Here is a 288,358-nt window from a genome sequence, read left to right as displayed (position 1 = left end):
GAAACGTTCAGACAAAGAAAAAAATATATGGAGAAAATCGCCACAAGGGGTATTACAATTCCAACAAGTACTGTTAGCCAAGAGATTAATTTTAAGTAGAGATCAGGGGTTTAAAAAAAAGCCTGTTATAAAAGAAAATCATAGTCTGAGCAGAACGAGAAGTATGGTGTAATTTGTGCCAAACTTTGTTCCATAAGGTGATAGAGAAAGAGGATTGAAGATCCTACTCCTAGGACTCTTCAATTTTAGTCTTAACCCTGTCCAAACCCGAAGCAGAAAACTCTTTCTATATAACAGAAGCCTTCACTTTGGTAGAAAAGACATGATGAGTGGATGGGCTTCAGGTTATTGAGAAGGAGTAGAAGAGTCAATAAAATGTTGCTTAAGAATATCTAAGAGGATTGCATATTTGGTCTGATATGAAGAAGGAATATGATGAAAGTGAGTGCTTAAATCCTTAAAAGAAAGGAATTGGAAGGATCCGGGATATCGAAATGGGACTGTTAGATCAACAAGGAGACCATTTAAGAGTCCTAAATAAAATGATGATATAAGGATTATACCAAATAGGAGTTAATGACAAAAGCTGAGAAGGAGTGTAAATCTGGGAAATAAACTTTTGACAATGTGGCCAGGGTCGGCTTCTCCGTTGGAGCGGAGGAGCGTCCCTCCACTCAAAATCGCCCCAAAACCCCAGAGATGAAAAATAGAATTGTAGTTTATTACCATTTTATTTTTCATCTCCTGGCCAAAACAGAGTGTCAGGATGAAGCAGGCCTCTGCCGAGTGACAGCAGCAGGGAGAAGGGTGTGCTGTATATGCACTGTTTAAGGTGCACCTGTCTTTTTGGCTGGCCGTCTTGTGACTTAAGACAACTGGGTTAGTGCAAGTGCGTGCTTCCACAGCGCTGTGGAGTGCTGAGTGAGGCTGCTCCCTCCAATCAGGGCACTGCTCTCATGCTGCATGAGAGCAGCGCCAGGATTCATCAAGGGAGTTGCAGCATCCAGTTCCTGTAAGAAGAGGCCCGGAGTGGAGTGCATCATGCTCGTCTTCAGATAAGTGTGTGTTTCTATTATTTTCCCACGCACCCGCCTGCTCCTCCCTGTAAATGCCAGCCACCACTAAATGTGGCCAGAATAATTTAATAACAGAGAAGACATGGACCTAAGTTTTGAATTATGAGAGAGAATTTAAGAAAAGTAAAAGGAAAAATCTTAGCAAGTTCAACGGAATGCTGGAGCGGGTGATAAAGGGAAGAAGATGTACCTAACGAGTACCAAATCTGTTTGAGGATGAAGGCAGAGTGATAGTGAATAAAATCCAGAATGTTGGCCTTGATTACGAGTTTGGCACAGCAAAGCCGGTGCAACACCGCCTCCGCTGTGCCAAACCCATGCAAGGCCACCAAAGGATGACCGACAGTATTACGAGTTGGAAATGCACAACTCATAATCTGGTCGGCGGTTCTTTGGCCTTTCCCATGGTGGTGCCTTAAAAACAGGCACCGCAGTGGGATGGCCCTAAAGTTCCAGAACAGCATGGACGTTGACGTCCATGCTGTGCTGGAAATTGTGGGGGTACAGACAGGTGGGCACATGTCGTGCCCCCCTGAATGTATCCCCATGGTGGGGCAGCCAGGGTGCCCTGCAGTGCCTCCTTTTTTCAGCCACCACCAGCCTTTTCATGGCAGGGATACCGCCATGAAATGCTGTCGGTAGATGAACTTGTAATTTGATGAGAGGGACTGCAACTGTCCCCGCACAGCAAATTGTATTGTGGTGAAGCCGTCAGGGAATGGCAGTTTCCGGGCGCAGCCCGCGTTCTACCCTCAACTTTGTAAGTTGTGATGCGGTGGACTGCCACTGCTGCATCATTGCGAGTCTAGTGAATCTTGCGACTGCCAGACTCATAATCAGGCCCGTTGAACCCACCAAAAGAATTAAGATTTTTAAGATTGGATAAGGAAATCCAAGCTGGTTACTTATTCCAGAGAAATTTGGATAAGCGACCGTCAATGGATCTAAAGAAGGTTATAGGTAAACAGAGGGGCAGCATCTGTAAGCAAAAATTGCTAATAGGCAGGAACATAATTTTAATCAAATCTAATCTTCCCCACCAAGAAAGATGTATAGGGGACCATTGAGATGAAAGGGTGGAAATCCTTTTAGTGTTTTAAGGACTCTATATTTATTTGTACAGTGTCTTTGATAGAAAGGGAGTATAGGAGTCCCAAACATTTAATTTTAGAGGAATTCCATGGAAATCCGGTATCCTTAAACATGTCTTTCAGACCGGATTTGTTAAGTGGCATTACTTCTAATTTGTCATTATTAAGTTGATAGCTGGAAACCGCACAATAGCGAGACAGGATCTGGAGAAACAGAGGTGCACTAGCCTGGGGAGTGGAGCTGTAAAGAAAGAGTTTGTCCACGTAGGTAGTAAATTGATATTGAATTGGCCACATGTATAACCAGTAAAGGTTTGGTATCTTCATATGGTTTCTAGGAAAGGCTCCAAAGCAAGAATAATGAGCAATGTCGATAGGAGACAACCCTGTCTGGTTCCTCTAGTTAGAGGAAAGTATTGAGACTGAAGGCCATTGGTGAAAACCAAGGTAGAAGGAGAGGTGTAGAGAATTTTGATGTACTGAAGAAATCTAGTTCTGAAACCATGCCACCTAAAGGCATTAAATAAGAATGCGAATAAAGTTAATGCACCCCCTGGAGTTAGTTTTTTCTCACATTCGTTCTTCCTTTTTCACTCCTCACCACACCCTGCTCACCTAAGGTTTAGCATACCTCTCTCTATCCAAGAAAACATCCCTGAGCTCTACCCTCTCAGACATGGGGTTGTAGCCTGCAATATGACTAGCTTCATAATGCAAGGAGGTTATCTATGATGAATCATGCCACCTTTGGGTGGATGAGGGAAACTGTCCTTTAAAAGGGACATCCCCTTAACACTCTTCCACACTCTAGACCCAGGGGTTTCTTTGTGTTGTCCATCTCTAAACCTCCGCTAGCCCTTATTTGTGTGTTTAATGTATATTTGCTTCTGACTGAAGGGGAACATTGGAAAAGGGCTGCCAGCAACCCTGTTACAGTACATTTTGAATGCTGAGTCCAGAGAGAATGGCTCCAACACAGCTAGGATTGTGTGAAATTAATTTATTGAGATCACCACCATAATGCGTTTCGGCCATTGAAAGGGGCTCAGTCACATTAGGAGCTCCATATTGGTAGTGTTTACATACAGGTGCACAAGTACATGACATGAAGAAATACTTTCAATCTCTTTTATATACATTGTTAGGTTTGAAATTCCCATTCTCGCAATGCACTCGTTTCATGCTTTATTAGGTTAGCAGTGTGTGGCTAAATAGACGCCATTTGTATTCACGTTATGCAACCCACTGAGTCATCCCCATAATGTGCAGGCTTCAGATAGCAAGTGTGACTCCATTTTGTATTTTGTAATCCCTAAGAGGCTGCTTAGACTGTGCCTGAACTAGGCCTCATTACTAGTGGTGCTTACCTCAGCAGAACACTGTATTTCGTTATTATTTTCTCTTTTGTTCAAGGCTGTTTCTTGACTTACTAATGACTAGGCCATTCTGACCCCACATAACTATCTAAGTGTGTAGTTCTGCTCCCACATTAGGAGACGCTGAGGCTCAGCATGGTAACCTTGAGTTGCCGATAACATATACCCATCTGGCAAGTGGTAGCTCATCCCTCTGTGTCCTCTTTGTGCATGATCAGCCCAGGCCGGTAACTTCCCACTGTGGGTGTGGTTGGAGGCTTTTGGGAAGATTTGTTTCTACATATAGATTGTTGGGGGTCAGTCCCTTGGCAGACATCTTAGGGTGAAGGTCAGATTGGACTCCTATGCAGAGTATTGCTAATAAATGTATGTTTGTATTCTCTACTATCTGACCGACTCTTCATTCTTGGTTGTAAGTAACCTGGGTGGCCCCTAAAGGCCATTTGCTTCCACATGTAATCATTGCAAACTCAAAACGAATACTCTGCTGACTTTAATTTAACATTAAGCCATACACAATTCATTGGCATGTTCAAAAATCCTCATAATTAATAAGCAATGTTGCAACATGTACCCATGTCCCCAGTGGTAACAGCTCTTTAACATATTAAAAGAATGCTTTACCTACATCCCACTAAGCAGAAAAAATAATTTAATCAATGGGCCAAAAATAGTGCAGCTTTATGTCAATGCCATTCTAAAATGAAAAATTAATTATACTATAAAAATGTCCAAGATGGTGCCCATTTGGGCTGGGCAAAATCAACCCAAATTCAATGTGAAAACCAATAGGGAAAAATATAATTATAGCAAAGTTATTAATAAATTGTAAAACATGACCAACAAATTGATGCATGGAACCAATCAAATATGTAAATGAAAGTACGGAAAATTAGCAGCTAAAGGTAACACCTGTTGCACTCAAAGGTTGAAGGTAGTGGTGGGTAACAAGTGTGTTTATAATTCCTCTTCTGTGTACTCTGGGAGCCTTTTTTTAAAATGCATTTCATTGGCATCATTCTGTGAATTTTCAATACTATTATATGGATTTTTTTTAACACATTTGATGTTTATTGTGCATTTTATGTGATGATTGTTCTTTTATGATTATTTGTGATAATCAAATAAAGAAGACAAAAAAGCATGTTTAACATTTCCAAAAATGAAATAGAGGAGAAACTAAGGCTCTCCTATGAGCCTTAGAAAGGCACCACAGTGGGACTGCTGCAGCACATTCGCCTGCCAAGGATTACAGTTGCAATATGGCAGTCCTACCGCGGAGCGTTGGTGTGGCGTTCCAAGGGAATACCTCCAAAGTCTTATTCAGGCCCTTAATATTACCTGGGAGAGAAGTGCCCAGTCACATGGTATATTCACCTAAATGCAATACAGTGGTAATGTATAGCCTGGGCCACTGAAACTATGCAATTGTGTGGCCATGGTGGTTTGCCCATAACTATGGATTCGCCGCATTTGCCATACAATCCAACATCTGCTACATAATCTACAGATTTTAACCCAAAAAATATTTCTTGCTCAACCGGTTCAAAAGTGACTAAGACCCAGCAACACGTGTTGCCATGCAATTAAAGGCCCATTCCAAATGTTCACTGGTTACCTATTTGTTGCTTATTACTAAATTTGGGTGTTAAACTGATACTAATGAGGGGCAGCCTATGCATTGACAGTGTTACCAAGTGTAAAATGAGAAAATAATAAAGTAATACTATGACAAAATGTACTGCATTACACTGCATGATTTGTTTTTACCACATAATCTAGTGAACTCTGCTGCACAATATGCTCGTCCTCTTCTGCATAATTACAGTGGCCCTGTGAATAGCCTTTGAACCAAGTAGACGTGTGTTACACTCGTGGCTCTACTAATTTAATTAACTGTTTGTTCCTGGGCAAATAATAATCTCCCTGTGCCTCGTTTAGTGATTTGCAATTGTGACAGCACTTTAAAATAACCTTGCAGGGAACACTATGTGCATATGTGCTTAATTTGTGCCCATTCATGTGTCTTGGAGACATGAGAGACACCACACGCAATACAAAAGGTTTGAAAGTCCGGCAGTTGGAAACCACGACACCTTGGAGACAATGTCGGTCTGATTCTCAAAGTGCACTTTGTAGTACATTATGTAATACTGTAGAATGTAAATTCTGCCTATACTTATAGGTGTGGAGTTCTCCACCCTGACTGTGGAGTCTTCGCACACGTAAGTATACATTTTATTTTAGTAGTAATGTGGGTGGGTGGACACAGGGTAGTGGGTGGGAAAAGGGGCAGGCTTACTAGCAAAGAGGACGAGATTAAATCAATTGGGATTAGGGAGGGAGGAGTATAAGGAGTTTAGGAAGGGTCAGGGAGAGGTTTATGGAGGGACGTCACTACCCCCAGAAAAGAGCAAGCCAATTGCATTACTCTGGGGTGGAGACATGTCTCTTACACTTTTGCAGTAAGTTTACACTCCGAGTTTGTGGGTACTATAAGTCGTAAACTTGCTACAGAGTGTAAAATTGCTCAGAAGTGTAAGTTGCCTTTGTGAATCAGGCCCAAAGTGTCAGAGATCCGAGACAGAGTTAAATGCCTGCATGTAAGTGATTATGACTGAAATGAAGGTCGTGTGTCTATTAGGAACTTTGCACAGAGTCTTGGTCTGTAAAGTAACCATTTTAGTGACTTTCCATTGCAGTCTGGGTGCTAACTACTGCCCCTTTGCAGCAGACCCTTCTTCATCTATTTGTCTAAAGTGCACATGTTGTGCAAAAAGATGAGTTATTGACAGCATTGCGTGAGTGGAGTATAATGTAACTGTTTTAATAACATATATTCCCTTGGTTTTAACCTCTACGTGTCAAATAGGTCCAAAGGGGGGGCATCAAAATTAATCATCTCAGAGGATGGCAACATTCCTTGTTTTTCTTCACTTGTGTTGCCTGTACCCGCATCAATCTATACACGCATGTCATTCTCACCCCATTGACTCGTTGATTACTGGACCTATCACTCCACCGTCTATCCACCCTTCCATAAATCTATCCAATTCAGTCTCCTTTCCATGCTCTCTTCAACATCTCCATCTTAGTATCATAACAATTCTGCAGACCGAAAGTACCATAATAGCCTGTGCATCACGTTGTATCGGTCCTCATACATTGTGTTCCCCAGCACTAATGGCCTGATGATAAGCATTAAACTTTCAAAGCGAACACTACAGACGTCTTTTATTGATTAACATCGTTACTTTTATTTTTCTGGAACTCTTAGATATAGCCGTCGCTAAGCAACCCTTGCTGGTGACGCCCGAGAAATGTCTTACTGAATTTCGTTTGATATGTTCCCTCTAGCCTGCTTCCACGGGTTCCTTCGGTAAAGGGTAATTGACAAAGTGTGTTTGGGGGTGTAAGGTCAACCAATCCGCCGCAAGTCTACCAGCAGGAAGTAGTCACGTGTCAATATAATTCTCTCCTTTAGTTTACGAGGGATGCTTTATGCCTGGTCCCCTGCCCGCAACCTGCAATTCTGAAACTGGATCCATCCCACAGCTCCGCACAATAGCTATCACCCCCTCTACAACAGAGGGAGTGAAAACAAGGGCAACCTCTAAACATGTTCAGCTTTAACACAAGGGGGCATATCAACAAGGTGGCGCTGAAAAATTATCGCCGCTTTTGCGGCCGTTTTCAGCCGAAAAGCGGTGATAATTTTATCGCAATATTAGCAAGGACACGCTACCGTGTGAATCCTTCCTTTAGCGCCCTTTCCTGTAACGCCCACCTTTGCATCTCTAATGAGATGCAAAGTGGGCATTCCAGCTCAAAATAACTGGAGAAATGTGGCTAAGCGACATTTCTTCAATTATTAATGGGCACGCTAACAGGCAGAGCTACTGGTTATTGCTACTTTCCTTACCCCTGCTTTTCCTTTGACTAAACAATGTTAGTCAATGGGTGGTGGATTATAGGGCGGCACCACCCAGCTCTATCAACAAGGATATCGCCCTTTTCCATGGAACATCGCTGGAAAACCAGCGATGTTCCATGGAAAACATCGCTATCTCAGGAATAATTATCGCCATTGCGCTATGCGTTGGTAATACAGCGCTAGCATGCCGATAATTATCTGAGATAGCAGGCGATAAAATTCCTCACGCTAAGGGCGGCCAGCGATAATTATCGCTGCGGCGTGTTGATATGCCCCCAGGAACGTTACTGAACTCTGTGTCAGAGCGCACTTCAGAGGAAATGTGAGGCGGAGGAATTAGAATAGGTGGGGGAGAGCAGGGAGAAAGATGACGAGGGACTTAAAGATTCAAAGATCCACTTCCTGTACTCCTGAAAACAGTAAAACACCTAATTTTCCAGGTTAAAAGATTTTTGACCAGCACGTTGGTTGAAGCAGAACAACAGGACAGAGACAGTATAATAGTGTTGGAAGCTCCATTGAAAACAATGGAGTGCTCTGGGCTTATAATGGCTGGAATAAGCCCGGAGCTCCAACAGCCCAATGTTTCTTTGTTCACAGCTGTGGCTGTGAATAAAGGCTTCAGGGAGCCTGAGTGAATTTCAATCCCTCCCGCTCCCTAAAGCCTTTGTTTAATTTGTTAGAGCATTCTACCCTCTAGTGGCAGAATGTTCTAATAGCCTTATAGCCCTTCGTAGCTGGGCTATACCTGCTAATAAAGTCCTGCTACCTTGTTAAAAGTCCCTCGCTTTCGGCTCGGGCCTTTAACGCTGCAGCAGGCCTTTAATAGCCAGTATAGCCAAGCTATATTATATCACTGGAACCTTGGAGGCTCCATTTAAAACAATGGAGTGCTCCGGGCTTATAATGGCTGGTATAAGCCCGAAGCTCCAATATTCCGATGTTTCTTTGTTCACAGCTCTGGCTGTGAACAAAGGCTTCAGGGAGCCTGAGGGGATTTCAATCCCCTCGCCCTCCCTGAAGGCTTTGTTTTATTTGTTAGAACATTTTGCCCTCTAGTGGCAGAATGTTCTAATAGCCTTATAGACCTTTGTAGCAGGGCTATACCGGCTTTTAGAGTCCCACTGCCATGTTAAGTTCTCCAATAAAGGAGGAAACATCATACAAATACTTAGGTTTGAAAATGGGGCGAGGGCCGACGAACAAAGAACATAAAACCGACCTAAAAGCAAAAGCACAGTCCTTGATCTATGCATACCGGCAATTACAAAAGAAACTAAGTTGTCCAAATTATACACACCTGCTGAAAGTAATAAAAGCTCAAACCTTACCAACCTTGTCATACGCATTCGCCACCTGGTGCGGCAAAGAAGCAGGGCTGTTAAACAGCCTACAAACAAAAGTATACAAGGCAGTCCTAAATCTACCAAATTCGTCGGCTCCGGCGCAGGTCCGTCTAGAATTTGGCCTTCTAAATCAGAAGTTTCGCAGTATGGGAACCTTTGTGAAACTCTGCCATAAAACACGCTTGTCGGAAGCCAATTCATTGGACAACCTGTGCTGGAAAGAAATCGAAACCCAGCAGGAACAGCAAGTTTCAAACAGTTGGGGAGGCTACCTGTCTCAATCCCTAAATTGCATAGGAATTGAAGAAACTTGGGACACGAAGCCAGATAGATCCACTTTTGATAAAATTGTAAACAATGCGGTAAAATGGAAATCCTACCTCGAAGACAAGATGAATATCGCAAAAAGACGACACGGGTGGACTGTGATTAATTCATATTCTTGGATAAAATCACAGACCTACTTAGAAAGCCACTTTAACAGTTCGTTAAAACAAAGATATATAAAACATCGACTAGGTCTACAGTTCTCAAAGGACTTGCTTCCAACCTGGAAAAATTGCCATACTGACCCCCATTGTCGTCTTTGTGGATACCGAAATGAAACCCTAACGCACTTACTATGTGTGTGCCCTGTACTTAAAGACCTGAGGAGACGACTTTTAAAGAACATTTTTAACAAATTGAACATTCGGACTTGTAGGCAAGCCGTAATCCGATGGCTAGATGGATCATGTCCTATGTTGGCCTGCAGGGGGGTCAAATTTATGATGAAAGCCCAATCTCTCTTACAGCAAGCTGACCTTGGAACTATACCTCCAAACTGAAACGTTTGACACTTACCTTGCCACTTGACAAACAGTTTTAATTGCCAAAATTTTAAAAAGTGTTTTATGTCTTATGATGGCCGACATGCATTTTTGTAATGATTTTTAATAATTTTATACAATAAAATTGACTTTGACTTTGACACTGCCATGTTAAAGTCCCTCGCCTTCGGCTCGGGCCTTTAACGTTGCAGCGGGCCTTTATTAGCCAGTATAGCGGGCTATAAGGCTATAGTAAGAATCACCAAAGATAAAACAACTATCGGTTTGGCCTTCTGTCTAGCTACACCACCTCAAGTCCATAGTAGATGTCCGTTTCGAGTCCAAAATAACAGCTTGAAGTCTTTAACACGGCTGCACCATTCAAAACTTTACTAAATGTTCCTCTCAATTCAGAAGCAACTGCTTAACAAGTCTATCACAAATCTGCGACGAGGCAAGTTGTTACTAAATGTTGCTCTCGAGTCAAATGCAACTGCGTCAGAAATCCTTTACAAACGATTAAAGATAACACATAGTTATTGCTGTCAAAGATATAGAGAAGGTTTTCTAACGAGATTTCTGGTCTTTTAATGTGGTACTTTCACAAAGCCAATGGCCCTGTTATATTATAGTTACACCCACTTGTATTATAATCTGTTACCTGGTATAAGTCGAGGAGTGTACTGTGATTTTGGGTTATAATGCAGTAGAAGTCGGAATGTCACTTAACGTAATTCTATCTGCATGATCTATATATTTGTAAATTAATGTGTACAACAATGTGGGGCTTGGCTCCCAGTAAGGAGAAATTGTGGACCTAATATTTTTAGGAGTGGGTGATAAATTCCACTCCGCCGGTGGATTCGCAGAGTTTCGCACCCTACGGGGTTTTGCTTGTTCAAAAAAAACTCCGCCAACTGCCACGGGGCAGTATTTTTTCTTGCATGTGTCTCACCAACGTTAAGTAGATGAGCGCAAATGAGAATTGACATCCCATTTAGTGATTTTCAGGTGCTAGTACAGCATTCACGAATGGTGATGCAAAGTTGGCGGCAGCTTTCTATTGGCTGCGGCAGCCCACAGGACGAAGGGTGATGCAAAGTTGGCAAAGGTGCGGGCACTCAGCGGCGGCAGCTCTCTCTTAGCTGCAGCAGCCCACAGGATGAAGGGTGATGCAAAGCTGGCAAAGGTGCAGACACTCAGCGGCGGCAGCTCTCTCTTAGCTGCAGCGGCCCACATAGATTCAGCGAAGGTTCCGAAGGTTCAAATTCAGGCAGGCTCTCCGTGGCGGCAGCTCTCTCTTAGCTGCAGCGGCCCACATAGATTCAGCAAAAGTTTCGAAGGTTCAAATTCAGGTGGGCTCTCAGCGGCGGCAGCTCTTTCTTAGGTACAGCAGCCCACACAGATTCAGCGAAAGTTTCAAAGGTTCAAATTCAGGCGGGCTCTCAGCGGCGGCAGCTCTCTCTTAGCTGCAGCGGCCCACGCAGATTCAGCGAAAGTTTTGAAGGTTCCCAATCCACGTTCCTCACAGTAGAACCAGAGGCTCCGGATTACTCGACAGAGGCCTCACCTGTAAGCAGAATTCCTCGCACAGAAATTCCGACGGCTGACGGGGTGAAGTCTAGTGTCCCTGAGACTTCAGCAGGAGGGGCTCTCGATTTAGGCCCTCGGGTAGTTTCTTCGGCAAGCTTAGTGTAAGTTTCAAAGTCCTTTCCTCTGTTCACTCGGACAGAGTTTCGTCTTGACAACCAGAAGGAACACACTTGAACAAAGTTCCAGCGCATCATTTTATACCTAAACAGTCTTTGTTCTCTAAAGTCACAAATCACTCAATCCATTCAGAAACAGTTTAGTGGGGTAAGGGAGCACTTGGTTTACGAGGCAACATCCTACCCTTTCAGAATGAGGGGTTCTGCTATCAGACGCTCCGTGGGAGGTGGAGCCAATATTCACCTTGCCAGGAATGGCCTTGCTGGATCAAAGAGTCACCCCTCCCCATGCTCTGAATACCAATCTCTTTCAGCAGCCAGGTCTGACCCAGCTGGCCCTGCTGCTCCAAAACCAGACGGCCAATACACATACTAGCGAAGCCTACAGTAAAGCTTAGGCAAGAAACTAACGCGTTTTCAGAAGAGGCATTTCCAACCATGGGATCAATAAATGGCCCTTACTACAAGGTGAATCTCGATGTCCTGAGCATAAACTTATCAAACTCGAAGTTCCTATCAGGTTCCTGGGGTCAGATAGAATTATAGAAGGTAATCCTCAACTCACCGATTCTGGCCTATGAAAACGGATCGTTTCACAGTGGTAACAGTGAAATGGAGGGTAACTCCCTATTAGAACATGCTACACAGATCTAGGCATTATGGTTATCCTAATTCATACAGTCATCTTTACACAGGGAGCATTCGTTCTGTGGCACTGATTAGCAGGGGCACGGCGCCCAGAGCATCTAAATCAAGCCAACATAAAACATAGGAGGCAAAAAGAGGAAGGGAGACCCACGCCAATGATGCCAGGTCTAACAGATACCAAATGTGTACACATGTGGTTTGCAAATGGCTCAAGTGCCGAAGAGAAAAAGAGTGGGGAAAGTGGACAACCTTGGCGGGTCCCCCGTTGCATCGCTATAGGATCTGTAATGCGACACCTGATTAACACCCGTGCTATGGGGTTGATGTATAAAAAGGTGACCAGCCAGGAGGACAAGAGCTAGATCCCTGAGATGCATGGTAGGAAGGCATGAAGGGAAACACTGATGCATTTGCTGCTACACGCCCACTCTCAGGCAGTGGGAGAGTGCATGCAGCCAACCTCTGGGTGTGGTGCTGAAGACCCCCTCGCCTGAGGGCTCCTACCGGTAGAAGAGCGGAGAGGCCTGGTCAACGCTGCCTTGAGAGACAAGGATGGGGGCCCGAGTGCACCCTGGGAGGAGGAGCCATTTGCCTGCTGAGCCCACATAAGGAGTAGTCGGGGCACGAGGGCTATGCTATCTAGGCACCTCCAAGGTGAGGAGATTATTGGGGTGAAAAGGAACGACAAGAGGAGGGGTTTCCACTCTCCACCTGTGTTGTAGTGGTCTACTTGAAAGGCTCTATAAAGATACTGTGGACTCTGGTAGCGTGACCCCCTCAGATGGACAATGACGGTGTCTACTGAGGTTGCATGGTAGGTGGGACAGTGCCCTCGTAGGCAGGATAAGCACCAGAATTGGCCTTGGAGAGTGCACCAATGATAGCGACGCAACCTCGGAGAGACTGTCCTGTAGGGCGGTGAGCTCCTTACGAGTGGGGGCTCTGCTATTGGGAGAAACTAACCACCTAGAAAGGCTCAGATCGCTGCTCTTTCCTGTGGTTTCCGGATGGCGATTTGAGTGGGCCCCTTGAGCTGAGCCCTTGGTCTGGCGCTCGGAAGAACAAATGCCCCAGACCCGGAGAGAGTGTATAAAGTGCAAGGTCATGAGGAGACCACTGAGTGGACCCTTGGCTTATATAAGGAGTGGTGGTGCCTGGGAAACAGCAGTAGTGGTGGAGAGCCTGGTGGTTGTAATCCTGCCGAGCTCAATGACGGTGAAGGAGAAGGGAAACCGTGTGACCTAGGCCAATAAAATCCTCAACTATTTGCAAACAGTCCCTCCGTGACCCGGAGCCCAAGAGGTAACCCTGGACAGGAATGTAGAAACACTACCACGTACAACAAAGACTGCACTTTCCCTTGTGGATTTGCTTGCAGCGATTAAAAACTCACAAGATGGGATGGACCATAAAATTGACTCTGTCGGCATTGATGCTACTTTGTTAATTATTGATTTACGTAAGGTGTCGGAACGTGTGGCCACTTCAGAACAATGTGTGAGTTCCTTGCAAGAGGAGCTCCGTACTCTCCGGTACACTGTTATTGGTCTCCAAAAACAAGCAGTGCACTTGGACGATCATATAGAGGACTCGGAGGGGAGATCCCACAAAAACAATCTGCACTTTGTGGGGTTCCTGGAGCGGTCGGAAGGGCAATCCACTGAACTCTTCTTGGAAGACTGAATCACTACCACTCCGGCACCCAAAAGGCTCTCTAAATTTTTTTACCATTGAGAAACCGCACAGGGCCCTTGCACCTCCTCCTAGACCTGGTGCACCACCTCAAACAATCATAGCTTGGCTGTTTAATTTTAGGGACAGAGATGCAATCCTACAGGCCACCCAAACCCAGGGGCCTTTGCTGTTTGAAGGACACCTCATATCCATCTATCCGGATTACACTCAACGCATGCAAGACCAGAGGAAAACGTTCATCTGCATGGAAAAAAACCTTTGGGAGCTTAATTTCAAATACAGCCTCCACTTCCCTGCTAATCTGAGAGTTGAATACCAGGGGAAAGTCATCTTCTTTTTCTCGGCAGAAGAGGCCAGTGACTAGTTGGATTTCTGAGGAAACTCAGGTGATTGCTAGTGGCCCCGATAGGGTTGACTCAGCCATTAGCATCGGCCACTCTGGCCGTGTTCGAAGACCGCAAAATCACTGGGGGACCAAAACACTAATGCTGGATCAGAGAGGATCCAGGTATGCCCAGATGGTACTTTACAAGCTCCAGAGGTGGTTCCTGACTCAGATGTGGCCTCCCAGGAACAGCACGGAGACCAGGACCAAAATTAGAATACTTCCATTTGAATCTGTGGTCCAGCTCCATGGATGCTTGGAATGACTGGGCTGGGCCTGTTGAATCTGGATCCGAGGTGCTGCTGAAGGGATGGCTAAAGACTCGGAGATGGTTTGCGGGTAGGCACACTGGACGTATACATATGAGGTGTGGTGCACTATACTCTCTCTGGGTGCCCAGCGGATAAATGGCTGGAGTATGTGCATGCTTGGGGAAGGGGGTATTTTTTCCCCTAATCGTTCTGTGCCCTGTGTCTTTCGGAGTTCTTAACCTCCTGGAGGTGAATGGCCACGTAAGAGGGGTTGGAGTGCTTAAGTCTCGCACCCTTCCTGGCTGATCGGCCTCTTGCATCACAATAGTTTGTGAGGGGAGGGAGGGGGGAGTATTGTTTTAGTGTTTTCTTTATTTCTTCTCTTTTTCAACATTGAGGTATGGGGTGCAATTTGTTAATTCCTAACTTGTCTGGATATAGACTGGGTGGGATGGTGGTACTGCTCATGGGGATGGGGGAGTTGAGGGTGGGGTATGTTGCAGTTTGGTTGTCGGTTGGTAGCTCTGCTTTTGTGTCAAAACACCATGCGTGGTCTGCACCTGTGCGATGTCAGGCAGGAACGTCACCCTGGAAGATGTCTGTTTTCTTGCCACACTCCCACAATGGCTACATTCCGCCGCTTAGATTACTGCTTTCTTTCTGCCGATCTGGTGCCTATGGTTATGGGTGTCACCTTTCGGACCACTCACCGGTCTTGTTAAATCTTGGTGGTGCACTAGACCAGCCAGCAATTGCCCCTATGGCACCTCTGTGTGGAGGATTTAACAGACCCCCACTTTATGGCGGCGGTCACGGGTGCTCTGATACAATATTGTGAGGAGAATTGGGGGTCTGCTTCCTGTCGAGTGCTTGATTGGGAGGCCATGAAAGTCGTCCCACAGGGAATATGTATTAGAACATCTTAAGGGGTTCAGCATCAGTTAAAACAAGATATCAGGGCTCTGGGCAGGTTAGAGGCAGTGCTGCCTTTGCCCCCCCCCGTAGACTATCATAATGGTGTGACACCTGAGAGGCTTTGCTGGAGGACAGGAGTAGGTTTGGAGAAACATACACATACAGCCTTTCGACAGCAATTGTATGTAGAGGGGGATAGGACAGAAGCTTTTCTGGCTCGATTGATTAGACACGAGGCCCCTGAGACCCCTGTCCTACAGTTACACACGGAAGCTGGGGAACTAGTATATACGCAGCGAGCGATAAATGAAGTATTTGCCGCCCATCTTAGTAAGATATATGGAGCAAATACTCCTTTTGCAGGAGGCTGTGGAAGGTTTCCTTTAATCTGTTGAGTTCCAGAGGTTTGACTCAGACATCGTGGATGCTCTGGATGACCTGATTACTAAAGAAGAGATCCTTTTTGTGATCAGGCATCTCAAGCCTCAAAAAGACCCCTGATTGTGATGGATTGCTGGCGGAATTTTATCATAAGTTTGCTACATTAATGGCAGACTGACTCCTGGCGGTATATAACAAGACCCTAGACACCAATTCCCTGCCGGCCTTCATGCACAAGGCCCTGCTGCTCATGATATCAAAGACTGGCAGGGACCCTTCATTTGCCTAATCATAAAGACTGATATTGCTCCTGAATCTTGATGTAAAAATCCTAAGTGGGGTTCTGGCAGCGCGTCTCCTTCCTCACACGCCCCTTCTTATTTATACACAGATTAATCAGGTGGACTGTCCTAGGGCTCCTTATGCACCAGATATTCCTCTCTGGGTGGTTAGGCCTTTCTCGCATTGTGGAGTCAAGGTCGGTCTGGCATTGGAAAGATGGAGGTTGCAACTTAATGGGAGACCTATACATTGATCAGCGTTTTTTTATGTGGGGGGAAGTAATAGCTTCCTTTGATATGGGTGCTGGCCAATTTCACAATGCAAGAACATTTAGAACTTTGAACAGTAGGTGTGGCCGTCCTTTCCCAAAGACCCTCCTAAAATGAATGTTTTAATGCCCATGCTGTATATGGCCAAGTGACGTCTCTTGATATCCCATCTCTTGTATGCTCTACGAGATGACATATGGGAGCCGGGCGTCCTATAGAGGGAAATGGGATGCCTTATTGGCGGAGCCCTTGTTGGCAAGTGAATAGGTGAAGGTTGATGAGGGAGTCCAAATGGTTAGCTCTAATGCACACTTGAAACTCTTGCAGTATATTGTACATCAGACTTGCCTTACTCTGCGAATGCTGCATATGATCTATCATACCCGTCAGAGGACTGCCCACACAGGGGCTGATTTTATTCACATGGAGTGGACTTGTCCATCCCTGACTTCCTACTGGCAGGATATACCTACTCTCCCTAATGAGGCTTTGGGATGGGAGGTCCCCATGGAGATCCAACAGGTATTGCTCGGATGACTTCCATCTCCGACAAAAAAGAAATTAAGTAGAAATGTGTCCTTTGTTGGCAAAGCAACGTATTGCCATTAATTGGCTTAAGCCTATGCCCCCCACCTATAAGGCCTGGCTGCAGGACGTCTGTAAATGAGCGACTGCGGAGGAGGTGTGGATGCAACATGTATGAAGAGATTAAAAACTTGAAGAAGACCTGCTGACTTGGTCGTTTATGCTGCCTGAGTGAATGGAGCTGCAAGCACTATCTGCATCTGAGAGTGCCACTGAAGGGTGGGTGCCTTTCACCCCGGAGGTGTGAATAGAGGACAGATAGAAATGGGAGATGGTTATGAAAAAATGAAGATAACCAGGAATCGCTTACAATGTTTCGTATGTTTCTTTGATGAGCTGGCCTAACACAAAAGCAGGTTAAGGGGAGGTGGGATGAAATTGTTATATATCGGCATGAAGTTCAGTAGATAATGTAAAATGTTTTTCTCTCCTGTATGACTAGAGTTTAGTTGGCATTGGATATATGCTCTTCTGACTGTGGATGTATACTTTGGATCTTGTATGTGAGAGAATTGTATGGTTTTCGCCCTTTATGTCTCTCCTCCCTGGATATTTCTGTGGTTGCTGAATAAGTATTATGATGTGGATCATTTATTTGCATGTGGAAAGTGGGGGAGATGGAAACGAGTCCCAAGGCCATAATGCCGCAGTACCTCAAACAAGAAAGGCCATTCCAGGGTGTCAGACACTTTATGGAGGTCTAGAACCATACACCACTACTAAGGGTAACATTACGGCATGTATGTAAACACCCTGAAGAAGCGGCATATGTTTAAAGAGTTGCTTCTGTCAGGTACAAAGCCATTCTAGTCTTAATGGACCAATTGCGGCACCAAAGGGCCTAGGAGATCCTCCAGTATCTTGGCAAGAATTTTACAATCGGTGTTTAAGAGCACTAGTGGGTGGTAGGATCCCATATCAATGGGGTTCAATCCTGGCTTAAGCAAGGAAATAAGGAGGGTATCACTGAGTTTGGGAGGTAATGATGCAGCAGTATGTGCAGCGCCATATAGCGCTTTCAGACGAGGCGCCAATCCTGGAGCATATACATTATCAAATTTGGTTGGTAAGCAGTCTGGTCTTTGGGCTATACTAGCAAGAATTGGAGTTCAGTGGTCCGATTTTCAGGCACCAGGACAGCACCCATGGACATTTTTTCAACGAGGGCAGTCGCAACAGTTCTTGGTGAGAAAGCTGCTGCTGTTTTTTTTGTGAATTTCTAAGGTTTTTTTTAATGTAAAGTAAGATATAATTACAATTCCCAACTATAACATCACTTTAAACGTTAGTGTTTTTCAATTAATTTCTAGGATTTTTTTGAGGTGTTATCAGTGATGTCATAAAATGGTGTCATAGAACATGTCATGAGTGATGTCATATATGAGTTCATAAGCAGTGCATGGCAGGGGTGTAAGTTATAGCTAGTGCTGCTAAATATAACTGGCGAATGTCTGTCCTCTTTTTTAGTTTAAAGCGTTAATGGTGTCAATGACAAATTCACCTAATCTATAATGTTACTTTAACCTTTGTTTTTCAGTGAATTTCTATGGTTTTGTTTTGTAAACAAGAACAGATCTTCTCATCGCATATAACTATTACGTTATTTTAACCTTTGTTTTTTTAGTGAACTACTACAGTAAAGTAATATTTAGTGAAATAAGGAGGCATCACTGAGTGTGGGTGGTAATGATGCAACAGTAATAAGGCATGATTTGGCGGGTGAGGCACCAATTGGGGAGCATATACTGTATAAAAGTTGGCTAGTAATCAGTCTGGTCTTGGGGATTTACTAGTGGCAAGCGCACGGATTAGCTTCCTGCACTTCAAAAAGAGTAATCTCGCCAGTGTGCTCTTTCCTGGAGTCTAGCGCGATCTTTGGGGTCTCAATGCCAGTGAGAAAGGTGGCAATTATATTGAGGTGGGCTGCAGGCATAGGTGTATTTAAGTGCATGTAGTGACGAGTGAAGGCGGCATGTATATCTTTTTGCTAGTGAAGTAAGTGGCCTGTGTCGGAACGGATAATGTGAATTCGACATCGGTCAGTTTCCTCTTGTATCAGTCAAGCTAATAAAGTACTGGGCGATCAGGACTGCCTTTTGTGCGTTCAGTATGTTCTTTATAGTTTAGACAGCTTAGACGTTCTAGCAGGATAAGATGGTCATGCTGAGATTGGAGCAAGTGCCCCTCAGAAGTTTTAGAAGAGCAGGCTAAATCATCAAGATTTAATAATTGACCCTCCAAGCAAGTGATCGCCCTATGAGGCGGCAGCACATATTAAACGTGTTTCACAGATAGTGACCCTAGTGGACACTTTGAAAGCATCCCATTCAACCATGAGCAAAGAGGCTGAGCCTGTGTTAAAATCAAAGGGCCTTATTCTCAATGGTAAAGTTAGATGAAAGTCTAACTTTACAACTTTCAGTATTCACAAAGGGCATTTACGAGTAGTAAATGCCTTTTGTAAATATCAAACGTCGTAAAGTTAGACTTCCCTCTGACTTTACCTTTGTGATTTGGGCTCAAAATTTTCTTCTATACTATTAGCAATGGATGAGCAGAATGGAGGGTCTCTAAGTTGGAGGCCTGCAGCTGTGAGGTGGGGATAGATGGTGGCAAATTCTCCCAGTGGAACTGCAACAGGAGAGGATTGTGATCCAAGCGAGTGCGGCCAAGATAGTCCATGTCAGTGATGTGTGGGATGATATCGTGGGTGCAAACAAATCTCTCAATGCGTACATGAAGATCATGTTTATTGGAATAGTGAGAGTAGAAGGGTTTCGAAACCACCAAACTTTGAGGGGAGCCTAGTGAGATAAACAGTTAAAAAAGGGTTTGTGCACTAGGTGTGGTCAGTGCAGGGCAGCAGTGGGAAGGAGCAGTCAAGGTGTACATTCAAAGCGCTATTAAAGTCCCCACTTAGAATCCAGGGGATACCACTCTAGCGGGCTACTAATGAAGTCAGAGAGTGCCAAAAATGAGCTTGGTCTAAATTTGGGCATAGATTGCCCTAAGAAGCATAGGGCGGTCTTCCAAGCAACACTCTAGAAATATATACCCCCCTTTCAGGTTCACAATCGTATAAGAAGCAGCAAAGGGGACTCCCACCTGGACCCAGACTAAGACCCCAAGGGCATGTGAAGAGTAATTGGTGGAAAACGCTTGGCCCTGCCATCTCCACTGGAGCCTGTAATCCTCCAGGTTAGTGATATGGGACTCCTATATGTATGCTATGTGTGCGTGTCTACGGCAGAGGTAAGAATATATTGCCATAGAAAAGAGCGTGTGAGTGAGGAGGCCCTGGATGCCCGGGACATGGTACTGTGTGATGTCATAAGTAGGTGCAGAGTGGATGAGTGCATGGTATAGAAACAAGGAAATAACAGTTCAACAATATGGGGAACGTGAAATACCATCAAGAGCAGGTGTGAAACACAGAGAGCAGGTGTGAAACAGGCACATACCCAAACAAATTGAGTAACTAATGGACCGGTAAGAAGGAGCCGGTGAGAGGGGTAAACACGTGAGGCAAGAGACGGGAAATCCGCCATCTCCCATGATGCATAACAGTTGATTCATTGGTCAAGGAGGACACTGGCCAAAGGAATACATCAAGTGGAGGTCCGCAGTCATACATCACTATAAACAACATCAGCTGTGTGTTGAACATGCAGATATTACAAAATACAGTGATAAAGCAACAGAATATAGCTATGTAACTTATCAAAGGAGATTGTGGAACAACTGAGGGGTCACCACCGGTAATCCGTCTGCAGTTGGGGGAATGAAATTGGATGTAGCAGAGTCACTTTCCCCTCAGTATTCGGGACAGTGATCATCTTGAATGGACTGTGGTGGTGGGTCTCTGAACTTGGCAGCCACCTACAGGGTCCTTTGGTGTTCCTGAATCAGGTTGTCTAAGTTGGGCTTCCCAGACACCTGTGGGGCTGTCTATCAGGCAGGCCGAGCATGCCTTCGGCCTCTCACCCTCTGCAATAATGGCTCGCCACAGATATCCGAAGTGGGGCCAATGGTGACTAATCTGTGACCAAATGTCTGCTGGGGCAGTAAAGAATGAGGTCTTGTCATTGTGTTGGATGAGAAGATGGGCCAGGAAAAGGAGGGCATTCTGCACAAGGGGGTTTCCGCAGCTTGTGCTTCACCTTCAGGAACATGTGAAGTTGGCATTGAATGGCCAGTGTATAATCCGAGAACACCAGAATCTGAGCATTGTCAATTTTTAGTTGGTCATTCCAGCGTGCTTCCTTCAGGACAGTGTCTCTGGTTCGATAGTTTAGGAGACGAGCAACCAGTGGGCAAGGCTGGGAACCCAGCAGGGATCCCCATATGGGGTCCCTCTGGGCCTGCTTCACAGAGAAGAAAGGGGACAGTTGGTCAGCAGGAATGAAACTGAAGATCCAGTTATCTAAGTAGTACTCCATGTCACTGCCCTCCGTATCCTAATGAAGGCCCACCACACAGATGTTATTGAGTCTGGACCTCCATTTACCTTCCTCCACTCGCGCCTCCAGGAGGCAGACTCTGTGTTGCAATGTAGTAAGATGCTTCCATAGGTTGGAAGTCTGTGGTTGGAGAGTGATAACTATTTGTTCCATGAGTGTACCCTGTCAGACAATTTTCGGTGATTGTCCCAAAAGAAGGCAAGATTCGTGGCTACAGTGTCGATTTTGGATTCCATTGAGTTGCATAACTGTTCTATAGCCGCCAGTGCTACATCCAGTTTGCCAGCGAAGGAGTCTGCATCTGTTAGTTGGCTGGCAGCACCAGAAGTGTATGAGGGGCCCATAGGGGGTGGGGCAGACAGAATCACATAGCCCCAACCCACATCTTGGGGTGCACCATCTTGATCGATCCCCTGGTAAGATTAAGTAGCAACGTTGAGTAGCAAGGAATGAGCTACAGAATGGGCACCAACTCTCACAACACGAGCAATCTAGCATGTATGTCCAACAGTAATGTAGAGGAGAATGGAAAGAGGTAGTGCCCTGTTAGCACCGATGTTTGTGTGGCTTGCAGGAAGAGTAACAAATATGAGTGGAGTACAGCGACATGCAGTAGAGGGTGTCAAGGGAGCAGAATTACTTGGAAAGAGCATTGCCAATGTCACATGAGTAGGGCACAGTGCAGAGCATGCATAAATATATGGAGGCCAGAGCGGACAGACATAAGCAAAGGCTTCAGCTGGCACCTTAGCATCCCACGTGCAACTAGAGTGAATGCTAAAGCGACGATTGCAGATGCAATGGCTCTGGTTGGCAGAGAAGTGAAAGTACAGATATGTACAGCTGTGGTGTTGCAGGAAGGCCCTCTCAGGGCCACACTCGCCTGGATGGAAGCTACGCCAAAGCAGGGCAGGCCCACGGGGAGTTGCCACCTCGCTCACCACTGATGTCAGGTTATTCAGTACTATAGCACTCAAATAGAAGCACTGATCTTGTCTTTTCCTACCCAGCGGGAGAGATGGCATGAGGATTAATCTGCCAGTGCCCAACCATGCTAATCCCTGTGAGCATACACGCAACCCACCAAGAGGAAGCACTGAGGTGAAAGGGGGAAAGAAGAAAACAAGGTAAGTAGGAGAAGAGACCAGCTCGAGTGTGCTTTCTGATTTGCCTGTGTCCACCCTCCAGGTGTCTCGTTCTTGAGAAGCTCCTTGTCGTGCCCAGTTATGGGATCTGGTACTCTAAAGTCACTGGATTCCTGATGAAAAGAGAGCATTTGCTAAGCTGATCTATGCTTGAATGTGCTTGCCCTATGGTTTGCGGTGCTTGGTACTGTTGGATGCCTGTGGAGCAGATGGCTGAGGTCTTTAACTTTGCAGCATGCTAGGGCTGAGTGTTGTGGGGGAAGCAACTCAAGTGATAGAATATGCGTAGGTTGTGGTTGGAAGCTCTTACTTCAGAGCTGAAGTCTAGGTTAACTCGATCCCATTCATATTTCAGTCACACTATGGCCAATCACATTCGTGATAGTCACTCATTCATGGACGCTGCCTGCCACCACAGTCATACTGACACCCTCTCAGTATTGCATGGCTTGAGCTTGTAATGGATATCACTCTTGGGCCTTGGAAAAACCAACCCTTGTACCAGCCTTGTTGCTGGTATTCAAATGGCCCAAAAGCGGGCCCCAATATACAGTTCCACCAAGTTCTTATGGACTATATCTGTGACAGCCTTTTATATGTGCCCAATACAATGCTTTAAGTCTTTTATCTGTGCCAAATATTTTGCTTGCAGTCTTTTTTTGGGCTTTCGCTTGCTTTCTTTATGTTGGAATTGCACAACATGCGTGCATGCTCGCTTGCTAGTGTGTACTTATCTATCTGTCCTGTCCCCTTTAGGTTTTTGCGTTGGAGCCCCAGTGTTACCGTTGCTGGCACTAGAGAAGAGATACTAGTACTGCACAGGACTTGGATTCCCAGATGCAGAAAACTCTGGAGGTTTTGCTGCTGCATGATCCAGATTGCCAAGGCGTGGCTCCTGTTGTGGCCTTTTATGGCCTTGCCGTCCAAGCATGAGGCCGTCGTGTGGGTGGGCATGTCTGCAGTCTGCATTTCATGTCTGCAATGTGAGTAGGCGTGCTTGCAAATTGAGTGGTTGTGCTTGCACTGTGAGTGGGCGTGTCTGTGATGTAATTGGATGAGCTTGTGCTGAGCATTTGTCTGGGTGTGTTTGTAATGAAAGCATGTTTCTCCCTCCTGGCTCCCATCAACCTGGTCCAAAGGAGGCCATATATGGTGGAAGTGCTACGGGGTCAGGTGGGATCTGATATCCAAGAAGAAACAGGCAGCTTCATATATCCAGCAAAGAGTCATAGCCAGACACTTTGCCTCCCATGGTGTTCCCTGCCTTTGGGAGTGTGGGGGGTGATGGTGATTCTACACGCCCCCCCTTGATACACCACTGATCCAGCAGACAGATGCAGGGGGTAGGCTCAGGTGTGCAGGGCATCACAAGTGGGGGTAGAGGTCTCTAGGTGCTGTATGCCTTTGTATATGCTCTGATGAGTGATCCAACAGCCCGATGGGCAAAATGCAGCAGTGCACCCCTGGGTGCAGCTCCCCCCTGAGGTAACATCCAGGGCAGTCAGTGACGGAGTCACCAATTCTGCCCCACCTCCATTCACTCTAGGAGGTGGCGCACGTAGGCCACGAGGAATCGGCCACCAGGCCTCCGGTGGCACAGTTGATAAAGTGTAGAGTTCTGCAGGTGCTATAGGCCTGCAGGGGATGCCTACAGTGGTTTTACTGACTGTATGTGGGGGAGGAGAGCATTCTCAAACTCACCTCTGCCCACTGGTATCGGCAGGCTTAGTGCCAATATCGGCAACACACCCAACCCGCAAACACCGCAATACCATAATAAAGAACACACAAGACACATTGGTTGTTGGAGAAAACATTGCTGCAGGTTTATTTTGCATAACAAATATGCCAACATGGTGGGTCAACTTACGTACGATCCAAGGGCAGGCAGCCCCTCTGCTGCCTGCCCACTTGATGAGCCAAATTGCACAGTGGCGTAACCAATCGGTGCTAACCATTTTGGGGGATTACCCCTTACATACTGTGGACCACCAGTCCACTCATTTACTCATGCCCCTTGAGGGGGCGTAGCCTATCCAGGCAAGCCCCCGGTTGCTCAGGTTTACAACTGCCTGAAGGACTAACGGGGCGCTGTCGTTCCTCCAGGGTCCTGCCGTAAGGACTTCCTGGGGTTATTTGGCATTTTCACCCTTCGTCTGGTCCTGAAGAGGGTACCCCTAAGTACCATTCTACCTCTGGATCACCCTGTAATTCGCCACAGCTCTGGGTGTGGCACCCGTCATACCCAGGCCCCCCCACCAAGGCAGGCATTCTTACTTACACCCCGATGATGCTAGGGCATCAACCAGGTCCAACAGAAACAGGTCCATACCCAATCTAGACAAATGGACCCCCATCCACATCAAAACATCCCGTTGTCATGGCATGCAAGAGCCAAGTCTGATAAATCCAGAAATCCCTCTGTTCTGTGAATTTTGTGCATGGCGCTGTTTACCCTCCTGCAAGAAATTTCAACAGCCTCTCCAGACCCGGACAATCCCCATTTCCCTTTGACATGGTTACCAGTCCTTATGGCTGGACAATTCACATCTACCTCTGCAGGTGTTTCCCGGCCCAGGAAATTCATGCAATGTAGCACTAAAGAGACCTGCCTAATTCACCAAGCCCTTCGGATTATATATGATTAGGGCTCCCGGTTTTATGGGATTTATTTTTTAACATTTCCGTCTGTATTTATCCATATTTATTTTTATGTCATTTTATCTGTATATATCTGTATTTATTTTTGTCGCAAGCAAAAAAAGACGTTGCAGCTAGTATTTTTCCATATTTATTTAAATAGACAGTGCATACGGTTGTTATAGGGTTAGCTATATGTATATATGCGCCAAATATGTTTCATGCAACATCCACAAAAAACTTTTCTGTTAGATCAAAACAGAAACTCACATATGAGAAATGGGAGTGATGTCACAGACATTACTTGCAGTAACATTAGTGATCTTCTGCTGTGTTACAATATTGAAAACACTGTCACTAGCCATAATTATTAAATGTAAACACATTCAGAATTTAGACAAGTGCACCTGTGCACTTTCAGTGACCTGGCCAAAGACGGCAGCAAGCTCTCAATTCAGAAAATAATTAAAGGCCCTTGCATTAGTCCTGCCAGGCTCTATTTCCCTCACATTTCTGAAGCAGGAAGCCTAAAATATCCAACAACATCCACGTGAGCTGGCAGCTTTTGATTCACATTTTTAAAACTAAGTCCTTTGCTAATGCAAAACCATTTTTCCACAAGTTAAACAGTCTCTGCTTTGAAGACATTGGGCGTGTATCACTTCCCTTATTTTACTTTGTACTGCCTAGTAACATTTGAACAATTTACTGTAATGCTGTAATCCCACACAGTGTAGCTGCAGACACAGTTCTTCCTCACACAGTGGAGAAAAAAACTATTTAACTTGAAAAAGGACTTACAGGTATGCCCTGGCTGTCTCTGTCTCTCGGGAATGTTGTTTCTTCATGTTGCACCAAGTCACAGAGGAAAGTATCAATTTAAGGTCTGTAAATATCTGAAAGTGATTGCGACCTAATTGTTTATACAGCCAGTCTTTCTGACCTTTTTGGGTCACACATTTCTGCTGGTCTTACATTAGTGCCAAGTACTCGCGCTAGTAACAACGTCCCCGCCTCCTCTAACTTGAACACCTGTAGTGGTGCAAACAGTGAAATTCAAGACCAACCCCACCCTTTCACTTACCTATGACCTAAAACTGACTGGGGTGCTGGCACAGCGCTGGAGCTCCGGAGATGTCGAAGTAACAGCTTAAGGAATTTTCGAACCTCCCAGAGATTAATGGCCCAGCAGGTGCTAATGTGGGCAGGCATGCACCACAATCAGGGGTGTGGCAGGTAACCCTGACTGGAGCAGGGATTGGCAATTCTCAGAATCCGAGAATTTGATATGGTTGGTTTTTTTCGCTTCTATGGATGGAAGAAAAAAAATTCTGTCTGTATTTATATGTAAAAATCTGTTTAAACAGAAAACCGGGAGCCTTATATATGATTCTGATTAGAGTTGAACCAAGTCCTCATGCTTGGTGTCCTTGCGCATGGCTTATTTACCCTTCCGTAGGCAAGTCCGATAGCCTCCACCTAACTTGGGAACTGATGTTCTCTGTTTTAACCACAGCTTAATTTACCACGATGGGCATGTTCAATGGCCTCAGGGGATTTGCAGCAACTGCTCACTACTTTCCCCACTTTTCAGTCAGAAATTCCTACACTGCCCTGTGCGCCATCAAGGGTCTACTTGTTAGGTGTTGCTGCGTCATGTGTTTACCCTTTACTGCCCTGTACCTGGTATACGGCTTGGCTGGTAATCATGGTGGATTTCGCCTCCAAGTCCATCGGTATAATTGTTAACAGTCATTAATTGCGGCCCCACAAAACCCTTCTCTCTACTGGCTGACCTCCTTTGTATGGGAGTACAGCACCAGCCAGGGATATTACAATAAAATTAAAACTACTGCCCTTCTCTTAGTCTTGGCCAAGCTTGTGTGTGGTATACTCCCTTGTTCGCTGTGTACCATTATGTGCAGTTCCATATGGGGGTTTACTAAGCCCTTGGTTACCCCCCTTGCTTGGTAAGTCCACATTTGGAGGTTCATTGATGACCATGTGCAGCATCAAGAGAAATATTGACCCCCCTGGAGAGGTTCACCGGGTGGGGAAAGGGTGCAGTCTTGTGATAGATGCTGTGTCGTCATGCTGGTGTCCCCATCAGAGTAGTAGCCCATAGACCGCTTAAGCCAATGGTACATCAGAGTGCCAAATGGTTTTGCCAATGCTTTGGGTTTAAGGACATGGGGTAAAACATATGAGCAATTGTACCAGCATCTTCTTAAATATGTACTTAAGACATGCACAGGGAGTTGTCCGAATTTGTGCTCCAACCCAGCTTTTAACACTATTAAGGTACCCGCACCATTTTAGGAATGACAAACTCACGCCCCACATGGCTGAACGTGTTTTTTCATGTGTGGCCCATAACCCTACTCCTGCAAAAGGTATACCAGTGTGCTGAACAGATGCCATTGCTTTTGGACTGCGATAACCTGTAGTGAGTTATACGAATCAATTTACCTGCACTTTCACTGAAAATGCAAATATGTTCTGGAGGATGTCAGCATATGTGCTCTAAACCCATCTGTCTCAACACTATTGAGGCCACCGCACCCCTTTTTAGATGACAACTAACGCAGCCCACCTGGCTGAGGGGCTACAGATTGTCTAGGCTTAATTGCAGGGATCCTTACCCCACACCCCTCCTTACAGTATTCTACTTCATGTCAGCCTTGCATGCAAGCCCGTCACATCTGACTGTGATTTTCTGCTTGTGAGTCGCCATGCTGATGTTCCCACCCTCTTGGTTCAAGAGGAGGATCACTTAAAATATACAATTCAGCACAACAGATTTAGAATTGCAGACAATAATAATAAATACACACAGAAAAGAGAAAGAAAAAAAAGTTGAAGAAGCCCTTCATTCAGAAAATTCACTGTTTTTGGTATCAAAATGATTATTTATTACATATAGTATAAAATATTAAACATTTCCGCTCAAGGCAAAATCTACAGCATCTGATCCCATTCTAACTGCGGGCTCTGGTTGGATACTGTGTTGCGGTATTGCTATTCCCACCCTACTATTATGTGTAAAGGCTCAACTATCCGATGAACCTAGAAATATGTGACCTTAAGCAAAGGAGTCCTCGTGTACTTGCCGTGAATCCCTCCTTTCTTACAGGAATTCTCCCTCTTCAGTTTATATGTGGTGTTTTCCCCACAGACTTCCCAGGCTGTTCACTGCTAACCATGTGAGCAGCTGCTGGCGTTAATCATAAAAATCTCTCAGTTGCCACCTGAACTTGTACAACGCCGCCTTAATGTGCTACGTTGTAGGCGTTGAAGTACCAAAATCATGTCTCTTTACCTTGGAAAGGTGCAAAAAAACGCATTGGTCAAGAGAACCATCATAAGCACAACATGTGTACACTGACATACCTCTAAGTGAGAATGGATCTACCCAGCCGTAAGCCCAGAGAAACATGTGCATTAAACCCACAGATACACCTTTGAGGTATGTTAACCTGCCTCAGAGTCTGCTTCTCCCTGCTGCTGGTGTAGGAGCCTGTTGCCTGGAGGTACAACCCCTCAGCCCTTGAAACTCTCAATGATATCAACTGGCTGACGCTGCGACTCAATTCATTACATTTGTTTGCCCAGGCCTGCTTAAAGTAAATTGTACTCCTTACATTCCGAGTCTGGGTGCTTAAGATGGGTGGGGGGGACTAATATCTGCCTTTGCAGTACCAGAGTTATTGTTTTGACCAATTTATGGTACACATGCTGCTGAAACTGGACCTTCAGATCTCCGACTATCCCATTGAAGCTTGATCCTGTCACTCTTATCTATGAAACCTGTATGTATGTGCCAAGCATGACGCGTCTTTGAGCTCGCCGTCAACTTGAAAGGTATGTCGGCTCCGATTAACAGATGTCTGTTGATACTTGATTTATTGGTAGTCATATTATCAACCTTAGGGGGCTGAAAGGCTAGGTGAACCTGCTGGGATCTGCACCTGCCCCCTGTGTAAAAGCAGTCCCCTACTGGGTGTGCAATAGTCCTAACTTCCATATTTTTAAAGCAAGGATAGCCCCACACTAGCAGTGCTCAAACCCTCCCGAATCATAATTGGTTGCACTGACAAGGTTATCCTGGGTGATTGTTCCATTAAAGTCTTGTATGAGGCCTACTTCACCCTTAAAGAAATGCCTACTCCCTTGAAAGAAAATAGAGCACCATTGAACTGGTGGCTACAAATGTTACCCACGCCTGCATATACTAGGCTCAGGAAGGGATCACTCGCTCTATCACTCCCTAGATTCGTGCCTGGCATTCCTTTATGCCCAGATATATAAAGCGATAATGGCTCTACTCGGTCATCATGACCCGAAAGACACATCAAACCCGCAGAGACAAGATGAGGTATGGTAACCTGCCTCAAACTCTGCGGAAACAACAACATGTGCGAGCTTGCAACAAACCTCTGAAAAAGCATGCCCACCAACAAACCATCACCAGCATCCAGGGGTCATGCAGCCGCTCCTTGTCCTGAATACTATCTAGGTTAAGATTAAAGACGGCATCTTTGTTGCATGCTTGCAATACTTACCCTTGCATCACCCTAGTCAGTAAAAGCCAATGCAGGGTAGCATGCAAAGCTAAGCTTCTGGATTATAGAATTGTGCACAATCTGTTGCTTTCTGCACTACTGAGGGAGCCCAGTCCATTCACAGATATTACTTTACATTTCTTGTTCAGACTGCAAAATGGAATGAGATTGCACGCACCAGACCCAGACACCTATAATTAGCATCTTCTGTCAGTTTGACCACGATGACCACAGTAGGGCCTTTGTTGGGCTGTCCAAGGTTGCTTAAACCAGGAGTAGGACCTAATTCAATTGATTGTCCCTGGCCTAAATTGCCCCCCACAAGAGTAAAAGGCCTGCCTGTTTGCTGTTTAGCATCCTCGCACCCCTCTAATTGGTGACACGAAACAGGTTTACTCAGCATATGGCGACAGTCCTGTGCGCCACTGACATTACACATCTTATGCCCTTTGTACCCACACCCTCCAACCTCCTGAGGGGTGCTCATTTGGCTTAAATTCCAAATATTATTATAATTTTTTTATTCTCAAATAGTTTGCCCTAATGACAAGAACCACTCACCGTTTTCCCTGGAGGCTCTTGTTAGTCTAAAGTGTGTTAAGATGGCCTAGATTGGCCACCCTGGCTGTAATACATTTGTGACCGTCCTCAACAAGCTAAGTGTCTGCCCAGAGTCTGGAGCTCATAGCAAGTGGTTTTGAGAAATGTGAGTCTGTATAATTCAATCTGTCGATTAATTACCTAAAAAAGATTGTCCACATGCAGTGTGGGTGAGTACCCCCAGAGCATGGCTGCTCACACACTTGTGTCTATTTTATACCACACTACTAGGAATCTTATTCCTTTTTTAGGTCTCGCCTACGCAGTGCGCATGCGCTGCTTAGGAGGGCTTTTTAGCCGTCGCTCTTCAGTTTTTCAAGCACTGCACTCGTGCTTGTGGCAGCATCCACCTTGTGGGAGCGAGCAGGGGTGCCCACAAGCACGAGTGCAGTGCTTGAAAAGTGAAGACTGCATGCCCACATACCCGCCATTCCCGGGCCTGTTGGGCTTTGTTTCTATGACACATTTTGAGTCATTTCACACCGTTACATTAGCCATATAATTATTATACATCTTTTAAAAACGATATGACGAATTTAGACTATTTAGACATCCCTGCGCACATATTGCTCTGCAGGTTCTGACTAGGAAGTAAAACATCAACAATATAGCACTTGGGCTATATCACAATTATCTGTGCATATACGTTGGTCCTTTTCCATTTTTTTTAGGTCTTTATTTGGTATTATGATTTTCTTACTGGGTTCACTTTGAACAAACCACACTACCATCATGGCCGCCTCGTAGATTAACCAGCTTTGGAATCAAACTACGATCTGTAGCGGCAGACGGAAACTTGTGATCTGTCACATGACTTCCATCTGACTATTTCTATACTTTTTCCAAGCGTGGAGCGGGGTTTGCATCGAATCATCTGGCTTTCTGTACCACATGTATTGCATCTATCAACATTCGGCGTGGTTGGGTCGAGGCATATCGAACACCTCATTGTAGGAGTCTGAGTCAGAAGGCTTATTCATCAGGATAGAAACCGCAGTAAGTCTGGGTTACTACTCACACATAGTCCTTTTTGCAGTGCATTCCATCCCTTTTGCGACACTGGAATCCATTTATGTATTGTGATTCTGCATTGTTTTGTCCAGCCACAGTTATTCATATACTTTAACTCATGTTCCCTTTTTAATTTGGTGGTATTTTTACGTTATAATTTATTTAGTTGCCATCTCACATCAGTTTTAAACCACCTCATTCTAGAGAGTTCGTTTTGTCTATCCATATGATGGTACCTATCATTGTTTGAACTGCCTTTGGCTGTCAGCCCTTAAAAGTCCTTGCGCTGTTTTATATTCTTTCTTGGAATCTCGTATGAAACCTCGATGCAGAAGTTGGTTCAGTAATTAGGCCACTGATGTACCATGACTTAGATGTCTGTTTTTCTTGTTTTATGTAGAAAGGTTTCAAGAAACTGGTCACCAAATTTTTTTTTCACTACAGCATGGAAACATTACTTTATCAGACATCTAAATTTCATTCTTTCTTTTGTCTTACATAGAAGACCTAGGCATGTTTTCCCTTTTAAGTAGGACATCCCACATTTGTTGAGTGTGCAGCCGGACAGTGTCCGCAGTATATGGTAATGATATTTTTACTGCAAATTGCATGAAGCAAAAGCTGTTGTGGGTGGTCTCTTGGCACTTTAAGTATTTGTAGCATGAAAGCACAACTGTGATTCTAACATTCAATTCTTCATGCTCCTTCACTACTGGCACGATGGGGCTACTTATCTAAGTGACTTGCTCTTCCTTTTGCTGTTCTATGAGGTGATGGGCTACCAAATACGAAGCAATAACTATATGTAGATATCTCATGGCTAATGTAATGTCAGGCGAGACGGCATACATATGTTCTATGTATTTACAGATATTGCCTGTATCTGCTGTGGCTTTTCCTGGAGAAGGCATTGTTATGCCCAGTAAAAGGGTTGAAATCTATATTATAATGGCAATATACAACCTCTCACTGTGTACATAATGTTTTGAATCACAATCATTTCAAGAGTCTAATATGTCCATGATGTACGGATTATGAATGTTCAGTATGAATGATGACATGGATGTGGTGTGTTCAAGCGCTAAAAAAACAAGCATTGGCATAGCCAATAGGTCTCGTCTGTAGGACCTTATAAGTGTTCAGCCATGCAACAGTTAATGTTGTTGCACCAAGGATATTGTGCTGCATAACTAAATACTTATAAGGTCCCAAAGGCAAGACCTATTGGCTATGCCAATGCTTGTTAATAGGCTGTCACTAGTCCCCATGTTTTCCCTGAAGAAGACCCTACTTGTTGTATCTACCAACACATATACCTACAGGGTCAAAACTTCAACGTGTAAACGTCTCCTGTCCAGGCTCACTTATAGCAATTAATTTAGAAAAGAGTGTTATCTGGAGTGAGAGACCGGAAACAGACAGAAAATGTATGTTATTGTCTTGTTTATTGCTTGAATCGAAGGGTCACTCATTTCACTACATGTCACCACGGTCCCCCACTGAATTCTCTATGTTTGCGTTATTGTGTCCTTCCCCCCCTTTTTCATATTTAAGACCGCCCTCATTGTTTTCAGCATAAATTATTTATACAATTTGTGCGAAGAATAGAAAATCACAGCCATTTAATTAGTAAAATTATATTTTTTGTTAACTTGTTGTAAAGTATTTAAAAGAAATGCTATGGTTCTGAACGAGTACCCTGTGGTGCTTACCCAACAGAACTACCTGTAGCTTTGTATCTATATAACCTCGGTTCCGAGGGAGACAGGGTGACCCCTTTGATCTTAACGGCAGTAGATGAGAATGACACCCCTCCTTGCCCATGAGAGTAACAACGTTTTCCCCATAGAAGGAAACATTTATTAGATGCCGCCCATAAAATGAGGTGACTTTGTTCCCCAACTTTTGAAAGTGTAACAAAATTGAGTGCAGAATCATAAAAGAATGGGCGACTTCTCTCAGTTTGTGATAAAGAATGTGGTGCAATGCGCCAGGCCTAGTGACCATTCCTACAATCTACTGTCCCCTAATGATATAGGAATCAAGTTGGTATTTAGAATAACCATGGATTTATTCTTCCCTGCTGCTAATGTGGGAGACAACAAGAAACTGGAGAAACCGAGGACACAGACAGGCACAGTGTAATGGAATAATAAGGGCTCACTGTGGTAACAGGCAGAAAGAAACAAGCTACAATGCGACCAGCCCGCTGCAGTTGGGAATAGGATTAGTGTAAGGACCCGCAGGATAAACAGAGAAGAGGCCAGCTCATACACACTCCCCGCCCCTATGACCAGGGCCCTCCTCTAAAGCAGAAACTCACAGCAGGCTCATTCCAAGCCCCGTTGCCAATGAGTTGCTCTCTGAAGAACATAGAGTAGGGTGACATACCGTCCATAAATTTCACGGACCGTCCGTCATTTTGGTGTGATGTCCATTGTCCGTAATCATTCCTTTTACGGACGCCTTTGTCTGTAATTTTGGACATTAATTACAGAGTTCCCTGCGAGAAGCCCCAAGAGATTAAAAGTTCTCAGGGGCCAGCTCGCACTTCTCTGTGTTGAACTCCAGAGACTGCAGCTGCCCCTCCCTGAGCTTTCACAGTCTATGGGAAGGCCCATTGTCAATCCAACTGAAGCCAATTATCCCCTTTGGAATGACAATGTGCCCGCCGTCTGCCTTTAGCATATCATGTGTCAGTTAGATCGTAGTTTGTGATTACAGACGAGCTTTCCCCAAACAGAGTACTGTGGGGAACTTGCTTGTAATTTGCCAATGTTGTACACAGAGTGAACAGGGCAGGAGCAGTGGCGGGCCAGAAGAGGTGACAGGAAAGGAGAGGTGATGGGGCAGGAGAGGTGACCGGGCAGAAGTGACAGGGCAGGAGAAGTGACAGGGCAGGAGAGGTGACGGAGCAGGAGAGGCGACAGGAAAGGCGACAGGAAAGGAGAGGTGATGGAGCAGTAGAAGCGACAGGGCATGAAAGATGATGGGGCAGGAGAGGTGACAGCGAAGGAGCAGTGACAGGACAGGAAAGGCGACGAAAAAGGAGGGATGATGGGGCAGGAGAGCTGTGATTGAACATGAGCAGGAGTACTGACTGGACACAGGAGCAGTGAAAGGGCAGGAGCAGTGAACGGGCAGGAGAAGGGACGGGGCAGGAGAAGGGACGGGGCAGGAGCAGTGAGTAGGCATGAGCAGGAGCATAACCGTGCAGGAGCAGTGAACGGACAGGAACAGTGGATGGATTGAACTGGGCAGGAGAAGTGATGGGGCAGGAAAAGTGATGGGACAGGAGAAGTGATCGGGCATGAACATAATGTATTGTGCTCCTAGATCCAAGGATTATTGGTGGTGTTTACAGAGAACATTTTTGTTTAGGACAAACCATTCTACAGAAAGTGCCAGTAGGTTATCACTTTGGCTCCCTAGAAGGGGCCGCTGACACTTGGACGGCCCCTGCTGCCACATCAATCACGCAGGGTCAGGTTTTGCTCCTATGCAGTCCTGTGTGGGGACGGGGGACCGACATCCACGTAGGCGACGCAAATAAGAAATGCCTTTGCCCTTGCATTATTTTACAGAAGCGCATGTAGGGCCGAATAGGATATCGCCAAATGCGTAGTGGCAAACAGTCAGTTAGTTTACCCTTTAGGCAGGGCTTTAAGTGGGCTGGGTCTCACCGGATCTGAGTGCCAGCAATTTTTTTAAAGGGGGCTGTGAAACACTATGCTAAGAACTCATTTTTAGTTTATCGTGTTTTTAAGTCACGCCCTTAATTACATTGACCACACCCCTTGGAGAGACCCCACAGGTTTTTTCACCCCCCTTAAGCCCTCTCCTTAGGGACCCTTCACCATGCAGGTGTAGGTGTGTGCCTTTTCACACTGCACCCGCCTGTGGTGGGCGTCTTTCCCCGGCCCTTTCGGAGTTTTTCTGGTCTTTCTGCATAGAAGGCAAGCTGCGGTTTCAGTTCCCCGGTCTGTCTTTCTGCGCAGGCGAGAACTGTCCTACTGAGGGTGCTCCTGGCGCAGACAACAGCAGTGTGCCATCTTATGTACTGCATTCCATGTGTGACGTGGAGCCCAGTGGGAACATCTGATTTTACCATTCAGGACAGTACATTCAATTGTACGTGTTTTCATTTCACGCTTCTTATTTAAGGTACAGTTATAAAGGAAGTAGCTTGGGGTCTCGAGGTTTTTTACCCGATAGAACGTGTCTCCTCATCACAAAGTACAAGGTCAGCAGCGCAGCCTCCAAACCAAGAGGGACTGCATGCTACTTCTACCGCATGTGTCACCACCATGAAAGAGTGAGTGTTTTACATGCAAGCACCAAGAGAAAGTAATGCACAGAGTGCCAGAGAGGCGCGCTTGATTCCTCGCGTGCAGGAACGGGAGAAGTTTTCCTAGCAGCACTTTGGTCTCACGGCGGACGGAGTTGCGGCGCGCACAGGCCCGTGGCACCTGCTCCATCTGCGTTGGAAGGTGGGCAACCTCAAGAGCTTTGCTACATGCACATCTGCGTGAAGTGTGCCTTTTGAAACCGTTTGGTACCGGCTGCTTCCAGAGGCGCTGCCGACCTTGCAGGGATGATCACTGGAGGAGTAAGTATGCTTTCCAAAGGATTTGATCTGCATATTGTCTGAGCCAATGTGGTTGATCCCTGGATTTCTTTAGGCGGGGACCTGGAGGGATGGGTGATTGATGGCTGTATTGACATTTGATTATTTCAAGGACTTGCTGTCTGTGGTACGTCGCTGGTGCGGCTGTAGAGGTGGGGGAGAGTGAATTGTGTGCCTCAGTGTGGGTGCGCTGCACCGTGTAACACATACCCCCTAGTTATTGTATTCAGAGCAATAGGTCTGCCGGCGACATCATTGTGGTGAAAAGATGCACAGAGGCGCTCATGCACCAAAATATATTGCAGTTCTCATGCTGAGAACACAAATCACCCACAAGCTGGCTATGTAAATCACTGGAGGAAGTAAGAGGTCTACTGGAAGGAAGGCAGCGATCTCCCAGAGAAAACAAACAAGTTTGATGAGGAGAGGAGGATACAGCAGGGGAAGGGGAGAGAGGAGGGGACCTGCGCCTGTTTCCCTTGTGAGAGCGAGCTTTGGCACCATCTGTTTGCAAGTTAAATACAAACAGATGTCGCCAAAGCTTGCTCCCATAAGGGAATTGCCAAAAGTGCAAGCGTTGCCATTGAAAGCAATGCAAAGCGTGCACGTTTTTGGGTGAAAAAGCAAATTTATTTCAAGAGGTCCCCTCCAAGCAGCGCATGCGTGCTGCATAGGCGAGACCTAAACAATGGTTAAATAGACGTTTTAGTTAGGTCACGCAATGCTTATGGACGCACATATCACATCATATTACATCATACTGCATCACTCATAATATGTTAAATGACATCAATATATGTGTGTGTGTGTATGTGTGTGCATATATCTATATGTGTGTGTGTGTCTATATATATGTATATATGCCACAAACTCCTTCCAAAAGAAAAGACAGAGGCCGCTGCGGGGATAAACGGAAAATCTTTAATCTGCAACCAACACAGAGGGCGAATGCATTTCGGCGTCTTGCCTTCGTCAGCGCCATGTGAATATGGGGGAAAGGGAAAGTGTCCACGCTTGTAATTGTCCCGCTACTCGTGGATAGGCTACGGCAGTTCCTCCCTCTTTAGGCTCCGCCTCAGGTAGATAGCACAGTCGGTGCAAAAACTACAGGACCCAGAGTGCACCAATTTCACTCGGGATCCTAAGGCGATGATGGCAAAGGGACCAGCCAGAATACAGGACAGCATGCGACCTTGACCCTCAATTCCACAGTTGCAGATTCAGTCATTTCCTTCCGTCCCCTACCGCATCAACCTGCTCCACCCAGGATTTTCTTCCGCGGGGGCACGTGGGAGTCCAACTAGCCCAATGTGAGGCACAATGGCCTCAGCACCGTTTCTCTCCATCCCGGACATCGTGGTGGGCCAAACCTGGTCAATAACTTGACTGGAACAAAATTGCCGAAGCGTTGTCAGGAAAGGTAAGGCCACTTGCGGATGCGGGGGCCTCTGAACACGTCTCCTGCAGACGTGAATTCATGCCACAAACTCCTTCCAAAAGAAAAGACAGAGACCGCTGCGGGGATAAACGGAAAATCTTTAATCTGCAACGAACACAATAGGGCGAATGCATTTCGGCGTCTTGCCTTCGTCAGCGCCATGTGAATATGGGGGAAAGGGAAAGTGTCCACGCTTGTAATTGTCCCGCTGCTTGTGGATAGGCTACGGCAGTTCCTCCCTCTTTAGGCTCCGCCTCAGGTAGATAGCACAGTCTGTGAAAAAACTACAGGACCCAGAGTGCACCAATTTCACTCAGGATCCTAAGGCGATGATGGCAAAGGGACCAGCCAGAATACAGGACAGCATGCGACCTTGACCCTCAATTCCACATTTGCAGATTCAGTCATTTCCTTCCGTCCCCTACCGCATCAACCTGCTCTGCCCAGGATTTTCTTCCGCGGGGGCACGTGGGAGTCCAACTAGCCCAATGCGTGCTGCATAGGCGAGACCTAAACAATGGTTAAATAGACGTTTTAGTTAGATCACGCAATGCTTATGGACGCACATATCACATCATATTACATCCTACTGCATCACTCATAATATGTTAAATGACATCAATATATGTGTGTGCATTTATCTATATGTGTGTGTGTGTCTATATATATGTATATATATATATATATATTTATTTTTTTGTTCACTGGAAAAAACATAGGTTTCAGGCACGTTATAGTTAGAAAGTAGCATTTAAAGAACCTTAGAAATTCACTGAAAAAAACATAGGTTTCATGGGCGTTATAGTTGGTTGGACATTTCACTCGTACAGAACCATAGAAATTCCCCCGCAATGCACTGCTGATGACGTCACATATTACATCACTCATGACATGGTCAGTGACATCCCTCATGACATCACTGATGTCACCTCTCTGCAACGCAGGCCTATGGCGCTTTTTGGAGGTATCTGATGGGCTAGTTGGCCCCCAGGGGCCTTTAGGATTGAAGGGGAATTAATTCCCCAACTTAAAACACGCCACAGGGTATGTTTGCACACATGTCACATCAGGCCCCGCCCCCTCCCTTTACCACTGTGCAAACACACCCTGTGGCACGTTTTAAGTTGGGGGATTATGTCCCCTTAAATCCTGAGGGTCCCTGGGTCCAACTAGCCCACCAGGTACCTCCAGTAAGCGCCACAGAGCTCCGTTGCAGAGAGGTGTAAAAAGTGCTGTGGCCTGGACCACCTCTCTGCAATGCAGCCCTGTAGCTCTTACTGGATGTACCTGGTGGGCTAGTTAGCCCCCAGGGACTCCCAGTATTGAAGGGGAATTAATTCCCCATTGTAAAACGCGCCACAGGGTGTGTTTGCCGAGTGCTGCTGTGAGGGGGCGGGGCCTTTGGCACAATCCCATTTAAAAACAAAAAAAAGAAAATTTGAAGGGGGGCTTTGTGGCCCCCTTCTTTTTACTTTTTTTGGGCCCTGGGGACCCCATCCCCCAGGGCCTTACCCATATGTATATATCTTTTTTTTTTAATTGAATGGGAAGGGGGCCGCGTGGGCCCCCCTCCTTTGGCCAGTTCCAGGCCCGGGGACTCCAACCCCTGGGGCATGGCCACCTAAATTTATTTTGGGAGGCAGGGCAGGAGCAGGGCGGGTGCCGCACTGCTCCCGCCCTGTCATAGCAAACTGCAGTGTCCCGGGGTGGGCACCCCGGCCCACTGCAGGAGCCGGCCCTTGTGGTGGCAGGCCCCAGGGCCATCACAGGCTCCAGGAGGGGGTCCGTAACAGACCCCAAAATTTGCATAGTTATTGCCCCAGGGGTAGCGGTCCCCAGGGCTGTGAGGGGCCACGTGCCACCCGGAAATATTTTTAAAAAGCCCTGGGGGTGGCGGTCCCTGGAGCTTGGGGGGGGCCTTGGAGGCCCCCCATAGATTAAAAAAGAAGCCCTGGGTGTGGCGGTCCCCGGGGCTGCGGGGTGGCTGCGTGCCACCCCCTCAATTATCTTGACCCGGGGGCTAAATATTAACGAAGCACTTCATTTTTTTTATTTTCTCGGCCGGATCCGGGCACCCTGTGCAAATTTGGCCTATTTAAAAAAAAATAATACAAATGCTTTTTTGGGCCCTGGGGGTCTTTGTGAGCCTCCCTGGGAAGGCCTAGCGGGTCAGGGTGTTTCTACCCTGCCCTCTTTTCCTGTTTTGCGCGTTTCTTTTTCTGAGGCACAAGATGGCTGCCAACACTTCCTGGTTTGGAGTGTTGACAGCCAATTAGAATGCAGCTTGTGATCGGCAGGCAGGGTGCGCGAATCCACCGCTCCTCTAGATATCGATATTTTTTATTTATTTTTAATTTCTCAGTAACTACTGAACGGATTTACACCTTTTAAGAAAAAGAGTTCTTTCTGAGGCAAGGGCTACCTTTATGCCAAATTTGGTGTAATTCCGTTCAGCAGTTCGAGCTGTAGCCGTGTCTAAAGTTTGCTATAGGAAATGATTTTTTTTACCTCTTTTTCTCAATTTCTCAGGAACTACTAAACGGATTTACACCATTTAACAACAAGCATTTACAATGCAACGGTTTCGCCTTTGACAAAGTTAGAGCTATTGGCATTGTAAATGACAAATTGTTTATTTATGTGTTAGTTTTGAAAACAGATAAATAAATGGCATTGTCATTTACAATGTCAGTAGCATGAATAACAAAATGTATTAAATTGTTAATAATTAGAATTGAAAAATTTTCAATTCTGAAAATATGTGACTGTGAATTAAACAATACTAAGGTTTATGGATGTGGTAGTGGCCTTCATGGTGTTGCAGACACCCCCGTTCTCCTCTTCACTTTCTTCTGCAGTCTCTCATTGCTAGACACCTCCACCCTTTCAAGCTTTGTTTCTGAAATCCCTTATTTGCATATATCTCACTTTCCCACACTTACCATTACCACATATGATTATTTCCTACATGGGTTCTGCAAAGAGGTGAAGGATTGGATGGGCATGGAGTCTGCAGACCTCTATGGCCCACTGACAGGCACTGTGAGAAACTCCCACTGCCCTCTGCTTCAACTTCAGAGCTCTGAGCTGTGCAGCGTCATACACACCCAGCCACAACCCGAACTTAGACAACTAGTTCAATCAAGCATCATACAAGAACTGTATGCTGCATGATAAAACTGAGACACAGCAACTGGGAAAAAAGCAAATACTCATTAGAATGAAGTAAAGACATTTAAAATGTGAACAGGGATTGTATCACTGATATGTAAAAGTTTTAGTGTTTTTACAATCATTATTGAGAAACCGATCAGCCTTTTGCCCGTCCTGTTTAAGGACATCAATACAGGATCCGCATCCAAATCGGTCTGAGATCAAGCAGGACCCGCCCACAATACACAGTTTTAATTTGGTCCGAAGACACTGCTATCAGGTGTGAATTCACAGTCCCCCTAACAAACCGCACAATTCTGCACATTTTATGGCATTTTAAAACTTTTGGCTAAGCTTTAAATCGTAGATATCGCTCTACCTGACAGAAACATTACAGCAGGAGGATTAGTGATTTTCAAATACTTCTTGTGCACTCGGCAGCACCATTATAAGACACCTTACCTTTCTCTGCCACTGCTCAGGTTTCAACATGCGCACTACATTCAGTGTCTGCCGAAAAACATGAACTATTGGGCGAGTGTTGATCAGAGCACCGATGTTTCTCTAGCAGTCACCCTGCACACCAGAACCCTATTCAAATGTGCAGAATTCTTACAAAACAGAGTGTACAGATTCTTCGTCCAAGGCATTCACGCCAGTTGCTGGTTTGGACGCAGTTCATTTAAGGACGTAGTTTTATTAATAGATGACATCACGATGGTCAAGCCATGTCATTAAAACTTCAATAAATAGTTGCATGTACAAAACACAGTAAACATTTCTTTCCACCAGGCGAGAATGTGTTTTTGCCTATGAATACATTGCTTTTCAATGCATCCCTGAGCTCTGGGAGTGTCAATAGGCTTGAAATGGTCACAAGCCTCTTTCACACTCCTCTTTGAAAATGTGCCTTTCAGTTCACATTGCGCTGTTACTTTTGGCTAGTTTCGGCTGATACAATGTTACCATTTTTACGCTCCCGTCATCAATACAAAGGTACTTTCGAGGCACTTATAAAAACAAAATATCTTTAAAATGTTCCTCTAGCTATGTGTCAGAAGGTGGTTTTTTAACCCAGTTGTAATGTTCTTTTGTGGCGATTGGAGTTCATCTCATTCTGCTCCTGTATTTAGGAGCCTCATGTAGTCTCTGACTCACCGCGCTTCACAAACAGAGATCCCGGCCGGGTTTCTCTTCCAGGGTGAGGTCGGAGCAAGAAGTGTTACGGGACATCGTGTCTGGGAGCTGTAATCCTGCTACTTCCTGGTTTACAAGCACGGGAAACTTCAGGGAGGGAGGGAAAATTACCCTTACTCTGAAAGCCTGTAAAACCGCTTACTGCCCGGCCGCCATCTTCAGAGAAACGAGGAAAACAAACCTTGGCGACAAAAAAAAAAACCCGCCCACAGCCTCATGACATTTTAAAAGGGGCGGAAAGGGAAAAAATTGGCGGAACGCCCACCAATCGCCTCCGTAAATGACGGACAGATCTCTCTTCCAATGGCTAGCCTCCATTTATGGAGCTAGCCAATGGAAGAGAGAGGCTGAACTAAAGCACACAGTGTAAGACATAAGATTTCGCTCTGCGAAAGTCTGCTCCGCAGCTTTCTGCGAGGCGAAACCTAAAAACACTTGAGACACAGGAGTTTCAAAATTAACTCAAGGACACAAACATTTCCCTGGAGGATAACATGACCCCAAGCATCCATGTTGGATGTAATGTAGAGGCATTCTAAATAAGCGCACTTAAGTAATTTTGTTATGACTGACTTCATTAGAAGCGTTGTACTGAAGAAAGTGAAAAAGTGATAGATGGATGTCTGAATTAATCTCAGTCATTGGTAATTACTCAGAACAGATTCCCAACCCATTGGTATGTTGTCCACATACCACCTAAGACAGGAACCAAACATAGGAATATCAATCTTGGGCCTGCTCCAAGGGCAGCAGTCAAGCTTGATCTGCCAGGCAGGTCTCCTCTGAACAGGAACACGTGGAACCCCAGACCAGTTTCAGTCTTTTTGGGACTCTTCAGTAAGGAGTAGCTTGAATCCTATGGCACGTTGAGCACCGGACACATGTCTGAGTATATCTGTCACTCTTAGAGTGTTGCACTAAAAAATGCAAAATATTGATGGGTGGATTGCTTGAATTAAACTCAGTCACTGTTAATTACTTGGGCTGCAACCCAGTCCATTGTTCTTTTGCCATCTCAGACAGGAACCAAGCATATGCAAATCAGTTTTGGTCCTGCTCCAATGAAAACACTCCAACCCGAACTGCCAGACCCAGGAGTTCCAGAATTTAGCCAAGGACATCTGAACATTTCCCCATAGGATAACAACAGCCCTAGGGGTCAATGTTTGATGTTATACAGCACCCTTAAGTGAATTGTTAACTCACTTCAGACAGCATGCAAACACAATGGTCCTGAGGATGATTCACAACATTAAATGCACTAGAACCAAAACGGTGATGCCCTCAAATCAACATTTATATTGTGTTAGCGATTTTAGATTTCTGCATGAGATACTTTGCATCTACAGGTAGAATGTACTTGTATTTGATAACCAGTCATGGTTATATTTGTTTTATGTTGATGAGTCCTTGTCTGAACGTATTCACTTATTCTTTGTCTCTCCTACCCCGGTATATACCATTCTTTTAACAATGTGTGTGATTCCTGTGCTCTTCCTATGCCCTTTGTTTAAATGTAGGTATAATTGTGCTTGTCAACAAAACAAGCGCATTTATAATAGCTGCATATTATGTTTACGCTTGTGCATGCCCCATTCCTCAAAAATCAATCCATCGGTGTTTCTTTGAAGATCTTTGCCCAGACTTTTAGTTAACTGCGTTGAATATTGGAGTTTTGCAAACACACAAAAAAATACCCTTAGGGAATCACTTTTGTTAATACATTTACTGACCTCGGATCCCTTTTCAGAGTATCTTGCTGTCATATAATTGTGTAGTTAAAAATGACAAATTTGCACTCTACAACGCCTGTGACTATCACCAGTCTGCACTACACAATGCTTATACTACACACAGTCTGATCTCAGATGCACACAGACATGCGTGTTGTGCTAGACATTGCTATGCTCTGAACCAGACACAATGCACTATACAAAACACAATTTCTTATTGCTTTGAGTTTGAAAATTCCAAATAGGGAGTGGAGAGGGGTGCACTTCCTTGTTTTCTTGCACCATCACTACTTTGCCAGAGTATTTTGTTCACAGGTGCGGTATCTCTGCCTTTGCCTCAATCCTCAGTTGTTCTGTTTTATACTATACAAAACACACTTTCCGGTCTGTGAGAGACACACTGCGCCATACAATACTGTTCCGCATAAGTCGCATTCTGTGACTGATGCACTATGTGTGAACACACACACACGGGGGAGTAACACATGTCCCAGCAGCCCCAACCCTCAGGGCCCCAAACCTTCAGAGGGGCCCCATTCTGCCCAAGTCCAATTAATATCTGTGGGGCGAGGCGACTCAAGGGCCACTCTTCACATTCCGCAGGGTGGCCCTATGTTGCCTTATGGCACTGCATACTATGCTACAAAATGCACATTCTGTGACTGACATACAGACACCGTACAATAATTTGCTACACTATAATGTGCTACACAATGTCCGGACTGTGACTGACACACACACACGTCACTGTGTAATGCCCTTCTCCACAATGCATGTTGTATGTCTGACAAGTACAGAGCGTGGCCTAAGGGCTAGAGCTGTCGACCTCGAGGTTTCGAGGCTCGGCAGGGTTTACATCCTGTGATTCTGGGCAAATCACTAAATCTCCCTGTGCCTAACAAAAAATGTGTCCGTCTGTAATGCATCTTGGGCCCGTGTAAAGCGCGTTCGAATTCATTCAAGCTATAGAAAACTCCCAAAATAATGTTTTAATAAAAAGCACTATACCATAAACTCGCCCACTGCTAGGAGACAGAGACTCCGCTACGGCCTACTATACTGCACGAACTGCTGCACACACTCTCATGCACTACTTACAGCTTCCGTTCAAGTTGCTCCGTTTGTGAGCCACACACTGCCCTAAACATTAGGATAGTAGGCAGCGCCCGTCTTACTACACACACACTGCAGTATGCTGTGTCCTCTCTGTCATGGCTGCATGCACGCGCTCGCAGACACTGTGCACTATTCCAGGCCTTCCTGTCTCCACACCTCCTGACAACGCGCGAAATCCTAACAGGCTTTTAGCCCCTGAGGAAGAAAGGGGGTGTGAAGGTGTCATCATGAGAGAGACCTAAGATGCAGGCTCTTGTTATGCGCGTCACGGCCGTGTGCTGAATACAGTAGAACGTTGCAGGCCGCACACGCCAGCCTGACCCGCCGTGTGAGGTAAAAGTGAGACCTGTGCGGCGTGAAACTAGCTGCGAAGCAACGGAGCGCTGTATACCCGAAGAGGGAGACCAACTATCGAGGTGTGTGTGTATGGGGGGAGGGGGGATAGTTGAAATCGAAAGTTGTATCAAGCTGACTATTTCTCGTCTTGTATGGTGAAATGAAGGATGGAGAGCGGGCAGCATTTGTCTTATCCCCTTTAGAATGGAATTTCTCTCCAGGCAACACAGGGCAGTGCTTAATTTGTAAAAAGTAAAAAAAACAAGCACCTACGAGGACACAGGGGGCGGGAGTGGACACGGACGGCGGGAGGGGGCGGGAGTGGACACGGACGGCGGGAGGGGGCGGGAGTGGACACGGACGGCGGGAGGGGGCGGGAGTGGACACGGACGGCGGGAGGGGGCGGGAGTGGACGCGGACGGCGGGAGGGGGCGGGAGTGGACACAGAAGCATAATGATACAAGGAATTGGACGGAGCTCTGAGGGAGGAAACAAAAGACAACAAGCACCTACGAGGACACAGGGGGCGGGAGGGGGCGGGAGTGGACACGGACGGCGGGAGGGGGCGGGAGTGGACACGGACGGCGGGAGGGGGCGGGAGAGGACACGGACGGCGGGAGGGGGCGGGAGAGGACACGGACGGCGGTAGGGGGCGGGAGAGGACACGGACGGCGGGAAACGCGCACAGGACAGCGAGGGGGGGGCGGAAAGGCACACGGAGGGGGCGGGAATGGACAGCGCATCAGTGAAAGGGGAGGGAACGGGAAAAAACGTAACTCCGCCCTGGGAAAAAATCTCGGGAACGCCCCCGAATCTGGTCCGGCCTTGACGGACAGATCTCTGTTCCAATGGCTAGCCTCCATTTATGGAGCTAGCCAATGGGACAGGGGGGCGTATTCCATTCTCCTTACTGGAAATCAAGAGATTTCTCTGGAGGCGGAGCTAAGAGCTCCGCCCTCCAGCCGAAACCTAAAAAGGGCTCTTTCTGATCCAAGGGCTACCTTTCTGCCAAATTTGGTGTAAAACCATTTAGCAGTTCCGGCTGTAGCCGTGTCTAAAGTTTCCTTTGGGAATTAACATGGAGAAAACACGTTTTGGGACCCCCCTTTTTTCTCAGCCCCGCTGGCCGAATCACCCCGAAACTTTCAAGATAGGAGCGGACCGGAGCGCCCCACAAGTTTAAAAAATGTCATGAAGATTCGTCAACAGGCGCCAAAGTTATTAGGAAAAGAAAAAAGGTTTTCCTATGGAAATGAGGTCCTAACTATAACTACCTACTGGCGACCGCCAGTAGGTAATATGTGTATATTACCTACTGGCGGTCGTCAGTAGGTATATATAGTTAGGATTTTTTCTCTATGGGATTTTTGAAAATTCTATGTCTAATAACTTTGGCGTTTGTGGACGGAATTGGCTGAAATTTTCAGGAAAATGGCACATTTTGTTTCTGAGCAGTCCCTGAAAATTGGGGGGGGGGGGGTTCGTCCAGGGGGGGTCGAGAAAAAAGGTGGGTCCCAAAACGTGTTTTTAACATTGAGTTTTCCATAGGGCGGTTGGCCTCACTTTTAGCCCGAACGGCTGAATGGATTTGCACGAAACTTGGCAAAATTGTAGGGACTGGTAGCCCGATGTGTCTCAATATATGTGCTACAGTGGATTTTGAGAAATTAACGTTTAAAAAAAGATATATATCTGTAACAGCGGACCGGGCAGCGCTCCAGTTCGCGTACTTTTCGCGCAACGGAGCTTTGTGAAGCGAAGCTGATTGGTTCTCCGGCGTCTGTAAACATTCCAAACAGTCCGTAGCGGCCGCCATCTTGTCTCTCGGTAGGATCGAGAGACAAGAGGAGGCCAAAGCGAAGGGGCAAATGACCATAAGGGGGCATAGTAGATCCTCCCTGACCTCTTAGGTTTGATGTACCATTTTGCCAAGTTTGGTGTAATTCCGTTCAGCCATTCAGGCTGTAGACGTATCTAAATGTCAATAATCGAACGGCTGAATGGATTTGCACGAAACTTGGCAAAATATTAGGGACTGGTAGCCCGATGTGCCTTTGCTAGGTCTCAATATATGTGCTCCAGTGGATTTTGAGAAATTAACGTTCAAAAAAAGATATATATCTGTAACAGCGCTCCGCTTCGCGTACTTTTCGCGTTACGGAGCTTTGCGAAGCTGATTGGTTCTCCGGCGTCTGTCAACATTACAAACAGTCCGTAGCGGCCGCCATCTTGTCTCTCGGTAGGATCGAGAGACAAGAGGAGGCCAAAGCGAAGGGGCAAATGACCATAAGGGGGCAAGGTAGATCCTTCCTGACCTCTTAGGTTTGATGTACCATTTTGCCAAGTTTGGTGTAATTCCGTTCAGCCATTCAGGCTGTAGACGTATGTAAATGTCCTATGGAAAATTGCATGGGGAAAACACATTTGAAAGTGTTGAAATTTAGAACCAATTAAAATGTTACTTTGGTTTTGTATTTGTGTGTGATGAAAGTTAATTGGTTATGTATATATCTCAAATGAGAGGAAACCACAGCCATTTTGTGATACTACTGTCTGAGGTACATTTGTGAGGAATTTTTGGTGGTGAATTTCTGGTGTTTGATTTACACAGTACTAACACTTCTCCTACTTTTAAAAAGGTGAGTTGTTAATTTGTAAAGGGAACTATGTTGTACACTTGAAGATAATTTGAAAAATGTTTTCTGTTATTTATTTGCAGTCCTTCTGTTATACTAAATACTTGATAAAGTTAGTTTTATATTATGTATTACTAAAAACGATAAATGAAAGTGATTATTTTTTTCTGCAATTTACAGCAAGCAATTTCAAAATAAAATGGCTCACAATGAAGAGACCGTGGCAATTTCTTTTGCATTGTCCACTACATTGATTGAAATTGAGAGCACCAATAATGAAATATTGTCACAAGGAGGAGATGACTTGTATGATTTCATTAGATTGATTGAAATTGACAGCACCAATAATGAAATATTGTCACAAGGAGGAGATGACTTGAATGATTCCACTACATTGATTGAAATTGACAGCACCAATAATGAAATATTGTCACAAGGAGGAGATGACTTGAATGATTTTTTTGATCAATCTGTTGATGGCGAATTTATCGAATGTTTGGAGACCATAGAGTTACAAGAATCATCATTGCAGACTTTTAATGAGGAGATTCCAGATGAGATGATTGAAGAGGAAATTGCTGATGAGGACATGTTACTAGTTCTTTCAAATTTAGAAAATTCTGAAGAATACATTTATATTTAGAAATCCAAAATTGTTTGAGACATTATTCATTTTTATTTTTAATTTATGAGGTTGTAGCGAAGTGATTGTAGTATAAAATGAGACTTATAGTATAGAGTGCAACATTTTTATGTTACATGGTAAGTTTACTCATATTTACTTCCCTTCTCCCACTATATTATCTCCAATGTGTATTTGACATCTCTTCTTCATCTCCGGCCTCCTTTCTCTCACTGTGTGTCTCTGATGCATCTTATCGCTGCTATTTTGTGTAATTACAGAAGAGAGTAAAATAAAATAGTTCGGAACGTGAAAAGGGGGCAAAGTAGAGTACCCCTCACCCCCTAGGCCTTCTCAGGCGGTCCCAAAAGGATCAGTTTCTGCTTTCCTGAGAGATTATGGTATGAGTTCCATATACCACAATAATATGCATTACAACATGCAAGATATATATCTCCTATTACCAACTTTTGGAGATATTTGCGCTAAGCGCGAATATCTCCAAAAAGTAACACCTGCCCTGAGCAGTTCTTAGCCATGTTATCCAATGAGGTGGATAACATGGCTAAGAGCATTAGCTCGGTAATGAATGAATATCGCTGACTTTTTAGCGATATTCATGCATTGCGGCCGTTTTTTATCGCATTTGCGATAAACCTTGATAATAGCAAGGTTTATCTTCGATAATTTCTGACGATGCTTAGCGGTAAAAAATTCGTTGGTAAGCATCGTTAGCGATAAATATCGCTTAACTTTGGTAATATGCACCAACGTCTGTTAACGTTCGATTCGAAGGAAATGAGGAAGTGTTGAAAAATATTGTTTGCGCCATCTTGCCTTTTTTGAAATGCCACACTTTTGTCGTGCACGGCAGCCATTTTAGATGCCTTGACCAGACCCACTCTCTGCACGCTGTCGATTCGTAGCATGGCTCCCCACCCTCGCAAGCATCTTCCCCAGGCACTGGTCACCCCCGCTCTCTGTCTTATGCATGGGCAATAAACCTCCCCCCATCTGCGCTGCTCTTCCCTGAGAATCACACTCTGTGCCCGCCCGACACCTCCCTTTCGCCCTATTCACTACCGCACCCTCTGACACTCCTCTTCCTCTGTGTCCGATTGTCCAGGCTATCAGCTAGCCCTGCAGATGTAGTTTATGGCTCCAGCTGTAAAGAATCACCCCTCTTCAAAGGAGTTATAGTAGATCAAGGCCCACACCCGATGAGATCCATCACACCACACGTGTTCCTACTATCTGAAAACCATCCTGTATTGTGATTGGGGAGGGGACCGAGCCTGAAGCGGAAGATTCTAGGAATGACTCTTTGTACATCAAAGTTTTTAAAATTATGTGTCACATTAAAAATATATAGCACTCCAACAAAGTAGTAGGAATATAAAACTTTAATAACATATAAATATATACAACAAAACAAAAACAGTAAAAACATTTAAACAACGAAGAGACCGTGGCAATTTCTTTTGAATTCCTGATGAGGACATGTTACTAGTTCTTTCAAATTATGAAAATTCAGAAGATGTTGCCTGGGGGTGGGTCGTCAGTAGCAGTCTGTTGTGCGAATAGTTCCAAGGCAGCAGAACGCGCTGAAATCTAGATGGCACGAAAGTGATGTCTAGTAAGTTGCCGCCCAGCAAATAACGGCGTGGGGCGCCGCGGGGGTGAGTGAGTCCAGTAGGCACCACAGCTATTCTTACCGGCATTGCAGAATTACTGCTGGGGACAATGCCTGTGCTGTAGCAGGGTCACAGCAGAAACAAAAAGGATTCTGTTGAAGATGTTGTTGGTTTTCAATTTGAAAACAGTTCTGGTGTCAACTGCTATGGTAATGTAGTGGTTAATGTTTTGTTTTCTCTAGAAAATGTAAAAGAGGGGGAGGCAGTCCAAAGTTCCGTTAAAAGGGCAAAGGAAAGGATCGGTGGTTTGAACTATCACTTCAAAAGGGGAGGGGGTGCAACAATTTTTCCTACCGGGTCACACTGTGCTTTCACCGGAACTGAGGTCTGCAGGATTCTAGTAATTCAAAGTGAGGCTGGCGCCAGCATGGGAGTGCCGACGTCCCGCGGATACAGTTTCGTCACTCCACGGGCGATCATGGCAGTCATTCCCCATCGGGGGTCGGAGACTCCCGCGGCTCCTGTAGAATCTTCAAGGTCGTGGAGGACTACGGTGGTGGAGTCAACCAGTGACCGGGCCATTTCTTCATGCTGGGCCCGCTCTTGCCAGGTCGATCGCCATTTTGAGAGTTCGGCAGCTACCGGCGATCGCGGGGTCACATGAGCGGACGGGCTCCACCCTGCCGGGCGAGACGTTGCAGCATCGCCACAGTGGACGAACCCTTTTCGGGGCGCCTGGAGCGCTGAGGGTGCAGCTGGGAAGCCTTCACCTGAGGAGGCGGGAGAGGCCTGTTCGCACGTCTCTCCCTCCCAGTGCACCCCACGGCGCCCCGCTTGACATTTGTTATGGCCGGTGGCGATGAGGACGGGGGGGGGGGGGGTCGGAGGCATGTGCAAGACATCCCCCCCAGTGTTGTCAAAGCCATTTTTGAAGAAAGAAGTGGTGCCTGGCGTGTTGCCGCTGCTATTACGAAGGAGAAAAGAAAAAATGTCCCGTCCGTCTTTGGGCCGGGCTTCCGGTGGATGTCGGCCGGACGCCCCTGGCTCTGGCCCCATGAACGGGTTCCTTGGTTTATCGGCTGCAGCCGGATCCCGTCGGCCTCGGCCCCCCGACCGTTGGTGGCCGGACCGGAAGAGCATGTGGCGGGACTACCTGAAACTCTCAAGGGCCACCGCGGCTGGACTGGGAGAGAGAGGGGAGGGTCGAGGAGACATTCCCCCCCCTGCAACTCTTCAGCGTTGTAAAGGCAATCCCCTGGCCGGGTCCCGCTGGCCTCGGCCTCTCCTCCGGCTACACCCTACGTTAGGATCTCCTGGCCGAGGCGTGGCAGCAGGACCCGCCTTATATGGGCTGCTCCCGGCTGGGCGTAGCCGCAACCCTGCCCCACCTTGGAAGTTTCCAGAGTGGGGGCGGATGTTCTACTGACTTGCATTTTCCCTAGTCTATCGATTTTTTTGGCGTGGCAGGCGGTGGGACAGCGAGGGGTGATTTGGTTTCTCTTACTGTTTTTCTGGTCTCTCACCACTGGCATATTTCTAACGTTTTCTTGTTTCTAGGACATTAATAGGTTTTATCATTACGTTATGTTATCGTTTCTTTGTTCGTTGTTTAATAAAAGTTCATGTTCATCAGTGGCCTACTGATTTTCGTTTTCCTATTCTTTTCTTTCCAGGTTGTTTCATGCTAAAGTTTCTGTTAACAGGATACAGTGATCACTTCGTTATTATTGCATATGTCCTTTTCACTAGGGGTGCTCTCTGGTCGGGCCAGATGACGTATCTCTAGTAAATGGTCCGGGTGAAACAGGTGCATCAATCAGTGGGGAGTAGATAGGCATGACAGATTACAACGGGGGAGAAAGGTCCGCATTACGTACCCTTTCACTATTTGCAAAGATTTTCCTACGTATATTTGCAAACAGGGAATACCTCCAAAAAGAACCAATTCCCAAACAGTCAATGTTTGGGGAAACAATCAATCAATGAGGAACGAAATAGGCACGACGTGTTAAAGGTTTGCGTTACCTACCCTTCACTATCTGCAAAGGGAGAGAGAATATTCCTATTCTTCCTCGTTTGCAGGCAGAGAAGATTCTTAAGAGAACCAACTTCGAACAATTCAATGGTCGATTCAAACAATCAACAAGGGGTACTGAGAACACAAATGAACGCCGCTTATGCACATACACATTGGTATTATCAACAGGTTGTTCCTAATGTTTCTATTTTAGGGAGGTCAAAAAGAGATCCCATTAGTGGCCTACTGATTTTGCTCGATTCCTTTTGTTTTTTTACACGATTTTTCGCTATCTGCAAAGACTAAACAGAGTATTGCGACTCTGTGCTTGTTTGTAAATAGAGAATGAACCAAAGAGAACAATCAATCAAATGGAGAGAGAAGCAGGCACGACGGATTACAACGGGGGCAAAGGCCTGCGTTAACTACCCTTCACTATCTGCAAAGAGAGAGTACTTCTAATAGAAATGAGGGGTGGGGGGCAGCATTCAAAGCAGATCAGTGTGCATAAACACGAAAATGTTTTTACTTACCACGTACTTGACATTTGACAGCTTATGATATTTGCTATTAAAAACCATTGAAATTCACTGAAAAAACCATAGGTTATAGACCATATATAGTTAGGAATTAGCATTTACAAAACCTTGAAAATTCACTGAAAAAACCATAGGTTATAGACCATATATAGTTAGGAATTAGCATTTAAAAAACCTTATTTTACTCACACAAAACCATTGAAATTCCATATATAGTTAGTTGCACTAACTATATATCGCGCACCCGCAATCCACTGCTGATCATGTCACATATTACATCATTCATGACATGGTCAGTGACATCACTGATGACATCACTGATGACATCTCAAATGACATCACTGATGACATCACTGATGACGTCTCATTTGACATCATTCTTGTGCTAATACGATAAACCTCTTCAGACTCTAATATAACCTTAGATACACTCAGTGTATACAGACACTCACACACTGCCACTCATCCATGGAGTTACTCACACACCCAGTCAGTCATGCAAAGAAACAATCTCACCTCCATTTCTTCAACTATATAGTTATACACACCTTACTTATTGAAACATATACTAACACATATTTACTCTCTTATACAATCCCTGATACAAGTTCACAATGATCGATACAACCACTCACTCATTCAGTGGCTCTCATGCACAGTTATTTATATATGCCAACTCTCACATGTACTGTGTTTTACATATGTACTTACTATGACATGTAGCATTGAGATATCCATTCACTCATCAATACACTCATGCACACAGTCAACTGCCCATGTAGCTGTTTCCACATGCACTCTTGAACTCATACACCTAGTGAATAAACTGCTCACACATCTATGCACAGAGTCACACACCTTCCAGCCACCCCCACACAAACTCAATCTCCCATAGAAATACTTGGGCAACCAATTAATAACACATATAGCCTCTCGTATAGCTAATGATCAACACATGCAGCAGTTTACATCACAACAGACATAATGATGCACAAATTAAGACAGTTTAGTCACTAACCCATGCATTCAGTGAGACACATTTAATCACTCACTCATACAGTCAGTCACGCACCTACTAAATCCTTCATCCAGACACTTATACATCCACTCATTCTTCAATATGTAAGACATATTTTAACTTTACAGAAACATACAGTCACTGGATGTTGTCATCAGTGATGTCATCAGTGATGTCATTTGAGATGTCATCAGTGATGTCATCAGTGATGTCACTGACCATGTCATGAATGATGTAATATGTGACATGATCAGCAGTGGATTGCGGGTGCGCGATATATAGTTAGTGCAACTAACTATATATGGAATTTCAATGGTTTTGTGTGAGTAAAATAAGGTTTTTTAAATGCTAATTCCTAACTATATATGGTCTATAACCTATGGTTTTTTCAGTGAATTTTCAAGGTTTTGTAAATGCTAATTCCTAACTATATATGGTCTATAACCTATGGTTTTTTCAGTGAATATATATATGTATGTATTTTTGTGTATATGTATATTTGTTGTGTATTGTGTATACAACAATGGTTAAAGGTTAGGTATTGTTAGGAAAGCTATAAATATTCTTTCTAGTCAAACCAAACTTAAACTACACAAACATTGCAATTTCTAAAGTTATAGTTATACCTTAAATTTATAATTTGAGCACCATCTTTAAATAACTATATCTTTATTTATTCTTTCTATACAAACCAAACTCAAACTACACAAACATTTGAAATGATAAAGTTAATGAGCCCGATTCACAAAGGTAAACTTAGACGTGTGGTCTAAATTTAGACCAAACGTTCATGTTTACAACTTTGAAAATTCACAAAGGGCCTTTACGATTACTGTCTTTATGTCTGCACTTGAGGCAGATCTCCTCCCCGAGTGCAGACATAAAGAGAGTACTTGTAAATGCCCTTTGTGAATTCCGAAAGTCGTAAACATGGACGTATGGTCTAAGTTTAGACCAAACGTCTAAGTTTACCTTTGTGAAACGGGCCCATAGTTATACCTTAAATTTCTGATATACACTCCACCGTCAAATTATTTTAAAATGCATACCTTCATACAGAGTACAGCAGTGCCTAATGTGTAAAATATTAAGTGTCAGGGCTCTGACCAGGAGACCACTGCAGCTTGCACCACCCATCGCCTTTGTCATCGCTGCCAAAACAACTACTAACCATCTCTCTTGCATGAAAATGCGACAGTTAAGATTATTCCAGGTCCCCAAAGCTAAAGGGATGGCTGGGGAAACAGGTATTAGTAATTTTTATGTATATTGTATTCCTAAACAACTGTTGTTCTGCTCATCTCTAAATTAGATAAGCAGCGCCACCATGTGGTAGACTGTTCTAAGTATGGTGTTGACACTTAGGTGCCGGTGCCGAGCACCGGATACCAATTAAGTGCTGGTGCTGAGCACCGGAAAGCACCAGCTCAAATTAAGCACTGAAGTACAGTGAACTAAGTAGCCACTCTACAGTACTATATCTTGCCAATCTACCATACACTTTGTTCTCACAAATTATATGATTTGCGATGTCATAAGGGTTCTTATGAATGCTATGATTTTCGACGGTGTAAGGGATGTAATATTAAAGGGTTTAAGCAGTGCAAGGAGAAGTCATGACTTATTGGCCTTGAGACTACCCCCACAACCACAAATGAAACCCATGTTGTGTGAACTCTGGGTGGGCACTGGGGCATCCATCAACTATTGGACGTATCCTGCTCTGACTAGGGGTGCTGGCTGGGGGCACCGGTGACCTGTGGCCCCCGCAGCCCCCAATGAAAATGGAGCTGTGGGGCCGCAGGTGGGTATTACAGCACACACTTAATAAAAAATGCTGGCTTCTGTCAGCACTCATGATGAGTGCCAGATTTGCAACCAGCTGGGGCCGTAGAGGCCCTAAAACTCCTTCCCAACCCCTAATGAAAATTAAAGATATGGGTGTTCAAGTAGACATGAGCACACCCAAAAGAAAATAATGTTTTTAAAAAATGTATAGTAAATGAATGGCAGGAGCAACCGGCAAGGAGCACTTCATAATGCCCTAGGGCTTTTTGGTAGAAGATATTTTCTTGCTGGTTGTGCCCCTTGAAGAGGGAAGGGCAAGATCTAAAGTGTTTTTAGATGTTGTGGGAGTTTGTAGGAAGTGCAGCAGCCTCCTGGCAATGTTAAACAAGCATTTGCAATGCAATAAGTCTCGCAGTTACGAGAGTTTCAACTATTGGCCTTGTAAATAACAATGCTTTTTATATATGTTTTTAAAACAAAAACAAAAATAAAAAGCATTATTATCTGCAATGTCAATAGCTCAAACTCGCGTAAATGCGAGACCTATTGCATTGCAAATGCTTGTGTTACCATGCTCTTGCTGCTTCTATGCTGGAGGCCTCCCTACACAATAGTGGCTTGTGAGAAGCAGGGGGTCGTTGCTGGAGCTACATTCCGACCCTGTTTGGCCTGTGGCTGGTGGGCCCTGGGGAGGGTACATGGCTTGGCCTCTTTTCCAAATGTCCTCCTTTCATATGCAGACTGTGGGCAGGCACTGACACGCTGTCACACGCAAAATAAAAAAAACGTAAATTGTAACTGAAAGCAAAAGAGACACCCCTTAAAGCAATTACAACCACCCTGTGGGTTACCTGGCCCTGCCCCCACCTGAAAAACAATTTAAACATCTCACCTCTGCATCTGCTGCAGCTGTTAGCATACATTAGCTGCTGAGAACGCATTCCGAGCAGAAGGATCCCAGTGTGTTTGTACAAGAGAAGACATACACAAAACAGTAATTATGGACAATGGTGTCTGTGAAGAGCAACAATATACGTCAAAACCACCAGCGTCACGCATTTCTCCCCCGAGCGGGCCGTGGCAGTGGAAATAAACGTCACCCAATAATGCATGCTATTGAGAGCAATTGGACAAATCAATGCCCATTCACAGATTTATTACAACAGTGGGAAGGTCAGATTCCTGCTTATCACCACAGTTCACAACATTAACATGAGAAAACAAGCGAGGGAAGCCGAAAAGCAATTAACGAATCCGAGCCTGTAGACGCTGAGGGCATGTCTGGCGTTTCCCTTGCGGGAGCGAGCAGCAAGGCACGATAATTGCTAACAGATGGCGCCGCTGCTCACTCCGGTTAGGGAAACACCAAACGTGCCCACGTTGCAATAGAAAGCAATGCAAAACGTGCACGCTTTTTGCCAAAATGCTGATCGTTACCAAGAGGTCCCCTCCAAGCAGCACATGCATGCTGCGTAGGCGAGACCTAAAAAAAGGAAGTCTCCCGGGTCATTAAATCTATGTCCCCAAGAGAGCTCACCATATTTTTATAAATCACTCCTAGCTGTAGTCCTTTGCTCTTCAGCTGGAGTGCAGGGACCTCTGCAATGTTTGAGGGCTGAGAAATGTTAAAAGAAAGACTTGAAGACATTTTGATTGCTTTTCATAAATACAACTTTACTAAACAATCACTTATATTAAGCATTGTATTAGAAATTCACTGAAAAAAACAATGGCTAAAAGGGATGTTACAGTTAGGTGAACTGATCAGTTAAAGCTTACCATTTTAAGTGAACAAAACCATTGAAAGTCATCAATTACAGTTATCTCAAATAACTGTAACTCATGACCTAAAGTAAATATCGTTAGAAAGTGCCATCATTCTTGCATTGGTATGCCCCCACTTTTTGCTGAACTGCTGATGTGCTTTGACTGAGTGTGCCCTGTGCTCCTGCCAACCAGGTTCCCTAAAACTGTGTTGATACTAAACCCCAATTGGCATCACTGGCCACCTAACAGCCCCTAGTAAATGGTAGGTACCCAGGGCTTGGTGACCAGGAAAGACCCATAGGGGCTGCAGCACTTATTGTGCCACCCTTAGGAGCCCTGTACCCTGACACCCACACACTGCATTTGCGGTGTTTAAGTACAGAACTAAACAAAGATTTGACATGGCACACATCCCTGTGTGCCATGCCCACAAGACCCACTGACCTGGCATACCTCAGTCACCCCTCTAGCTGGGAGCCCTATGCCAGTGGTGTGGGCACAGGTGCATGAGCCCTGTGCCCCTACAGTACCCAGGGTCATTCCTGGGCACTGTAAGTGCAGTGATGCCATTAAGAGTATAAGGTGCTGGGAGATTGTCATTACGAACTCCACAGCACTATAATGGCTCCACTAAAGACTGACAAGTTTGATATCAAACTTCTTAGCACATTAAACCCACACTGATGCCAGTGTGGGATTTAATGTAAAATGCACCAGAGGGCATCTTAGAGATGCCCCCTGAAATCCTAACCTACAATCCACGTCTGGTCTGAGAGGCTGCCTAGGCTGCTACACAGCAGACATGTTGATGGACCCCTGGGTGGAGAGCCCCCCACTCTCCTAGGCCTGCAACAATGTACACCCTGGGCGAGGTGCTAGCTCTCCTCCCCCAGGGATGGGCAGGGTGAAGCTTCAAAGGCCTGCCGCCCTTGTGAGCTTCTCCAGACCACTTGCTGTACTCAGCAACTGGCCCCCACAAGTTCTGACCCCAACTTTGGTGGGAAGACTGTCGGGAAACCCTATGTCAGGAAGGGGGTTTGCCAGCCTGTGCCCTCAGGTGGGAGAGGCGAGGTGAAGCACAACCCCTGACTCCAGCCATCTTCAAGATGGGGAGCCCCTCCCAATCACAGCTAGGCTCCTGCCCCCCTCCCACAGGAGAGGAGCAGGCGAGGGGGTGTACCCACTCCAGGACAGGGACCTATTGGTCCCTGCCCTTGCCCTACCTGTAACACCCCTAAATTCAGTATTTAGGGGCGCCCTGAATCTTCCTTCCCCAGATCCCGATAAAAAAAGAAGAAAGAAGATCAAGAAGAAGAAGACCCGCCATGCAGCTGCTAACAACAAGACACCAACTGACTTGGCGCCAGCCCTACCGGCCTGTCGATCCTGGAAACTGCTCCTGCTCAATCCCAGCGACTCCTGCGGACAGCAACCTTGGACAACCCGGAGGACCTGCCTGCCTTGACCCTCTAACAGACTGGGACTCCCCTGAGCGGAAGCTCTGCTCCAACAACAATACCCCTGGTGCCAGCCAGGAAACGCGAATCCAGCCCACTCTGCACCAGCCAAGCCCGGCCCGTGCCCGAGTGATCCAAGACCACAAGGACGTCCCCCCGGCAGCTAGGACTCAAAGTCCAGTGTCCAAAGTCTCCAGAACCTTTTGTCTCTCTACATCCCATGTCGCTCACTACGCTCATCGGACCTTGAACTAGCAGTAGTTCCACGGTTTAAGCGTAGTCGGGCTGGGGGACGCTCTTTTCGTGTACGTGCTGCTGTTCTGTGGAATGCCCTTCCATTCGAAATACGTACCCTTGCTGACCTGTTCTCATTCCGCAGGGCGGTTAAGACTTTTCTGTTTCCTTAGTTTGTTCCTTTTTATCAGTCCACTCTTTTAAAGTTGTGTTATGTTGCTTCCTTGTCAGGCGCCGGGACGCTCCTTTGCTGGAGCAGCTGTGCGCGTAATAAATGCTCGTAACATAACATAACAAAGACCCTCCTTGACGACCCAGGCGACGCCTGCAGCCTCAGAACCAGGGACCCTCCCAACCGCGACCAGCTGAGGGTAAGCTTTCCCGACGCCAAAAGACACCCCTGCACCCGGCGCCCCACGGTCCCCTGTGCCTTCCTTTGTGGTACCTACCTCTTCTTCAGGAACCCAACTTACCTCTCGAAGTGGTGGTCGCATCTGAAGAATCTCCGTCCCCGAGCCTGCAGCCTTTGTTCCCTTTTTAACTTTCCCATTGGCTAACATTGAGCGCCCACCAACTCAAAAGCACCCTGCAACCAGCTGCCCGAGTGCCGCTTGAACTGCAACTACTACCCTACTCTTCTTCCCCACTTGCCCTGAGTAAGTGACCAGGAGCTCAACTCCCACAGCCGTTTGGCCCGCTTGCTTGCAGCCACCAACCGAAGGCCCCCTACCCTCCATTAGATTGCATTGGGCCTACTCTCTCTGCACCCGGCTGCCTTTGTGCCGCTGAGGGTGTAACTACTGTACCTTCCCGACCCTGGGAGACCTCTGAGTCTATGCCCAGAACCTTAACTTCACCAGTCGAGTACTCACCTGGAAACCGATAACTCACTTTCCTGCCATTGGATAACATTGACTAGTTTGATTCGAAAAATCATCTAAGTGTGAAGTTTTGAAACTCTAAAATATTCCTATATAATCAGCCGAGTAACGAATTGCAAACTGCTCACCTGGAGTCAGGAGAGGGGCCAGTACTGTACCTCTCAGCCCAGTACTGAACCGCAAAAGTAATTAGAACTGTACTTACCCATAACCTGAATTTTCACCCATAGGAAACCATTGACTGTTTTTCTCTGAAAATTCCTCTGTGTCTACTTTTGAAAATTACAAATATTCCTTAAAAATCGTACCAACTACTAAAACCTAAATACTTACTTGTCTTAGGTAGAGACCCCAGTACTGAACCTAGGAGTCCAGTCCTGGATTACAAAAGTAACGAGAACCTACTTTATCTGTGACTTGAACTTCCTTCCATAGGATAACATTGCTAGTTTTTCACTGAAAAGTTTCTGCGTGTCAACTTTTAAAATACCTTTATAGTCTTTAAAAATCATTGCAATAACCAAAACGTTTTTACTAAACTGTTTTCAGCCTAGATCCCAGGACCGAATCTAGGATCCAGTCATGGAGTTACAAAAGTAATCTGTAAAGTAATCAACTGCATTTATGTAGAAAGCCCCATTGAGCACAATGTTAAATTGTGTTTAGAATTGTGTTGCCTACTGCAACCCCTGTACCTATTGTGTTTACAAAATTTATTACCTTTCTGCAAAGTAATTATCTGAGATAACTCATATTGAGAAAAGTATATTTTGATACCTGTTGGTTCTTAAGATTAAAGCAACTGTATCGTTTGATATAAAAATAATTGGCCTGGAGTTCAGTCCTTGAGTGTGTGAAACCTTTTGCTGACTGAGTGTGCACAACAAATGCTTTACAATGTCCTCTGGTACTGCTTTACTGCTCGACCAAGCTACCACTTTGAAGAGTAAGGTCAGCCCTGACTTTAACCTCTGTTATACCTCTGGGGGTCGTGGTCTCTATACACCCTGTACCTTACTTTGTTCCAGTATATATAGAGCCACTTTCTCACAAATATATCTTATGGGGTCCTGTGCCAACCCTATGCGGATACCAAACCCATGGTGTGCATGTTGTGGGGGTGGTCAAAGGGCATGGCCTCTGGTGGGGGGAGGGGTTGTACCTGGTGGGGGTAGGTTGCAGAGCCTGGCACCCAAAACTGGCCAAACTAACCCAAACCCCCTTGGGTGCGCAAGGCTAACTATGTAGTGTTACAATATAAAGTGTGTCATTTTAAGTACGGTAGACCTACTGACTTTGTCTATGAGTCAGAACACCAAAATATAAAAGTGGGTCTACTGGCGTTATAAAGGGGCCAGCATCTTTGTCAAAAAATCACCAATAATTTCAATTATAAATATGTTTCATTTATTCACACAGTGCAACATTTAATCAAATTGATTGTCATTTAAAAATTGTAATTACGTTTTATTTTTTTAAAAATCCTCATGTCCTTGAGTCTTTTATTCAAACAATTTTCAAGCTATAAAGTGCAGCTATAGAACCAACCACTAATTCCCCTACAACATTAAATAAAGGCTTGGTGGTGCCCCTGCCCCTTTAAGGGACACCACCAGGCTACAAAACATGTATTTTAAAAGCGCTCACAGGGCCCCCGTGCAAGGAGCAGTGAAATGTAATGAGCAGCTCCTGCTGATCAGATATAATCCTTATATTATTCTTTTATTGGCCGGGCGGTCCTAGTTCCTGTATCTTTATTTTTTTTGTTTGGGCCACAGACTGGGCACCAGAGTGGCCTTGGCACCAGGGCTTCATCCAAGCGGCTCCATGAGTCATGCAGAAACCAGCAATGTTTTGTATTTCTTTATTTTGAGCTAGTGTGCCCCGGTAGCACGCGAACAACCCACGGTCACAGGGAGGTGGGTCTGGAGCCTTCCTTCCCTTTTAGTGCTACAGTGGGCCCCTAGAGGATGGGGTGGCCATAATTGGCTCAGGGAGGTGGTCTACATGAAAGTTGCATGTTTTAGTTAAATAAATAAATAAACATGGTTTGACCCTCCCCGGCCCACTCCAGGGTGTCATAATATTAAATAAAACAATGGTGGGGATGCAAGTAATAGTTGCTTTACAGCACAAGTTATAGTTACTAGAGATAACTATAACTGATGAAATTCAGTGTTCTTTTGAGTTCAAAACATTATGTTGTCACTGAAATTTTCACCTACCTATAACGTTACTTTAGGAGTGGGCGATAAATTCCACTCGACCAGCGGAGTTCATGAGTTTTGCCCACTCTGTGTAACGCTTATAATATAGAGTCCTAGCCAAACTCTGAAACGTTAAATTGGCGAGCAAGAATTGCCATCCACTAGGCTGATTTTCGGGCGCTATTACAGCACCCTGAGACATTTTCTCAACGTGAGCAGTAATGGGCAGTTGCGACAGTTCGCAATGAGAAAGCTGCTGCTGTTTTGTTTTTGAATTTCTAAGGCTTTTTTAATGTAAAGTAAGGTATCATTACAATTCCCAACTAACGTCACTTTGAACTTTGCATTATTCAGTGAATTTCTAGGATTATTTTTGAGATGTCATCAGTGATGTCATCATAAAGGTTGTCATAGAACATGTCATGAGTGATATTATATGTGAGTTCATGAGCAGTGCATGGCAGGAGGGAACGTTACAGCTAGTGCTGCTAAATATATCTGGTGAATTTCTGTGCTTTTTTATTTTTAAATGTTAATGTTGTCAATTACAAATTCACTTAATCTATAATGCTTCTTTAACCTTGTTTTTTTCAGTGAATTCCTAAGGTTTTGTTTTTTAACAAGAACAGATCTTTTCATCACACCTAACTATTACATTATTTTAACCTTTGTTTTGTTCAGTGAATTGCTAGGTTTTAAAAAAATGTTAAGCAATATTTAATCATGATACATAAATCCAACCCCTGCCATGCACAGCCGAAGGCGGAATGTTGGTTGCAGAGCCTGACATGCTGTCAGGGCATTTCCCTGCCTGCATTCCTGTGGGAAGGAAAACAGATCAAAAGTCCGCTCCCAGTGGACGGGAGCATTTTTTAAGCTCCTGCCCGCTGGGAGCGGACTTGATGTTTGCTCCTGCTTGGTGGGAGTTTTGAAAATGCTCCTGTAAAGTGGGAGCAGGCACAGGTTTTCCTGCCCATGCCCCTGTGGCAGGGAAACTGCTACGTCCGTGGGTTGAGCACCCTAGGACATAGCCTCTGAACCAGCCACAGGGAATGAGCTCCCCAAGTCCTTAAAATAATCGACTTTGTGGGTGGGCTCACCGGGGCCTTTAGAGGCTCGGAGAAGGAGGCTATGTGGCTCCTCTTGACATTTTCGATATTTTTTTCCCCTGGGGTGGGCTCCCCGGGACATTTAGAGGCTCAGATAGGAGGGCCACTGGCCCTCGTTCCCCATTTTAAAATATTTTGACCCTGGAAGTGAGCTCCTTGGGGCTTGTCATTCCTCAGGGAGGGAGGCACATGGCCCCCTCCCCATTCAAAGAAACTTCAGCCTCAGGGGGTGGGCTCCCCAGGTCCTCTCTAGGCTCTGGGAGGGCAGCCACGCCTCCGCCTTCTCATACAGACCATATTTGACCCTGGGGATGGGATCAATGGGCCTCTAATGGTTCAGGGAGGTGCTGCATGTCTCCTCTCTCCATACCCAATATGTTAGGTCCCAGGGGTGGCCTCTGCTGGGCCTCTGATGGCTCAGGGAGATGGAGGTCAGGTTTTCTCCCTGCCACATAAAAATTGTTTTGGCCTGGGTTTGTGGGCTCCCTGGGCCTGATAGTTTATAAATGTGGCCCGGACGTCATTTTGTTTCTTTGATCCTGCAAGAGTCTTGTGGGATAGTGGCATTTTTTTTCTTTTTCTTTTTCTTACCTCGGAGGGGCCCTCTGGGTCCCTCCCCATGGGACCTATGGGTTCGGTGTATCCCTATCCTGCCCCATATACTATTTTTTTCAGGACAAGGGGCTAAGTCCCTGAGTCCTGTAATGGCTGCCAGCAACATTTTTCTCATGTTTCTGGTTGCCAAACAGAGTGCTCGCTCCAGCAGGATATCTACTCTCGCCGGAGCAAGATGACCCAAGGGAAATTAAACTCCCTGGGCCAATCAAAATGCCCCTTTTTTAAACTGGCTCTACCGCATGGGTCACTTGAGACTCTTGAGGACCCAATTGCCTTAATATACAATTATTTTTTACCCTACATTTCTCAGAAACTACTGAACGTATATACACCAAATCACCAAAAGCAGTATCTAGGGACAAAGATCTAGCTTGCTTATGAATTGCAGAGTCCCACTAGATCATGACAAAAAATGCTGATTTATTTTTTACTTTTGGCCCCTCTGGTGGGTCCCTGTGGCCCACTGGGTCTTGTGGGGCAGGGAATCCCTACCCTGCTACCTTATATATATTTTTAATTTAACTTCAGGACAGGGAACTTAGTCCCCAAGTCCTGTAATGGCTTCCAACAACATTTTTCTAATGTTGCTGAAAGCCAATCAGAGCACTGGCTCCTATGAGAGTCTGACTCCCATAGGAACAAGTTGAAAAAAGCTCTCTGGGCCATTCAGAATGCTCTATGTTTTAAGATTGGGTTTGAGGAGCTCTTGTGAGAGTCCCTTGGTCCCAATGGTCCAGGCATACAATAATTTTTTTAAACAAAGAGCCAAATTATCAAGAACGGCGATAATATTATCACCGCTTTAGTGGCAGGGAACGGGCGCTAAAGTGGCGATAAGGGGCTTGATATTATGCCCTTGTGAATTCCCATAGAAGCACAGGTTCACACTAGAACCTGGGCTTCCATGGGAATTCACAAGGTCATAATATCAAGCCTCTTATCACCCCCTTTAGCTGCAGTTTCCTGCCGCTAAAGCGGCGATAATGTTATGGCCGTTCTTGATAATATGGCCCTTATTTTCTCAAAAGCTACTGAACAGATTTACACCAAATCACAAAAAGTACAATCTGCGGATCAAGATTAGCCTGCTGCCAAATTTGGTGTTATTCAGTTTAGCAGTTTTTGTGAAAACTCTTCTGAAAAAAGTCTAAGGAAGATGCATTAGGATTTTGCGTTGTTAGACCCCGTTTTTCTCCCCTCCCCACCTGAAGGTTCACCCTGAAACACTCGATGCACAATCTAGGCAAAAAAGAAAACTTTTTGGGAATTTTTTGTGAAGATTTGTCAAACGGCGCCATAGATAGATAGATTTTCCCCCAGTTCCTCCTAAAACAGTGACAGTGCTACATGGACTGACAGGAAACGCCCATATAAACGAACCACAACTCGCAGTCAGGAAACATCACGTACATTTTACATTCTGCACCAATATATGATTGCTTTTCGTTGTGCCTGAACTATTTATTGCACCATGCAGTGCTGTTATTCCAGGTTATGCAATTCTCTGCTACGAATTGCACAGCCATACTAAACCATGCAACGCAAGTTTATGCTATGTTAGACAACGTTATGATGTGTTCCACAGCGCTGCTTTGTTATTATGCTAAGTAATTAATTATTAAGCAGGGCCACGGTTAAAAGAATAATGCTGACATAGTACTTACAGTTACCACAAGAGGGCGCGCAAACATAATAAATAGAAGCATTGTTAATGGGCAAGAAAAAGCATCAGTGTGTTAAAAAAAGCAAGGAACAGTTGGCGTAGAGGGCAATCAGGCAGTGTCCAAAGGACTGGACTGACGGTCCGTTTTTTGACAGTTTGAGGGCTTCTTATGTGGTGTCGTGGGCCTGTTTTTACTGTTGATTTCCCCAGTATTACTACAAACATGGCCTCAGTGCAGCAGCAATTATAAATGTATGTCCAGTCTCCCATACACTGCACAACACCCACACAGCCTGCCTTTACAAGTTCAAAACTGTACTGATTTGGAAACCTGGGTCACTTTTTTAGCTATCTGGTTCGCAATTGGGAGTCACTTTTATTTTAGTTCCAGTGCCAAAGTCCACGGGAGTTATGCGGGAACACCTACATAACCACACATGTACGACGCTCCGTGGTGCAAACCCAGGATGTGGCATAATGGCTAGGGCGGTCGACTTAAAATCTAGGGAACCGGGTTCGAGTTTCGGCAACGACGCTCAACATCCTGTGATTCTGGGCAGATCACTTAATCTCCTGGTGCCTAACAAAAACAAATGAATGTGTCCTTGTGTAACGCAACTGGTGCTTATGTAAAGCGCTCTGATGAATTTAAAGGTACAGAGATGTTTCCTACTTCATGGAAACCAAAGAAGCAACGTGTCACTTTAATGATTGCAGCTAACCTCTTCACAAAAGCCTACTCAAAAACTGTTGAGTACTATAAAGTAAGCGCTTGCTACCTTCTCACTAACCAATCCCAACTGTTTTTGGTTTAATGTGCCAGCAGCAAATATCTATGTGTAAAATGCACCCAATATTTGGTGTGAGTCTTGCCGCGGAAGGTCCGGGACCTAGTTTTAGAGTGCAAGGATACCTGCATCATTGGGAGATTGTTTTTGTGAAGGAAGGGGCACCTTCCTGCACAAAAACAATTACTACAGGCATTTTCCTCTTTCAATGTGTGCTGTAGAATGCAGCACACATAGAAAGAGTAAAAAAACTGAGGAGAAATGAAAACATTTCTCCTCGTTGCGCCTCGCTAGGGTGGCGTAGCATTCAGACGCATTTCCAGATTTACAATTCCTCCTAAATCTGGAAATGTGTCTTGTTCCATGCGTGTTGCGTGAGAACATCCACAGCAACACCCATGGAACACCCCTTTCACGCAAAGTGCTGCATGTAAAGGGGCCATATTTACAAGGACAGGAAAAGCCACGCAGAGTGGCTTTTCCTATCCGTGTAAATATGGAGCACTAACATGCGCCGCCAGTACTTCACAAAAAGTGACGTCCTGGTGGCGCTGGGGGCTTGTAAATCTGCCTCTGGGTGTATGAAATTGCCCGAAGAAATACTGCCATAATGTGCAGATTTTCTGCGGTTCAGTTATTCCTCATTATTGGCTTCTGCTGGTCAGAATGGAGGTAACGTGTTAATATCACTTTAAAGGTGTTCCCTTTAGAAATGTGTGCACAAAAGAATTTTCGAGGTCAGAACGAAATGTGTACATAACTTGTTAATGTCAAATCTGTTACAAAAATACGTTTGCACCCTATTCGAGTGGCATACCATCTCCCCTGCCTCTTGCACAGCATCCCATCCCCTGCCCTCGGATTACATGAGACATGCATCTTAAAGTGGACTTGTTACGAGATGACTGTGCCAGTCACAGGACATAAAGGAGACCTGCACTCCTGACTGTTAGGAGACGGCAGTGGTACACAGAAAGATGCCTGCATGGTCATGGTGATGATGAGGTCGGTCTGGAAAGATGCTAGACAAGAGAACATGTACAGACTGGGACAGAGCCTGAAAGCCCCACTCCGTTATCACCATGCTGTTTAACACCTTCCATGCTGGTGACGGAAACGCTCCGTCACCAGCCTCGGTCGCGCTGTGCTGGTGATGGAGCGGTTCCGTCACGGCCCGGCCTCGCGCCTGCGCGGCGCGTTCTATTGAGTGGGCGGGGCCGTGACGGAACCGCTCCGTCACAAGCACAGCGCGCCCGAGGCTCGTGACGGATCGGTTCCGTCATGAGCATGGGAGCGCCGCGCGGCCCCCTCCCCCCTAGCGCTGCCGCGGAATTGCCGCCGCAGCAAAGGTGTTAATGTCATGGCAGTACTTGCTTAACAATAACAAGCTGTACGTCTTTCTTTCCTTCCATTGCATTGGCATCTAGGTGTTAGGCGCCAGCTAGCTTCCAGCCAGGATGATACTTTGAAAAAAAGAAGGCCTGGGGGGCCCTTTAAATCAGGCCTTTGCTTTGGACCAACCTGGATGTTAAAAGAAGAAAGGCCCTGCGTTGCCTGCAGGTGGCTGCACAGAATGGAATGAAGACAATGTGCAGGTGCTGCTGAACTACGCCCTGGTGTTGAAAAATGACACCAGGACAAATTCAGCATGTTTCCCCTTGTTCATCTGGATCCCAGATCTGGCACAGAAATAACTGCCGGAACCGGGTTCCAGCTGGATACCCCATATTATCCAGCACTGAGAGCAGGGGTGGTTACCAGCCAAGCTTGAAGTGTGATTCCAAGCAGCAGGATGACGACATTAGATATTCTGCAGCAGGAAATCGTCATTGGTGCTGCAGCAGGCAAAAACTGAAAGTTAATACTTTTCACACCTCCATTTATCATTAAAAACGGTTGGTGCACCTGCAAGTGTGAGAGGAACTGTGAGTTGTATACATCTGTGAGCTGCTCTGCTTCAATCTAGGACGTGTGAGATCTGCTCCTGGCATTTTGGTAGACTCATTGGTTACTGGGTATTACCTGTGGTGTGTTATATAATTTACCACTCATGGCCCACTTCCATCAATATGATTGCCTACTTAGTCCATGTGACCCCTGACTCTCCAGATATGGTGAAGTCGACCATTCAGGGAGTACTCTAGGAGGTGTTGGTGGTTAGGGACTGAGATACCATACAACAAAATAAACAACACAATAGACTTATTGCCATCACAGAGAAGATGATTTTTTACAAGTTAAACAAGGATCTTAAAACTATACTACAGATGCAAAATAGATTGTGTCTTTATTTTCAGGGGCAGAGATATGGGCCAAAAACTATTTATCGCATGGACCCACTGTGCTCTTTAAAAGTGAATTACATGGGTTTCTATGGCCAGTATTATCAAATGATCGCACCTGTGCACTATGTTACGCCTACACTACGCCACGTAACACAAAGTCTGGTTGGAGGAATTCAGCTACAGTGTTAATTTAGAAATATCATTTAATGGGGCTGAAGAGCGGTGGCAGGAGGTTCAGTTGTGGGGGTCTGTTACGATGTATTGTGGGGTTTTATTGCTCTATGTTTGAGTGGTGGCCGGCTCAGGTAAGCGCGGTGAGGTGGTGAGGCAGAGCAGGATGCGGCGAGGGGGGCTGACAGACGACGGAATAGGTATTATTTATTAATTTATTTATTTATACCTATTTCATCATCTGTCGGATTACCCCCTCACACCCTGCCCTGCCTCGCCCTACCGTGCTTACCTGAGCCGGCCGCCTCTGCTATGTTTATCAAAATGTATGAATCTTCTGTTACCATCAGCTATGTCTTCACAGGTTCTTTGCCTTTCCTACTCTTTATTGCAGGGGCTGCCTCATAGACATCCTATTAATTGTACCAGTATATCCACCTTGGCAATATGTCCTAATCTGGAGCTAATATCTGGCAAGCCTCATTTTGAACGTGCGTATTGGTGTACACTGGTCACTGCGACCTCACCGTACTGTTGGCATTACTTGATTATCACACTGATCTGTAACGACTATATCCCATCATGTATTCCGCCACATGCCATGTCACATGTCTCTTGCTTTGCAATTGTATTGTATAGCCTAAAACTTTAATAAACAGATTCAAACAATCAGTCAATGGAGCAGAAGTATCAGACAGAAAATAGTATGTATCCAGTTTGATATAATGTGTCTGTTCTCTCCCCTAAAGTCTCTGGGTGCAGGGATGGACAGAACTCTTAGGGGCATATATAGGTAAATCCAGTTTTGCGATTCTGAAAAAGCGATTTTCTGCGAATCGCACTTTCGGAATCGCAAAACGGGATGTAGATAAAAAATCGCTAATAAATAGCGATTACCAAAAAATCGCAGAATTATTGTGCGATTACTCAAATAGCGATTCTTTATTCGCGAATTCGCTAATAAAGAATCGCAAAAACGGGAAAAGGCAATTCAGGTGCAGAATGATGACATCACAACCAGGAAGTGTGACTCCCCATGCTGCACCTGATTACCTGCACCTGTTCCTGAGTCAGTTGCTGCCTGAGAGAGAGTGAGGAGGGAGTGTGGATTTATCTCTGCAACTAACAGTAGCTGAAATGGAATCCCAGGGTGGGGACAAGCAGGCTGAGGAACACAGCAGGAAGAGAAAGCAAAAATTCTCAGAGAGGGAGTGTTAGACCTGTCTGCTTCTGGGAAGACTCTAACCATCGTGATTTATTTTTGTCCCCCTTAGCCTCCCAGAGTTTCTATTTTTATTTTTACATATGTCCATCAGGAATTTTTTAATGCTGTCAGGGGGCTAGGTGTTCCTTGGCGATGACGCCATTTTTCCCTCATAACCTGTGAGGCCTAGTCAGCCCCCTTGAAAATCTAGGGATCTCCAGAAACCTAAGATGGTGTCCTCCAACTGCCATAACGGACACTACTGGAGGACAGGTCCATAGGATAACATTAGGGAACTTTCTAGAATTGACTAGAGACTTCTGCAGGTCTCAGGCCACCCTATATAAGGCCAGTGACCAGCAGCCATTTTGTGCTGACCCCAGAGTAGAGGAGTGAGGCAGTGGTGAGAGGAGGTGGACACACTGAGAGCAGCTAGTTTGTCACTGAGGCTGACAGTTACTTCAGAGGATTGTTCCCCCTTCAGCCTTTGACCGATCCCTCTCTCAAAACATCAACTATTGGAAAAGAAATCGAGCTACTTGAGGAAGCAGCCACTCACATATTGGAATCCCATTAAATCCATTCAGGATACCCCTAACTGAAGATATTCCTGGCTACCCCTAATCAGCGCTGAGCTTACCAGGGGACGTGGAGTAGCTGAAGTGAGTGCGGGGGTCTGGGGCACCCTGGCGACCTGTGGAGCGAGGGCGCCGTGTGTGGACATCCTTCCTGTGAAGCCCCAGTGAGAGACGACTGGAGGGAAGCAGCGACGTTGCTCTGATCGGCATCGGGACCCCGGGGGCACCGGCCGCGTCAGAAACGAAGAGATCAGCGCTTCCGCGCATGACCGGCAACTAGACGCTTTTCGTGAGGCAGGAGGGGCCTATGTTCGGGCAGGCCCGGGAGAGCAGCGTCACCAGAAGACCAGCGTCCTCCCTGTGAAGTGAGTGCAGAGGCGGGAGAAGAGCGAGCGCTTCCGCGCATGCCCAACGGAGTAGCGCGACTGAGGAGAAGCCGAGCGCGACGGAGCACCGGTAGCTGTTTCCCCAGCCTGAGGAGGCAGAAGCGCCACTACAATTGACCCAGTAAAGAGCCGGTGGGCCAAGAGAAGCTCCCTCGATCCCTCCCGACCGCCGACTGCTGCCAGGCTTCAACGCGAGTGAGAAGAGCCCTCGCAGCACTTCCAGGAAGCTTACAAGTAAGCCGGGTAGAGTGGGGACGGGAGGCAGCAGCACCAGGGAAAAGGATTGAGACAGTGGGACTGCAATTGAGAGACACACTGAACTGCACACAGAGGCATAAATGAAGAGAACGGGCTAGTGCTCAGCCCAAACCCTACTAAAATAACCCCAACAAGTAACTGAACAGTGGAAAGCCTAATTGAAGGGAAAACAAGCTAGTGAACTGGCCAATAAAGAGTAAAACCGATCCAATAACGGTGCAAGTGGGAGAGAGGTGAAAGTGGTAAAGGGAGCCACAGGGTTCCTGGGCTAAAGCCCTTACAGAGCTTTTGTAGCGGAGGGAGTAGATCCTCTACCAGTTAGGTGTACCTTGCTAATATTATTGTGTCTTTCCTTCTAGTCACATTATTGGTGGGAAATGCTGTGAGGTTCTACAACCAGGTCATTCTGTTGGGCTGAACAGTGCTTAAGAGCTGTGGGGTAATGTATCTGCAAGTGTATCGTTAAAAACATATTACTCTGCCAGACTGTATATTGCCTTCCTGTAAAATTATTAGTGAAGTGTCTTGTGTCCTAAATAACTACAGAACCTAAATGTACCTTTGATTCTCAAATTCTGAGCAGGAGAAATATTGAAGAGTGATTTAAATTTCATGTAGATGTGTAATTAGATTGTCTTTTATCCCTGACTAAAAAGCATAACAAGAAGAGCATATTATTTTTTATAAAAGGTATCGGTATTTTTCCAAACAGAGGTGTTGTGTCTTTATTTTAGTGGTTCATCACTGAGTTACTGTGGGTAAGATTTGTAAGTACTTAGCCAACGCTTGGAGTTAGCTGTAGACCACTACTGTGCCAGGCTACCATATGTAGGCTTGGGTAATCTAGGTCCAACATAATTGGTGTTTCAGCGGTGGGATAACGGATTTGTACTTACACTCACTTATTAGTAACGCAGTGCTAACCACAAGACCTCACCTGGAGTTTTCTCCCTGCGGCCCTCCTAATTTATATTTTTGATTTTTCTAAATTTACTTCTGGTGGTGGGTGGAGGTTAACCTCAAGTCACTTCGTGGTTTTCTCCTGTGAGTAATTTTATACCATGGCAAAGCTGGAGGTGAATCTTAAAGAGTTGGAAGCCAATACTGTGGCCCAACTCAGGGATTGGTGTCAGCAAAACGGGGTATTTTTCAATAAAGGTGCCAAGAAAGGAGAGTTGCTGACAAGCATAAGGGCATGGTTAGAAGCTCGCCTAAGGGAGGAACCAGAAACGGAAATGGGTGATGGGGACACTGTTACTGAGGCTGCATTGCTGAACCAAATGGGGAGAGGGAATCTTCTGACAGGTCCCAGGCTACCTTCAAGGGCAAGCAGCAGTGTTTCAGACAGGGGCTTAACCGAAGCCGAGCTGGAAGATAGGAGGGAGGAGAGGAGGTTGAAAATAGAACTAGCCAGGATGGACATGGAAAGGGAGGATAGGAGGTTGGCACATGAGCGAACCATCAAAGAGATGGATTTACAAGCCCTAAACCGAGGATCCCCCAAATCAGAGAATGGTGGCAGCGATACCCAGACCAACATCAAAGAACCTAGACCGTACCTACCAAAAGATATTATGGCTTGTTATGTACCCAGTGACGACATTGCTAAGTGGCTAGCCGCCTACGAGGTCTCGCTAAGGGCCCATGGGATTCTGGAAGTCCACTGGGGAGGTGGGTTATACAAATACATGCCCCCCACTGGCAGGGATACTTTGTTGGCTCTTGACCAGAGTGAACAGACCTACTATCCGGCTATGAAATCAGCGCTGCTCAAGAAGTTTGGGTTGACCCCTGAGAAATATAGGCAAAAGTTCCGGGGTAGCTACAAGCTGGGCACGCAAAACTGGGTAGATTTCTTGGACTACGCCAGGAAGGCCCTGGAGGGTTGGGTAAGAGGCAGCGAAGTAGGAGACTATGAGGGACTATATGACCTCATACTCAAGGAACACCTACTCGAGAAGTGTCTTCCCGAACTAAGACAGCATCTGGTGGACAGCAAGCTGACCAGCCCCAGGAAGCTTGCTGAGGAGGCGGACATCTGGGTTAGTACCCGGGTGTCGACTAAGGGGACTGGAGGGAATTCCCAGAAGCAAGGACAGGGCGCCCCCCAGAGGAAAGAGGGAGGGGAAACTAAGAGGGAGTTCTCAAAAGGGCCACAAAATACTTCGCAAGGAAGGGGCAGAGGATTCATCCCCAAGAGTAACCCCCCTCGCAACCCTACCCCTGGCCAAAGCCAGCAGCCAAGGGTTGTTCATTGTTTTGAGTGTGGTGGTGTGGGACACTATAAAGGAGATGTGAGGTGCCCAAAAAGACCACCCCCTCCCACTGGAGGAAAAGCCCCGGGAATCACTAGTGTAGTGCTCGGGGAGGAGATACCTTTGGTTAATGGAGGGGAGCGGGCGGGTGTCACCTTAGTGTCCCTGGGAGATAAAGAGATGGTTCCCAAGACCCAGCTGCCCTCTAATACTACTAAGTATGAGCAGTGGGTCACCATCAATGGCCGAAGAGGGGAGGCTCTGAGAGACACAGGAGCCAGCATGACTATGGTAAGGAGTCAGCTGGTGTCTCCAGAGCAGGTCATCCCAGATGTACTCCATCCCGCCGTAATGGCTGACGGCAGATTGGGCCACTATCCTGTGGCTGAGGTTCCCTTTGAGTGGGGAGGGGTTGCAGGTCCACTTCGAGTTGCCGTAAGCCCTGCCGTGCCTGTTGACTGCCTGTTAGGGAATGATATGGAGCACAATGCTTGGAGGAGGGTGGAGTACCAGACTCACTCTGAGATGCTGGGACCCCCTGACTGGACTTGTGTCAGCACAAGGTCCGCGACTGCCCGAAGGGGGAGTTCATTGACGCTGGAGCCTGGAACAATGGCCCAGCCGGCTGCCAGAGAGGAGAAGGACAGGAGGCCGGAGGACCCTGCCTCGACATCTCCACCTCGTGAGACAACTGGACCACCTGCGGAGGTGGATCTGGAGTCCACCGGGGAGAATGTTGCTTCCCTGGAAAACCTACCCATCCCAACTGAATGGCATGTGGAGGGAGGTCCTTCCCGGGAAGAGTTCTGCAAAGCTCAGAAAGAGTGTCCTACTCTCGAGGGGCTGCGGCAACAGGCCAACGCCCAGGCAGCGGGAAACATTGAAGGGAGCTACCAGATTTACTGGGAGGATGGACTCCTCTACAGTGAGCCCAAGACACCTGGCCACGGTTCAGCCAGAGCCTTGGTGGTCCCTCAATGCTTTAGAGCCTTTCTACTGGAACTGGCTCATGAGATACCATTGGCAGGACACCTAGGACAGGACAAGACCTTTGCCCGGCTTGTCCCCCATTTCTACTGGCCTCGAATGAAAGTGGCGTCGGATACATATTGTCGGACGTGTGTGTCTTGCCAAGCCAGTGGGAAAACTGGGGTGAAGCTAAAAGCTCCCCTGGAACCACTACCCGTCGTTAGCACCCCCTTTGAGAGGGTGGGCATCGACATTGTAGGGCCATTGGATCCACCAACTTCAGCTGGACATCGGTTCATACTGGTTTTGGTGGATCATGCCACCCGGTACCCAGAGGCAATACCTCTGAGGACCATCACTGCACCTGCAGTGGCAAGGGCCCTGATGGGGATTTTCACCAGAGTGGGTTTCCCCAAGGAGGTCATTTCCGACAGGGGGACTAACTTCCTTTCAGCATACATGCGGGCCATGTGGAAGGAGTGCGGCGTTACCTATCGGTTTACTACTCCCTATCACCCACAAACCAATGGTCTTGTGGAAAGGTTTAACAAAACCTTGAAAGGTATGATACGGAGTCTTCCTGAGAGCCTACGGAAGAAATGGGACATCCTCCTACCCTGTCTCTTGTTTTCCTACAGGGAAGTGCCACAGAAGGGAGTGGGCTTCAGCCCCTTCGAACTTTTGTATGGGCACCCTGTAAGGGGACCTCTCAGCCTGGTGAAAGACGGATGGGAACAGACTCCCAGGAAGCTTCCCCAGGACGTGGTGAGCTACATGCTGGCCTTCCGGAGCCAAATGGCTAAGTTGTGGAAGCAGGCTTCAGACAACTTGGAGGCCAGCCAAGCAGTTATGAAAGAGTGGTATGACCACAACGCTCACCCAGTGGAACTGGAGCCTGGACAGAAAGTGTGGGTAATGGAACCTGGAGAGCTAAATGCCCTCCAGGACCGTTGGACAGGCCCCTTTGAGGTTTTGGAGAAAAAGGGGAAGTCTACCTATTTGGTGGATCTTAAGACCCCGAGGCAGCCCCTCAGGGTGCTGCATGCCAATCGTCTCAAGCCACATCATGAGAGGCCCGAGGTTGTCTTAATGCTGGTGACCGATGGAGCAGAGGAAGAAGAAAGTGAACCTCTCCCTGATCTTCTCTCGTACAAAGAAAAAGATGGATCAGTGGAGGGAGTGATTCTCTCGCCATCCCTGACTTCTGAACAGCAAAGTGATTGCCGCCCGATCCTGGAGCAATTTTCTCCCCTGTTCTCCCTTGTCCCAGGCAGGACCCACCTGTGTACCCATGACGTGGACACAGGAGACAGCCCACCTGTGAAATCTAAAATCTACCGGCTGTCGGACAAGGTGAAGGCCAACATCAAAAGTGAAGTCGCCAAGATGCTGGAGCTAGGGGTGATTGAACCTTCTGGTAGCCCTTGGTCTAGCCCGGTGGTTTTGGTACCAAAAGCTGCCCCACCAGGCACCACACCTGAATTGAGATTCTGTGTGGACTACCGAGGCTTGAACTCAGTGACTAAAACTGATGCACATCCTATCCCACGGGCGGATGAACTTATTGACCGGCTGGGAGCTGCCCAATACTTAAGTACCTTTGACCTAACTTCAGGGTACTGGCAGATTTCCCTTACCGAGGAGGCGAAGGAAAGGTCAGCCTTCTCTACACCTGAGGGACACTACCAATTTCGTGTGATGCCCTTTGGGCTCAAGAATGCCCCTGCCACTTTTCAGCGGCTGGTGAACAGGGTCCTTTCGGGAATGGAAGCTTTTTCTGCTGCATACCTGGACGACATTGCTGTCTTCAGCAGCAGCTGGGAGGACCATTTGCAGCACCTGCAAGCTGTTCTTCATGCCCTACAACAGGCTGGCTTGACCATCAAGGCCAGCAAGTGTCAGATCGGACAAGGGTCGGTGGTGTACCTAGGTCACTTGGTGGGCAGGGGGACGGTGCAGCCCCTCCAGGCAAAGATTGAGACCATCATCGCCTGGGAGCCCCCCAAGACTCAAACCGAGGTCCGAGCCTTCCTGGGCCTCACTGGATACTACCGTCGCTTCGTGAAGGGGTATGGCACTATCGTGGCCCCCCTCACTGAACTTACTTCCAAGAAGCAACCCCGACGGGTAGTCTGGACAGAGGCTTGCCAGCGAGCCTTCATGACCTTGAAACAAGCATTGTGTTCCGCTCCCATTCTCAAGGCCCCTAATTTTGCTAGAGAATTCATTGTCCAAACAGATGCGTCAGAACATGGCATTGGGGCAGTGTTATCGCAGCTAAATGATGAGGGCTTGGATCAACCCGTGGTCTTCCTGTCCAGAAGGCTACTCCCCAGGGAAAGGAGATGGAGTACAATTGAGAGAGAAGCCTTTGCGGTGGTTTGGGCTCTGAAGAAGCTGCGACCATACCTGTTTGGTTCGCACTTCCTAGTTCAGACTGACCATCGCCCCCTTCGTTGGCTGATGCAAATGAAGGGGGAGAATCCCAAGTTGTTAAGGTGGTCCATCTCCCTACAGGGAATGGACTTTAGGGTGGAACACCGACCTGGGGCAGACCATGCCAACGCAGACGGTCTATCCAGATATTTCCGCCTTAGTGATGAGGACTCCCAAGGGGTTGGGTAGTTCTCCCCACTTTCAGCTGGGGGGGACGCGTGTTAGACCTGTCTGCTTCTGGGAAGACTCTAACCATCGTGATTTATTTTTGTCCCCCTTAGCCTCCCAGAGTTTCTATTTTTATTTTTACATATGTCCATCAGGAATTTTTTAATGCTGTCAGGGGGCTAGGTGTTCCTTGGCGATGACGCCATTTTTCCCTCATAACCTGTGAGGCCTAGTCAGCCCCCTTGAAAATCTAGGGATCTCCAGAAACCTAAGATGGTGTCCTCCAACTGCCATAACGGACACTACTGGAGGACAGGTCCATAGGATAACATTAGGGAACTTTCTAGAATTGACTAGAGACTTCTGCAGGTCTCAGGCCACCCTATATAAGGCCAGTGACCAGCAGCCATTTTGTGCTGACCCCAGAGTAGAGGAGTGAGGCAGTGGTGAGAGGAGGTGGACACACTGAGAGCAGCTAGTTTGTCACTGAGGCTGACAGTTACTTCAGAGGATTGTTCCCCCTTCAGCCTTTGACCGATCCCTCTCTCAAAACATCAACTATTGGAAAAGAAATCGAGCTACTTGAGGAAGCAGCCACTCACATATTGGAATCCCATTAAATCCATTCAGGATACCCCTAACTGAAGATATTCCTGGCTACCCCTAATCAGCGCTGAGCTTACCAGGGGACGTGGAGTAGCTGAAGTGAGTGCGGGGGTCTGGGGCACCCTGGCGACCTGTGGAGCGAGGGCGCCGTGTGTGGACATCCTTCCTGTGAAGCCCCAGTGAGAGACGACTGGAGGGAAGCAGCGACGTTGCTCTGATCGGCATCGGGACCCCGGGGGCACCGGCCGCGTCAGAAACGAAGAGATCAGCGCTTCCGCGCATGACCGGCAACTAGACGCTTTTCGTGAGGCAGGAGGGGCCTATGTTCGGGCAGGCCCGGGAGAGCAGCGTCACCAGAAGACCAGCGTCCTCCCTGTGAAGTGAGTGCAGAGGCGGGAGAAGAGCGAGCGCTTCCGCGCATGCCCAACGGAGTAGCGCGACTGAGGAGAAGCCGAGCGCGACGGAGCACCGGTAGCTGTTTCCCCAGCCTGAGGAGGCAGAAGCGCCACTACAATTGACCCAGTAAAGAGCCGGTGGGCCAAGAGAAGCTCCCTCGATCCCTCCCGACCGCCGACTGCTGCCAGGCTTCAACGCGAGTGAGAAGAGCCCTCGCAGCACTTCCAGGAAGCTTACAAGTAAGCCGGGTAGAGTGGGGACGGGAGGCAGCAGCACCAGGGAAAAGGATTGAGACAGTGGGACTGCAATTGAGAGACACACTGAACTGCACACAGAGGCATAAATGAAGAGAACGGGCTAGTGCTCAGCCCAAACCCTACTAAAATAACCCCAACAAGTAACTGAACAGTGGAAAGCCTAATTGAAGGGAAAACAAGCTAGTGAACTGGCCAATAAAGAGTAAAACCGATCCAATAACGGTGCAAGTGGGAGAGAGGTGAAAGTGGTAAAGGGAGCCACAGGGTTCCTGGGCTAAAGCCCTTACAGAGCTTTTGTAGCGGAGGGAGTAGATCCTCTACCAGTTAGGTGTACCTTGCTAATATTATTGTGTCTTTCCTTCTAGTCACATTATTGGTGGGAAATGCTGTGAGGTTCTACAACCAGGTCATTCTGTTGGGCTGAACAGTGCTTAAGAGCTGTGGGGTAATGTATCTGCAAGTGTATCGTTAAAAACATATTACTCTGCCAGACTGTATATTGCCTTCCTGTAAAATTATTAGTGAAGTGTCTTGTGTCCTAAATAACTACAGAACCTAAATGTACCTTTGATTCTCAAATTCTGAGCAGGAGAAATATTGAAGAGTGATTTAAATTTCATGTAGATGTGTAATTAGATTGTCTTTTATCCCTGACTAAAAAGCATAACAAGAAGAGCATATTATTTTTTATAAAAGGTATCGGTATTTTTCCAAACAGAGGTGTTGTGTCTTTATTTTAGTGGTTCATCACTGAGTTACTGTGGGTAAGATTTGTAAGTACTTAGCCAACGCTTGGAGTTAGCTGTAGACCACTACTGTGCCAGGCTACCATATGTAGGCTTGGGTAATCTAGGTCCAACAGGGAGCTTGAGGTATTGACTGAGGAGGTAGTGAGGCAACATGACCTCCTGTTTGGGAAAGCCTCACTCCGTGTCCCTGAGGCCAGGAAGAGAAAAATATGGACTGACATCCAAGAGAAGGTGAATGCCATAGGGGTAACCCACCGTACCACTGAGGACTTAAGGAAGAGGTGGTACGACATGAGGCAGAGATCAAAGGAGAGTGTGGCCACCAGATTAACAGAGGCAAAGAAGACTGGAGGTGGGACCTCCACTGCATCAGATGCGACGCCCCTGGAGGAGTTGGTGGAGGGCACACTCACTCCTGAGGCAGTGACGGGCGTGGCTGTCCTTGACAGCTCTGACAACAGAGACACCATAGAAGGTAAGATGCATGCCAATATCCCCAAAACATACCCATCCCACTCCTACCCCAAAATACCCATGCATGAATAGGAATCCAGTCCATGTTTTGAGGGTCACCCTGTATTGCATCATGGGAAATGTAGTCCCAGGCACTGAAAATTGATCCTGTGACACATACAAAGGGTACATAGGGAACAGTTATATTAGCAATGTGCAAAATAGGCAAGTAGTCATGTCATTTGTAGTGTCAAGAGCTTAATTGATATGAAAAAAAACACACCCATCTCATGTGTGCTATTTTATTGAAGCTGGGCCCACAACACAGGGCACAGTGGCTGCAGTGGGGGAGATAGCAACAGATGAGAACCAGGCAGAGCAGGAGAGGCAGGGTGCCACACGGGACATACCAGCAGCGCAAAGAAAACTGCGCAGAATTGTTCCTGCACTAATACCAATGCCATCCGAGTCTACGGATGCTGAAGAGGACACACAGTCTGCAGAAACACAAAACCGCAGACAGGGCACAACACAATCCTGTGCACCAAACACAACTGGCAGTGGTGCAAAACAGAGGGCACGGGCCAACACCAGCAGAGCCTCCTCGGGTACAGACTCGGTCTTTGCAGGGCTGGAGGGTAACATGTTGCGTGTGCAGCGCCTGCAAAGTAAAGGTATAATGTCAATCCAGTGCCAGCTAGCACAACACAACCGCCACATGTCGGAGCTGCGACTGTGGGTGACATGAATTGCACAAGCTTCGGAGGCAAATTTTAGGGAAAACAGAAGGGATAGGCAGGCCTGGCGCAGGGAACAACATCGGCTTCACACCCGCCTGGACAAGTTCATTAGGGTTGTCAGCCGGCAATCCACAGCAATATCTATGCTAGCACGGAGATGCATAAGCATGCAACATGAGATGGCACACTGCTGCCAGGACGTTGCCAAGGGCCTGGTGCAGGTGACACATGCACTAGACCAACTGTGGGTTGTTGTCACTGAGGGAATTGGAACACCAGGGAGTCTGGACACAGATGGGCAATCCAGCAGGAGCACACCGACTCCACCTATTCCTGCTGAAAGGTGTAGGAGTGGGCGTCAGGGCAGAGCTGTGGATGACAACAGCGAGGCAAGTACACAGGCTGAAGGAGGGGCATCAGGGCATGCACGCTGGAGGTGAAGGGGCGGCATGCATCAATGACATGTTGTGAGGCAACACATGCCATGAGGACTACCAAACTCAATATCACGATGGCACTGTGAGGATAATAACATGTGCTTCTAACAAAGTTACAGTCACACTGTGTGACTTTTCACATCCTGAAGTTAAGGGAATAAACCTATTTTCTTCTCATCAACATTGGTCATTGTGGTCTATTTGCTCACCTAGTGCGTTGGAAGAGGGTGATGCGTGTCCTGTAAATCCTCTCCTGCCGTCTCCTTCTCTCTTCAGTCTCTCGGATACGCAGCCTCCTGGCTATTACATAAAGCTCAGCCATTGTGAGAAGCCACTGTTGCATTATGGGCCTGTTTAAATAGTTTGCACCTGATTACCACCTGTTCTGAGTTGGTGGTAATAGAGAAGTGCAAAATAGCGAATTTCGTGAAATCGCTATTTGCGATTTTTACCTACAAAGCATTTTGCGAATTCGCACTTTTGCATAACGGTGTTTGCGATTTTCGCAATTATTGGTACAGACCTTGCAAATTCGCTAAAGAATTCGCAAAAACCATTAATCGCTAAATTGGTAATCGCAATGTTTGCGATTAGCAATTTTGCATTGCACATTACTTACCTACATCACATCACACACATTTGCGATCGCAAACACACAGAATTCTGCAAATTTGGGGTTTGCGATCGCAATACACCTACCTACATATGGCCCTAAGTCTGAGACTCTGACGCTGAATTTCCAGTAAAGAAGTGCAAAAGCTCTGTCACCCAAAACTGCACCAGCCAGAGTTATTTTAAGGCATTAGCAAAGAGGGCCCTGGCCCAGGGCCCCAGCCTTTCAGGAAGCCCACTGATAGAGCCAGCTTTGTTCTGCTGAGAGTCTTGCCCTTATGACATTTAATAATTCTTAAATAGATTGTTTTAAATGTTGTTTTCTTTTAATTTATTTTTAATGTGGATGATCTGTGAGTCTATTAGAAACATTTGGTAGAGAAATGTGTGTTTATGTTTCATGCGACATCCATAAAAAAGTTTCTTTTAGATCAAAACAAGACCTCGCATGTGAGAAATGGGAGGGGTTACAGAGATTATTTGCAGTAATATTAGTGAGCTACTGTTGTGTTACAATATTGAAAATACACATTGGTATCCCTGAATGCATCACTATCCCTGAATATGAAATCCCTGAAGGGGATCGCAACGGGAGATTCAGCACTAGCCTGGCAGCAGTATTCTACAGATCCTGGAGCCTAGCGAGAAGATCTTCATTTATTGAAGACAACAAATAATTTCCATAGTCCATGCGGTTGATAATCAGTCCCTGGACTAATAGCTTCCTGGCTTCTATCGGGAGCCATTTAAAAACTTTGCACAAATTTCGCATGATGCCAAAACAGGAGCCAATTAGGTGGTTGACATGGTCTTTCATTGACAATTGGTTGTCCATTTGAGTACCTAAGTTCCGAACTGACTGTCTTGGCACTGGGCAAGAGCCGAGGGTTTGACGCCACTAGTCACTAGTCACTAGACCAGTGTTCATGTGCCTTGCCAAAGAGAACTATTTCAGTTTTTCCTCTGTTTACTTGTAAGTGATTTGAGTTCAGCCACCTATCGATATGGATCATGCAGTCTTTAAAACGTGATTTCATGTCTGTTGGATCTGGGCCAAGGGTGATCAGAACCTGAGTATCATCGGAATATGACACTACATCAAATATATTGGATCTGATCACCTTGGCCAGTGGGGTCACGTATAGATTAAAGAGCGTCAGGCTTAAAATGGAGCCCTGCGGCACTCCCATCCTGACTGGCCCATTGCAGGAAACGATGTCACCAATCTGAACAGCAGTGACTCAATCCGTTAGATAGCTCCTGAGCCATTTTTGGGCCTTCCCTTGGACATTAATCTCCCAGAGCCTTAGTTCTAAAATGCTGTGGGAGATGGTGTCGAAAGCAGCAGATAGATCTAGCAGGACAAGAATAGATGATTGTCCTCAGTTCAATGCTAGCCTGATGTTGTCTGTGACCTCTACCAATGCTGTTTCGGTGCTATGGGCAGCCCTGAAACCGGAATGTGATGGGTCCAGTGAGCCATGTCTCTCCAGGTGAGTGATGAGCTGTTGGTTGACCAAGGATTCAAGCATCTTCCCAAAGTAGGGGAGTAGCGAGATTGAGCGATAGTTAGTTAGAAGTTTAGGTTCTGCGGTGGATTTTTTTAGGATCGGCCTGATCTTTATTTCATTTATTTATTTTATTTTATTTTAGGAGTTTTGTTTATCGCTAGCTAGACCCGAGGGTATCACAGCACTTCACAACAAGTAACTTATGTGCTAGTAGGCAGTACAGATATAAGTAGTAACAGGTACCTGCAGAGAACTAATACATTATACGTTCCTTTACAGAGACATATAGCAATTGTCACCGTACCGCTGTCGTAATGCACAGGAAGATAAAAGCATAGTTTCAGCGGAGGTGACTTAGTAGTGTAACCTGGTAAACCACACTCTTTGGGTCAAGAGTCTAAAGGGTTTCTTGACACAACAATACGAGTCTCTGGGAGGTTTTCTAGATCCGACTCAGTGAGATTAGTCACCTAGTTAAAGTTAGCGGGGGTGCCGGTTAAAGTACTTCCTTGGCTCCTATCTGCTCGCTTGAGAACGATCCAGAAAGAGGATTTTGAGCAGGTTTTTGAATTTTGGAAATGAGGGGATCGTTCTGATGAGTAGGGGGATGGAGTTCCAGATTTTGGGAGCCTTTCCAGCAAACGATCATGTCGCCGTTTTTTGTTTGCGAGTTTTTAGCGGGATGAGTAGAAGAGTATTGGTGCTTCTGAGGTTCCTGGACTGGCTGGCTCTTTTGAGTTTGGTGGCTAGGTATTCTGGTTTGCCTGTGTGGAGGGCTTTGTGCGTGAGGAAGGCGGTTCTGAAGCTGGCTCGTAACTCAATTGGGAGCCATTTAAGTTCTTTGAGTGCAGGGGAGATGTGTTCGAATTTTTTAGTTCAGGTGACCAATCTGGCTTCTACATTGAAAGTTGTTTTCAAAGGGGCGAGGTGGGATTTTGCAGTGCAAGTCAGGGCTGCGATCCCGTAGTCGATTCTGGAGAGCACCAGTGCTTGGGTGGCTTGTTGAAGGTCCTTGGGTGGGAGGAAGGGTTTTTATTTTGTACAGTAGTCTCAAGTTGAGAAAGGCGCTTTTAGCGGATCTTGTAATGTGATTTTTCATGTCTAGTTTTGGGTCAAGCGTGATACACAGAGATTTTCCCGAGTCCGCCAGTGGGATGTTGCCATGGAGGGCGTCGATAGATTGAGCCATTCTGCAATTTGGGGTTTTTCATCTTTGTTGGAGATAAGGAATATTTCTGTTTTCTCTTGATTGAGTTTCAGGTGGTTACTTGAAAGCCACTCTAGCGGCCTTCCATATCTTTGGAACAACAGATTGTGACCCTGAGCTATTAAGTAAGTCAGTGAGCTGATCAAGAAACACTGGCGCAATGGTTGAAAGTCAATGCAGTGGTACAGGATCCACAGGTGATGCGGATTTGATTTTTAGCATAACTCTGGCCACATCTTCCGAGTTGCACAAAGAGAATTCTTCTAGGATGGAAGGAGAGCCTGTGAAAACAATGAAATGTATGAAATTGCCTGAAGAAATACTACTGCCACATGGTGCAGATTTTCTGCAGTTCAGTTCAGTTTAGTTCTTCCTCATTATTGGCTTCTGCTGGTCAGAATGGAGGGTAACGTGTTAATATCACAGGTGTTCTCTTTAGAAATGTGTGCACAGAAGAATTTTCGGGGTCAGAACGAAATGTGTACATAACTTGTTAATTTCAAATCTGTTACAAAAATATGTTTGCACCCTATTCGAGTGGCATACCATCTCCCCTGCCTCTTGCACAGCATCCCATCCCCTGCCCTCGGATTACATGAGACATGCATCTTAAAGTGGACTTGTTACGAGATGATTGTGCCAGTCACAGGACATAAAGGAGACCTGCACTCCTTACTGTTAGGAGACGGCAGTGGTACACAGAAAGATGCCTGCATGGTCATGGTGATGATGAGGTCGGTCTGGAAAGATGCTAGACAAGAGAACATGTACAGACTGGGACAGAGCCAGAAAACTCCACCCCGTTATCACCATACTGTTTTAATGTCATGACAGCACTTGCATTGGTATCTAGGTGTTAGGCTCCAGCTAGCTTCCAGCCAGGAAGGTACTTTGAAAAAAAGGAGCGCCGGTGGCCCTTTAAATCAGGCCTTTGCTTTGGACCAACCTGGATGATAAAAGAAGAACGGCTCAGCGTTGCCTGCAGGTGGCTGCACAGAACGGAATGAAGACAATATGCAGGTGCTGCTGAACTACGCCCTGGTGTTGAAAAATTACACCAGGACAAATTAAGCATGTTTCCCTGGTTCATCTGGATCCCAGATCCAGCACAGAAATAACTGCCGGAACCGGGATCCGGCTGGATCCCCCTTACTATCCAGCACTGAGAGCATGGGAGGTTACCAGCCAAGCTTGAAGTGTGATTCCAAGCAGCAGGATGCCGACATTAGATATTCTGCAGCAGGAAATCGTCATTGGTTCTGCAGCAGGCAAAACTGAAACTTTGCCTTGGCAAAGTTGGAAACTGATGTCTGACTTTCCTGGCACAGTTAATGGAATGGAATGGAATATGTTTTTGTAAAGCGCGATAGCTACCCGCAGGCGTCCCAGCGCTATAACTGAATACGGTGGGGTGAGGCAGGTCAGGGATTATTTCCTGAAGAAAAAGGTTTTTAATTTTTTACGGAATGGTAGGATGTTTGGTTCTGAGCGGATGGAAAGTGGAAGGGAGTTCCAGAGCCTTGCTGCGTTAGTAGAGAACATTCTCCCTCCGCTTCTTTCTCTTTTGTATCTGGGGATGATGACCTGGAAGGCGAGGGAAGATCTCAGCTGCCTGTTGGGGTTGTAGGGAGTGATCAGGCTGTGATTAAGGACTGCTCCTTTCCTCCAGTAGGCACGGTGGGCGATGCACATGCTTTTAAAATTGACCCTATCTTTTACCGGTAGCCAGTGAAGTGCTCTTAGTTCAGTTCTCACTGATTGCCGGCGGGGAATGCGCAGGAGGGTGCGGGCCGCGCAGTTTTGAATCACCTGCAGTTTTTTCAGGGTGGATTCAGAGGAGCCTAGGTATAGGGCATTGCCGAAGTCAAGCCGGGAGAGGATGAGACCCTGGACCATGATCTGTCTGGCCTTGAGAGGAAGGAGTGGTAAGATCTTCCGAATGAGTCTGATAATACCCATGCAGGATGCTGCCAGTTTTGTTGCCTGGTGGCCGAAGGTGAGAGCAGAGTCCAGCCAAATGCCCAGGCTCTTGATGGAACCCCTGGGCGGGGGGGCTGGGCCTAGTGAAGGGGGCCACAGAGAGTCGATGGATTTTTGGGGGGAGTTGCCCAGCACCATTAGCTCAGTTTTCTCTCCGTTGAGCTTTAGGTAGGACTGACTCATCCAGGTGCAGACTGCTTCCATACAGTTTCTGAGTTCACTGGGGTGGGATGAGGGATGAGTAAGAGTGACCACCAGTTGCGTGTCGTCGGCGTAGGACACAACTTGAATGCCGAAAGGGCGGATTATTTCTGCGAGGGGGAGCATGTAAATATTAAACAGTGTGGGGCTCAGGGACAAGCCCTGAGGCACTCCACGACTGAGGGGTTTGCTGTTGCCCTCGCAGACTCTGAAGGACCGGTCCGAAAGAAAGGAATGGAGCCAGGCTGCTGCAGTGGATGTTATTCCGAGCTCTGACATTCTGTGACGTAGGATGTCGTAATTCACAGTGTCGAAGGCGGCACTGAGGTCCAACAAAATGATGGCCGCAGTGCCACCCTCATCTACAATCTTTCTGGCACCTTCTGTTACTGCTAATAGTGCAGTTTCGGTTCCGTGCATGGGGCAGAACCCAGTCTGTAAGGTGTCCAGGGAATTATTTTCTTCCAGGAATTTGGTGAGGCATTGATTAACGTATTTTTCCGTGACTTTGGTGATCCATGGCAGCAGAGAAATCGGGCGGTAGTTTCCCGGGTTCGCCTGATCCAGGTTAGGTTTCTTCAGGAGGGCCTTAACTGTAGCTTGCTTCCATTTGGGGGGGAAGATCCCTGTTGAGAGAGAGTTATTGATCAAATTCAGAATGGTTGGGAGGATGGTCGGCGTGACAGTTTTTAAGAAGCGGGCTGGGGCTGGGTCGCTGGGGGATCCGGATTTTACTTGTAGTATTATGGGTTCAAGGCTGGCATGCTCCAAAGATGGAAAGGTTTCAAGGAGGGAGAGGGGGGAGGGTCTGGTATACTGCTGATCTGGGAGGGGGTGTGGGGAGGGGGGGAAGGAGGAATAGATTGTGGCTATTTTGTTAAAGAAATAATCAGCCTGTTCATTGCAGCGGGTTTGAGCGGTCAGAGGGTCTGGTGGTTTATCAGGGAGTTTGAGTAGGTTTTTAGCAATCTGGTAGATCTCCTTGGGCTTGGATGCTGCTTCATTGATCTTATTTTCGAAGTAGCTGGCTTGAGCTTTTTTTATACTGGTTTTATAGGATTTTATAGACGCACGATATTCAGTTTTACTGCTGTGGGAGTAATCGAGGCGCCACTTCCTTTCCAATCTTTTGCATACTCTCTTGAGAGTGCGTAGGTCCTGTGAGAACCAAGGGGCATTTTTTGGTCTCTGTTTGGATGGAAGGTCCTTAAGAGGGATGATAAGGTCAAGGGAGGTTGTGATCCAGTTATTGAAGTTGTCGTTGCTGAGAATTGGGTCTGAGTTATTCCGTGGAATGGAGGATTCCAGTGTGGAGGTCCACTGATTGGTATTAAGTTGGGACCACTTGCGGCCTCTGCTAGGTGCGGAGGGGGGTGAGGGGCGGGATCCTGCTGGTGCCCAGGTGAATGGGATCAAAGAGTGGTCTGACCAGGGAAGAGTGATGGGTGGGCTAACTGTGAGATGCGCACAGTTGCTAAAGATAGGGTCCAGAAGGTGACCTTTTTCGTGGGTGGGTTGTTGGACTAGCTGGGAAAGATCAAGTGCCAGTAAGTTATTGCGGAGTTCGATGGCTGCTTGGTTTAAAGGGTCGTCCAGGTGTACGTTTAGGTCACCTAGTAGGGTATAGTTAGGTGAGGAGCATACACCATTGGCTATCTCTGGGGCAAGCTGATTTATAAAGTTGGTCGGGGTGCCAGGTGGTCGATAAATAAGGGTTCCCGAGAACATGCAGGTGGGGGAGAAGTCCAGCGAGAAGGTGAGATGTTCGCAGCTGGCAAGGTTCGAGGGGAAGGAGCGGCAGGTATAGCGGTTTTTGTATATAATGGCTATGCCGCCTCCTTTTCCTACAGGTCGATCGACTCGGTGTATAAGGTAATCAATAGGGAGGGCTTGAATGACATCGGGGTCAGAGTCAGTGTTGAGCCATGTTTCCGTGAGGAATATGGCATCAGATCTTTGTCCGAGATCAGCAGGGATAGTTCAGTGGCATGTTTGGGTAGAGATCTGCAATTAAGCAGAAACATGCGAAGCGAGGGGGGATGTGAGGGAGGGTGACTGAGGAACAGACAATGCGGACAGTCGAAGAGTTGTGAGGTTGGGTCCCAGGACATGAGACAGCGATCGTCGGTGTAGCCACGCAGTTGATGTAGCGTATGGGAGGAATAATATCTTGGTGGATTTTGACCAGCGGTTGTGGCCCCTGGTCCCGGTCGGTCGCAGACGGGCGCAGACGGGCTTGCCTTCGGCGCCCCGCCGGCGCCGCCGCTGCGCCCGTCCGCTGCGCCTCCTGGGTGGGGGAGTCATTAAGTAGTGGGTGTGCCTCGGGGTGGGCGGGGCCTAGCAAGGAGATCGGGTGCCTCACCTAAAATGGCGGACCCGGATGTTCGTTTGTGGCAGGGGAGCCAAAGGCTTTGATGGTTCTCGAGGGGGCCCAGGAACTGCTCTAAATCAGCGGCGGCCTGACTCGTGAGGGTGAGTCCAGAAATTTGTACTTGTATTTTCGCTTCCGATCAATTTAACAATCGGGCTTTCCCGAGTGCACAAATTTACAAAAAGTGCTGTTTAAAATCAAGCAACATGCATTTTTTTTTCGTCCTTTTCACGCTGTCCCGGCTTTTCGCCTCAGGACCACAACATACACCAAAGTTAATACTTTGCACGCCTCCATTTATCGTTCAAAATGGTTGGTGCACCTGCAAGTGTGAGAGGAAATGTGAGTTGTGTAAATCTGTGAGCTTCTCTACTTCAATCTAGGATGTGTGAGATCTGCTCCTGGCATTTTGGTAGACTCATTGGTTACTGGGTAGTACCTGTGGTGTGTAATATAATTTTCCACTCATGGCCCACTTCCATCAATATGATTGCACTCCAGTTGGACAGCCTATTTAGTCCATTTGACCCATGATTCTCCAGGTATGGTGCAGTCAACCATTCAGGGAGTACTCTAGGAGGTGTTGGCGGTTAGGGACTGAGATACAATACAACAAAATAAACAACACAATAGACGTATTGCCTTTACAGAGAAGATGATTTTTTTTACAAGTTAAACAAGGCTGTTAAAACTGTACTAGAGATGCAAAATAGATTGTGTCATTATTTTCTGGGGCAGAGATATTGCCCAAAAACTATTTATCGCATGGACCCACTGTGCTCTTTAAAAGTGAATTACATGGGTTTCTATGGCCAGTATTAACAAATGATTGCACCTGTGCACTATGTTACGCCTACCCTACGCCACGCAACACAAAGCCTGGTTGGAGGAATTCAGATACAGTGTTAATTTACAAATATCATTCTATGGGGCGGAAGAGCGGTGGCGGGAGGTTTAGTCGTGGGGGTCTGTTACGATGTATTGTGAGGTTTTATTGCTCTAGGTTTCAGTGGCGGCCGGCTGAGGTAAGCGCGGTGAGGTGGTGTTGTAGGGCAGGTCCTGGCAGGGGGTGGGGGGGGCGACGGCTGACGGAATAGGTATTATTTATTTATTTAATTTATTTATACCTATTCCGTCGTCTTTCGGTTTACCCCCCTGCCCCGCCCCACCACCTCACCGTGCTTACCTGAGCCGGCCGCCGCTGCTATGTTTATCAAAATTTATGAATCTGCTCTTACCATCAACTATGTCTTCACAGGTTCTTTGCCTTTCCTACTCTTTATTGCAGGGGCTGCCACACAGACATCCTATTAATTGTACAAGTACATCCCCCTTGGCCATATGTCCTACTGGAGCTAAGATCTGGCAAGCCTCATTTTGAACGTGCATATTGGTGTACACTGGTTAGTGTGACCTCACCGCACTGTTGGTATTACTTGATTATCACACTGATCTGTAACAATTATATGCAGTCATGTATTCCGCCATATGCCGTGTCACATGTCTCTTGCGATGCAATTGCATTGTATAGCCAAAAACTTCAATAAACAGATTCAAACAAAAAAATCAATCAATGGAGCAGAAGTATCACACAGTAAATAGTATTTATCTAGTTTGATATGTTGTGTCTGTCTTCTCCCCTAAAGTCTCTGGGTGCAGGGATGGACAGGACTCTTAGTCTGATACTCTGAGGCTGAAATTCCAGTAAAGAAGTGCAAAAGCTCTGTCACCCTAAACTGCACCACCCAGAGTTATTTTAACCCCTTGCGTGCTCATGACAGCTCCACGCCGTCATGAGCCACGGTAGGCGTGTGCTCATGACAGCGTGGAGCCGTCATGCCGCTCCGCCCATGCAGCACTAATTCCCTACTGAAGTGCCACACCCGCCCCCTAGTCCCCCGCGCCGCAGTGGAATTCACGCCGCAGCGAAGGGGCTTCAGTCATAAGCAAAGAGGGCTCTGGCCCAGGGCCCCAGCCTTTCAAGGGGCCCACTGATAGAGCCAGCTGTGTTCTGCTGAGAGTCTTGCCCTTATGACATTTAATAATTCTTAAATAGATTGCTTTAAATGCTGTTTTCTTTTAATATATTTTTAATGTGGGTGATCTGTGAGAGTCTATTAGAAACATTTGGTAGAGAAATGTGTGTTTATGTTTCATGCAACATCCATAAAAAAGCTTCTTTTAGATCCAAACAAGACCTCGCATGTGAGAAGTGGGAGGGGTCACAGAGATTATTTGCAGTATTATTAGTGAGCTGCTGTTGTGTTACAATATTGAAAACACACATCGGTATCCCTGAATGCATCACTATCTCTGAATATTAGATGTAAACACATGTAGAATTTTGACGAGTGTGCCTGATCTCGCCAAGGAGGGCATGACAGAGCTGATTAGATCATAAATTCAAAGCTGTTCCAAACAGGTGCCCCCAAAATAAATTTGGCCACGGGCCCCAAAAATCCTTTAGATGTCCCTGGCACCACCTAAACAGGAACAAGACTTCCAAGTCTGGAGATGAAGTTAGGGTGCCAGGTTCAGTGATTAGAGTTTCACTGTCCAGCTAACAGGCCTACTGGGAGTCTGCTGGATCATACCCAGTGGTCCCACCTTTGAAGATAATAGTTGTAAAAAGATTTCAATGGGGGATAATAGCTGGAATTGACTAGTACCCATAAATGTATATTCCAAGGAAACTACGTTTTAAGAGCCCAAACTTAGGAATGGACCACTCAGGGTAAACAATTTTGATTAGCAGACACCCACTGGACACAGAGGCTTCCCCAGTTGCACCAAAACTTAGAATCTGAAAAGCCTGAGAGTTTCAGTGGCTGGCTAATGGATGCTGGACTTGCTGAAGCCAAGGGTATTGAAATTACAGTACAAAAATGGTGCAGACTGAATTCTGAAATCTCCCTGGAAAGAGCCTCTGCAGCTCCTTGCCCTTTGGAGACTTGCATGGTTGTTTGATTTATTTTTGATGATTTTGGGCGACTGGAATGCAAGGTTTTTGTGGTTCCCGACCAGTTCACACCCTAAGGGCAAACTCCAAGCAGATTTCCATTCAGATGGGTTTTGTGCTCTTCTTCCTTCATGAAGAAAGAGCAAATCCTTCCAATTGTCAAGTTAATTTTAATCGGAGAGCCATAGCCTTGACTGACTTCCATTCTACAAGGAAGCTAAAAGAGACTTTATTCTCTTCAGATTATTTGAACTCTTCCATTTTTGTAGCTTTGTAGCTTTAACCTATAGATCACACAGGTGCTATAAAGGGTCTGGATGCACATAATGTTAATCTTTGGAGTTTACACAGAATAGCTGCTGCTCTGGCTGTATCAGAAAATCTAGATTTTAATTTACAAAAAGACAGGTAAGTAGTTATCCCTCATCCATGTCTTGTCTTCTGCAACTGGATAATCAGCTTCTAATTGATTTCCTATATACACCAGATATGATAAACAGGAATAATTTATTTAAAAAAGACCTAACGAACCATTCAGTAAGAAAGACCCACATTTGAGGGGCCAGCGTTACCGGCCTCCCAGAATGACTGTTCACTGACTACTGATCCAGCGCCGACACCAATAATTGATCAGGGATCAATAATCAAATACAACATACTACTGTGGCCCATACACATATACCCAGAATCCCTGATGCACTGGGGTCGATTTATTTGTTCATTCAATTCTTCCTTTTCATGGATTCAATTGAGACATCTTTTAATAACTAATCCTATACATCAACTTTCCTTCCACTCGGTTGATGGACCAATTAGGTGAATAGTTGATGGCAATGATAACTACTAACTTACCAACCATTTAGTCAATTTAACAATCACAGACTCTCAGTAAGGTTAATAATGAATTTATGTCAAATATTTAGGATAATGCTCAACTGCATTTGGTCCCAAATTACAAACACTGAATCTCACAAAAGGAGAAATTACATATGCAGATTTAAAAGAATACAAACTCATCCAACAAAGCAATGACTTTATGCAATGAAGGAGTGGATAGAGTAAGTGACAAATGTTTCAGCAAAAATATATATGCGAAACATAATACACCTAACAGAGGGGATAGATGAAGAGACAAATAGTTTCATCTAAATAATACATATCAATATATCATTGACGTAGTGGATAGGTGGAGAGACAAAAGTTTCAGAGACAAAATACATCCATAAGTAAAATTCTGAGAATGAGTTAAGCTAAATACAAACCTATCGGTGTTAAGGAAAACTACTCCATCGGCCTAGGAGATGGTGGGAGTTCCCTGAAATAGAATCAGGGAACAAAGGGAAAAAAGGACAGGAACAGGACAGGTCCGGAACAGCTAGGCCTCTATGCAAACCGACGGACAGCGACGCATCTCCCCTCTTTCTCTCCTGCCAGCCTAAGCTTAAACCACATCCCAAAGGCACCCCAATTATACCCTAAGACTAACAAGTCCGTCCCACAATTGTTGAAAACTTTCATAAAACTCGCAAAGGGATTGGTGAGCTTGGGAGGTGGCGTTGTCACACCACTATGACTTCACCTTTAATTCAACTAATTCATTGTTCTATATTAGTTCCCAGGGTTAAGGTCTTAGTTATTTCTCCCATTTACTTCATGTGATACAAATTTTAAAATGTTCTATTCATTCTTTAACATCATCCGCAGAATGTGTCTTCGGTCTAACAACTTGGACATAATTTGGCAGTCGTTCATCATTCTGGCCTTCATCTTTCTCATGTCTCTTGCAGTGTATACCGCGTCTGTCTTTGCTTCTGACAGAGTAGACTCACTCCTCGAAACTTCCCCTCCCACTTTAGCCAACTTTAGGAAGATGGCTGTTTCATCCAGCATGCTACAGTACATAAAAATTAACATTCATTAATTTATGTGTTAATGTAACCTTCACTGTTTACCACCCACCTTACACTGCTCCCCATTAAATGTTACCTAGCATAAGCTTTGTGAAAAAGCGGCATTATTTATTATTCCAAAGCAGGGTGCAACATGCAAATTATTGATGCACATGCGGCCTAGTCATGCAATATTTCTTGTTTCTTTCAAACCACAAATATTATTACAATATTATTTTATTTACATGCTAGTTCAGGCATGCGCAAAGCAATATCCCTTGTGTTCATGTTGGGTGTACGTTAGTTTTACTACATCTACTTACTGTTAATAAGTATTATGGGGATATCAATTTGAGCAGGTTTCATTTTTGCGAAACCCTGCTCCATCACTACCACTGGTGAACAATGGAAGACTAAGGGTGAATTGCATCCAGCACTTGCCCTCTGAGATGTGACATCTTGAAGGGATGCTGCTTTGCAAAACCCTCTGCATGCCTACCTGGCCACACCTAACAATGGAGTCAGACAAAGCCTTGCAGCCTGGGCGAACTGTGGTTCTGAAAAATATGGATCCGTAACAGTACCGGACTCGAGAATAAAAACTTCGTCGAAATAGGACGAATTTGGTATCAAAAGACCGGAAATGACGAGTACATCAAGCACATGTATTTTCAGTATATTCGAGTGACAATTTCACCTCGAAATCGTCATTTACCTTCTGAACCCTTAATTGCATGTTGCCCTTTTCATAGGCCTTAATCCAGTCGAATTTGATTCCACAAGGACACGTACTCCTTAATCGACTTCTTCCTGACCCCAGTACAAGTTAGAACCATTGCCCCAGGCCGAGCTCGTTAGGTCAGTTCCCTCCCAGTGGCCGAGCCAGATAGTATCTAGGCCCAACCGGCCATAAAGCCATTTCAGCACGCACACCTGCCATATCTCGCTCACATCTTTCTCCACTCCTTTTCCTCACTTATTTTATGGTGGGGAGGTGACCATTTTTATTAGGGGTCCAGCGATATCTGATGAAATGTTGGGCCTTGCCGGATGATTTGTTATGGGCATCACAACGTGAAATATGTACATGTCATCATGACTCTGCTTTCTTTTGTAATCAGTAACCATAAATGAAATACCGCTCACCCAAGGAATGTTTCGCCAAAGGGCAAATGTTATGTATAAGAAGAGAAGCCTAACTTTGTGAAAGTGTGCAGTCTCCTGAATATACTGGCATTGTACTTCTAGGACCCTGTCACCTTGGTTGCAGCCAATAAACTAATCTTTGACTTCACCTAGAAGACTCTGAAGTTTCTGTGGGTCTGACTCAGGAGAACCCGAGGTCTTTGGTGTGTTGATCCCCTGGCACCGCTGGGTTACCGGTTCGGTACCGGTTCCTAAAAACCCAGTACCTCATTTGGCGCCCAGCGTTTGGGGCGATTCCAGTGGTACCAATCAAGCCTGAAGATCGTGAGGAGCTTCGTGTGAAAATTCCGGAGGAGGGCCCACCACCTCATCGACCCCTGCATGTCGACGTGGTCCGAAGGTCTTTACTGCGAGGTTCCCCGCTTCCCGACGGCTACAAGGACTGCTGCCCTGGCTATCGCACTGATGTTGGACCCTTGACATTTTCGGTAGAGCGAAACGCTGAGACGAGTCTTCTGGTGAAGCCATCGATAATTTTCAGTTAAGTATAAGTGGAGCGTCTCCTAGTCCTTAGTTGGACTTACTTTGTGATATCTTAGAGATACATAAAGGTTTTTATTGGTTCTTGCAAGTACCATAACCGAAGGATTCGTGTTTTCACGAGCAATATCGTAATCGATAACTCCTTTGAAGTTTTGGAACTAGACTAGAGAGAAAGGATGCCTAGTCTTAGACTCGGGAATTTGTTTTGTCTTGGTAATAATAATAGGGACTCCCGATTGGAGGACTCATGTCCGGTTCCTCCAGTTGGAACTCCGACTTACGAGCTATACGTTAAACATGGGGTAGGCCCCATCGTTTACAACGAGGTATGGATTAAATACACTAGGAAAGACGGTGTTTTAAAATGGCCCCAATATGGTAGCTTTGATTCTGAAATCTTAGACAACCTTGAAGTTAAACTCTTCAAAAAGAAAGCCCGGCCGGCGATGTTTGACTCTTTCCGCATATGGCGCAAAGAAGCCAAACAAAAAGAGATTAAATTAGCTAAGAAAAATAAGAGAGAAGAGGGACTTTCAGTAATACAAGCTGCCGTGCAGTTTAAAGATAATGAGGAAGAGCAGATAAATGAACAATTGCACAGGCAACGTAAAATGGCAATAGATAAATGTTATCCAGTTTTGCCGTCTCTTCAGCAAGGGACAGTAAAAGAGCGTGAAAAAGACCAATTAATGTCGCAATTGTTAACCTCGCCACCGCCCTATGCGCAGAATGCTACCGCACCCCCGCAACCTTTAGTTGCACAAGCTGCGCCTCTGGCTTTTCCACAGCACCCACCAGCTGTTCTTCAACTGGCTCCTACTTCTTCGGTGCAGCCTCCTCTAGGCCCACCGGCCAATTCTGTTGCTCCTGTGTTTTCTACGATCTTGCCTACTGTACTTTCTACAAATGCCCCTTCTATGATTATTCCTCATACCTCTTCTGTCATCTCTGCATCCGCTTTACCTCACCCCGTTCTTTCATCTGTTTGTTCTTCCGTTTCACCTTCCTTTCGGCAGAAAATGGCCAGTACTGTTACTAATCTTCTTTTACCACTTTTCGGGTCGCCTGCTACGACCCCTAACATAGGAAAAAGACAGTTGCGAAGTCAACTGCCCGATTATCAAGAGAGAGATTCCCTGAATAATTTAGCTCGGAAATGGGTCATGGACACTGCAAAATATGATTTACAGTCTGTCATGGAAGTTTTCCATCAATGGGAAACAGCGACACAGAGATATGTGTTCGAACAGATGTGTGTTTTTCTTTGCGAAGATTTAGAAGACAATGATCAGGATTGCCTCCCACAAGAGATGTGTCGTATAAGGTTTCATTTTAGTCTGGGTATGATTGTAGGTCCCGATGTGGAAGAAGCAGTTGAAATGCTATTATCACATCGAAGTAAGGGGAGTAGTTCTGGGTCACCACCAGAATCTAGTGCATCTAGTAGGAAAAAGGCACGACAATACCCTATGAGAGAAGTACCCCCACAATGGAGAGAGGGTGACGCGACAGCTGTCCCACCTGTCCTGCCCCACTTTCACCGAGTATGGGTACATGTTCCATGGAAGCAAGCTGAAGTTTTAGCACTCAAACAAACACTACCAGATCCGCGTAAAAATCCTGCAGGGTACTATAAAGAATTGTCGCAAACTGCTGGATCATGCATTATGAATTTAGCCGATATCGATATGTTATTCGGGAACGTCGTTCCACAGCCTTTATGGGGAAAAATTCGTCATGAAGATCATGACCAGGAATTAGGTGACACGTGGGCTAATATTACTGTTGCAGATGCACGACAAGTTGGTGGTGCCAAGCCTGAGCCCCTGATAGCGGAATTACCTGGTAGGATAGTAGATTACATGAAGACAATAATGCCTGCGATACGTGTAAATTGGGATAAGTTATCTGCATGCAAGCAAAAGAAAGAAGAAACTGTGTCAGATTTCTTCACCAGATTTGAAGAAACATTCATTGACCACAGCGGTCAAGATATGACTACAGAAGGTGGTCAGAGATTGTTCGTCGATAAATTTGTGCACAATCTGCTTCCAGACTTGTGTAGAAAATTGAAAGATTCAGAAAGCTCTTGGGCAGTCTCATCTTCAGCCCAGATATTAGCTACCGCACAATACTATGAGAATAGAGACAAGGATGAGAAAGATAAAGTAGAGAAGAAAACTAGAGAACTCAAAACAAAGGTTTTGCTACAGCAAGCATATCCTCCACGTGGTGGTGGTAATAAAAATAATAATGGTCCGAATCACTACCGGACCACTTTTCAGCAACCGCAGAGAAACTTGCAGAGATTCGATTACAATGAAAACCGCGTAGGTCCCAATCAGTGTTTATACTGCAAACAAGAAGGTCATTACAAGTATGACTGTCCTGCCCTGCCGCAACGTACGAACGAGTTTTCTGGTATACGAGGTCGTGGTAGTCAGCAAGCGCCTAGAGGTAGAGGGCGTGGAAACACCCCTCAGGACGCACGTCCCCTTCCACCACAAAACTCTATGAACAGGTTTGACGAGCAAAATAACGTATCTGACAGGACAGCTCAATACTACGTCGATGAGTATTACACAGAAAATGAGCAGTGGGAGAATAACGATTGCTAGGACAGCCTTAGACGAAGAGAGGGAGTTGTTTCAGTTCCAGTAGATCAGAGTGGACCTTACGTTGAGGTGATTACATCGGGTGTGTCAGAACCTTTTCTGTTGGATACTGGTGCTACAAAGAGTTCTATTATGCACTCCAAACTCCCTGGCGCACCTTTGTCTGGCGAAATGAACGTTTCCGTAGGTTTTTCTGGCGCCCCGGTTAGAAATCCGATTTCTGACCCTTTATCTCTTTCTGTTGGTCCTTGTGAATTCGAAGCACCCCTTATTTTGACAACAGGTTGTGGTGAAAATTTGCTAGGATTAGATTTGCTAAAAAGATTGTATGCGACTTTGTACTGTTCTCCCTCAGGAGTACAACTGACTTTAGGTAAGAAAGTGGTTTCTCCCATGTATTTGTCGAGAAATACGCTTCCAACAGAATTGACACTTCTTCCAGATATTCTTTGGGCTACTGGTCCGAATGATGTGGGTCTTTTAGAAATTCCACCATACGTTGTAACATTGAAGTCGAATGTCAAAATGCCACGAATTCCCCAATACAGAATATCCAATGAGGGCGAAAAAGCTTTGCTAGCGATTGTTTACGAGTTGATTGAGAAAGACGTAATTGAAGAAACACGAGGCAATGTTTGCAATAGTCCTGTTCTGCCTGTTTTAAAACGAACTGACCCTTCTCAGCCACCTGTGTATAGATTCGTGATTGATCTTAGGGAAGTAAATAAGATAGTGGTGCCACAATTCCCAGTTGTCCCCGACATTACAACATTATTGACTATGATTCCAGCCTCCGCATCATGGTTTTCGGTGATTGACCTGAAGAATGCTTTCTTCAGTATCCCGATTGCTGAGGAGAGCAGGGATATTTTTTCCTTTAGTTTAGGTGGTCGCAGTTTCCGCTTTAAACGCGCTCCTCAAGGCTACTGTGAGAGCCCCTCAATATACAGTCAAGCTCTGAAAAGTCAGCTTGACGCAATGGTTTTGCCCAAAGGTTCCACTCTCGTACAGTATGTGGACGATTTGCTCATAGCCGCGGATACTGAGAAAATATGTACACTGGCCACATTGGCACTACTGCGTCATCTATGTGATCTACATCACAAGGTGTCACTTTCCAAGCTCCAATATTGCCGACAAGAAGTGACCTACTTAGGTCATCTCTTATCGAAGGAGGGAAGGAAACTGACCCCAGAAAGAATTCAGGCAATAGCTAAATTGAATGTGCCAAGAACACAGAGAGAAGTACGCGCTTTCTTGGGCATTACATCGTACTGTAGACAGTGGATTCCAAATTTTTCGTTATTAGCCAAACCCTTATTGGCACTAACGTGTACAAATACACCCAATCCCATTCCTTGGTCCGACGAGTGTCAGAAAAGTTTTCTCGAATTACGCACAGCATTATGTTCGGCCCCTGTGTTAGGTAACCCCAACTACAGTAAGCCCTTCACATTATATGTCCACGAGAAGGAGGGCTGTGCATTGTCTGTGCTGACTCAGTTACACGGAGATAGACAACGGCCATGCGCCTATTTTTCGTCAACTTTGGATCCGGTAGCACGAGCTTTGCCAAGTTGTCTAAGGGCCACAGCAGCAGCAGCTGTTTCTATTCGACAGTCTGCAGGCCTAGTAATGAATAATACACTAATCGTGATGGTCCCGCATGCAGTAGACACATTGTTAAATAGGACCAAGACACAGCACTTAACTAGTGCTCGACTGTCCAGTTACGAATTGACGCTACTAGCAAGCCATGTGCACATCAAAAGATGCAGTACCCTGAACATAGCCATATTGTTACCAATTGCTGAGGAATCAGATGCTTCAGAAAAGCACAATTGTTTCCTCAGGACGGAGGAGGAGACCAAAGGGAGAGTTGACCTATCCGACACTCCTCTCGCCGAATGTGATGGTACATTATGGGTGGATGGTTCATGCTTTAAACTCCCAAACGGTAACGTGACTACAGCGTATGCTGTCACAACTTTGCACACAATCGTTGAAACTGCGCGAATACCACATGGTTCGGCTCAAGCCGCCGAACTCGTGGCACTTACGAGAGCATGTGTGTTATCAAAAGGAATGAAAGTGACTGTCTATACCGACAGTCAGTATGCTTTTGGAGTGGCTCACAGTTTTGGACGATTGTGGAGAGAACGTGGGTTCCTGACTTCGCATGGAGCTAAGATTCAGCACGGTCAGTTGGTGAATGAGCTTCTTGAATCACTGACGTTGCCCCTGAAAGTAGCAGTTGTGAAATGTAGTGCACACAAGAAAGTGATCGATGATGTTGGTCGTGGAAATGCATTTGCTGATGAAACTGCTAAAGAAACGGCAAAGAATGTGATGAGCCGAATGTATGTTGCGAGCCCAGAAAGATGGACTGGCGATGTTGGAATATGTGAAGACACAATAGAGAGTGTGAAGTCCATCCAAGCTGAGGCCACGGAGAAAGAGTTAAGCATGTGGAAAGAAAGTACAGGGAGAATGGATGTAAATGGTTGTTGGATTGAATCGACAGAGCAACAAAGATGGTTGTTACCCGATGCGTATGTGCCTGCAGTGGTTACAATGGCTCATGGGATGGCCCATATCAGTGCGAAAGGGATTTGCGAGTTATTGGCCCCAGTGTGGAAGAATTCAGGGATCCCCAAGTGTGCAGAGAATGTTGTCAAGAATTGCATGGTATGTCTGAAACACAATCCTGGTAGGGGAACCCCAACTCCAGCTGGTCATTTCGCACCTCCTACGTATCCGTTCGAGGTTTTGCAGCTAGATTTCATACACATGGAGAGGTGCAACAACTTAAAATATGTGCTCGTGGTTGTTTGCGCCTTCTCAAGATGGGTAGAAGCCTATCCCCTAAGGGACAATACTGCCTTGTCCACAGCGAAAGCCCTTGTGAAAGAGTTCTTCCCCAGGTTCGGAATGCCTAGAATGGTCTGGTCGGACAACGGAAGTGAATTTGTGGGTTGTGTGATGAAACGAGTGTGTGAAGGGCTAGGCATTAGTCAGAAGTTCCACGCTGCAAATCACCCCCAATCAGCTGGATTAGTGGAATGTTACAATGGCACGCTTAAACTTAAATTGGCCAAAATCCAAGCGAGCACGGGTCTTAAATGGCCCGACGCTCTACCCTTAGCACTCCTATCCACCAGAATGACTGTGCATTCGCAAATGAAACTCAGCCCCTATGAAATAGTCTTTGGTCGGCCAGCCAACATATGGGGAGTGCCTAGGCCCACGAAGTTTAGCGAGCTGCAACACCCAATTTTGCTCGACTATCTGTATGAATTGACGGCTAAATTGCGTGTTTTATATCAACAGGTCCACAACACCTTGCCTCCGGTTTCCGAGACACCGGGTCACTCCATTGACCCCGGCACCTGGGTGTTGGTCAAGAATTTCCAGAGAACAAGAAACGACCAGCCCAGATGGACCGGACCTCACCTCGTCCTCCTGTCTACAAGGTCAACTATTAAGGTGGAGGGGAAGGCCAATTGGGTCCACGGGATCCATTGTAAGAAAATACCTTTCCCTCTGCCACATGACCAATGGGTCCGGACAGGAGGCACTGACTCAAAGCGCACAATTGATGAACGCGTAAAAGAAGCTAAACGTGATTGTGACAGTAAGAACATTTTTCAAGAAACTACGCCGCCATCAGAACAATTGAACTCTGTGGAACCTGAGCTACTATTTCCGGACCAGACAGCACCCGGGAAAAGACGCTATAATTTCCGACCGAGAAAAACAGACTAAAGGAAAAGTGATTTATTTTTGATCCGAGAGAAAAACCTGTGGACTAATAAAATAATGAATTTTTCCTTCCAAAATGCTATTTTGAAAATGCAGATTCTCCCATCTAGGTAACTTGCTTATTTTTGTTTTTTTTGAACCGCCATCCGGGTTCCGCTGCTAGGGTCGCGGTTGACTAAAGACTTTTGGGTGCAGCTGACAACAATAGGTTGCTGGTTCCAGTTGGTCGAAGGGAGCCACCCTAGACTGACGGAAGCATCCCTTAGCAGAAACAACCTACCGCCGCGGGCAGCACCTTAGAGAGGATGGAGTTTCCTGATGTAGAGAGAACTGCCAGACAAATGAGCTTTAAGCAGAGACTTTTGAAAACAATGAGAAAGAAAATTTTTATAATGATGTGTATTTTTATGATATTTAGCGTAATGGTGTTTTTGATAAGCTATTTTTTATTCTCTTCTCATATGACATTCACGCCTACTACATCACCCATACCTCCCCCTACTGTTTCCTCTCATTCTTTCCACTCTTTGCCTGACCACGAATCAAATAGGAGATTAGAGTTCATTAATAACTCCTTCGTTCAGCTATTACACCAACACCAACTTGTAATGAACACAACCAACTGTTGGGTGTGTGGTCTCATGCCCCACACCACGGACAGAGGTATCCCCTATTTGGTCCTGCCATTTAGTCACAATGGGTCAGTATGGGCATATAGGACAATGTTCATATATGCACGAGAAATCCAACCCCTACGTTCTGTAAAAGACAACCTCAAGACTAGCGCCCTAGTGAAGGGTATAGTTGACATGATCAAGGAAGTGACTTCTTACGAAGATACCCCCGACGATGAGATACTTGCATATGTAGGTTGGAATGTGACCGGATATGGCACTACACTAAGTGAGAAACAGCAAGCTAAGAGATCGTCCCCTATCTGGATGGTGCCCCATCAAGGGCACCTGTGTCTGCAAGGTATTGGTAGGAATTCCAGAGCTCAGCTAGGGAAGAGTGTCTGCACAGAAACGTATGTTTTTGGATCTCAGACTTCCCCCGCCTTTTTAGCCGCAAAGGGTACTTATTTCATCTGTCACGATAGAGCCTATACATGGTTGCCCCCTGACTTCTCGGGCTCATGTTTTGTTTCATTCCTGTTACCTCCCACCTACACAGCAGCGGCGGATTACCATCGGACAAGGACAGTCCGAGGTGTTTTGAGTAAAGAAGACACTGCGGGTCAAGAATTTGGTGACTTTGCAATGGGTATTCTGCCGTTCTGGGGAGCCATGGTTAACAGCAGAAACATAAGGCAATTGACAAGGGTAGTTGAATCCACTGTGATCGAGACTGCCGGTGCCCTTAGTAACCTGACTGCTGAGCTCCAGTCGGATCGACTGATGACCCTTCAGAACCGGGTCGCTTTAGATGTAATACTTGCGGACCGGGGTGGAGTATGCAAATTGATCCAGTCCAGTTGTTGCATTTTCATTCCAGATAATGCTCCAACAGTGTACGGGCCATCTCCAAACTACATAAGATTTCCGAATCTATTCATGTGGATAACGGAGATTGGTCATTAATGGGATGGCTCTGGGGACTGATATCTGCCTGGGGATGGAAAATTCTGATGGTCATTGGGATGGTCTTAGCCATTCTTTTCCTGTTCTGTCTATGCATACAGTGTGCTCCTGCAATATGTGGCCTCTGTGCTACATCATGTGTAAGGAAGCCTGTGTCAAGACACGAACTCAGCACTAGAATGATGTTGCAGCAACACCTCAATGACTTTAGGAATATAGATCTGGACTCAGATTAACATAAGGATAGATTAATTGCCTATGTAAGGGCAAAAGGAGGGTCTGTGGTTCTGAAAAATATGGATCCGTAACAGTACCGGACTCGAGAATAAAAACTTCGTCGAAATAGGACGAATTTGGTATCAAAAGACCGGAAATGACGAGTACATCAAGCACATGTATTTTCAGTATATTCGAGTGACAATTTCACCTCGAAATCGTCATTTACCTTCTGAACCCTTAATTGCATGTTGCCCTTTTCATAGGCCTTAATCCAGTCGAATTTGATTCCACAAGGACACGTACTCCTTAATCGACTTCTTCCTGACCCCAGTACAAGTTAGAACCATTGCCCCAGGCCGAGCTCGTTAGGTCAGTTCCCTCCCAGTGGCCGAGCCAGATAGTATCTAGGCCCAACCGGCCATAAAGCCATTTCAGCACGCACACCTGCCATATCTCGCTCACATCTTTCTCCACTCCTTTTCCTCACTTATTTTATGGTGGGGAGGTGACCATTTTTATTAGGGGTCCAGCGATATCTGATGAAATGTTGGGCCTTGCCGGATGATTTGTTATGGGCATCACAACGTGAAATATGTACATGTCATCATGACTCTGCTTTCTTTTGTAATCAGTAACCATAAATGAAATACCGCTCACCCAAGGAATGTTTCGCCAAAGGGCAAATGTTATGTATAAGAAGAGAAGCCTAACTTTGTGAAAGTGTGCAGTCTCCTGAATATACTGGCATTGTACTTCTAGGACCCTGTCACCTTGGTTGCAGCCAATAAACTAATCTTTGACTTCACCTAGAAGACTCTGAAGTTTCTGTGGGTCTGACTCAGGAGAACCCGAGGTCTTTGGTGTGTTGATCCCCTGGCACCGCTGGGTTACCGGTTCGGTACCGGTTCCTAAAAACCCAGTACCTCAGAACACTGGTCATCACCATGCAGACTGGGCTGACCCATGAGCAAAGCCTAACTTAAAGGTTTACTTTCACGATTAAGAAACCCGCAAAGCATACATGTGCCAAAATAAAGTATTTTGTTCCCCATTAAATTAATTTCTTTTATTTCATCCTAAATTCTCCTTGTGAGCATTGAGAAATACCTTCCCAACACAATGTCAAGATAAATATATTCAAGTCCAATTAAAGGTGCAAAATCCCCTGGTTTACTTGAGCTCCAATAAAGATATCTTCTTACCTGCTGGTCGGTCAGAGGAGGCAGGTGCTGACGGCTATAGCTTGCATCACTGTTACAGAGTCTCACCGGATCAGGATTACATGGATTTCAGGTGCGTATTCACGTCGTCAACGTCTTTGAATATTGATCATCCTGCACTTGAATGAAGGATTATGGGAAGATTTTCTTGGCTTTATGGAGAGGATTTGTTTTTTGCTTGGCACTGCATAAATTCACACTCTACCTGAGGCTGGTAACAGTTGAACTTTTTCAGAATTTAATAAACAGAGAGCCATCTGGCGCACTATTTTGTGGTATATTGGACGTCCTGGTGACATTCGAATTAATGAATAAATGATCAGATCTTTGTTCCTTTGTTAAAATCAAATCTTTGCTTACGGTTAGACGCATGTCCTAAAACTTTGTGCATCAGTAGCAAAGAGCTGACTCCACTGGTTGACAATAATAGATGTTTTTCATCGTGCTGTGGAAATAAGGTAATTACCAAGTAACTAAGAACCAGATGTGCGACCCTTAGGAGTTTGCAATCACAAAGTTGGTTTTTATGTATAAATCACTCCTAAACTGGGATTGGGGCCCATACTGATTTGCTATGTACAAGTTGCGTTTTGTAGGTTTCCCTTCCAAATACTGAATTGGTATGAGATGTATCAATATTCTGTGACTGAAGTCTGTTTGCAAACCATTGAAAAGTTGCTAACTCTCGAGTTGGGGTGGTAAGCCATTCCCAAAATGGATGAGGTCCCCTGGAGACTCCTTCCCTTCATGAATGTAAAAATTATATATTCTTGGGGTATAGGCAGTTGTCCAGGATCTTCTTATTTATTGCCCTCTTTGCTGTATTGCATTATTTCATTAAATGTTGTCATTGTATTCTGTCCATGTCCCTAACAGCAGTGTGCCAGCAGTACTTACATTGTAAGCTGCTACACTGTCACCATAGTGCTCGACTAAATAAGAAACAATGGGTCTCATTTAGAGTTTATCGTTGCAGGAATCCTCCTGTAAATTGGCAGGGCTGAGCTACCGCCACTTTCATGATTCCCCTGCCCCTTTAGTGGTAGCAAAGGAGCATGTTTTACATTGGAAGAGCCTCACCTAACTCCTCTGGTGAAACCCTTGCTTCATGCCTGCCAGGTCATAGAGTTAGGCAGTCCTAGACAGGGAAATCAAACACTGGCCTTGATGTGTAGGGAGAAAATCTCTTGCACATTAGGGACATTATTTATTCATTTTTCAAAAACACACTCCTATGTTGTGAATTTGTTTTTGCAGTACAGAAATAGTCTTCTTCTGGTCCCGGAAGCTTGTTTCCGGTCCAGGGAAGGCATGGCTTGGCAGTTCGGGCTGGACTGTTCCCATGAGGCACAGGGTCAGACTGATTTGCATATGGCCATGTCTGAACTGGGGTGGCAGAGTGGGCTAAAGAACGGTGATGGATTAAACCCAGATCTGTTGACTGGGAGTGAGTGTTTGATTGGTTCAGATGCTCCGTCCATCACCACCCCATTTTGTACCACTTTGTTCGCCATAAGGTGGCAGGGTATGCTCAGACGTGAGTCCCTTGCTCACTTTGCCACTGGTTTCAAGCAAGCCGGGCTGAAGACGGCTGAAATGCCAGAAATCGCCCCCCGGAAGCTTGTTTCCGGTCCAGGGCAGGCATGGCTTGGCAGTTCGGGCTGGACTGTTCCCATGAGGCACAGGGTCAGACTGATTTGCATATAGCCATGTCTGAACTGGGGTGGCAGAGTGGGCTGAAGAACGGTGATGGATTAAAACCAGATCTGTTGACTGGGTGTGAGTGTTTGATTGGTTCAGATGCTCCGTCCATCACCACCCCCTTTTGTACCACATTATACGATAAAGCATGCACTTGTGCAAAAATACATGAAAATTGCACAAGCTGGGTCTACAGTTGTAAATGCAAAACTCTTCAATATGTGGGGGAAAATTGTCACAAAGCCCAAATTACTAAAGCACTGCCAGTCGTTTATTTAAAACAATATATCGAACATTCTGTATGATTTCTATCATATTTTCATAATACACTAATATGCCGAGACCAATTGGCATGGCCAATGCTTGTTCTAATTTGGTTTGGGATCTTTTTTGTGTTGTGTTTTGACTTTATTGTTGCTTTGGTACTGAATAATTACCTTCACGTTGTCTCTTAAGTTGAGTGACTGTTAAGCCTGCTTACTCTGTGCTTTAGCTACCAGGGGTTTGGGTGCATGTATGATGATGACCTATTGAAGGCCTAAACCCATCGTTGACCAAGGAGACATTTTCACCTAAACTCCAGGACTCTAGGCATTGTCAGTGTGTGTCATCTATATTCAGGGGCTTTCTCAACACCACATACCACTCAGTGAAACTGTATTAATATAGCACAACTTGTCACCTGTGATGGTATCCAGGCGTCCATTTCCCTGCTGCGAGGGGGGAGCAGTTGAACAGCCCAGTTCTTGTGTCCTTTCCCGAACATATAATATCACTTCCTTTAATGCCACAAGATTCAAAGGCCGTGCCTTACAGCTCAGATCATACCAAACACCTGACAAGTTTGTAAGTTGGCTCTTTTATTGGTAGGTGTATATATACTGTGCCTTTTTTTGGGAAGAACAAATAAGTATATTCTCACGATTTTTTTCCATGAGTGCATTTCTTAGATGTTAAATTTCTTTCTAATGTCACTAGAGGGCGCTTTGCCCCTAACGCTGGCGCTAAACCATGGCGTGATTTATTACGCGATGGAAGCCGAAGAATAAAATCCGTGCGCTCTATATTAATAAAATCCCGGTTGTTGGAAGCGCTCTGCCACCAATGTAATTCCGGCTGCAACTCATCATAGCACAGAAGAGAGCGGTTTCTCAAAGACACACATCTGTCTGGGGAAAGCTCAGGGTGTCGCATGGCACTGTCCGCCTCTGCAAAAACCATAGATGACACGACAGGGCAAATATTCACTGCTTGATTACGAAGCTGAGGATTCGATGACTGAGGCACATCCGGGGTATTTGAAAAATTCTAAGAGAGTCAGGAAAGAAATAGTTAATTGAACCTTTTTACAGAGAAGATAGTAGCGGCGGTATTGGCGTAGGCTCAAACAACGCCATTGTTAGAAAGGCACTATGGGGCATATTATCAAGCCTGGGCGATAAAATTATCGCCACTTTATCGGCAGGAAACTGCCGCTAAAGTGCCGATAATGGGGTTGATAATATGCTCTATGGCATTCCAGTCGAAGCTCATGTTAGATGTCCTTCACATCTAACATGAGCTTCGATTGGAATTCCATAGAGCATATTATCAAGCCAATTATCGCCACTTTAGCGGCAGTTTCCTGCCGATAAAGTGCCGATAATTTTATTGCCCAGGCTTGATAATATGGCCCTATAAACCGACAGCAGAAGTCGTGATGTTTCAGCGACGGATTGCTCCAAACAGAGAGATCTTCTTTCATGAGTTGCGTTCTTCTAATTTAGGGGCCGATTACGATTGCGGAAGGCCCATCACCAACAGGCATGCGGTGGCGGTCCTTACGCAATCGTACCGCGATTTCCCCCCAGCCACATTAGGATGGCGGAGGGAATCGCTTTCGGACCTTGGCGGACGCCAAGACCGTCCGCCACGGGTCCGCCAAAAGCAATCTTTCAGATTGCCTGGCGGGCGGTCCCCATAGCCAGAAATGGTGGCGGTATCTAGCAAGCACCGTCCACCAAATCATGATGCTGGCTACAGCTGGCATTTTTATGGCAGCGATGCTGCCATGGAAAGGCTGATGGGGATTAGAGATGGGGGCCCGTTGCAGGCCCCCCCTTTTGTTGGGGGGAGTTGAGGGTGCACTTGGGGGTACCCTTGGTACCCCCTACATTACACAGCACTACGTGGCAGGCACCGTGTGGTGCCTGCCACGTAGTGCTGTGAAAAGCACAATATGGCATATTGACATTGCGGCGGGTGCTGCTCTCAGCGGCACCCGCCACAATGATAATAATCAAGATCCGACCCCAATGGTGGCGGTTGCATCATGATCCGGTGTGCGGGACCGCCCCATGCATGGCAGACGGTCCCGGTTTACACCAGGATGGCGGACAGACTGGAGTCCGTCCGCCATCCTAATTAGCCCCTGAGTCCCAGAATGCCTTTAGCACGGAGCTTCCTCAATGGGAACAATTCAGGCTGGCGCACGCGCTATGTTTATTTTAAGTTTTCGATGTAGCACAGAAAGGCAAGTTCCAGTGCCCTAGAACGTGTTTTGCCCAGAACATTTTTTTTTTTACGGAAGGGCTTCTCTAATACACGAGGACCTGTTTATAAAACACAGGGGTCCTCAGGGCACGAGTCGGGATACCACGCGGGTGGACGGCGTCCCCCAGTTATTTTACCGGGTGGATGCCGTCCCCCCTGCCCAAAAGCTGGACTTTCAATTATGGCATTACTTGCCCGCACGACCGCCCCGTCGATTTTCCTTTACCCAGTGACTTGAGAGATCCGTGCGATTGGAATTTTACCTGCATTATTACTATTATAATATTATGCATAACGCAAAGCAAGAAGAGTTGTAAAACCAGGACTGGTTGACATCGCCCACATGACAGTGGAAAACTTGAGAGCTCGATGACTGGAGCAAATGGAGACACACATTCACTCTTTGTCCTCTCTGCGGCGAGGTCGGAGCTCATTCAGAACGCTGCTCACGCGCTGGCTTCTCTGATAGAATCGCATCTAAGGGGTGAGCAAAAGGAGGCAATGAGTCTGATGGTGCAAGCCACCTTCCGTGACATCACTTCCTGTCGTGACGTAACTTCCAGTGACACCACCTAACTTGGAGCCTCCCCCCACTTCTTTTTTTAGGACTTGTGCCCTGGGGGTCCTCGACCCAGACCACAAGACCTGGACCCGGCCTAATATGTCACCAGCACAAGCAATCTCTGCCACTGTAAAGGCGCTGCCACACTAGTGAACTGATAACAACCCAAATCAAAGCCATCGTTATGAATTAGTACAGTAGAACCAGGTCATGAGGAGTGAATATTGCTAGTCCCAAGCATAGCTCTCAGCCTCAATCAGGCTGGTCTGTCATGATACATAGCAGACTAATTAACACCCTTTCACTTTCATTTCTTAAATGTAAATTGTGCACCTCGCGCACATGCCCTACTTAGCTTGGGATACTAGTTTCCTGACCTTGGAAGGCCAATAGAAAGACAAACAATTCTTAAAATGTATCCCAGTTAATGCGACGTGCCTGTATATCCACCATCAACTGGGCCGTTCTGTCTGAAGCTACTGAGCTCTTTAGAGCTGTGGAAGCGCACCCACCTGCTCCAAACCCATCACTGTTTTACTAATCCTGGATGTGTTGAGGAAATCTAGAGCTCTCAGCAGCTCTGCAAAGACCTAGGGCCCCATTAGGATGGCGGGCGGGCAAAGGTAATAGGGACCGCCTGCCTTAAGGGCGGGGGTCCCGTCGCCAGCATCCCGCATTCCTACCATTGTGGCAGGCGGTGCACTCAGCACTGCACGCCACAATGGCAGGAAAGCATGCTATGCACTTCCATGCACAGCATGGCAGGCACCGCATGGTGCCTGCCATGCTGCGCATGGAACTGCTGGGGGGTACCATAGGTACCCCCCATGTGCACCCCCCACCCCCAGGAGTCTCTGGGGGCCCGCAACGGGCCCCCGCAGGGATTCTCCGCATGCCTCTCCGTGGCGGCATTGCCGTCACGGAAAGGCATCCACAATTACCCATCCTAATATGGCTGGCGGTGTCTGATAGACACCGCCATCATATTATTCCTTTTCCGCCCCGGCCGCAAGGCGACCGGGGCGGAAAAGCGGCGGACGGTCTTTCCGTCCGCCGCGGTCCCCCGCCATACTAATATGGCGGGGGGGAAACGAGTTTGGATGTCGGGCGGATTGCCCCCGCCAGGCTGCCGGGGGCAATCCGCCTGACATCGTAATGGGCCCCCTAGACTGCCAATCATGCCATATCCTATCAGGCAGGCTTGCGCTCCTTGACCTCCCGAGACCTGGGTAAGAAACCAAAGAAACATGATAAAACATTGGAAATACATGAATTTTCTCACAAGTAATCACAATTCCCTTGGTGCTTTTTGGATCGTAGGTGCTCGGCTGGCGATGATGTGCCTGGGGAGGATTTGGCATCAAAACTCCAAAGACTCATGGGGAAAAGTGCAACCTCTCACACAGCTTCTCGGTGGTGACTTCAGAATTCCTAAATCTTGGAAAGAAACAAATAATTGACTATATTATTCCTCACGACAGGCAGGCACTGTGCCTTGAACATGATGAAGCTCTTAAGACTTATATTTTTGCTATTTGGCAGGTTGTATGTCAATAACTTCTACTAAAGACATGTTATTACACCAGTAAATGCATTGTTGGCCAACAAGGAGGACAATTCACACCTCGAGAACAACTGCAAATGGAAATAATTCCATAAAAGTACATTCCTATCCAAACATTGACAACTCCCTCATACACTGACCCAAAACCAGCACTAACTTCTGTATCTGTAAACAAACCTGCTTTTTAATCAGGAGCCTCAAGTGACTTCAGTGGTTCAGTTTACTGGCATTCAGTGCTCATTGAAAACAGGAGCGGCCTGTGCATGTAAGAGCAGTGAGGCGGGGACTCGACAGAGGACATGAGGGAAAATTAATTATTTATTTCATTTTCCCTTGCCATCGTACTTCTAGTCCCCCCCACCCCGCCCTCTTACCTGCGTGGGCCACTCCTGTTTTTATTGAGCTCTAAATGACCAATAAACTGAACAGGAGCATCCATGATTACCACTCTGGACTCCTGGAAGGGAGCCTTCCGAAGCCCTAATGACTTAGGAGTATCCCTTCTGGAGTGCTGACGCCTCCACCTATGTACTACTTCAACTGGAGTAGGGAAGGGAAAAAAAATGTTCTTATGCAACCGTCATCCACTCTAATTGTGGCATGCTTCGTCATCGGGTTCACCTTGACTCTTACAGGTCAGGGTGGGCTCAGCCATGTTCCAGGGAGCTCTTATGAAGATTGTTAGTTAGGGGGCGCAAATTTAAAGGTAACATTTCCCCATCCACTCCCTATGTACCCCATTAGTAGTGGGTTGGATGGGAAGGTTAAAAACAAAGACTATGAAGGGTTATTAGGATGTGATGGTCCTTTGACCCTAATACACCAACATGTTTCAACCCTTTACTAACAGCCAAAAAAGGTCCTGGGCTTTCATCAGGGTGGGTTTATAAATATGTCACTCCCTCAATAACATGTCTATGTATAGGTTGAAGGAACAAGACCTCAAACTCCTACCACCCGGCAAATGCCATAAGCCCCAAATAGAGGTAAGCCGCTCCTCAGCGGCAATCAGAACAGAAGGCTCCCAGATGTGGCTTCTGGGTATAGCAAGGGCAGGATCAAATATGGCTACCAGCCATCACTAAAAGGGATAAGGCCAGTGACCCATAGGCCATCTGTCTGGGAAAAACAGAAAAATCTTAGTGCAGGTGTACAATACACAGTGAGGAGTAATCCAGGTGATTATATCTACAGTAAAGTGACTGCACCATCCATACTGTAGTGTTATAAACATGTTCCTTCAGCAACCCCACAGTATACAGCCTCTTCTAGCAATTTTTGAAAACTGCCCATTGTACTACAGAATTCTCCTTCCAGGAAGTCTCTGACAAGATGTGCCACCTCCTTCCAAAGCCGTCATTACCTCCAGAAGGGGCCTGAATGCACTGCATATTGCAGAAACTAGAGTATAGATAGGTCTTTTCATAACATATATTTACACACCGAGGACACACTAGGCAATAAAGTGATCTGCCCAAAGGCTCATAACTGTTGACAAAGCATCAAAGGCGAGTTAAGAAGAACCAATATGTTAAGTTGATGCTGCAGATATCTGGTTTCATATAGAAGTCATTAGCCAAAATTAACTTCCTAAAGCAGAAACCCACAATGGTTATTTTTCTGAGATTAGTATTGTTTGGTATTAGTTGATCTATTAAGATATTAGGAACTGAGGACTGCACAGATGTAGTATGAAAACATAACTGCATACTATCAGAGTACCAACAAATAAATTATAGCAAAGATATTAGGGCTTCACAAGAGTCCATACCAACATTGCAATCCTTCTAATACATTATTGTGCTTGCTCTACTCTCTGCAACAGTTTTTTTCCCCTTCAGTTTTGTTATAGTGAGAACTCGACCCAAAAGTATTGGAGAACCAGCTACATTACACAAGATCACATTCATTTTTTAGACATGTGGAGGCTAATTGATTTGTGCAGAATCATAGGATGTTGAGCCAACGGCAATACTCAAATCTGGGCTTAGATTTACTAACATTTGAGTCGGCGCAACGCAGCATGACAACTTGTTGCGCTGCGTCAAATAGAGAAAGCAGGATTGCACCATAATACTAAAATTTAGTCAAATAGGGCCATGGGTGGATGGGTGGGAATGCCCACACTCCACCCATGGACCGCCTTTCCAACACAGAGAAACACATGGCAGTGATTTGCACTGTCTTGCATTACTCTGCATTTACTAAGCCATGCAGAGCCATGCAAGTTGGATCTGCGTGGCTTAGTAAATCTGAATTAAGCCCTTACTTTGCCTTGCATCCCCTAGTGTGCCTCAAGGACCTTGCAAGGGCTTGATAAATCTGGCCCCTGGATTTGGCAGCTCTGGACATAACACAGCTCTAGGCGTAACACCACATAGTCTGTCCTAAGAAACAAACTAAAAAAGAAGAAGAGAAATAAAGAAATAAGACATAGCACTGCCTAGAATACAAAACAGAACATAACCAACATTTCTGATCTCTTGACTGGGGGTGAGTGGTTGAAATGTTTCAGCACACGGTCCATCATCTTATTGCGTTTGCTATGTTCGCTCTAAGTGGCCATGGGTATGCCAGACATTGGTCCCTTGCTCGCTGTGCCACTGGATTCAAGCTAGCCTGGCTGATGAGGGGTGATACCCCGAAACTGGTCACATGATGCTTTTTTCCGGTCCAGGGAGGACCTGGCCTGGCAGTTCCAGCTGGACTGTTCCCATGAGGAGCAGGGTCAAGACTGATTTGCATATGACTGGATCCAAACTGAGGAGGCATACTGAGCAAAAGAACAATGGATTAAACCCAGATCTCTTGATTGGGGTGAGTGGTTGAAAAGTTTCAGCACTCCGTCCATCATGTTGTGTTTGCTATGTCCACTCGTAGTGAGTCACAATTTGTGACCTACCTCATTAATATCCATGAGGTAGGTTAGATTCTAACCACTACTATTCATAATTTTAAGAACCAACCTATTAGTGCATAGGTCTGTTCCTAAATTATTTTGCTGATTGCAAAATACTGGTCATAAACTGGGACCAGCATTTTGCAACCAGTAAATAGTACATGTACCCCATGTTTTCGCAAATTGAAACAAAGAAAAAGAAAATAAGGGTGATCATGATGAACTCTATAAATATCCCAAATTGTTCTTGACTTGAAATTGACAGGTTTATTGTTAAGTGTACTCACATTGTAGAGTTGAAAGTATCTAGCCCATTATTAACCTTACTGTCCTCGCTTCACTCTCCCATTGTAACTGGCACAGTATGTTTGTTGCTCAGAAGACTTGGCGCTAGTGCTGTGGCAAGTGATCTTGCTCTTTATGCTGCTTACCATTAGTGCCAAACTGGGAATCACCTAAAGTGGTACTCCTTTTAACACGAGCATCTAGGATCCCAATACCCAGACTATTATATGAGTCATGGTTGGTGCCAGATGAATAACAGTTCTGGAGTTCAGGTAATTTTATCTGCATTACAGTAGGGAGACTGCTAGCCAGCTCTCACTCTGTAACTCTATACAGTGTCTAATGAGTAGTCCCCAGGTTCACGAGAGATCATGAGAGTGTTTTGTACATGAGGCGTGAGACTCCATATTGGTTCTCTGCCACATCTAAGTAGTCTAAGCTGTGGTGTGGTGCCCCACTGGGTTTACTGGTAGACAGTGCAGCTGTTTCCCTTTCTCTTTGCCTGTACCCTTCTGCTGCTCCCCCTTCCCTATACGTAGAGAAACCATTGCAAAGACGAGTGTGCATTTCTGAGTTTGCTTTCATATCCACTGAATGGGCAGAAAGCACCCTTGGTGCTTACCTGACCGGGGTGAGTCAGTTCCAACAGGTCATTCGGTGACCTTAGATAACAACACATCTGAAGTCTATGAATGAATGAATGAAAATAATTTATAACGTGCAAAACAATAACCCGAAGGTATCAAGGCGCCTAACAATAAGATCAGAAAATAAAACCATTCATCCACTACACATAAGCTTGCAGAAAGAGTCGAGTTTTAAGTGCACCACGAAATGCCTGTAAAGTGGGTAGGGACCTAAGGTCGAGAGGGAGTTCATTCCACCATTTGGGGGCAAGGGTGGAAAAAGCCCTGCCACCCCATTTAGCTTTTCTTATACGAGGGGCTGACAGAAGCAGTTTCCCGGAGGAACGCAAGTTCCTTCCAGGGATGTAGTTGGAAACGATGGAGCTTACTCCCAGGTCACTGTTATTTGTGATGGCTCTATATGTCATACACAGGACCTTGAACCGTACACGGTATTCTACCGGAAGCCAGTGCAATGTTTTCCTGGCTAACGTGGCCGATGTACGTCTGGGGGCATCCAGGACAAATCTTGCCGTGGCGTTTTGGACCACCTGTAAGCGCTGCAGCAGGCTCTTATTCAGCCCCGCATACAGCGCATTACAGTAGTCTAGCCGCGAGCCTATTAGAGCCACAGCTACCTGCTTTCTGGATTGGAGCGAAAGATATTTCCTGATCCTCCGCAGGGTGTGTATTAGGCCCCAACAGGTGGAGATGGTTCTACTCACCTGTCCATTCATGTCCAGAACTGGATCAATCATCACCCCCAAGTTCTTGGCAGAAGTGGTGGGGGAAGGACAAGCTCCAAGTGAGTTAGGCCACCAACTATCTGACCAGATGTTGTTGTTCCCTCCAAACACCATTACCTCGGTCTTCTCTCCATTCAGTTTAAGGGAGTTCTGAATCATCCAGTGACCAACCGCCTCCATACAAGATCTAAACTTGGAGGCGGTCTGCACATCTGAATGGGAGAGAGAGACGAGGATTTGGGTGTCATCAGCGTAGGAAACTACCTCCATCCCGAAAGATCTTATAAGTCTGGCCAGTGGGGTCACATAGATGTTAAACAGGGTCGGACTAAGAGCCGACCCTTGAGGGACCCCACATAGCACAGGTCGGGATGGAGATAGAAACTCACCCAGTTTGACTCTTTGCTCCCTCCCAGCAAGGAAGGAGGTCAGTAGATCCAAAGCAGCCCCCCCCACCCCCACGTCCCTCAGACGAGATGTAAGTACTGAGGGAGAGAGGGTGTCAAAGGCCGCAGTCAGATCCAAAAGGACCAGGAGGGTGGTCTGACCCCCGTCCACCGTCCTACGGATGTTATCGAGGACAATGGTGAGGGCCGACTCGGTACTATGTTCCCTCCTGAATCCATGCTGAGAGGAGTCCAAACAGCCCGAACATTCCACGAAGGCCGCAAGGTGCTTGTTCAGATGAACTTCAAGCATCTTAGCCGGAGCGGGGAGCAGCGAAATTGGGCGGAAGTTTTTTAAGACCTCCGGGTCAAGGGAGGCCTTTTTTAGCAGTGGTTTTACCACTGCCTTCTTCCACTCCAACGGGAAGACACCATTTCTTATAGCTAGATTCATTATCTCCAGCAGCGGTGGTAAAAGGGTCTCCCGACACTGCTTAATGATTTTTAGTGGGCAAGTATCCATAGGAGAACCGGATTTGATTTTATTAGTCAAGAATTCAAGATCCTCAAGAATAAGAGGTGGAAAAGAATCCAAGGAACCCAATAAGGAGGAGTCAGTGGTTGGCGTGTTTATCTCAGCCGTGACAGTAGACACACTGATGCAGGCTCTTTGTTTTTCAAGAGCTAGGTGGATGTCCTCTATCTTCGTGTGGAAAAAAGAGGCAATCCTGTCGCATAAGTCCTGCGAAGGTACGACAGGGTCAGGGGCCTGTAGATTAACGAGGGAATCAACAATTTTAAAAAGCTCCTTCGGTGAGGAAAGCGAGGCTGTCAGGGTCACAAAGTAATCCTGTTTAGCCTGCACAATCTCAGCCTTATATTTCTTAATAAGGAGTTTGTGGGCCTCCTTATTCTTGAGGTCCCAGCTGGAGTGCCACAGCCTCTCCTTCCTCCTTACCTCTTGTCTGAGAAGCCTGAGGGAGTCGGAGAACCACGGGGCAGATGGATTCTTCCTAGCTCGACGGCGGGTCAGTGTAGGGGCCAGTTCATTCAGAGCCTCAGTGATAACATACTCAAAATGACCAACTGCGGTCTGTACATTATCCATGCCAGTGGTAGAAAGGTTAACAGCCCAGGGCTCAAACGAGTGACTGTGAATATTCCTGAAGTTTCTCGCCGTTTCCACAACGTGATTTCCCTTTTTGCCTCCTTCCTCCCCATCATACTGCAGGTGGAATGGTACTGCAAGATGGTCAGACCAGGACAAGTGCAGTGGATCCTTCGTAATAAGGCGGACGTCATTTGAAAAAATTCCGTCCAACAAATGGCCCGCCCGATGAGTAGCCCCTTGGACTAACTGCACAAGTCCACAGGACGCCAGCCCTTCAGTAAGATTTAAAGTATCGGAAACATCATGTCGTTCTAGGTGATAGTTAAAATCGCCAAGGATGGTAAAATTCTCCCGACCAAAGTATGGTTCCAGAACCTGCAGGAGACTGGAAATAAAGCCAGTTCGCGGGCCTGGTGGTCGATATAATAGGATACCATTGAGGAAAGGGCGCTGTACTTCCTTGATGGTGAAATGAAGTGCTTGAAAACACTCTGGGAAGTCAGGGATGGGTACAATATGACATTGTAGATGATCTTTATAGAGGATCGCTATGCCCCCTCCCACTCGGCCCTGCCTATCAAGTCTAGCCAAGCAGTACCCCTCCGGGACTGCTTCAATTAAATCAGGGCCAGACGACTCTTTAGCCCATGTTTCGGTGACAAATACAAGGTCAGGCGTTCTATCCGAAACCATCTCCCTAAACAGTATCTTATTTTTAACAAGGGAGCGGGCGTTAATCAGAATGCCTTCTACTCCCTTGCTCCTAGGTCTACTAGAGTCCAAATGACCAGATGAAGAGTTTTGGGGGGGATTAGAGGACCTAGGGTTAAGATAGCAGCTACAATGTAGAGGGGAGAGAAAGTCAGCAGGTTCAAAAGTATGCATACATCCCAAAATACGAGGTTTTAGGCGCAGCATTTCCTGAAGTGAGTAACTATGGGGGGGAGGTCTGTAAGAGTCATGGTTCGGAGTCCAGCCGCCCAGCGCGTCCTCAGCGCGGACGGGCGCAGACGGGCTGGACTCTGGCGTGACTCCGGCGTCACTGCGGCGCCCACGATGCGCGTACACGCTGCGCGTCATATCCTTACAATTTATAGAGGGCTCTAGCGAGTCCACGTGCTCTGCTTCAGCCAGTAGCTGAAGAGCGACTAGCTCGCCCCACCCAAGATGGCCCCCAGGTCAACAGAGCGCTGGGACCGGGCTGCCCAAGTGGCAGTGAGAGTGGCGTAGTGCCACAGTGCAAGAAAGCGATCCGTGGCAAAAGAAGCACAAGTATGGGACAGTAAAATATTTTAACAATTCTAACTATGTTTTTTAAAATCAGGGGAAAAACGGACTAATCAGGATTTAAACAAAGCGACAAAACGGGCGTTTTAAAATTGGAAGTAGCCAGTGGCAGCCCGCTTCTAACGCGCAGCGCGATGTGCGTGGCTGAGGTTCAAAGAAGGAATGAGATTTCCACCTACCCGCATTAAGTACTGCTCCGAGTGCAGCCTCTAGCGAGTCCACGTGCTCTGCTTCAGCCAGTAGCTGAAGAGCGACTAGCTCGCCCCACCCAATATGGCCCCCAGGTCAACAGAGCGCTGGGACCGGGCTGCCCAAGTGGCAGTGAGAGTGGCGTAGTGCCACAGTGCAAGAAAGCGATCCGTGGCAAAAGAAGCACAGGTATGGGACAGTAAAATATTTTAACAATTCTAACTATGTTTTTAAAATCAGGGGAAAAACGGACTAATCAGGATTTAAACAAAGCGACAAAACGGGCGTTTTAAAATTGGAAGTAGCCAGTGGCAGCCCGCTTCTAACGCGCAGCGCGATGTGCGTGGCTGAGGTTCAAAGAAGGGTGAATGCCATTGCTGCACATCATACACAAAGAGATGGGGAAGTTGTCCACCCTCTGTATTCTGTGTCCTGTTCTATCAGGGATGTAATAAACCCAGCAAAACCCTCTGGTTGAATATATGTTGTCCAATTGCACAAAAGCAGAGTTGCCTGTTATCCTGGCTGCTATGGAATTGTTGCACATATGAGTTAAATTCACTTTCACCTGATTGATTCCCTCCAGGTGTGCAGATGTGAAGTCAACAAAAGTACATCTATAGTAACTTACATCTTTCATCTACATAACTTAACAATATAGCAGTAGTCGATAAGTAGTCAATTATTTTTGTAGGGCAATATTTCTGGTGTCGATATTCTGACATACAACTGTCTGCTGACAGAACCTAAACTGGTATGTTGGTCAAATATTCGTTGACAGACTCAAATAACTCACTGTGGTTTTCAAGCCATGCTTGAGAGGTGGAAATGTACCAGCCTAATAAGGTGATTAGAAATAGACGCATTCTTGACCCAAGGTCCAGCCTCTTTCAATTTTATTGCAAGCATCAACACAAAATACTTACAGATTGCCAAGAATTTTTGTCTCAGGATTGGCAATCATCCATCAATATAATTTCCATGTGCTCCCAAATTGAAATTAACTCTTGATATACCTTATCTTCAGAGGAACTTTATTTATTATACTGCTTCATAGTTTTGGACGTCATACTGCGCTAGCCAATGGCATATGGCCTTCGCTTCCCTTCGCCTCTCTTTTACAGCATTCCGATAGTGTAGTGTCGGCACCATCTTGGCTTGAGAATACTTTTCTCCAGCTTCTCTGGTGTAGCCCCCACATCATCAATTTGGAGAGACCATATTCTCGCGAATTGAGTTCCCGAACTGGCGCAGATCCTGGGAACTCTGGTGTGGCTTCTGAACTCTTTTTCTCGTTCACACTTTTGATCTGATAGAGGCCTATTATACTGTCCTAAACCACTAGAGTTGCTGCAACAGCAGTTACAGGAAAGCCGAAAGGGGAAGGCAGGTACCTTGAGGGTGGTAGGCATCTTTCATCCATCATTAGAGTTATTCCCACCAACCGGTGTTTTGGCACGCCGACCCTCGGCTTCCAAGCCCTGGTTACTGGGTGACTTTCCTTGAACCTGCACCTCAACCTGCATCCTCATCACCTATCGCCATCATGGACTCTGCCACTTAAAGCAGCAGGTCAGAAGGACCCAACACCGCAGCAACAGTAATCAGTTACAAGGGTCCTGATACAAAAACATTTAAAAGCAGGGATGTGGCATGCCAGAGCATTCTCAGCAAGCATTGACAAAGCCAATAGGTTTCACCTTTGATAAAATCTACTGGCTGTGTTCATGCTTTTTTACATGTTGCACACAGGGCACAAGTCCTAAAAAAAAAGTGGAGGGACTAGCCAGTTTAGGCAGTATGCAAGGGAAATCATGATGTGTGCCATCACAGCGCATGATGTCACGACGCGTGACATTGCATGTGACATCACAGGAAGTGACCTCACTGGAAGTGACATCACAAGAAGTGACATCAGATATTAAGACCTCACACAAATAATTATCAGATAAATAATGAGTACATTTAAGCACAATATGACATTTAACAAATGAGATTTGACTTTGTGATTGTGCCAAAAAAGTGGCGCAACCCTGGCGCTAAATCTGGGCCTCAACTAATACATTTATATTTTTTAAGCCCTGTCACAAAGAAATTAGCAACGAGGAGAAGCATGGCAGTAGATCTGTTATGCTTACTTAATTGGTTGCAAAGTCTACATTTTAAAATATGTGATTGAGTTAAGAAATCTGCTGTAAAGGTGCCCAATACATCTCAGGCAATAGTAATAATGGTGAGATAACTCAGGAGTTTAAGGCATTTGTTGGAGAGATCTGTGATTTGTGAAGTCCCAGATTTGAATCAAAGTACTATAAGGGTAATGGGTCTCCTGCAAAGCACATCACGTATCATGCAGATGACAGATTTTTATTATATGTAGATAGTAAAGTGGGTTACTGCTTTTAACACAGAGATCATTTTATTTCCTGCAGTTCATACATTGTAATCCTTGTAATCTAGCACAGTGAGCTATGAAGGACATGTGACTCCTACACCTTGTAGCCCTGTCTCATGTAACTCATATGGTACATTGATTTACACATGTACATGATTTGTTGTCAATGTGTAATGTGTATGTTAAGTAAAGAGCTCTGACACCCTGCATTAGATTGTGTAGCGATATCAAAGAAATAAAATAGTGCTACTAAAATTGTTATGTGCGTAAATACTGGAATAGACCAACACTTCTGACATTCTTACAGTGCATGCATCTCTTATATACAAGGACTGAACAAAGGCAAAAGCTGCCTCTCTTAAGTCCCTGTGAAGAGATAACAAGCTGTAGGCCTTTGTTTCCCCTCCATGGCATTTACATTTAAGTGTAAGGTTCCAGGCTGCCTCCAGTCAGCATATTCAAACAAAAGGAGGCCTTATGGCCCCGTACTTCGGCCCAGCTGGAGGTAAGAAAAAGCTGCTTGCTGCCTGCACGTTGATGCTGAGAATCGAAAGCAGACAACTTACAGACGCTGTTGAACGTGTCCTGGTGTCTTACACCGGAACAAGTTCATCATATTTCTGTGGGGCCCAACTACTTGGCAGGGGGGACGGTGTCCACCCTCTGAAAATTGTCGATGACGCCATGCACCTGCGTGTACCCGACTTGTGCCCTGGTTGCACCGCAGCTGAGCTGCTGTGCAACATGACTTTAAGTTTAAGAAAGCGCTTTGGCGCAGCCAGCATTTACCACATCATAGCGCTTTTTGTATTTTTGCTTTTTTTATTTAATAGGAACTACAGCAAAGCATCACTCATTTCCACTGGCAATGGTGTGAAGAGACAAAAGGCGTACCTGCAGGAGCCTGCAGTGGAAGGACGCTGGCAACTGGAAGCAGTACTGGGGCCGGGTTCCATGGCACGACCAAGACACGAAGACCAGGAGGAAGACAGAGGTGTAGAGGTGGCGCTGACCAATAAGAAGCAAGGAAACAAGAGAGAAGTGGGAGCAATGTGGGAGCCACGCACGAGCCAGCCAATGGTAATTAAAGTGACATGGAAGCCATGTGGAGGTTAGCCAAATCATAAGCGGAGGTAAGTAATGGACGGGGGCTAAGCCCCTTTTAAGAAGCTTTTTTCAATACAAGAGAGGGTAAGTATTGGGAGGGATCTTAGCCCCTTTTACGGTTTTGTTTTAATACTAGGTTTTGCAAGCACAAGTGCTGTGCAGGTGAAACCTAAAAATGAGATGTAGACCCTGAGCTCAAAGTCCATCCAAAAATATAATGTAGTCCAGAAGTAAGGAGAGGTGTCTGAAAGCGTATCTGAAGGGATCTCTCTACCAGCCCCTGTCTTTTGCCCCTGTGTGCTGAGCTGTAGGAAGAAAAGAGTAGGAATAGACCAGAGCTTTCAATGGGGCAACACTTTATACACCCCCACTTTGAACAATATTCTCTTCTGGCGAAGGGAAAAGACCCTGAAACAGGCACCAGAAGATTTCTGAACTTTGCCAGCAATGACGAAAAGACTGTATTTCCCATGATGCATTGCTGGGACAACTGGGGTCAAATTATAAACGTAATTCACGTGTGAAAAATGTTTTCCCACCCCACTACCTGCTCTCGTTCCCATCCTAGGCATCTGGTTTCTCGAATACATTGCTAAATCAGAGCAGGAACAGGAGTAGAAAGTATTAAAAGAAATGTAAACAAATGTAAAAGACTGCATGAGAATATTTTTCCATTCTAAAAGCTTACCGAGCAGAAGTATAAATCCATACGATGTACAAAGGACAGAACAGTAAAATACTATTTAATATAATGCGCATCTAACACCAGCAGCAATTGCTTTTGTTTGTAGTAACATACGCGCTAGAAATAATGAATTTAGACAGAAGTAGGTCTGGCCGTATTTGTAGTTTAAGTCGGGACTTGTAGGCGCATCCCAATAATGGAAAAGCAAAAGTGCAAGTCTCTACATGCTTAGCGCTGCCGGGTGAAAGGCCATGATGAAGGCCAAGCCTATGTCAAGGGGCCACATTACAGCTCTGTATTGACAGATGGCGAAGAGTCCTATTCCCCTATTATGTCTAGTTTTTTTTATGTAAATACATATTATGTCTAGTTTATTTTATTTTTTTGCATTTGGAAGTAAGTGTATTCACATTTCGAACCTTTCACCTAAAACCGCAATAAACCATGTTTTGTCATTTGCAGCATTTTAGGACAGACCAGTCACAGAGTAAAGAAAGATATATTAAATACATTGAAGGTGAGCACAGGACCGGGGACTGACAATCGGCTGGTTCCGGTAATACCGCTGCCTTAAAACGAGCTGAATGTAACCAGAAATTAAAAGTGCCCATTAGAAAGGAGAGTGCAAACCCACTCAACAAATGGCGTGGACTGATTGTGACCAGCCAGTGATGTGTAAAATAGTCCCTTTTGGTTAGGTGCAGGCATTCCAGAGAGAGACAAAGGGCCAGAAGGGAACTGCAAATCAACAGGGAGGGATGCTGTTTGACCAACACCCAGCATTACAAATATGGATCTTTTGTTTTAGGGAAGAATAGCTGATTTGCTTATTTTGCCGTCCCCTGTAGTTATAATTACAGGAGGGAGGATGTGCCCCAGTGGGTGGCTGGGCCCAGAGAGGCCTCCAATTAGCCTCCAGCGGTGATGCTGCAAGGAATATGGCACAAGGTGTAATTTGCAGTTTCAGCAAAGAACAATTTTGCTCCCAAAGAATTCATGGCTTCCTGATCGGGTGTGGTGGTTGCTGAAAGGTGTCCGAGCCCCCACCTCCTGGTGAACTCTATAGATTTGTGGGAAATCCCAAACACGCCCTGGCCTGGCCTGTTTTTCTGCAGGAGTGACAGGGCGCACCTGGGGATCTTGAGGAATGCGAGGGACCTTAGAGGTGGGAGGTGCTCGGCCCCCTCCCCTTCAGCCCTCCCACCATCAGCCCACTGGCCCTCCACCAGGAGGGGGGCGAGATGGAAACATTGACACCCCCTGTACGATGCTACAGCCAAGTCTACAACATACCCACATGCTATGGAAGGACAACAACACGGCTGCTAGCAACACGCATAAAAACCGTCATTTCCTCTGTCGGTTTTTGTGTGTGTCTCGTAAGAAGGTCCATTTTCTCATTCGGAAACTATGTAGTTGTTTGACAATTCTGTGTCTTTGCTGTTCTGCTACAAAATACTTGTGTGTACAATACGCCTTCCTGCACAGAGGATAATTACGCTGAGGGGAAGATATGGGAATCTGCTCTTGCTGTGCGAGTCAACACTCCGAAAGGCCTGTTGGACCGGGGCAGAGCCAGCCACAAAGTAGCTGTAAGAATTCTCAACAGGGTGGTGCTCTGGAAGGAGGAGGGTACGCAGCTTTCGTCTAGCCCCTTCAACCTTGGAGTAGCTACATGGCTTTTTATTCACATCCCTTTGCATGTCTGGTTTTGTAGGCCCATTGTACAATGGTGGGGCTGAAAAAGCCATGATAAAGGCGCGCGCCTGGGGACCAGAGACACAGATATTAGGGAAAGCCTCGCGTGAAGCTTACTGTGCCCAAGACCTACAATACTATTAAAGGCCAGATTGTCTTCTCCCAATCTCCCAAATATCCCCAAAGGAAAGTTCATCTCTGTTGTGAACCCTGTGCCATTTCAGCATACAACAATCTTCTCTTTTGGGCCTTTATGAGATCAGTGGGCTGATGAGAGATAGAAACAAGAAATTATAAGAATAGAGGGGCTGCAATCCCCGTATAACATCCTGTCTCTAACTCTAACTCATTTATAATAGGTAACTTCTGACACACCCACTCGCTGGTTATAAAGACAAGGTGTCAGAAATCAACTGTAAGAACTTATTTCAGTTGAGTTCTGACATTGCAATGCCTGCTGTCAGAGCCAGCAGCAGAGTAGAAAGGCAGGTCAGGACATGGAACATAATTAAATCAGCTGTTTAACCCTTTCCCTGCGGCGGCAATTCCGCCGCAGCGCTAAGGGGCGGGGGGGCGCACGGCGCTCCGACGCTTATGACGGAACCGCTCTGTCATGCCCCTCGGGTGGGCTGTGCTTGTGACGGAGCGGTTCCGTCATGGCTCCGCCTGCTCAATAGAACGTGCCACGCAGGCGCGAAATCAGCGCCGCAAAGGCGCGGTGAGCGGGCCGTGACGGACCCGCTCCGTCACCAGCACAGCCCACCCGAGGGGCGTGACGGAGCGGTTCCGTCATAAGCATGGGAGGGGTTAAGGAACACAAATAAACTTGGCTTTTCATTCTCCTGCTCTGTTTTTCTAGTTGTATAGTGACAGGAAGAGAGGAGAAATGTATGGCATCATTGGTTTTGCACTTCTTAGGTAATCGTAGAAAAGTTAGAATCTTTCTGCATCTTTGTACACATTCTGAGCTATTGCTCCTTTTATTTAAAAAATAAAACGTTGACTCTGTTTCTAATACTATTTAATAGTTTGATGTGTCTAACTTTGCACCAGAGATTCTTTTTTCATTCTTCATGTTCGGAAACATGCTCTCCCTTTCAAAATGAAGGAGCTACGCACCAAGGATTTAAGTGGTTTGTGAGAAAGGTGAAGGTCTAACCACATATCTTTACACAGTTTAATGGGGTGTGTTAGGTTCGATTCATAAAGATATTAGTAGCTCTACACCCACAGTTTGAGCCCTTCATATGGGTACCGAATTATACATTAAAGTAATTGACTAACCTTTCAAAGAGCCCTCAAGGAAACCTTTCAAGTTTCCAACAGTACTCTGGAAAAGATTTTATAATTCTTAATTACTTCTATGCAAAGGCATTCCAGCATGCATAATCATATGCAGGAAGCAACTGGGCAGGAGGAAATACCATTACATTTTTAAAGTAGAACTTTTTTTTCTCCATGAGGAATTTTTTTTGCTGGAGATAATCAATCTTTTGGGTGTGTTCCCTTCCCATCTGGGAAATTGATTTAGTCCTGCCCTGGAGAGGAGCACATCCTCAACCGTTTCCAGGGCGAAAACGGTGGTGAAAATGTTTGCGGGGGTAATCAACCTTTATCCCGCATTTTTTTCCCCGCGGACTTTCAGGCCGCATACTATTAATCCGCAATGTCATTCATCCCGCATACCATCATCACGCATTTTTTTACAACGCATGTGCTTTTATCACGCATGCCTTTACAACGAAATACGTTGTAAAGGCATGTATGGTAAATGCATTTGCGTTGTAAACGATGATGATGACGAGAGAGGTAAGGGGGTTTGGGTTAATTTTTAAGGGTGGGTGTCGTGCTGGGGTAGTGATTGTGTAGTGTAGTGTTGTGTTAGTGTAGTGTAGAGTTGTGGTGGTTGTTTAGTGTAGGGTCGGGCTGGGGGAAGTGTAATAGGGGTTAGGGTAGTGTTGTAGTGTTTGTGTAGTGTAGGGTCATGCTGGGAGTAGTGTGTTAGGGTTTAGGGTAGTGTTGTAGTGTTTGTGTAGTGTAGGGTCATGCTGGGGGTAGTGTTTTAGGGTTTAGGGTAGTGTTGTAGTGTTTGCGTAGTGTAGGATCATGCTGGGGGTAGTGTTTTAGGGTTTAGGGTAGTGTTGTAGTGTTTGCGTAGTGTAGGGTCATGCTGGGGGTAGTGTTTTAGGGTTTAGGGTAGTGTTGTAGTGTTTGCGTAGTGTAGGATCATGCTGGGGGTAGTGTTTTAGGGTTTAGGGTAGTGTTGTAGTGTTTGCGTAGTGTAGGGTCATGCTGGGGGTAGTGTTTTAGGGTTTAGGGTAGTGTTGTAGTGTTTGTGTAGGGTCATGCTGGGGGTAGTGTATTAAGGTAGTGTTGTAGTGTTTGTTTAGGGAAGTAAAGTGCTTTATGGTAGTGTTGGGGGGTCGTGTTTTAGGGTTTAGGGTAGTGTTGTAGTGTTTGTGTAGAGTAGGGTCATGCTGGGGTGTAGTGGTTTAGGGTTTAGGGTAGTGTTGTAGTGTTTGTGTAGTGTAGGGTCATGCTGGGGTGTAGTGGTTTAGGGTTTGGGTAGTGTTGTAGTGTAGGGTCATGCTGGGGGTAGTGTTTTAGGGTTTAGGGTAGTGTTGTAGTGTTTGTGTAGTGTAGGATCATGCTGGGGTGCAGTGGTTTAGGGTTTAGGGTAGTGTTGTAGTGTTTGTGTAGTGTAGGGTCATGCTGGGGTGTAGTGGTTTAGGGTTTGGGTAGTGTTGTAGTGTAGGGTCATGCTGGGGGCAGTGTTTTAGGGTTTCGGGTAGTGTTGTAGTGTTTGTGTAGTGTAGGGTCATGCTGGGGTGTAGTGGTTTAGTGTAGTATTGTAGTGTTTGTGTAGGGTCAATCTGGGGGTAGTGTATTAAGTTACTGTTGTAGTGTTTGTGTAGGGAAGTAAAGTGCTTTATGGTAGTGTTGGGGGTCGTGCTGGGTAGTGTAAATGTAGAAAAAGGACTGTGTGTCAAGGGTGGGTGGTGCAGGGGTACTACATTAGAGTGTGGGGTAGTGTAGGGTAGGGTAGTGTACTTTTACTTACCTTTACAACTTTTACAACGAGTATACCTTTAACATGCATGCCTTTACGTTGTAAATACAAACAATGGGATGGAAGCGCACTCCCTATTTAAACTACTCAGTGAAATCAAACACGTTATACTCTGTTCTAACAAAGGTGCTGCTGCGTTGCACTTGCTGCCATCCAAATGCTAGTAAACTAGAAACGGAAGACGTCCCGGCAAGGTTGGTGGGTCACGCTGCGCACTGTGCTTGTATAGTCCTTCCAGACTATTGATCAAATACTCAAGGTTAATACATCAACATAACAGGTACTATGAATCAAACCAAAATTTCTACACACAATGCTTCATATTTTTTATGTGCATCATATATCTTTAAAACTAATGATTAGATTTGTTCAAAATGACCACGTACATCTGGTTCAAAATGACAATTGTACATTCACTAATAATCACATAACATTATGATAAATTTTCATCTAGCAGTATCTTCATAACAATACATGTCATTTTCAACATTTTTAATGAAGTGCCCGATGCATTTCCGGACAGTGATGCCCTTCCTCAGGGGAAATCTGTGAAAGCAAAAAACAACTGTTCAAGGTCACAGTTATCCACATAAGTGTTGATTCAATATTAAATGACACCATGTGCGGGATTAATGTCAAATGCCAAAAGTTAAATGATAAAGGAACAATTGCTGTAAATACGGTGGTTAATTAGCAGGCATCTTGTTCTAGATAGAGCATGCTTAAAAGATGCAAAAATAAAATGAAATAAGGTTAAATAAGAGTACACATGCACAACTCGTGTTCAACCAAGGGTTCGATGGTCCCAGTGTGGAAAGAAAAGCAACATGTCTCTAGATAAACCACTCTCCAGACATAGATGGAGAAACGTAAAAAGATAACATGATAGAGAAATCCCTACCTACTTACAAACACACCAATGTGTGGAAAAAATAAAGGTATAAGTACCTGGCTGAATACTGCAGTTGGAGATTAGCAGTATTCAGTGTGGTTTTCCGTCTCATTTTCCTAATTCAAGAGTATGTCCAGCAAAAAATGCTTCATGTCGGAAATGTGGGAAACAGGGACATTTTGCTAAAGTGTGTGGTTTCCGGGGTAGTATCAATGTTGCTTACTCTAAAGAATCTAAGCATGATTCTATGTCTGAAGTTGTAAGTTCACTTACGGATTTGGTTGTTGTGGTCAAGGATGACTCAGAAGACTGTGTCGATCCCATTGTGGACATTTATGTTGATGGTAAGTGTTTGCAACTATTAGTGGATTCAAGGGCACGTATGACAATGATCACAGATGAGTTGTTTGAGAGTACATGGGGGAATAAACCTCTTAATCCCCCTGATAGAAGTCCTGTCTCTTATGAAGGGAGGAGAATTGAGTTGTCTGGGTTTTTTAACACTTCTCTAGTTTTCGAAGACAGGTGCATCGAAGGGAAAGTTTATGTGGCCAAGAAAGGTCTCAACATTCTTGGTTGGTACCATCAGGGGTTGTTTGGTATGACTCTCAGACTTGGGGCGTGAGAACAGGTTTCTCTTGTGAGTGAACAGTCCGAAGGTGAGGATTTAGTAATGTTGTCAGCCAAGTTTCCAAAAGTTTTTGGAGAGAAGCTGGGATCTATTAAAGGTTTCAAGCATTTGATTAGAGTCAAGGAAAGTGCTCTTCCTGTAAAACACAAATTGCGCAATGTGCCATTTAGTATAAGAGATGATCTGTCATTAGAACTCCAGAGAATGTGTGAGTCAGGAGTTATCAAACCTATCAAATCTTCACTCTGGTTATCTCCATTGGTGGTGGCACGGAAAAAAAATTGTACTCTTAGGGTATGCATTGCCTTGCTTAGTCTAAATAGGGAGCTCTGGATAGACTCACATCCTTTACCACGTATTGACGAAATCCTTTCAAAGTTTGATGGTGCGAGGTACTTCTCTAAGATCGATCTCGCATCGGCATACCATCAAGTTGAGCTGGATCCCTCATACAACCATCTCACTGCTTTTGTCTCACCTGTCGGCACTTTTCAATTTAGGAGGATGCCGTTTGGTTTGGCTTCAGCGGCATCAGTCTTCCAGTGGTCATGGAAAAGGTCTTGGAGGGTGTGGGTGATACTGTTGTTTTTCAAGACGACATTTTAGTGGCTGGAAAGAACAAAGATTCGCATGACAAAAATCTTGCAATGGTCTTGGAGAGATTAGAAGGAAAAGGCATTGTAGCGAACAAACTCAAATGTGTTTTTTGTGTTCAGTCCATTGAATATCTAGGATACCTTCAATAACTTTACCATTAGAATATTAAGTTTGATTTATATTGTTTACCTTTTACTTCTTTTCTCTCATTGCAATCATCAATACCTTAATTTATTTCTCCTTTCCCTCTTCTCTATCTTTCCTTTACTCTTTTGTGTTCCATCTTCTTTTTCTTTTTCTTTTTTTGTATATAAAATGCCCAAAAATTATCTTGCTGCATATGTTTTTTTTCCATACATGTGTATGTTACTTATTTTGCAAGTTCAGTTTAAATTTGTAATACAAATAATTTAACCCAAAAAAACATGCTTGCTGAATCAAACCAGAACAAAATAGGCATTTTCTTCAAGTCTCTCGATCTCTCTGTCAAGAGCCTAACCGGCCTAACAGCCTGGACTGGCTCAGAAAACACAAGAAAGTAAGTTAACAAACTGGTTATTTTTTAATTTTATACAGTGTGGAAGCTGTCCTGAAAGTTTCATGTGGAGGCCCTTTGAAGATGGGGCCTAGGGCCGGATCCCACTTTGTCCATTCCTTAAAACGTCTTTGCCTGAAAGCTAAGCTCAGACACGCAAATGGCTTACTCAAGTGTTTTTAGCTGGTGCTACTTTGTGTTCTGGTACTTGTGGTACTGTAATTATAAAGTGAACAGAAAATCTACACGTTCCAGAATGTAGGTGATGTGTCGTGGAAAGTCAGAACTGGCTTACTATTTGTTCACAAAAAGAGGCCAAGCAGATTGGGTAGCCTCCAAAGCACGCTTCAATAAAGTTATCTTCCTTGATTGGGCTGTTCTTCTTGATATGAAAGTGAAACCCACTGCTGATATGGCAGGGTTTCCACATTTGCTAGGAGAATGTTTAAGCTGCTCTAATGCCTTAGAAGAGATCTTTGGGATAATTTCAGGTTTAGTAGAGAGGGGTAAATATAATGCTATTCCAAACCAGCAGTATATTTGTATAGTCAGGTTCAGGTTTCATACGTCTTTATTTCGAATATTTACTTCATAAAAGACATTCATCATAACAAAAACAACCATAAGAACACTATACACAATAAATCTAACAATTCTCTTTCCTTCTGGTTAAAACATTGGATATTTTAAAACATGATTAAATTATGGTATTAAGACGTACTAATATAAATCGTTTAAAACTAACAGTTAATCATCTTACTTGTGGGTATCTAGCTAGTATAATCCATGCCCACCCCAAGAATTTCGCCACTCCTATGATCACAATCTCTGAAGTATTAGATCTTAGGGCCCAGAGTGCTTCAGAGCTCGCCCGTGTGTTCATCATCCTGCAAATGGGCTTTAGCCATTTGCTCCGGGGGGCGGCGTAAGCAGGACAGGCAAAGAAAAGTGACCAATAGTCTCCCTATGGACTCTACACCAGGGGCAAAACTCAGATGACTGGCCTCGCCATTTACTGGTAAAGGATTTTACTGGCAGTGACCCTACTCTAAACTGATAATACAGCTTTCTATCCATACTCCGGGTGATAACGTCCCAGTAATCCTCCAAATGGGGATCGAGTTTGTGAACCAGGAACTTTCCAGTCAGAGTAACTGAATCAGACTGAAGAGCTAGGTGGCGTCTTACAGTTGCCCAGTACAACATTTTAAATTCTTTTTTGGATGGAAAGGTGTTTTCACCCGGTGCTACCCACAGGGAGCTGAGACCCATATTTTCCAGGATTAGCTTCACTTCTCTGAATCAGGGGATATTACCTGATCCCATGATCGATCTTACATCAGAGATTTCATTGGCAAAGCGGGCTAATTTCGGCGTTGACCAAATTCGCCTCCACAGAGCTACCATCCGAAACTGCGCTAACTCTTTAATCTATTGACATCCCATATCGAGCAGTAACGGTTTGGTAGGGGTGGATTGCGGAAGACCAACCAAATTACGCAAAAACTTATTTTGGATTCTGACCAAAGGGGCCAGTTCCAAAAACCCCCATAGGTCAGCACCATACAGAATAGCGGATCTAATTTTAGCATCATAAATTTTTAGTGCAGGCATTACCCTTTTGGTTAGAGACTATCTTTGTTCCTGGATTAGGCACCCCGTCAATCGAGCAAATTTCAAGCAAAGTGCTTCGATCTGGGGTTTCCATCGCAGCCTATAATCCAGGACCACGCCAAGATAGGTCATGACCTCCACCTGCTCTAATTCCACACCATTCATACTAGCGTGACTTTTTTGTAGCCTATTTTTGGTTAAAACCATAAATTTGGTTTTGCTCACGTTTATCTGCAAATCGTTCAATTTGCAGAATACCTCAGACCTGTTGATCGCTGTCTGTAGTCCCTTTTGTGTTTTTGAGAGAATTAACGTGTCATCGGCAAAGATGAGCAATGGAAACTTCGAACCACCCAAAGTAGGCGCATCTGTCTGGGTATATGCTAAAAACTGTACAACTTGATTAATAAACAATAAAAACAAGGTTGGCGCCAGAACGCAGCCCTGGCGAACACCACGAGTGACGGGGAATCGCTCCGTCACCTGCCCCTGTCTACCCCACCTGACCCTAGCAAAGTTACCCTCATGTAATCTTTCCACTAGTTCTAGGAGATCGGGGGGCATACCCATGTTGCCTAATGCAGCCCATAATTTTGCCCTGGGAACAAGATCGAATGCGGACTTAAGGTCCACGAATGCAGCATATATATCGATCCTCCGCCCAGAAGCACGACCTTCCAGTATATCAGAATAAATCTGAACACTATGTCGATTGTGCTGGTGAATGATCTAAAACCTGCTTGCATCGGGGAAAGAATATTCTCTTTATCCATCCACCCCTGTACTTTAGCGAGCACCATCCTGGCTATGATTTTCTGTTGTGCATCAATTAAGCTGATGGGGCGATAATTCCCTGGGGCCGAACGGTCTCCTTTTTTTAAAATAGGAAGGATTTCTGCCCCTTTCCATGAGTCGGGAATCCTCGCCCCGTTAGCAATAGCGTTTGCGAGTATCTTGATATAAGGCACCCAATTCAGGGGGTCGGACTTAAATAGATCAGCCGGGACGCAGTCCATGCCAGGAGCATTACTGGCCTGTACAGATCCCAGTGCAGTCACCGTGTCGTTAGTATCAAACACTATGGCTTGTCGTATTGGAGGGGGCGTAGATAACTGATTGTCCAGGACATTTGGGGGTACTGGCTCAAGACCTCTAAACTGGGTTGAATAACAATCCACCCATACGTCAGCTGAGACATAATTTTCCGGAATTTGCGTGTCCGGATTCCTGCCCCATTTTACCACCTCCCAGAATTTGATTTGATTTAAGGACAAACTAGCCTCATATAAGTCCTGCCAATGGTTATCATCGTCACTCTCTCCTCGGCACCCATTGAGCCTTCCTGTCCTGTAATCTGGCCGATTTTATGTCTGCAGTAACTCTAGATTTAATGGCTTTAATCAGACAATTATGCACCTGCCGGCAGGTTTTATTATACCATTTCTGGCACAGTAAGGAAGTCTGAACTTTCCCACTGCTACCAGCTTTGGTTAATAAAACTTTCAAATTAGAAAATAGCTGCTCATGATAGGCACTAAACTGCTCAAGTGACCCCGGTTCAATAAGAGTCAAATCTTGAACGACACCCAGAGTAGATGAAACTGCATGGGAAATCCTGTCTAAAAGATCCGGGTCCTCCAAAACCCTACACCAACGCACGTCTGTCATTTGTTAAAATAGCCTCTGCTGTAAGGCTCTTGGCTATAAGGGCCCTACCAGGGCCATCCTTTAGTTTCAAGCTTAAAATCAACAGATTATGGTCACTTTCGGGCCGTGTGGAAATTAACATATCATCCAAAAATGACCAATACTCTATTTTGATTAAAAAATAATCAATTCTGCTATTACTTGCTCCGTTGTCAAAAGTTGGCTGTCCAATTTTGTCGGAGATGGAGCGGCCATTAGCAGCTCTTAGCCCCCACTCCAGACACAGGCCCAACCAGTGCAAGGCTGCCTCCATACCCTTCTTAATGGGATTCAACGTCAGGCATGGAACATTCCATACGGCATCTTCCTCAGCACAAATATCCCCACCCTCACACGACCAAGATTCGAAAGTGCAATTTAAGTCCACTGCGACAATTACAAATTTGTCCCTCCCAATTGATTCCAAATAAGAATCCAACTCATCGATAATTGCGGGACTCCGTCCTCCAGGTAATCCACGGGCATAAATATTAATAATAAAAATATCCTGATGATTTTCCCTACACAACTTGATTCCCAGAATGTCGGGGTTATGGACTGACACTTCTACTGGCCTATAACTAATGGACTGCCTTACCCATATAGTTAATCCACCTGATGCTCTCCCTTTCTTTCCCTGGTTCGTAAATTTAAATACCCTGCTCGAAAGATCGGGTCAATAGCCCAACTCTCTTGAAAGATCAGGATATCAAACTCGTCTACCCAGTCAGCTGATTGAAGTTTCCCTTTAAGCCCTGCGAAGTTCCATGATGCCAATATAAGCAAAGGGTCATGAAAGGGCAATTCACATTGGGTTGTAGGTCCCAGATTATGTCCTGACCCCCCACCCTCTATTGGAGCTATTCTAACTGGATGGTCGCAGTCTATAATACACCTAGCAGATCCTTCCGATTCTTGACCCCCTTCCTGGCCCTCAAAGGCCAGGTCTGAGGGCCCGGTTTCCGGACCCTTACTATAAACATCCCCACAATCCACACTTTTGCTAGATCCTCCCTCTTCGCTAACGTAAGTTGCAGTTTCGATGTCCCCTCCAGCCAAAGAGGGGAGTCAATCAATACACTCCAAACCAGATAATGGTTCAAAGCGATTGTACAGGTGGAGAAAGGATGGAATGTGTGGTGTCAGTACATGAGGAAATCTGCCAAAAGGTCTTCTGTGGCTATGATTGATCGGGTAATAAGGGGGTTCCTTAATCCTTTTGGGATAAAAGTACTGAAGGCCCAGTGATTGGACATCACCCATCCTACCAAATCTCGGTTCCCTGCTCACAAAGTCCACCACCAAGGGGTCCCTAAAGTTGATAATGACACAGTCACCATCTAGGTCTTTTGGATTGTGTCCCACCCAATGAACTCTTCTGACACTTAAGATCTCTGTATTGGAGGAGGGGGGAAGTGCTCTATTGTTTAGCCAAAAAACAACTTTATTTTTCAGGTCCCCAAATGATTCAGTTTTGTCCTCCCCAATAGGTGAGACTCCCGTCAGTATGATAGTGTAAGGGGTAGCCTCCGAGGGAAGGTCAACACTAGGGAGGTTCTGTTTGGGGACCTTTTTCCCCGATATGGTAAGCTGACTAGCCCGCCCAGCCCTTGGATGTTTACCTGAGGACGGCTGTGAGTTGGACCTGTTACCATCATTCGTGGGCCCTCCTCTATTAGAATTCACCAGGTTATTACTCACAGGGACTTTCTCTGGCTGTAAACGATCTTGCTGTTTATTCGTTAACTTAGCACTAATTTTGGGAACCGAATTAATAGTAGACACACCGGAACCCACTGCCTTTGTGGCTTTACGGTTATTCGGTGTGGTTACCAAATTATTCAATATGCTAGTATTAGCAGTAACTAAGTTCGCCAACTCATCAAGTTTCTGATTCGTTAGCCTAGCACGTTCCATTAAGGGTAACATAAGAGATTTAATTAGAATTTCCATCTTATCCAGGGCACCATCCTCCTTATGTTTACAAATTAAACATTGACCAGCAGTGTCAGACGGTACCTGTATGGGTGGCAAATCACTAATTAGAACCTGAGGGGGCTGAGATGTAAGGTTTAATTTGGGAATCTTGGATATACCCCCTTTGCCCACTCCATCCCTCCTTTTCCTTTTCCCACATTTAGAGTCTCGAGTTCCACCCTTATTTGGACTATTTGGTTCGGGACTTCAAGGCTTTGAACATTCGCCACCACTGTGATTAATGGTGCTAGAAGGCGTGCTACCATCAGATGTAATTGATAATAGACAATCAGCCTCCTGACTCAGTTCAACCAACATCAAGTCTTGATGTAGATCCTGACTCGTGGTGGGGGCTAGAATAGTAGGAGATACCACTGAGCCAATATGACCTAGGGAAGATCGTTTGCCGGTGATAAGGTCCAGGGATAAGCGCATCTCAGCGACGGCTATTTCCTTCTCCAAGATGCCTGTAGCTCGTTTGAAAAAAGCATCAAGGGGCCCAGAAACCATGCCGCTTGATGTCGAAACTTGCACAGTTCTCTCTTTGCCTGAACGTAGGGGCATATTGGGGGTGAATCTATACGATATTCATACAACAGAAACAAAAAAACCAAAGAATAATACAAAACATGTATACACACCACCGGCCAACAATCAAAGGAAGGGCGAGTTAGAGGGATGGCCGGGCCCGGCCTTAGACGGCCCGCCCTTTGCCTGGGCTTCTCCCGGGATGCTCCCGCGCGCTCCCGCGCAGCGGCTACCTAGGACCTCTAAATAGGGCGGGTTACGTCCTGTGGGCGGTGCAAGCAGGGAGAGCGGACCAGGTGTTGCCTATTGGTCGGGCAGGGACTCCTGGGAGATGGAGTCCCTGCAACAACGCTCGCAGCCCTGATGCGGTGTTTCAAAAGCCTCTACAGTCCTTAGCACCTCCAACCACGGTAAAATACTGCTCCCGCTGTTCTGATCGACGAAGCGGCACCCGCAAAGCGGGTGCGGCAAGGTACAGCAAGGAAAAAGGCAGGAAAAGTTCAGCACACGGATTCCCAAGCCCAGGGTTCCACATGGCACAGAGTCTGTTAAAAGGGTGTCCCACACAAATGAAGGAGGCAAGTGCTTTTACACCTTTGGGTGTCCTGTGGGCGGGTCAAGCAGGGAGAGCAGACCAGGTGTTGCCTATTGGTCGGGCAGGGACTCCTGGGGGATGGAGTCCCTGCAACAACGTTCGCAGCCCTGATGCGGTGTTTCAAAAGCCTCTACAGTCCTTAGCAACTCCAACCACGGTAAAATACTGCTCCCGCTGTTCTGATCGACGAAGCGGCACCCGCGAGGTGCGGCAAGGTACAGGCAGGAAAAAGGCAGGAAAAGTTCAGCACACGGATTCCCAAGCCCAGGGTTCCACACGGCACAGAGTCTGTTAAAAGGGTGTCCCACACAAATGAAGGAGGCAAGTGCTTTTACACCTTTGGGTGTCCTGTGGGCGGAGCAAGAAGGGAGAGCGGACCAGGTGTTGCCTATTGGTCGGGCAGGGACTCCTGGGAGATGGAGTCCCTGCAACAACGCTCGCAGCCCTGATGCGGTGTTTCAAAAGCCTCTACAGTCCTTGGCACCTCCAACCACGGTAAAATACTGCTCCCGCTGTTCTGATCGACGAAGCGGCACCCGCGAAGCGGCACCCGCAAAGCGGGTGCGGCAAGGTACAGGCAGGAAAAAGGCAGGAAAAGTTCAGCACACGGATTCCCAAGCCCAGGGTTCCACATGGCACAGAGTCTGTTAAAAGGGTGTATAGTCAATAGTGCACACATTCTATTTATTTTGTTCCCTGTCATGTGGCGGGTCATGTGATCAAGATCACGTTACGCGATCGAAATGCGTCATGGCAGGCCCTATGCCTGAGCAGCATTGGAGTTTTTAATCTATGTGAAATAAAGCACAGCACTGCAGAAAGGAATTGTTGGAGTTGTGCATTACTTCAGCGTGAAAGAGGTCCGTACCTGGGTTGTCCTGTTGAGCAGCAGACGGGCTGGGAGTTGTTGATATGATATCTATATATATATATATATATATATATATATATATATATATATATATATATATATATATATATACACACACACATACAAGCACAGACACACACTCTGTGACAATGTGACTGCTGTGAACAAACATTTTAACTCGTGCTGTCTTTTTCTGAAAATAATTTTTATTACTTTTTTATTAACAGATCAGCAATTTTCATCACATTGTTACAAGTCCCAATTTAACAGTCTGTCTCCATCAAACCGAACACTGTACACAATATATTATTTTCCAGGTATACGATTTTCACACTCAAATGTGCACAGTTGTTATTTCTCTTTAGCTTCCAGCCCCTATCCCTGTTCCTTTGCCTCAAAGGGTTCCCACCTGTTTTCTCCCAGACTTTCATTCTCGCTCATTGGTGTCCTCTCAATACACTTAAGTTCACCAGCCCTCCTCGATTTCATTTGATTTTAGAATTAAAAAGCGCAACATATGCCCAAAGGTGTCTTGGCTCTGTACATCTGCTATGAATCTTCTATACCTCCCTACATCCCTCCCTCTTAGCCAAGATGTTATTACATTTTTGATGGAATCCTATTGCCTTGTAAACTGTTGTATTTGCCTGCATTTACCAATAAATGTTTTTCATCCATCCCCTTACACTTGGCGGCCTGACAGCCCTCCCAGGCCTGTATTATGTCTCATCTAGCTACCATCAGAACAATGTTGCAAACAATATGGGGTCCATTAGGATGGCCGGCGGACTTTGCCCGCCCGCCATCCCCGCGCAAAACAGGACCGCCTGCCATAGGAGCGGCGGTCCCGCCTTGGCCATTAGGATGCGCCCGCCACACTGGTGGGCACATCCTCTATTTTTACCATTGCGGCAGGCGGTGCTGAAAGCGCCGCCCGCCGCAATGGTAAAAATGCACGTTGTGCATTTCAAAGCACAACATGACAGGCACCGCATGGTGCCTGCCATGTTGCACTTTAATATCCGGGGTGTACCATAGGTACCCCCCATGTGCACCCCCCGGAGTCCCAGGGGGCCCACAACGGGCCCCCGCAGGGAGTCTGCACATTCCGGAAAGGCATGTCTGCAAACCCATCATAATATGGCTGGCGGTGTCTAATAGACACCGCCACCATATTAAAAATTTTCCGCCCGGCAGCAAGGCAACCAGGGCGGAAAAGCGGTGGACGGTGTTTACGTCCGCCGCGGTCCCCCCTGCTATGGTAATATGGCGGGGGGGGAAATGGGTGGTGACCGGGCATGAATGTCGAGTGGATCGGCACCGCCACCATGGTGGTGGCGATCCGCCCGACATTGTAATGGGCCCCTTAGTTTGTATTTTGTATTGTTGCCAGTAGCTGCTGATACTAGACAGGGGTTGGGAGGTGGGAGCAGGAGGCGAACAGAGAAAAAATTTTTACCTGTTCAGGCTGGTGCCATCTCCTTTCTCCATCCTTTTCTTCATATCTCCACTGCCAACAGGAAGCACCCAGGCTCCCAGGCTCCTCATAGCCAATCACAACACTGGTCTGACCGCAGTGGATGGCGCTCATACGGGGATTGGGAGGCTTTGCATGTTCCTCACCTGGCTGTGTAAAGTAAGCCTGGTGGGGAAGATGCAAAGTGCACAGGACTGTTTGCCAGCCAAGCAGTCATGCACACCTAACGAGTGTAAACCACTCCTCTCCCTGATCGGTCCTGCCCCGCCCCACCTGAGAGCCACTGACTCAATAAGAAAAATAAAATGATAATAACTATATGTTATTATCATTTTATTTTTCCTTTTGAGCAGTGGGGCGACGCTCCTCTGCCTTAGCGGAGGAGCCGCCATTGATTGTTGCCTCTCTCTAGATTCCGGGCATCAGCAAGGGCGTAGTGAGGTTACATTTCTATACAATCGCCATGAAAATGTTCCATTCTATTTCACTTCAGAAGATCCTGAACTCCGGACAGCTCCACAGCATGTGTACCAGTGTTCTCTGTTTCCTGCATCTCCTCAAGCATGCTGAACTTTTGATTTTACTCATCTCACTGTCAGGGACCTGTCACTATCATCCCTACCCTACCCTATGCCCACAGGCCATGAGGCCCACATTCACAGTATTTGGTTCATGTAAATTACTTGTGTAATCATTACTCACCCAGCATTTCCCCCCTATGTACCATATTACAAGTCCCATACTTCTTTGTTTTGTTTACATCCTTCCCAGTTTCCTTTCGCCAAATGTCTCCATGTTTCAAGAACTGTGCACTCTTACTCAGATGCGTGCTGACTAAGATGTCAGTGAGAGTTTCCTGGGAAAAGCACTTAGAACTCTCCTGCTGTGGGTGGAGTGACTCATCACTCAAGCAAAACACTTAGAACTCTCCTGCTGTGAGCCACATAAGTCATCACTCAAGCCTTATCCTTATGCTAAGTGCACAGGGTAGACCTCCTGTTGAAACCTTGGGCGTGGCAGCAGCTTGTCTATTTAAACCACACACAAGGCAAAACAACTTGCTTTGCCTAAAGATTTGTCAGCCTGCTGGTTTCCTGCCCATCGTGAAAGAAGTCAGACCAGAGCTCCCCAGCTGTTAATTACAGCCTTCACAAGAACAATTCTTCTTTCAGAGCCTCCTCATGCACAGCACTCATACAACCTTTCAAAAACAGACACTACTTCAAGAAACAGACGCTTACCTGAAGCCATCATCTGCTTCGCTGATCTTCATCGTCTCACCCATTACAGGTACCTGTAAAAGAAAAGAAACCTTTAAGACAAAGATAAACGGTGCATAGCTACTTTCTATTGTTGCACATTTTTTGCTCATTTGATAAATAGACATTGGCACTGCGAGTGAGGGCACCTTTTTGACATTTGCCTGGTGCAAGAGTGAGAGCGCATTAGTCCTGTGAAGAAACAGGACATCACGCTATTTCCTTCATAAGAGAACTAAACTACAAGATGCAATAACCCTTGTGTTCCCTGAACAGTCGTTATCTGGAGCTTCCAATTGCCACTCTTCCTTCAGGTCCAGGTGTCTACCATGAACACTTCATAACAACTCTCCCAGGTGCACGCATAAGCCAGTTGCCTCGCAGGTCGACAACTCGGCAGGGAATCTATGCACCTAAACGCATGGGCCATCTTCCCTTTTATGATCAGACCACTAGCTAGTGCAATTGAACCAAACTGGTTATGGTCAGGAAGTGGGATTGGTTCCATATCATCTCTGCAAGGCCTCGCATCCCTCCAGGTAAGAGACGGCAATCAGTATTGGCACTTACACTGCCTGGTTCTTGTAAAATATTTCTGGTGCAGTATTTTCAGTTACATCAGACACAAACCTGATTGCTTCCTCCCTAGGGTATCTGCATGCCTCGGCCCAATCCTCATCCCTGGACAAGTGTTTTATAACATGTTTGTACGGAGAGCCTCCAGCAGTCCATACTCAAGTAGCAACTTCTCTGCTTCCCGCTAAACAAGTCTGAGTACCCTGTGAGAAACTGTCTAACCTGAAGAAACCTAAAAAATTGGCCATCAGCCAATTCATATCATTTCTGCAACTCTGAAAAGGACTACAATTCAACCCCCTCCAATAGATCCCCCAGTTTAGATATTCCCAACAAGTGCTATTGCCTTAAATCCTCCAAAGCTTCAGGTCTGTCTATATATCTGCCCACACACAGTGGTATTTACAATGTTAACCTTGCTCCCTGTCCCATCTTATGCGTGGCTTTTTTCCAGGAACTGAAGATCAGTGCCACAAGGTACACCCAGAAATATAATCTCTCTACATAGCTTCTGACACCTATTGGGTGCTTATCTGCCATTATGGCCGGTTCCTGCTGGGAGGCAAATTCCCACTTTTTGTTCGCTGACTAGTGAGTTGCCAAGTAGGAGAACAACAAATTGGTAAGGGGGATCCCACTATCATATGGACCGGTATACACTCAAATATCGGGTTTTTAATATCGATTTGCATTAATATCGAATTAAAAATATAGAATGGACACAATATCGAATGGACAAAATATAGACTACAAATATACCGAATAGAATAGCAGTAATATCGAATTCAAAATATAGAATTGACAAAATATCGAATGGACAGAATATAGACAACAAAAATATAGAATGGACAGAATATAGACAACAAAAAAATAGTATGGACAGAATATAGACAACAAAAATATCGAATTTGAGGTAAGTGAGTTAATTTCAATTTTTTTATAATATCCAATTTGTTAAAGTGATTTTTTATGTTAGTATATGTGTGAAAAGTGTATATTTATTTTATAATTTATTTTAATAATTAATTTTATGGTATTTAATTTTTGCGTAATCAAGTTCAAAGACTTTACAAAGTAAATGACTGCCTTATAAATGATAGCCAAGGAATCCTACCTGCCCCTAGGGATGCCATTACCACCTTTAATTCCTCCTTATAGCTCGCCAGCTCAGGAGTACTCCACAGCCTCCTCCAGTAGAGCAATGGGCGAGAAGCAATGGCATCCGCAATTGGCCGGATGTTTAAGTCCAGCCTTAGCGGCACTAATGGTGTATTTCCTGGCAAGGTCATAATCTGCCTAATAAAGTTGTTTTCAGTGATTTTTAGATCGTTTGATGATGTATGGCCCCATAGTTCTGCCCCATATAGGGACGATGACCTGGCTTGGACTTTATATATTTCAAGCGGTGGGCTTACTATTTTTAAAACACAATTTTTTTTTAACTTTTAGAATCCCCCCCACGGCCTGAGTTAGTTTTAAGGTGGCCTTTGCCTTTTGGGGACCCCAACGCCAATTTATCATTTAGAGATAAGCCTAAATAATCAAAAGTGGGTACCCTTTCAAGGGGTCTGCCCTCCATCGTCGGATGGTGGCAGTTAATAGTACTGGCATTAAAGACCATGTACTTAGTCTTATTGATGTTAACTACCAGGTTCCTTTTTTTACAAAAATTGGTAAACTGGTTCAACACCCGCTGCATACCCATTGATGACTTTGAGAGGAGCAGGGTGTAATCCGCAAACATAAGTGCGGGAAATCTTTGAGAGGCCAGTTTTGGCGAGTCTATATCTGTAATAGCAAGGAGATCTTCTATCAGCCCGTAAAGAAAAAGAGAAAAGAGGGTCGGGCGAGCACACAGCCCTGCCTAACCCCCTTCTTGACCGGGAACGGGCCCGTTAGTTGGCCATACTTGCCGAATCGTACTCTAGCGTATGTCCCTTCGTGGAGTCATTTAAATTGGTAGCATAGATATGGTGGGACCCCCATTGCCAGTAATATGTTCCATAACTGGTTACGGTCCACCATGTCAAATGCTGACTTCAGGTCCACGAAGGTTAGATATAGGCTACCCCCTTCAAGAACAACATGCTTCCAGTAAAGTACCTGGAGCCTAAATAGTTGATCGATACTTGAAATTCTGGCCCTAAAAACCGCTTGTAGCGGAGTCAAAGTATTATTGTCATTGATCCAGTAATGTAAGCGTTGTAATTTTTGCGTAATATAATTCTGTAGCGGGTTGTGGGTTTATAGGGGAATAGGGTGGGAAGTAATTTAATTACAATTAATTATATTTTTTAATTTATTTATTGATATTTATTTTGAATTAATTCTTAATTAATTGTTAATTGGTAATTAATTAAAATATAATTGGTGATTAATTTTAATTGATTGATTAATTGATAATTATGTAAATTTTATAAATTTATTTTCTGCAGCGGGTTGTGGGTTTATAGGGGAAATAGGGTGGGAAGTAATTTAATTATAATTAATTACATTTTCTAATTTATTTATTGGTATTTATTTTGAATTAATTGTTAATTAATTGTTCATTGGTAATTAATTAAAATATAATTGATGATTAATTTTAATTAATTGATTAATTAATAATTATGTTAATGTTATTAATTTATTTTCTGTAGCGCGTTGTAGGTTTATAGGGGAATAGGGTGGGAAGTAATTTAATTATAAATAATTTAAGTTTTTACATTTATTTATTGGTATTTATTTTGAATTAATAGTTTTTTAATTTTTTGATTGGTAAATAATTAAAATATAATTGGTAATTAATTTTAATTAATTGATTAATTGATAATTATGTTAATTGTATTAATTTATTTTCTGTTGTGGGTTGTGTGTTTATAGGGGAATAGGGCAGGAAGCAATTTAATTGTAAATAATTAAATATTTTAATGTATTTATTGTTTTTTTGTTGTTCTAATTTTTAATTATTTTTTAATTGTACATTAATTAATTGTTAATTGGTAAATAATTTGTATAAATAGGTAATCATTTTTAATAATGAATTTTTATTTTTATTTTTAATTGATTAATTATTATATTATATAAAATTGTTAATTACTTTTAATTAATTTGTAATTGGTATTAATATTTAATTTATTTTTATTTATATATGAAGTATTTACTTTCACTACTGTTGCACTCTCTGGAGTGGGAATAGTAATTTTTACCCCTACGCTATCCAACGTTTTCCCTACTGTTGCACTCTCTGGAGTTGGAATAGTAATGTTTACCCCTACGCTATCCAACGTTTTCCCTACTGTTGCACCCTCTGGAGTGGGAATAGTAATTTTTACCCCTACGCCATCCAACGCTTTCCCTACTGTTGCACTCTTTGGAGTGGGAATAGTAAATTTTACCCTGCTACTATCCAACGTTTTCCCTATAGTTGCACTCTCTGAGTTGGAATAGTAATTTTTACCCCTACGCTATCCAACTCTTTCCCTACTGTTGCACTCTCTGGAGTGGGAATAGTGAATTTTACCCTGCCGCTGTCCAACGCTTTCCCTACTATTGCACTCTCTGGAGTGAAAATAGCAATTTTTACCCCCATGCTATCCAACGCTTTCCCTACTGTTGCACTCTCTGGAGTGGGAATAGTAATTTTTACCCCTACACTATCCAACGCTTTCCCTACTGTTGCACTCACTGGAGTGGTAATAGTAAATTTTACCCTTTCCGCTATCCTATGGTAAAAATATTGTAAATATTTTATTAATATTACGTTTATATATATATATGTATTAACAAATCAATTTGCATGTTTTTTTAACTTACATTAACCATTTATTAATTTTAAGGTTATTTAAGTTTTTTAATTATGTTTAAGTTAATTATATTTATTATTTCATTAATTTTTAATTAATTTAAACCATTTTAAAAAATTCGATATTTTGACTAACTATATTTTTTACATCGATATTTTTGATTCGATATTTTTGTACTTACCTGCTTGGAGATAGGAGGTCGATATTTTGGTATTCTATATTTTTACCTTGATATTTTTGTAACTCAATATTCTTTACGTCGATATTGTTTCAGTGATCCATATTGTCCCTCTTGACAACATTTATAATAAAATCGTGGGTGTCCCCCTGTCCATTACCAATGATTTCAGTGCACTCTTTACCTCACTAAAGAACTCATCCAGTATTTCAAATGGCTTTTTCTGCAGCAAATAGAGGAAGTTAGGAAAAGTGATCATCATACATAGAGCCGCCCTACCCATGAGCGATAAGTTAACTTTATCCAGTGCCCGTCATCTGTCTTGTACTCTTCCAATACTCTACTTAAGTTTTGCCTGTGGAATTCCTGTGGGTCAGTCATGATGTACATCTCCAAATATTGAACCACCTCTGGGAACCATTGCAAAGGAAGCTCCCATTCAGGAGGCATCTCCCATGGCGTAAATGGATACAACACAGATTCATGCCAGTTTATTTTTAGGCCTGAGAACCTTCCACACTGCTTCAGGATCTCTACGACTCTATGGTTGACTGATCGGGGTCAAGCCGGGTAGAGAAGTAAAATGTCCACATAAAGAGAAATTACATCCCCCCACTCACCATCCCACCTGATGCCCCTTACTAACGCATCTTGTCTCACCCACTTTGCCAAAGGTCCTAGGGAGACTGCAAAAGCAGGAGGAGAGTGGGCAGCACTGTCGAATTCCACTGCCTATCTCAAACTCAACTAAGAACACCCCCCTGACCTAGACCAGAGATACCATTTCCATATATTATAAGTGCTCAAAGTAGGTATGTGGGGGGATACTGCAGCATCCCCAAAGTAACCATACTGGAAATCTGAAAGTGAATGAGCAATAAAGATGCCTTTAAATACATTTTTTCTCTTTTCACATTTTCTGTGAGTTCAAAGAGAGGTCAAATGTCAAGCTAGACCTTCTGACAAATTGCTGCTTATTCTGTAGCTTCTCGCACAAAGTGTGTGATCAACCAACTAGCAATATCCCATGGATCCAACCATCACTCCCTTCATGTCCTGGGCCCTGGTATCTTAAATTCTGTAATCAGTGTTAAATGATCTAAGGTGCCTGTTGCCAAGAATTTCATATTTCTAAATAGGCCTTCCTGGTTCTTCGGGACCAACAAATAGTCCAGTCTAGACATTGCAATCATGGCATTGACTACGTATGAGAACAGCTTCTCACCGAGTATTCATTCTTTCTTTCATAGCTTGATTTATCCTAGTGAATGTGTAAAGTTCCAGAGACTGCTGTCGTCACTGCTCCCACGCCCTGAGACCCTATCTAGCTCTGTGTTTGTTGTTTGATTACAGTTGCCTTCATTGACTAGTATAGTATCCGGTGTATTGGTGATCCATTTCCCCGGTACCACTAGCTTGAGTGGCTGTAACCTTGGAGGTAGGCACCATGAAACTAACGCCACTTAGTGCCCATTCCATTGCCCTTTGATCACTGCTAAGCAGCCCCATGGCTCTTGCCAAGGCTGGATTATCGTAAGGGGGAGCGGTCTTCCAGCAAGAATACCGACCTGCTTGGAACAAGAAAAGAACCCCAGAGTGCATCAGGACCATGTACTTTCCCCTCCTCAGACACAATTGTTATCCACTAAATGCATCTCTGTAGGGCAACGAGATCCAGGCTCTATCTTGAGATGTATTTTGCCACCACTTCCCTCTTAAATCGATTACCCAGCCCATTGATGTTGCACGATAGGAAGGACAGGGTTCTTTCCTGTGATCAAAACCTGGTTAACTATGGATGGCATTGGGGGCGTGGCTTAGTCGAGCAGCGGAATGGCCGCTAGTTGAAGCGGCTCCGCCGGCCGAGCCCTGTAATCCGTAAATTATCCGATAACTTGGTCGCTGCACCGGGAACCCTACCCAGGGAAATATTCGTGTAGCCCCCCGGGACCTGGGGTGGATGTTTGGAGGCTTGCACGTGCCGGGAAATAGGAGTGCGGCCGGCTGCTGCCCGCGTCGCCGCTGAGGCCTAGCTGCGCGTGGGATGCCGGGGACTGGCGTGAAGGCTGAGGCGGAGACGGAGCACTAGAACTCGGCTGCGGACCCAAGCGGTTGGGAAAGAGGTGGCCCTGAAGATCGGGCATGCGCGGAAGGTGACGTGCGGCCCGAACTACCCGGCTATCACTGTGAGTGTGGACGACGTGCACTGCCTGCGGGGAGCCGCGGGCTGGCAGGACGGTCAGCCTGCGGCGGGAAATAGCGCCTGAGATACTGCTGGGCCGCTGCCGCGGTGAGACCATAGATATTTGCCGGGCGATCGAGGTGCCACACAGCGACACAGGGGGCCGCCCTGAGAACCTCGTGGCCACGGTGGGTGGCTCAGTGAAGTAGTTGGTCGGGCCCAGGGAGACGTTTGCGCCGAGAACAGGGGTCGCCATTTTGGTACGAAGATACACCCCGTGGCCTAGCGGGCCAACTACGAGGGAGGGGAGCGCCCCAAGATCATAGCGTGGATGTGAAGACGGCCCCCACGACAGGTGATAGATGAGAAGAGGCCGTGTAAGCGGGCCTGGGCTAAGAAGATACTCCAACGGAGGTGCTGACATTGGTGGCCTGGGGCACACACCCGAAGGCCTTGCTGAGGCGCAGTCACTACTGCACCATCTGCGTTAATACTAGATGCGGACAACACCCTTGTGAACGTGCGCCAGTAAACGACTGCTGTTGGAGGCACTGTGACGAGATAGGGAGCTGCGAGAAGTGGAAATAGAGATACAGCGCGGGCCCTGGGGAGCCGCTGCGCCTATGGTGAGCCGTCTGGTTGGCGCCTGTGGGGCATAGTGTGAGCGGCAGTGAGGGGCGAAGTGTGCCGTGGATACCCCTGGAGAAGGAGATTAGCTGACGCATCCGACCATTATATCCTGAGGAACTACACTGCCTGCTGCGGAGGCAACTTGGGGAAACCGGATACGCAACAGCCTCGTATAAACTTTGATAAAAAAGGGAGTAAAACCACTGAGGCTGCGGACGGCGAGCGAGACCCGATCGAGGAGGGCACTGCGAGCCAGCTCCCTGTGGCAGACGTTCGTGTGATGTTCCAGGAGTTGAAGAATGGCCTACAGAGCATAGACTCCAAAATGGACTCCCTGGCTGCGCGCATGAATAATATCACCCAGCGCATGGACACACAGGAGGGACGAGTGAGTGTCCTTGAAACACGAGTGACAGAAACCGAGGAGGGACAGACGGAGATGGAAAAGAAAGTCAGAGGTATGGACAAAGTTCTGAAAATTATATGCCAAAAGAATGAGGATTTGGAAGCGCGCTCGAGGACAATAACGTGCCCATAACAGGAGTGGCGGAATCCACGGACATCTCGAATATGGAGCTCTTCATGGAGGGTATGATGAGAGAGCTCTTTGGACCCAGCTTGTCTCAGATGTTCCTCATAGAGAGGGCCCACAGAACCCTGGGCTCGAGACCCAAGCCAGGAGCGCCCTCAAGACCTATTGTGGCGAGAGTGTTGAACTATAGGGATCGTGACACGGTACTCCGTCTAGCACAGGAAAAGGGTGCGCTACAATATATAGGGAACGAGATTGCTCTATACCCGGATTTCACTTTACAGGTCCAGGTGGCGAGGAGGGAGTTCATCCCTGCCAAAAAGATCTTCCAGCAGATTGGAACTAAGTATGCTTTGATATACCCGGCTAAGCTGAGAGTGCAGGGGCCTGGGAGGCCCGCTTTCTTCACCAACGCCAAGGCTGCATTGACATTTGAGAAGCGGATGGCAAAGGAACATAAAACGCAGAGGATGCAGACTGATGGTCAATCGCAAGATAGACTCAGTGACAATGATTGATCCCCGGCTGGAATTCTTGGTCGGATGTGGACTCAGGAGGCGCTTGGGGTAGCGGTAGATCCTTTGGACAGTTGCCAAGAGGTAATGTGTGCGCTCTAATGGGATGTGCGGAGCATGAACAGCTTCACTACCTGGGGGCTACCTACTATGCCTACGGAAGGACACAGACTGTGGGAGGGATGGCCTGGTGCGTTTGTACAAGATGCGGCTCAGCCATCCTGCCAAAAGTGCAGGGTTGTAGGCCGGCAGACCCGACGCACCCCCAGGGATGATTCCCCTTGTATGGTTGCTTTTGTCGGCTTTGGGTCAATTTTGGGAGGGGGGTGGAAGGGGTACACAACCTGATTGGGGGGTTGGTGTGGGAGGGGGGTGGTTGCGAACCGTCGCCCTGTTGCTGTTGCCTGCTGTGCCTGCAAGATGCTTTGGTTCAGGAATTTAGCCTGCGAGGACTCCCACGTTATGGCCCCCCAGTATGGTTTATCTATAGTCCATGATTGGGGCCCCTGTGAAGGTTGTTAATTGCCTATCCTGGAATATTAGAAGGCTGAATGATCGCAGGAAGGCGAGGTTAATCCACTCATACTTGATGCGTCGTGAGGTAGATATCTGCTTATTACAGGAAACACACTTGGCCTCAACTAATAACAATATGCTTAAACACCACCAATGGGGGGAGGTAGTAGAAGCGCCATTTTCCAACTATGCCAGAGGCGTTGCCGTTTTAATACGTAGAGGGTTACAGTGGAAAACCCACACATCAATTATAGATAAGGAGGGCAGGTACATCTTAGTGGGAATGTTGTGTGATGCCCCCTTACTGATTGTAAATGTGTATGGACCAAACGTGGACAACCCGAGTTTCTTTCAAAATGTGTGGCAAAAAATTAAATCCTGTGGGCAGGCTGCGATATTGTGGGGGGGGGTGACTTTAATGTAGCCCTATCCCTGATGGCTGACAGGCAGGGAGTGTCTCATGTGCACCACCCTAATGCGGCGGCAATGTTGAAAGATCTGATGATTGCAGAGTGTTTGGTAGATACTTGGAGGGCCTTACACCCAGAAGAAAGGGAGGGCACATGTATGTCTGTGCACAGGAATGCTTGGTCCAGGATTGATTACTGGCTATTGCCCACAGATATACACACAAGGGTGGTAGCGGCGGAACATTTCCCGCACACGTTTTCTGATCACGCGCCTGTGCGTGTGCAACTGGCGATACCACCGCAATATGTGCAACCCTTTAGCTGGAGATTTCCATACAGAGCGTTATTGGACCAAGTTTTCAGGGAAGAATTAAGGGAGAAATTGTCTGAGTATTTTGAGCTGAATGAGGGGACGGTGGACTCACCGGGTGTCCTGTGGGAAGCGTTCAAGGTGGTAACGCATGGCAGTTGCCTGGCACTTAAAACAGGGGTGTTGAGGTCCATAAGGAACACTTTGAGTAGCCTTGAGAGAGACATTGCTGAGTTAGAGAGGAACAACGAGGGGAGCCCTTCTCCATCCACGCAGGCTGACCTCAGAGCTAAATTAACAGCGTTCCAAGAAGAAGCGGAAGGGGAAACGGCATACCTCAACAAGTACGCACAGGCTAGGAGGTATGGTGAGGGGAACAGATCAGGTAAGACGCTGGCATCCCTGCTTCATGCACCACGTGGGGTGGAGTATATCACGGAATTACGAGGGATGGATGGTGAGATGGTGCGTGAGCCACAGAACATATTGCACACAATGACGGAATATTACAAGGACCCGTGCGCGACATGCATTAACCCTAGTGCAACAGATATTGTGGAATATTTAGACACCATTGCACTAGCTTGGTTTAATGACGGGCCAGACAATACATGGCACTGCCTATCACGATAGAGGATGTGAGGGGTGTGATCGCGGGAATGCCGGCTGACAAGGCACCAGGCCCGGACGGGCTCACAGCGGCTTTTTACAAAGAGTACATCGACATAGTAGCCCCTAGATTGCACCAGCTGTACAGGGAGGCCATGGAAACGGGAGCGCTGCTGCCTACACTCAGGGAAGCCATGATAATAACTATTCTAAAACCAGATAAAGATCCATCGAACCCAGACTCCTACCGCCCCCTCTCCTTAATCAATATAGACGCGAAAATATACACTAAACTACTAGCAGAGAGGTTGAAGCCCATGATACCGCAAATAGCACTGTCTGATCAGACAGGATTTGTCTCAGGTCGCACAACATCGCATAACCTCAGAGTTCTCTTTGGTCTCCTTCACTATTTGAACCCCAGTGTGCAGGCGGTTGCTGCTCTGTTAGATGCCACCAAGGCATTTGATTCACTCGAGTGGGACTTCCTCTTTGCATTATTTACCTGTATGGGTTTCAGTCCTCTCCACATCCAACAAATTAGGCTCCTATATACGTCCCCCACGGCGCGAGTGAAAGTCAATGGCCAGATTTCGGAATTGTTTATCTTCACGAGAGGCACAAGGCAGGGCTGCCCCTTGTCGCCGCTTCTCTTTGCTATAGCTACGGAGCCCCTGGTGGCGCGTTTGCGACAACATCACACGCAGCGTAGCATTGGCTTCACCTCTAGAGGTCTGCAGACGATATGACACTTTACATGACTAACCCTGCAGAGAATTTTGACCCGATCATGCGAGAATTTATCAGGTATGGAGGCCTCACAGGCATACAGATTAATTGGACCAAATCTGTGCTGATGCTGTTAACTGATGGCACAGAGAGGTTTGATACGGAATTCCGCATAGCCTGGTCGGACGACAGCGTCAAGTATTTAGGTATATGGTTCAGCAGATCAATACAAGAGATTTGGTGCCAGATGTAGGTAACTTCAATTTACCGATTCATAAATACCGAACTTTACCGATTCGGTATTTATGAATCGGTAAATTTGAAGGAGGGAGATGTAGGTAAATTTTATTTTTGATTTAACGAATCGGTAATATTCGGTATTTACCGATTCGGTATTGCCCATTGATTCCTATGGGCCTTGAAGCCCATAAGAATCAATGGGCAATACCGAATCGGTAGTTACCGATTCGGTAAATACCGAATGCTGCAAGGGTGCAGGGGGTGTCACTTTGACACCCTCTAGCCCCCCAAGATCAGGCATGTGTGATATGTGGCACACATACATGCCCTAAGGGCATGTCTGTGTGTCACATTGTACAGTGTGCATGCACTCCTGAATTCGGTATTTTACCACACAATAGGAATGTGTGGTAAAACACCGACTCTTAAGGGCCTGTGGCACTCTCAGGAGTGTCATCTGCATATGGATTTACCGAATCGGTAAATATACCGAATCGGTATTTTACCGATTCTGTAAATTTACCGATTCGGTAAATTTACAGAATCTGTAAAATATAGACCCCCTACATCAGAAAACCCTAATACCGGTCGGTAACGGCCGAATTCGGCCGTTACCGACCGGTATTAGCCTATTAGGGCTCCTACATCTGGCCCCGGGTTAGCAAACTATGGTAGAGTGGTAGACTGGGTGGAAGTAAAGGTGCAGAGATGGAAGCTACCTCTCTCCCTGACGGGACGCATAGCTATAAGTAAAATGGTAATTCTGCCAAAATTGCTCTATTTATTGTGAACATCCCTTTGCCCCTTAACAATCATTTTTTTAAACGGCTGCGGACGGCGTTTCTGGAACTAGTTTGGGTGGGAAGGCAGCCTAGGGTGTCGTGGAAATTACTGATGCTTCCTTTTAGTCAGGGCGGCCTGGCTGCCCCGGACTTTGACCTCTATGCGTTTAGTGCGCAAGCACAATTTTTACATTACTGGCAGCATCCAATTCCATACCAACCACACGTTGCGATTGAGATTGATATTGCTGCTCCAGCCCCACTCAACGCGACTGTATACCACCCATACAAAGGATCCGCATCTGACATAAACACAGTTGAAGCGACGAGATGGGCCTGGACGAAAATAGCTGAAAGGGCTGGAATTGCGGAGCTATATGCACCGTCGATGCCGTTGGGGTAACCCTCTGATAGGGCCATTGACAGACAAAGTGGTTTCGGAGCGGGCGAGTAAACATGGATTGAAGGTTGCTGGAGACCTTTATCCCGGCGACGAATTCCTGACGCTGCAGCAGATGTGTGCACCGGAGGAGCCTACGGCCTCTAATATGTTACTATTTTACCAACTGAGGGTTGCATGCGGGGCTCGGTACACAGAGTTTCCGAAAGTACCTCCTCTCTTGCCGGCGTTGGAGGACTTACTGTCTAATAGCTCCCCTCGTAAACTGATTACCCGAATATATAGCATTACACAAGAGCACTGTCCAATACTGGTGTGTGGGTCCAGAGCTGAGTGGGAAAGGGAAGCAGGTGTGGCAATTACTGACAAACAGTAGGCATTTTGCTGTTCACAGCTAGAGAATCTTTCTCCTAATTATAGGCTGAGGCTAATTCACTTCAATTACCTGCACAGAACATATTGCACGCCCAGGCAACTATGTCGTATGGGCCTACAAGCTGATGCGAACTGTTGGAGGTGCGGGGACACTGAGGCAAATTTCTTTCATTTGACTTGGGAGTGTCGGCAGGTGGCGCTATATTGGGAGGAAGTCATGGGACACATAGGGCGAATTATTGGATTGGAGCTGAGCCCGAATCCGCTGTTAGCACTTCTGGGCTTTGTTCTGGAGATTCCACGTGGTTCGCGTAAGCTGACTGCCCTACTGCTGCTGCTGGCTGCTGGCTAAGCGCCAGATAGCACTACACTGGAAGAAATTGCCGCCCCCCCCCCTATACGGTGGCGGGCTGGATACGATCTGCGGTAAACTGCAGAGACCAATTGACTAATTACTGGGACCTTCTGCCTGCCAGGTCGAGGCCAGTGGATATTTGGGGACCATTCGCTTTGTGGCTGGGACAGGTTGGCGCTGAGGGGTGAGCATTTGGAGTGTGCAAGGATGGAGGGTGAGGAAATACCTGTGGTGGTGCGTGCTGTAGGGCTGTGGACCTTGGAAGAGTGTCTTGAGAGACTGTTTGATGTGTGGATGTCCAGAGGTGAATGTTTGGAATTGGGGGGCGTAGACGTGGGTGAAGTCAGTGGTTTCTGTAAGGTAACAAGGCACTTTTAGAGAGGTATTTAGCGAGCAGGCTATGTTACGGGGTTTGTTATTTTTGTGTTGGGACCTAATGTAGATTTGCTGCTCAGTAACTGAGTGTGTTTCTCACAAATGATGGTTGCGTAAGTGATCACTTATTGATTGCCACCGGACCGAGAAGGTTGTCGGTAAAATGGCTGTGTTAACAAAACCAGACGCTTCAAATAAGTGCGCTGCCGGCCTTCGGGTTGTAGGCTCTAAAAAAGCTTTGTACATTGTGAGTATAACAATAAAGGTCTTTCAAATAAAAAATAAAAAAACTATGGATGGCATTTAAATTTCTAGTTACCAAGACTATTATTAACATGTTGGTATCCGTTGGATTGGCATTATTGAATATTCTACCCCCCAACCACCCAACAATTCCTCCACACCCTCCTGTCTCATGCCATGAGTGCAGAACTTTCTGCTTCCCCAATGCTAGAGACGTCTGTTGCCCCCCACAACGACTTCAAACATGTATAACTAAGCTGACTAACTCAGCTTTGTACCACTTATTGCATGTTGCTCGTTGCTAGTGGGACTATGCAGTTCAGTGCATAATTTAAGACTGTGGTTGCCAGTGGGGGGGCACCAGCATTCATTTTTTGGGACTGGAACTTATTTTTCTTCTTCAGACATTTCCCGAGAGTAACAGATGGAAAAACCCGCAAAACAGAAAGCTGGAAAAGCAGTCACAAAGAGAGAAAGCAGGAACCTGTACGAGTGAGATACAGTTTCAGGGAGCGTCTGGCAGACACCTGGGGTGGATTAAAGGCTACACAGTCTTTGTAATCAGCACCAGTATTTAATAGCACTGGCCCTGTGTTTCTAAGTAGAGGTTTGACCACCAGCACTTATTGTATTACAAATTAAGCACTGGTTGTAAGAAATGGGGTTACCAAATCTCCAGGGGGGTAGCACGGAACCAAGCGGGCAGGCCAAACTTCGGAGGACATGTGAAGCACTCACGCAGTACCCACAGACGACACACCAGGCACAACACAAAAGAGGCAGGATACCAGTTTGAGTTGGAAAATTAGTAAGTAATTTAGTATATCTCCAACCTGAGAGGCAAAAATGCATCAACAGTGGTATCACAACACGGCGCCAACTGGCACCAGAGCCAAGTGTATATGGGGGGGATTATTTACATGGGAAATAGGGGCTGAGTCCGTAAGTCCATGGCTGAAATAAAGTAGGTGATTAAATTTGTCATTAAACCTGGGGCCAATATGGCGGGCCAACACAGGCTCTCATCCTTAGCAGTTTAACTCCAACCCAACCCCTGTAAAGGAAAACTTCATGGCATCACAGTAAATCCCAACAGACAGGAGCACCTGTAATAAAGCAGCAGGTTTTCTCATAAACATGGGATGTAAACAGGGGCCTGGAATGACACGTCAGGCCAGCACAGGGGCAGGACACCTGCAGTAAAAGGGCACATCAACATTAGATATCGGTCTCATCACCTTAGGCCAGGGAGATGACCATCTCATCAGGGTAGTAGGCACCTTGTATGCAATAGAACCTTAGGCATACACATTATGGTGTGACATTAGGCATTTAGCCATGAGCATATCAACACTGGTGCATTATTCCTGGGCAATACCATGGGCATCCAACACATTGTGCACCTCACCACTGCGTACCTTTAGGACAACCCTTAGCGTGGGGGCAGTAAGCCTAACCTATGGGCGTCTTCTCAGCAGCCTAACGCATGGGGATACCCACCATTAACAGGGGCATTAATACTAGGCCATCAGCTCACAGGGCGCTAAACCATCTGCTTAACAACAGGCGTCTTAATCAATTTGTAGTGCCCAACACCACGGAGTTGCTGAATATTATCCGCAGTATTAAATCCGGCTCCCCTATGGATGTGGCTCGTCCCAACGTCCTTAGGAATCAAGCCGAGCTTCTGGCGACCCATATAGGTCACATGGCAAAACTATCCTTTCATACTAGCCATATGCCTCAAGATTGGAAAATAGCGCAGGTCATCCCCTTAAAGAAAAAACCACATTTTAGCGCCACGCAGTTGGATAATTATCGACCTATATCGTTACTGCCTTTCTGCGCTAAGGTGGTGGAAAAGATAGTTAACAAACAGCTCTCTGCACATTTGGAAAGTGGACTGTATCTGCATCCCTCGCAGTCAGGATTTAGAGCCCACCACTCAACGGAGTCAGCCCTCCTCTTTTCCACTGAGCTATTAAGGAGTAAAGTAGATGAAGGGAAAACAGCTGCGCTCCTTTTATTAGATCTGAGCGCGGCATTTGATACCGTATCCCATCCCCTGCTGCTTTCTCGCCTTAGCGAGGCAGGTATTGAGGATATGGCTCTCGAGTGGATGCGCACTTTTCTGGCTAATAGGCAGTTCCAAGTTTTTTGTCCACCTTTTAAATCTGAGGTACGTTCGCTCAAACATGGGGTGCCACAGGGCTCTATTTTGAGCCCGACATTGTTTAATCTTTATATGGCACCCCTGGCTAAACTGGTTGCGACGTACGGGGTTGAGATAGTGTCATATGCTGATGATACCCAGCTGGTAGTGACACTGTCTCAACCTCCGGATGAAGCCTCGGCCAACTTTACTGCCTGTCTGAGCGGTCTAGCAGGGTGGATGAATGGAAACTGTCTACGCCTCAACGCCAATAAAACTGAACTTCTGGTGTTGGGGAAATCCCCATCCATTTGGTCGACAGCATGGTGGCCGAAAGAACTCGGTACCATCCCTGAACCATTGGAACAGGCTAAGAATTTAGGGGCAAAACTGGATGTGACTCTGTCCTTTGAACAGCACACCAGAGAGATAGCAGGTAAATGCTATGGGATCCTTAAGACCTTACGCAAGACCTTAGATTTGCTTCCTGCTGATAGCAGGAAAACTTTAATCCATACTCTGGTGACGCCCCATCTCGATTACAGTAATGCTTTGTACGCAGGCCTGAGTAGGAAAGGACTTCACAGGCTTCAATGCGTTCAAAACGCCGCAGCTAGATTGGCGCTTAACCTCTCTAGAAGATCGTCAGGGAAACAAGCCTTAATGCGTCTCCACTGGCTCCCCATACGGGAGCGTATTATATTTAAAAGTATGTGTATGACCCACCGCATTGCCTATGAGAGAGGTCCCGTCTATCTTCAAAGGCTTCTTACCAAGTACTACCCTAATCGTTATTTACGATCCCAGGGCCGTATGCTCTTTCAGGTGCCCAGAATCCAACGGGCACGGGTGGGTGGTCGGTCATTCAAATACTTGGCCAGTAAACAGTGGAATGACCTTCCCATGGAGCTCCGAATGGAGCCTTCTGAAGGAAACTTTAGACGCAAACTGAAAACCTACCTTTTCCCTAAACCCTGAGATCCTTTCACCCTTTCCTAAAACGGCCTGTGCTTTTTGGGGTTCTGACCTAGTTAATTAGTCTGAAAGCGCGGGGACACACTGTTGCCTAGTGTAACCAGGCGCTATATAAAAGGTGTTTATTATTATTATTATTATTAGTAAACATCAACCCAGCATTAACATAAGACTTGCCCTAACTCAGGGAGGTCATGCAGGTAGCAGTCACATTAACACTAGGCCCAAATCACATTGAACCTGGGGGCCTTTATGCATTTAACATGTGGCATGCATAACCCTCCTAAACAGATATATCACGGGTCTAATGGGGGCTCTCGCCCAGTTCTGATGCCTTGTGGGGGCCAACAGGGCCCACCAACAGTCTCCCAAAAGAAGGGGGGGGGGCGAGCACCGACCCTGTGCCCCAACTCCAGCAGTCTCGGGCGCTACAGCGTTCCACGGGGCATACAGCGCCTCAAGGGATCACAGCGCTGGGGTGGAGCAGGCAAGTCCCACGCAGCACAGCGCTCAGGACAGCGCTTGGGAGGCAGATCACAGCGCGATTGAAAGGCCAGCAGTGCTTCACTTTGCTAGCGCTTCGAAGCTATAACGCTTAATAGGCAGCTCCTCTCAGCACAGCTCCTTGGGGGTACAATCCTCCCCATACAGCGCTTAGCAGATACAGCGCTTCCAGATTATAGCCCTGGGCAGGCAATCAGCAGGGCAGTCTTGGTCACAGCACTCTGGGGACACAAGCAGTCTTCTGCAGGCCAGCGCTTCCAAGGGCACAGTTCTAGGCTGGATAGCGCTTCCAGGCACACAGCGCTTCTTATAGGCATAGCGCTTCCAGGCACACAACGCTTCTTCTCAGCACAGCGCTCCCCAATAGCAGTTCCCAGGGAAATACAGAGCTGTAGGATTCTGCAGTGTAGCGCTCCCAGATTATAGCTCCTGGGGGACACAATCCTTTAGCTTTAGCGCTTAGCAGGCAGCATTCACGAGGCACTGTAGTTTCCAGGGGCACCCAGCGCAAGGGGGGCGGACAGTCCCAGCAGCGTGCCCCAGGGTAACACTCCTCACTTCCTGGGTGGTGGGGTCCAAGATACTCCTTCCATTCTCGGCGCTTCTTTGCGCAGCACTTGTGTGGCGCAAGGTCCTGGCAGCTTCAGGGACCTAGGGGGGCCCTCCTTCCTCAGGGGCCCGGGGGACAGAGCAGCAGGCACTACTGGGCCAGGTCAGCAGGTAGTGGGGGCATCATCAAAGCAGGGTGGTAGGCTTTCACCATCCCCACTGCAGCGTGGCCCTCCTCCTACACAGCAGCCTGAACTCCTGAAGTGGGGCTTCACTAGCCCTGGGGACAGTAGGGGGTCCTAGATGGGTGCAGGGTCCAGCACACAGGCCCAAGTGGCGGTATCCCCTGACAGCAGGTCCCCTCACATTCCTGTCCCAGCACTGTCTCTGCTCATCACATCTCTACTGCTCTCCCTATACCAGAAAGGCTGGAAGCTTGTAGAAGGTCCCTCCAAATGCAGGGGTGGCTGGGTACCTAACAACTAGACTGCTAACCTCCTGCAGTCAGGTGGCACAACGCATAGCCTTGGCAGCCATTTTAAATGCAAAACACAAATGCAGCATTTTACCAGGGTACATGTTTACAATGGGGGAAATTGACAAGTGCTCACACCATTGCATTGCATTTAACATTAACATGGCGTCTCACACCACACATGGCCTATACAGATTTATTACCATGGGGGGAGACATCTCAAATTAGGGGGCAAAAAGCAAACAATTTGGGGGGAAAAGGGCCAAGTCCAACACAGGTGCAGTTAAATTCTTATTTCGGTGCGTCTGAACTACACGGCACTCTTCGCCTGTTCATTGTCCCCTACCCCACCACAACAGACCGTCTTAAATTGCAGGTCCCAATTTAGATATTAGTGAAGAGGGAAAATCATGGCAATGGTGATAGAGTTCCTTTCTCGCCAACACAGTGGTCCACCCACCCGATATAAATGCGGGCGGACCATATGTTTGACTACGGTGGTGACTACCCCATCACTGCCTTAGCCAAAATACTCCGATGGCCTGACGGAGTAAGGGCCGTCGGAGAATTGGCTATATGTCTGCCCACGCAATTTGGATGGGCAGACATATAGTTGTTTTTTACTGTCTATCTCTGCCAAGCAAACCCTTGCGGTAAGGGAAAGTAAGAATCAAAAAGAAAATCCCACATTGGTTTATTCTTTTTGAAAATAAAAAAGAAAGCCGTCGTGTTGACTGAGCCCAGCACCACAATGCAAAAGTATTGACAACCCCCATCACAGTGATTCCTGGCAAAGCTTTAGAAATGACTGCCTGCTCTAAATCTGGCGGGCGGCATCTCCGCTAGGACGACGACAAGTGGCATCTCCGCCAGGGCGATGGAGTAATTTACTCCAGAGAAGGTGCCATCCTGCCAATATATGAATCTGGTCCTCAGTCTCTTTAATCTAGGCAGCTGGGACACACTCACACTTCGGCCCTTGACTCGAACTTCTACAACCTCTCCCATCTGTGCCTCTCCCATGTTGCGGTCCCTGACGTTCATAAGAGACCATGACCTCCGGCGTCTTGTGCATTTCACTGCTCGCCATCCCTCTAACCAGTCCCCAGCCTTCTTTCGGGGATGAGAAGAACTACGATCTCCTGTTTGAAATCACTATTAGTTTGGCTGAGAAAATCAAAGCCTATTTCATATTTCTTTCACGCAGTTCCCACTTATTTTTTCTGACAAAAATTTAAATCCAGAGAAGACCATAAACAATCTAAACATTGCCATCACCAATTGGAAAGGGACATTGTAGAGTTGTATCTGACAAAAGGAAGCAACAACTATTCACAATCAAAGCTACAATACACTGAAATACATGAATTCACTTAGCTCATTTTTGGTTAAGAACTAGGGAGCATGGAAAAATATAAATGTTATCAATGGCAACTGTAGCACGTGACAATTTTTGGTTTGTACCACCACTGATTTAAATTTTTGCAAAAATGTCATTCGTGCATGCATTGTTTCATGCATTGTTTCACAAAAAAGAAGCAAGGAAATTGTGAACCTCAAATGTGCATAACTTTTCACAGTAAGTTTTTTCCGATGTTCCATGTACATGTTACAAATGTAAATGAAAGTTATTTCAACTTAACAGAGAGGATATTCAGCATGAAATGGAGAAACTTCATTTACTCTAAAGTTTCCCATCAACTCGTAACTGCTGCTAATTTCATACAACACAAGCCTTGCAATGATAGATGAAAGAAAAAACACAACCAGTTTCCAAAGTGAACCGCTACTGCCTTCACTTTCTAAAAATTTGCAGTGCATTGGAATTTAGATTAAAATTCACTTTCATAGTCGTGACAAATTCAGTAAGCACCAACTATACAGATTATTCTGGAATACACCATAGAATTATATTATCTTAATTTAAAATATAAAAAAAGTTGTTTTAATCCTTGAGAATTGCATGTTATGACAAGTAGGAATATGAATAATACATATTACATGAATGTATATCACAAAGGAACCAATCTGTATTAGTTTTTACCAATAGCCGTGAATTCCCTTTTCACCAAATTATCACCACACCTTGTACATTGCTTTGCTTCTTCAAACTATGAAAAAAGCTCACCCTTTACAGACGTAGTTATATATCTCTGCTGACTCATTCTTGTGGCAAATTGAGACCGTAAATTATTTTCATGGTGTGTTCTTTATGCTTGCTTCAATGTTGGTTGAAACCATGACGATTAATGTAATATCGTATTCCACAAATATAGTCAAGACTAGAATTTGTACCCGAGTAACCAACAGGTGTGTGTAGTTTATATCTGCGGCCTATATCCCGTTACCCTTCATGTTGTACTGTAATTCTAGCGCTTAGATATCCCCATCAAGCAAACCAGTGTCACCTTCTTGAGGCGCGCACAGGATATGACGCAAATTGAACCAAACGTGACTGTGACGCATATTGCGGTAAAACTAGGGCTTTAAGTGGGAAAAAAAACTGGGGGTGCTCTAAAAGGGGTGTGTCAAATTTCTTAAAGGGGTGTGGCCTGTCCGAGTAGGGGGCGTGGTCTAAATCAAGATAACTAGCATTGTGTTCTTAAGAAAATCATAAGTCGTATCCAGCAAAGGATAATAAAATAGGCAAAAAAGTATATTTATTAAGTATAAGCCATAAAATACCAAACACTTTAAAAAAACATGTAAACATTATTTACATTACTTAGAAATCTATTGCAGGATTTCCCCAAACCCTTGAAGATATTCACTGTGTTTATTTTGCTGGGGTTTCTCACAACAATTTTCTTCAGCAGACCTTCTACCTTTTGCCAGCCAACTCTTTACATACAGCTTCGCGTCAAATGTATCAAATGGAGGACCACTGAGTTTTACCCATAAGCATGAAGAAATGGTTTCCACAAGAAGAGAGGCCCTTGTTGGACTATCAATTAAGTTCATTGCGCTGAAACCTCTCTCGCAATCCGCATTAGTTGCTGGCAGGGTTTTCATGCAAACTACTAACTTTTTTAATGCTTCAGGGGTTTTCTTTCCACCAAAATCTTTGAAAAGTCTAAAGCTTGGATAGTATCTCTTGCTGGGAGCTGAAACTCTGAACACAGTTTCTGGATCTCTGTTTCCCCATAAAGAAAGCATTCATCACCAGAAGGCAAGTTGCCTGCATTTAGCACACTGAAGCTGGTTATAAGTTCTTTCTCAGAATCCAGGGCACATTGTTTATTGATATTTACAGACAGACTTTGGTAAAACTGATTTTAATAGTGTAAAACGAAATTGGCAGTATTTCACTATCAAGACATGTTACCCACACTAGTAACACCAAACAAAAACCGGGACATCTGCTCACCCTACCTTTGACCTTTGAGGCCCAAAAATAGAGCCCCCTTTCGAGGCCCCCCCCCAAAAAAACTTGGGGGCTCAGACCCCCACAGCCTCCCCCCCCCCTTCAAGCCCTGGGTAAAACTCTGATTACACATTCAGTAATGCAAACGGAAGTTCGACACTAAAATGTATTAAAGTCATATTAAGTGGTATCCTGCGTGATAATGCGATTGTATCTGCTGGAAAGGCCACACTTCCCTCCCTCCCGCGAACACTGTAACAACAAATAAATTGTTTTGCACCTTTGAAAGACTGCGGCGAATGTTCAAGCAGCCACTTTGTCAAATATTAATTTGGTATTGTAGGCTGGGAGCTGAAATTGTTACGAACTATCTGGTAAAATAAAAAGCCACAGCATTAAATGTCATCCTTGAAAGAAACGGGGATGGCTGTGTACACTTGTCCCTACGTCTTCTTTACAAGCTATTCTGGCTTTTTAAAATTGCTTGCTGGGAGAGAAAACAATACAGAAGTTATAAACAACTGTCATGTAATTTAAAACCATCAATAACGCCTCTTTTTGTGGAAAGTCAAGACAACGATGCCGCCTGAAGAGGACCTGACATCTAATTTCCTGCAAAGAATGTACCTTTTACGCTGATTCAAAGGTGAGTGAAAAGCTGCAATTCGACGCCTTTGGCTGGAAGATTAGCAGTTCACAGGGCGCGAGTGCTGTTGCGAGGCCGCCGGGACCGGTTGGAGAAGAACCCTTGCCATCACAGACAGCTGCATTAACAAACATTTGCAATGCAATAGGTCTCGCATTAGTGAGAGTTTAAGCTACTGGCATTGTAAATGACAATGCTTTTTATTTATCTGTCTTGATAATTATAACATAAATAAAAGGCATTGTTATTTACAAAGCCAATAGCTCAAACGCTTGTAAATGCGAGACCCATTACATTTCAAAGAAGCAGCCGTCATTGTCCCGAGCTACTTGGAAGGTGAAAGCACGCATAGAGTGCTGAATGTTGCAGGAAAGCATGTTGTACCTGCAGTAGGAGAAACTCATTTAGAACAATAGTGCTTACAGACTAAATAAGACATGTCATGTAACAAAAGAAGTAAAAGGGTCAATCCTCATGGGAGGGTACAAATGAAGACAAGGCGGTACTAAGAAGGGACTAACAAGCCTATTAACAAATCAGAAGCCAGCATTTACAAAGGACAATGACATAAGCCAATGAAAAATATGGACGGAGTGGGCGGAGCTTCATATCCATTCTCAAATACAGCATGCCTCGCAGTGCATGCACTGCCCAGGCTCAACCTAAAAATGTGTAATATTGCAAAGGTAGAACTTACGAGGCTTGCATTTCAATTCACACAATGCCAACGTAGCCTATCTGTTGGTGCATGGAGAGGACCAATGTATATTGTATGAAATACATTTATGTTAATTATTTTACCCTTTTCATTTCATAAATTTTCTTCACTTAAGAATAAGCATCTTCTCATTATGCAAATGATTAGACAATGCCATAGGAATGCGGGCCACTTCTTCATTTGGAGGACAACACAACAGGTTTTGCATCAAGAGAAGACACTCTTTTGTGTGAGGGGAGTGGAAGTGTTTACCTACAGTGTATTGACTGCAGCTGGAAGCAACGGTTATAGAGAGGGTTAAGTAGTGAGATTGATTAATATACAGTATATGTTGTCATAGGAGACGAGGATGGTTGGTTGAGGATATACAGTTAACACTAGAGATACAACAGGTCCAAGAGAGGGCAGGCTTACTATGGCACAAGAACGCCCTGGCTGAGGAAGGCCCGGTAAGCTTAACTAGCGAAGGAAGGTCAGTAGGGCCAGAAATTGAGAAAATGCATGAATGGCAAACGTTGTGGAAAGCTAATAAGGGAAGGACAATTTGTGTAATGGGTGTGAGAAATGTTAGATGAAACTATGTATTTCTTCGTTCTGAAAGACGTAATAGGTTGTGCTTTAAATCAGGCAGGGTGTGGGAAAATGCAAACTTTAACTTAACTTGGTAATAAAGCTGGCTTTTGTGGCACAATCTGCATTTTTCTTTTACACAGCTCCCACAAGTGGGATTTAAGGCTGCTTAGCGACAATATAAAGAGAGAGACATACAAACGACAATAGATCAGTATATAAGGCATCGTACAGACCAGTGAGGAGCACTGGAAGTTAATTTTCCCCCATTCAAGCAGCATCGCACATTCATTTCTTGATCGACGTAGAGCCCAAGCGCTTTGTGACAGAATCCTCGGAACATCAAGGACACTTCCAGACCAGAAAACAGGTTCAGAAAGTTACTGAAGCTTGCCCTCCCTCCCCCATGCTGTTGACTACACACGTGTGGGTAAAAAAACAGAAAAGATAAAGGGGCAGATTGTGCGAGCTCGGCCGCTTTAATGAGATTCGTAAAAAGTCAGATTTACAGCCCGCTTCTGTGGGGACGTCTGCCGCCTGTGTTCGTAGCACCGAGTGCCATGTCCTCCTCCTCGAAGGAGCTTCTCGCAGCTGCAGCAGAATAAATTTCAATGACGTGCTATGTGCACACCGTCTCATCTGCACCGATCCATTGGCATGCATAGAAATCCAATTTGGGTCGGTAACCAACATTTGAAAACAAGTACAGATGCCAGCTCTGGGAGTAATGCCAATCAGCCCCTAGCATCCCCGCTGCTCACACAAAGCAGGGCCTGCCATTCCTGGGATGCCATGGCTCAGAGGTGGGGGCGGGAGGTGGTGACCAGTTTAGCAGCTTTGTTAAACAAGGATATAAAGTTAAACAAGGAACAAAGGTGCACAGAGGACGTAAAACAAGTGTGGCACTGAGGCAGGGAAACGCATAAAGAACAAAAGTAGTCCCCCAACGAAGAGGTAAACATGTAGGGCGTAATAATGTAGTAGTTGGTCGGTGCTGCACGGGAGAAACTGGAAACGAGGAGGAGGGAGAAAGACGGCGGGTTGCCCATTTGAAAGCAAGCGTTTTTAAAGGGCACTAACAGAGACCAATAATAGCAATCGGCTAAGAATGGGTGGAGTTCAACTCCTAAACCCTACACAATAGGTCGCTAAGCGACAGTGCAAACGCTGTACGCTTGACCTAAAAATGGACTGATCCAGGCCATTTTTATAGCGCACACTAAAACTGATGTTGTCTCTTGGCGCCTAAATGGCCAATCTGCAACTGGTGACAAACCCTCCTATGTAAGCATTTTATTTATTTATTTATGTTACTTTTATATGGCTTTTTTTTTCAAATACAGGACGTGCCAGAATATGATAACTAGGGAGTAATGGGTACCTGGTCCAATTTTAGTCTCACAAAACTTTGAATTGCAAAAATATGGACCACATACATCCAAATTGATGTTTTAAAAATAAGCGTATTTTGAAAAAGGAAGCAATAAAATAAAAATATTACTATGCCAAGTTGAGAACATTCGCTTCCTGGTTACAGGCAGTTGTAAAGACATGGGGCCCGATGTAGGAAGGCATTTACCGGTCGGTAACGGCCGAATTCGGCCGTTACCGACCGGTAAATACCTTTTCCAATGTAGGGGGCATGTATTTACAGAATCAGTATTCTTACCGAATCTGTATTTACCGAATCGGTAAAATTACCGAATTGGTAAATACAGACTCGGTAAAAATACTGAATCTGTAAATGCAGATGTAGGCAGGGGCGGTGGGTGACATTTGAAAGTGGTGGGGTGCAAAGTGATTTGCATACAGCACCGTAGCGAGCGAGCGCAGCAAACGAGCCCGAACCCCAAAAGGGGCGTTTGGGGGGCTAACCCCCCCCCTAGAAAATTTTGAAAAAAAAGAAGAAAAATCATGCATTTTCAAGCAAATTTGAGAAAGCAGGAAGGTTAATAAAGCAATTGTGAAAGTGCAGTTATTACATTAATAGATGGCATAACATAGGTAGCTGCTTATTCAGTATAACCACAGAGCTTCATACATTCCGTCCTATTATGCTCAGACTGAATCCTGTCACCAGGCCAACTGGCTCACTTTCAAGAACAGGACCGTATTCAAACCACTTACATGGACATACAAATCAGCAAATGACATGGCATTCAACCTACTCTCTGACACCCTACCATGCTACACACCAACTCGGAACTTTAGATTCACCAATCACAACTTTCAAATCAGCAAATGACACGGCTCCCAACACCCTCTCTGACACTCTACCATACTACACACCAGATCAGAACCTTAGATCCACCAATCACAACCTTCAAACAACACCAAAGCCACCATGTTTGCCTCCTAGTTCTGGGACTTTTACATCTCTGTCCTTCTACACTGAAACTCCACATCACCCAATATGTGGCCCAGCCAATCTCTGCAGGAATTTCAGATGGCATTGAAAAGACATGTGCTTCAAGGAAAAAGCACAGCGGCATTGGCGGATGTCGACCATGGCATTTAAAGAACGTGCAATACAAAATAACGTTATATGGGCAAACATTTTTGTTGTTTTCCCCAAACATTTTTTATTAAGTAAATAGAACACTATGAGCGATCCGCACAGGAGAGCTGCATAATTGTGACCAATTGACTACAATCAACAATCAAGGGCAGAGCATGTAGCCTTACGGCTAGATCGGTCGGCTTCGAAGCTGGGTAACCTGGTTAGAGTCTCAGCAACAACACTCTACATCCTGTGATTCAGGGCAAATCACTTAATCTCCCCGTGCCTACCAATAAAAAAATGAAGGTGTTCATCTATAACGAAACTGGTGCTCATGTAAAGCGCTCTGATACCCGATGTCTCAGGTCTAGTTCGCGCTATATAAAACTCAAAAAAGAAAAAATCTGAAGTTCAAGGTCTGCTTAGCCATACAATATGACTATTCAATGATCAAATTATACAGGTCCTACACACGGTCACTGCGAGGAACCTATGAAGCAATGACTGATGACTCATATGCCTTCCCCATAGGCCTATACACCCAGGAAGCAGCACGTGACTCTTGCTGTAGCTACTCTGCGAGTCACTGTTGTGGAATGCTCAAGAGGAACTGACCCTTTTCTAAGCGGAACAGCTTTGAAAAACCGGAAAGAGAATGAGCTGTACTCTTTAATGCTAGGAGTGTTGTCTTTATATCTTTGGCACCTCACCTGTTCTAGGGCCCTCCGGTACGCATGCTTGAGCCTGGAACTTCCCATTATCAGAATAAGTGAGTGGATGTGGTTGTCTGCTTGTTGGTCTCTGGTGTTTGTGGCTGTGTGCATGTGTGAGTATGGTTGAGTTTACATGTGCTGGTGTTTGTGGCTGTTTGCATGTGTGAGCAGGTTTTGGTTTACATGTGCTGGTGTTTTTGGGTGTTTGCATGTGTGAGTATGTTTGAGTTTACATGTGTTTGGGAAAAGAATTACAATCAATGCAATGAACTCCCCACTGTATTTATGTCCTGAGTAATTTGCCACAGCCTCCTGTGCACTGAGATATCTACACAACAATATTAACCTCCTCCCTGCAGCTAGGCAACATGCAGAAATGCAATTTCATAAAAACTCATACTTACAGGCCTTGGGAATAGCATTTATACCAGATAAAAGCCAGCCACTCTGTTTCTAGTAATGTCAGATTTCTGCATCCGTTATCTCTCTAGAGGAACCATGACCAAGGCTGAGAGGTAAAGTGGGCGTAAAATTAGACTTTAAATTTGCTTTTGAAGTGAGATGAAATCCAAATATTGGCAAAGCGAATGTGTTTGACTTTTATAGTAAATACAGATACACACCATCCAAGCACATGTTGACTGACTCGACATAGATGATACATGCATGTAAACATCCATGCACTCTCAGACTAACACACCTACAGTACCACATGCATACATACCATCGGGCAGACCCCCATGCCGACAGAACAACAGATCCCAGGCAAACCGAACAAGAGACCCCCACACACACAGAACAACAGACCCCCATGCACAGAGAACAACAGACCCCCGCCAGGCACACAGAACAACAGACCCCCAGGCACACAGAACATCAGACCCCCAGGCACACAGAACAACAGACCCCCAGGCACACAGAACAACAGACCCCCATGCACACAGAACAACAGACCCCCATGCACACAGAACAACAGACCACCCCAGGGACACAGAACAACCGGCCCCCTGGCACATAGAACAACCGGCCCCCTGGCACACAGAACAACAGACCACCCCAGGCACACAGAACAACCGGCCCCCAGGAACACAGAACAAGAGACCCCCAGGAACACAGAACAGACCCCCCACACACAGAACAACAGACCCCCCCACACACACAGAACAACACACCCCCATACACACAGAACAACAGACCCCCAGGCCGACAGAACAACAGACCCCCAGGCACACAGAACAACAGACCCCCATGCACACAGAACATCAGACCCCCAGGCACACAGAACAACAGACCCCCATGCACACAGAATAACAGACCCCCAGGCACACAGAACAACAGACCCCCATGCACACAGAACAACAGACCCCCAGGCACACAGAAAAACAGACCCCCAGGCACACAGACCAACAGACCCCCAGGCACCAAGTTCCCTATTCCTATTGAGCAGCAGTTCATGTTAGTAAACGGAATGCGTGTCACGTCGAATCGGACAGCTGGAGAAAAACAGATCGGGTGTGTCCTCAGTCCTGGTGACAAGGCCACACATTAGTGTGTCTGTGTTATTCATCAGGACAGCGACATGTGGCACACATGACATATCACACCCAGTGTCTACATACTGCTAGCACTGGGACGTATCTATAGATTAAGGTTGTACAATAAAGCTTTTGTTCTAAAAAAAACAAAAAACGGGCAAGACAGATTACTTTTGCAGTTTTGTACAAAGCGAACTGTTCCCGAAGGTATTGGAGAGTTTTACATTACAGACAAACAAATTCATTTTTGATAGGCGCGGAGAGATTTATTAAGTGGTGTACCCAGAATGGCATGAGGTTGAGCCAAGGTCGAGAATCGAACCTTGGTTCCCCGTTGCAACACATGGCACACAAGCCTGACATTGGGGTGCTACAGGGTGTCAAAGTGATACCCCGTTCACCCTGCCAGGATTCGGTATTTACCGAATCGGTAAATACTGATTCGGTATTTCCCCTTGATTCCTATGGGCTTCAAGGCCCATAGGAATCAATGGGAAATACCGATTCGATATTTACCGATTCGGTAAATAAGGAATCGTACAGATTCGGTAATTTTAAAATAAAAATTAGCTACATCTGCCTACTTCCAATTTACCGACTCTTAAATACCGAATCGTTCTGATTCGGTATTCAAGAGTCGGTAAATCGGAATTACCTACATCGGGCCCTAGAGCTCTAACTTCGCATGCAAATGCTTCTTGCATCTTTGCCTGTGACATGGCGATCTATTTATCCATAGCAAAATTCTGGGCCTTGTATGTACAGAAAATGTATTTTATATTAGCCTAGCCTTTTGAGCAACTTAGGGCCTTATTTATGAAGACCTAGCGCCGCAGGTGCGTCACTTTTAACATGGGAAAAAGTGACGCATCGGTGACGCAAGGCTTTCATAAATGAGGCCCTTAGTTTTCATGCATTGGCACTGAGGTATCCTGGCTAGATGACACTAACGGAATTTCTTAAGTTCAGCTTAGAAAATCCTTAGGCACAAGCACTTGGGATGTGTGCCTCAGGAGCCAGATGTGCCATACTAGAGCAGCTGCGTAACTTTCAACCTGTCAATGTTGTGCCGAGGCCCTATGGCTGAATTGAAAAGGGTTTTTGTCCCAATTCACTATTAAGCATGAATATGTTGGCTGACGTAAGGGCATGGAGATATTGTTGACAAGGCAGCACTGGACTTCCAGAGACATTTGTGACCCACCCATCCTCTCTCCTGCTACCCCAGGGAGAGAATGAGGAGAGTAGGGTGATATAGCAATATCACAAGCACTATATGTGTCATCATGCTGCAACTAGGTTTACTCCCTATAAAAGCTTATACAAGAAGTTGGAGTAACATAGATGAAGATAGGGGGGTTTGTGACAAAGGCAATCACAGAATTCAGGATTTAACACATGTTTTAAGTTTATGTTCCAGTAAGGAGGTAGTAGAGGCTAGAAATCATTTTATAAAACCCATTGTTTTTAGACATACCCTCTCCTCCACCACTGATGTGATCACTTTTTTTAAATGCACACTGAATGAATATGATTGTTATAAATTGTATAAATGTATGAAATCTATTTTATTAATGTGTTAAAAAAGGGATTCTTAAAATAAGTATGCAGAAGAATTTTATATAAAGAGATGGATTTATGTATTTAGTATAATTGTTGATCTTGTAAGATATCTAAATCAATAAAATAAAATTGAATTTGAATTGAATTGCATTGTACAGTGATTGTCATTTCTACATAATCAGAATAAGGTATTCTGATGGCATGTTGAGCCTGATTGTGTTGGGGGATGTAAACCATTCCATATCGCATGCAGATTGTGTGCTTGGCATGCATCACAGGAAAAACCACCACTGCTTTTACATATGACTACATTTTGTAGTACATAGATCCAATCATATAAAGAGGTGGTTACCCCGACATACCGCAGAACAATATGCTGCAAATTCTGAGCAATGCGACTTTGGGCAAATACCAAAAATTCATAAATATTTGTATCCACCAGAGAAGTAAGGTGGGAGAACACTATGGACATTGCATAATCCTGTGGCATTGACTGCACGGAATGCCTTGGGGAGCAAACTTTCCTGTTTTGGGAAGGCAACGAATCCAAGCAATTCCTATCTGGCATTGTTTTTTACACCAGTTGATATCTGTTGCCAGCAAGCCACTAACATGTTAGCTTTAGATGAAGAGCAAGATGAGTCAGTATGGATGTTGATTCATAACCCCAGCCTCCTGATATACCTCCGTAAAGAAACGTTGTCCATCGATTTTCATTTTTGATTTGTGTTTTTGGATCTATCAAGAAGTAATTTAGCTTTTGGAGACATTGCTGATCCGGGCTGCATTTTTTTGGGCAGAATTTTTAAAAACGGTGGATGTGTTGCAGTGAAAATGTGATATTTGAGGAACCATGAGACCTAAATACTTCATTTTGATCTCAAATGTTTTTATTGGATTATTTCAAGGATACAAGACAAAAGGATGCAATGTGAGTACAATCAACGGGCAGGTATACATATATCTGAACAAAGTCAAGATCAGAATTGTTGAGAACATGGCAAAACAATCGATAAGGCAACTTGGCAGCTGAGATAGGTATTAGCATGTTCAGATGAGTCCAAGTATTATACAAGTACCCCAATTATTAGCACACGGCTATAAGAAGGGGAAGGTCAAGAAAGAGGGAGAAGTAGCAGATACATAGAAGTAGACAAAGATAGGAGGAAGAAGAAGAGTAAGGAGAAGAGTAGTAAGAAGAAGAAAAGAGTACTTTTCCGTACTTTTTTTTCCGTGACATTGCCGCCACGGAAAGGCATGCAGTAATTGCTTGAGGGGGCCTATTGCGGGCCCCCAGGGTCTCTGGGGGGGTTCACATGGGGGGTACCTATGGTACCCTCCTGCAGTTCCATGCACAACATGGCAGGCACCGCATGGTGCCTGTCATGTTGTGCATGGAAGTGCACGACATGCCTTCCTGTGGCAGGCGGTGCTGATTGCACCGCCCGTCACAATGTCAGGTATGCAGGATGCGCCGGCCATTGTGGCGGGTGCATCCTAATGGCCCCCACGGGACCCCCACCCTTTTGGCGGGCGGTCCCATTTCACAATAGGATGGCGGGCAGACAAAATCCGCTCGCCATCTTAATGACCCCCTTAGTGGAGAAGCGTGGCTCAGTGGTTAGAGGCGGCAGACCCGGAAGCTGAGATCGACCGTGGACCAGGGTTCGATTCCCCGCCTCGGCGGGTCTCGGGCTCAAAAATTCCACGGACTCTACAATTCTCGCTCTGGTGCCTACTCAACTCATGGGGTCACACTCTGCGACTCTGGGCAATAGCTTGCTTAATCTCCACTACGGCCCCTCGCGGCGGGATGCCTGGCTTTCACCTTGTGGACACCCTGCCGGGGTTTCTCACAGGGGAATACCAGGACGGGTTCCCTAAGCAAGCGCCGGGACGCTCACGGGCAGCCGTGCGCTTTACAAATCCAGCACATTTAAATTTACACAGTGTTCACTGAAGCATCAGCAATGTTTTGGCTAGTTAAGATCTCCAAGTTCATCTTGTTTGATGTCGATGACTAGAATTTATCAAGTTGCATAGGTGTCAAATTTGTGATGCAAGCAGTGTCAATTGTTACACTTGTAGACATTTGTCTGAGTCCCACACATTCTTTGATAGATAGTTAAAGATAACTGTCAAAGACAATGTGCAGTTCTTGCAAGGTGCACACTAACTTTGATATCTGTAGAACAGTCTGAACGACCTCTCAAAGATTTGCATGGATGAATTGTTGACCATTCACTATTGTGGAATCACTGAAAGAATATCGAGGAGCAAAATATCCACCTGCAAAAATATCACTGACAAAATATTGACTTCCAGAATATTGAATTCCTATCTACAAACAGGTAAGTTCAAAAATATCGAATCCAAAATATTATTGTAAATAATATAGTTTGTTAAAATATAGAACTTTTAAAATGTCTTAAAAGTAATGTAAAATGAATGGCATAATAAATATAATTAAGTAAAACATCTTTAAAAATACTTAAATACCCTTAAAATGTATAAATATTTAAAGCAAGTAAAAAAAAATGAAACCTGCATTTTTATTTTTTAATACATGTATATTAACTCAATATTATTAAAGAATATTCAATATTTTTAGCGTAGAATAGCGGGAGGGTAAAATTTACTATTCCCACTCCAGTGAGTGCAACAGTAGGGAAAGCGTTGGATAGCTTGAGGGTACACATTACTATTCCCACTCCAGCAAGTGCAACAGTAGGGAAAGTGTTGGATAGCGGAGGGTAAAAATTACTATTCCCACTCCAGTGAGTGCAACAGTAGAGAAAGCGTTGGATAGTGGGTAGATAAAATTACTATTTGCAGTCCAGTGAGTGAAACAGTAGGGAAAGTTTTGGATAGCAGGACGGTAAAGAGTACTATTCCCACTCCAGTGAGTGCGACAGTAGGGAAAGCGTTGGATAGCGGGTAGGTAAAAATTACTATTCCCACTCCAGTGAGTGAAACAGTAGGGAAAGCGTTGGATTGCGGAGGGTACAAACTACTATTCCCGATCCAGTGAGTGCAACAGTAGGGAAAGCATTGTATAGCGGGAGGGTAAAAATTACTCTTTCTACTGAAGTGAGTGCAACAGTAGGGAAAGCATTGGATAGCGTAGGGGTAAACATTACTATTTCCACTCCAGAGAGTGCAACTGTAGGGAAAGTGTTGGATAGCGTAGGGGTAAAAATTACTATTCCCACTCCAGTGAGTGCAACAGTAGGGAAAGTGTTGGATAGCGTAGGGGTAAAAATTACTATTCCCACTCCATAGAGTGCAACAGTAGGGAAAGTGTTGGATAGCATAGAGGTAAACATTACTATTCCCACTCCAGTGAGAGCAACAGTAGAGAAATTAATGATTTAATAATTTAATAAAAATAATTTAATGATCAATACCAATAAAATATTAATTAATATTAATTACCAATTACAAAATTAATTATTAATAATGATAAATATTATTTCATAAACATGTATTACCTATTAATAATTAATTAAATTAGTTTTCAATACAAAAAATTGAAAAGTATTTAAAAACTTTTAATAATTTAACAGTAAATTAATTATCAATACACAAAAATAATTTCAATATTTACTTAATTGCAATTAAATTACTTCCCACCACACTCTCCTATAAACCCAAAACCCGCTCCGAATAATAAATTAATGCAATCAATATAATTATCAATTAATCAATTTATAAAAATTAATTACCGTTTAATAAAAAAGTATTACCAATTAATAATTAATTTACACAAAATTAATTATCAATGCCAGTAAATAAAAAAACAATTACTTAATTACAATTAAATTACTTCCCAACCTATTCCCATATAAACCCACAACCCGCTACAGAACTAAAACGCAAAATAAAATAAAAAATAATAAATAATTCCTAAAAATTAATATTTAATTTACTATAATTAAATTACTTCCCACCCTATTCCCCTATAAACCCACAACCCACTACTAAATTAACTTACGCAAAAATTAAATAACATAAAATTCATTTCTTTAAAAAATTCAAACATACATTACAAAAATAATACATACGTTTAACACATATACTAACACTTCAAACACTATAAAAATAATTATTTTTAACAATTATAATATGACTGTCGATATTACTAACTTCGATATTATGAAAAAACGATATTTCTTACCTGAATTTTGATATTCTGCACCACTATATTTTTGTAATTCGATATTCTGTCAAATCTATATAAAAAACTCGATATTCTGTCAAGTCGATATTTATTTTTTTCGATTTTGTGACTGTTCACCACAATTGTGACATGCAGTCCACAACAACAGCAGTTTTCAATGTGGACACCTTTTTAAATTGAAATTCTTCAGGTGAAACTTTTTTTTAAGCTCTTGTACGAATGTGTGCTGCACTGTTTTGGTTGCAGCATCTCCATCAAATAATGCATTTGTTGGTAAAAGATCATGCACAGAATGTCCTTGATAAGTCCACCCCTTTCTTTTGCTACATCCATCTCTCCATGTGCTTGAAAACATATTTTTTTTGTAACCTGTCTTGTAGTGTCTGGTTGGAAACAAAACCCTTACTATGGCAATTAAAGCGTAGAAGTTTACCTGTAGTGATTATGTCAAAAAGCTTTTCTCTTTCAATACAGATCTCTTCTGCTTCAGTTCTGCTTATAGGTTCGATCTATGTTCCTGGACATCTAGAAGACGTGTTTTTATATTGTTATCCACATATTGTTTGGTCAAATGTTGTGTACTCGCATAGGCTCGGTCATTTCAAAGAGGTTTCCTTGTTGCTGCATGAAATGAAGAAGGCTGTCAACATATTAATTTACTAATACTTCAAAGTATAGGATGTGCACAACCTGGTTTCTATCCAATGGTTAGCCGTGCCTCCTGAGTATCACTCTCCTCCTAGAGTGTACTTGAATAATCTACTGGTCGCAGGACTATTTCTCCATAGTCCTCTCACTCAGGGCATCAGGAAATTGCTGATACTTCAGCTAATGAAATTCAAACATGATACTGAATTGTTTTCACAAATGATTCAATCAAATTTATTCACTGTGATTTCTTATCCTCAAATGTATCCATGTTGTATTCACATGTTCATTCATATATATATTCGTTTTTCTTTCAAATGGTTCTTTATTTAATCCCCAATTTAATCACTTCCAATGCATTTCGGTGCCCTTCGCACCTTCATCAGGGAAACCTGCAATATTAAAAATAAACTTGCTTCAACCTGTCCTATATACATGAGTATACAATACTAACGTTAATCAGCGTTAATGAAATAGCGGTAGTTCTTATTTTCATCTAAACGCGCTATCTCAAAAAACATTCATGACTAAATCGCTATTGTGCTATACTGAATTAACTTTCCTCATCTTACGTACGTTGTGTGGCGTTTGTATTCGTGTAATTACTAGAGAAACTTCTTCGTTCGTGAGCCGGCCAAACGCTTGCATTATTCGGTGATGTTTTAATAAATCGTGCGCTTTACGCGATCTTAATAACAAGCCAGTGTCTCTCACCTATTAATCGTTGCTTTCAGTTCCAAACGCTAACGCGAATGCTGCTATGCTCTTCCTGCTGTTGGGGTCACAGGTGTTAGTGTTTCTCTCAAAAACTCGCGCATGCGCTATGCGGCAAATGAATGTTGACAGTACTCGCGCACAGACGAACGGACTCACTCCGCGTTTTGCTATTTCCAGGGGTCGGACCATTTGGCCACCCACCAGGCAGTGATATTTGGATCTGCCTTACATACGGTCCCTGTCTTGATAAAGACCCGCAGCGACCACCAACTGGGGCGCTCTAGGGTCGAAACGTCGACGCTCACCACCGGTCAAGATAACTCCAGGAGCTTGTACAATTATCCCCTGTCTCCTTGGAGGATGAATTGAACATACTGGCCCCCCACCCCCAATTTCACTGTATATATTGTATATATGTGTCACTGGATTGAATGCACTGATCAATTTGTTCACTGACAGTCACGTGCACCACATGTTTTTTGTAAGGATTTTACCATTTATTGAAACTTGTGTTATCACAGAATGAAGTAATTCCTGTGTATCGTGCATATTTGTTAATATAAAGATTATATATTTTTTGATTGGACTGTTCCGAGAGGGTTTACTTTACGTATAGATTGAACTGAATTAACCATTCTTTAAAGCAATTTCTCGCTACCCGACAGAATCACTTTGTATTCAACCACCCCACTCATAGGGACATGTTGCCCACCCATACTGCCACCCCACCCATATGTGTCATATTGCCTATCACTGATGCCACCCCACCCATCGGGGCATTGCCTATCACTGATGCCACCCCAACCATATGTGTCATGTTGCCTATCACTGATGCCACCCACCCATAGGGGCATATTGCCCACCCATACTACCACCCCACCCATAGGGGCATGTTGCCCACCCATACTGCCACCCCACCCATATGTGTCATGTTGCCTATCACTGATGCCACCCCACCCATAGGGGCATGTTGACTATCACTGATGCCACCCCACCCATATGTGTCATGTTGCCTATCACTGATGCCACCCCACCTATAGGGGCATGTTTCCTATCACTGATGCCACCCCACCCATATGTGTCATGTTGCCTATCACTGATGCCACCCCACCCATATCTGTCATGTTGCCTATCACTAATGCTACCCCACCCATAGGGGCATGTTGCCCACCCATACTGCCACACCACCCATAGGGGCATGTTACCCACACATACTGCCACCCCACCCATATGTGTCATGTTGCCTATCACTGATGCCACCCCACCCATAGGGGCATGTTGCCTATCACTGATGCCACCCCCCCTTTTGTGTGATGTTTCATATCACTAATGCTACCTCATCCATATGTGTCATGTTGCCTATCACTGATGCCACCCCACCCATATGTGTCATGTTGCCTATCACTGATGCCACCCCACCCATAGGGGCATGTTGCCTATCACTGATGCCACCCACCCATATGTGTCATGTTGCCTATCACTGATGCAACCCCACCCACAGGGGCATGTTTCCTATCACTGGTGTCACCCTAACCATAGGGGCATGTTGCCTATCACTGATGCCACCCCACCCATAGGGGCATTTTCCCTATGACTGATGCCACCCCACCCATATGTGTCATGTTGCCTTTCACTGATGCCACCCCACCCATAGGGGCATTTTCCCTATGACTGATGCCACCCCACCCATATGTGTCATGTTGCCTTTCACTGATGCCACCCCACCCATAGGGGCATGTTGCCTATCACTGATGCCACCCCACCCATATGTGTCATAGTGCATATCACTGATGCCACCCCACCCATAGAAGCATGTTGCCTATCACTGAGGCCACCCCACCCATAGGGGCATGTTGCCTATCACTGATGCCACCCCACCCATATGTGTCATGTTTCCTATCACTGATGCCACCCCACCCATATGTGTCATGTTGCCTATCACTGATGCCACCCCACCCATATGTGTCATGTTGCCAATCAATTATTGCCACCCCACCCATAGGGGCATGTTGCCCATCACTACTGCCTCACACACCCATAGGGGTCAATGTGTCTGACAAAATTGACGCACCCACCCATAGGGTGGATGATGCGCCACACATCCATCAAACATCAGCCACAGGTATATCAGCCAAACACATTTCCCCACAACATCATGCCAACAGTGTGTAGTGCCTGACAAATACCCCCAACAGTGAATTTGATTTACGACACACATGCAACTACCATCACATGTGTGAACAACACCTGAGTGCGGGCTACACAAGTCAAGCTTTGAAATAGCACTGGGCCAATGTTGTCATAACCCCCAACAGTGTGTACATCCAATGTAAAATGTGTGGACACAAACTGCAGCTAACGTTGAGCATTGTGGCAAAGGGTGAAAATTCCCCATCATCACAGTGACCTCAAGGTAAGTGTCATCATGGAAATAGCAGCACATGCCAAACAATATGTATGATTCCTGGACATGTCAGCACAACACTTATTCAGTCAACCATCATTTACCACCCAATGTAGGCACTGGTGACATACGCCTGGTTACGGTACAGCCCCTGAAGTCACCTGCACATAGACAATACATATGTCTAGCAAGTTGCACAGAGGACTCAGTTGACTTTACACCAATGATGCCCACACCTGCATGTACAGTGGAGATGGGACAACAGTCAGGGAAAGTATCAAATTGTTCAATGTGAAGCACATCATATGTGCATGGGTGCAAGCCACAGATGTGGGCATGCCAATGAAATGTTAACATTCCTGTGCTAAATTAGTTAATCATGGCACACCCAGTCAGCTGCAAAGGATGACATGGATACCAAACTGAACAGGAAACATATCTCATATTCCACATGGAGTACACCACATCAACACCTCAGTAACAGACATTTGTAAATCCCGTATCATCACAGCAAGGTTATGGTAAACAGCATCAACAATATGTACAGCTAAATAAAATGCACAAGAGTAACAAAAAATGCTTTATTCAGCAAATTGCAAGCTGAGAGGGAAAATCCAAAATGAAATGTAGTCCAATGTCCTCTCAAAAACAAAGTCCAATGAAGGTGCAAGTGACACCTGTCACCCGTTGCTTGCCTGCACTGTTAAGGACTGGGGAAATCCACTCTGAGGGGCATACATGGGGCAGGCCAGGCACCACAGGGACAGGATGAGGGCTAATCAGAAGGAGGCTGTGAAGCGGTGGTGGGTGCAGGAGAGTCAGTGGCAACTGCAGTGGAGGTGTCTGACATGGTTTGTGCCGTCACAGCTGTGGGGCAAAACTCTGATGGGGTGGGTGCTGGAACCACTGAGGTGGGCAGGTCAGGTGTCATGGACATGGTTCCCACTGCAGTGCCCATGTCAGACTGGGTGGTCGTGGACTCCACTGCAGTGCCTAACCCCATGGGAGTGGAAAGGGGTGCAGGTGAGGTTGGCAGCACAGCCGGGGGGGCCACGGTCACCCCAGTAGTTGCAGTAACAGACAGACTGGTGGTGGTGTCAGTTGAAGCGCAAGTGGGATTTGGGGAGGGACTGAGCATTTTGGGGATGATGTATCTGTGGGTGGGGGAACCTGGTACAGGGAGTGGCGGGGAACCTTTGGTGTGCTGACTTGGGGGATGGAGGAAGGAGACTGTGCAGTGGAGCTGGGGGGTGGGGTCTTGCTCTTCCGGGTACGGGGTTATTTGCGGGTGGGTGCCTCAGGGGGAGGGTGTCCGGGTGTGAGGGGTACTCTTCTCTGTGTGTGTGGACTTCCTCTTCCCCCTGTAGTCTGGATCTGCTGGATCTGAGGGGAAGAGGCCTAGGTCACACATGAAGAGCTTCTTAGGAGATGGGGTTGCAGGTGAGGCAAGAGAAGGGCTCTTGGAGGGAGAGGGATCTGAGGACTACGGAGTGGTTGTGGATTCCAGTGTGTTTGTTTGCGACCCATCCCCTGTGTGTGTGGTATCAGTCCCCTGACTTTGCTTGCGTGCATGTTTTGACTTCTGTTTGGGTGATTTTGTGCTGTCTGTGTGTTTGGGTGACCGTGCTGGTGTGTGTGTGCTGGGGACAGGTAGGGTGCTAGGAGTTGTTGATTGGGCAGAGGCTGAAAGGGTGAGGGACTGTTGGAGGAGGGATACTGCTGCCATCAGGGAGGAGGCCATGGACTGATTGGTTTGTAGGCAGACATGCCCGATAAGATGCCCTCCATGAACAACACCAGTTCTGGCAACAGACTAGTGTGTGCATGGAGGACACTCAGCATTGATGTCTGCCCTACATGGATCTGTTTAAGCAAGTCCACAGACTCCACACTCAGGGCAGCAGGGGACACAGGGGCACAGAGACGGTGCCAGGCACGGGGCCTTGCAGGAGGAAGACATGCTCCCGAACACAGGAGCTGCCACGAACCTCTGGGATGGGAGCCGAGGGGAGGGTGGTGGTGGTGGTGGTGGGAACAGCCTCACTATGTGTGCTTTGATGGCTGCTGACACCCTCCCCCACAAGTGAGTCATCCTCCGAGCTCCTGTGGTCCTCAGCTGAGGTAGATGGTGCTGAGGACTCCTCTGTGTGGCTCTCCTCACCCTCCGTGCCACTGGGTTCCTCCGACTCCTCAGTCAATGTCCCAGGCTGGCTCTGCAGCTCCACTAGTTCCGTGGTGCTGTCTCCTGTGCCCGTGGATGTATCTGCATATAACTAGGAAAAGAAGGACCACATTAGTCGCCTGCACTGACTGCACACAACACTGTCAATACAGCACATTACAGGGCATGCACTGGCATCCTTAGCTGATATTTGCTCAAACTGCCCAAACAGGTGTACATAGGGCAATAGCCAGTCTTAACATCAACCATGGCACCCATATCCCTCCTGGACCTGTACCCATATGTCTGTTGCATGCTGGCTGATAATACCCCAAAGTGCACACATGCACCACATACACAGTTGTTGGACATGCAAATGACCATGTAGAAGTACATTACTATTAACATATATCACATCACATGCCAATCACTCAGTACAGGTGTCAGGGATGAATGTATGCCCAGACTCACATTTCAAAATCTTGTGATGCCTAGCAGCACAACACACAATGATGTCCTTATGTCCTGAAAGTTAATGACACAATGGGGTACATGGAGCACCTCTGACTCCAATTCAGGATCCCTCTGCTCAAGTCAATGCCCTGGCACAGACATGCATGGTAAGTCAGTCTTCACTGTCACATGTCATGGGGCAATGCAGCCACACAACATCAGTCTGCACTGCGTCGCATTCATAGGTCATGACCATACCAAACTCTGCAGCTGACAAGTGCACCAGTCTGTCCCCTGCCACACACTGTTCTTGGACTATGATGAACCTACATCACTAAAATCTGACATATGAGTGACTGCAAACACAAGTACCTGAACATGAGCACCTCACAGTCTGCTGCTAATGACACACAGCTGCTTTACTGTTGCATACAGCATTGTGCACATTCAACTGACCACACCCCTATATGTTACACAGGCATCATCCCCATTGTCACAACTCAGATATCCTGCTGACACTAAAATTCTCAACACACCAGATGTCACAAAAAGGAAGCCACACCACAATGATATTGTGTCAGACACCTGATGGCACATTTCAGGAAGCACAATCAATAGGTACATACACCTGAGTGTGAGTACAGATTCTCCCAATGCCGTGGAGTGGGCATGATTGACCAGGTAAACCTGAAACAGTGAATTGGCCTGGACAGTAGGCAGGTGTCTGGGCTAGTGTGACATACTTCCTATACATACTCCTGAGGACACTACTTGGACTCACCTCCTGCATGGGTATGTTTTAAGAACCCCACACACATGTTCTGAGCCAGACCAGCAATTTGAACACATATGAAAGGCACACACAGAACACATGTCAGAGACGAGGGATAGTGCAAAAATAGATCCACCCACGATACACACATCAGAGTCCCAGTAACAAATGCTGTACAGGACCCTCAGCATAGCTGATTGAAGGGACAGAGTGCCCAAGTGAAAAAAGTCACAGACTGTAGGGGCCACAACTGCGGACCAGATGAGGAGTGTGACTTACACAATTGAGGGACATGAATCCTGGACTCCAAGACCAACGTAATGTGGGATTATGACCAGGTCAAAAGACTGCAAATAGCATGTCATACATGTTCGCAGATCAGGCATGTACTTACCCCCACCTTGCTGCTGTCTGGCCTTCAATTGCCCATCCATGTCCGGGGAGACCACGGACAGAATCCTGAGCATGTGGGGGGTCAGGATCCAGTGTCTGCCCCTATGGCGAGAAGGCGACAGCTTCAGCTGGACCCTTGCGATCATCTGGGTCCAGCCACGTAGGTCCTGCCACCACTTCTGGCAGTTGTGGATCCGGCGCTTGTAGACCCCCACTGATCTCACTGCCCGGCGATGGTCAGCCTTCTGGTGGGTATCAACCTGTGAGGATGATAAAATGAAGAGGACAGTACCACACATGCCACATAATTGTGCTGCATACAGTAGAAAATACATGTAGTCATCACAAAGCTAAAAGATGTACACAGGTAGTGCACCCATATACATGTGCATTTGTGCTGCAGGTCTGACATGGTAACATTGGCTAGGAATTTAAGGCTAGCTACTACTGCAGTACATACATTGCCTGCAGAAAGTACTCAGTGCATATGCCTCCCACTGCTGTGCACAGCTATTTTTAGTCAGACAACTTGCTGAACTTGATAGGCAGTGTACTGCACACTCACCTGCTCCCCTGGTTTCCCCATACAGCTTGCTGTACTGTGGGAGGACCCCAACCAGCAGGGCCTGGTTCTCCTCCTCTGTGAATGCTGGGGCCCTCTCCAGAGTATGTGCCATTGCACGATCCAGAGTAAGCATAGACAGCAGCAGTGGAATCTGAAATGCGGTCCTGTATCATGTAGTGCAGGCAAGTGAGCTCCCTGGGGGCCTTCCAGCCTTAAATCAGTGCTGCAGAGGCAGATTCTGTGACATTGCCCATTACTGATAGGCCAGACAGGGTTGCATTCTATGAATCTGTCCAATCCATGTTATGTTATGTTATGTTATGTTAATATTTATTTATTAAGCGCGCGTACGCCCGTAGGCTTCATGGCGCTATCGGAAGGAAACATAACACAAAAATAATACTCTAGAAGTAAGCCTGTTTGAAAAGCCACATCTTAAGAGAATGTCTAAAGGTGAGGAGGTCTGGACTCTGCCTTACAGGCAGTGGTAGTGAATTCCAGAAGGTAGCTGCAAGATGGTGAAAGCAGCTACCACCCAGGCGTTTTTTCTTAAAAGTTGGGACAACTAAAAGAGCTTTATGAGCAGAGCGGAGGTTTAGTGAGGAGTTTGTAACCCTTTGCACCACAGGTAGCCAGTGTAGTCTTTCCAGGCCAGGTCTGATAGGCTGCCATTTCGGTTGTTTACAAATAAGCCTGGCTGCTTGGTTTTGAACAAGTTGAAGTCTTTTTAACAGGCCTGCTGGAAGTCCCAAATAAAGACTATTAGAGAAATCCAGTCGGGAAAGAACGAGGGCAATAATAACCTGGATAAGTGCAGATTGCGTTAGAAACTGGGCTATTCTTTTTATTTTCCTAAGTTGAAAGAAACTGGCAGAGACTACTGTTCCAACTTGTCCTTTCAGTGAGAGATCTCCACTGAGCATGACCCCCAAACTTTTAACCGAGAGGGATTTAGCGGGTGGGTCCCCCATACTAGGTGTCCAAAAATATGGGCCCCAACTTAATTCGCTTTTCCCAGGCAGGATCAGTTCTGTCTTGCCTGGGTTAAGTTTAAGATGGTGGAGGTTCATCCACCTCTGTATGTGTATCATGATGTTCTGGAATTCTATCACAGAATCTGCAGTATCCATGGAGATGTAAGACTCCTACACGTCTTCCCCATCGTTCAAAACTCTCACCTTCAGGACACCCTAGGATTGCAACATTGTTGTAAGCATCCAACTGAATTTCCAGTGCACGATTCTATGGGCTATGCATGCACACGTCTCGGACCAGAACAGCACGACGCATCACTGTAGAAGTCACCTGTGTTTGGTCACATTGCATACGCGTCGTACATGCATGAAACAAGCCGTGCGCACGCATTGCCCATTGTCATCAATGTGATCCGATGCGGGTGACTGTAATGCATACGCATCTTGCAGTCAATGGACAAGGTGTGCGTACCATTCGGTCCATGCATGTACGGCGCGTCTGCATGAAATCACCCACGTCGGATCACATTGGTGTGACTTGCAGACGGTTTACACACAGATTTCATTGCCATGGCCACACCATCAACAACACAGCATTTCCCACACTGCATTACATGACATGTAAAGCTGCATCACCTCTGTGTGTATGGGGGGCAACATTTCTATTCTTGTGTGGCACTTAGGTACAGCCACTCCCAGGCTGGGCACGGGTTCATGGGGACAGATTCATTTTTGTGTTGTGCACCTCACAGAGGTAATGGGCAACTGTTGGCTTATGGGCATGAGTCATGGACACAGGTACCAGTTTGGAGATGTGTATGACCTGTCACATACACCATGAGTACAGAGTTGCATATCATGTATGTCACAGCAAGACCCATGGCCACAATCATTATGTACCCCCATAGTCTGTGTGCATGTTGTGTCTCTGATGTTTGTGGTTCCATGTGCCCAATGTGAGACAGGGTCCACCATGTGCCTTGTGCATCCACATTTATGCTGTGTGTGTTTCTCAGGGACGTTCATGTATGGCCTGAGGGGCCACTAACTGTGGGACTCATGATTGGTTGTGGGATGTCCATGATACAACATGTCATTCCAGTGCACATGTGGCAATACAGGGACCATGGCTATCTCCCTGACATGGAGTTGTGATGCATGTGAAACATCAGTCCTCACTTGTCACTGTGTTGTGTGTTTTGAACGTGACAGCAGTCCATAGGTACTGTGCCACAGCCCAATGATTTGCCATTGCACCCCAAGGAACTCATGTACACATGTGTCATTCATATGTGAGATGATGGGCATGAAGGTGACATATGTGTCCATAACCAACAGCACACACCTCAGTTAATTGTGTATTGCTAATATGTACCATGTGATTATTTCTCAAGGTGAGTGCCACGTGGGTATAATCTTACTTTACCCATCTCTGTACTGCAGGGCACCAGCAGTACATAGACCGTTCACTGACCTTGAGACCATGGTAGAACGCGACAGCATCCGATGGTACTGCTTCACCAGGAGACTGATAGATGAGTTGGCAGAGCAGTTGGCACCACATCTGCTACCTGGCTGGACATACCCGACACCACTGACACCAACGGTGAAGGTGATGGCATCCCTCCACTTCTTTGCCACCGGTACCTTCCAACACACTGTGGCTAGTGCTGGTGGTATGTCACTAACTATGTTCAGCTTTGTGCTTCGTGATGTCTTGGAGGGGATGTTGAATTACCTAGACTCCTACATTAAGTTTCCTAGCCCGGGTGAACTCGCTGACATTAAAGATGCTTTTTATAAACTGGGGAGGATGCCAAACATGATTGGATCAATCGATGGCACACATGTGCCCCTGATACCACCACGGGCACATGAACAGACACACCGCAACAGGTAACATTTCCACTCAATCAATGCTCTGGTGGTATGTCTGGCGGACATGGTGATCACACATGTGTGTACGTTTCCCTGGTTCTGCGCACAATGCCTACATCTTGAGGAGGAGTCACATACCGTTGATGATGTCACAGATACCAAACCAGCGTACCTAGCTTGTTAGTGTGCACTGTTTACCATTGTGTGTGTTTGGCAATGTTGTCTCCCACCCCCTTACAATACTCAACTAAAGTGTATTTCTTTGTATGTAGGTGACCCTGGATATCCTAACATGCCGTGGTTGCTGACACCCCTCAAGAACCCTGTGACAGCATCTGAGATGCTGTACAATGAAGCACATGGCCGAACCAGGCGAGTGATTGAGAGTACCTTTGGTCTCCTGAAAAACCGCTTCCGCTGCCTGAACAAGACCGGAGGGGCCCTCCCATATGAGCCTGCAAAGGTGTGCAAGATCATCATCGTCTGCTGCATGCTCCACAACATGGCAGTGCGGAAGAAGGTACCTCTTATTCAGGACGATGACGACCAACATCCACTACCTGTGGAGGATCCTGGCCTGGGCCACGAGGCCAGTGATGATGATGATGAGGGTAACGTCCGCACAGAGCTCATCAACAACTTCTTTCTTCAGCTGAATGTGAGTTCACAGGGTTGACATGTCAATGTCCTGAGTTAGCCTGTGTTGTGTTTATGCAGCTCAGTTGCTGGTTGAGTTTATCTGTGTGTTACTTGATTGGATGCGTGCAGTGATGTGTCCTTTCAGATGGTCTGTAGTTCACAATTGTGTTGACATGCTAATATGTTACTGTGTAGGTTTCTTGCGACATGTTTATTGCACTTCCATCCTGTTCTGGTGTGCTTCTGACTGTGTCTCATTTCTTTCCTTCCCAAGGTACTTTGCCAGTTGCTTGGTGAAGTCTGATACCGACAAACAGAATGCAGTGCCAGGGTGGGACTTCTAGTATTCCATCATGTGTTGTACCAGACGCCCCTGAAGCGCTATTTGACGACACTTGGTGACCGTGTGCCCACTGTCATGTGGATTCACCTTGCTACTGTTGTGTATTAAACTTGTTTCTGATTTGTAATGAACCTGTGCTTCACTTACTTATGTGTGTTGTCTGTCGTCACACATCTGACTGACATTTGGTTACCTCATATGTGGGCTTGTTAGCATTGACTGTGGAAAGGTGTGGTGTCTGTGCATTCCACCGTATATCTGGCAAACATCTTTGTAGGCAATGTGTCACATGTCCATGGTGAGTATGTGTTGTGGTGCCCTATTAGTGTGACTCCCTCATGTGTGTCACATCAACATGAGTCACATAACCTTAATGACATTGCTGTAGTAGTCATCATGCACTGTGTACTTCGGTATTTCATCTTCTCCATGACACATACCAAATTTTAATCACAACATAGGCAAGTGTAGTGTAATAGTTAGTTTATTTACATACATGTGTGGAGATAGTGCTGCACATGAGGTTTAGAATCAAAAGTTCACAGATGAGTTTGAAGTATTGGTAGATGAAATGTCCAGAGTGAAGTCCGCATTCATGTTCTACATTAGTACAACATGGACCCTCCATGTCATGTTGGGGAGTTGTGTCATGTGCAACAAGGTGAACAATTTGCACACAAAGACCAATATCCAAAACAGGTTCTGGGTTCCTGGGGGATGTGCATGGACAACTGTGGCTCACTTGTCCTTCTTCGGACGACCCCTCTTTTTCTTCGGGGCGGGTGGATCCTCAGGTGCAGGTGTCGACGGTGCATTGGACTCTCCACCAGATTCATCCTCCCTCCCTGTGGCATTTGCAGATGTTGCAAGAGATGTTGCGGGCACACAGGGAGGAGTGGACATATTTCTGCTGATCTGGCGGAGACTGGTCAATATGTCACTATACACTGCAGTACGTTTGTACCACTTGGCCTCCATGATGGGCAGCCTGCTCCTGCTGCATGTCCTTGAGGATCCCCACTACCTGGCTGAATCCTCCGGTGCTATCCTGGTATGCATTTACCAGTTGGGGGTCATCAGGCAGTCCAGGCCCCTCTGCAGGCTGTGACCTCTGCCTAACACCACGCCCACCTCCCCTAGACACACGGGCTGGACCTGTGGTGGCACGCACAGTTGACCCTGGGCCCCCTTGGGTGTTGCTACTGGTGTCATTGTTCGTAGCTTCTTGGATGTCCGGTGGCCCTGTGCTGCTTGAATTTGGTGTCCTGGGTCTGTCCGTGTTGGCAGGGGTGTTAGGTCTATGTCCAGATGTTGGCGTTGCTGCAGGGGGTGCAGGTGTTTCTGATTGTGGGGCTGCATGATGACTAACACCGGAGGTGCTAGGTTGATTGTCGTCATCCGAAGAGGACAGAGCCAGATCCACACCAGAGAGCTCATCTTCCACCAGAGTCTGGGCCAGGGACTCCTCTTCACTTGCTGCTGTTTCCCCAGTAGCACCTGTGTTTGGAAGAGACAGATATTGTCAGTTGTGATATTACAGACATCAATGGTTAACCTACGTATATTGCAACAGGGAGGGAGGAAGAGGTACTGATACATTCATCTTGAAATGGGTAGTACTAACAGTGAAGGAGGTGGCAAGGGATCACTCACCCTGTGCAGCCATTGTATTTACATGATTTCATTCCTTAGTAAATTCCCTCATATAGGTATACAGGAATGGGGTGGTGCTTCTTGAATTGTTGCCTCAGTGTACTGTAGCATCATTTACCTTGGGTCACCATTGTTGCAAATATGATGTGCCTCTACCTGGAGGTAGACTGGCTGTTTTTCCAGTAGGGTCCAGAGGAGAAATTAGTTCTAGGATCACATGGGGCTGCAACATGTTGACCAACAGTGACCGACCCTGGTGCGGTGGATCTGTAGCTGGATCCATACACGCAACACCTTTGTTTGTAACTTCATACATCACAATGTACACTCTTTTTCCTTTGTCTTTGGGTGCTGTGAGTGATTTTGACTCACAGCACTTGAGCACCGACACACTCTCAGTTTTAATCTCTGGCCACTACTGGGGAACCAGTCACTTTACCTCCAGGGGGAGGCACAGCATATTTGCAACAATGGGGAGCCAATGATGATGCTGCTACAGTACACTGATGCAGAAAAGCATGATATCACGCACTACACATGTGCACATATGTGAGGCTGTCAATGGAGGCAACACAATAAGTAATGAACCAGGTTGCACAGGAACAGTGAACCATTCACCCCTCCTTGATTTTTGTAACAATGTTTGATATGCATGACATTTGCAACGGGACGTCAAGATGCATGCCTGAACACTGCATTGTCTTCAGTCGTCACAGACAGAGATTGGTATTGTGGTAGCACATTGTCCTGCCAACATGAAGCCTTTCAATGTGCATGTAGATGTGTGTGCACACCCAGCTCATGTATGGATTTCGATATACATGGTCATTGGTATTCAAGGGCCATCAGGTAGCTGACACAGGAGTGTAATCCCTGTTAACATTTGACTTTGCTTCTCTGTGCGGGTTTGTGCCTGTGCTGTCAAGATGGCAGCCAGTGGAGTTCTGGTGTTTGGTGGTGGCCAATTCCCAGTAGGGCCTTGTGCTCTACACAACAATGCCCAGTCCCAGAGTACCTGCCAGCTCATTTCCACCCCCTGGGAGGTGAGCATGGTGCAGTGTGGGCTTGCTGGGCCATGTAGGTGGCTGAGGTTTCTGAGTGACTGCAAGTCCCACCATGCTCTGGGCTATACCCCCTTCCCAGCATGCCTTCACTTCCCTCCTTCTGACTCTGCTTCCCTGTGAGGGGGTATGCCTGTGCTGTCAAGATGGCAGACAGTGGAGTTCTGGTGTTTGGTGGTGGTCAATTCCCAGCAGGGCCTTGTGCTTCCCACAACATAGCCCAGTCCCAGAGTACTTTCCAGCCCATTTTCACCCCCTCTGAGGTGAGCATTCTTCAGAGAGGTGTTGATGGTCCATTTGGGAGGGGGTGGCATTACCTGTGACAACAACCCCATCATGCTTTTGTATACACTCACTTCATCAGCAAACCCACTCTCCCACTCTTCCTTCCTGTCTGTCAGATTCACTGTGAAATAGTGATTGTGGTGGCAAGAATGTCTAACAGTATGTACTCAGATTAGTGCCACTGCCTTGCCCTATTTGGTGGTAGGTTTGTAATGTCATGACACACTTACAAATCACTATGATGTGGCCATTATTGTGTTTGTCTGACTAGCATACACATCTTGGGCTGATTGACTTTTGTTTACTATGCCTTTGCTATCAGTGCATGGCTTTGCTGTCCCCTTAACGGTGATGTGTGTGTATTGTGACACAACATAGAGTATATTGGTTGTGTACCCACCCGGCTCTGGTATGTCTGCTAGGCCATGGATGCCCTCTGGTGGTAGGAGGTCCTACACCTTCTCCTCCCAGGACCTGAAGTAGACTGATTTGGCAGGAGGGCCACTGCCAGTGCGCTGGCTCAAGGCGTGTTCCTCTGGAGGAGCTTCTTGACCCTCCTGCGCACGTCATACCACCTGTTCTGGATGTCGGTCTTTGAGCTATACGCTGGTGCTTGTGTGTTCACCTTGTCCAAGATCATCTCCCACATCTTGGTTTTCTGTGATATGGGGGTCCTTTGTACCAATGTGCCAAACAAATGTGGCTCCACTCTGAGGATCTCATCTACCAATATTTCTAACTCAGTGTCTGTGAACTGTGGATTCTTCTTAGGGGGCATGGTGATGGGTTGTGGTGAAGAGTGATGTGGGTGGGTGTGTGGGTGCAAGTGACGTCTGTTTTGGTAGGTGTTTGTGTGAGAGCTTTTGGAGGTGTACTGATGGTGTGTAGGTTGTGTGATGGTTGAGTTGTGTGTGTGTCTATGGTTGGTGTCTCAAGTTGTTCTGTGCTGGCTGCTCTGTTGTATTTGCAAAGGGTCATGGTAGTGTTTTTTTGCCTTTTTATAGGTGGAGTTGTGGGTGTGTCTGTATGTTTTTTTAATTTTTAATTTATTGACTTTGTCATTGCTTGACTGGTACTTTTTTTGTGTTTTTCCCATTGTTTTTTGTGGGCATGTAGGAGACGTTCTTCTGAGCAAGTTGGACACTCATCTCGCCTTCTGCGGGCTGCTCCGTGTTTGTCACGCTGATTGTGTTCTGTGTTACATGCGAGTCGATCGCGTTGGTCTTTCGCTTCAGGTACGTTTTCGGGCTGTGTCGGTTGTGCAGCTTGGGCTCCCTGCGAATAGGTCGGGTTTCATGCTTTTTGCATTGTACTGTGGGTCTCGGACGTCGCGGGTACGTATCCGTCCGGTTCATTCCGGGTTCGTGTCGGTCGGTGCGGCTCGTGTCCATTTTCCGGCCGGATAGCTGATTTTTGTATGGCTCGGTCGTACGGCTTGTTTTCCGTACGGCTCGTTGTAAGTCACGGGCTTTACATCGTACTGCACGGGTTGTACGGTGCCTGTAGGTGTCAGTCGGACTACGTTCCCGGTACGAGTCGGTCGGGACGATTTCTGAACGGAATCGGAATCGGCCCCTTAGTGTCTGACCAATAATCTCCTTGGAGCATATCTGTGATCTCTGGATCGTCAGTTCCAGTTTCATTTCTGGAGCCACAGCATTGAACCTTCCCTTTCTTTCTAAGGGCCGATTGCGTCCGACATCGGTCAGAAGCCATAACCGACCGACCTGCTGTGGTCAGTTGTGGCCCTGCTAGTACGATGCGACCGAACAGGGTTCGGTCGCACTCGTATACTTCACAATGCAAGCATGCATTCCGAGCGGAAAGCATGCTTGCAATGTGAAAAGTGAAAAGCAGGAGTGCAGTTCATCCCTGCACCCTGTGGCTGGCACCCCAAGGTGCATCCCACCCGGTACAGGGATCCACAGAGGGGCACCATTCGGCGGCCTCGCACCCATGGGGGCCCTGCTGGGGGCCCCGAAGACAGTTTCCGACTGCCTTTTCAAGCTGGAAAAACCGGCATGAAAAGGCAGTGAAAAACTGCCATCGTACTCCCTCGGTCGCAAAAAGGCGGTCGGGGAAGTACTGAGGGGTTTCCGGAAGGTGGACAGGCTCTCTGAGCCTGTTGTCCGCAATCCGGAAATCGGAGTCGGATTCCTTTCTGAACGAGCCCATCAGAATGGCTCAGTCGGAAAGGAATCCGTGCGACACATTCCGGTTCAGTCGGAAGGGCTCTGACCATCGTTCGGAGCCCTTCCGACCAAAATCGGAATCGCCCCTTAATGTCTTTGGATGAATTTTCTATAAAGGTATTGTTTCCACTTCTAGCTTCTTCAGTCTTTCCAAACACCAAGACCGATATTTCAAGTAGTTAATGCAATCGAATTGGCAAAACACAGTAATCAGTGACTCTACAGTCTTCACCTGCAGCTCCCAATAACCTTCCCAACCAGCATGTACCAAGTTTTTCACTAGAGCTATCATGTAAAACATTTACCAAGTACTTGCAAAGTTCTGATTTTTCTTCACATTCTTTGATGAACTCTACAAACTTGGTTTTCATGTTTTCTGATTTTGAACTGGTGTATTGAACATTGCCTGGCTTTGAATTATGTCACTTGATTGGAGTGCACCCTGTGTCTTGTTCACTTCTGAAATAAGATATGCAAAACCTAATTTGTCATTCTTTTTCCAGAAAGCATTCCAATGCAATATTTCTATAGCCTTAGATATGATAAGAGTACCTTGTAATGAATTAACATAATGAGTTCCGCTCAAAACTGACTGGACAGTTTAGCTTTCAAAGATTTCAGCCTTAGTAAGTGCATCGTCTATGCAACATCACCTGAGATAAATTCCTGCACACCACAACACAAATTTTGTCATGTGGAAAATGCCCATCATTGGACAAAGATAATCAAATTCTACTGGATTGCTCATAAAAATGTCAAGTTACAATACGGAAAACACCTTCATCACAGAAAATTGGCAGGATAAGCTGGTCTTCAAGCTGAGAATGCTCATTCTGGAATTTTTTTAAGAGCTGTGTATACTGTTGCATAGTTTGTGACTGGAGATGGTATTACTGGTAAAAACCCAACCTTTGTCAGTGGGACAGGATTCTGGGAGATCAGAGCATGAATTCCAGCTAAAGAAGGAACTGGCTACTTGTAATCCTTCAGTCCGCACCGAATTTGTGATTTGATAAATTCAGTTTAATCAGCCATGCGGACCGCAGCATCTGGTAGAAGAAGATCCATGTCGTCAGCCTCTTTGAAACTTCCTAGTAGACTGGAACATGTTGATGGCTTTTAGTGATTTTGCACGTGTTGGCAAGACAGTTGGCTTATGAGTCTGCAGCTTCATTTGATTATGCCTACAGCTGACACAGCTGGTTTTCCAGAAGTTACTTTATTGGTAGTCTTGGGAAAGCACCATGGCAGTATCATGTGTGCTGGATGTTCCAGACAAAGAAGAGCTGTCTTCAGAATTAAAATGATCAAGAGCCCCAATTGAAAATCCTTTCCTGGTAAAGTGACTTGGAATTTGTGTGCTGTCGGACTCACAAGATTGTACAGCTTGAGCTGCTAACAAGTTCCTGCTCCGTACTATGTCATTATAACTTGTTGATACACCAATCATATTCAATGAAGTGATTAGCTCCCTACTTTTGCACTTGTCACAGATTGGTTGGGCAGTCTTCATGTGTAGCAGAGTTTTCTTTTTGCTGTGATGTAATTCATAAAATATGGTTTGGAAAAGACAGTACATTTGCACAGTATAAACCTGTCAGTTCATGGGATTGTCTTCCACTTCATCGCTTATATTTTCAAAGCCATCATCAATGTTGTCTGCTTCTGTTCCAAATTCAAGAACTTTAGTTTGTAACAGTTTTGCTTTGCTAATATTAAACAATGATGCAAACATTCTTAAGACAACATCAGGTATTTTTGTTGACTCCCATGATTGGCGGAGCTCTGGGGCATCACAAAATTTGTCATTTAGTCCAAAATTAAAATCTTTCAGGAGGTTTCTCAAAATGGTTCCTGCTGATTTTATTGCGCTGTTATTTTGCCAGCGACAACTTCAGGAGTCAAATCAGCTGAGATCACCATAAGTGGCTCATTCTGTTTGTTACACTAACAAAAACTAATTCTGTCATTGAACATTGTAACCAGAAAAATCTTAATTTTATTATTATGGATCAATACAGTTTCATCAATGTTGATCATTTGTTCTCTGATCTCACTGAGTGTAAACCCGTGGCCAGCATTCAAGAGTGGCTATAAAACTTAATTTGCTTTTTCGAAGACTGCAATTTTAACTTAAGGCTCACAGTTACATTGCTGCTGGGAGCTGATTGTACATTCATATTTTTTAATGTATGCACAAATTCAGTTTGGGTGGGCATACAATCCCACTGCAAATACATTCACCTTGCTGTTTAGATCAGCTACTCAGCTGAAAACTTCACCTTGGAAGAAACTAGCTGCAGATATAAAAACATGTTTGCCCTTTGAGACTCACAAACTCTGTACTTCTTTTTTTCGTCAATCCCATTGGCCCTTGTTCTGGCTAAACTACAGATAAAACATTGAAGATACTCTGCTTTCTGATCAGTTGTTGGAGCTGGATGAGGGGTTTCCATTGAGCTTCTAAGTGGATGGGCATTGGGTTTGGTTGTCATCGCTTTCTCAGAAGACTCAAATTTTTGTTGTTATTCACTGGTTTCTGCTATTGTTTACCAATATTTCCAGTTTTTTTCTCATTTTATATGACTTGTAGCTTACTGTGCATGCACTGCTGTCAGTGTATGTTGCCTTGTACTTGCCTGGTGTGCGTCCCCCTGATGTCCAGCGGAGTTTGCTATATGACGATTTGGTATGTGCATATATTGTGTATTTGTTGTTGATGGATGCAGTGTTTGGCCTGTGTTGTCTTTTCCTACTGACAGGTCCATGTGTGTGTGATGTTCTATTTGCATGACATTGTGTGTGATATTGCGTGTGAGTAGTTTGTGCATTGTAATACATTCAGATGTGTGTTGAATTTGTAGTGTGCATTTTTTGGGTGAATGTCACATGCAGCAATGTGGAGTCTTGTTCATGAGCTTCTTTTGAGTGCGCAATTGTGCTATGTCCCCCTATATTTGACCTGTCACTTATCAGGAGTGTGCATGTGCATGCTTGTGCTACAAAATTGACACCACGCTCACTTGGTAAATAGTGTAGTGTCTATGTCTGTGTTAGCAAATTTGTCCTATTTATCACAGTTAGTGTTCAGGACTACCATTTGATGATGCATTTTTTGATTGGGTTGGGGTATGGTGTCTGTGCATTTGGCCAGAGTTAAAATGTTGTGTATTCCTGTGCTGCCAAGGGTCACATTGCCTATCCACTGTTTGCCTGCACATAGCTGAGCTTGTTGGACTTCTTGGGATGTAGTTTGTGAGAATTGTGTTTGGCTGTTGTTTTTGATCAGCATTGGTTCAGACATTCCTGTGTGGGATTCTGACATTTGTAGATACACACCAGGGTGTGTCATTGGTTATCAGGAAATTCACAGGACCTTATTGTCACCTTTATCTGTTTTTCTCATAGATGTTGAGTAGTGCAGATGTGAGATGGGTAGATTAGGGGTATGTGTGAAGGTCATACTTAGGTTTGACAGTCAGGGAGTGTGACAATGAGCCATGTCTGTTGTGCTGGTGGCATACACATGTCAAGGTAGTTGACACATATGTGGGGCTGGTCACTGTATGGCTTCTGATACTTACTATAATTCCTGGGCCAATGGATAGCTTGCATTGCTGTATCCCAGACATATTGCACAGGTGTTACTTTAGTTCAATTTTAATCACTGTGCCACCCATGTCTGATTTGATGGCCTAAGTGCAGTACAATATGTTCCTCCTCTTGCATGTCATGTACAAATGTTATGTGGCTTTCTCCATGTTTTTCCTGCACTGTGCACTCCACTTTAGGCTAGTCTATTTCTTGTCATACATTGCTATTGACTTACGGTATGTGTATGTGGCTAAGTTTCAGTGTGTGAGCTGTCAGAGGCACTTGACATGCAGTGTGAACAGTTCCATGGTTGTTAATCTGCAGAGTGACTCTTCATTTCTGAATTTACTCACTTTGATTCACATGAGTGGAAGGCAGGTGTGAAGAGGAAGGTTGTCCTAAGTGTCAGGTCAGAGTTTCCTGCTGTCAAGATGTACTCTTCCTGACACTTTGGCATTCATTCACTACTTAGTAGTTGGTGATCCCTTTGTTGAGGTGTAGTGATGGTGTGTGGGGGTTCTGTGAGTTTGCAGTGTAGTCCCTGTTGTTGATGTACTAGACATACTCACATGGTGTCATTTATTTTAGCAGGACACTTGTAGGTGAACTGCACAGTGGTGCTTACTTTGAGTTTTCTGTTTGAGTCAGAAATGTTGTTCTGTGTTGCATGGTATGGGCTGTCATTGTGTGATATGGTCTGCCATTGTAAGTGATGGGCCAATCAATGTCTGCTTGGGGGCTGTGGTGATCTGTGATTATGTGGCAGTGGTGGGCAATATGCTGTGACATCTACCTGGGGTCACTGACTCATTCCAACCCCTTGTTAGCCTACTGTGAAGTTCACATATACACCCTACTTGGTCTGCCCTCATCTGTTCCACATTATATGTGGACTCACCCTTATTTCTGTGTAATGATGGCTTTAGCCATTTTGGAGGGACTCTTGTCTCTTCCCACACACATGTTCCTATTCAATTGGTGATGATTTAAGGAGATGTCACTGTAGACAGTGGATCTGCACATAACTTATTGCTGTAGATATGTTGTGCTGAGTGGTGCTTCTTTAATGTTACATGTGGTGTGGATGTTGTGATGTTGGTGTTGCTTGTATGGGATTATGTCCTGTACTCAGGGCCAGTTATTAGATTTCATGGGCCCTGGTCCTAAAGGGAATGTGTGAGGCCCCACTAATTGACATACTTGATCCCTTCAGAGCATTCAGAGACATTTCGGGACGCCCAGTGTCCGGCATTTTGGCGCCATCACATTTTAAAGGTACAGCAGCGGAAGGGCTTGTAGAGCTGGATCTATGGCGGTCAGGAACCCGTGGAGGTGCCCCGGATTCGAGTTTATATCCCCACAGTTGTGCTTTTGCCATCTCTGAGTGGCTGGTTTCTCCGCTGCGTTCTGATGGGTTGATTGAGGCATCGTGATTTGTCCGGCGGACGTAACGTCATTCCGCACGGTGGTCTTTCTCCTTTGGCTCCCTCCGCCACCGTTGCAGAAGGAAAATTCTGGCTGATTCCAAAACTCCACGGCAGATGGGAAATGGGCTACCTTTGACCATTGTAAAATAGCGGACGCAAGGACTGCCGCAGGAGTGAGTAAATGGACGATTTCAGCCAGCACCGCGGAGGTACCTAAGACCACCATCATAATGAGCCCCTCAGTTTCTAACAGGTTACAATTGGGATATCTCTACGTGGGAGCTGGACCCCAATAATCACCTGAACCCCAATATTTAGACCACCCCAATTCTCACCCAATTAATTCAGCTCAACAATCTCCAATTGATGTTGTAGTTAGAAACAATACTCCTCATGAAAAATATATATTTCAGCAGAAAGAAATGAGAAAGTGTTAATAACTGAGTTCTAGATCAAAATAAGACAAAATAGGTCTATTACAGAATCATTAATAAATGTGACCCAGAGAAAAAAAATGCATGAAGTGCCATGAAAGAACAAATACAGAAATACAGAGTCATGGAACTGAATCTCAATTAGAGAAGTCTAAGCAAAATCCAGTTCATATTGAGTGCTGCCAGCATCCCCAAAGCAAAATCTAAGTCAAATGGGCAAAAAAATGAAAAAGCTCCTCACAGCAGAATGTCTGGAGACAACTTAAAAAATGACTCCCAAGATTCTAATGGCTGGGGGGGCGTGGCTAGCGACGGAGGAAGATGACCGCAGCCTAGAGGAGCTCCGTAGCCCGCCGAACTTCCCCAGTATATCCTGGCATTAATCCTGACCTCAAATGCAACAAGGTAATAAGAAACGGCTGCAGTACAGCCTCCGGTTCCGGCAGAGAAAAAACGGGAAGCAGGGACGTCCTGCAAGCACTGATCCACCTGTGGCGAAGAGTAGCGGCCTACACCTCGAGGCAGAGCCGGGAGCCACAGTGTAGCGGAGGCGGCATGCAGCGCTGATGTCGCTGCGCGGCATCCCAACGACACCATGGGGGTGCGACGGGGCATCACGGCGGCCCACAACAGACCGTGAGACACAGCGCACTGAGGATGTGTGGTGTGGAGTGACAGCGGGCTCCGACCTGTGCCCCCGCCCCCCCCCCACCCCGGGGGAAGAGCCGCAGCAATAGCGAAGCGGGGAGAAACGCCGGTGAGTGCCGTGGTGGCCGGGGACAGCGGAGCTCGGACCCCCCGAGGTACAGGAAGGGGCAAGGACAACCCGGTGATAAGAGTGGGGCACGTGACACAGAGTCAAAGAACAGACACAAAGTGCGGTACCCTAAAGGGGGCATCAACAGCCCCAGGCACTAATCCAAGAGACATCGGGCGGACAAGCACTGGTTTCCCCCCCCGCGGAAATAACTGGATTCTTCTGTATGGTGGGGGTGTGGAACGTAGTGACCAGGCCCTCACACGCACGATAAGGGGACCCCCCACGCTACACAGCACAATGAGTGCCAGGGGATCTAGAGTGGTGCAGAGTCACCGAATTGAAAAGTACACCGTCGCAAATGACCAACAAGGGGCGCCTAACATGGCGGACAGTGCTTTGAAAGGCTAGCAGCCAGAACCATCGCAGGAAATTACCCTCAAGGATGTAATGGTGACTCTGCTTGTTAAAGAGGAAATTCAAGCCCCTTTTGGGTGTGGTCACATCAACAGGTGAGTCACAGGCTACCGACAGTAGCCCCGTGCCACCGGCACAACACTTCACTGAGAGACAAGGAACACAGATATGAGATGACGAGAACTCATGTTGAAGTGGCACTTTTATTACTAATTCACAAGTGGATCAATAAATGCGTAATTTTTAGCAAAACAATAAATGCACATCATTTCATACTACTAAGTAAAAAGCCATTTAAGAAATCCCGACTTCAATTTGTCAGGGGTAAATGTTAGATGATAAATGCTAACACTGTTGCAAGGCACACTGAAATGAGTAACTTTAAAAAGGCATAAAGGAAAACTGCTAGAGATCCAGAGACATAGAGTACATTTGTTACAAAATTATAGTGCCTAGAATCAAGCCTTTCTGATGAGAACTATGAGGCAAGCTGGAGTGAGGATCCATTAAAAATCATGTTTAAATCAGCTAGAGACTCAGAAAGACTCAGGATACAGTCTATGAAAATATAGAGAACTTGAAACAAGCCTTCCTGAAGAGAATTATTCATGCAGGTTGAACATTTTAAAGAGGCCCAGAAGTGAGGGGCCAGGATTATGGAAAAAGGCACAATTGAAATTAATTAAGGATGGAAAAACACATTTCTATAGTAATTCAATGCCAGGAGGCACCTAACTGGGGTGACTCACCAAGCTGGATCAAATTATTTAAAGAAACCTTAAATGCAAGGAATTGGGTGTGGATAAAAAACACCAAGTAAAGTCAGAGATTAAAAAGGCAAGGATATTATCTGGCTCGGGAGGGCATCATCTGAGCGTGTAGGCTTGACAATCCCAAATCAGATAAACGGTTGACCGGAGAATCTCATGCATGTGGAGATCACACCAGGAGAGTTCTGCCTTCTGATGGTGGTGGTGGATCTTTTATACCTGAAATTGCAGAACTGACACTGTCCTGACATATTTTCTGACGCAGGTGGCTTGACCGCATTGTCCTAGGACAGTGGAGGCGGTCAGGTGTCCTAACAGTTGGTTGGCCATGCTTGACCGCAGAACATAAACAAAGATCATTTTGTTCCGTACATATTTCTAAAAATGTATGTGAGAGCGGAACTTACGCCAGGTGCTAGCATTGGCAAGACGTTGTGGCTTTTGTTTCTGCAAGCTAAGTTTCAAAACAATATTGCAGTAAGAAAAGTCCCAAGATGTGCCAACCTGTACCAGCTGGGTTTGTGTACGTGTGTGGGCGTTGGTCTTGATGCTGTGGAAAATTACTGTACTTCGTGGTGGCCCAATTTACCTCGTTGTTTTCAGTGCAAAAGAAATGCATGTTTAAAATTATTTTAGGCCTAGTGGATTTTGTTAACTTAGGCGTGTCTTTTTGGCCTTTGGCTTGGGTCTATAAACCTGGAATTCAGGGGATCTGTGGGATTCTGTCTGCTGATTATACATACCAAAAATTGTGGGATTTTAAGCATATTTTCAGATTTTCTCTGGCAGGGCCCACATCAGGCCTTCATCCTACCAAAGTCGATAGAAATGCCCTTTCTGGTGATTAAATGGTAGAATGTGACCCTCTATCATGCTACAAATGCAGACATCCATAGGTTCCATCTCCAGTGAAGTGACACTGCTACGAGCGGACTTTTCCAAAATGGGAGCGAGAGTAACGGACGTCGAAACTTCGACGAAGGCCCTATCAACGGACACTGCAACTTTACAGGAGCAGTGCGCCGGCTGGAGCTTGTCCAAAAACAGCTCACTGAGAAACTTGATGACCAAGAAGGGCGCTCTCGGCGCAACAACATACACCTCGTGGGTGTGCCAGAAACTGTCCGGGGCCCGGCTCTGGACTTGTTTGTGGAGGAGTTGGTGCAGGCGAAGCTATGCCCACGCGGCCTCTCAAAATTTTTCTCGGTGGAGAGGGCCCATAGAGTTCCGGACGGGCGACCCAGGCCAGGAGCCCCCCCTCGACTGATCCTGGCACGTATACTTAATTTTAGAGACAGGGACGCAATCCTGCAAGAGGCCAGAACCGGCCCACCGCTCCGAATAGCAGACAGCGTGGTGACCCTGTATCCAGACTACATGGCAGCCGTATCTGCCCAGTGGCGCACTTTCACAGAGGTAAAGCAAGAGTTCCGCAACATAGAACTTAAATATGCAATGCTCTACCCGGCTAAGCTTAGAGTGGAGGCGGAAGGAAAGGCTTGGTTTTTTGAGTCGCCCGGTGCAGCGCGGGACTGGTTAGTCGGATGGAGGCCGGCGATGGAGAGCCGCAGACAAAGACCAGAACGGCGACGACGTCCCTCGCAAGAGACCTCGAGCGGCCGGGAGGGAGACACACCGGCCCACCAGGATGAAACAGGAGCGGGCAGTGAGGTGGAGTGACTCTTAGGGCTGGACTATACACTGTTGAGCGCTTAGCGACCGGAGGTGGCTGCACGACCGAATGAGAGCAGATGAGATGGGATGGACACGAGCAGCGGCACCGTGACCCCAGAGTAGCGTCCACAGTGCGAGGAACACAAAGTCACAACAGGTTGCACTGAGGATGTTTTTGGGGGGGAACATCCTTTACAACGCAACTTTTACCCCGCACTACCATTACAACGCAACCATTACAACGCAAGTCATTACAACAACTTGCGCTGGAGGGCGCTGTAGGATAGGGAATAGCTTAATTTTCTATCCAACACCTTCCCTACTATCCACGGGGACTGGAGTTGGAATAGAAAATTGAACTATTCCACTATCCAACGCCCCCCAACGCAAGTCGTTGTAACGACTTGCGTTGTAAAAACTGCGTTGTAATGGCATGCATGGTAAAAGCATGCGTTGTGATGTCATACAACCTTTTTGGGGACTATGATGTGGCGGGAACGGACTTTCCCCTCCCCCCACTTTCACGTAAGTACACAGTTATGGGACTAAAGCGCTCTGCTAAGTTGGGGTGGCGGGTAGTTCTGAATCCGCTGGGCAGGGAAGCAGGGAGGGGGTGGTGGGATGGGTTCTGGTTGTGGGTGTTTTGTTTGTTGGGGCCACAGCCCCCTTTTGTGTTGTTCTAAAGGGAATGATTGTGGAGCAAAAAATGACAGGCTGCTATAGGACAGTTCGAAAGAGACAGCCCACCCTAGAACACAAGACCCAATATGAGCCAGGGTAACAGAAACGCAAACTCACTAAACCACAGCTCAAAGGGTCAGACGTTGCAGATGTCTATAATCTCCTGGAATGTTAATGGGCTGGGGGACAAAATAAAACAAGGACTGGTCCTACAATATTTGAGGAGGAAGAATGTGGCGGTATCGCTGCTGCAGGAGACACACCTGAAGGGATCGACAGTCCAAGCCCTAAACAGATGGGGATTCAAGATGATGGTACATTCGGACTTCACGTCCGGCTCGAGAGGGGTGGGAGTCCATGTAAACAAGCGTTTTCCATTTATAGTCGCAAACACATACCAGGATGACCAGGGACGGTTTGCGGCTATCACAGGGCAGTGGGATGGCAAATCTTATAATATAATGTCGGTATATATCCCGCCGGCGCAACACCAAGGAGCCTTTGTGGACCTCGGTAAATTCCTGTTGAGGCTGTCCCAGGGGGAGCTCATTGTTGGTGGAGACTTCAATGCTGTAATGCTGGATAGACAACCCCCTAGAGACGCTGATGGGCCATCCCGTAGGCTGCAAGACTTTGTAGAGGCGCTGGGACTAATGGACGCATGGCGGATCATTTCCCCAACGGAAAGACAGTTTACATTCCACTCCGGGGGCCCACAATAGCCTCTCTAGAATTGACTACGTTTTCACATTGTTGGGGATGACAGCAGTTAGATATATGCCCAGAGGTATCTCGGACCACTCACCAGTCCTTGTCACCTATCCACCCTTCACCCCACAGTCTCGTAGGCTATTCCCAATCAGGCCCGGGTACCTTCAGGACCGTAGATTACGAAAAGCGCTCCTACAAACCACAAAGCATTACTTTGAGGAGAACAAACACTCAGTGTCCTCAGCCACTACACTATGGGAGGCCTATAAGACAGTGCTGCGAGGTAGCGCCATCTCTCTCATAACGGGCAAAAGGAGAGAACATCAGAAGCACATTGACGACCTACAGTTAGAGGCCGAACGGGCGGAGGCGGCACACGCAATTCAATACCACGGAGGAGTCAACCCACACATTACACATGGCCCAGCAGGCATATAGAGCTTATGTACAGGAGGAGGCCTCTACCAGGCTAACTAGCACACAACACAGAATATATGGTCAGGGTGATAAAGCAGGCCGACTGCTAGCATGGTTGGGGAAAAAAGAGAGGGCGAGTAATTGGATAACACAAATTCGGACCGGGAATGGAGACATAGTGTCCGCGCCGCAACAGATTTCAGAGGCGCTTGGCAACACTATAAAACAGTATATACACCGGTCGCTGTCGCAACGGTAGAGGAGAATCTGGCCTTTTTGCAAGACTACCCTCGCTAGATGTAGATGCGGTGAAAACCTTAGAGGAGGATATTACGCTTGAAGAGATTACGCAGGCCATAAGAGCGCTTCATACGGGGAAGGCGTTGGAACCCAACGGGATCCCGATTGAAATTTTTAAGCTAGGAGTAAAAGACATAGTGCCCTCCCTATTGGCGATGTTTACAGACAGCTTCACAAGAGGGGTCTTACCCGGGGATCAGCGTCTTGCCACCATTGTGGCAATCCACAAGGCCGGTAAACCGGCGACTTAGTATACTTCCTACAGACCAATTTCACTTCTGAATGCAGAAGCGAAAATACTTGCTAAGACTCTGGCCAATAGGCTACAGCAGCGCTTATCAAACCTGGTACACGCTGACCAGTCCGGGTTTATGCCACACCGCAATACAGCACTTAACTTGAGACGCCTGTTCGGAGTGATAGAACGAAGGGCAACAATAACAGAGGACGCAGCAGTCCTTTCTATGGATGCAAGAATGGCGTTTGATCTGGTGGAATGGCCCTTTCTTTTCGTGGTCCTACAGCGTATGGGCTTCGGGCCGAAGTTCTGTACGTGGGTCTGACTGTTGTATACGAGCCCGGCGGCCCAGGTGGTCGTGAATGGCCATATGTCAAAAGAATTTCCACTGGGAAGGGGAACACGGCAGGGATGCCCACTGTCCCCACTCCTTTTCGCGATAGTGTTGGAGCGGCTGGCGGCGTGGATAAGACAGGACCATATAATACAGGGCATTAAATGGGCGGGAGACTGGGAGGATCGTATCTCGCTATACGCGGACAACATTCTCTTTTATCTGACGTCTCCACAGAACTCCATTGACCGATTGTTGGAGATATGCGTCGCGTATGGCCATCAGTCTGGATATACAATCAATTGGGACAAGTCAGTGCTCTACGTCCTACGGGGACCCTCGCCACAGCTACCGCATGGTTGCGAGCTGCAAATGGTCAAGACCGGTTTTAAGTATCTGGGGATATTTGTAACGCATGATCATGACCAGTTCACGGAAACAAACTTGACTCAGCCCTTGTTACGATTTAAAAACGATGTCTAACATTGACGCACGTTGCCACTGACACTGCTGGGACGTGCAGCACTTTTTAAGATGGTGACCCTCCCAAGATTTTTGTACGCGTGATCATGACCAGTTCACGGAAACAAACTTGACTCAGCCCTTGTTATGATTTAAAAACGATGTCTAACATTGGTGCACGTTGCCACTGACACTGCTGGGACATGCAGCACTTTTTAAGATGGTGACCCTCCCAAGATTTTTGTACGCGTTACAGAATACACCGTTCCCTATTCCTCCGACATACTTCAGAGCAATCAATGCGGAAATTACGACGCTACTTTGGGACGGTAAAACACCACGAATAGCACTCACAAAACTTATCAAGAGCTGGTATGACGGCGGGATCATGATTAACCACTGGCTGCACGTACCACAGGCTGACCCAGCGTTTAGACTTAATAGGCATCTTTTAGAACCGGCGGGAATAATGAACGCCCTATACAATAGGTGAAAGAAACACACGATCACAGGTCCGACACTACACACAATACAAGTATGGTTTGATGCTCAGCGAGCGCTCGGGTGGGAAGGAGTGGTCACGAAGGCTATGCCACTGTGGGACACTAAAAAACTGGGGATGCTAGGTAATACGAAGGGGTTCCGCAACTGGGACTCAATAGGAATCTCAACGGTTGGCGACCTATGGCAGAGGGCTGGGGTGGTCACCTTCGCCCACTTGCAAGACATATACGGCCTGGCAGAGACAGAGAGCTTTAGGTACATGCAGATTACACACGCATTGCAGTCCCTGATACCGTCAGACACGAACCCTGAGGACTCCTCCCCACTGGAGGATAGACTCCTAACAGATCACCTCCAGAAAAAAGCGATATCACTGACATATAAAAAAATTGTGAACAACAGAGCAGATCCCACAGAGACCTTGAAAGCTAAATGGGAGTGCGAGGTGGGAGGGATCGACGAGGCAGAGTGGAGAGAGGCGCTGGCCTCCCCTAGAGAGGCTGCTATCCCATCGCGGCTCCGGCTCGTGCAACTCAAAATACTGCACCATACGTACTATACCAGGGTACTTCTACAAAAATTAGGGCGAACAGATTCGCCACTCTGTCTTAGGGAATGTGGGGACACGGGGTCCTTCTATCACACCATCTGGAGCTGCCCCGTGATAGTGAGATACTGGATGGCGGTTATGCGGACACTCTCCCAGGTTACACAACTCACTATACTGCCCAGACCACGATGCTGCCTCCTTAATATCTGGGACCCAACAGACTTAAACAAGATAACCCAGGACTGGGTGACTTTAGGAATGACTGTTGCCAAGAGGAATATAGCACAACACTGGGGATCCAGAGATAGCCCCACTCTGACTCAATGGTGTAGAGATATGGACTTGGCCATGGTGGCAGAGAGATCAGTATATACCTATAGAGGCTGCCCACGAAAATTGGAGAAGGTATGGGGTAAATGGAACACGTACAGAGGTGGCATTTGTGAACCCCCACAGTCTGACTCTGACTCAGATGGAAGTTTGTGACGACAAAGTAGTAGATGACTCCCATGAGATGATTGTTAGTGGACGGGAGGGTTTGAGAGGGAAGGGAAGATGTATTGAATTCTGTATGACTGTAGTAGATAAAGAGATCATAATAATGATGTTTCTATTAACGGCAACTGTAATACTGTCATTGGAATGCGCCGAACTATATCTCAATAAAATTGTTTTAAAAAAAAAAAAGCTTCTAATGGCCAAAAGTTTTTATACTCAAATCACACATTCTGGTATGATCATGATAGGGTCGCTTTGCCAAATCAGAAACCTCAACGTAATGTTTTAAATCTTTATTACTAGCCAATTTTTTAAGGTAAGAGAAATCTTCCACCTACTCTCTCAGTAATTGCGCTCCGGAGAAGATCAGCACAAATTTAAACATTTCTTAAACAATTAAACAATGGGTCGTATAATTAGCACACCTTCAATGAAACTCCGGGTACATGGGTACATGGTGAAGCTCCATTCACAAGACACACTTCCTCGCACAATTGTTCATCTTTGAATCCTTGACATCATTCACTTGGGGTAGTAAAAGAAAGAAAAATGACCTCCACACACCAAGAGAGAGAACATCCATAAGGTGTGGGGGATTATTTTGTTTGTTTTCAACAACAAAATCACACTTTGGGAGTTTGTTTTTGATGAAAAGGAAACTTTGGGAAAGTTTGAAAGCAAGCAATTGTGTTTGCCAGAGTCATCCGTCAAACCATTCCTGTATTGTCAGGAACTGCCATGATGGTGGTTCCTGCCAATGTTTAGAGGTGGGGCCGAAGGGCATCTCTATATTTGGCTGGCGTAGTAAATGCAGGGTGGCGGAAGTAAAGTCCTCTGCCACCTTATCTTTCTTTACTCCATCTGACATACTCCAAATCAGTTGCTCTGTTTAGAGGAGCTCAGAGGGCGATAAAACATGGTTTGGAATACTAACCATGGGATTGCCAGTAGTTAGACTATTTGAAATCATTCGACCCATCACACATTCAAGGAGTTCTTCTATGGGTGCAAATTTGCTACTTTTATTGTAAGTCATTCATTATACATTTTGAAGTTCCTTTTCCTAAAAATGAACAGGTTGAAACCTCTTGGTTAAATGAGAGAAACAAGAAAATCCAAAATAAACATAGTATTTCGGATTTAGGGCCCCCAACCCTACTACGAAACCAAGAATGCAATTAAGGGATGTCACACCCCAAACAGACCTGCTGAACTTACGCCCCTGCCCATCCAACCTGGGCCTGGTAGCTCTCATGACTGAGGCTACATGCAACACAATGACCTATAGTCCCTTGTTTTAAATGTTTTTTCAGTGCATGTTCTTTCTTCATCGCTGCCACAAGACTCCTTGATTGTAGAGTTGTCAAATTGGTGCATGTGGGCAGGGTTCAATGTTTCTAGTCCTTGCCTTTTACAAATCAAGTGACTGATGCCCAATGTACTAAGCCTAAGTCCCAAATAGAGGAGAGGGCGCAGAAAAATTAATAGGGCAGCAAGACCCAGGCTTGGTTCTAAGGGGCGATTACGATGGCAGGTGGATCACACCCACTGGGCCGGCGGTGGTGACTGCGGCCCGGAGGGGGCGATCCACCCGCCATCGTGACAGCAAAGACCCCCGCCACATTATGATGGCTGGGGGTCAACGGCGGATGGAAAGACCGTCCGCCGCTTTTCCGCCGGTCGCCTCGACGAGCGACGGAAAACGGGTTCAATATGGTGGCGGTATCTGGAAGACACCGCCATCCATATTACGATGCCGGCTCAGAGCAGCCTTTCCATGGCTGCATTGCCGCCATGGAAAGGCTGGTGGTTCCTGCTGTTGGGGAGTCTGGGGGGCACCCCTGCTTTTAAATGTACAATGTGGTGGGCACCGTGTGGTGCCTGTCACGTTGTGCATGTAAAAGCACAACATGTATATTTTACATTGCGGTGGGTGCTGATTGCAGCACCGCCTGCCGCAATGTAAAATATACAGGATGCGCCCGCTACATTGGCGGGTGCATCATAATTGCTATGGTGTGTCCGCCGCATCTATGGTGGGCGGTCTCTTTTGTAGCTGCGATGGAGGGCGGACAAAGGCCCCTAAGGGTCTGTGCACAAGGGTCGGCTCGGCTTGTGCACAAGGGTCTGTGCACAAGCCGAGCCATGAAAATGTTTGGCATGTATATCGTGCAACCAACATAATGTAAAACTATTGTACATAATTCAATAACATTTATTTCCTTAACATGTGGAAGCTTTTCACCTCAGTACATCAGATTATATCACTGTACAGACAGTCATTTATGATGATGGTTTTTAGAAGCATTCACTGCTTACCCCCAATAACAATGCCATTAGTTAAATAAGAGGCATGTCAGTAGTCATGTAAACCCTAAACTTGGCCTAGATTCTTAATATTGATGGAGCAACATTACATCCTATTAAAGCAAATATGAGTGCTTTTATAGGGACAATCCAGAACTCAAGAATTTAAAAGTGTGCTCATATGCGATAATTAAAAAAGTATACTCTGTAAAATAAAATTTATCCGGTGAGCAGTCAAAATATAAATTTTTTATATTCACCTACACTAATATCGACTTTTTAATATCGTTGGGACTGAATATCGATGTCAAGAATATCGTTGACCAGAATATCGACCTTAAGGTAAGTAATATCATTTTTTTATATCGAAGTAAGTAATATCGAAGTTAGCAATATCGAAGTAAGTATCAATAGCAAAAATATAATTGCTAATAATATCGATATTTATGTTAGTATGTATTTTTTTTAAATATTGTAATTTATTTTTAAATATAAATCGTAAATCCGGAATTTGTAAAACGTGAACTACTCACCATTACGGGTCTCAAGGCGCTGGGGGCCATCGTGGAAATTAAGCAAGCTATTGCCCAGAGTCACATGGTGCTGAGCTGATCTGACCCTGGAACCAGGGATCGAACCGTGAGCCTTGTGTTCCGAAGTAAGCTGCCTTGGCCGCTGCACCACACATCTCCACTGTATAATGTATGTAATAAATGTTTAGAAATGAGTAATTTGTTAAGTAAATTTTGCGTTTTAGTATCAGAGCGGGTTGTGGGTTTATAGGGGAATAGGGTGGGAAGTAATGTAATTATAATTAATTAATTAACATGTTTTTATTTATTGTTATTGATTATTAATTTATTGATAAGTAATTATTAATTATTTTTTATCAATTGATTAATTTATCATTATATTAATTCTAATTAATGTATTCTTTTATTTATTTATTGTTCTTGGTAATTAATTTATTGATATTAAATATTAATTGGTAATTTATTTTTATTAATTGATTAATTGATAATTAAATTAATTATGTTAATTTTTATATGTAGCAAGTTGTGGGTTTATAGGGGAATAAGGTGGCAAGTAATTTAATTATAATTAATTAATTAATTAATATATTTTCATTTATTGTTTTTGATAATAAATGTATTGTTAAATAATTATTAATTGGTAATTAATTTGTATTAAGTGATTATTTTATAATTATATTAATTATAATTAATTTGTATTTATTTATTATTATTGTTAATTAATTTATTGTTAATGTATTATTAATTGGTAATTAATTAGTATTTGACTGACCTGTGTGCCCGTGGGGTTCTTGGTAGCTCTTGGTTCTGTGCTGCTGGCACCCTGCATCGCACCCCTGCCGCTGGTCTCCCCCTGCCGCCGCAGCCTCTCTAGATCACGGCGCGGCCGCATTGAGGGGGAGACTTCAACTCCCATCTACCCCTGCGCCAGGAAGCTGCGCACGCCTTGTCCCGCCCCCAGAGGCGCATAAAAATCGCAGAGAGCCCCGGTGGAGCGGGGCTCTATTTGACTGACCTGTGTGCCCGTGGGGTTCTTGGTGGCTCCTGGTTCTGTGCTGCTGGTGCCCTGCATCTCGCCCCTGCCGCTGGTCTCCCCCTGCCGCCGCAGCCTCTCTAGATCACGGCACAGCCGCAGTGAGGGGGGGACTTCAACTCCAATCCACCCCTGCGCCCGGAAGCTGTGCACGCCTTGTCCCGCGCCCGGAGGCGCATAAAGATCGACAAGAGCCCCCGCGTCGCGGGATCGCGCGCGGGTCATGCCGGGTTAAGCCCGGGACAAGGGCGGGACCGTCTGTGGCCGTCCGGGGCCGGCAGGGGCAAGGCTGGGCCACCCCCCTAAGCCTTGAATCAAGGTGAGTGCTTAATAACACAATGGGGAAACGCACAGCGACCACAACAGCCCCGGGCACTAAAAGTATTATCCCTCTTACTTCCTCCTTCGAAAGCTTGCTAGAAAATGGTTTCAATCTGGTCACCTCAGAGATTGAAAGTACTAAGAGGAGACTTTCTATGGGCCAACTATCCTCTAATAAGCATGTGCCTGACGGATCAGAGAGGAGTGGTTCTATGGCCCTTCTGCCACTTACACCAACCATAATAATTAACAACTCACTCCCCCAAAGCAAGTTACCCAAGGGACTGATGATCGATAATAACACCATCGACACCCTGGAATCCCAGCAGGACCTTCAAATAAATATTAGTGTCACCAAACCGGCTGAAAATTCAAAGAACACGGGGGCGAAAAGAAAGAGATGCCCCTCAAAATTGACCGTTAACAAGAGGAAACAACCACCCCCGAATAAATCTCAACCAACACCGCTGAGTATGTGGTCACGTGGAGCAACTGGAGCGGGAGGGGTGGCTGTCAGCACAACTGCGCAACTAGATGATAGCACGGTAGACTTAACCGGAGCGGTACTTAACTCAATTTGTACACAAACTGAGCCAATAACCTCAAATGGTACACAAGGAAGGCCAAATGAAAATGTTATTGATACTATTGTGGACTCCACTTTTAATCGCTTGAAAAGTCTAATGGACAAACAGTTTAATATTATTTTTAAACATTTGGATAGAAAGGAAAATTTGGTAAAGAATGAGGATGCCAAAAAAAAGGGGTTACCATTATCGATCAGATTAGGGGTGAACGGCTTTTGAAGGATATGGAAGATATTAATAAGGGCACTGCGGGAGGGAGTGATAACTGTCTTATAACAGGTACCAATATTGTTTGTGAAAAATGTGTTGGCAAAAAGACTTACCTGACTCCTAGCCTTACGCCTGGTGTTGGGGTTAGCACACTGCCTTTGGATGAGGTACATGTTGTTAATAAGCACCCGAGTCACCCTTCCTTACCTACAAAAGCACCACCTGCATTACCTGTTTCAGCCGCCTTGAAAGTGGCGCCAGGTCTTAACAACAATGCTATTCCCGACATACAGATCAAAAAACATGCGGAGGTTGTTTTGCATTTGCCCCCAGAAGCCTGCCCTTATGTCATAATCTTAGTTGGAGTACCTCCATTAAAAGAAAATCAAAGCGAGTCTTGGGACCAACTTAAATAGAAGTGCATTGACTGGTTATCTAAGTATAAGGGGCGGGTATGGAGATTGCTAATGAAATTCTGATGGTGCGACGAGTGGGGTGGGTTGGATCTTCAGTTAAGAATATTATGGGTGACTGCATAGTCGTCAATTTTAGGCACCCCACCTTGGTGAAACGTCTTTTGAAAAGCAATACTAATCCTTTTAGCTCCCAAACCGTCATAACCTGCCTACCACTCGGTTCCTTTTATAGACCACCTCAGAGAGCTTGCAACCCCGCTATTTTAACATATCCTACATATAATCGGTTCGCAGCTTTATCAGACTAAGAGAGACAGGATTGACTACCAAGTAAACTAGTAAAAAGTATCGACCGGGCACCGGTTGTACAATTGGGTAATCAGGTTTTGACCACACCCCAGATTACTGGTACTCTCCAAAAAACCTCTCTGGTAGAACCATCATTATCCTGTCCCGTTATTAGCGATCCTAGTCTTTTAGAACAAAATTTAAAAATACTTAGCTGGAATATTGCAGGCCTAAAATCTAAAGCAAACATAGTAGAGTGGACTGAATTGGTTTGTAATTATGATATTTTAATGTTTCAAGAAACATGGTGTACTAGTAACTTGCTCATTGAGGGTTTTGTTTGCTATAATGATACTGTATCCAGACCCGAAGTTGGCAGACCTAGCGGGGGTTTGTCAACATGGATAAGGATTAGCGCAGACAGTAATATTAAACCCTTGGAGACAAACAATGGCAACTTTCAGGCCACAATCTATTCATCTGGGATTACATTATGTTTAATACATTTTTACAATAATGATTTTACTTCACTGCCAAATAGGAATTTTAATGATTTATTTGAATTTATTGATACTTTGGTAGATGAAAATAGGTATGGCAAATTAGATGGAATCTGACTGGGGGGTGATTTTAACGCACATTTGTATAACAGAATAGATAATCCGGCTGTTACATTGATTCCATGTAAAAGAGGGGAAGAATTGTACAACCATCTATCCACCCGGGAGTTAACTAACGTAATGGATAAAGTTGGTAGCAAGTCTGATAAAGGCCCACTGCCTACCTTTGGAGGACGTGGTTGTCCATCTACCATTGATTATGTTTTTATATCCTCCTCTTTATATCCTCCTCCCTTGAGAATTATTTAGCAACGGCTGAGGTTTTAGGCTCTACTTACAGCGACCACAACCCAATTCTGACAACTTTTAGATTTATTAATAAACTTTTAAAACGGAAAGAAATAGGGGCAAAGAATCTGGTAGTATCAACCGGTAAACTTAAAGTGATTTGGAAGGGCATAGATAACAAGGCCCTACTTGCACGCACTATAAAATCCTATCCCCTATTTGTGGATACGTGCCTGTCTAGTGGATGTTCAGGCATATAGATTATCCAGGCCTTTACCTTAAACATGATATTTCCAAACCGGTCACAAACCGGAGTAAGACCCCTAAATGGTTTGATGGGACATGTTCCCGGGCAAACAGAGATCTCCATGAAGCACTAGCTGGGGAGCCCAGGGACATGGCTCTGGTGAGAGCCCGGAGAGAGCGCTATAAGAAAGCAATTACATTGCGCACAGAGGAGATAGTGAAGGCCCAATGGGATTCTCTCGCACAAGCCGCTGCACTTAAAGATGTAACTGGGTTCTGGGGCGAGGTAAAAGCAATGAGGTCCATGGGACTAAATATCACACCCATAAATTGTAATATAGCTAGCAAATCTTGGGAGGAGCATTTTACAAGAATATACACAGCCCCCAGTAAGATTGTGGATAGCTATTGCCCAGTTAATAAGGTTGATATATCCATAACCGAAGTTGAAGATGCTATACATCAAAGTGCAAGGAATAAAGCGCCGGGCTCAGATGGTCTATCCATTGATCTTATTAAATCTGAACCAGATTTCTGGTCCCCTTTATTATGCAATGTTTTTAATAATCTTTCCGATTGTACAATCCCTAATACTTGGTCAACTAGTATTATTGTGCCCATTTTTAAGAAGGGCGACAGATCAGACAATAGCTGTTATCGCCCGATATCGTTGATAGTTAACACTGTGAAGATTCTGGGCAGGGTTGTTTTTAATAAGATCAGAGACTGGGCAGAAGATAATCACATTTTAAATTGTTGTCAGCTGGGTTTTAGGAGTAATGTGGGAACGATAGAACAGTGTTTGAACCTAAATCTAATATTGGGGAAATACACAATTGCTAAAAAAGTCCCATTGTATTTAGGTTTTATGGACTTATCTTCAGCCTTCGATTATGTTAATCGATCAAGATTATGGGAGATTCTTTTAAATTACGGGCTGGATGAGGCACTCATTCACTTTTTTGCTCATTTGCACAGAGACCTAAAGGCACGGGTAAGGATAAATAATGAAGGAGAGGTCTCCGGGGATATTTTAATTGGTAGGGGGGTAAGACAAGGTTGTGTCTTAGCCCCCCTACGTTTTATTCTTTACATAAATGAATTAAATAATTCCCTATCAAAATTGACACCCGATGTACCAAATATTAAAGATAATCTGCTTCCCGTACTTTTATATGCGGATGACGCGGTCCTGATGGGTCGCACACCTAAAGCACTTCGCACTTTAATTACAGGTTTTGTATCTTTTATGGCTGACTTGGACCTGTGTACTAATTTAAAAAAATCATATATAATGTCCTGCGGTCCTAAGAAACATCGCATTAATCATACAGTGTCAGGAAATGATTTGCTAAAAAGCACTAGCACTTTTACATATTTGGGCCTAGTATTTTCAGAATCTTGCTCATGGCAAGCCCATGTGGCCCATGGTAAAAAAAACTTGGTAAGGCGGTAAACTCTATCATCAGCCTACAACAGCCTAAGCAGGCAGAGGTGGTGACACCATTACTACAGATTTATAAAGCCCAATGCGTTCCAACAGCGACTTATGGTGCTGAAGTGTGGGGGTACACAAATTCTACCAGAATTCAGATTGAGGAAAATAGATTTTGTAGGAAGATATTAGGAGCACAAATCACATCGCCAAATTATATATGCCATAAAGAATTAAATCTACATTATGTGGAGGATTTTATTAAATCTCGGCATGCATTATTTTGGCAAAAAATATGGCGAAATCCGGCTGCACTTTTAACACAGGAGATAATCAAAGATTGCCTTAAATGTGACAGAGGCGGCTACATACCTTGGCTTGGAGCAGTAAAAAATAGCCTTGTCAGTGTGCAGCTGGAGCATACCTTCCTCCATCCCCTAGTTACAGACGATACAAATCCAAAAACTGTCAGAGGGGCATTGTATGATTTATACCAAAAGGAAAGAGGACATATCGAACTTTGTAAACAATCAATTATCAGATATATACCCATTTTAATGTCGTCAAGTAACAAGTACAACATGCCACAGGACTGCCTCAGGTAAAACATTGGGAGACGGAACAGGAGCTTGCTCTTTGGTCTCTGGGACGGTAGCATAAAATATTTACTTTGTTTCCCGGTTGGTTTTAACAAAAATTTAGAAAATCTGAACTGTCAGTGTGGCATTGGTTGTAATCAGACACTGATAAATTTTTTATTCTTCTGTAAATTCTATACCAGATACACCAAACAGTATTTAATTCCTTATTTTAAGGTGCACGCTATCTTTGATTTTAATATGGCATTTCGTGAAATCTTGCAGCTAGGAAGCGATGATGTGATTTATCGAGTAAGCCTATTTTTGCAATCTGCGATACGCTCCTGATCCTCTATGAATACATCGTAGAAATATGCGAATTCTCTGTAAATAGCCTTTTTGTACATGTATTTTTTTAAAGTGGAAATAGCCGATTATAAATTGCCTTTTTATATTGAGTCTAAAGTTTACATACTTGCGAACTTGCACAATGCTATTGCCTGTTTAATTGTACAGTGCTAAAGTGGATTAATAGATTCATAAGTTGCCTTTTTGCAACGATTTTCAAGTTTACATACATGCAAATTTGCACAATGTTATTGTCTGTCTTGTTGTACAATGCACTTATAGCACCTTTTGCACCTTATTGCTATCTTTGCACATCGGATTTTAATTAATGATGTTTGACTTGACAATCCACCCCTATTCTTTTATTCTAATGTTATAATGTTGATTGTATATTTATGTCCTATTGGTGGTGATGATCCGTACTTTTATGGATATTTTTATCCGAATAAAGACCATTTGGCTTTGACTTTGACAATTACATTATGGAGTCGATTCTGATTCGGGAAACTAATCCGTACGCTGATTCAAATTCGTAGCCGTTTCCGTACGAATCGTACTAATCCGTCTGAATCACGTAGTACGATCCGTAGGTAAAAAATACGTCTGAATCTTTGCGAACCGTACAGAAAGCAAGGGAAAATGTGTACGAAACGGACTCTGCAAGTGAACCGTACGAATCGTAAACATGTTGTACGACCCGACAAGTACGATCCAGACTGGGGATTCAGAATGCGATTCATACGGAAAACTTTGCGTATGAGCGAGCCACAAAATGAAATACGAGACAAACCCACACTGAACGAAGCGCACGCGAACCCCGTAAAAACGTCGCGTATGAGCGAGCCACAAAATGAAATACGAGACGAACCCCCCTGAACGAAGCGCACGCGAACCCCGTAAAAACGTCGCGTATGAGCGAGCCACAAAATGAAATACGAGACGAACCCACCCTAACCAAAGCGCACGCGAACCCCGTAAAAACGTCGCGTATGAGCGAGTCACAAAATGAAATACGAGATGAACCCCCCGAACGAAGCGCACGAGAACCCCGTAAAAACGTCGCGTATGAGCGAGCCACAAAATCAAATACGAGACAAACCCCCCCTGAACGAAGCGCCCGCAAACCCCATAAAAACGTCACGTATGAGCGAGCCACAAAATCATAGACGAGACGAACCCCCCCTGAATGAAGCGCACGCGAACCCCTACAACCAGCACAAGGAGGTAGAAAACGACTCACACAACACCACAAAACACGTCTCCAGTGCACAAACCATGGAAATTAATGTCCTGGCCAGATCCAAACAGGCAAACAGAGGGGCTAACACAGAATCATCCCTTATAACACACCCACCAAAAATTCTAACTAAGCCCCACCCACAAATGGACCAATAAAAAGGGCCAACACACACAAACCATGATCCTTTGCAACAGACACAATTAGCAAGACACACTGACAACACACCACCAACTGCACACATCCACCTTCACACATACCCCCAATCACATTCAGACCCACGCCCCCTTCACATTCAGACCCACACACCCACATCCATACACACCGTCTCCCCACACCATGTCCGCACAGAAGAGTCCAAAGTTCACAAAGGAGGAGATGGAGATCCTTGTAGATGAAGTCATCAGAGTCGAGCCACAGCTGTTTGGCGCATTAGTCAGACGGACCAGCATAGCTGAGAAAACACGCCTGTGGGAGAGGATAGTCAATAGGGTGAATGCTGTAGCACCCATCAGACGCACAAGGAAGGAGTCCCAGGCCAGGTGGTACGATCTGCGGAGGATGATCAAGCGGAAGATGGACGAGGAGTACGCACAGAGCCAGCACACTGGAGGTGGTGGTCCCCGCAGACCAGTACAGTACCAGCCCTGGGAGGAGACGGTGATGGCCCTGCTACCACCGGTGGCAGTAAATGGAATTGAAGGAGTCGTAGAGCCTGGTGAGTACACAAACAACTCATGTAACATGGGGGTAATGGCATCCACACCCCAAGTACAAAAAATGCCCGCACTAACCCACAAGTGCCCACCGCCCACAACTACATCCAAAAACAACGCTAATGCCACTAACATGTGTATGCACCTTTGGGAAAGCAAGGCCATGCTATGTCCCATGCTACAGGAAGCACAGACCCAAAAATGGACGTCAGGTATGCTGGGAGGGTGGCTATCACAAAAATCATTGTGGGACTCCAAATCAGACCCAATTGCATGGGCGTCCACAGGGGGTGTTAAGGGGGACTCTTGCCCCACCCTGGATCGCCAGTGCATCTGGGGTGGGCCCGGGCAGGGCCGACCCTAGTCCATCATGCTTTTGAAATGGTGCCATTGTTCCAGGTGGCAGCCCCCTCCATTGTGTGGGAAGGGTACAAGGGGGTGGCCGAAAAGGGTGCAGGGCAGAAGGCGAGAAGGGTGCAAGGCGGAGGGGAGAAGGGTGCAAGGTAGAGAAGGGTGAAAGGCAGAGGAGAGAAGGGTGCAAGGGGGAGGGCGAGAATGGTGCAAGGCAGAGGGCGAGAAGGGTGCAAGGCAGAGGGGAGAATGGTGCAAGGCAGAGGGTGAGAAGGGTGTAAGGTGGAGGGGAGAAGGGTGCAAGGTAGAGAATGGTGCAAGGCAGAGGGGGGAAAGGGTGCAAGGGGAGGGTGAGAAGGGTGCAAGGCAGAGGGCGAGAAGGGTGCAAGGCAGAGGGGAGAAGGGTGCAAGGCAGAGGGGAGAGGGTGCAAGGCAGAGGGGAGAAGGGTGCAAGGCAGGGGGGAGAAGGGTGCAAGGTAGAAAAGGGTGCAAGGCAGAGGTGGAGCAGGGTACACAGGGGAGGGGGAGAAGGGTGCAAGGGGGAGGGAGAGAAAGGTGCAAGGGGGAGGGGGAGAAGGGTGCAAGGGGGAGGGCGAGAAGTGTGCAAGGCAGTGGGGAGAAGGGTGCAAGGGGGATGGTGATGAAGGTAAAAATGTGCCCACCCCTAGAAACATTTCTGTGGACGCCCATGCCCAATTGCCCTCATCCCATATGGCCCAGGTACACACCCATGCACCATGCTCAATGCACAGGGAGTGGGAAAGTACTGACAAGATAGCTGACACTGGGCCCTGGTGTAGGCAGCACAAGGCCCCCTGTGACCAGTGCAAACACAAACCCCAGGACAACAAGGTCGGATCTCTTGGACAGGAACTCACAACCACTGTCTTGGCAGCATGCTCCATGGGGGGACAGCCACACCACGAGGGAGGCCCAGTTCCACATAAGACTGCAACTACCAGCACGGCCTGTCACACACACCCCTTACACAAACATACCCTCTTGGGACAGGCAATGGAGTGCCCCACTGTCACAATGGTCATGTAACACAACAAAACCAATATATATCTGCTGAAGCATCCAAGCAAAAAATGCACGTTGCAGATTCACAAGCCTCTTGTGCTTCTTTCATGCCGCCGCTGCATCACCTTTGTGACGCAGCGGCCGCACATAAATGGCACCATGGTGCTGTGTATTTACAACATGATGCATCTGGGAGATGTGTCACGTTCTAAAGCCCTGCACCAGAAGTAGGTGTCCTGGCGCAGGGGGGGTGGTTGGGCGTTCCGGCGCTGCAATGCCTCCCAAAAGTGGCTGAGTGAAATCTACAAGATTTCACTCAGTCACATTTAAGCACATGCTGCGTCAAAACCAAGCGCATGCTTGAAGCAGACGTAAGGATTGATGCAGCATTGTGCAGATTGGGCCCCACAGACCATTGCTGAAGCTGCTTTGCTCTGGTGATGCAACTCCAGCAATGCGCCACTTCTACGGCACAGATGTGTGATGCATCTGTGCCGTTTTTCCCCCATGGTGCTCCGCATTGTAAATGTCTCGCATCCATGCTGGCATAGCTGTGGTGCACAATGACTGGCGAATCCCTGCTGATATGCAGGGCTGTGTCAGTTATTGTAAATATGCCCCCACATGTCAATGACTCCTGAGCACAGATCAATCTGACCCCACAACATACCCATCCACAAGTGAACATTGAGGACAATTCAAAGCATAGACAACTACCAGGTGGAACAGTGCCAACTACAATGTGTATGAAAAATGGATGTTGCATTAAATGACATTAACATTGTCTGTCTCTCACACCCACAGGGCAACGTGTGGAATCTACCCCCAACAATGGGGTAGATGAATCACAGTCCCAGGATCCGTAGGACAGCGACGCCTCTCACCACTCCACGGATGACCCCGACCAACCTGGCACCTCTGGTGCCCAAACCCGTGCAGCACCTGGATCAGGAACTTCTGCGCCAACCACCACCACCATTCCTGCCATTTCCCAGCAGACATCTCGGAGCCTTGCCCACAGGGGTGGTGGGAGTCGCGGCTGGCGGAGGCGAGAACCTGACCAGCCAGCTGTAGGGCCCGGTATGTCAGAACTGCGCAACATCATGGAGGCATACCGGCGGGACACCAGGTAGTTCAGCCAGGTAGTGGGGACCCTCACAGAGATCAAAAACCTGCAGGCTGAGCAACACACCAGTCAACAAGGACACCAAGGACGGATGGAGGCAAGACTGGCTGAGCTCCTGGCGGTGCAAAGGGACATAAGCCATTCACTCTGTCGGATCACAGACAACATGGAGAACCCTCCCTGTGTCACCAGGCAAGACACTTCTAGGCAAAGACCGCCAACAGGCACAGGGAGGGAGGAGGAGGAGAAATCGTCCGACGGAGCATCCCATGCATCGTCAAGGCCTGCATATGAGGGTCCCCCATGGAAGGTGGGTTGTCCACGGAAAAGACAGTGAGAGGCAGTGGCCATGCGCATCTCCCAGGTCACCTGGTTTGGCATCTTGACTTTGTGTGCAACAGCATCCCCTCATTGACTGTCCTACTCTCCCACATGGACTTGCTGGTTGCAGTCTGAACAATGATGCCAAGCACTGTGGTCTGGACTCTGTTGACTCAAACTGCAAGGCATCACATCTCCCTTTGTGAACTTTGGATTCCCGGCATTTTTGTACAGCACCTATCAATTATTCACGATTCACACACAAGACAGATAAATAAACAAAACAATCACAAGGAAAATTGATGTTGCAGTCATTTTGCATGAGTCAACAACATACGTGTGGGGATATGTCAAAGTATGCCAGAGTGTGGAACAAACTCAAGCCATCCATACACTGGGATCTGAGTCTGGTTGAGGACACACATAGGTCACAATGTATCATCAAATACATACATGGAGTGCAATTCTCACCCATGATGATTTCTAGCTGCTGGGGGGCATGGGGGCTTGCTATACTGCTCGGACAGACAGTTTAGGAAGAGTTTTATTAAGGCGTAGAGGTCATGGGTCATGTGGAGGTGCCCTCGGAGGGAGTACCAGGTCTGTTTGGTGATGTGGGAGAAATATCTCCCGCATGCAGTTGTACTGTGGATATGATGAATGGTGCCCAGGGCAAGGTTGGCTGGACGGAGTTGGGGCAGTGGGGTGTTGGATGGGAGACTTCCATGCTCGTATGGCTGGGGTTGTGGAGTGCCTCCTGAGTGTGGCTGAGGAGTCTGAAGGTGATCCGGCAGTTGACAGTGATCCTATTGTAGGTATCTCAGGAGGACGGTCATGTGGCTTAGGCAGGGGATGTTGAGGATGAGGTGTGCAGATGCAGCCTGGATGTGCACAAGTCCTCCTGCAGTCTGGCTGTTGTTCCTGCATAGAGGGCGTTGCTGTAGTTGAGCCGGCTGGTGTTGTGGACCTGGGTGACTGTCTGTCTTGCCTAGCAGTGGATCTATGTGAAGAGCATTTGCAGCATGCGGAGGGAGTTGCAGCATGAGGTAAAGATGGTGTTGAGTTGCATGGTTATTGTGAGCAAGGAGTGTACGATGAACACCTGCTTGCGTGCATGGCCACTGTGTGTTGGTGTGCTGCCCAGGCTGGTGTGACACAATGGGTTGTCCCAGCCGTAAGGGGACAATCCTCAGATGATGACCTCAGTCTTGTCCAATTCCAGCCTCAGGTGGCTGATGTTCATCCATTGCTCATCGGACCTCATGCCTTCTTGAAGGTTGGGTCTGGGAGTGGCTGGGTCTTTGGCGAGGGTGAGGAGCAGCTTGGTGTCAATGGCATAGGACATGATGATGAGGTTGTGTGCACATATGATGGTGGAGAGGGGGGTCATGGAGACATTGTAGATTGTCACACTGAGAGATGAGCCCTGGGGCATGGCCACGATGACCCCAGTGTACTACGTGCTGAAGGGGGAGGCGGACTCCCTGGGCCTTGCTGGTGAGGTACTTGGCAATTTCATCCTGGGCCCTACTCTGGATTCCAGTGTTGGAGATGTGTGATCTGACAGTGTGGTAGCACATTGTGTAGATTGCCGTTGAGAGGTCGAGAGGGTGAGGGTGAGGGTGGTGGTCTCACCATTGTTTAGCTTGGTCCAAGATGTCGGTGGTGGCAATAAGGGCTGTTGCAGTGGGGTGATTACTGTGGATGATGGACTGGGGCGGGTTGCCTGGAGGTGTTTGCTTGGAGGGAGATGGTCAGTTGCTCGTTGACTGTCTTATTCATGACATTTGCCGGGTAGGGAAGCAGGGTGATGTTCCATTTTTTATTTTTTTATTTTATTCCACAGCATAATCGAGACAAAAATACATAAATCAATTAAATTCATAATTCATACATGTACATTCATATAATCAGCAAAAGGCCCCCATATGTCCATACCAATCTTGTGTTTCCTCACCCCCTTAACCGCATATAGGCTGAACTCAAGATTAAATAAACTAAACATTCTATTCCTCCATTGAAAAAAAGATGGGTTCCACTTGTAGCCAATCAGCCGCAATACATAACCTTGCTACGGTCATAGCAATACATATTAAGTGACGATGTTTCAAGCAAGAACCACCCCTCCTAAATTGCACATCCAAGCCTAGCAACATAGTAGCAGGAGTTATAACAATCGGTTGACCAATAATATCACTTAAAATTTTTCCAAGATTAACTATAAAGATTCTCAATTGCCCACAGCTGAAAACAATATGTAGCATATATGCGCATCATCAGCGCTACATCGAAAACATTTCCCATCCTGTCCAGTTTTCCACTTAGCCATATATGCCGGGGCATAATATAAATTAAAAAAAGTTTTATAACATTGTACACGCAGATTGGCAGAGAGTAACGATTCCTTTGATAATGTAATAACATAATCTAACGATTAATTCTCAACCCCCAGAATCACAGACCATTTATCAGCTTTTTTCTGTACATCATCTTTTCTATATGCCATCAGTAGCTGATACACCTCCCCAATTTTTGCCTGGCATTGTGTGGCGTTTATGACTAAGTTGGACATAAGTACAATCCTTTGTCTCATCATGAAATCACGTATTTGCAAATATTTAAAGAATAGTTCTTTCGGCAAATTAAACAATCGGGACAAATCAACATAAGACATTAATACACCATCTCTTCCTATAAAATCCCCCAATTACACAATACCTTGTACATGCCACCTTCCAGCCACCACATCCCAAAAAATGGGGGGTAATATTTTAATAGCATTAGTGGGGTATACCAAGATATTTTCCCCAATTGGCATAATTTTCGAACCTTTTTCCACACATTAAATGCTGATATTAAAACCTTAAACCTAGTGCGTTTAAAGTAGCTTCCATCTACTTCTTTAAATAAGGATTGTCTCGCCTCTGATCCTAATAGCATCTGATAAATTGAAGGAGCTTCTGCCTTATTAAGTAAATCTTCTCCGGTCAACATTATCCGCATCCTTAGCAGAAAACATGTATAAAAATACAGAACAAAATAAGGCATAGCTACCCCCCCCCCGCTCAATTGGTAAAGTTAGGAATCGCATGGCCCTTCTTGGTTTCCCCGGGGCCCAGATAAATTTTGAGCAAACAGATTGTAATTGTTGGAGTTGTGATGTAGTAAATTCTAAAGGGACTGCTCTGAATAAATACAGCACCTTGGCTAACACATTCATCTTAATAACATTCACACTTCCAATAAGTGTAAGGTGTAATCGTGACCATTTATCTAATGAGTTCGGAATATTACCCACCAATGACCCCCAATTAGCATCCAATTTTTCCTGTGTAAATGATCGGATTTTTATACCTAAGTATGTCACTTCCTTTTCCACTCGGGCATCATTCATAATAATGGTCTCTGAAATTAGTATTTGAGTTTTAGTTGCGTTTAATTTATATCCTGAAGCTTTACCAAAAATTATCGACAGTCGTTCTATCTCTTGTAATGCCAAATGGGGATCTGAGGAGGCTATTGCAACATCATCCGCATAAGCGAATACTGAATATGAGATATTCTGCACTAGAAATGGTTTGATCAAAACATTATTAGCCAATAACTCAATAAACGGATTAATATAAAGTGCAAATAATAATGGTGAACAGGGGCACCCTTGTCTGGTGCCCCTGGTAATGTTGACTGTTTCAGATGTTAGACCCATCATGGAAATTTTAGCTACTGGTGAAGTGTATAACACCTGAATGCTGTGAGAAAGCGTTGACCAAAACCTGAGAGTCGCATTAATTCCCACAAGTATTTCCATTCCACACGATCAAACGCTTTCTGTGCGTCCAATAAAATCAGACCCAAATCACGTTTCACAACTTGTGATATCAAATAATGTCACTACCTTATTGATGTGCGAAGTGGTGCTACGACCTGATATAAAACCATGTTGCATTTGCGACACCAATGACGTAATAACTCTAGAAAGACGAGTGGCCAATATTTTTGAATAGATCTTGCTGTCACAATTCAATAATGATATTGGCCTATATGAGCCTACTAACTCTGGATCTTTGCCTTTTTTATTAAATACTACTATGGTAGCTTCCGCCCATGACTTCGGTGCCCGTCCCGCTTGTGCAGCCCTAAAAGTATCTAGCATATCAATTTTAATCATACCAAAAAAAATTGTAAATCTCTCCGGGTAATCTATCTGGCCCAGAGGCTTTTCGTGAAGCTAGACCTTTAACCGCTATCTCTAGCTCTTCCATAGATATTGGCTCTTCCAATAGTAATATATTATTGGGATCTAGATATTTCACAATCCATTCCGTTAAATTAAAAAAATATCTATAATCCTGCGCTTGTCCAGTATATAAATCAGAATATAATCTATGAAAGATTGATAGGATCCCTTCAGGTTCTTGACAAATCACCCCATCTCTATCTTTCAAAGCTTTGATCCTACCCATAGCTTCTTTCCTTTGTAACTTCCATGCCAGACAGTGGCCGACCAATTGCCCATACTCATACATTTGTTTTTTATTAACTAAATATTTACGTGCGTTTTCAGTGTTCCAGATCCCTTGAATTTTAGCCCTAACCTGTTCAGTAAATTCTTCACATTCTTCAATATTGTTTGCCCCTAATCTAACACTTTGGACTAGTTTTTCCTCAGCCTCCTTAAGCTTTACATATAGCGCACGCATCTCCACCTTTTTCATTCGATTTTGCCCATAAACAAAACTTAATACTTCCCCCCTGAAACTTGCTTTAAATGAATCCCAAACAATAGAGCAGTGAGTTGAATTTTTGTTATTAATAAAAAATTCACTAATCCATCGGGCCAACTGTTCCTTAAAACACTCATTTGCACAGAGTTTACGGTCGAATGAGAACGACCTTATAGGTGGGCATTGAATTTCAACCTTTAATGTCATCACCATTGGGGAATGGTCAGACGTAATCCTCGGTAAAACTTGGATTGAGGCCTCATCTTTCAAAGAAGAAGACAAAAAGAAATAATCTAAACAAGCAAATTTCTTGTGGGGATATGAATAATAGGTAAACCCAGGAATCACTGGGTTTAAAGGACTCCAAAGATCGATTAAAGTATGGTCATTAATAAAACAAGTTCAAGTTCAAATAACACTTTATTCGATTAATTAAAATCATAAAAGCAGTGACAAAAATACATTTATATATAAAAGATACAATAAAACCAATTTCATCATCAGTGAGCATCAGATTCATAAAAGATAAAATACCAAAGATAAAAATAAATTCAATAGCAGGAGAATTTCAATCATCCCACAGTCTCTAATGCCACTAGTCTATTAGCTTTTTTTTGGACAGCAGCCACCAAAAAACATGCAACCCCATAGATCACCTGTGAACTGCCCAGGAGTTGTAGGTACATTAATGCGGGCCTAACTTACGTGAACCCTACTTCTCTAAGAAGTGATACCAGAAACTGTTTCCTAATATCGGCATAGTGGTCACAAAACATAATAAAATGCATCAAAGTTTGGCTAGAAAAATTATCACAACTACATGGAGGTGAGGACTGAGGTCTATCTCAAACTGGAAAATGACCCAGGGAGAAATGAGCAATATTAAGCCTAAATCGGATTAAAAGGTGGCGGTGGAAAGGAATTGACACAATCCTAAGGTATGGTTCAAGAAGTGGTGATGTCTTCAGAACAAAGTTAGCTCTAACAATAGGTTTTAGTGATTCCATCTTCTCCCGTTCTTGCTCCGCCAGACTTAAAAAATTGGACTTAATCCACTCTAAGTCACGCTTTTGTAGCAAGTGAGGCGACGAGTAGAGTTCCAGTCGACCCAGTTTGCAGAATGTGTTTCTAACATAAACTAGCCAAGGTATTTTATTAGACTTGTCTAGCGCCATACAGTCTTTTAAAATAGAATGATTCAGTGTGATCTCACTATTAAGCCAGATTTTAATCCAACAGATCAAAGGGGCCAACTGTATAAGATCCGTATTATACTTTAGGCCTAGCTCTGAGTGCAGGGAAAATACAGGGGTGGATTGAGGAACTACTAATAATGACCTTAAAAACGTATTTTCCATAATCTGTATTTTGCCTGACGGAACATAGCCCCAGAGTGAGGCACCATACAGTGCAATAGACAAACATTTAGATTTATATACTCTTAAAAGGGCTTCTATAGGCCTCGAGCCCAAACGCTTCGCGAAACCCAGAAGGGCAGAAGATGCTCTTGCAACAGCTAAACTCTTAGCGTTTAGTTGAGGGGCCCAGGTGCCCTTTTCGTCGAAGATGACGCCTAAGTATGGAAAAACCGGGACCCTGGATATCACCGCCCCATTGCAAGTAAAGCATTTTATTTTCTGGGCCTTCTGGCATTTACCTGCCACCAAAACGTGGGACTTTTTGCTGTTTACCTGTAGGTCTAAGGACCCCATAAACCCACCAAAGGCTTCCAAGAGTCTTCGCAGTCCAAGACCCGTGCGGGCTAGTAGGACAGCGTTATCCGCATAAAGAAGGACCGGGACTGCAGAGTCTCCCACACGCGGGACATCCAAGGTAGCCCCCTCTAGATGTTTGTCCAGGGAATTAATGTATAAGGTAAACAGGAGGGGTACCAGAATGCACCCCTGCCTGACACTACGCTGAGAGTTAAAATAGCTGGTACAACCCCCCTCTTTGTTAACTCTAATTGATGCTTGGAGACCTTGGTGAAGGGTTGCTAGAAAGTTAACTAGGGAGGGATCGAAGCCTAAGTTGGATAAGATCGACCATAATTTTGCCCGGTTTACCAGGTCGAAGGCCGATGACAGGTCCATAAAACCCATGTAGAGCATACCGTCCTTCGCCTGGGTATATTTACTTATAAGCATCTGGAGGTTTAGGCACTGGTCTAACGTTCCTCTTTTTGCCCTAAACCCATACTGTAGGTTGGAGAGGACTCCCCTGTCCTCTAGGTAATCTTCCATATTATGCAGAATGACTCTGCCCAAGATTTTAACGGCAGAGTCAATCAAGGAGATGGGCCTATAACAGGAGGGCTCACGCCGCAAACCTTTTTTAAACACAGGAATTATAGTCGATGTTGCCAAGGATGATGGAAATCCACTACTACTTAATGAACTAAAAACATTTGTAAGAATCTTTGCCCAGAGTTTTGGGAGGGTCCTATAAAGGTCTGCTGAGACTCCGTCTGGCCCAGGGGCCTTATTTTTTGATGTCTCTTCTATCGCCCTTTGAACCTCAGCCATCTCAAAGTGTAGCTAATGGGCTGAGTTCAATGAGTTATGATCCGTGACTATTACGGGTGAACAATCCTCAATATCATAAATCTTACTGAAGTGTGAGATCCATAGGTCGTCAGGGATCACACAGTCCAGGACCGTGTTATCAACCCCAGTAAAGAATGGGTGGTTTATTGTGGCCCAGAATTTACTACTATCCTTCCGGATATCTATAGAGATAAGATTGTTCCAAGTCTCATTTTTAATGTCCTTTTTCCTTCGAGACATTGCCAACTTGTATGCCTTTCTCATCTCAGAGATGAGCTCACTATTCCGAGGTTTTAGTTTTAGGGCTAATAGAAGATCCTTATGTGCTTTAGAGCATTTGGCATCAAACCACCTAGGGTGATTGAGCTCTTTCTGCCTAGAATTGTTTTTTAAATCCTGGTTAACTCTGGTGCAAATGGCAACATAAGCACCAATGATGTCTTTACCGGTAGCTGTATTATCTAGGCAAACTGCAAAATCCAGCTCTGCATTAATAAGGAGATCCGACATAAAAGTATCTGGAACAACCTTGGTCCAATTTAGTCTCCTGGCCTGGGCCTTGGGGGTCAAAGTGTTGGTATTTACAGTGTTTAGATCTCGTCTGATTATTACATCCCCGAGATCCAAAGCCATTACAAGAGGATTATGATCGCTGAAAATAGAAACTACTACTTCATATGAAATGGCCTTTGTTATCAGTCCTACCGATATGAAGATAAAATCTATTACAGTGTCTGAGTCTCTTCCTTTAAAAGTCAGGGACCTATCCTCCCCCCCAAAACCATCTACCTCAAACAGGTTCATACTGGCTAATAGTCCCTCGAGAGCTTCCCTCTTAGGGCTATATTCGAAGTGTGTGGAAATAGATCCAATGGGTCCCATTACCTGTTCTGCTAGACAATCCCAGGTACATGGATGAATATTAAAATCTCCCATCAAAATGGTATCGAATACTGTGTTATATGAGGATTTATATTCCTCTAAAAAATCTTCCAGAAAATTAAGATGTAGGTTACACTGGTCCTTCTCCATGGCATTGTAAAAATTAATCAAAAGGGTAGTTAAATGATTTGGGCCTGCCCATTCCAAAATTAATATATTGTCTGAATGCAGCTCAAGCTGTTTAAAGGAGCCACTAACTCAAGTGAAATAAGCATAAGCAGCCCTCCTTTGGGTCTACCCCCTAGACCTGGAACTGCCTGAACAGCAAAACTGGAGTACCCATCAAGAAAGAAGCTGTTTTCTGTGTCCCAGGTCTCCTGTAAAGCGATAATGTCATGCTGTATGACAAAATTTTTCCATCTCTCGTCAGCACATTTATTTTTTAATCCTGCTATATTCCAGCTAAGGAATTTACGCATAGAGGGATGGGGTGTTGACTTACTACCACTTAGATGCACTTGTTCAGTTGTATTTAGTCAATCATTGGCATCCATGTGAGAGAGAGGTGCAAACCTATTTACTAAAATTAAGTCTGTGGACCTTTGGTTAGAAGAAATACCCATCATACATTGGGGAAGTTGACATCTCCCTCCTTCCTCAATGAGGCCTGCTGAGCTTGATAGGAATTGTTGTTGGTGAGGACCATTTTGGAGTGGGGACCTCTAGGTTTATGAGCAACTAACCTAGAAACTTGTGGTGTGTTTATGTTGGTAACAGCCGTTTCAAAATAGGGACGTCTGGTTGTTGGGGCATCTAGCCTAAGAGGATATCTGTATGGGTGCAATACCGAGGGGTAAAAATAACCAAGGGGAAAAGGTCTAATACCGGGACCCACCGTTTCTGATCCGTCCCAAAACAATCTGTCAGTCACATTTGGGCAGTTGAAATTTACTACCACACAATCACCGGGTATACATTTGGTTCTCCTCCCTACCCACGCGACCCGTCTAGCAGAAATAACGTGCGGGTGATGTCAGCTCCTCCGCTGCTGAATTGGGAACACCATATTTTAGCTTGCCTCAATAGATCAAAATCGGTTTCCACTGACCCTATATTTATTTGAGGCACCCCGGTTAGAACTGCTACTAGGGGCGCCGCATCAGGTGGGAGATCTAAGGTAAGACCCCGGTTAAAGATAGGCTTTGTGTGGCCTAAGGCAGATTTAAAAGGTGCCACACCAACTCCTTGCTTTAAAGAAGATTCTACGGGGCTGGTCAGCCGCCCACTATGATTGACCTCTTCCCTGGTCCCCAACTTCTCTATGCTAGGGGTGCACTGTTGGTAATTACACAATTTGAAGTTTCTAATGGTGCATATTGAACAATCTGTGGATTGGGGCTCTCCCGTGCCTCCCGCGACTCTACTAACCTTGGATGTTGATCCCTATATTCCTTTATAAAGCGATCAATGTGGTCGCATTTATTTAAAAGGCTAGCCACACAAGAGTTTAGGGTGTCCACAATGTCTTTGGCGATGTTCACAAGGGCCGGCTCCAGCCGTGATTCAAATAAGTGTTCCATCAAATCTGCCAAGTGATCCGGGAGTCGTACTTCTGGTGGTGCATTATCTGAAGACAAGCTAACGTTATTATACTTTCGGGTTTTTTTTAGAGTGCCTTAGTTTCCCCCTTGATCCTACATGTCCAATACAGTCTTGACCCCGAGTATGCACCTCACTATCCTGATCAGGAGCCCCAGTTCCGTCTAGGTTGACCTGCGGGATCTGTGGAGGTTTCACGATCACCACGGTAGGTTCAAGTGGGGTCGGGAGAACAGGCTCCGAATGTAGTGCAGCACCAGAGACATCCAGCATGATTGGAACAACATCCAGGCCCAGTTCTTTCTCTGCATTGGCAATTTCTGCACTGAGGACCCCAACTGCCAATGTGAGATAAGATATTATGGACTCAGATTTCCTGGGGACTTTAGCTTTCTTACCTTCACCTTCCACGGTATTTAGTTTTCGTTTCCCCATTTCGACAACCCAGAGGGGTGGCCCGGTCCGGCCTCTGCTGGCCCCTGATGGCCACAGATGGCCTGCCCTCTGCCCGGGCTCAGCCCAGCGCCGTCCGCGCGCGTCCCGCGGGGCAGAAGGCGGTCCGTGGTCTTAAGCGCCTCCAGGCGCAGCGGTAGCGTCACGAGCGCGCCAGGACCCGGGCTGCTGGGCAATGTAGTCCCCAAACACAGGGGAACCGGGAAAACACCTGGTGGAAGGTCGCGTTGCCGCCGCCGCTCCACTCGCGGCTGCAGGCTGGCGAGAGTCGCGTGTCCCGCCTCAACAAGACCCTTCTGCTGGTGAGTGTCCCATCATAAAGAGCATTAAAGACAAGAGGTTTACGCCATTTATACCTTCGTGGACCACCTTGCAAATCTAAATTCGTTAAATTAATATTCATATCACCACAAAATATAAGCGGTGCACCCCATGATGCTAATTCCAAAATTAACTCTTCCAAAATAGAAGCTTCGTCCAAATTGGATCCATATACGGCACAAATTGTGAACCTAACCCGCCAAAAAAACAGGGTGATGTTCCAAGTGATCCTGCGGTACTGCCATCCATTGTTAAAGAAGCGCCTGGGTCTCTGCATGCCTCCAGCTCCCATGGAATGTGGCATACTCAAAGGAGATATTCATGACGTGCCGAAGGTAGGCTCCAAGGATGGGGAATGCAGTGATTGGGATGTTGTGTGGGAAGGGTCCTTATGGAGACTCGGAGTGGATTGTGTACATGAGCCGGGTGGTGTCTTTGCTGCTGACGGGAGTCCAGGACCTGAGGGGAGTATGTCCTGTAGATAATCACGCTGTCTGCCTCTGTGTGGCGAGGCTGTCGTGTACGTCCACGAGCTTGCAGTTGTAGAATGTTGCAAGGGATCCTCTTGGCCTTGCAAGGGTGGGATGGCTTTTGGATGGAGAGCTGGGGTTAGTTCACTCATGATGCCAATGAGCTATTTTATGTTGTGTGTGTTGGTGCCTATGCCCTACCTGAAGGATGTCCTCTTGTCCGTGCTGATGATATGGTGATGTCTGTGTGTGGCGGGTTTCAGGGCTGAAAGGTAACTGATGGTTGTTTGTTTAGCAAGGTTTGCACGAGAGTCCGGCTAGACCTGTATGAATTCAGTAGGTCTGCCTTGTCCCAGGAGGCTTAACTGTTGTTGTGCTTCACAGGAAAGTCCACCAATGTGGCAAGAGTGTTGGATCAGTCACTGATCCAGTGTGTGAGGTTGCACGTTGTGGCGGTGGCGTTGGTTGGAGTGTCCTGGGCGAGGGTGGACACAGCTCGTCTGTGGTGACTTAGGTCAGGCATCTTAGTGGGATCTGTAGCGGGTGTGGGGCGGTGTGTTGCTTGTCGGAGAACTGGATGCAAATGTTGATGTACCTTTGAAGGATGGTGGTGTGGTTGTCGTCCAACCAGAAGTTGCTGTCCCCCTGCCAAATGTAGTCTGTGTAGGTGAGGGCCTGCATGCTGATGTAGTTGTTGATGGCTTAGCGGAATTGTGGGTGTAGGCCTGGAGATCTGTAGATGATTGTTAGACTGAGGGTGGTCAGGGGGTTGTTGTGAAACCTGAAGTACAAGTGCTTGACAATGCTGAGTGTGTCCTTGTTGTTGTATGTGACTCTGAGGGTGTACTTCTGAATGGAATGCAATTCCTCCTCCTGGATTGTTGGTGCGGTCCCTGCGGGTGATCTTGTATCCGTCTGTGATGGCAATGTTGAAGTTGTGTGCTGAGGATGCGTTCAACCAGGTTACTGTAATGAAGGCGATGTGTGGGGCTGTTGTGTTGACGAGGTAACAGAGTCCAATGGTGTGCTGGTGGATGGAGCGGTTGTGCAGTAGGAGGCACATGACCTGGTTGTACAGACATGGTCTGTTAGGCGGGGCAGCGTGGTGTAGGTAGTAGGAGTTGCACACACAGCAGCTGCACAGAAGCAGTTGTGTGAGCGCTTAGGGGTTGACTGAAAGCAGGTGGTTGATTGTGTGGTGTGAATTGTTTGGAGGGTGGCTGGAGCATGAGTCTATTGTGTTACGTGGGCCATGCAAGGACCAGAGGGTCTTGCACTGTGCACGTTGCAGGCGCTGACGGGTGCTGACGGTCCTGCCTTAGGCACGGAGGTGGCACAACAGTGGCACAGACAAGCTGCTGCCTGCATTAAGAATGGGTGGAGGGAGGGAGGAGCAGCTGGGAGGCGTGTGGGTTGCAGGATCATGGCACTCGGTGGTGCGGTGCCGCAGGGGAGGCAGCAGCAGGAATGAGGGAACACCTGACGGCGGAAGGGGTGAGACACCAGGCAAAAAGTAGCACACAAAGACAAGGAGTTTAGAAAGGCACAGTGTAAAAGGTGTATGGAAAGGAAGGAGTGTCTGGTTACTCATGGGTCACTCAACTAAAATGGATGAACAATCACCAAAAATGACGGGCACAGGATCAGGCACCAAAAGGCCAAACTGCGCCCAGGACACACAGCGTCAGCAGGTGTTGCCTGCCCATTGTGGGTAGCAACCTGCACAAATACATACACAACCAAGTACTTCATGCACAATAGGGATCTTTAGCCATGAATAACTGCATGCATGTTGGCAAAGTACACATACTCTCATATGCACAATCTTTGTCAATTATGCCATAGATGACGCATGCAAAGTGCCAAGAGACCTGTGGTGACAGTGATGAGGCACATTGTACTGTGGTGAACACATTTACTACACAAACGGATCAAGTATGTGTTGAGGCCATGCTGCATGAGCCAATGTCCATGGCCAGTGCCATTGCTCTTAAGAAATGAACAGTCATGTAATGAGTTTACCTGTACTGCTGGTGAAACAATGTGCACAGGACTGCCTGTGACTGTCAGGGCCTCGAATCCTCATAAACGTGTGATGCTCAAAGTGGTCCATCTCCCGATAGCCCCTTGGTCTGAGTAGAAATGACAGACTCAAAAGGGTGATCAGGCGAGGGAAGTAAAGGAAGGGAACAGCAGGGATGGAGATCTGAAACAAAGGCAAATAAGCATAAGGATTCAACACTTCTTGACACTGAATCACTGAATACCACAGGACCTATACTGTAACAGTAAATGAAAACAACAGCCACTGTATCCTAGTTGGGATCACAGTAATGAAAGTGCTATTAGATCTGAGGATCGAACAAGGACATTACTACACACTTACAAAGAAGGCTGTTCCATACGTTTACATGTATTTATCCAGCAGTTATCAACATACCCAAAAAAGTCTTAACAGCCACGTAACTGGGAAATTTGAGCTTATTTCAGGACGAGTACTACAAGCCCCTGCTGTGAAAACAGAGATGAACAATCCACATGAATTCATAGCACATGGAAAGGTGATGAAACACAATAACAAACCAAGGATTATGTTGTACGAGTTGCAAAAGAAATGGCCAATATTATGATCCTGTTTCAAGGATTGTGCAATTAGCACAGGGATTACAGAAGACCTATAAACGGTAGCAGAGTATTCCAGCGATATGAAGAGGGTATAACGCTCTGCAGGCTGCATCAAGGCAATTAAAGCCATGCAGTAATCCAGAAAATCACAGTGTATGAATGAGGTCCAATAAATAGAAATCCAAATGCACTGCAGCGCGACTCACACAAAGCCAACAGTCCGTAGTTACCCCAGGGAATCAGTGAGGGTCAAGAAGGGAAATTACACATCCCCCGTTAGAGCCTTAAGAAGCTCGTCCAACGAGGGAGGGAATTCGGTAAACACAAGGAAGCCCCGCAAGAGCCAGTCATCGGCTCGTCCAACTTGGCTTTGAAATGCCAAACAGAACAAGCTGCTGGGCCTGAACTCAACAGAGAGTAATGAGGAGCAATGGCACAAAAGAACCCCTTCCGTGACCAGGAAATGCAATACGCCACAAGAGAATCCAGGAATTAACGGCACCCGAGTGGTGCCATGGAAGCGTTTACATTTGCTACAGCGCAACATTGTGACGTCATCAACGCAACATTCTTGGCTTCATGGGAATAGAAATTTCTCATCAACTTCCCGAGAAGGCTTGCAAAGCAGTGTTCTCCACCGGCTCTGAGGAAGCGACGTGACAGTGACATGACATACTGGCACAAAGGGCAATGCATCCATACGTACAGACTCACCGGACAGTTGACAGAACATGTGGGACATACACTGGCCCACACCTTCACAACATGGTTGTTGGAAATCAAAATGTACTGGCACACAAGATTAAGTGGATGAGCCAAACACATCCTGCTGCACACAGCGAGGCTGCAATTCCCCATAGAACCTGTTATTGTGAGGTCACACACAATGTCAACCCGTGGTATCCGCAATGTTGCCTTCACCAGAGTACACACTCCACTACTGATGACTGTCAAGAAGGGTGACTGGCATGTCATGGGAGTGGTGCAACATATAAGTTGATCCATGGTGATGAGACATATATGCATTGTACTACAATATGCACAGAAACAGTTCCCACACATTTCCAAACCATACCAACACCAAACAGCCTGTTTGGATCTCTTACCCGAACTGACATTTACACATGTCTGTGCATGGAACGCTGATTCAGCCCACGTTGCAATCATCATGAGGAATAGCAGGAGGACTAAGATGACACGAACAGACAACAGGCACAGCAACCTGGGAATGACAGACACACAAGAGTTCACCGGTAAAAATCTTTGCAAAAGATATGGGCAGTTACGAAACAGGAACAATGTAGGACACATGCAAATTTCAAGGAAAGTCATTGCGCATTACTGTGTGGCATGACATCAGCACTTGCGTGACACATCAGAACACACATTAAAGTCACTTTCCATACAGTCAGCTGGACACACACATTGCAACACATGCCACTCAATGCTGCAACATTGCCCACTCATTCCCAGTGACTCACAATTATGAGAAGAAGTTGCGTATGAGCTGACTCCGGATATCATCCTCGTCCTCCTCATCACTTGTATCGGGACCAAGCCCTTGATCCTCAATGGGTGGATGTTCCTGCTCCTCAGGATCCAGGATGAGTGGCACTGCCTTCTCAACTGCCATGTTGTGCAGCATGCAGCACACGATATAGATCTTACAGACCTTGTCCGGTGCATATGGGAGGGATCCGCCGGTCTTATCGAGGCACCGGAATCGGCTCTTCAGGCGGCCAAGCGTCCTCTCAATCACTCACCTGGTCTGCCCGTGTGCATTAATGTACCGCTGATCTGCAGCTGTTCTTGGGTTGCGGAAAGGTGTCATTAGCCATGGCATGTTGGGATATCCCGGGTCCCCTACATAGATAAATCATGTAAATAAGTGGGTCAGGAGATGCCGTCAGAGCAAAAGATACTGAAACACACAGGACAAACAGAGTTAACCCATCAACAAGTCATGCCTGCTCGTTGCACAGCTGCAGCATCATTTGTGGCACCCTGCTACGCCTCATGATGAATACATTGTCTGCCGATCCTGGAAAACGTGCACAAACGTGGGAAATCAGCATGTTAGCAAGACACACCACAAGGGCATTTATTGAATGATAATGTTTATGGTTGCGGTATGCCTGCTGCTGTGCCTGTGGTGGCACCAAAGCCACATGTGTCACATCAATTGACCCAATGACATGTGGCATCCCTCCCAGGGCATAGAAATCACCCATGACATCTCTCAACTCTTCAGGATTAGAGAATTTGATGAATTCATCAATGTGCTCCAACATGGTTGCCAAAACATCACGCTGGACACAGCTGAACATCGTCTGTGACATTCCACCTACATCAGCTATGGTTAATTGAAACGTACCTGTAGCAAAAAAATGGAGGGCTGCCATTACCTTTATCTTGGGGGTCAGCACAGTAGGATACCTGTGTTGCGGTTGGAGATGTGGTGCCAGCTTGTTCGTCAACTCCTGAATCAACTGTTGAGTGAATCTGTAACGTCGGATGCAGGCACGTTCCCTCATGGTAGCCAAGTCTGGGAATGGCCTTGGTAGAGGAGGTGCCCTGCATGACATGTTTGGGAATAATGTAGATTAACAGTCAGCCAACATCAATGGCAATGTACATAGCACATGCAAAACTGCTACTAGACATCAGGTCACTATGGAGTCTGGTGTGTGCAATACATCCAGGTCACATATGCCAGCTTGCTAGCACTCCTACGAAAAGCCAGATACACCTGTTGATTGACAAATAAACATGACATGCCCTGAAATTAGCTGCTGAGCTGGTCTGAGTGAACAGCCCGAGATATCACTGGAGTGACACACGTCACAATACCTGCAGTGGAAGGTTGTCATCCCATACAGACAGCTGACTGCAAGGCACACGCACAGGTCACATGGAATGTCAAATGTACATATGAAACACATTGGGATTAAGGTGTACACGTGACAACAAAACAACACAGCCATTGTCACGACGCAGACATGTATGCCATCAGACCCAACAGCCGTGGGAATGCACATGTGGCATGGTGTGCGTAGATGTGAAACGATTGCCATCTCAACACAGACCCATGTTAAATGCACCAAAGGGCAGATGCAGTTTACGGAACACAAACAGCAAGCTCAATGTTACACATGAAACACACCTGACATAGTCACATAGGGTCATGCTGAGCATGAGATGTCAGTTGACAAAGTGCCCCAGTCCCTGGCATCAGGAGACAGGTGCCGGTAGTGATGAATGTGCCATCCCAGTGTTGCTCTGCATGACAAAATCTGCCTAATGATACATATGGGACAAGTTTCAAGGTGATGTGTGCCACATAGTGCCCCATCACACATGACATGTGTCCACAGGTCATCACACAAGATAAGATACCCTGTGCTATATCACTGGCTTCCACACCTAGGGCCTGCACATGAAAGTATGCAATGACAAGTATTTGATAGACATCCTTGTGCGAACCGTACCCCTACATCCCTGCCGTGTGTGCGCCTTGTATCACTATTGTAATTGTGCCATACGTGAGTGTGTGAACCGCACCGTACCCCTGCATTTACATCAGCATGTGAAACGCACCGTGTGAAATGCACCATACCCCTGCATTCACATCAGCGTTTGAAAGGCACCGTACCCTTTCATTCACATTAGCGTGTGAAACGCACCGTGTGAAACGCACCTTACCCCTGCATTCACATCAGCGTTTGAAACGCACCGTATCCCTGCATTCTCATCAGCGTTTGAAACGCACTGTACCCCTGCATTCACATCAGCGTGTGAAACGCACCGTACCCCTGCATTCACATCCGCGTGTGAAATGCACCGTGTGAAATGCACCGTACCCCTTCATTCACATCAGCATTTGAAATGCACCATACCCCTGCATTCACATTAGCGTGTGAAACGCACCATACCCCTGCATTCACAAAAGCATTTGAAACGCACAGTATCCCTGCATTAACATCAGCTTGTGAAACGCACCGTACCCCTGCATTCACATCAGCGTGTAAAATGCACCGTACCCCTGCATTCACATCAGTGTTTGAAATGCACCGTACCCCTGCATTCACATCAGCGTGTGAAACGCACGTACCCCTGCATTCACATCAGCGTGTGAAACACATGGCACCCCTGCATTCTCATCAGCGTTTGAAACGCACCGTACCCCTGCATTCACATCAGCGTGTGAAACGCACCGTGTGAAATGCACCGTACCCCTTCATTCACATCAGCGTTTGAAATGCACCATACCCCTGCATTCACATCAGCGTTTGAAACGTACCATACCCCTGCATTCACATCAGCGTGTGAAACGCACCGTGTGAATTGCACTGCACCCCTGCATTCACATCAGCGTTTGAAACGCACTGTATCCATGCATTCTCATCAGCGTTTGAAACGCACCGTACCCCTTCATTTACATTAGCATGTGATTACGCACCGTGTGAAATGCACTGCACCCCTGCATTCACATCAGCGTTTGAAACGCACTGTATCCCTGCATTATCATCAGCGTTTAAAACGCACTGTACCCCTGCATTCACATCAGCGTGTGAAACGCACCATGTGAAATGCACCGTACCCCTTCATTCACATCAGCGTGTGAAACGCACCGTGTGAAATGCACCGTACCCCTTCATTCACATCAGCGTTTGAAATGCACCATACCCCTGCATTCACATCAGCGTTTGAAACGCACCATACCCCTGCATTCACATCAGCGTGTGAAACGCACCGTGTGAAACGCACTGCACCCCTGCATTCACATCAGCGTTTGAAACGCAGTGTATCCATGCATTCTCATCAGCGTTTGAAACGCACCGTACCCCTTCATTCATATTAGCGTGTGAAACGCACCGTGTGAAACGCACTGCACCCCTGCATTCACATCAGCGTTTGAAACGCACTATATCCCTGCATTCTCATCAGCGTTTGAAACGCACTGTACCCCTGCATTCACATCAGCATGTGAAACGCACCATGTGAAATGCACCGTACCCCTTCATTCACATCAGCGTTTGAAATGCACCATACCCCTGCATTCACATCAGCGTTTGAAACGCACCATACACCTGCATTCACATCAGCGTGTGAAACGGACCATACCCCTGCATTCACAAAAGCATTTGAAACGCACAGTACCCCTGCATTCACATCAGCTTGTGAAACGCACCGTACCCCTGCATTCACATCAGCGTGTGAAACGCACTGTACCCCTGCATTCACATCAGCGTGTGAAACGCACTGTGTGAAATGCACCGTACCCCTTCATTCACATCAGCGTTTGAAATGCACCATACCCCTGCATTCACATCAGCGTTTGAAACGCACCATACCCCTACATTCACATCAGCGTGTGAAACGCACCATACCCCTGCATTCACAAAAGCATTTGAAACGCACAGTACCCCTGCATTCACATCAGCTTGTGAAACGCACTGTACCCCTGCATTCACATCAGCATGTAAAACGCACCGTACCCCTGCATTCACATCAGTGTTTGAAATGCACCATACCCCTGCATTCACATCAGCGTGTGAAATGCACCGTACCCCTGCATTCACCTCAGCATGTGAAACGCACCGTGTGAAATGCACCGTACCCCTGCATTCACATCAGCGTTTGAAACACACCATACCCCTGCATTCACATCAGCATTTGAAACGCACCATGCCCCTGCATTCACATCAGCGTGTGAAACGCACCGTACCCCTGCATTCACATCAGCGTGTGAAACGCACCTTACCCCTGCATTCACATCAGCGTATGAAACGCACCGTACCCCTGCATTCACATCAGCGTGTGAAATGCACCGTACCCCTGCATTCACATCAGCATGTGAAACGCACCATGTGAAACGCATCGTACCCCTACTTTCCGGGCGTGTGTGCGCAACGTATCACTATTGTAATGGTGCCATACGTGAGCGTGTGAAACGCACCGTACACGTGTGTGGATTTCAAAATTAATAAGGGGACTAGTAGTAGGCCCTGAATGCATCCTGGGTGTCATGGATACTGATTTTTGAGTAGTTATGTGTCCAACAGGTGACCTGCAAATGTCAGTTGGCCCAAAAAAATACAGTTTTGCAAAATGATTGTTGAGCTGAAGCTCAAAGTTTGAATGATGCAAATGCTGTCAGAGCCGTATGTTTAAAGGGATTGGAGGAAACGTACGATGCAAACAAATCTGACCTATCACTATGTACTCCTCGAACTGAATGCCCCTCAGCAGCACTGATTTAAGGCAGCAAGAACCCCTGAGAGGGCACTTGCCTGCACAACATTGGAGTGGACAACAACGCTGCTGTCTCTGCATCCTCTGGCTCCAATGGCACGTACTGTGAAAAGGGCACCAGCCTTCACAGAGGAGGAGAACCAGGCCCTTCTGGACAGCCTCCTACCACAGTACAGCAAGCTGTATGGGAGACCAGAGGAGCAGGTGAGTGCTGACTACACTACCTTAGACTGTGCACCTGTTGTGTGAGTATCACAACAGGCATTGTGTCCAGGTGAGACAGACATGCAATGTGGTTAGGAGTGAGTCCCAGGTGGTGTACATGATGATGTCTCTCATGCAGGGCATGAAGTAGTTCATGTGTTCAATCCTCACTTGCATTGTGCTTACTGTGACATTCACTGCATAGTGAATGACACATTCAGCCGTGCAGACCTTGGTGTCTTTATTTCCAAATGTCCTGAGGTGGAACAGTGGTACCCCCAGAGTGACAGGTGACTGTACTCACAGATGTTCATGAGTTGAGTGGACCTGTGGTGAGATTGTCCAAATGATGTGTACAACCTCATGGACATTGGTGTGTGTGAATGTGCCTTGTCATGTGGGTGAGTGTGTATGTGATGTGTTGCAACACTTGGCATATGCAGCAGCTCTCCCCATCTGATGTGACAAGTAAGCAGTGCTGTGTGCCTGACTTGCAAAGCTAGCACGACACCTGTGACACCCCACAGGCAAATGGCACATGTGCAAAGTGAGGGTTGTATCCGCTGTTGTCAGTGACAGGCGAGAGATCTATGCCAGGGTGTGTCTGTGTGGTCTGCTGAGGGATCTTCAGTGGAGAGGGATATGTGACTGCTTGGCACGTGCTGTCGCACACCCTGCAGTCTGTGCCATGATCAGTGAGTGAGTTGCACCCCTTACACCATCTGTTGGCCTTGAATGCAATGTAGTGCATTGGGGCTTTCACACAGGCCACATTCACATGGACAATGATTCAAGTCCTGTCAGCATCCTATGCCCTATTCACATTATCAAAGATGTGCAAGTGTGTGTCTCTGGACATGGAGCAGGTGTACTGATGTTGTCTCACTGTGTCTTCCTGACAGGTAACTGCCTACGAGAAGGGGGAAATCTGGTGGGACATTGTCAGGGCCGACAGGTCTGTGGGGGGCCCTCGCCGGTGCCTGCAACGAAACGTGCAGAAGAGGTGGCAGGACATCCGTGCTGGACCCGGCATATCGCCCGGGTCCAGCTGAAGCTGTCACCTTCACGCCGGCATGGTGGACGCTGTCGCCTGACCCCCCACATGCTCCGTGTCCTGGCGGTAGTGTTCCCAGACCTCGATGGGCAGTTGCAGGAGAGACAGCAGGAAGGCGGGGGTAGGTACAATTGCTGTTTGATGTATTGTATGTCACCTGCTTTTTGTAGTGCTCTGAAGCCTGGCTACACTTCCACAGTTGGGGTGTCTGCTCAGACTGGTTATATGTGCTGTGCCTTTTCGTTTCTCCATAGTCACCTGGTGCTAATTTTCATCCCTTCCCATCCTTAACATGTTTCCCCTGGTCTGTATGTAATCACATTTGCACATGTTCATCTAGGGTGCAAGAAAATGAGACTGTACATTGATTTCCGCATCATGTGGGAGGGTGGTCCGTGACATGTGTTGGGACCTTGCCTTTGCCATGACCTGTGCACTGTGTTTGGGCTTCATATTTGTTGGCACTGATGATGAGTCCCAACATAGGAGTGTGAGGTTTCAACTGCACACCCTTGCAGCATGCATGACCTATGTTGTGTCCTCAGACATGATGTACATCTGTGGGAGATATGCATAGTGCCATGACGGTTGCTCATGGTACAGTCAGCTCATTCCAGACCCACAGATCAGTGTGCCCACTACAGTCCCCTGAGACACCCTGGCCTCCTAATCATGTGTGTCATCCAACACTGTGCCCATTCTATGTGGGTTCAGCATGGGTCTGCCTCTGTGGCATTGGTCCCTGGCATAGTTTGTATTTTTCCTGTGTCTGCTACATGTGTCCACTGGACAGGGATACAACATTTGGCGTGTGCACACTCACACTGGGCAGTGCCTGTGTGACTATTCACAACATTCTGTTGATGGTTGTTTGTCACAAATATGTATTGCCAGCCCCACGAGGTGAGCTTGGATTACTTTTGGAATTGTTGCTGCACAGTTGTTATTACCCCAATTCAGAGGTCTCACTTCTTGAGCTGTATCAATCACATTGACTGAGGTATGGGGGTGTTATGCGGGAGAGGTCTACATGGGCCTGCCTGATTTAGCCTTGCGAGGTCTGACCTGTGGGTGAGAATTGGCTGAACAATGATTCACCATGCACTGCCCCTGTGATGGAGGCCAGTGATTTCAGTTGGGGCTTGGCAGCCTATGTCATTTTGTTCCAGACATGATTCAGGCTTATACGTTTCAGCCACATGTATGTAGTTCAGATGCAACACAGTTTTGTCTTAGTGTGCACACTTCTGTGTTGACATTTTGCCTGGGGATAACAGTGTGTCCACAACGCAGCAATGAGTTTGTTCAACACAATTGCTGGCCCAATGGCTTACGCATTGTCCAGAGTTGGGACATGTGTGCCACTCCACATGATAGCCAGTAGGTTTTATGTGCAAGCAGCTGTGTCAACAGGGAATGGATGCCCATGTGAGGACTGACATATTTCAAGTTGTGTCACATAAATGATTGTACCTTGGCACTCACAACACTTGTTAAAAGTTGTTCATGTTTAGAATGTGTTAATATGACGAATTGTGAAAATGACTCTTATGTGCCTGCATGATAGATGTCTCACAAGGTAATGCACACAAAACAACATTTCCACTTTCTTGAAAGAAGCTGGCACCTTTTCAAAGAGGCCAGTGTTAGCAATTAATGGTGTGCCTTGATCTCCATATACATGTTCCCACAGTTGTCGTGAGGTCTTGAAACTCCTTTGTTGTCAATTATACAAACTAATGAGTGTCAAGACATCAAGACCTCTGCTGGACCATGTATATGGACAAGCTGCAACGCCATTTGTTTCTAACAGTGTTTTATCTTAAAGGGTGCCAGCTTTTTCAATGAATGTGTAAATGTTTTTTAGTGTGCATTTCCTTGTGAGACATCTTTCATGCAGGCACATACGTGTTCTCTTTACAAGATGGCGAATTACCACATTCAATACATGTCGATTGTCTGAAGTATGGTGAGTCCCAAGATACCAACATTTATTTACATTTATTTTTTGCCCAATGTACTTTTAGGGCTCTGAGTGTGGTGTCACCTTGGGGAGTGAGGTGGGTTAGTTTGCCCTGAGGGGCACCACTACTGTTTCTTTCTTTGTGAACTTGAGGTGGCATCACTTCATTGTATTGATCCGCTATCCTGTAAACAAACACTAGCTTCTCTGTGTATTTCTCATTCAAGTTGTGGCCTGGTGTGTTCTTTGGATCATTGTGTCCAAGTTGCATTGTGTCTATACCAACTGGGCAGTACAAGGCTCAAATATGTGCAGAGTTATCTGGCTGTTACTCATGCTGCATGGCATGATTTGCAGTGTGACCTACTATTTTTGTGCTCTTGTGTCAGATGTGTACAGGTGACTGATGCATTTCTGTTTCTTCTCCTTGCCCACAGCATCATCACCAGAAACAGGAAGAGACAGCTGCACGGACCAAGAGGAGGGACCCAGCCACAGTGCCACCAGTGTGGAGGAGTCTAAGGGAGCCAGTGGCAGGGAGGGTAAGGGGAGTCAGTCTGCAGACCTGTTGGAAGGTGAAACATCTTACCACGCCGAAGGTTCCGATTCTGGCTCCCTGGAGGAGGAGAAATTTGCAGCAACACCGGGCAGCAGCACCGAGTCTGTACCTGCCCCCTCCAGCACCATCTCCACCCTCCCAGTTGCTCCCGTCCCTTCTGTCTGTGCAGCACCCCATGTCTCCTTCAGCCCAGGCACCGCAGCCCCTGTCCCTGTCACCTCTGCTGCCCTCAGTGCGGAGTCTGTGGACTTACTACGCCAGTTGCAGGTTGGTCAGACATCGATGCTGAATGTCCTCCATGCCCACACTCAAATACTGACACAGTTGTTGTCTTTCATGGAGGGTATGTCAGCAATGATGTCTGATCAACGTCGGATTATGCAGTCCATTGACTCATCACTGACGGCAGCAGTTTCCCTCCTGCAGCGGTCCGTCCCCCCCTCCTTCGTACCCATCCACACTCCCCTCTCCCATACCTGTCCCACACACATGCAGGAAGACAACATCACGCACACCAACAGACACAGGCAGCACACACCATATATGGGGAAGCACACACCTCCTGGCAGCACACTCAGGGGGCTGCAGGCTCACCCACAGGGACTGGGCTTAGACTGCATACACGTAGCCAGAGTCACAGTGTGCAACCCTCACAGCCCTCTCCCTCCACTCCAATATTGTCCTCGGGTGCAGGGGTTGGGCTGGCCGAACTGGCTGCAGTGTGCAGCGCAGGGTATGAGTCCACCTTCGGCGCTGTACAAACCACTGAGGAGGATACGTCCACCCCTGCACCCACCACACCTACCCTTACCACTCCTGTCCCTGCGGTGCCTGGTCCTGCCCCCGATGATGCCCCCCAAGGGTCTACATCCCATTAGCTAGTCCATGTGCAGGCAAGTTAGGGGTAGACGGCCTACTCAATGTCCCCCTACAAAGACATTTGTGTGGACTGGCCATTGGCCTTATTTGAGCACAGACTAATTTTTGCACATCTTTTATTTCCCTGCTGAATAAAGCCTTTTATTTTACGTTCAACACTATTGCATTTCAGGTACTTGATGTTGGTGATGAGGGGCCTGGAGTTGGTGTCATGGTAATGTTTTGGGGTTATGAAAGATGTTTTTTATTGATGGTCATGAGGTGGACCATGGTATCTGTGTGCCATCACAATGTCTCAGCAATTAATCATTGGCTGTGTGTGTTCAGTTCCTCTGTGACACCTGACATCTTCACTGCAGACATTTGCACAATTGTTGTGCTGACAAGTGTGCACATTCCCTTTTTTGGTGATGGTTCCCTTCAACAATGACCATGCCTGCTCACAGATGTCTACAGCTCATTCGTCTGTGCCATGCTTGCAAATCACTGTACTTGTGTTTTGAGTATGTACAAATGCCTTCATGGACACATTCAACCTTTTCACCACTATGCATGTGTGTAATCACAGACTACCCCGATGTTGGGGATTGTTATGCAGGGTATTTGGGGACATGACTCACAATGTTGTGCATTGTATCTAAGGGGTTTCAACCCTATTCCTTCCATGAGAGACTACATCTTGGTGGTCTGACCACCACCTGGACATTAATATCAGTCCTGGGATGTGCGTGACAGTGTGTGTTCCCTTTCGCTCTCTTTATTTGGTAGGCAGTTACATCACTATACACTGTTGTGTCATGATGGTAGGGTGTGTATTTCTCCTGCAGCCTCCATGGGTGTGTATGCATGTGGAATTTGACATCACACCCACATGTGGTGTGTCACGCAGTGTGTGAAAGTAATCCATCCACCCCTCATATGTCTGGCCTCTGCTGGGAGTCCGGTGCACACCCCCCCATACTGTTGGCCACTGCTGGGAGTCATATCCACCCACCCCTCATATGTCTGGGCACTGCTGGGAGTCCTCTGCACCCACCCCTCATATTTCTGGCTTCTGCTGGGAGTCCTCTGCACCCACCCCCATACTGTTGGCCACTGCCGGGAGTCATATCCACCCACCCCTCATATGTCTGGGCACTGCTGGGAGTCCTCTGCACCCACCCCTCATATGTCTGGGCACTGCTGGGAGGCCGGTGCACCCACCCCCATACTGTTGGCCACTGCTGGGAGTCATATCCACTCACCCCTCATATGTCTGGCTTCTGCTGGGAGTCCTTTGCACCCACCCCTCATATGTCTGGCCTCTGCTGGGAGTCCTCTGCACCCACCCCCATACTGTTGGCCACTGCTGGGAGTCATATTCCCCCACCCCTCATATGTCTGGACACTGCTGGGAGTCATATCCACCCACCCCCATATGTCTGGGCACTGCTGGGAGCCATACCCACCCACCCCTCATATGTCTGGGCACTGCTGGGAGTCCTTTGCACCCACCCCATATATTTCTGGGCACTGCTGGGAGTCCTCTGCACCCACCCCTCATATCTCAGGATACTGCTAGGAGTCCTCTGCACCCACCCCTCATATGTCTGAGCACTGCTGGGAGTCCTCTGCACCCACCCCCATACTGTTGGCCACTGCTGGGAGTCATATCCACACACACCCATACGGTTGGCCTCTGCTGGGAGTTCTGTGCACCCATCCCCATACTGTTGGCCACTCCTTGGAGTCATATCCACCCACCCCTCATATGTCTGGGCACTGCTGGGAGTCCTCTGCACCCAACCCTCTTATGTCTGACCTATGCTGGGAGTCCTCTGCACCCACCCCCATACTGTTGGCCACTGCTGGGAGTCATATCCACCCACCCCTCATATGTCTGGGCACTGCTGGGAGTCCTCTGCACCCACCCCTCATATGTCAGGGCACTTCTGGGAGTCCTCTGCACCCACCCCTCATATGTCTTGGCACTGCTGGAAGTCCTGTGCACCCACCACTATACTGTTGGACACTGCTGGGAGTCATATCCACCCACCCCTCATATGTCTTGGCACTGCTGGGAGTCATATCCACTCATACCCATACTCTTGGCCTCTGCTGGGAGTCCTCTACACCCACCCCGATACTGTTGGCCACTGCTCGGAGTCCTCTACACCCACCACCATACTGTTGGCCACTGCAGGCACTCATGCTGCGGGATCCCGCGGGAGTTGGCGCCCGCGAATACGTAATCGCGGCTTGCCACCTTACCTTGCACAGCACGCATCGCGAGAGTTCGCAATTGCGAACACGTAGGTGCTGCGGGCAGGAACAATCTCGCACTCGCGAAATAAAGATTTTGCAATTCTGCACAAGAAATCCACCAGCAAACAGCATAAACCTTCAGAAAATGATGATTTTTATCAGAATCACTCCTCAGGTTGACATTTGCCTGCACTTTTTTTTGCAAGGAGTCCATTTTCGGGGGGGTTGGGGGGAGGAAGGAAGTGCCCCACAGTCTCCAACTTCCTGTTCCTGTCCAGCAGGCTCCTCCCAGTGCTTTCTTCATGTGCTGGTCACTTTCATTTGGACCTTGACCTGGAAGGATTACTTTTTGTGGGTGCTGCTGGATATTTGGATTTGAGGCCTTTTTGACTTTTTTTGGATCAATTTTGGATTAGAAATCAAGTTTCACAAGTAAGTTTGTTTGGGGCATTACAGTTGCTGCAACTACAATTTTGGAACTTTTTCAGAACATTATATAAAATATATTGTGGGTAGCCACAGTATCCAGTAGGACCAGGGTTGGTTATGGGTGCATGATACAACTGTTTTGTTGAATTTAAACATCATTGAGGCCATGGATGGGCTGGGATTGTGCTTAATTTTGTCGATTTTTTGGGGCTGCTGGTTGGGCCTTTTGCCCAGGGGTAGTGAGTGGTGCATGGGCCTAGTCTTTCTGTGGGGTGTCTTCTTGAATTTAAACACCATTGAGGCCATGGATGGGCCGGGATTGTGCTCAATTTTGTGTTTTTTGTCGTTTTTTTGGGGCTGCTGGTTGGGCCTTTTGCCCAGGGGTAGTGAGTGGTGCATGGGCCTAGTCTTTCTGTGGGGTGTCTTCTTGAATTTAAACATCATTGAGGCCATGGATGGGCTGGGATTGTGCTGAATTTTGTGTTTTTGTCGGTTTTTTGGGGCTGCTGGTGGGACCTTTTGCCCAGGGGTAGTGAGTGGTGCATGGACTGAGTCTGCCTGTGGGGTCTCACTCTCTTTAATGTAAACATCCTGGATGGCAGTGGATTGTGGTGATTTTTGTGTGTTTTTCATTTTTTTTGGGGTGCTACTGTTGATTTGGACTGGCCATGTGGGTGGTGGTGGTGGCCATCTTGAGTGCTGGTACAGGCAACATGTGCTTGGGGTGCAAGGGGCCATTTTGAAGAGAGGCAGTGTCTGAGGCCTGCACTTATTTTGCCTAGCTTTCATCCATTATGCCCAGGGGTAGTGAGTGGTGCATGGGCCTAGTCTTTCTGTTGGGTGTCTTCTTGAATTTAAACACCATTGAGGCCATGGATGGGCTGGGATTGTGCTGATTTTTGTGTGTTTTTTCGACTTTTTGGGGTGTATAACTGATGTTCCTCTGTCTTCCATTGCTTGTAGGTGCACAAGAGAACCACCAGTGCCAGGAAGAAGTCCTGCTGCGGTGTGTGCAGCACAACGTCACGTGTGGCCACAGACAACTCTGCAACTTGTGCAACTGCGGCCTGCTGTTCAGAGTGACATCTGAAGAAGATGGCCCCAAAAAAGGTTGCCCGTAGCTCCTCTAGCAAGAAAGTTGCCAGTAAGGAGCAGATGAAGCAAGTGGCGCCACTTACCAAGGAGACTGGTGTGATGACGACCGCCACATTTTTTGGGAAAACAAAAAGTACGCCTGCTGCAGCAGCGGGGTCTGCTGGGGACCAAGCTGGGAGCAGCACCTCCGCTCCATTGGGCTCAGTGCCACCACCACCACGCCAACTTAGGTCCAAGCCCTTGAGTGCTGCACAGGCAGCCAGTATAGTTGTTCAATCACCATCGACCAGTGATGTTGGCTCATCGCAAGAAAGTAGCAGCAATGTCCCTCAATCAACACAGGTTGTTGTAACTCATCTGATGAGTGTTGAACAACCACAGCCGCAACAACAATCACATGTGCAAGTACAAGCCCAAGTACATGTGGAAGGAGAGGCGGCGCAAGGAGAGGAGCAAGCAGAGGTGCATGGAGGGGCACAACAAGTGGCCACAATAGTTGTTCCTCCAGAAGTAGGGGCACATCTGGAAATCGACAATCAAGCCGAGGTATCATTCGAGGAAGCCACTCCTCCTGATGATCATTCATTGTCTTCCACATCCCGAGCAAGGAAAAGATCAAGGGTGTTGGTGTCTACATCTTCTTCAAGCCCACCTCCTTCTGATGATATGGATCTTACTTGGGAACCAGCACCACTGCCGTCTGAGAGTGAGGTTGAGGAGGCACACCATGATCTGACAAAGGTAGCTAAGCGTAAAAGGAAGGTCGTCGAAACTCTCAAAGTTATGGAGTGTGATGACGCTCAACAAGAAGTGGCGTATACTCCTGCTGCTGAAGACTCTCACGACGACGACGCAGTCATCATCACTAACGTCACTGAAGCCCCAGCGGGCATGCAGCAAACAGACATTTTGACCCTAGCCCGACAAGCTGCTGAGCGTGATGATGAAGACGACGAGGAGGCAATGGGAACACCAGAATCATTGATGTTAACTAGTACACACAACGTACCGCTTCCATATTTCTTACTCGCCAGAAGGGACCTCCATCCACCTCAACCTCAATTAGTGGTGGTGAAAGTGCACAACATAGAAAAGTTCAGCAATACACATCCTCCACTTCATCTGGCATTAGCAGCACGGCCACCACCAGTATCGCCTCCTCCGGCCCCCACAGACATTTCAAGTCCGCAGTTTGGGACTTCTTTAGTGTTTGCACAAAAAGGGAAAACATAGCCATTTGTAGCATTTGTAAGCTTGCAGTTAGTCGTGGTAAGCTTGGTACCAACTATGGGACTGGAGGCCAGAGAGGTCATCTTGAGAGACAGCACGCTGTCCAATGGTTTGCGCACCTAAAGGAGATCAAGGAAGCCCGAATTGCAAGTCGAGAAAACGTTGATGTTCCATCTGATGATGACGAGGAGGAAGAAGTGTCACACACTTCACTTACACCCAGTACCCCTGGGAGCCACACTAAGGGGCCGATTATGATGGCGGACGGACCTGAGTCCGTCCGCCACCATAGAGTAGGAGGGAACCTCCACATGGTCTGCGGAGTTCCCTCCTGTGCAATTAGGATGTGACCGCTACCCTGGCGGTCACATCCTCTATTTTTACCATTGCGGCGGGTGCGGCTTCAAGCTGCATCCGCCGCAATGGTAAAAATGCATAGATTGCATTTGTATGCAGAAAGCAGCAGGCACCGTGCGGTGCCTGCCGATTTCTGTATACAAATGCAGGGGTGTACCATAGGTACCCCCATGTGCACCTCCCACCCCCCCCTTCACCCAGGGGGCCCGCAACGGGCCCCTGCAGTGAAGTTACACATGCTTTTCCACGGCGGAAAACCCGCCGTGGAAAAGCATTTTTTACAGGCCATCCTATTATGGCTGACGGTGTCTGAGAGACACCGTCACCATATTAGAGCTTTTCTGCCGCGGTTGTAAGCCAACCGCGGCGGAAAAGCTGCGGACGGAAACCAGGACCCACCAGCCATCCTAATGTGGCGGTGGGTCTTTGGTGGGTCCGCTGCAGTTTTCCCGCATCCTCCGGGCCGGCGGTGGCTTCCGCCGGCCCGGAGGATGCGGGAAAACCGCGATCGTAATAGGCCCCTTAGAGTGTGGGACAGAGTGAGACACCAATGCGAAAAAGTTCATCAGCGAGCGTAACTGGGTCGAAGAAGTCATCATCATCATCATCCCGTAAAATGGTCCAGGGCAACATTAAAACAATGTTTTTTTCAGACAAGCCTTATGACCGCAACCACCCAATGGTGCGTCTGTATAACACTAAGCTGGCTAAAATGCTAGCGCTGGATCTTCTACCTTTTTCTTTTGTAGAAGGGGTTGGTTTTCTCGAATTAGTGGCAGCGCTCTGCCCTAAATGGAAGGTTCCTAGCCGGTACTATTTTGCCCGAGTTGCGGTTCCAGCACAACATGAAGATGTGCTGGAGGTGATTGGGGCAGCTTTGCAGAAGAGTGATGTTCACACTATACATCTCACAACAGACATGTGGACCAGTGGCGCAGGCACTGATTACATGTGCATCACTGCACACTGGGTCTCTTTTTCAGGGGTTAAAGAAAAGCTAAACGCAGGTGCTGACCTGGACCAAGTTTTTAAAGCTGCTCGGAAACATGCAACACTAGCCATGTTTGGCTTGGAGAAACGTCATACAGCACAAAACATTTTGAATGAGTTCAACACAAAGGTCTTTCACTGGCTGTCTCCAAAAAATCGCGGCATTGGTTATGTTTCCACGGATAATGGCGCCAATGTAGTTAAGGCCATGGAACTGGGTGACTATTTCAGAGTGCCGTGTTTGGCGCACTGTATAAACCTGGTTGTCAAAAAATTCTTGGATAAAGAAAGTCCAGCATGCCAGTTAGTGGTCACCTGCCGAAAAATGTGCAACCATTTCAGCCATTCTTTTAAGGCCCGGAAGCATCTGAGGAGCCTGCTACATGAACGTCGAATGCCAGTGAAAGCACTCATCCAGGAGGTGCCAACACGTTGGAACTCAACCTTCTACATGCTTGAGCGTCTGTATGAGCAGTTTACGGTACTCGATCAGTATTTCTTAACAATGGGTACAGCTGTGAAGGAGGACCTGAGGTTAAATGCGGCGCAATGGGAGCTAGTTAAAAGCCTGACAGACATGCTTCGTCCTTTTGAGTTCTTCACGCGTGCAGTCAGCAGGGAGGACTGTAATTTGGGAAAAGCTATCCCATTGTTGCGCATGCTGGAGCACAAACTGAAGGCGGTGTCTTCAAAGTTTGAAAACGATGAAGAAAAGCAAGAAGCTTTTGTTTTGGCGGAGAAATTATTAGAGCGCCTACGTGGCGATGAACGTCTTCAAAAGATCCACTCAGAACAGCATTACATTTGTGCTACTATTCTGCATCCACGCTACAAAAAGGCGCTGGCAGGCTCTGCATTTTTTCCTTTTAGTGATGAAGATGTTACAAAGTACAAACGTTGGGTAGCCTGGTCAGCCATCAGGTTTGAAAGAGAACGGAAGCAAATTGAAGGAAAAGGCAGTACATCAGCATCAGCAGGCCATCCCCAGTCAGAAGACTCCACTTCTGCACCTGTGGCTGTGGCAGAAGTGACCTCTCAGCCGTTAAAGACACCGGCAACCGCATCATCTGCACCAGACACAACAGAAATATCGGGTGATGAAGAGGATTGGCTAGCTGAGATTGGTTATGGTTCTGAAAAGGTCCGAGCGAAAATTCAGCAAAGTGGAGGAAACGTGGAGAACTTTGAGTCGATGTTGCAGGACTATCTGAATGACTCAACAGAGGTCTATGTTAATGCTGACCCATTGGCGTATTGGCATGGGAAAAAAGAATTGTGGCCAGAGATCTCCCGCCTGGCTATACATTACTTGTCTTGCCCACTCGCAAGCGTGTCTTCTGAACGTATTTTCAGTGCTGCTGGTGGCATTGTAACTTGCAAACGGACCCGCCTCTCGCCCAAAAATGTGGAGATATTGACAATGTCAAGATGAATGAGCACCTCATACTACCAGATTTCAAAGTACCAGATCGCGCGACGGAAGAAGACGAGGAGGACAGCAACTTAGATGAGGGAATTTCTTCTGTGTTAGGTGACACTGACCTACTCCTGCCTGATTTCGCAGAGTATGAGGACGAACTCTTCTTTCCTGACACCGAGGCCTGAAAATGAGCCAATGAATTCAGACATTTTCTTTTTCGTACTTATTGACTTTTATTCCTGTGTTTCTGTCTTTCTTTGTTTTGCACAAGTTAATATAATTAAAACTTTAATCACCTGTACTTTTGCTTTTTGGCTGTTTGGGGGTCTTCTACTTGTTTTCGCCTGGGTTGACGGCTCTGGGGCCATTGCTGGGAAGGTCTAATACCGGATAAAACTGGTTTAAACAACATCCATAAGGAAAAAGGTTTTGCCTTTTCTGACTTTTCGCTCAATGTAGCGTTTTCGGGGGCCGGTTTGGGGGGCTTCCTGGTGTTTGTGGGTGGGTTTCGGGGTCTGGGAGCACAACTGGGTATGGAGAGTTTAGATAGCAAGAGGTTTGAAGGAAATCCATGGAGGCAGAGGGGAGTTAGGGCCTAGCTGCAGAACGCGCGCTGAGTGATTTAGCAAATTTTCAGAAAAGTGACTAAGTCCACATTTTTGTACTTTTGCTTTTTGGCTGTTTGGGGGTCTTCTACTTGTTTTCGCCTGGGTTGACGGCTCTGGGGCCATTGCTGGGAAGGTCTAATACCGGATAAAACTGGTTTAAACAACATCCATGAGGAAAAAGGTTTTGCCTTTTCTGACTTTTCGCTCAATGTAGCATTTTCGGGGGCCGGTTTGTGGGGCTTCCTGGTGTTTGTGGGTGGGTTCCGGGGTCTGGGAGCACTACTGCGTATGGAGAGTTTAGATAGCAAGAGGTTTGAAGGAAATCCATGGAGGCAGAGGGGAGTTAGGGCCTAGCTGCAGAGCGCGCGCTGAGTGATTTAGCAAATTTTCAGAAAAGTGACTAAGTCCACATTTTTGTACTTTAGCTTTTTGGCTGTTTGGGGGTCTTCTACTTGTTTTCGCCTGGGTTGACGGCTCTGGGGCCATTGCTGGGAAGGTCTAATACCGGATAAAACTGGTTTAAACAACATCCATGAGGAAAAGGTTTTGCCTCTTTTTGTAACTTAGGGTTCGTTAGGGTTAGCCCTAGCAGCAGGATTGCATGTGTTTCAGGGTGTTCTTGATTTTTGCAACTGAGTTCTGGGGGTTTAGAGCACTCGTGGGAATGTGTAATTTTTGTTGCAAGCGATTTGCAGAAAATCCATGGTGGGAAAGGGGGGATCACTTACTCTGTGAGAGGCACTTAGTGTTGGAAACATTTAGCCATTTACACTTAAAGGAAGAAAATGACACAGACTTAAGTTTCAGGAAAACAAACTTACTGTTAAACCACCACCCACCAGACTCAAAAGCAGTAGTGGTTTGGAAATATAATCCACGGTGGGTAAGGGGGTATTTGGGCCTACTTTTACTTTCAAAGTACGTTTTGTCACCAGTTTTCTGCTAGGCCTCGTTTTTTGAGATCTGATTGGGGGTCTTATACATTTTTGCGCCTGGCTTTAGTAAGGGTCTGGGTGGGAGCAGTGCTGGGAAGGTCTAATTTTGTTCTAAAACACAGTTTACAGTACACCTAGCTTGAGGGGAAAGATCCGCTAAATTAATTTGCCCATACTTATTTATCCTTCAAAAGGTGACTCAGACAGAGTACGCACTTTCAAAAATATTGTACTGTCTATTAGGAAAATCAAAGTGTGACTTTTTGCACTACACAGCGTACATACCTTATATTTATTTATCAGTGGTGTTGTAATAGCACTTCCTATTTTTCGTTCAATAATTACAGGCCGGGTTTCAGTCTGTGCAATGGGGAAAAAAGGATGGAGTCAGGCTTCACATTAGCGAGCCGCAATTCAGCATCCGCCAGGCAGGCAGTGGACAGGGTGTCTTCTGGTCACCAACATTGATGGACGATGCGTCAGCTGGAATGGAGGAGTGCCGCTAATAAGAGGAATTGTTTGCTGCATGCAACTACCAAATTCAACAGGACAACTACAACAACATACAGATACAGTATCCATTGTTTTCTTCTATGAGTGTGACTGCATTTCTTGGATCTCTCTCTGCTTCTAAATTGATCCCTACAGCCATTCTATAGGTTTTACTTTGGCTAATTTTTCAACCTAATTTAATGTAAGAAGTGTTTCTCTGAGTGCAGAGATAGGCAAGTGAAAACGCTGCAGCCCTGTACTGTCGCATTCTAGTACTACTTACTTTTCAGTAACAATGCATGCAGTAGGGCATGCACTTCCTTTATGTCACGACTCACTTAAAAGATTTTTGGTTAGCTTTGTACCCAAAGATTTCTTTATCTTGAATTATTGTTTGTCCATGCTGTGCTTTTTTTCTCTCTCAACAAAACCTACCCAAAAAGAAACCCCCATTCCCATCCATTTTCCAAACCCTAACCCTCTTCCCCCGGGCTGTGTGGTTTTGCTTGATGTGTGACTAAATGACATCAATAATTCCACACACTTGCTGGGGAGGATAAGGTCATAGCAACAGGCTGGTGAAGGAATCCGAGGATATATTCTAGACTTACTCAGCTTCAGTACTATTTCTTGTAGTAGTAGCCAATGTCAAAGAAATTCAACGCAAGTACTAGTTATACTTTCAATACTTTACCATTTGTTAGGCTATGTGTGGCACTGTTCTAGTGTACTGTCACCTGCTATATTCTCTATCGTACCGTTGTAATGCTACAGTAAGGACAAACAAGGTTTCATTTTCTTTTTTTCCATAGGCATGCAACTGCCACTGTGTCACACCACTAGTACCACTGCAATGAGGACATTTCATCCGCCCAGGATTGCCAACCTTAATCGCCATTTCCCGTGGAGCCAGCCCTGGGCCTAGCCCTACTTTCAAACACAAATTGCAGGTAAGATAAGCGTTTGGTGGGAGGTAGTATAATGGAGTATTAGGAATAGGCGAGAGATTGACGGTAGTACTACTAAAGTCCTAGGACTCTTCAGGAAAACAAACTTACTGTTAAACCCCCACCCACCAGACTCAAAAGCAGAAAAAAACAGGTATGGTCAGATAAAGTTCAAAAAAGTATATTTTTGTAGCCCTAACAAAATAATCTCCCGCAAGACCCTCCCTAACCCCAGCGATTGTCATTCAAAAGTCCCAAAAACAACTCAACTCCCAATTCCCACCCCCCAAAAGTCTCTAAAAAAGGGGCAAGGGACACTACACTACGGGAGGGTGCTGTTGACTTTAGCGGCCAGGGCATCATACTCATTGCGTAGGGTGGCATGGTCGAAGCGGAGGCCCTCCACCAAGTTCTTATAGGTTAAGACCTCCTGCTCCAGGTAGGACACTCTGAGGGATAAGCGGCGCTGGCGTGCCTTGCAACTCCTGTGGGGGGCAGCTGATGTCTTTGCTGCTTGGCGGTGGCGGTTGGCTTTGGTAGCCCGGCTCCGTACCGCTGGAGCACTGCGCTGGCTGGCAGCCCATGGGGGCACGGAGGAGGATGCAGCTGTCCCAGTGGAGGTTGTTGTTTTACCGGTAGACTGCGTCTCCTCCTCCTCCAGGGCCACCAGCCGCCGATATTCGGCGACAGTGGCATCCAGCCTGGTTGATTTGGAAGGAGCAACTACATGAAAAAAGAAAGACATAGTCTGTAACCAATGCTCCTTAAGATTAACACAAAATGATTGAGCAGAAAGTTGTGTCACAGCACAAGTAGCAAATTGAAAGCACAGTACATAACTATTGAGGACAGTATCTATCTAACCTCCCACTTCTTCATCCTTGCTCTAACATTAGTGGGAGTTTAAGGAACAAATTCTACGAGCACTATGGAGTTCCATTACAGTCGACTATGACAGTACACCAGTCTTATTCTTCTTCTTCTCTCTTGTTTAGGAAAATTGGTACGTTATCTTATGCAAGCCGGAATAATGCCAGCGCAGTGAACTTGCACCCGAGAAAAACAGACGCACACCATGATGAGTGAGACAGACTTGCGTTACTGTACCGGTCCAGTACATGCAGGTGGTGAAGCTCTTACTTTTCTATTACGGGTGGCACTGAGAATACTCTGTTAAAAGGGCTACTGCTTAATTAATTTAGCTTTCACCCTACAGTGCAAATGAGTACTAGAAAAGGAAAATGAAGAAGCTAAATAATCTGATTATCTATCACTTCACATGGGATGTATTTGATGACATATGGGATGACTTTAGGTGCTTTGCTTATTATTGAGTGAACAGTGTGATACACCCACACATGAATGACGTACTACTACTAAACTAAAGTTATTAAGAGAGGTAGGGAGTGTCCACCGTAATAACCGGATATATGCTGTGCTTGCAGTTGCAATACAAACTACTGCTACTATAGTATTTGGACAAAATTACAACTTCTTTTCCTTGCCTTTCCTACACTGGAACGGACTTGCGGGTGCGGTGTTACATCACATGCTCTTCAAAGTAACACTTAGTTCATCCAGTGACCGTCTACTCTCTCTAGATACACATATGCTATCTAAGAGTCAGATAATACCATGATCCAGGCATCCATCCATTCAAAGTATATGCACACATACAGTTTCTGTTTTACCCACCCAGGCTGTTCTCCTTCCACCCATCCTTGCTTCATCATTCACCCAGCCATGCACCATACCATATTCTTTCCTTCCCAGCCACCTCGGGGACCAAGCAAACACATATCTTTCTTCTTTGCCAGTCATCATTAAATTTCTCGTCCTTCCACACTTACTTACACCCTTCTTTCGCTTTTCGTTCATCCCATCCATCAAGTTCATCTCAGATCTTATTGGGATTCTTCTCGCCAAAAACTTCACAGCTAAGTCGAAGTACATTTAGAGGAGGCTACTACCTGGTTGATTTATAATACACCCGTGCAGAAAGCACACTATGCAGTCTTCAACCTCAATAAGTAAGGAATATATAGCTTACCTCTGCCCGCCACCACCGTGTGAACCCTCACAGGCACGTCCGGCACTTGCACCGCCCCCTCCCCAGAGTTGGTCCCCTCGTCCAATACCACCACCTCCGCGCTGGCCCCGCCACCAGATGTTCCACCTACAAAGTACATTTAAGAATGTTAGAATACACCACTCACTACTATATAATATTTGGTCTAGGAGGAATAAAGAAATGTGAAAAAAACAGAATACAAATAATTTGTGACTGTCTACTCTAAAGTAAAAATGTCCCTTTTTCCAGGGAAGGCTGTTGTCTTGCTGCACTTTTTGGCACAACTGATGAATGCTTGCTTTTTATTTTTAACACGCACCACTTTTTCTCCTAACAGACAGAAGCTTGACTTCTAAGAACACGAGCAGGATCAAGTTCAAACCAGGTCAGAGCTCGGCTCGACCACAAGAAATGTGTCCAATTAATCGTCAGCACTAAGCACTTTTCCATCTTCAGTTAAACGTTTAGTTTTATGACAAAGTTGATTTTAATAAATGTGTTTACTTTTAATAAAGCTTTTAAACTTAAATAGACTCTGTGGTTTTTTTGTCCTCCAGACTAGAGTGGATGAGCTAAAGGTTTTGGAATTTTTGCAAGCATGAGTCCGTGCCTCTGACACTTCTTGACTCTGACTCCGTACTCTTGTCCTGCGTTGGATAATCTAATCATCATTGGGGATCAATCATCGGTAACTTTGGGAGCTAAATGACTCTGCCACACTATCTAGTCAGTAAGGAGATTGGGGGTTCAACTACAAAGTCTGTTATCACTGAGGTATGTGGAAAGTCTAACAGCACCTATTATAATTGATAAGCTAAGCAATGCATTATTTAGTGTCCATAGTTCTGTTTGTGCAGATTTGTCCCTGCAACAGTAGTAGAATGGATTGTCCTACTATCCAACCCCAAAGTAAAGTAGTATCTTATTCTTTCTTGGTGGTCATTCACCTTTTTATTGTTGGCAATTGTCAAAGCATAAACATTTAGAAGACTTGAAAAGACATTATGGACAATCCCAGAGGACTGCACTCAGTGCATAGAGCTATTGCTGACTAGAATGGGAGTCCAATGGAATTGCCAAATGTGCAATCTTAGTTAGCTACACAGACAGACTAATACGAATAATCTAGTAATACCACAGGGAGTCATAGTCGAGGCAGGATAAGAATTTAGATCCAGTCTACAAGAAGATCAAAGACGATTTAGAAAAAATCGAATGAGGAACGCTAGGAAAAAATAGGTACTCTATATTAAAATTAAAACTTACTGGGGCCAGCAAAGGAGCCCTCGCCTGCCCGATCCTGGCCTGCATCCTGAACAGCACCCTCCTCCTCCTCCTGTGTCCTCTTGCCCCTGGGGGGAGCTGATGTACAACATGAAAGAAAGAAAGACCAGAAAACATGGATGATATTTGTCAACCAAATCAAACATTTCAAAAGAACAATAACAAAATATTTTGGCGAAATAGCAAATAGACAACTATTGCACGGGATATATTGACCGATCTCATGTGGTCTACTACGTTATTAGCATTGCTTGATTTGCGGACCGTTGACTTGGAAAGTTCCTATGTAATTCAGTAAACAAACTACTAAAAAGGTTTGCCTAGGCCTGGCAGGCAGCAGTCCGCAGCACGCAAAGTGACAGACAAAGTCCATCATGCTTGCAGATCAGTGAATACTCAAACTATCAATCCACCGACCACCACCACTATTTCTTCTTATAGCCATGTGTCTAAAGGAAGGACTGGACTTGAGTCTGTAGGGGCTGATTTAGAAGCCCCTTGCGGCTCTTTTGCTCCATTGTTGCGTGACTTTTGTGACGCAGCGGCAGAACAAAAGAGGCGCCATGGTGCGGCGTATATTGACAAAGTGACGCATATGGGAGATGCATCACGTTGTAAAGCCCTGCGCCATCAGGGGGCGTTCCGGCGCAAGGGAGGGTGTTCCTGCGCAGGAACAAATCCTAAAATTGGCTGAGGGAAATCTACACGATGTCAATCAGTCACTTTTAGGACAATGATGCGTGACTCAAACCCTGCGCCTGCTTGAAGCCGACGTACGGCTTGATGCAGCATTGGGGAGATAGGGCACCCCAGAGCACAATTACTGGCGCATCCCTGCTACTTTGCAGGGATGCGCCGGTAATTGAAAATCTGACCCTTAGTGTCTAGCATTACGCAGTTCTTTACACTACACTCATACATAATTTCTCAGGCCAATGAAATGAACACAAAATAGAAAACAAATAAGCATAGTAGCAAGGCTACTGAGAAGGAGAGCAGTGCACCTGAAATGCATAGAAGATTTTGAAATATAATTTACCTACAATGTAATCGGCAGCATTATTGCTCTTGGTAAAAAACAAAAATTTGCAATATAATAACACACAGAGCGGGATAAAACAGAGTAGTGATGAAATAGATAGAAATAGCTACTACTACTCACCAAGCCCAGGATCTCTACGCCGAGCACGTCCAGCAAGTCGCATTCCCGGTCCATGAGATCCGTCCAGCGGTGGGTGGCCTGGTTATAGGTGCGCCGGACCCCAGAGTGTTCAAACATGGCCCGGCACACCTTCTCCCACCGCTTCCGGCGCTCCCGGATCCCGTAGCCGGTAGCGATCCTGCCGCCTCCCATGATGGTCTTGGGGAGGCGGCGCTGGACGTGAAAGACTAGTGCGGCCACCTCCTCCGCACTAAAAATCTCCCGAGCTACAACTGTCTCCCCCCTCAAACGTCCACACTGGAGCCGGGCACGGGGTGCGGGACCCTTCCCCTTTGCGGGCTTCTTCCCGGCTCCCTTTGCCATGGTCTGGGCAGAAAGGAAACAAAAATAAGAAAGAAGAAATAAAATAGGGAAGAAGAAAAGAAAATCGTTTAAAAAAGTAGTTTAATATTAACAAAAAGTAGCAGAAAACACAAAAATATAGAGCTAGAAAAATAGAGGGATAGATAATAAGTAAAATAGATCAAAAAAAACTTCAAACAAGCAAAGGATGGCAGAGATTAAGAAAGGATACAGAGAGCATGCCCAGAACCATAGCAATGAATGAGAAACAAGTTGGCCGCGCCCGTTCACGACCGCGTGGGTAAGTTCGCACGAGATTTTCCTCGCGATCACACGCGAACATGTACGAGCGAGCCGCACACTTTGCGAGATTACACATAGCGCCCGGAAACGGAATTATGTCACTCAAACAAGATGGCCGCGCCCATGTACGACCGCTAGGGTAACTTCGCAAAAGTTGCGCTACAAGCGGCTTGCGAACATGCAAAAAATCACGCGAACAAACACGCAGCAAAAAACAAATCGTGTATTCGCACAAATTCGCAGCTTCCGAAATCGATCTCGCACGGATTCGCGCCCCGCAAATCGCGCGAAATTGCAGAAAAACGATTTTTGCAAAACTGAAAGCAATCAGCAGGTGCAAAAGTTCAATCTTAACATTAGTAACCATTCACTCTAGTGCTTCCTGAGGGGCCCCTCCAGAGTTCAGTTGCCTATTTGCAACTATTCTATGACCCTGCTCTGACCCTCACAGCAGGCTCATAGAATAGCTACAAGTAGGCCATAAAGGTCCTGTGAAAATAAATTGCACTGCAACAGAAAGCAAATTACAGATAAGGAAGGAAGCAGGTACCAGCCAGACTGGAAGTTTAAAAATCAGTGACACATTAATCAACCCCAAATTAATTCATGGCAGTTGAAGAAGCAGGGCAGGTGTGCTTGCTTTTTTTCACCTCCATAATCTACAGTGATAAACCAACCAGAGGGTGGCAGTGAGGATGTACCAGAGGGTGGCATGGGTGTACCAGAGGGTGGCAGTGGTGAAACAGAGGGTGCTGTGAACCTGTGATGATGAACCAGACGTAGAAAAAACATAGTCGCGGCCGTTGCGAGCCGAAAAGTAAGTTCGCAATTGCGAACTGGTAAACAAATCTCGCGAACTGGCAGAAACCCTTGCGAACACAAAAAAACAAAAAAATCCGCAAATTCGCGAGAGTTCGCGGATTTTGCGGATTGCGAATCCGTAAATACGCAAGTTCGCGTACGCCAGATTTGCAAAATCCGCCCATCCTTAGAGTCCTCTGCACCCACCCCCATACTGTTGGCCACTGCTGGGAGTCATATCCACCCACCCCCATACTGTTGGCCACATGGGGTTGATGGCGTGCGTTTGCCTCGTATAACTATTGTGAGGGTGCCATACGCAAGTGCGTGAGACACACCGTACCCCAACATTCCTGGCGTGTGTGCGCATCGTATTACTATTGCAATGGTGCCATACGCGAGCACACGAAACACACCGTACCCCAACATTCATGGCGTGTGTGCGCATCGTATCAGTATTGAAATGGTGCCATATGCGAGCGCGTGAAACGCACCGTACCCCAACATTCATGGCGTGTGTGTGCGGCTCGTATTACTATTGCAATGGTGCTATACGCGAGCGTGTTAGACGCACCGTATAGGTACACTTCTGTTGTTGCGGTACATTGTTCTCACCGTATGCGCCGTCGTCGGTTTCTGTGCACCAGGTCGTAGACGTACAGGACTGGGATGACACGGGCGATGGGGTTCATGGCGTGTACGCCGCGTACCGGGGATGCGGTTTGGGTCGGACTCTGTTTTTACGGACGTTTTGAACTCCCGTAGAAAAAGGGTCGTACGGAGTGTCGCAGAGACGAATCTTACTTGCTGGGCCGGAAACTGCGCCTTGGTCACGTACGGACGTCGCGTAATACGTGTTCCGGATACAATTTGCACTTATTTTTTTGTCGTACGGTGTTTGGTATGATTCGTATGGAGATCTGCTTTGGGTTCGGATCGTACTTCACCGTACGTACGGGGACCTTGAAGGTGTACGATTCGTACGGAAATATGCTCCGTACAGCTATTCGTAGGGGATTTTACCAAATCGGAATCGGCCCCTATATGTGCAGCGGGTTGTGTGTTTATGGGAGAATAGGGTGGGAAGTAATTTAATGTTATTTAAGGAAATATTAATGTAAATTTTATTTGTATTTATTATTAATGTTTTAGTTAATATATGTTTAATATGTTATTTATTTTATAAAAATTATTTAGTTAATAACTATGTTAATTTAACTCCTACGCTATCCTACATTTTCCACACTGTTGCATTCACTGGAGTTGGAATATTAATTTGAACCCCTACGCTATCCAACACTTTCCCTACTGTTGCACTCACTGGAGTGGGAATAGTACTTTTTACCCCTACGCTATCCAACACTTTCCCTACTTTTGCACTCCCTGGAGAGGGAATAGCAATTTTAACCCCTACTCTATCCAACACTTTCCCTAATGTTGCACTCACTGGAATGGGAATAGTAGTTTTTACCCCTATGCTATCCAACATTTTCCCTACTGTTGCACTCACTGGAGTGGGAATAGTAATTTTGACCCCTACGCTATCCAACACTTTCCCTACCGTTGCATTCACTGGGGTGGAAATAGTAATTTTTACCCCTACGCTATCAAACATTTTCCCTACTGTTGTACTCTTTGGAATATTCATTGTATTACCTTCTCTATCTAATATTTTTTGTATTATTTTAGTTAATGTAGTATATAATTAATATTAAAAAATGTTAAATCATTTTACTTTTTTTATTTGTTATATGTATTTATTTAATTTTTATTTATATTATTGTTTTATGTGTATATATGTATTTATGATTTATATGAAATTAAAAAAGAAAGGTATTTAAATAATTATTAAAAATTATTACTAAGTATATATATTATATATTGTATGTATATGTTTAATTTATGTTTACATTATATATATATATTACTTATAATTTTTAAACATTTTAAAATATGTTTATTTTAATTATATGTATTATTTGCTTTATTTAAAAAAAAAGAAAAAAAAAACAACAATATTTTTAACAATATTTTTTACCACATTTTTTTTCTGATATTTTTGTACTTACCATAATGTAGATAGGATGTTGATATGCTTGACTTCGATATTCTTACTTTGATATTTTTGTAGGTCGATATTCTGACATTCCATATTTTGTCAGTGTTTCAATATGTGCCTAGGATCACACAATTTGGACTAGCAGGGAAGCGGATACTGATTCTGGGTTATTTGGTTTCACATGATAAAATTCAATCTCGAGCAGTCTCTCTCTCTCTCTCTCTCCATCTCTCTCTTAATGTCTCTCTCTCTCTCTCTCTCTCTCCCTCTCTCTTTCACCCTTTTTTACAATAAAGGTCACTGTTTTGTCTTTCATTCTTGGCTCACAACCAGGAAAGACAATACAGTGATAGCAGACGCGACTTAGCGGCCCCAAACCTAACAATCAAGCTAACAATGCATTTATTTGTGAGTGTCACACCCCAAGCACCCCCTTGTTAATCGACACCCCTGAGTAATGTTTGTGTAATATGAGTAGTGTAGTGACATGGAGTCAAGCATTACAGGCTACATCTGCATCCTGTATTGAACCAAGAAGGGTGTGGTGCAGTGCAAAAGTTGCCCACCCTTAATACATAACAAATATGTCACAAATACTTAACAGACAAACTGTATGAAAGTGCACTTGGCAAATGTTTCTTGTATGGTTTAACAAACTAATGTAAGTGTTGCACTTGAAATCATTATTGAAGAGCACATTAATTGTAGGTTTGGAGGATATACTTACATCATTTGTGTTATCATAGCTGATTGTGATAATTAAACCATCCTCATTTAGTAGATGATGTACTCACTATAAAAATGAAATTTGACTTTTATATGTGCTTTGATATTTTACATAACATGTTCTGCTTAGATAACTGGATAGAAAACATCCTCACATATGTAGAATGTGATTTCTTAAAACGATAGAAGTTTATGTAATATGTGCATTAATATTGCATATATTTGATTCAAATGTAGTACTTAGCCATACTAACATGATTATTTTGAAGACTTACTCAATGTCAAACAAATATTTTTTGTGTTTAAAGGAGCATATGTATATTAAATGTGCACCATTTAGATAATGCCTTTACTTGCCCAAAGTATGCCTATATTTCATCATTCTGCATAAAGGCTGTTTTTCATTTTCTGCTGACGTGACATTTCTTGCAGGTATTCACATGCATTGAAAGTTGTAAAATAAGATACCTTACTGTACTAGCGACAGAGAAAAAGTCTGCGAGGAAGACCTTGACAAAGTAACATGGGGAACCAGTGCATCAACTAAAAGGCCTATTGAGCAAATGTAGTAAACTAATTTGTGCATGAGAAGGAGATGTTGTTCCCATGTCCAGTGTGGGATAGCCTGCCAATATTGCAGTTTGCAACCTTGAGAAATGGGCATGAACAAAGGACCCCTGATCATGCATACCAAGGGGATTTTACCTAGTGGACTTTGGGTGTTATAATTTAGTGTTAACCCTATTAGAAAGTCTCAGATGCCCTTTCTGATGTTTTGCAAATACTTTCCGGAACTCTTAACAGGTGCCCCTGTCGCTCTAGATGGATGCTTTTCAGACGTGTAATATTCTCCCTTGTAGCCTTCCAGACCACTCTTTTCAGATCCCAATGGTTTCCCCTGAATGCTCAGAGCATTTCCCCCGAACCTTGTGAGGTTTAGAACTTGGGCTTAGATGTATCAAGCCTTATGCGATTCGCAAAGGCCGAAATTCGCAGAATTTCGGCCTTTACGAATCGCAAAAGGCTTTTTAAAAAGGTTTTGACATGTATGAAAAATTTGCAAAATAAGGAATCGCTACAATTTGCGATTCCTTATTTTGCTTAAGCATTTAAGGAATCGCAAATTTTGCGATTCCTTAAATGCGATGTAAGTAGCTTTTACATTTTGTGAATTTTGGTTAAGAAATGGCAAATTACCACCAACTTGTAGTTGGTGGTAATTTGCGATTTCCTTTAAAAATGCCCTATTTGGCATTTGTGAGGGTGGCATGTGATGCACATACATGCCCATAGGGCATGTATGTGCGCCACGTGCACACACTTGTACATTTCAGGGGTGCAGCAGGGTGTCTTTGAGACACCCCTGAACCCTTGAAATAATTCTCAAATTGCGATTAGCAAATTGCGAATTCGCAATTTGAGAATTATTTCGCAATCCTTCCTATGGGCCTCCTGGCCCATAGGAATGCATTGGAAATTATTCCTTAATTGCGAATTCGCAAAATGCGAATTCGCAAATAAGGAAGATTAAGAAATCGCTAAAAAATAGCGATTTCCAACATACATTCCATTTTGCGATTTCTAAATAGTGATTCCTTAAAAATCGCTATTTAGGAATCGCAAAATGGACTCTTGATACATCTAGGCCTTAATGCTTAATTCCAATCCTTTCTTAAATGTGGCTTAGGATAACACTTTAATCAATGACCCATAGAAGACTCTTGACCGAGCTTCTGAGTTGCTGACACTTCCCTACCAAATCCTATCTTGCTTTGTTCTGATTTCTTTCATGGGAAATCTCTAATTTTTGAGACCATATAGGTTATCTAACCATCCTCTTAGTTTGGACTAATGTCAAATATTTAGATTTTTTCATGCATTGACAACAGAACTTGTGATTCTTCTCTGTGCATCAACTGTTATAATGAATCATTTGTATTGCTTTGACTGAATTGCTTGTCTACCTTAACTATTCCGCCTTAATTTGTTTTGCAGGCTTGGCTTGCCTGTGGCTATTCTGTATTTCTATAGCATAGTTTTAAGAGTCGTGTATTTGAACTTCATTTTTAATTTGTAATAAACCTTCTTATCCCGTTGCTACCGATCCTGATCCTCATTGTGCAGCCAAATGGCTTGTGCTTTTAAGTCATTTTGATTGATAATTTATGCTAACTCCCGTCACCTCTAAGTCGGGTAGAAAGGTCTGTTGAAGGTCCAATGGTAAGCAAGAGGACCCAGAAAACGCTGTATCAGTTGTATAAGAGCTTTGCCAAGAGATCAGTTTCATTCAGAGATGTTATGGCATGTTGGTAAACAGCTAATATTGATGGGTTTAGTAATAATCATTCAGCGTTCAATTTGTTTAGTAGTGCATTAGGGTTTTAAATGTAACTTGAGGCCTTTATTACCTTATGGAACTTAAAGTTCTTTGTATAGCTTGCTGTAACATTAAAGTAACAATAGTTGTGTGGGCCCCCTCAGAATTACAATATAGTTTGTATGCACACATCCATATTCACCCGTGTCTGTGCTTGTATATGCATCTGGGGAAGTTATAAAGCTTGCATGGCAAATTAAAAACGAAGGCATGCAGTCGAGTCAGTAGATCGAGAGATAGACAGATTTATATGTTTCACATGTGCGCATTTCGACTCAAGATCGAAGGATGATCCACACATATCTAAACAAAACATGCATACAAGAATACAATTAAAGATCTGTGCATCCACAAACATTGGTTATAGACCATTTAAGAACAAATGCTCGTGTTTTTCAGCCTTGGAACGGTGAAGAGTTGAATAGCTCTTGCCTGGTGTGGTGAGGTCGATGAAATGAACAGCAGACAGGAATGCAAATGTAGGAGTTTTTATTGTATCCTCAAAGAAAGAGACCCATCCTACAAAGTCCAGCAAACAACTGACTTTGAGTTTGAGGCTAAACATTCTATTACAGCTACATTTTTACAGTGGAACATAAGAGAAGTGCATGAGCCATGCAACATCACCAGAAAGGTTGGCTCAGCTGAAGATAAGAACACTACAACACCTCCCTCTTATCATCAACAACCCAAAATGATGACGGAGGAGAAATTGAGCATGTTATATAAAATCTTTAAAGCGAGAAGGCGTAGATCTTTCTCTGTCAGATCTCCTCACAGTGACATCTGGTGCAGAAGTGGAGGGAAGAGAAATGTCTACCTCAGCATCATTCGGACAACATTTGGCAATTCTATTGAGGTTCCAAACCTTGTGATCTTGTGTCCTAACCGCATTACCTAACAGTTTGATAACTTTGGTAGGTTGACTATATTTGGAAACACCAAATTTTCTCTCTGGTAGTTTTATCCTCACCAACATTTACAACAGTTTTTTTTTACAGCTTTCCTCGCATCATACGCACTCTTCCTCCTATCCATTTTTTCCAACTCTCTTTCTCTCCAACCTGCTGTGTTGTCACCAAAACCAGCAGCACCAGACAGTTTTACGGAAATCCAAGAAGGCTTATGATGAGTACAAGCCGACCTTCCTTTAAACAAGGTAAAAGGAGTTACACCAGTAGAGGAATGCGCTGTGAATCTGTACTCACAAACCTTTTTCCTTATTGCTTCTTCCCAGTCGCAGCTGGACACAAGAGCTAATTGCACAGCTTCTTTAAGGACTCTGATAAACCTCTCGACAACCCCATTGCTTTCTGGATGATATAGCGATGCACGTTTATGTGCAATGCCTCTTTAACTCAGAAAACTCACTAGAATACCAGAAGTGAACTGTACACCATTATCAGTCAGTACTGAGCTTGGTAAACCTTAATTCACAAACAATTCATCCAGAAAGGAAATTACAGAACAGGAGTCCACCCGATTGACTACTTTTATGAATATTTAAGAAATAAAGTGAGGGGGGTCAAAAGTGGGTTATTTAACGACCATAACAACTCAAGCCCCTACAAATACTAAAAAAACACGAGGAGATGCCTGGTCCAAAGTGCTGTTTGTGTGTCGTGTCAGAACTAAAACCGTGAGTCCATCAAACCACAATTGAAATAACACTGGGCTGAAAAATTTCCATTCTTGACCTTAGGACAATACCTATTAAACTTAATTTTTGTCCCAGGAGCCAATTTTATCTTCACTATTTCTTCACTTTACTTTTCACTAGCACTGCACTCCATTAGTACTACCTGAAAAACACTGTGGTTTAGAAGAATACTTTCAAAATCCATCTCCGCATCATCACCAGGTGCGTTGGGTGAGATCTGGATTTATGATTCGTATCCCACATGACGATATTCCACCATAAGGGTGGGCTGATGGGAATTTTTTCAGCCCAGTGTTATTTCAATTGTGGTTTGATGGACTCACGGTTTTAGTTCTGACACGACACACAAACAGCACTTTGGACCAGGCATCTCCTCGTGTTTTTTTAGTATTTTTATGAATAGCCATCTAAAAAACATATCAACGCACACTAACACATACCTATCTTGACTTTTAACTCTGACGGGTCCCAGGATATCTAAAGAAATGTCCACCCAGGTGCCTGTAGACTGTTTCCTGAGAACCATAGGTTGAGTTCTACATTTGAGTATTTTATCGCTCATAGAGCACTGGGCACAATCCCGCACAGTTCTCTATTTTAGGTCTCAATTTTGTAGAAGGAACAAGTCTGCTTCCTCTCACCAATAACCCAATGAGTAAGGACAACTGTTCTCTAACGCCCCAAAATCCTTTGATCTCTTCATCACAGTCTTTCTTTTCACACCAACCATCACGCACAAACGCCATCGCACGCTGCATATTAGAATCAATACCCAGTTCAGTTGCCCATTCATCTTCTGTAATAACGTCTTCCGTTACAATACATACTTTAAAATCTTCAGAAGAATCCTCAGCAAGAAGAGAATCATCCTCATCAGGCCCAGAGAGAGAGTCACCACAAAGTCTGGACAAACAATCCGCCAATATGTTACTAGAACCAGGCAAATAAGAAACACTAAACTCAAAGTGCTGTAGAGCAACTACCCACTTCCTTATTCTGTGAGAAACACAGTCAATTCCTTTCTTTTCAAATACCTCTTTAAGAGGTTTGTTGTCTGAAATAACAGAGAACGTCTTTCCCCATAAAAACCTCTTAAGTTTTCGAGCAGCCCAATAAACTGCCAGAGCCTCTTTTTCGACGACTGAGTAGTTACACTCAGCCCCTCTCAGAGGCCTCGAAATAAACAGATGGTGTTATCAACCTTTTCTCCCTTCTGCAAAAGGACTGCACCAATACCTTTACAACTTGCGGCAGTCATTATATATGAGTCTTTAGTTGGAACAAAACTTGAAAGATTTTGAGCATGATTGAGAACATTTTTGATTAGATCATACTCTACACAACAATATTTGTCCCAGACAAATTCTTGCCCCTTTTTTAGTAAATTTCTCATTTTCTCAGTCTTCTGGGCAAACCCTGGAACAAATTTATTATAAAACTCTGCCATGCCAAGAAATGTAACCAATTCATCTTTATTCTCAGGGTATTTGAGATTATTGATTGCTTCCACCAGAGACGGTTTAGGTTTGATGCCAGCCCCAGAAACCAAATGTCCAAGATATTCTATGGTTTCTACGTCAAATTTGCACTTGTCTAACCTAAGAGTGAGACCCGCCTCTTGTAACCTACCCAAAACCTCACTTACTCTTTCATCATGCTCTCGGCGAGTCACACCATGCACCAGAACATCGTCTTGGTAGACTTTAACCCCATGAAGACCAACCAAAATGTTCTCCATCCCCCTTTGGGACACAGAGGCAGCTGAAATCAAGCTGAAAGGCATCCTTAAAAACGTATAAGTGCCGAAGGGAGTGATGAACGTGGTGAAGTCTTGAATAGAACCCTGGTCCCGGGCCGTCCTCTGCTTTCGGGTATGCCGCCTCTAACCAGTGAGCCACACCACTCCAGTACATGCAGTACATGCAAATTAATGCAAAAACCTTTGAAACAAGATTTATTGTGTGACCTATTTTTATTTCTCTTATCGTTATATTTGCATTTTTCCTTGTAATAAAAGTTTTTAAATTAAATTATTTTTATCCTTTATTTTAATGGTCTTCCTTGTTGCTCATGTCTTGATTTCATAACCCAAGTCACAGCATTGCTTTTTACACCTTTTAAAATATAACATGTTATGTTATATTTAGTCTGCTGTTAGGTCCTGTTTTACTAGGTTATGCTAGGCACTGCAATGTTATGAAATCTTATGTTATGGAATCTCATGCCATGTTATTTAATGTTTGGTATTTTTATGTGGGTTTATGAAATGTTATTTTACATCTTGATGAGCTGTGTTGCGATGCCATGACATGAACTTTGCACAAAGCGTGTGTGTTGACTGAATAAGACAGTATCCCTTCAATCGGGGCAGGCCCATCATTTTTTAAGCACCACATTACAATCCTAGCTTTTGACTCGGCTAATAGAGTTGGTAAAGTGTGTGCTTGTTCACTGATCACTGGTGATGCTGTGTTAGGGATAGTGTCTGCACTTGATACAGCTATAACTAATTAAATTAACAGCATCATGGCAGTAGCACCCTCATCACAGATGATAACATTGTACACAGAATCATTGTGTACTTGGTCTTCTTCCATGTAGTTCACCTTCTCCTCACTTGGAAAAGCTCTTAATATGAGTGGCTTCTGGGCACGGATGGCATATCTGCTCCAACTGGCAGATGGTCATTCAGCTTGTTGTTCCCGTCTTGTGCTTGGGATCGAAAGGGAGCAACGCACTTTTCTATCTCTCACCACCTTCACAAATAACCACATACACAGGGTCAGTGGTAGAAAAAGGGAAAGGGGAATGGGATAAGAGAAAACAGAGACACTAAGGGGTATATTCCCAAGAAGGTGTGACAACTACCGCAAGAGTAGCGCAACGCAACTTCTAACATCACATCCTATCGCGTGAAAACAACTCTGTGACAACGTGGAATTCACAACATGGCGGTAGCATGAGATAGTGTGCTGAAACCGCGGCCAATGTCCGCGATACAACCACCTCGGTGGAGACAAAAACACATACTACAACACCAAAAAACCTGCGATGGGCCAAAGCATGAGAAAATCAGCGATAAGCAGCGCTAGGCCTGCAACACACACCTGGCAGGCAGGAAAAATCACCATAAAAGTAGAAAAAACACTCAAACACAAACTGACCAACACCCAAGCACCATGGAGGCAGCCGCAGCAAGCACAGTGGACAAGCGCAACCCCACAAGCACCCCGGATGACCAGCTCAGGACCTCTGGGACAGGAAGGGGCAAGGACAAGAACAAGAGGAAGACAAAGTTCAGTCCGCAGGCGAACAGGATCATAGTCACGGAAGTGATGGAACACCATCAACAACTGTTCGTTATCTCCAGCGTGTCATTGGCCACCAAAAATGGGATATTGCGGGACATCGTGGACAATGTAAATGCCGTCGGTGAGCACAAGAGGACAATGGACGAGGTCAAGAGGTCATGGAATGACATCAAGCGGAGGACCAAGGTGAAACTGTCCGCCAACCAGAAGGCAGCAAAACAGACTGGAGGTGGGGGCCCAGTGCCACAGCTCAAGCTGGATGACATGGAGGAGCTGGTGTCGACAGTCATCAGTGTGGAGACTGTGGCCAAAGTCGGGGGAGCCGACACTGCTCAACATGACACAACACAACCACAACAGGGTGAGTGACCACCAGGTACTGGGGGGACGGGTGGAGATGGGCACAATGGCACAAATGCACAATCAAGCAGAGCACAGTGCACACCAACAATGACTCTGGGTCCTCACCCAGATCCACAGACCGTCACAAAGTACAATGCCATGCTGTCTGAATGTCAACATGTACCATGCGGCTACATACATGTGGACAAATTGTAATACACCATCTCCCCTTCACATCGCAGAGGCACCATCAACACCTCCTGCAGAGCAGTCCCAGGCACTCTTCCCTGATGCCGAGGAAGACAACACCAGCATCGACACCCAAACCATCCAAGACATCATTAACCTCATCCGCCACTCACCTCTAGGATCAGGGCAGGCCAGCTATATTGAGGAGACCGCAACCACTACCCAAAGGACCCAGCAGGAGGCACCCACAGCCCTGGCACTCCCCCAAGACCCCCAGGAACAACACATGGCCTTCCAACGCAGTGTGCTAGAGTGCCAGAGGGAGACCGCAGAGCAGGTGAGGTTGAGCTTCAGCATCATGGCTACCAAACTTGACGCCCCCTTTCGTCTTCTCTCTCTCTCCCCCTCTCTTCTTCTCTCTCTATCTACCTCTCTTCTTCTCTCTCCCCCCTCTCTTCTCTCTCTCTCTCTCTCTCTCTCTCTCTCTCAATTGTATGACAAAATATTGAAAGACAGAATATCGACCTACAAAAATATTAACACAGAAATATCAACGTCAAACATTAAAACATATTTAAAAAATAATAACTAATGCAGATAATTTTTACATTAATTAAACATCTACATATAAATTAATATATACACTTACTCCACATATTGCAACAGTAAGGAAAGCATTGGATAGCGTAGGGGTAAAAATTACTTTTCCCACTCCAGTGAGTGCAACAGTAGGGAAAGCGTTGGATAGCGTAGGGGTAAAAATTACTATTCCAACGCCAGAGAGTGCAACAGTAGGGAAAGCATTGGATAGCGTGGGGGTAAAAATTACTTTTCCCACTCCAGAGAGTGCAATAGAAGGGAAAGCGCTGGATAGCGTAGGGGTAAAAAATTACTAGTCCCACTCCAGTGAGTGCAACAGTAGGGAAAGCGCTGGATAGCGTGGGGGTAAAAATTACTAATCCCACTCCAGAGAGTGCAACAGTAGGGAAAGCGCTGGATAGCGTAAGGATTAAATTAACATAGTTATCAATTACATCTATTTTTATAAAACAAATAACATATTAACTGATTTTCAAAAAAATTATTAATAAATACCAATAAATACAAATTTACCTAAATAACATTAAATTACATCCCACACTATTCCCCCTTTAACACACAACATCCTACACATACAAAAAAACACAATTAAGTTAACTATCGATTATGCAATTAATAACAATAAATTATAAATTAATATAATTATAAATTAACAAAATAATAAATATTAATTAACAATTTATATTTAACCACAAGTTAATTAATTAACAATAAATTATTTAACAATAACAATAGATAATAATTATTAATACATGTATTCTAATTAATATAATTAATTAATAAAACATAATTACCAATTAATAAGTATTTAACAATTAATTATTCATAAATATCAATAAATAAAAACAATCTCATTAATTAATTTAGTTTATTTATTTCCCACCCTATTCCCCTATAAACTCACAACCCACCACACATACAAAATCACATCATTATTAATGTAATTATCAATTAATCACTTAATTAAAATTAATCACCAATTAATTATTAATTAACAATAACAATCAATAATAATTCTTAGTACAATAATTCTAATTAGTATAATTAACTAATTAATACAAGATGATTAATCGTCAATACCAATTAATAAAACATATTAATTAATTAATTATAATTAAATCACTTCCCACCCTATTCCCCTATAAACCCACAACCTGCTCTGATACTAAAACGAAAAATTAACTTTAACAAAATTACTAATTTCTAAACATTTATTTTAAAATGTATAAAAATACATAAAAAAATGTTTAACATACATATGAAATACATACTAAAATACATCAGACAAAAAAATTCTATATTATTAACAACGATATTTTTGCTTACGATATTACTTACTTCGATATTACTTCGATATTACTTACTTCGATATTAAAAACTCGATATTAATGTAAGTCAATATTTTAAATTCGATATTTTGACTGCCCACCCTCTCTCTCCCCCTCTCTTCTCTCTCTCTCTCTCTCTCTCTCCCCCCCTCTCTCTCTCCCCCTCTCTTCTTCTCTCTCTCTCTCCCTCACTTTTTCTCTCTCTCTCTCCCCCTCTCTTCTTCTCTCTCTATCCTTCGCTCTCTCTCTCTCTGTCCTTTGATGTGCGCAGGACACACCTTCTCATCATGTTTTTCCTCTTGCAGGCTGTGACCTATGGATTGTGTCGAGGGGAGCCGCCATGTGTCTTCATTTCGTTTCTGTGTTAATTTCAATAAAGTTTCATTGTTTGCTTCAAAAGTGAATGTGGGATGCTCATTTCTGTGACGACTCATGCATGTCACCAGTTGTGATTGTGCGACATCAGGCAGATTATTTCGTACATGTTTAGGTGTAGCTGATGTGGCATGTCTTTGGTCGGGGGTGCCAGGGAGGGGTGGTCCTGGGGGTGGTGTTGGTGGGTGTTGTGGCCCTCTTGGGTGTCCGTGCTGCATGTTCAGTTGCTCCATTGCTGTTTATCTTCAGGTGTAGCTGTGGGCTGGGCTCCCTTTTGTGGTCCGACTTTACACCAGGTCAGAGCAGGTGTTAATTTTCTGCTGCTAACGCACCTTATTGCGTGTTTTGTGTTCTTTTCGCAGATTTGGCTGGTCAGTGTGAATGTTGAGGTGTGGTGTTTTCATGGTTTTTGGCAAGGGAACGCCAACTCTGCATCTCATTATTTGCGGGGGTCCTCTGTGGCGATGTTTTTTGCGGCTGCTATCACGGGTAAACTGGTGCTGTGGACAGTTAGCACCAGCTTGTGAATGGTGAGGTAAATTTATCACAACTTTGGCTGCGATAAAGTGCTGTTAATTTGGCAATAGCTCCTTGTGAATATGCCCCTAGGTTTCACCGTTCTACCTCGTTACTTATGCTGCTTTCTAGAGACCACAGGATGTAGTGGTTGTCTAAAGACAAAGAGGTACCTTGAGTAACTTACCACAATAGTCTACACTTAAGTGTAAAAGTGAATCGATAGACTTTATCAATTTCTCTGTATTCTCTTTGTACTTTGATATGGAACATATGATTGCGGAAAGCAAACATGTAAGAGGCGATCATCTTATGCATATGATCACTGACACTTCCCTCTATAAGTAGAATAACTACCATAAGTTTTGTCATTATGCACCTACTTTGAAACTTGAGATATAGTTTCATCTTGACCCATGTGTCACTGCAAGAAACTAAACAAACATTAATATTCTGTAAATTCCATCTTAGGAAAGTATGTTAACATAATAGAATTCTAACACAATGCACTTTGACATTTATAAATAAAATGAAGAACACAGTTCTGACTTAAGAATCATTCCTGATCCTTTGCATAATAACTCTCAAGTGTAATGCAGCATTCCTACAGTCTGTCATTCATGAAAGCACAATACCATGTGTACATCAACACATTATAGATGCAGAGCTAAGCCTTGAAAAATTATGAAGACCCCACCAGTGTTTGATTACTCATCTTCCCCCTTAGTTGAAGAGTAGGTTCAACAGCTACCCAACAGTAATACATATGCAAGAGTCTGCAAGCAACATTGAGTTTGAAATGGCTGAGGCAAGCTAAACAGGCCAGTCACTCAGGCCTTGTTTAAAGGGTAACCAATTTTCTAATAATGCCACTCTTTTAAAACAGCTGCCTTTGCACTGACACTGCACAGTTGTCAAAAAAACTGCAATTAAGAATGGAAGTGAAGGATACATTTCTCCATCTACTTTTATACAAAACAGGTCAAGCCTTTTACACTATGTATTCTCACTGTAAAAAATGCATTAACACTTTAAATCTGTTCGGCAAAGACACTACCTCTTACCTTCATATCAGTTTTGTAGTATGTAATATATTTTGGCTGAACTCAGCTAAAGTGCATTTCAAAAGGCCTACTAAGTGAAAATGTATCTTTTTACTTGGTTCCTCATTTTCTATGGGGAAAGCTGGCTTTTCTAATAGTCTGCTAAACATACTTTCCAGTGAATGTGTTCTGACCTCTAAATATGGTAACTAATTGACCAATCACAGCTGGTATATATGACTTTTAGTTAAGGTAACAGTATAGTGGTGCAGATATTCTGCCAGTGACTTGTAATTCAGACAGTCTTGTTAGCTGCTGTGTTGACATACGCCACTCACATGAAACTCCAACTGCCTGTTGACCAAGCTTTCTGAAATGTGCAAACATCTTCTTCTAACATTAGTTAGCTATACGAAGTGCGCTTCGAAACCCACAAGGAGTCAGTGCATAATGTGTAGAAGACAGCTTGACCAAACATGAAGCTACCATGTCCCTGTAGTAACAGGATTCAATAGGACTGTTCACTGGCTATGCTTAAGCAGCCGTTTTATTTATGCAAAATATTTTTGAAGTATGAAATCCCTATTTCCATAACTTGATTTAGGGAAAGTCTCTTAAGTCCATTTTTGAAGCAATCAGTCATTTATTAAAAATCCACTTGATTAGTTAAATTAGATGTTTGGTAAGTAATCCCCAAACATGATTTCTATAAAGGTTGTACTCCTCTGTCTGAGCCTGTATAGCCTTCCATCTGATTTCGCAAGGTTTCTTCCCCCTTTTTGATACAATAGATTTATCCAGCCAAGGGAAGAAGCATGAATAACACTTATCAGGAACCTCCTAGAGAACAAAATACATTTTGAACTGCTGCCCGCAATTAAGTCACAGGAAGCCATGGGGGGGTTAATTACAGAGCCATCCACCTCCTCTTAAATCAGGAATGTGAGGGGTGAGAACACCAACTGGCCACACAAAGTACACGCAGTAACTCTGGCAGTGAAGTGTGGATTCTACAACTGGGCTCTGATGTTGTTCCACGTGCACGCCGTAGCTTGGACATGAAAAGTATATATTGTGCCTCTGATGTATATTGTAAATCATCCCAAGTATGCCGCGTATGCAATTCCTCAGCCGATGATAAACAGGACATGTACTATATTAGACAGGTGTTACCTGCGCTGCATAGGTGCTATATGTGCTGCATGTAACACACGATTGGTGCTGCATGTGCTCTAGTCTGTGCACACATTTGTAAATCCTTCGTGGTAACATACTGTTCCTGTTTGAACATTAGTGGATATCGTGGGGACATGAATTGTATGCATGTTCTCGTAAACATTTTGTGAGATTCCGTTTTGTTTTTGTTTTTCTTGTAAAATAGCTATCATGCAAATTTTGCACACAAGTAAAACCCCATGCATAAGTGTGAACACGGCATTTTACACATCTTAGGTATTTTTGTGATCTCCCAGATTTACTATCAGATAGTGTCAATGGCGGTCTATAGACAAGCAGAAGTTGGCATTAGTCAACTGTCTTGAGTAGTTTTAGAATTGTGGCAAAAGTCACTGCTAGTACTGCCTCAAACAACATTGCAGTGTGTAGGGGCAGATCCCATATAATACATGCAAAGTAAGAGCAACTGATTCTTAAAAACCGCATGAAACATACCACTACTTGGTGCTGGCCCAAAAGGTGTCAAAACAACGTGGTAAATGAAAACTGGTGCAAATAATGTACAATAATCAGAAGCTAAAATGTAACCTAAATTCACCACCCCTTTTACAGAAAACCTCAAAGAAAGTTATAATACAGCAACACAGAAAAGGCTGCATTTTTGGCCAATTAACCAGACAGGACCACAGCAGAAGAGTGTGGAGGGAAAGAATAGGCGAGGTTGACCCAGTCTGAGAAACCTATGGAGCTCAAAGATATAGATCAAGCCGGGCTTTCATATAAAGGCTCCTTGATCAAGTAACACCATCCCTAGAATCAACAACAAGTAAGTTGCACGGAATTCCATTACTTGCGGTAATGCATTTATTTTTAATTATGTATTTTTTCAATTTTAAATAGTACGGACATAACCTGAAGGTATCAGAGCGCTTTACAACAGTAGCATGATATAAGGGTACAGCAAGTTACAGTTACAATAATTACTTTCAGAGATATTGCATCGGTAGATGCGCCTAGGACAAAAGCAGTTGTTGGACAGGGACACACAAGGTTCAAGCATTGATTAAGATGGTGGGGACCCACAATGAAGGTAGTTTGTCTCCTGAATAGAGTACGTAGGTATGGTCGAGGGTGATTAACCTAGGTGTCTGTCAAATAGGAGGAGCTTGAGTTTCTTTCTGAAGGTGTCTACGCAGGTTGTTAGGCGAATGGGGGAGGTAAGGAGTTCCAGATTCTTGTGGCACTACCAAAGAATGACTGGCTCGTGTACTGTTCTCGACTGAAGGTAGGGCATTCCAGACGCAGTGATTGGGCATTTTTAGAACCCCTGTTTGTTCCAGAGATTTTCAGTTTATCTCTTAGATAGGAGGGCGAAGAGGAGAGCAACGCTCTGTGGGTAATGCAGGCAGTTTTGAATTGGGCCCGAGCTTCAATGGGAAGTCATTGGAGGGTTAGCAGGGCTCGGGAAATGTGGTCCCATTTCTTGAGACCTAACACGAAGCACGCTGCTGCATGTAGACTTGCTCTCAGTGGGCCTAGTAGAACGTTCAGAATGTCTGAGAGAAGGGTGAATCCGTAATCTAGTCTTGAGAGGATGAGAGACTGCACCACTGTGTTGAGGTCTTGAGTTGGTGTAATGCGCTTTTGGCCATGACTGTGATGTGACTGTGGAGATTGAGATGATTGTCAAGGGTGATACCAAGGGATTTAGAACTCTGGACAAGGGCAGGGCAGCTGTCCAGACCAGAACGGGAACATTGGGCATCCATTCCTGTACTGGAGTTCTTGCTTTCAGAGGTGAGATCAAAGAAATTCTGTTTTAGTTGGGTTGAGATTTAAATGATGGTTAGACATCCAGTTTTGAATCTTTAGAAGCGTGATGCAAAGGAGGGTCAGGTTAACAGAGGAGGAGATTGTTATGTATATTTGAGTGTCGTCAGCATAGAGGTGGAAGAGAATCCCAGCGTTTCTGAGAGGGTTGGGGAGAGGATCGAGCCTTGACGGACCCTTTGATGTACATTGACTGGTCTCAAGAACGCATTGCCCATTTTCACAATTTGGGAGCGGCTCTTAAGTAAGAGGAGAACCAATTGAGAACTGTGCCTCCACAGCCCTTCTGTTGTTCAAGAGTGCGAAGGAGGTCCAGATGGTTTACAGTTTTGAATGCAGCGGACAAGTTCAGGAGAACCAGGGGGCAGGAGTTCCCGGAGTCGAGGACTCTAAGGGAGATATCGACTATTTGTAGGATCACAGTGTCTGCACTGTGGCCCTCTCGGAAACCTGATTGGAGAGAGTCTAGAAGGTTGTTAGTTCGAATGTGTGAAGTGAGATGAGGAGGCAACACAACTTTCAATGACTTTGCCTAAAAATGGAAATGTGGAGACTGGGTATTAGTTGTTCATTTTCTCTGGATTGAGAGACTGTTTTTTAGGAGAGACTTGATCCACGTTTAGTCATTCTGGAAATAGGACCTGTTGAAGAGAGGAGTTGACCATGTTGGTCCATAGGGGGAGTAGGTGTGTAACAAGAGATTTGCAGATAGACCCTGGAACGACGTCCTGAAGGTGATTTGAGGGTTTAACTTTCGAAATTGCTCGCTATAGGTCTCGTTCAGAAATGGGGGAGAAAAAGGACCACAGATGAAGTGCCTTGCACAGTATAATCTCAGTTTCTTGAGGTTCTCTGGTGTGTAGCAAGATATGGATGCCACTGACTTTTCTATAAAAAAAATCCACAAAGTTGTTGCAGCGGGCCACTGATGGCTCAAATGCTGAAGTAGTGGAGAGGTTTGCAGTTTGGTCTAGAACCTTGAACAAACGCTTTGGTCTTTTCTTTGTAGAATTCACAAGTGCTCTGGAGTGAGAGGATTTGCCTCTAAGGATTTGGTCTCTGTACTGTTTTCATGCTATGCAAAGATAATTCATACTCAGGTGAGAGTGTGCAAATCCCCATTCTTTCTCAAACTTTCTGATAAGCTTTCTTTCTTTGTAAAGTTCTTTTGAGAAGCAAGGTTTGGGGGGTTAATTTGCACTTCAGGGATGCAAATATGTTGATAAGAGATTCCATGAAGGAGTTATATTTGTCGGTGGCCTCATCAATATCAAGGTGGTGTGTAATTGAGATTAGAGTAGGAAGGGCCATGATGACCATGGCTTCTATGTCAAGATTGGATGTGTCCTTGAACCACATTTTCTCTTTCTTGGGTTGCCCGGCGGTTTTGGCGATAGAGCCAGAGAGGGAGAATGGGATCTGCATGTGGTCAGACCAGGTGACCAGGTGACTGGAATGGGGTTGTATGACTGTAGATTGGGGAAATTTTAGATTATCAGGTTAAGGATGGTGCCTTTGTGGTGTGTGGGCTAAAGGTAGTGTTGTTGGAGATCATTGTCTTTGGGAAAGGCTTTAAAGATATCCCACCAGGCTGTTACCCTCGAATCCCCAGTGGATGTTGAATTCTCCAAGGAAGATTGAATTGCCTGAGCTGGTCAGTTGAGAGATGAAGAGATCCATACATTCCTCAATAAAGGAATTATTATGGCCCAGTCAATGGTAAATACCATTCAGTCTGATGTTGGAGGTAGTGGATGTGGGCTTTTTCACAAATATACATTCGAAAGCCTGCAAATGAGGGACAGATTTTCAAAAACTACACACAACGCAGTGCAGCACCCAAAGAGGCTGCACTGCTTTGCGTGAAAAGGTAGGGACCAGGAGAGCACAATATCTTCAGATATAAGGTTCTCTCCTCCTCTCTCACTAGCGCCGGTGCAGATTTCAGCTGCTGAATGCCACAAACACACCTTGGTGCCAAAGACCTAGGGTGTGTGCTTGAGTGTAGCATAGGTTTTGTACAGGAAGGGAAACCTTCCTGTACAAAATAACATAACCTAGACAAGTTTAAAAGCTCTTCCCACTTTGCATTTGTGCTGAACAGAGCCGCACGCATGCAAAGTCGGAAAAGGAAGGAGAAATAGAAAAAAACATTTCTCCAGTTAGCGCCTCCTTTGAAGTGGCGTTAACTTTTGGCACTAAACCCTGTCTACAATTGTTTGCACCAAAGGGCATGGGTCATTGCATGTGAACACCCAACGTCAACAATCCCCCTGTTCCAGCCCCACTCACCTGATACAGCGGGAATGAAGAGAGTCCCATTCACCCCTACCCTGTGCCTCGACCTTCCGTGCCAATCAATTGAGCATGAGCGGACGACGCACCGGGGGAAGATAGGAAGGGATAGAAAACAAGGAAGGTTGTGATAACACTGGACAGCTTCCCTCAGGATTTCGCCAGGACTGCAGGCACTCCAGCAACACATCAACAAGGACTCACTGTTTAAAAGAGCACACAACGTAAGTGAAATGCACCCATAGAGGTACATGGCAGTAGAAGGAAAAAAGGACTATGAAGAATCCCTTGCTCACCCTCTTTAGCTAGTGAAGAGCCTCTGTTGGTCACTGGGCTCTCTGGTAATCCATAATATAAAGAAGGAGGCAATTGCAGTCCACAAGAATCCAAACGGTGCCCAAGCAGAGGATAATATTAATGAAAATACATGAGTTGTGGGAAAAACCGCATAGCGTAAAAATACCTCCCTGAACCCTCTATCTGTCCAAAAGCAAATAACGGACAATCCAGGTACAAAAAATATCAGTGCACTGAAAGAAAAACACGTTCCACAAAATGAGGAGATAAATCCTCGCTAACCTGAGAGTCTCCGGAAGTCCAATAATATCCAAGAACAATGACGAGCTCTTGTTTGCTCCAGCAAGAACAAACAAAACGACAGCAAGAAGAAAACAGCAAGGACGTCCACTCTAGGATCGCAATCTTCATTCTTTAGCCGGGCACGCGACCGCTGACGGCCAGAATCCTTCAGGGGCAAGGAACCGGAAATGAACCCAAGCAAGGCAGTGTGGGGAGGTGGCCCTCTTGTACGCCCCATCCTGCCTCCTTCACCCACCGCAGCTGTGCGGGAATAAGATAACAGCGCAGCTCGCGGAACGCAACAAGGAAGAAAAAATCCCACCCACAGGAGCAAAGAGCAGGCAAGAAAATAAAAGGCAACACGCCACCGTAAAGGAACCTGAACTCACACCCACAACAAAAAGGTAATGAATAGAAAAGTTATCAGACTGCAACACCCCCACCTCTTTCATTTTTCAAAGTTTTGTTTGGTAAGCTTTGCAATATCATGGGTGATCTTAACCCCTAGATATCTCAAATCTTTTTTACACTTTACACCTACCTCTTCACCTACCTCTGTGTTCCAGGCCATTACCTCTATTTTCTGTTCATTGAAATCGTAACCTGAAATTTTATGCTGTTAATGTTAAAACACACCTCAATGTTCTTCTGTAGGTTGGTGGTAAAGATTAAAATGTTGTTGCATATAAACCAATTTTCTTGCTCCAGCCATTTTATTGGAATGGTAAAATATCTGTGTTGCTCCTAATTCTTTTAGCTAGTGGATCGATATATAGGTCAATCAATAGAGGGGACAAGGGGCAGCCTTACCTCGTGACCCTTGTAATCTGAGCAGCCTTTGTCAAAACAACATTAACTAAAACCCTGCTTTCAGGAGCGGCGTAAATTCCATCCAAAGTTTTACAAAAGTTAGAACCCAAGTTCAGAGACTTTGCCACAGTCTTTAAGTAAAGCCAATTGACACAATCAAATGCTTTAGCGGCATCTAATGACATTAGTGCTAAGGGGATCCCATAAGTTGTGGCAAGGTCTATGAACCCTATAAGGTTGTATGTCAGTTCTTTCAACATTCTACCTCGGATAAACCCCTTTTGGTCTTCAGGTACAAGCACAGTTTAGAAGCGATATAGGCATGTACGAATCACAGTCCTTGAGGCATTTGGCTGGTTTCGAAATTAGTGTGATGGTAGCCTCTTTCCAAGAATCAGGCATTTCAGCTCCTGTCAAGAATATAGCATTAAAGAATTCAACTAGAATAGGGTTTAATATACTGGCCAGAGCCCTATAAATTTCATAGGGAAGACCGTCTGGTCCTGGTGCCCTCCCTTTCGTACCCTCCCTGAGGGCCTTTTCAATTTCTCCAATATTTATCCTCTTGTTTAGCTGTTCACTTTTCTCTCCTGTTAAGGGATCGACATGGTCCTGATTCAACCAGGTCATCACCTCTTCTTCTGTAACAACCAGATCTTCCTGGTACACTGAACCAAAATGTCTGAAGAAGGCCAGTTCAATGGCCTGATTATCTCCAAGTAGAATACCTGATTGCTTGCACCTGATCTCTTTAATCATGTTTCTCACTTGATCAATCTTGGCTGTGCAGGCTAACAGCTTACTACAACCTTCACCATATTCAAAGTGAGCCAGCCGACTTATTCCATCTTTTCCTGACCATGTCTTGTAGGATTGCTGTCAGTTTTGTTTTTGTTTTCATTATTTCACTCAGCCTAACCTCAATGTCTCTCTGTTTTTTTGGATTAATCAAGTCATTTTCAATTGTCCAGATTTGCTCATCTAATAATAGTACCTTTTTATGACACGCTCACCTTTTTGCCGCCGCTAGAGCACCCAATCTGCCTCTCAAGTAAGATTTATATGAGTCCCAAACTATACCAATTGAAGACAAACCCAAGTTATTTTCAAAAAATCCCTTTGTCTCTTCTTTTAGATTAACTAAAGTCTCTCCCTCTAATAGAATCGTACGATCCAATGTCCATCTTGATTGCGCCACACTCTCACCCAGCCTCATATGAAGTATTATTGCTGAATGATCTGAGAGATGTACCCCTATGTGGTAGATGTCTAGTATTTGGTTCTTGAACGTATTATCAATTAGGAAATAGTGAATCCTAGACTGATGTCTGTATTTCTTATTATAAAATATGAAACCTTTCTCCGGCCCTGCCCTATGTCACCAGATATCACCAAGTCCCAGTTGCACCAACACTTGTCGTATCAAACCAGACATTTTGGGATTTACCGCTCTACTAGTCAAAAAGATCTATCTGTTCTGTGGTCCAACACAGCATTAAAATCTCCTGCCATGATAATTGGGTCTGGAACATGTAATAACTCTGTAAATAATAGAATAAATAGTTCTTCTAAGGGGACCGTGTCGTCTTGATTCGGGCCATAATAACCCTCCAATGTGTATTTGTGCCCAAAATTATTTATTTTTGCCACAAGCCACCTACCCGCTATATTTGAAACACTACCATCCACAGAGATGTTCGTCCCTTGTTTTACCAAGACTGCCACGCCTTTAGTTACTGCCGACTGCTTTGTGTAAATTGCTTGGGAAATCCATCTTTTGGCCTTAAAAAACTCCTGACTCTCATTCTCTGTTAAGTGAGTCTCCTGAATATTAGTAATCTGTGCAGGACAATCCCTTAAATACTGCGGCACCTTCTCCCATCTTCCTTTACCCAAAGTCCAATCACATTCCAAGATAAAATTGTTATCTCGTTTGTTCCTTTCTAACCATCCCCTTTAAGATCCCCCTTACGGCCAGGACTTAGATGCAAGTAAAATTCCAACGAGACATCTGAGGAATTATCTTTATTTTTTCCCACATGCTCCCCACACGGTGCTCCCAGTACCCCTGCCCCCCCAGGAAAAACCCTGCCAGGTTCCCCCTGAGTGCGCATCAAATACCAATAGTGAAACCTATGCATGAAAGGAAAAAGAAAAAAAATCACTTAATACACCAGTACCTAAGGTTCTATAAGGAACAACAGTAATCCCAGAAATAGAAAGATAATATAATGTTGACAAACCCAGGGTCTGACTAGTTCCAGTATCATCATTATTAACCCCCAGGCTGCAGTTTTTTTTTAGTACACCAGGGACTATTTCATCATGTAGCCTCTTTTACTAACCCCCTGCCTGCAGGTTTCGATAAACGTATCTACCTCTTCAACAAAGTGAAAGGTATGCATTTTGTTGTTAAGCATCACCTTCAGAATAGCTGGGAACTTTAGCTGTACCGACGCACCTAGCTTCCTTAGTGGTTCTATTCTCTTCCCTAACTCCATCTGCCTGTTTGAGGTTACACTCAACACAGCTGATCTGGCTTTGAACCTAACCCTGTCTATCTCCATCGTCATTTTACTCAAGGCCCTGTACAGGAACTTCTCCTTTAAAGTATAAGTGAGGAAGTTCACAAAAATTCTGCTGGGCTTGGTCCTATTCATAATGCGTCTATAGGGGTCTCTGTGGATCCTCTGAATAGCTTTAATAATTTCCTCTTCTGTTTCCTCCAGGTGTAACTCCTTTTAAATCAACTGAACTATATAGGTTTTGATGACCTCCCCCTCCTTGCCTTCAGGAATTTTTAAGATCTTCAGATGATTCCTCCTCTGAAAGTTTTCCAACCTTTCTACCCTCTCCTGCTGCTCTCTCTCTTTTGTTTTTAGCCCCACTATTTCAGCAGCATTGACACTCATCGCTTCTTTAAGGTCCCTTACTTCCCCCCTTATAGGATAACTGTTCTAATGCTCAGATCATCAACTTTCCCCTCTAAGCTTTCACAAACCAACCTGATCTCATTCTGGTTTGTTTCTGATACTTCAAATCAACTCTTTATTTCCATAGTAAGGGTTGTAAGAAGAGCTCTGATGGAACAGTCCTCTCTAGCCGAGTTTTTGAAACCACCCCCTACTTCTTCACCAGCTCCTCACTGGGTCACTTCCCTTGTTTATTGTATAGTTAATTAATACCATAACAAATAGGCATAAAATCTTTAAAATAAAACAATATGAACCACTTCATCATCTAAGTCTCAATAAATACCGCAATCACATTTTTCCATTCTTTAAATAACCTATGCAGTACCCTTATTAAAATACCAATTGCCTCATTCTAACCCAGTCCAACATCAGCTCCATCAGTCAGATTAACCTAATCTCTTTAACACTAATATACATGTACTATATAATATAATCCTAAAGCAGAATCAGCTGTATGTACACCAGGCTAGATTATAATTTCTTGGGCTCAATTAAAATCATGCCATAGCCTTTACTTGAGGGTCAATGGGGAAATTCAATCTAAAGGATGAGATGTGTGTAGCCTCCAAAACTTGCCTTCCTTAGAGCAACCAATACTTCTTTTGCGAACAGTGCCTCCCAAAATTCAATCTAGGAAGGATTGACCTCAACACCAGACCCCAGCCGTCCTAAATGTCCACTGTATCCAAGCTCAGCTTGAACGTAGACATCTACAAAGCGACGCAGACCTTATTTCAGAGGCACTGCTCTTGCCCTAATATTCAACAATAATTTGTTTAAAATATTCTCAAATTTAGCACTACTCCCCAGCCCAACAGGAGAACTGCAGCTGAAGCAAAAGGCAGATGCCTGTGTGCAAGAGTGAATGCCCTCTGCCAGAAAAATACGTTTTTGCAGTAGTCTCCTTTGTTGATCTAAGGCCAGGCACCAGCATAACAAATGAAACCATGATTCCCGATAATTGTTGTGTAACCTACACATAAGTAACCCGCCACCAGCCCAACGCGAGTTAAAATGTCTTATTGGTAACGCAAGCACTCTCATATAATAAGCTTTAGTCATTGTCCTCATTATTTCCCAATTGAAGATCTCCAACAATGTAAAAATTTGCGCTCATAAATTTGGCTCCATCTCTTAATTTAAAGGGATGCAGACTTATAAGTCTACACAATAAAGTAAATAAATCCTTGAAAGTGGTAAATAGCCAGATGTTACAAATAAATAAAATGAAGGTACTCCCATGTGAATTTATCTCTATGAATAGGCCCCACAGAATGCCTAAGGATTACTTGCTCCACTTGCAAGCTACTTAAACACGAAAAACATTGCTTACATTAATATCTATAACTGCTAATTTACAACTCAACTTAAAATTTATAGTAATAAATAAATATATTGCAAACATACTAAAAGATGACTTGTGAAGAGTGTTATGGGACATATTGTAAGTTTAAATAAGGCATCAAAATTAAGACATTGCACTTATGTAAATTACATTTGATAAAAATGAAACAACCAGAGAAAAAAGCACATTCATCAGTATGTGCTTTTTATATATTGTAACAATTCATAAGTTTCAAGTACTTAGGGCTTGATTTAAAGTATGGCAGGCAGTCAGTCATCCATCATGAGGGTAGAGGCCATTCCCGACATTCCCCTGACTGGACTCCTACCCATAGTACTTACAGAACTCCACTGGCTTTGCAGAGATTTATGTGGCTTCAGATAAGTTGATAACTTACTATTAGTTTAGTGAGTGGCTGCCATGCTTCAAGCGGCCATTCATTCACCTTTTTTTGTTTTCATAAAATGTACTTCTAAAGTGGGAGTCTGTTTTTGAAAATAGAAATGACCTTGACATCCTCTGATTTTTTCTCCTAAGCTATAGGGGTAATTTATCTTTTTTTCTCATTTTGAGACAACCAGGGTATGCCTGCCTGTCCGGAACTGAAAAGAAATACATAAGACGTCCACTCTGAATAGGTAGAGCAGTCTGATGCACCTACACCGATGGCCCTAACTTAGGGCCCTATTAGGATGGCGGACAGACCTGCGTCCGTCCGCCACCCCCGAGGAAGAGGGACCGTCCGCATGGGCAGCGGCGGTCCCTCCATGGAAATTAGGATGTGACCGCCACCCTGGCGGTCACATCCCCTACATTTAACATTGCGGCGGATGCTGCTTCAAGCAGCACCGGCCGCAAGGTTAAAAAGTGCATGTTGACCTTTGCATGCATGAAGCAGCAGGCACCGCGTGGTGCCTGCCGCTTCGTGCACGCAAAGGCAGGGGGGTACCATAGGTACCCCCCATGTGCAACCCCCACCCCCCCTTCACCCCTGGGGGCCTGCAACGGGCCCCCAAAGAAAAGACCGTATGCCTTTCCATGGCGGAAATGCCGCCGTGGAAAGGCATAGGACCGCCGCCATCCTAATATGCCTGGCGGTGTCTGATAGACACCGCCAGCCATGTTAGAGTTTTTCAGCCACGGTCGCAAGGCGAACGCAGCGGAAAAGCAGCAGACGGAAAAAATATCCCCCAGCCATCCTAATCTGACGGGGGTATTTTTTCAGTCCGCAGCGGTTAATCCGCATCCTCCGGGCCGGCGGTGGCTTCCGCCGGCCCGGTGGATGCGGATTATCCGCGATCATAATCGGCCCCTTAATTGGTTCACTGGTTTGGTGTTTACAAATGCAGAGCCAGTTGGGACACCACCATTGGAAACATGAAGGTCCTGCTAGTTGATTTAACTTGGTGCATGAAGAAAGCATGTACCTGTATGTTTGTGTTTTATTGGCAAGCCACGTTTTGAAAGAGAAACCGACTTATTGATGAAGCGAAGTGTGCAGATTTGTGGTTTTTAAATAGCCTTGAGTCAAGTAGCAGAAGCAGTCTTTGACTAGGGTTTGTTTATCTCTACTTATAATTAAAGTTAATACATTCTTGGTTAGATTCGCTCAAGTTGGGTTGTAACACCCAAGACGGGATGAGGGCAATACAGTCTTTAAGGGGGTTGAGATCCTTGCCTCTGGAGTCTTTCAGGTACAGATGAGTGTAGTTAACATATTGTTGAATCTTGGTCCCCAGCTAGTAATAAGGACTGTCCGTGGTTCCATGTACATGATAAAGATTACAAGGAGATGATAGATCTCCTTGGGCCTGTCTGTGGGTTACTGGTAGTCATTAAAATCTGAAAATACCCATCTCTGAGAAGCCTGTGACTGATCTCTAAATTGAAAATTAAGTGCAGTTTGCAGAGCCCTATTAGGACGGCCCAAGAACATCACTGGCGTATGACCTCAACCGACACATTGAAGTCCAGCAGCTCCTCTCGGTCCTGTGGATCCCTGAGCATGGTCTGACAGACATTGAAAAGAAGATTAACCTAGTCAGTAAAAGAGCTCACTGGTGTAGCCATATGCTCCTGCTGCTTTGCCTTATAAGTGGAGGCTACCAAACCTAAACTATGTTGCAAGCTTGAAAGGTTCTGCATTACCTGCAAAGATCTCTTTAATCAAACTACACTGCACTAGATGTCCTTCTCAGCATACCAATGTGTTCAAAGTACCATTCCAAAATTGCCTCTGAATCGTATATTTCAATTAATATCCTTTGAGTTCTTTTATATATTTATGAAATTGTATGTTATGTTTTGTTCCCACTTTCTGTAAGGAACTCATCTACTATTTGAAAGGCCTTGAAGTGCTTTCAGGGCCTTTGCATCCTTTACAGTTCTCAGATTCTTATTGATCAGAGTCAAGGTTGCCTTAGTCATTTATAAAAATGCTGCTTTCATTTTCAGTTGGTTTGGGTTCACAGTGTTGTTTCTATTCATTCTTTTTATTTTATTTATGGTACTGTTTTTTTCACCCATGACTGCATTTTCTACAGTGCTTTAATACGTTTGAAATATAAAACTTTTTAAATCAAATAAATACATAAACTAGGCGTCAACGTTTTAAGCATCTGCCTTTCCCACACCCAAACTCATTCAGCCTTTCTACCAACTTCTGTGAGGCCTGGGCATCCCAGTTTTAAGGTGTTGTTTTTTAGTGTTTGGGATGGGCCTCGGGGAGGAGAAGGTGGTAAAGACAATTGAGGAATGAGTACAAGGTACTTGTTTGTTTTTTTCTTTTTACATTTATCTGGTTTCATGGATTAGGGAGTTGACCAGTAGTGGGAGGAGAGGGTGAGAATTAATTTTTGTATTAATAGGTTGCTTAAATTGATAACTTCTGTCTGTGTGTTACTAGTTAGTTTAGGTTAGCTGGAATCACTACCAACATAGTGATGAAAGAATGTCCTCTGCACCTGTCCTATTGCAAAGCAATTGCCACATATATCTCAAAGCCAAAACACAACAGTGACTATGACCACACACGCCTCCCACCCTTCAATGCTTGGTCAAACTGTGCTGCACCCATCCACCCATAAATAATAGTCATATACTAGTTGCTACCCTTGCCTTACCCTCAGTGCTTAATGTGAAACGAT

At 45.5% G+C, this 288,358-nt stretch overlaps 1 long non-coding RNA gene across 1 annotated transcript; it reads right to left on the bottom strand.

Moving 5' to 3' along the window:
• Nucleotides 1-110,007: 110,007 nt before the first annotated feature.
• LOC144753537 (uncharacterized) lies at nt 110,008-280,211 on the bottom strand. The gene is made up of 3 exons (XR_013594403.1): nt 280,083-280,211; nt 139,399-139,451; nt 110,008-110,143 (listed from the first exon to the last, which is right to left on the bottom strand). It is a non-coding gene; the product is annotated as an uncharacterized LOC144753537 (long non-coding RNA).
• Between the last annotated feature and the right edge of the window lie 8,147 nt (nt 280,212-288,358).

This window comes from Lissotriton helveticus, chromosome 5_1 (genome assembly GCF_964261635.1).
Source record: "Lissotriton helveticus chromosome 5_1, aLisHel1.1, whole genome shotgun sequence".
NCBI classification, from domain to species: domain Eukaryota; kingdom Metazoa; phylum Chordata; class Amphibia; order Caudata; family Salamandridae; genus Lissotriton; species Lissotriton helveticus.
The sequence above is the reverse complement of the archived record's forward strand: the minus strand, read 5'-3'. Positions and strand labels throughout refer to the sequence as shown.